This window comes from Microtus pennsylvanicus, chromosome 5, assembly GCF_037038515.1.
Source record: "Microtus pennsylvanicus isolate mMicPen1 chromosome 5, mMicPen1.hap1, whole genome shotgun sequence".
NCBI classification, from domain to species: domain Eukaryota; kingdom Metazoa; phylum Chordata; class Mammalia; order Rodentia; family Cricetidae; genus Microtus; species Microtus pennsylvanicus.
The window spans coordinates 48,407,813-48,658,201 of record NC_134583.1 but is presented as its reverse complement, the minus strand read 5'-3'; the positions used below and the strand labels follow the sequence as shown (position 1 = coordinate 48,658,201).

The 250,389-nt window shown below is 42.2% G+C and overlaps 1 protein-coding gene across 1 annotated transcript; it reads right to left on the bottom strand.

Annotated features, from left to right (window-relative positions):
* Positions 1 to 8,303: 8,303 nt before the first annotated feature.
* Positions 8,304 to 174,573, bottom strand: Syt9 (synaptotagmin 9). Its single transcript, XM_075971817.1, has 7 exons — positions 173,788 to 174,573; positions 123,225 to 123,576; positions 112,402 to 112,948; positions 58,544 to 58,664; positions 56,602 to 56,773; positions 54,488 to 54,617; positions 8,304 to 10,889 (listed from the first exon to the last, which is right to left on the bottom strand). The coding sequence occupies exons 1-7, from the start codon at positions 173,930 to 173,932 to the stop codon at positions 10,881 to 10,883; spliced, it is 1,476 nt and encodes a 491-aa protein (XP_075827932.1). The 5' UTR covers positions 173,933 to 174,573; the 3' UTR covers positions 8,304 to 10,880.
* Between the last annotated feature and the right edge of the window lie 75,816 nt (positions 174,574 to 250,389).

The window sequence follows — 250,389 nt, the reverse complement described above, 5'->3', positions numbered from 1 at the left end:
TCGCTTCCCTTTTCCTTCCTTTTGGCATACTTGCTGGACTATGAAGAGCCCTCTGGAGGAGGGCTATAAAGAGAACCTGTTTGGGTATTTAATTCAAGATGGAGCATATAAGTCCTAGTTTTATGGTTTGCAGTAGTCTTCAGTGGTTATTATAGAGGCTTGTTGGACACTCGAAATCAAATTCCGTTCAGATTACTTGTTAAAAACGAAAAGTCATTGGAAGGGGCACAAAAAAGAAAAAGAAAAAAGAAGGAACACGGTAGAGAGGCAGTTGATATCCTTTGACAATGAGGACCCCTCCCTCCCCTCCTCCCCGCAGAGGTAGACTGAACTGTGGTTTCTGGGCCATATATTTCTAAGGCTGTTTAGCTCCGTCCCAGTTCCAAGAAGCCCCCAGATGCAGAGACACAAACTTTAAAGTTGGAAGAGCACAGAACACAGTACGCCAACCATCTCGTGGGAGAAGAAACAGATTTCCCTAGAGAAGACATAGGAATCAGAGGCAAGAGAGAATTCTAGACCCCAGCTTTTATCCGTAGCTCTGTTTTCCATCCATAGCATATAAGGTGTGCCCTAGTCCTTGTTCTGTGCTCCTGGCAAACACTACACATGAATGGCAACCTTTCAGATGAAATGTCAGCTCTGATAGACTGACACCTTGATGCAGGCTTCTCTGACGTCTCTTAAAAATCAGAGGTGAGATCACCTCAGGGATGCCTTTCTAGCTGCAACCAGATTACGAAGGTGTTATGTAGATCCTATCTAAAACGAGAAGGGAGCTGCAGTTGGTAAGTATTTAGGGAGCTAGAGGTTTCCTGAGAAGACTGCCTATCTGCGCTAAGTTGGCAAGTACATCCACAAGCCCTCGACTTACGAATACAATTCCCACAAAGCAATTTCTGTAAGACCTTTGCAGCAATTCCTCTTTGCTGCAAAGGGGCCAGGGCTCCTAGCTCTGACAGGGCCATGATTTCTATGCTCTGCTTCATTGTTCTGAGAGAACCAGGAAGCCATGGACTCCATCTTTGCTTGCATTTGCATATATGTACAGTGGCAAGCACACTAAGAAGCTCAGCACCATGATGAAAAGAATAGTAAAAAGCTGGGCCAAGAAAGGAAGGTCTAGACAAGGGGTTCCCAGGGACATGCTTCTGTTGTTCAGTCCCTTGGGAATAACTGAAGGTCTTTGTAAGCTCAGAAGAACAACCAAGCACAAGCACAGCTACTGTTTGTATGTTTCCTTGACTTTTGTTTTCCCCTTACATCTCTGTGTTCTGGTTGCACTGGAATTGACAGGAGTCTGAGCGGGATTCCTGATGAAAAAGAACATTCAGGACAGTGAGGTCTGGAGCTTTGGGGTTGAGTCCTCAGCTCTCCACAGAGCAGGGCTACAGCTCACATTCTGCTTGGAGATAGCTGCTTTGAAGGGTTGTTGTTTTGTTCTCCATTTCCTTGGAATTAATCAGTGCCAACCCACGGTGTCTAGCCACCAGAAACTGGGTAAAGATTTTATGGCTAGAACCCCAAACATTAAGTTTATATACTGGAATAGTCAGTCTCAAGTCGTGGATGGGAGCTCAATCTCCCTGCACCCCCTTAACTCCGGGTGATTAGAGCCTCAAGCCTGAAAGCTATGTCCCCAAAACTGGTGATTTCACTTTGTCCTGTGGAATCAACAAAGGTCATAAAATGAAAGCTGGCAAATAATCTTTCCTCATTTATAGAAACACCTTCCTTTTTCAGAACTTCCCTCCTCTCAAAACAGACAGCCTGAAGGCCATGCTGTTGTCCTGAATTGCCCATCTCATCTCGGCCAAGCCGGAAGAGATCCCCCTCCCAGGGTCATACACAAGTTTTATACGTAGGAATGGTCCTTTATAAAGGCAAAAGCCGACAGTTGTTTCCACATGGGCTGGAAAGATTGACATAACAGACAACCCAGGATATGACAATATTTAATCTATGAGCTATAATAAGCATTTGAACAATTGACTACATTTACTGGCTTTATAGGACTCTTTAAAGGCACAGATATGTCCCTAATTTCCTTTTAGTGTGTGTGTGTGTGTGTGTGTGTGTGTGTGTGTGTGTGTGCATTTGAAACAGGGTTTCTCTACATAGCCTTGGATGTCCTGGAACTTTATGTATTGAAGAGGCTGGCCTCGAACTCACAGAGATTCTCTTGCCTCTGCCTCCTGAGTGTTGGGATTAAAGGCCTAGCCCCACCGTATATTTTTGAAATTATATCTTTATTTTTCCTAAAAATTTGAGATAGTAAAATTTAATGACAGAAAATTTGTAATTGGAGATTTTTCTCTGTTCCTCCCCATCTCACAATCATTTCCAAATAAATAATATTAATTACAAATGTTTGGCAGATGGCTCAGGCTTATTACTAGTTAACTCTTACATTAAAATTAACCTATTTCTATTAATCTAAGTATTGTCATGTGGGTGTGGTGTTACTGGTCTCTTGGCCTGTTATTCCTTGGGCGGCTTGACAGCGTCTCCCAGACTCCACTCTTCTTTTCCTATATCTCTGTTTGGATTTCCCACCTGGCTCTATCCTGCCTTGCCATAGGTCAAAGAAGCTTTATTTAACAACTAAAGAGAGCAACACTTATTCACAGTGTAGTAAAAGACATCCCATAGCAAGGATTGGGCTTAGTGGTAGAGTATTTGTCTAGTAGGCTTGATTCCCGAGCCAAACAGACACAGACACAGACACACACTCTCCCCCACCGCTTTCTCACAAGAACAAATGCACACACTCTTCAAGATAGCAAACTTTAAACATAGCAAAAAAAAATAGGGACACTGCATTTGAGTTTTAGGTAATGTTCCTGACTGTTCTGAATGTGTTCGTGTATGAGTGAGCACCACACACACAAGTACACCCCTCACAGGAGTTATTCTTGTTCTCATCTTACTTAGTGACAATTCTCCTTTGATTTTTTTCTCCCCTGCTCCCACAGTCAGGGTAGGAGTAGGAAAAACCTTTTAGTAGTTTCAGGAAACAACAATGCCCTTGCCATTGCTGCCAAGATGGTGTTACCTCAGTGCAGGAACCCCAGCAGGTTTGTCTAAGCTTCTCAGTAGAATCCTACAGCAAGGGCATTCTCACCCATCCAGGCGGTCACAGTGAAGGACAGTGGGCACTAATAGTGAAGACCCAGAGGTCCGTCACAGCACATCAGGTATGGAGCCTCTTCTTGCCAGTTCCCCAGGACCAGGCGTACCACAACGCATGTCACCGACTCCTCAACATAAATTTCCAGTGTTGAAAACTAGAAGACTTCATGCTAATTTCATGACAGCAAATAAAATTCTTTTAAAAATCAGTAGTATTATTTAAGATAATACGACACTCAATTTTGCAGAGAACATGATAAAACTTGTATCTTTATGCATTTACTTTCATTTGAAATACTTTTAACCTCTGGAGTTATAATTCAGAAGATAGCATATTGCAACTTTTCTCTCTTTTTCTCTCTTTTTATCTGTGGTGTATGTGTGTATATGTTCTCATGTATGTATGTGAATATCCACAAATGAGTGCAGAGATCAAAGATAACTTTTAGGAGTTGGTTCTCTCCCTCCCCCTTGTTTCAAATTAGCATCTCTCATTTCAGCCGCTGTGGCTCATAATCCAGGGTAGTTTGCTCAGAAGTTCCCAGGTGTTTCTCACTTCCATCTCCTCATTGGAATTCTGGGATTAGAGATGTGCACATCTGGCTGTTTGTGGGCTCTGGGGGTTGAACTCCAGACATAGGCTTACACAGTTGTATTTTTACTGTTGTATTTCAGTTGTATTTCACGGAACCATCTTGCCAGTTCCACCTTATTTTTTGAGATGGGGTCTTTTGTTGAGATTGGGGGTTGCCAGCTCAGCTAGATTCAGCTAGACTGGCTGCCAAGAAAATCTGAGGCATCCTCCTGTTTCAACCATCCAAGTGCTAGGATTTGAGGTGTGTGTCATGGTGCCCGGCTTTTCACAAGGGTGCTGGAGATTTGAACTTATGTACTCAGGTTCACCCAGTTTTGAGCTTTACAGACAGCCATTTCTCCAGCCTCTTTTCTTCCATGTTAAGGGCTGGCCAAACCACCTCTTCTTCATCAGGCTTGGCACAGGGTGCCTGGTTCTCCTTTTCAATGGAACATTTTGTATTCACTTTTTTTTTCATCTTGTAGGCATGGACTACAATATTGGGCCACTCTTCAGGTATTGTTGCTTGGCTAAAAATGCCCATGAACTTGCAGAGACCCAGCCTGAGTCCTGAATTGTGAACATAACCTACAGTCAGGGTAGTGTCTTTCTCTCTCTCTCTCTCTCTCTCTCTCTCTCTCTCTCTCTCTCTCTCTCTCTCTCTCTCTCTCTTTCTAATGCAGTCTGGGGCTGGGGAGATGACTCAGTAGGTAAAGCACTGGGTGGATGAACTTGAAGACCATAGTTCAGATTCATAGCACCCACATGTAAACCAGCCTGTAGTCCCGGGGCACAGAAGGCAGAAGCAGGGATAACCTGAGCAATAATGGCTTGCTGGACTAGTTGAATCAGCAAGCGCTGGGTGTAAGTGTGAGATTCTGCTTCAATAAACAGGATAGAGAAGAATTGTGGAAGATACTGACGGCAACCTCTGGCTTCCATAGCTATGGGCAAGTGCAGCTCTCTCTCTCTCTCTCTCTCTCTCTCTCTCTCTCTCTCTCTCTCACACACACACACACACACACACACACACACAGCAATGCTTCTTTTTATCAAGTTCTTATGTTAGTTGTACTTTTTAGTTTGTTTTTAAGAAAAGGATTGTTTAAAAAGTTTATTTTAAATATAAATTCCTTTGAGGAGAAGATATGTATTTTGAAAATCATTACCTTTTGCAGCTTGCTTCTGGAAGATTTATTTATTCATATAATTTAAAAGCTTATCTCTGAAATCCTCATAAGTATCTCCAGGTATTTGAAGATATTGTTTTATTATTTTCTTTGCATTAAAACTTTATGTTCGATCTGGGCAGTGATGGTACACGCCTTTAATCCCAACAATTGGGAGGCAGAGACAGGTGGATCTTTGTGAGTTTATAAGAGCTAGTTCAAAGACAGCCAGGGCGGTGACCCAGAGAAACCCTGACTTGAAAAAACAAAAAACACAAACAAACAGACAACAACAACAAAAACCCCAAAACTTTGTTTGACAAGTGAATTGTTTTTGTTTTTGATTAATTTAAATCTAGAAAAATGCTCGGATGCTGTCCTCATGAAAAAAACATTTTATCTAAATTGTAAGGGAGTCAGGGTCTTAATGGTGATGTTTTCCCGGATGGAGAGATGGCTCAGCAGTTAAGGATAAGAGCATTTGCTGTTCTAGAGGATTTGGGTTCAGTTCCCAGCACCCACATTGACTAACAGCTGCCTGTAACTCCAGCTCCAGGGGATCTTATGTCCTTTTCTTGTCTCCACAGGCATCTGTCTGTATAGATGCTGCATATACACGTATGTTTACACACACACATACACACACACACACAAATAAAAGAAAGTCTTAAAAATAGTGGTTGCTCAACAGAAAAATCTGCCAATATTCTTCATGTCAAATGCCGACTTGGAAGTAGGTTGAAATCAATGGATAATCATTGGAATAAGAACTACAATAAGCTTAGCATTGATGCAAAAAGAAGTGACTTTGTGGGGAATCACAAGTTGAATTCTCAACTAATAAAGAAAATGTATAAAAGCAATACCCTTGCAGACTCTAAGATGTACCATCAATACATTTCATGTTGATAAAAGTATTTCCTGCATTGTCTGCAAAGTTCATCCAGTTGTCAGGGTAATCAGTCTTATACAGTGTTTTTTGGAGGTTTTAACTATGAAACAGGAGGGCAGAAATGGGCCAGCCCTCTTTGCCCTGTGCATCTCTTTCCTACCAGATGGAGGTGCCCGGAGTCGCTGTCTAATATGAAAGTTTGACACTGGCCAGCGAGGAAGAACTGGAGACCTTAATGGCACTGAAACTTAGTTGAGATGACTGTAATGCAGGGCTAGATCCCTGGGGGCTCTCTTTTAACTTGGGTTTTGTTTTATTTTATTTTATTTATTTATTTATTTATGAGACAGGGTTTCCCTGTGTAACAGCTCTGGCTATCCTGGAACTTGCTCTGTAGACCAGGCTGGCCTTGAACTCTCAGAGATCCCTTGCCTCTGCTTCCCGTGTTCTAGGATTAAAGGCATGCGCCACCACTGTCCAATCCTTCCCAGGCTCAGAAACCCTGGATCCAAATGGGAAAGATGGGACAGAGAGGATCCTACAGCTAGGTGAATGTTATACATCTGTGTCCAGGGGATACAGGCAGCAACAAGTAGGCCTTTTAGGTGGGAGAAGGAAGCAGCTGTTCCTACCACCATCCTAGGAATGAATGGCTTGCCCAGTCACGTGGGAAAACAAGTGACTTTTCATCTGCCATCAAGGAATCCCAGGCTGGCCAATAGCATTGCCCAGAGCTGCTTTGCAACTGCTCACCTTTAATGTTTCCTTGACTTAGAAGACCCGGGCTTACCTTCTGCAACTCCCAGAATACCAGGATGCCATCACTTTGCGATTACTGGGTTTCTGCTTCAGGTTTTCTCTCTGGTAGGGCAACTTTCCTACTAGTGAGATAATTTTTTTTCTCTGTGATTATTTTCTTTTTTTCTTATGCTTCCCTTAAATTCTTTCATGAAAGTTTCATACGAAAGTTTTAGCAAGGGAGATGAATTAGGAATAAGCCAAGGAATAGAGATGAGCAGGGAACTAGCCATTCCACTGGGCAGGACAACTGCAGGAGTCAGGCAGAAGGTACCATGGCAACACCGGTGATATGAAGGCCTTGTTCAGGGGGCAGCAAAGACTTGTAAGTTCAAAAGAGATTTGGTAAAATTCTTCTCTTAGTTAGTCACATTGATTCTTTGTGACGTCTTTAAAAGAGGGACAGACAATTTCTATCATCACTTTTATCTCTAGGGACAATCCCAAGCATGGTGAGGACCTTGTTTTCACCTTTGGTTTGGTGCAGAGATGAAGGAAAAATTGGGTATTCAGACTAATTTCTGTACTGTTAGAATAGTGATAGTAATCATAGCTGCCATCCATGTTTCTCATATCTGTCATGTTCAATGACTTATAACCAGTTCTTTTATCTTATGTTATTGAGCTTTCCATGGATAGCCCTTTTCCCTTCTCTTCTCTTTCCACCCATTGCCTATGCATGCTAAGTATTGTATGTGTTCATTAAAAGGCAGCCACCTAGGCTGGGATGTAGCCTAGCAGCAGAGCATTAGACTCCCATAGTCAAGGCTCTCGGTTTTACCTCCAGTGTCAGCTACCTAGGGAGGTCTTTGACTCTAATTTTCCTATCCCCACTCCTACCGTCTCTCAAGACGACACCGAGTCATACCATTCTACTACCATATAACTCCTGGTCCTATGACTTGTTCCTGACCCACTGCATATTGCAGCAGTGACTGTGACTTCAGATGTTACTGAGAAGAACCTGGGCCTCCTAAAATGTTAGTTCTGGCTGCTTTAGAAGTCTGATGATTGTGAGAGCGCCGCATGCTGAGGAAGCCCAAACTTAACATGTGGAAAGAAAAGCCCATTCTCCAGCTGGGATGACTAAGATAGTAGAGGAGCTAAAGATGGCACACAGCCCAACCAAAGTTTCAGATGAGACAACAGCCCTGTTTGCCACCTGACAGGTGCGTGCATGTGTGTGTGTGTGTAGAGAGAGAGACAGAGACAGAGAGAAACAGAGAGAGAGAGAGACAGAGAGAGAGAACAATCAAGAGAGAGAGAGAGAACAATCGAGAAAGAGAGAGAGAGAGAGAGAGAGAGAGAGAGAGAGAGAGAGAGAGAGAGAGAGAACAATCGCCTAAGCGCAGGCAACCCACAGAATCAGAATATATGGCCATTTACTGCTAAGGTCTGCTAATAGTGGATGTGTCTACTCCCAGCATTTACAAAGCTGAGGCATGAGACCTGTGAGTTTAAGGCTAGCCTGAGGCACAAACAGAAACTATATCTAATACACACACACAGAACATCACACACACACACACATACAGAGAATATCACACACACATACACACACACACACACACACACACACACACACACACACACCCAGAACATCACTTTATCTTGTCATGACTTCTTATACAGTAATAGATATCTACAACACCCACCACTGCACAGTTTAACCATAATAGGAAGCCATTCTCCACGTCTGTCTGTGAGTTCTCTTTGAGGGTAAGTGATTTTTTTCTTTGCATATGAAAAATTGGTTACTAGTGGCCATGAAGAGTTAAGATCCCTAGAGAGTTTTAGAAACATCCACCTCCCTGACTCTTGTCAGTGCTAGTCCATGTGCTGGTATATCCCTGCCGAGTGCACACAGTTCGTTGGCCCAAGAGACACTAGTGTAACACCCCCAGGACAGACTTCCCTGAAGCAAGGGCAGTAATGAGAATAGCTGGGGACTGTTGGCAGGACATCTGGTCTCTTTCTCTCGCTCAGCACCGGATCTCACCAAAGGATTTTCCTCAGATCTGATCAAGGCGTTTCTCTTTCCACCACCATTTTCATTTTTTTCAAGAGTCTGTAGTATCCTTCTATCCTTGAAAAAAAAATCCAGAAACTCATGCCCCCTCCAATTTAATGAGACAACAACTATGTTTTTTTTTCAAAAGGAATATTTACTAGGAAACTAAAGGGCAACCAAACCAAACACAAGAGAACAGAGGCAGAGTTGCAAATGATCTGAGGGAATTCAAATCGATAGCCAGCTTCTGGCCACAGCTGTACTGGCTACTAGGTAAAGCTATCCACACACAAAGCCATCTGTCCACCACGTGGGCAGTCTTCTTTGTCTGAATGCCCCTGCAAAGCTATCTTTGAGCCAGTTAGTTTATTCACTGTACTGAGGGCTGCTAGCTCAAGGCAAGGTGATCCTGAGCTGGGAACAACTGGATGCCTCAGGATCTCCAACCTGAGCTCCCATTGCCAAGGACATGTCAAAGCTGCACAGCATGGCTACCTGATAACCCTTCGCTGGAGTCGTTCTAGTTTCTTTGGGACCACTCTTCTAGGCGCAACTGCCTGGATCTAGTGACACTCTTTCTGCTCACTATCCCGTTGGCACTCGCCCTTCATGCTTTGGTTCTAAACATTTGTATGACGGAGGATGTCTGAATGGGAAGGGATTGGGTAGCGAGGACCCACGGGGAAAGAAAAACGTGTCTTTTCTCATTTTATCAGATATAGGCAGAACTGGGGTTCCCTTTGAACCCCTGTAAATGGAAGATGGAAAGAGATGAGAGTGAATCAGGCAGGCAGGGGAATGCACGAAGCTTGAGCGAATTAACTCCGCCATCCACAACCAAAGGCCTCCGCCCTTTCAAGACCTGACACCGGCAGTAGGATTTCTCCTATGAGGTGTGTATGGCGACCAGAACTTTCCAACAACATGTGATGCTGCATCTATCCAGTACAACCTACACTGAAATGTGAGTTGAAATGATGAGAAGGCTTCGTCCAGGACGGCTAACTGCAGCCCACTTCTGGATTCTGCCTGGGGACAGTAAAGGGGATGCGGTCATGGAGCAGTGATGTAGGTGTGTGGGAAGGTGCTCTGTACCCACAATGAGAGAGGACCTCTAGGTGACAGCTCCTGGTCCATCCAGGGTATGCTGAGGCCTTTGGTTTCATTTCATGGAGGGAGAAGCAAGGAGGATGAGGTGCAGAACCGGCAGTAGACTGCTCGAGACGGATGCTGGGCAATGGAGGAGCTACCCTGGGGAGAGCCCTTGGCCTTGATTCTTGTAGGTATTTCCATTCTCCAAGTGCTGAAAAAGTGATATGTGTCTGGAAAGAGCATTTGTCTGTGTCTGCCCAAATTTAGACACTGGGCTGCTGCATACAGAAATACCCAGAAGGCAGTCATGTCAAGAAAGCCCAAAAGCTGTGTCTTTTCTTAGTGGATCCTGTGTCATCTCTCAGCAATCTTACCTCATAACACACACTCCCATGCTCAGGAAAGAATATTCCAGAATGCATATGCCATTGACAGGCATGATTCTCTAAGAAGGATGACATGTTTCATTCTAGTAATGCCACACTGCTGGGAACAAAGTGGCTGTTGGTTACCTGGAAATAATGTTCTAGAATCCAGGAACTGGGTTTAGCAGTGAAGAATGGCCATAGCCAAGTGGGACTGTGCCATGTGCATGGGAGGGGACAGTGAGCTTGCTATGAATCATGTGCCTTGCAGGGAACCTCCTCAAGGCTTGCCTGGCTAGTACTCTCTTGGGCTGTTCCTTGGAAAATGGGAGCACTTTTGGGGGTAGACTTGTTCTCTGAAGACAGTCATTAGCTCACAGGTAGTAGAGTTTGAATTGAAATCTGCTGCCTATTTAGCACCTGGATATATTTTTTAAAATATCCTGTCCTTCCAGGGCATTCAGTCAAGTGACTTCCTGTTAGATTGACCGCTACCAGGACCAGCATTGTGCCCACACACCCAAAGGCCTCGCAGCAGTCACTAAGAGCCTTGGCACTCAGGACTTTTACTACGTCACTTGCTTTCTTCTAGAGTCCAACTTGGTTTTTGACAGTGAGGGACGAGCTTCCCTAGAGCACATCAGCTTGGGTCTCCTAAAGCAGGCGGATGGACCATTCAGATTCACCAGATCCCATTTGGAAAGAGGGCCTGTTATTGCTGCGGTTACAGCTGAGTATTTCATCACTGGACTCATCTGGGTGTCGCTAGGTGGGAAAAGTTACTTAAGATCTTTGTTACATAGTTATCCGACTGTGTCCTTGGCACAAGCAGTCTTCTTATCCACAGTCATCGTTTCTGTAGGAAGAAGAAACAAAGAGCGATTGGTTTTTCACTTGTACATTTCTAATGTGTACCCAAACAAAGACCAGGCACTGTGACAGATGCCGGGAACACAAAGACCAGATTTCAAAGGACGCATAAAGGGATAAGTGAACCATAGAGGTGTACACAGACTTCTAAAAAAGCCTTTGAGGTGACTGAGGGAATTCTGAAGTTCAAGTATCACTTAGGCTGAAGATGAGTTTAGACCATTTGGCCAGAGGCAGGAGAAGGAATTGGAGCCGTGGAAGAATTATCAGAACTGAGGTGAAGGGACTGTATTATGGGGGGCAGAGCAGTAGCAAGTATTACTGAGCTGGATGAAGGGGATTTGAGTGATAACACTCAACCCTTGTTTCCCATCTGTGAAAGGTACATGTATGAGTGTGCATGCATATATGTTTTGCTGGGGACAGAGCCCAGCTCCTTGTGCTGGACAAGTGTTTTATCATTAAGATACAGCCCCAGCCCTGCAAAGTGAACTTTCTTAGTAGAACCTCAGACTTAGATAAGCAGTTTTTCTTGTGTTGCTCACTCAACCTAGTATTCAACTGAACTTCAACTCATGGCGTCACCACTAAATATAGAATAAGGGTATTAATATGGCAGACATAGAGTGAGGAGAGAAACCAAAGTGACTTCCGTGAATACACTAACAAAATTTTACACACAGCCTGACAGGACAGTAAATGTTCTCAAACTGCAATGCATAGACTGCATTTCGGAAATCAAAGTTCTGCAATAAAGCTACAATGTATGTAAAGTGATTAAAGCCAGGTGCTGGAGATGAAAGCCACATCTGGCTTTGAAGTACATACATGCTTGTATACACACATCCCTCAGGAAAGCTGTATTCATTTCTGAAGGTAGCAGGGAAGTGCAAATAGACATTTGTCATTTGAACAAATCTTAACAGATTGCCTTGGGTGCATAAACAAGCCCGGACAGTGGTGTTCAGATTTGTGAGTCACCTCTACACTGGGCTGGTTATGCCCTGTCTAGAGTGTGTTCAGAGGGCTAGACATTTTTCCCCAGTCCCTCCCTGTTACCCAGATCTGCATCCCCTCTTCTCCCCCAGTCCTGAAAAAGAATAAGGTCTCCCAGGGCCATCAACCAAATGTGCTACCATAGACCACATACCACCACATCAAGGCTGGGCAAGATAACCCAGGAAGAGGAAAAGAGTCCCACAAGCAAGCAAAAGACTCAAGAGTCAGATCCCCCCCCCCACAGCTCCCACTGCCAGGAATCCCACAAGAACACCGAGCCATTCAGCCACACATATATGCAGAGACCCTAGGTCAGACACCTACAGGCTCCCTGGTCTCTTGATCCCCTATGTGTTTGGTTAATTGATTCTGTGGGCCATGTTCTTGTGGTGTCCCCAACCCCTCTGGTTCCTCCAATTTTTCCTTCCCCTCCTCTTAGGACTTCTTGAGTTCATAGTAATGTTTGGGGCAGGACTATGTATCTGTTCTCATCAGCTGCTGTATGAAGTATCTCTGGTCTCTTTGATGAGGATTCTGCTAGGCTCTAGTCCCAGAGCCATCTGCAGGTAGAACAAGCTATAGGTCAAAGGTTTTTGTGGCTAGGTTGGTGTCCCAATCCCTGCACTTGAAGCCTTGCCTGGTTACAGAAGATGGCCAGTTCAAACTCTGCGTCCCCATTATTAGAAGTCTTTTCTAGGGTTACTCTCACAGATTTCATTAGGCCTAGACTTTTAAAACTATTCTCCATATCCAGAGAAACAAATAGCAGAGGCAGTCTGCCAGTGACCCAAGGAATGGCAAAACTCCAGCTGGATGTTGTAGCTGCAGTGTGCTCATGTGGTGTCTTTCTTTGTGTGTGTGTGTGTGTGTGTGTGTGTGTGTGTGTGACTACCAGTCTCTGGCATAGCGTCAGGGAATGCTATGGAGTGGCCTGTTAGTTTCTCCTGCTTCAGATGAAACCCTCCTGCTCAACAACCAAGCCTGTCAGGGTCTAATGTCCTTTGTTTTTCCTCCCTTGGATACTGCCACTAGGTCCCGAAACACATGTGGCAAGGGACCAAGCCCACAGGCTGACAGGAGAGAGGAATTCGGATATATCTGAAGGAATTGCTAGTCATCTCTAACAATAGTCTTACAAGGGAAAACTTCACCCATTCCAGGAAAGTCAGATGTCCAGGTTATGTCTGAAAATATGTAGTTTGGTTGTCTCAGGAGAATTTTGAGTTTGACATGGATGGCTAATGCTACCACACAACTCCCTTTTGTCTCTCATTGAGGGGAAAAAGAGATGGTGCCGCAGTCAAGAGCACTGATTGCTCTTGCAGAGGACCTGGGCTCAATTCCTGGCAACCACACGGCAGCTGGCAACTCTCTGTAACTCCAGTTCCAGGGTAATCAACACCCTCACATAGACATATATGCAGGTAAAACACCATGCACATAAAATAAAAATAAATAAATAAATAATTTTAAGAAAGAAAAGACTGATATAGTCCCATCAAACAAAACAAAGTAAATATATTGTAACATCTTTCTAACTTATATCATCCAAATTGGAGTTGCTTCTTATCTAATCTTTTCATAAAAAGATCTTAGGGGAGAGTTTTCTCTAGCTCAGACTAGCACTGACCTAGTGGGTTGTGGTAGGGATAAGAGAATACAGACAGAAATGGTGGTTGAAGCACCGAGTGTCCAATCTTGCCCTTGCTGGTTCCAGTGCTACCACCTTGAACACAGCATCTCTCTCCCTGCTAGCAAACCCAAAGGCCTTCTAGGCTATGTCATGGGTTTGGAAGGCTTCAGAAAATTCAGCAGCATGACAGGAAGTGGTGGTTACAATCCTATCTGACCAGAAAGGTTTCTAAATGAATTCAATTGTCCGGAGACATAAGAACTTGATTGGAATTAAATTGAATTGAAATCAAAGATGAGAACTGTCCCATTGAAAACCATAATGTGCAATGACACTTCAATCACAAAAATGACAGCTGATGTGAGACAGGGCATTCAAACTGACCCCAAATTAAGAACACAGAGAAACTGAGTGGAGCATTCGATTGTATCTTCTTGTGAATTTGAAAATGGGCTCTTATTACAGGAAGTTTCTATATAAGGATTTTGAACTAAGGAAGTCTGTCGAAAATGGAAGTGATTCTTATTGTCTGTTACATGTACTTAATATTGTTACTCTTGTATTTAAAATTTTTTTTAATCTAAAAAGTACAAAATCCTCTCCATTTTGTTGGATACTGTTTAGTACAGCTTTATAAATATTTACATATAAAAAACCACTAATGTACCCTTCTCATCTAGAATCAGGTGAGCACCTCCTTCCTCAAAGATAACATTCTTTTTTTTCTTTTTTTCTTTTTTTTACTCTTGCTTTCCCCTAGTGGAGCCAGCGTGTTAAAGAAACCAGACAGTGTGTGGTAACTCATGGATGGGGAGGTCACGCGCCCTAAAGTAGGACCTATTGCTATTGTGCTAGCTAGGTGGAAACAGCATCCAAGTGACTCCTAAATACTTACTGCATACCCTGGTGCACCTCTGAGCCCTCATCAGAGGAGCTTCTTTTATAGTTGGCCTTGGCTTATACAGAGACTACAACTAGTCAAAGTGCAGAGAAGAGGTGACCTGGGGACTCAGTACTAAATGTGATCTCCCCATCACCCCCTTCATTCGGGAACACGATGGGAGAAAGCCGGAAAGAATGCAAGGCAGCGGTTGGGGAGGAGTGTTGTGGAGCACTGTCTCCGGGACACGGCATGGCTGAAGAACCTGCAAACTCTCTGCAGCTGGACTACCTGCAAAAGAACTGCACAGCTGTCAACACGCCATCATGGAAGAGGAGGGCTGATGAGGCCTCACGAGGTACTGGTGGCCAAGGGAAGGGGAGTTGCTTCCTTCAGTGGTGTGGCCAGAGATAAGCTGCTTATGCTTCAGTAAAGAACCTCCTGCCTATGCCCAGGCAGCCTAATTAAACTTAGTGGGTCGCACATATCACATGCAAGAAAGTAGGAGGGGGTGCGTTGGAAGAAGGGTCTTAAGAGGAGGAGAGGGGATGAAATGGGATAATGGGGGTAAAAAAACCTAAAATTTGTTCTGTAAGTGTATGAACTATAAAGGAATAAAACTAAAATAAACAACCAAAGAAATAAAGCAGTATAAATGGACTATTTTCCCATCAGGAGCTTGGGGTAACAACTTAGAAAATGGAAATGTCCATTTAGGTAAAGAGCACTCTGTTAAGTACCTGGGCTCCATCTTAAGGTCTTTGTATACCTTGCCTCATTTAATCCTTTTTGTCAGATGGACAATCACATTTTCCCTCTGGTGGGGTTAAGGGATTTGACAAAGGCAGGAAAGAGCAGAGTCAGACTGTGCCATCACACCCTCATGGATCTACACAGAACTCTGGAGAAACACACTAGACTTTATGTCACCATAGATCCTTCCTATAAAAATGGTCTCGGGGGACTGGAGGGATGATGGCTCAGTGGTTAAGAGTGTGTAGAGTCTGGACCTGAGCATCCATGTCAGGTGACTCACAACTGTAAGTCCAGTGGAATTCAATACCCTCTTCTGGTTCCCACGGGCACCTTCTCTCATATGCACACAATAAAAAGATAAATAAATCCTTAAAGGAGTCCCATTTGGAAGAGAATTGGAATAGTTCTGATGTCATAAGAAAGTGAGTCAAGTCCCCTGTCAAGGATGTAAAAAGTAACGTGTGAGTGTATGACACATATATGTTGTTCACAGAGGGGAACTCATTAACTACACACAGAGATGAGGCTTCAGCAGCAATGCCATTCAAAAGATAAATATCACATTTTTCTTAAATGAGGTAGCACAGCGGAAAATTACTGAAAGGCAGAAATGACTACTGAGATCAAGTGGAAGATACATGGAGTTGTCGCTCTCATTTGTAACATTACGTTTACCCATTAACAAATTCATCACACACTTACTGAACACCAGAACACAAAGATGAACCATGCCTATTTATCTCTTAAAGAACTCAAGGCAACCACGAGATGGCGAGGCTAAGCAGCCACTCTCAGCAGAAAGCTCTGTGTGCTCTGCATGTGTGGGACACATGACACCATCTCTCCAGATCACAGAATCACAAGGGAAAAGATTATCATAAAAGTTGGGTCAGGATGGATGTTCAAGGATATACATAATGCACTGGATTATGAGATAAAATCAAAAATCTCAATTGTCTTTTAGTAAAGGGACTTGGCTTATTAATGCCTAGAATTGGTAACATCCCCCCAGGAGGCAACTCATGCCACCCTGTGTCTGTGCCTTACCTCTTACCTCTTTAGTTTGAGATGCAAGTGTCTAGATGGCCATATGTATTTCCCATTCCCAGTGAAGAGATAAATTGGTAATTCTATTCTTATTAATTAAAAATTAACTTTGTAACACCAGACAGATGCAATGCTTGCAAATTGTGAATGGTGAAATAATGAAGCTTTCGTATAAATGTATTTACTCAGTAGCAATGCCTTTCTTGTGATAGTAATTCTATCTTATGTTTGACTTTAAATGTATTTATTTAAGGTTTTTGAGACATGATCTCATATAGATCAGGGCATTTTCTAACTTGACACAAAGCTGAGGGAAGCCTTGACTTTTTGGTCTTGAGCCTTCCGCCTCCCGAGTACTGGAAGTGTAAGCCCATACTTGTACCATGATGCCCAGCTTGTTTATTTTGTAAGCCACATCCCTAACAATTCTCTATACTAGAAAATTGCTTAATTCATCACTTTAATGCGTTTATTTACTATAACTTATTTTTCTCTATTTTTTGGGTGTGTTATTTTAGACAGTGTCTATGTAGCTCAGGATAGCCACAAACTCTTGGTAATTCTTCTGCCTTAGCCTCTGGAGTCCTGGGCATATGCCACCACGCCTGGTTTAACTAGTCAAACCTGTAGACAAAGTATAAATTACCAGGAGAGCATCTTCTAAGTTACTTTCAAGATGCTGATGCTAATTTAACCCAAAGGTGTAAGGTCTTATGGTTTAAGTGTTATAAGTGTTAGATGTCTGAAAACCACTTTGCTTAATACATACTATGTTTGCTGTTTGAGGCATGTGATAAAATTACATTTTAATTCAGCAATTATAGTTCAAGGGGCTTCAGCCTACAATTGCTTAAACAGTACCTGAATATTTAGGAGAATTTTGCTTGTTAGACCTGTAAAATACTGTTTCTTCATATAAAAATGTTTATGAGAATTTGGTTAAGTGTGAAATTGATTAGAAGTTTATGGATATTAATCTGTTAAATTGAGAAATCTAAAAAGTAAAGGGAATATTTTATTTTAAAGATTAAAACAAAAAGCTCACTGTTTCACAATGTATAGCAGGTGCTAAGGACTGCCCTGGGACTACCACAAGTAATTTCCTCCCCAGTACGACACTGAGGCATGTGTGATTAGTCTCCATTGTACAAGCAAGCTCACCACACCTTCAGTCATCCTGACTTTATTTTTATAAAGCTCGCTGACATACCACACAATATGTTCCTTTGGAATGTTTATTTTCTATTTCTCCAATAAGAATATAAGCTCCATTAGAGCAAGGATTTCTGTCTACTCCCAACTACAAATGTGTCATCAGCACCCACTGGAAGTATTCAGTTGATATCTGTTGAACAAATATTTGAAGTCAGCATTTCCATCCTCAAAGTGATTGTTTCAAAGGAAGTCTGGCTGATCCTTACTTGAACAGGATGTCACAGCACAGAAAAGGATGCCACCCAACAGGAGTCTTGAAAGATCATGGAGATAAGCTGACGGCAAGGCAGCCGGCTGTGATCCCAAGCATCAGGACTTCTGAGTGTTCTAGAAGAGGTACTTGCCCCGCCCCAGTCCACCTCTTAAACAGTGATAAGCTGATGAGGACCGTCTGAGGCATTATGCTGGAGGCTGTAAAAATCTCATCTGAGATGACAAACAGAACCTTGACTGTCCTTGTCTTTAAAGTGTTGTCCAAGGCTCGGAGAAGTAAGTGCCACAGAGAAAGCAGGGCTCAATGAGTGCCCGAGAAAAGAGAATGCCAGTTTGTACAGCAGTGCTCACTTATTTTTACATAATAAGGGAACCACTACACCTGCTGATTTGATAGATGGCATGCAGAATCTGTAAGAGATCAGCAATCATTTTATATATCATAGATGGGAGAAATTCCACCCAACAGGAATGCGCTCAGTGTGGACTCTGCCAGGCATTATACTGGATACAGGTCATACAAGGATGAATAGCATGCTCCAGCCTCAAGCAGCAACTGGAAGGGCTGGGGATGACACATATACAGATGATATTAATGACACCAACTACTATGTCAGGGCTAGACACAGCGAGCTAAGAAAAGAAGCACAGACAGAAACCATTTAGCTCATACTAGAGGGTCTTCAGGATGTTTCCTGAGAATGGCAGCCAATCAGATGTTGAAATGTTAGCTGGATCTACCCAGTTAACAGGGGCAGAAAAGAGCACAGAAAAGTAAAGCAGGATGTGGAATCAATAGAAAGCAATTAGCTGTGGCCCCAATGTAAAGTGTAACAGGGAGAAAGACAAGGGTCACAGAGAGGCTGGACACAAAGGAACTCTGATCTTCAGCTTGCTCAGGGCTGAGCGCAGGTACTAGAGGATTTGAAGCAATGTGGGCAGGGCAGGGATCTGGGATGAGCCAAGAGCTCTGGATGGGTTTGTGGGGATGTTTCCTGGAAGGACTACTTCTCAGAGTGGACAGCGCCTTCTGCTGGCTGCCCAGTGATACAGCAGTCTGAGGAGAATGCAGGGCTGGCTAGGCCTGCTCACTTCTACTCCCTGCTGGTGGGCACAAGAACTCCACTGCTCCTGCTTTCCTTCTCTAACATGGGAATCCAGCTTCCTTGGCCTTCCAACATGGGCTGAGGACCAGCAACCCTCCAGAAACCCTCCAGGCCTTCTTCAGTACCAGCTAGGATTGCTGAGGCATCCAGCCTCATGGACGGAGTAGGTACCACACTCTCAACCTCTCCAGCATGCAAACAACCATTGCTAGACTACCTGAACTGTGCTTATAAAGCAAGCTAATACGTCCTCTTTGTGATCTGTATTCGTTCTCTCGGTTGGTTTCCTCTAGAAAACACTGACTAACGCAGGTGGTGCTGTGCTGAAAGAAAAAGCACATTGTGTCCCGTTGTCCTATTTTTAGCCATTTTAAGATGGATCACTCGTTTCAGATGTTGTACCTGTCTAACCCACCCCTCATCACATCATGTTCTCAGCAGCATTCCCCTATTTCCCTAACTGGGGCTGGGCCCGACAGCTGCTTGGGTGATGCAGGAGTTTTGCACAGAAGCAAATAGATTCAAGAGAATACAAGAGCCCCACAATAGAGGCCCTAGGCACTGTAAACTTCTACATTAAAATAGACTTCTCATCTTTAATTTGCATGAATCAATAAATCAACTCACTCTGTAAGGCAGTTTAAGCTGAGAATCTATTTGCTTCTGTTCCCAGAAGTCCAAAGTATTATTTGTCTCAGGGGTATGAGAACTGTCCCATTCCAAGGCTTCTGTAGCAGCTAAGGACAGAGTTCTTCAGTATGGGGTTCTCTGGCTAGACTGTGGGATTCTCACTATGCTTTGGGCCAGCTCTGTAAGAAAGCCTTCTGGGTAAGGCAGGTATCAGGGTTTAAATGTCTTCTCCAAGTCCCATAGGAATGTTACCCCTCAAACGTCATAGTTAATACAGATTGAGAGGTGGGCTCTTTGGGATATGATTGGTGGGGAGGGTTCTGGTCTCATGAAAGAAGGTATTTATGGTGGATTAGCAGGTCAGTAGACTGATGGGCTGCTGTGGAGGCTGTGCTGGAAGAATGAAGTCTCTCTTGCTCATCTGTCTTGTTCAGACTCAGGACTATATAGCAGAGTTTCCACAAACCAGCGAGCAGGCCTCTGCAGATGCAGCCCCTTGACCTTTGAGCTGGGCCCAACCTGAGCGCGTACAGCCCAGCAGGAGAGAGCCCATGGGAAAGTCTGAGGAAAGTGTTCCATATGGGTAGAATTCTAGGTCACAGAATTGGAGTGAAAGGCCTTTAGTCCTGGAGGTAGACAGAACACAGTACTCCTGGCAGTCCCTCTGCCTGTGAGGCCTGTTATGACACTCCTTTCTGATACTTTGAAGCCAAGGTGGTGCCAAACAATAGTATTAAGGGACAGATTTCCTAGATGCTAATGCTTAAAGCCATTATATGGTTGATTTCTCCTTCATTTGATGGTAGTCTCTTGAAAGGTTATTGGAATTGTGTGTATGTTTTAAGTCTGCTCGACTGTCAGCTCTTTTCTATTTAGTGACCACTCACAAGCATTCACAGTTTAAGATGAAGAACCGGCTATATGTGTGTTTCCTCTCTGTTTGTAGAGGGTGGGAATTTTGACCAGTATCTGTGCCAGATGCAAAGGTGTATTCCTGTTCTTCATAGGTCCATGTTCACACATAAGAGACATGTTCAGGAGCAGCCAGATCCATAGTTCTAGACAATGTCATCAGGCCTCATCACTTTCTCCAACTCTCAAGTGGCCTCTCTCTTGTCTGGCTCCTTTTTGGTATTGGGTTCTAATGTTTAGAAGTCAAGGCATCTGCTAGAAACTCTACATTAGCACCTCATAGCTCCAATTACAGTGAAGCAGTGTGGTTTTTCTTACATTTTCTTTCTTTTTTTTATTTTTAAGAAAGTTCCACTAAGACTCCTGGACTTACAGGGTCATGAGTTTCCCCTAAAGCAATCCTGGGATGTGCTAAGAAAAAGGACAGAGACCCTTAAATTTGGTTATCTTCTTCCAAACTACTTGCACAGAGGGGAGGGGGGCTGAGCCCAGAAGGGAAAGGAGATCCTTTTATCAGAAGAGGAGCGCTGAATTAGCAAATTCCAACTTTTCCTGTCAGGGTATTGCAGGCTAAAATAACTAGGGAAAATCACGTTCTGTTTTAGAAGAACCAAGCCTTTGCGTCTACGAAGCCAGAACTGATAAGAACATATTTAAAAAGAAACTAGTGGTTGGGTGGGGGACTCAGAACACAGCATAGCACTAAATTAAAAAAAAAAATCCATAAACATTAAAGGTTTCCAAACAAAGGGAGTTTGGTTCTCCAGTTTTACTGCAATATTGTTCAGCGTGCATCCTACTGGGTTTGGAAATTACGGTGATGTTGAAGCAGAGGATTAGGTTGGGGGAAGAAACAGCAGGATCAAAACAACTGAAAGTAAATTAGCAAAAAAACTCTTACATCACAAACCATTCGGGAATGTGAGGTCATCAGGGGCTGTGAATTGGTGCCAGCAGGATAGAAACGAAAGCATCTTCCTGAGAATTCTTAGGCTTTGTTTTCCTCTAGCATTGCTAAGTGAGCTGAGTAATAACACAGAGGGAAAAAGAACTTTTAGAGTTGGTTAAGTTTGCAATCCCTAAACCGTGGAAGCCCCTGTTTGAGCTCTGAGTGGTATACTCATGTCTAACAGCTGAGATGTAGGGCTGCAGGTTGTAAGGAGATGCTTTCTTTAGGGACATGCAAAGGCAAAGTTCTACAGGTGATAACTACAGATTGACGTTCATCACAGTGACAGTGATGGTTAATAATGAGAGTAAACGTGACAGGATCTAGAATTACCTAGCAGACAAGACTCCAGGCATGTCTGAAGGATTTTCTAGTTTAGGTAAACTGAGGCAGGAAGAGCCACTCTATCAGAGCGCAGCACCACTCCCTGAGTTGGGATCCCAGACTGTATAAAAATGAGAAAGCAGCTGGCCAAGGCCATTCCTCTCTTTCTGCATCCTGAGTGTGGAAACAATGACACAAGATACTTCAAATCCTTGGCCACACCTCCCCCACTTGCACTGTTAGGAGTCAGGGTTAGGGAGCCAAACAAACCCTTTGTCTTGGTTAGGATTTCTATGGCTATGAAGAGGCAACCATGACCATACCAACTCTTATAAAGGGAAATATTTAATTGGAGTGGCTCACTTAGCGTTTCAGAGGTTTAGTCCATTGTCATGGCAGAAAGCATGGTGGCACAGGCAGACATGGTGCTGAAGAAGGAGCCCAGAGTTCTACATCTAGATAGGCAGGCAGCACAAAGAGAGAGATGCTGGGCCTTGCTTGAGCATTAGAAATCTCAAAGCCCATCTCCGTAACACACTTCCTCCCACAATGCTACTCCTACTTCAACAAGGCCACGTGTGCTAATCCTTTCAAATAATGTCACCCCTATGAGCCTATAGGGGCCATTTTCATCAAACCACCACACACATCCTTCCCTTCCTGCTGTCTCAGGTACTTTGTCATAGTAACACGAAGCACAACTACTATGGTGACAAGTGTGAGCAAGAACCTTTCCCAAGGGGTCCTGTGGGAGCCAATGATACAGACACATTTTTAGTCTTAATCACTGTCCCGAAAAGATCCATGAAACAAAAATGCTTCTGATCTGCAAGCCCTTTGCCCAAGGACAGAAAGTTCCTGAAATGCTTTAAGGGAGATAACAAACCACATGCCTTTACTCCCCTAAACAAGTTTGTTTGACTCGACGATACAGGATGTGCTTGGTCACATGTGGGCAGGAGGTTCAAGGCAGGAAATACAGCAGGATGTATGTTTGCCCCTGCAAACCATGCTTTCCATTTTGTGGGAAACCAGGGATGAACCTGGCCAGAGAGTTCATCAACCTGGCTTGCATTTGATTAAATCTTGCTTCAAATTTGACTTTAGACTGTAGTAGTGGCCTTATTCCCACCAGTGGAATCAACAGTGCAAGGCTCGATCCACCGTGGATGTGATTGGTGGCTTCACTCCAGCATCATGGTGTGGAAGAATACTGTGCCTGAAAGCATTGTCTGGGACCAAAAGAGTCAGCTTTTGTGAAGATAGTAGACGTCCCTGAGTCTCAGCTCCTTACACAACAATTTCACTTTATGGCTCAGTTTGTGGGTTGGCTGCTGCTTGGCTACACAAAGCTGCTGCTATGTCTTCTCACTCCAGGACAATCGAAAGAGCTGCTTGGGTGCTGTGCCCAAGACAGAGCCCTAAGGGTAAAGGTAGCAAGTGGTATCACATGGTGCATCCCAATGTCGTCACATGGACTGACTTACTATAAAGTCTGTATTCTACAAGCTAAGGAAAGTGTCTTAGTTAAGATTTCTATTGCTGTGAAGAGTCACCATTACTACAGCAACTCTTATATAGGAAAAATATTTAATTGGTGTGGCTTACATTTTCAGAGCATTAGTCCATTACCATCATGGTATAACATGGTGGTTTGCAGGCAGACATGGTCCTGGACAAGGAGGTGAGAGTCTTACATCTTGACCCATAGGCAGCAAGAGGTGGTCTGAGGCACTGTGGGTGACTTGATTATATATGTGACCTCAAAGCCCACCCTCATAGTGACACACTTCCTCCAACAAAGCCATAACTACTCTAACAAAGTCTAATAGTGCCATTCCCTATGAGCTTATGGGGGCCAATTACATTTAAACTACCACAGCGAGCAATTAGGCCAAGTCCAAAGTTACTGATCTAAGACCCTAACAAGATGGTGGAGAGTCACATCATACAGAATGAAAGCTATGGACAAACTGCATCTTATTGCTCTGAAGCTCACTTGTTGGTGGCCGTGAATACATTATTTAACACTCGGTTTATTTCATGGGGAGACAATATTGTTTCCTGTTTATAGGTTGTATTCCTTACTTTTCTTGTTATGTGACACAATACTCAACAGAAGCATCTTAGGGAAGGGTGAGCTGATTTTGGCTCTCAGTTTGAGAGGATACGGTCTTTGTGGTAGGGGAGTGATGGTAGCAGGAACAAGAGGTATCGGGTCACGTTGTGTCTGCCGTCAGGAGCCAGAGATAGATGAAAACTGGTGCTCAGCTCACTTTTTCTTCCCACTTTTTATTTAGGCCAGATCCCCAGCCCATGGGGTGGTGTTGGTATTGGGTCTACTTTCCTCACTTGTATTTTAATAAAATGCTGATTGGCTAGTAGCCAGGCAGGAACTATAGGCAGGGCAACCAGGTAGGAAAGCAGAGGTGGGGTGATGAGAAGAGGAGAATTCTGGGAAGAGGAAAGAGTCAGTCGTCAGTCATCTGCGATTGTCACCCAGACACAGAGCAAGCAAGATGAGAAAGGTACCAAGCCACATGGCTAACATAGACAAGAAAATTAGGCTAATTTAAGATATAAGAATTAGTGAAGAAGCCTGAGCTAAAAGGCTAACCAGGTTATAATTAATGTAGACCTCTGTGTACTTCTTTGGGATGAACAGCTGCGGGACTGGGCAAGACAGAAACCCCTGTCAACATCTGCTGGTCAGAGGTGGCACTCTACCATGTCCAGACACCTTTCTCAGAGCTAGGTGCAGTATGGAGGTCTCCCTGCCCCACCCAGTGAGGGCTTCCTGCTCTCTCCCTAGCCTTATTTGGAGACTGTCTCTAGGCCTGGATGCCAGATTTAACTCAAAGGTGGCTTTGACACAGTTTCCTGCAAAAGATTTCCCCTGCTGCACATATGGTAATCAGACATTGTGCTAGGAGCCACTGCGCTGTCACATATGGTAACTAGACACTGAACCAGGAGCTTTGTGATAGGAGCTCGCTGCCTGATGCAGATTAGGAGATGTCCCAGCTGCCGCCCCTGTCCTACATATCTCCCTCACTCTGGATTAAAGTTGAGCTGTAACACGGAAGCTGTCTCCCGGAAGGTGCTCACAGAACAGATAAAGGCCTGCTTGCTGCTTCTGCTCCTTTTCTCTGATGGCCCAGTGGTCAAAGGACCACTGGGAAGAAAAGAACTGCAAAGGTCCTGAAAGTAGCTCGTATGTAAGTATTATGCTAAGACGCAGTGACAGGTTATGAACTCCACACAGGAGTTAACCAGGTTGTGGAGGGTTCTGTGTACATTGTAAGGAACTTGAATTCAAAGCTGGAAAAAAAAAAGCTGAGGAGAGGCAGAATGAACAACAGAATTGGGGTAAGGTGCTGGAGCTGGTCATGGACTGTTGTTCCCTGTGGCAAGACGGAACCTGCGCAGCCACGTGCTGCTGAGAAGGATTAGATCAAGGACAAGATGGGTCAGACCTGAACCCACACTGCCCCAGAGCGCTGGACTGCATCGGAGGCTCTTTAGCCACAGTGCATGACCACATTTTCTCCGCAGACCCGCAAGCTTCTGTATTGCCAAACTCCACATCAGTACAAGAGGGCACTGAAATGGATGCTCCTGATCCCCAGGGTGGATAATGCTAGGCAGTGCCGGGGTGCCATATTTCCTTCAGTACTTCTCTAAAGGACTGAGTCCTTAAAGTCCGCTGCCAGGCACCATTTCATTCGGAACATTCTTGGGAGCACCTGGGCCGACGTGAGCTCATTGACTGAAGGGAGGGGCAAGAACTGCCTAACCGCACTTTTCAGGGGTGGGAGGGAGGAGAAGCTGAAATGTACCAGTACACCAGCTGGTCTTACACCTCTTGCCCTTATTGCTTTCCCTTCAGTGAATCACCATGAATCAGTAGAGAAGACAGGGAAGGTTTTGCCTTTCTCTGCTCTGGGCAGAGCCAGGATCTGATTCTTAAGGGACTACCCCAGGCTTCATTAAGAGATCAGAAAGTTGTGATATCAAAGGGCTAGGCAATCACCATATAGGAAGACTAGCCTAAAAGGGAACCCCCCGGGAACTCCCAAAGGAAGAGAATCAGAGTTTGTGGCCAGGACTCCTCAGCCTCCTTTAACCATGATAACTACACTAACTGTAACTATTATACACGCAGCATATACTAAGTCCTATGCACCTTTGTAGGTCTTCTGCAATATTAACTTATTCAATTCTTATAATTCTTGAAAGCAGCTAAAAACCAATATCCTTTTTATATTCCTCCCATGACAATCATGATATTTCTGAGCATAGTCACTGGACATTTCTGGGATCATGACATCAGGGCTTGGAGGCTCCTCACTTACTTTGCAGCACCCAGCTCAGTTAAGCTCAGCTGTAACATCCAGTGTCTGAGCTTCAGGCTAGCCTGGCATCTGGTTGACATCCGTGCTGTGCCTGGAATTTGTTCCCTGATTGAGACTCCCACAGTGTTATTGCTCATTCTAGTAAAAAACACACACACACACACACACACACACACACACACACACACACACACACACACACAGTCTGGTGGCTAGTTTCAAAGTAACTACAAAAGCTGGGCTTTTCAGTGTTTCAGTGACTTCAGCAAGGGAGCCATGTGCTATGGGCAGGATGGACTTTCTGTCAAACGTCCAGTTTACTGGAAGAATTAGCTCTGGGATAACTTCTTGCATTACACAGCACAACTAGAAAACTACAGCTAATAACGAATAATTGATATGTCTTAACACAAATCAATGATACATATACCAATTACCCTCATATGATCATTACACACTGCATACATGCATTAAAATGTTATATATCATAACTCATGAATACATACAATTACTGCATGTCAACTGAAATATGTATTTTAAAGCTTGTCTCTCTGGGGTAAGGAGGGCAGGAAGCAGTTGCATATTCATGGATCATCAGTTCCCTTGCTTGAAAACATAGTCATGTAGAGAAAACAAAGAATGGCAAGAAGAAACTGTGGGGCATGGCCATGTTTGACTGTTCACCCATGAAAGCTGGTGAGAGAACCATGTAAGAAAGCAGACTGGTGTGGAAGTCAGCAGAGCTCCAGGCTCATGGGAAGGTATCAGGGTAGGAGCTGATGGGCAGCTGAGTCAGGGGAGATGGGATGTCTTAGTAGGGCTAATATTTCTGTGATGAAACACTATGATCAAGAGTAATTTGTGGAGGACTGTATTGATCTCATTTCCATTTCCATACAACACTTCATCATCTAAAGCAGTTAGGGCAGGAGACTGGAGGGAGGCAGGAGCTGATGCAGAGGCCATGGAGGAGTGCTGCTTACTCATCATGTTCATGGCTTGTTACAGAACCTGGGGCTACCAGGTCAGGGTTGGGACCACCAACAATCAGCTGGGCCCTCCCACACCAGTCACTAATTAAGAAAATGCCTTACAGGCTTGCCTACAAATTTGATTGACTGACTGAAAAAATTTTCTCAATTGGTGTTCCCTCCTCTCAGATGACTCTAGGCTCTGTTAAATTGACATACAGTTACCCAGAACAGAGGTATAGGGAAAGACAGCAGTCAGGAATTTCAGCTGGGCCACCTTGAAGAAGGTAAGAACCAAGAGGTCAGAAGCTGTGAAGTCCAAGGCTAGGCAGAGAGGCCCAAGGTGCCACCCCAGTGTCAGCACTAGTCAGCCCATCATCAGTCCGAGTGCTCGCAGAGTCTTGAGTCATAGTTTTTGGCCCATCCTCTTCTCCATCTGCTTCTCCCTGTATATACTGAATAACACTGACCATTACAATTTATCCAGTATCTAGTAAATGCTGGGCCCTGTGCTAAATTAACATTACTTTTACAGTCTCATGTAAGACCGATATTCTTATTTGGTAGGTTCTATCATTGTGTGTCTAAAGTGTTGACTAATATGGCTTAAATAAATTTAGTATCTTGTTCAAGGATACAGAGCTCGAAAAGAGCCAGACAAAACATGAATTCAGTGACTAGGCTCTGGAGCCCTGAGCTTCCAATGTGAAAAGACCCACTTCTAAGTTTGAGTCAGTTGGGAGTAGCCTAGGGATCCTTCAGAAACTCAATAAAGAGAAGGCCCTTCTGGAAACTTCTTGAAGAACAGACCTCTCACCTGCCTAACTACTGACTTTTAAGTACCAATAGGAACCTTGCTTTGGAGAGCATGAACTCCAGTACAGATCAAAGGCAAAGTCAGGACTATTGCCTGCCAGGTCATTCCTGCTCAGCCCTCTATGTGGCATCGGCCTCCAGAGGCGGTGACCACAAGCTAAGGGATACTGGCTCTGCCTTCACAGGGATAGCAAACACATGAGCCTATGTGGGTTATGCAAATTGAGCAATTTTTCACTTAAAATCATCTGAAAACAAACTTTGATGTCTTCAAAATTATATATTCACAGAACATTTCTAGACTCTGGGATAGGATTAGATGGTAATGATTTAATTGATGGTTAAGTGTGCAGAGTGTGTAGATAAAACGAGTGTGCTGAGTCCTTCCCATAATTATCTCTCCGAGGAGCCCTGGCAGCTGTAATTACTGTCTGAGGCCAAAATTACAAACCTGCTGTAGTTTTAAGCAAAATATATTGCAGCCTCTGCTGAATCTTTAAGGAAAAGTTGGTCACCACCAGTACAGGCGTTCCCATAGGGCCAGCCGATGGAGGTGTAGAGCCTTGGAAAGGGGATGCGTTGTCATAGCTTTTCTGAATCCCTGCTCATCACTGTCACTGTGCACTGCTCTGCTCTCTCTTCCTTGCCACAGGAAACCTTTCCTCTCCTCTTTCTTTTCCAGGAAGAGTTCTCCAATATTACTGACACTGTGCTCTAGAGTCTGGACAGTAGAATCAACAAAGTGGGCACGCATAAGTCAACACAGTGGTGGTGCTGGACCCCTTACATTGAGAAAGATCAGTGGCAGCATGACAATTCCAAGTCTGCTCCTTGCTGGTGACCCAGAGGTCAAATTAGATTCTCTGTCTGTATTTGGTCAGAACAGACAGGAATGACTGCCTCCAAAGATCCAGTGAGTCCAATCATGACCACATTCTTTTCAAAAACTTAGTTCTTGTTTGGATAATTATGCGAACCATTATGTGTTCATTCAACACCAACCACAGAAATCTGGAAATGAATAGAAATGAATGAATTCTTTTGGTTTGTCTCTGAAAGCTGGTATTGGTCCATCATTTTAAAGAGTCTCACTATTTCATGCCTAACATCTTTATGCCTAACACCTAATAACTTAAAAAAAAGTCATTGAAACTGGTTATTCTTTCTACTTTGCATAATTGGACATTGTTGACTTTCCTCCAGTCAGTGGTTAAGCTCATCACAACTGCCCTCTTCCTCTTTAGCATTTGTTTTCATGTGTAAAACAATGTTCAAGGTCCTACATGAAAGACCAGGTAATTCCATAATATATAGAGCAGACATGGTGCCTGTAACCAGACTGGCCTGTGGCTTTTGGGTTATCCTGCACTTGACTTTTAATTAAACAGCAAACCATTCTGAGAAATCAGGAGCTTCATCTAGAGGTGAATAGTTTGGGTTAAGTGAACACGCTCCAGTGGAAGAGAGTATACATGAGCCACTAACAATAGCTGAGCTGGACTGAGACGCTTGTCCCTGTCAGCCCTACAGCCCCACAGGCATTCAGCATTCCTGGGGTACTTTCCATGGTTATAGATTGTGCTTCTTTGTGATTTATTCATAGCATACCCCCAAAATATGGGTCCTGAGTCCTTTCCTTACCACATAGACCTCTTGCTAGGTATGAATTGGATAGAACACAGCATAAGGTAACATCAGAACTGTTATTAAACAAACTGTCTACTCAGCTATCGGGATGAAATCAGCATGTGCCTTCGTCTGGCAGAGTGTCAGACACCTGTTCAGAGATATTTGCTTTATTCAGAAAATAAGTCTGAAAATGCTGTGAAGGAAGAAGCCGCAATGATGAGCATAAACACTGAGTAGCAGAATGCCACCGACTTCAAACCCTCCCTCAAAGGGGAAAGGGAGGCCAAATTCATGTTCTCTCTTTTAAGTCGGGATTTGGGGCAGTAGAATGGTGAGAAGGGACAAAACATTGAACAAACCTCAGCTCTCAGGGGTACCCCAGCAGAATCCATTCATGCTGTCCATCCTGCTTGTCTACTCTTATGCAGCCACTTTTCTTCTTTCTTCTTAATGGGTCACATGTTTTATTCCTCAGTGCGTGAACATTGTATGGTAGTGATTGGTTCTCAATATTTATTGGAAGAATGCATTCATAATCCCAAGGTACTTGCACTGGTATCAATGGCCAGGGGAGGGCAGCAAAGGGTAGCAGAGTGTTGTGAAGGTTGCAGGGCTCCTCAACCTTTGCCTCTTCCTCCCAGCTATGAGCTCTTTTGTAGATAGATGCTTAGCATTGATGTAAGGGTCCCATAACTTACACTGGCTATTTGTGGCACTGAGGGTACTAGGACTGGAGAAAAATTGCTCACAAGGGTCCATTGAATCTTAGTGTTATAAAGGAGGGAAACCACTTGATTGAAAGCTGGAGAAGCCAGTGTCCAGTGCTGGGACTGAGATATGCAGGGAGTTGAAATCCAGAATTCCACAGGAGGTAGGTTAGCATCACAGGCTTGGTTCTCTTCCACAGAGTACAGGGATTTAGAGAAAAAGCTTCCTGTCCTCCATATTCACCAAAGGAAAGAATGTTGACAGCCATATGCAGAGATGTGACAGGCAGTGGGCAACAGCCATCTCTTGTCTGGAAAGATTCCATGGAACCTGCCTACCAGTATGGGAAGGGCTTGAATCTTTTCTTTACTTGCTGCCTCATGGCACCCATGCTGGCTTGAGTCTCTTGGGATGCCATGATGCAGTCTCAACTTGAGGGTAAACTTTGAATTGATAGGGAGAATCAGCTGGAAGGTTGAACAGGTCTTGCCAGGGAAGGTGCTTTTAATGTTGTCTAAGAAGGCAATTCATCTTCAGGTTTGGGCCTTTTTCGTTCACATTGTTTCAATAACCAGCAAGTTCATGGCCATGAAATGTAAAAGCAAAGTCTGACAGGGGCCTGAGGAGGCTTTCCCTGGTTCCTAAGTGAGAGCTACAGGAAGTATAGTATCACCATTGTCTCTGGACATGATGTCTACAGTTAACAGCACTCATTTGAAGAAGAAACAAAGAAAAGATGGCCATCATTTTGGCATCATCATCCTCAGCTATTGAACCCTCCATCCCTCAGCTCTTATCCTCTCTCTAGTCCCTCTGGCAAGATAATCCATTTTTTCCTTGCTTAATCTATGCTTTGTTTTTGTAGAATTTCTGTGGTTTACATCAAAAGTAACCCAATGACTATATCTCAGAGCAAAACCAAATCGAAGACTTTTCAGATACCATATTCTTAACAAAAGAAAACCTCCAGGAACTTTGTTTTTCCTCATGACTAGATGGCTCTCTGCACTAGACTGATGGCTTGCTTTGGGAGTTTGAGTTCTTCTTAGAGATTCCCGTATGGATAATTTCTGCTGAGCCCCACGCTTCAGTTTATCGAGAAGTTTTCAACATCAGATGCACATCTCTCTAGGAAGTATTTCCTATTCATACCTGTGTGTTTCTAAGTGGTCTGCTGGCCTGTCTGCCTGGACACTAGTGATGCCTCCAAGGATGAAACACTGTCCTGGGATATTCTGCCTGTTCTCTCTGAAGGACAGTCATACATATTTCAAATAGATGAGCTTTCCATTTTATCTCCTGTCATTTACTGGACACTTCTTGTTTAAGGTTCCTCCCCCTCCATATCCAGGTTAATGACATTCATATGAAATGGTATCATGGGTTATTTGATTCTGTAGGTTCCCTATCTCCTAATATCAGGTTTTAATATTGATAAAGTGAGCTGACCAATCTCTGAGAAACAGAGTCCCATGTCTTTGTGATATGATCTGTGTTCTTGGATACAAATGATTCCTTTTGTTATCTGAAAGTCAAGATACTGGTGGAAGCTTTGTGAACAGAACTCCAGCAGCACAGGAAGTAATCCCAAGATTCGAAAGATGGGACTTCATGACATTAAAAAGTTTATGTACAGAACTATAACTATCAGCAGCATACATTGCCCCACAGAATGGAAGATAGTTTTTACCAATGTATACCCTGGAAAGTGAGCTAATATCCAAAATTTATAGAGAACGGCAAAAATTCAGCAACAAAACATCAATAACATCTGCCAAGCTACACATGGCCCAGTGAAAAGGACATTTCTCAAAAGAAACCCTACAGCCACAAATCATCATCTCTGATTACTGCTCAGCGCTCCAGAGTTGCAAAGGGCAACATGCGGGAAGAATGAGAATACCACCTCCTTGGTGAATTTGTCATGTTTTCAACTGTATTGTGAATCCATCATTGTCCAACAGAAACTAAGCAAGCTAAACCCAACCCAACCTTACCCCTGAAGACACATTCATGCTCGCTCCTGTGGGTTTTTCTGTGTCTATAATACACAGCGAGCATGACCAGTTTTAGCAAACTCCACTGTACTTATTCAATAGCAGAAAGGCTTCTTGCTTTGGGACATATTTAATTTGCTTCTCTGTCTGTGTCCTTTTTTATTCCTTCCTTTTTTATTTATTCCTTTTTTATTACTTCCTCCCTCCCTCTTTCCTTCCTTCCTTCCTTCCTTCCTTCCTTCCTTCCTTCCTTCCTTCCTTCCTTCCTTCCTTCCTTCCTCAGTTCTTCACTTCTTCCTTTTTTGTAGTCCAGGTTGATCCTGGAACTCCTGATTCTGCCTCTACCTCCTGAGTGCTGGGGTTATAGGCATTTGTCACCATAACCTGTTCTGTATAAGATTCTGGAGAGGAGCCCAGGGCTTTGTACAGGAGGTAAGCTAAGCACTCTAACAACTGAGCCACATACCCAGTTCCCCACAGTTTCTTCATGCATCACAACAAAATATGATTAGCAGAGATCTTTTTAGCTTGTCTCCACACAGCTTTATTCTGATTTTCCTAGTTTCTTTCCTACTCAAGAGATCACCATCATTGAAGGTTTCATCTTCAGCACAGTTAGACTACAGAATACTATGTATAAACAAGTGTCTAGAGCAAACACTTGTGTCTCCTTGGCTTCTGGACATGGCCAAACCCACACTAGTTCTGGTGAGTGCTTGGGTTACAATGACTACATCTTCATTCATTAGTGTTTAATATACATTTGGATGGCTTGGTTGAGGTGACTTAAATACTCATGAATAATAATAGCAGTGATTCTTACAGAAGCCCCACAGAAGGACGCATGATGGAAATGGCTGCAGGAGCTCTCTTTGCCATCCAAGATAATCCCCAGGGCCTTAGCATCAGAACCTCCAGTGCTTTGAATTAGCCTCTGTTCTTAAGAAGACTAAGTTTTCCTAGTTTATTTTTTCTCTGTCCTCCTTCTACCTCTTATGTTCTTCATCCACTAGTTTTCATACATTTCTTCTCATTATAGGTCTTTGATGCCTGCAATTTATCTTCCATCATGACCTTTAAGCCTTTTCAATTCTCTCTGTAAAGCTAATGATTTCAATTTCTGGTTCTGCTGATGCCTCATTGGTCATGTTCATGATGTTTCCAAAGTTTGCTGATATAACACAGTTGTCTCAATGAGCCATGGGGTATCAAACTGTATCAGAAGTCATAGGGAAGCTTCACAAAGTGGCTGCTAGAAACGTGACCCTTCATCTGTGGCCAGGCAAAAAACTTGAAATATGTTTAGAGATAGGTTTAGAGATGCCTGTTCATCAGGGAGAGTGAGGTCTTGCCATGTGCAGGAGAGGCTGAGCAGGCACTGTGGGTCACACGGTCCAGGATGGACTTGTCTCTCATCTTCTCTGTGCACCAATCCTCATTTCCCTGCTCATCTTCTCCATTCCTTAGCTCATAGTTTCTCTTCTCGGTGTTCAGCCTGTCTTTGACTTGTTGTTTGCAGTTTCTGTGGTGGAGTGTGACCTCCACTCCCTAGAAATGCTTCTAGAGCAGCCTCAGACTGTATGATCCAGTGTTCCCGAGCAGTGTTTCTGAGGCTGCTTCCTGAGTGGTATAGGAACCTTGAGATGAGAAGGCTGCTCTAATTCTACTTGGATCCCGATAAGGATCCTCCTTAGCCACTTTTCTGGTTTCTCAGGATGTTAATATTCACATTTTAAACTAGATAAAGGTCTTATATCATCAGGGAATAGTGATGTGAGTGATTTTTTCCTTTCTTCTATAAAATATATTTGCCTGCAGGTTCTTACTGGTCAGTATAAATCCAATCTCTATGTTCTCTTCAATTCTCAGCTGGTATTTTGTGCTCTCTACTGAACTGGAGTTTCATAAACATTTTTTTTTCAGACTGATTCCTCTTCTGAATTTCTTGGGAGTGATCCAGTTGAAACCAAGAGGCCCAGTGCTTTTGACTGGTGAGGGCTGTCTCTTGCATCAGCACCAGGCTTTTAGGATTTTAGAACAAATGCTCAAAGCCTGCACACAGTTGGACTTGTTGAACATGAATTCAAGTGTGGGCTGTGAGGCAGACCTGGGAGGAGATGACTTAGCAGGAAAAAATTTCTGTGTCAAGAGCTGATGCTGAAATCAGAGATGAAGTCTGAACAAAAATGTGACATCCAAGAGTGAGGGCGGGGTGTGGGAGGGCCATGGGATGACAGTGCACATGAGGTTTGACTGAGGAGTGCAGCAGGGGAGAGATGGATCATTCTAGACAGTATGAAAAGGCACATGAGGAAACAAGTGCAGGCAGGTCTAGAGCAGTGGTTCCCAACCTTTCTAATACCGAGACACCTTAGTGCAGTTCCTCATGCTGTGATGACCCCAGTCACAAAATTAGTCTCACTGCTACCTCATCACTTTAACTTTGCTACTACCAGGAACCATAATATAAATATTTGATATGCACGGTATCAGCTATGTGACCCTCAAAGGGGTCATGACCTACAAGTTGAGAACCACTGGTCTAGAAGCTGGCAAAAGGCCCGGTAGGACCAAGGCAGGGCAGCCCTTTCAATGCTAGATGGAAGAGGACAGAGCTGCTTCCATGACACTAGACTGTGTAGTAATTATATGGAGAAAACCCAGGTAACTAGGAAGCCCGGGAGACAGGAGGCATGTGGTGTCCTAGTTCCAGCACTTGGGGAAATCCTAGGCAGGTACTGCGTAATGCTGGGTTCCTTGCTCCTGGGTCAAATGCGGCAGAGTGGGCACTTCCTAAAACTTCTCATAGACTAACAGTTACATATGCCATGGAAGCAAGATGGTATCACGATGGGCCAGTTAGGGGAGGGGCAGGGCATCGTACACATACTGCAAGGAAAAATGAGCAGTTTCTGGGTAGAAATACACAGAACCATCCACTCTTCCTCCTGTATCAACCCAGTCTCCCCTATTGGTCTTTTCTTATTCAATGTAATCTTAACATTTCTTGCTTCCGTCAGGGAAAACCCATCTCTCTCCCACACTACCCTGCTAGCCCTAGCCCATTTCCTGCATCTTTTCTTTCCATCAAGACACCGGAAGGAATTACGTATAGCCACGGACTCCACCTCCTCACTTTCCAATTCCACATCCTTGTCTCCCTCTCTCCAATTACGAAGCCTGCAGATACCATCGCTCCTCAGTGAGAGGCCACCACTAAACTTCTGTAGTCAGTCCAGGCTGTGTTCAGGATGACAAGAGGCTTGGGGACCTGATGTTGAGGAATAATTTTACGTGTATGTGAGGGTACTATGTGTGTACATGCATGGTCATGTTTACACCAACACATATGCACATGCATACGAAGGTGTTTTTGTTTTTTGTTGGCCACCTCCCCCCATTTTTCTTTTGAGAAAGTCTCTCATCTGGCCTAAAGCTTTCCAAGTAGGCTAGATTAGCTGGCCAGAGACAGGAATCTATCTGTCTCAGTTTCCCCAGCACTGGCATTCCAAGTACATATTACCATTTCTAGCTGTTTAAATGGGTTCTGGAGACCAAACACAGTCCTTATGCTCTCGGGGCAAACACTTGACTAAGCTATTTCACTAGCCCATGGATGATTTTAAAACATTATCAAATTGAAATAGAAGTTTACTTGAGCAGATTTCAGGCTATTAATTTGCATGGTCTGCTGTGTATAGTACTATTAATGTAATCTGTGTATCTTTCCCTAGCCTCTGCTCTTTCACCAACTATGACAGTCTTGTCTGCCTAAGACCCTGAGAACTGTTGATGCTCTCCCAGAATTTTTTCTAGTCCACATTCTTGTACTCATCTGAAAGGGGTGGCAAAGTCTGGCCCATACCAGTCTGAGCTGAGGTCCTTTCTCTTCACATTAAGGCCACAGCTGAGTCGGGAGCCATCAAGCACTGATACACAGGCTGTTCAAACAAACCACAGTCTCTCTTAGTTCAGGAAAAGCTTTCCAGCCAAGTACTCAGCTTTCTGACATGCTCTTTGCCAAGGGATCTTACTCAGAGCCTAATTGGTCTTTGGTTAGCTGATTACTGGCACATTTTCACTGAAACAAAATAATTAGTGAACAGCCTGCCACTCACTGTATGGAGCAATCTGTGTGTGTGTGTGTGTGTGTGTGTGTGTGTGTGTGTGCATGTGCGTGTGTGTGTGTGCGCGCGCGTGTGTGTGTATGCATATTCCCGTGTCTTTGTAAAAGGGTGATGGTTAAAATCTAGGTAACTGGTATGCACTTGATATTTCTTTGAGAGGGGATCTTTTATTTATTTATTTGTTTGTTTGTTTTTTATTGCTTTATAAATAATACCATTCAAAAATTCCACTTCCTCCCCTCCTCCCATTTCCCTCCTGCTCCCCCACTCACTCTCCATTCTCCCCATCCAGTACTAAGGGAGGGCAGGGTACCCTACCCTGTGGGAAGTCCAAGGCCCTCCCCCCTCCATCCAGGTCTAGAAAGATGTGCATCCAAACAGACTAGGCTCTCAAAACGCCAATACATACAGTAGAGACAAATTCCAGTGCCATTATCTTTGGCTTCTCAGTCTGGAAAGGGGCATCTTTCTGAAGGTAGTAAGTACAACACACCAATCCTCCTTAGTCTTCCCTTTCTCTTATCAGTCGCTTCCCCCCTTTTCAACCTTTACTCCAGATCCCCGTCCCTGCCATTGTAGTTTGGGAAACAGCAGGACCATCCATCTGGCAACACTGAGATCTGGCTACTGTCCCCAACTCCCCCTCTCTCTGACTTGCCATCTGATGTCAGCTCATCGCCATCAAGGGCAGTCTACGTCTGCCTTTCTTCGGCTTCAGCACACCCCTCCCGATGCCGCTGGCATCTGTCTCCAGCCTCCTGTCCGTCTCCTCCACATGCTCGCTATGGTCCTATTAAGAGGACCTTAAAATCACCTTAAAATCACTCCAAAGTTCCAACAGAAAGTGCATACTCCACCATCCCTTCCTGGTACTGTTTGTGTCCCCTGCACAACCCGGGTGTTCAGTCATTTCATCTGCCGTCCCAGGTTCTGCTCCTCTCCTTTCAAGACTCTGCCTCTGAATGTAAAGATCCCTCTTTTCCCTCCTCTTTGCTGAACAGAGTTCTTACACATTTCCAAAAGCCTGCTCAAACAGTGCCAGCACGTGTCTGCTCACAGCTCTCCCCATCTTCCCTTACACACCATGAACATACCAATTATGTAATTGGTCGTATTACACTGGAACAGTTTACTGCCCATCTACCTGCCCAGCCTCCTGGAAAGCCAGCACTTAGTCCTCACCCCTGCAGCTTCAGCACTCAGTATTTTGCCTGACCATAGCAGAGTGAAGGAGACCGGTAGAAAGAGCTCTTTCATAGCAGGTAGGGCTTAACTTCAACACAAATTGACACTTCTTTCTTCTTTGGCTTTAAAACGTGTTTCTTCAATGACAAACACACAGTTGGTATCTCTATGCTGTCTGCCATCTAAGCCAACCTTCTCAAACCACAGGTCATGACCCTCACAGGGGCCACATATCAGATATCTTGTATATCAGATGTTTACTTTATGATTCATAACAGTAGCAAAATTAGTTATGAAGTAGTCATGAAAGTAATTTTGTGGCTGGGGGTCACCACCACATGAGAAAATGTATTCAAGAGTCGTAACACTAGGAAGGCTGAGAAGCACTGATGTAATAAGTCCAGCCCCACAGCAAAGGTTTCGTATTTGTGGTAAAACATTTGAGTTCATGAAACTTAGTGATACAGACACAGGCGTGCAGCAGCCTATTTAGATGATGTTGATTCCTGGCGAATGCCTGCGAAGCAAAGCCTAGAATTTGGGAGTTTCTTAGGAAAGGCTAGAAAACACAGCATTAAAAATGTGTGCATTCTGTCTTTTGTTGTTGGGGATCAGACCAAGGGCCTTGCAATGCTCCCACCCCAAATGTATATATATACACTTGATCATGATTTAATTTCTTATCTCCCCCATTACAGGCCCATTTAGGAACAAAACTGAATCTGCTTCTCTGAATGTATGCATTTTTTTTTGCACTGAAAATATTTACCCATTGCTGGATATGTGAAATTCACTTAATAATTCTAACAAGCATTCCTTTTAAAACTGAAATAAAAATGTAAAAAACCCAAACACACTACATGCATGAATATTTTTCATTGAACCTTTAAAAATGTTTTATAATTATGTATCTATAATAATGTCAAATATTTTTTCCTTTTCTTCCTCATTTTTTTTTTTACTTTTTCTGGGGGGGGTGTTATTAGCACAGGCTATCTCAGCCTCCTCACAGATGGGACTATAGGCACATAGTACCATGCCCTGCTTAAATGTGTCTCTTACTGTGGATCAGATGCAAGCAGAACTGAGGAACAGATATATCTCACTCTATTCCAGGTGCAATGGGAACTTGCTCCAACACTGTGCTACAGACTACATCTCAGATACTAAGTTCTCTGCGAACCACTGAAAACCCCAAAATGGAGCAGGAAAAGAGAAGGGGTAGAGGAAGGGGGAAGGAGGTAAGGAGGGGAAGAGCTGGGGAGGAAGAGAGGAGTGAAAGAGACCCCTGGAGTGAGTCCATGAAGTCGCCCTCGTCTGAGGGCACTGCAGTAACACCGCGGAAGATTAGCCGCTGGGGTGAGGGATACAGCTGAGCTGGCGAAGCTCCCACCCAGCTGGCGTGTGCAAGGCCCAACGCTTGATCTTTATCATCAAAGAAAAATAAAATAAAAACATAAAAATCATAAGCTTACTAGACCTGGATGGAGGTGGGTGGTCCTTGGACTTCCCACAGGGCAGGGAACCCTGATTGCTCTTCGAGCTGATGAGGGAGGGGGACTTGATCGGGGGAATGGGAGGGAAATGGGAGGCGGTGGCGGGGAGGAGGCAGAAATCTTTAATAAATAAATAAATAATAAAAAAATCATAAGCTGTGCATGGTGGCACACCCTGTAATCAATCTCAGCACTCAGGAAGCTGAGCCTGGGGGATCATGGGCTCAAGGTCAACCCGAGAGACACTGTCTTGAAAAACCAGTGGGTGGAAGGAGAAGAAAATCAATATTTCCTGGGCTGAAAAAGGAAAGGCACTCGCTGAGCATAATTTATTGCCACATCCTTTGTCAATCCCTTTCCTATGTGCGCCATCCAATTACAACGGGTGCTTCCAGCTTGATACTAATGCTCCTGTTGACAGGAGGGAGCTGATCCTCAGAGAAATCAGGTAACTTGCTCGAGCTCAGCCACTCTAAGTGGCAGAGCTGGCACAAGACTCTCCCTGTTAGACACCAGTGACAACAGCATTCTGAGTAGCCCACCGGGATGGTTTTTTGGGCCACGGATTTCTCTCTGATTAAATGATTTTATGTTCTCAGTTTCTGTTTGCTTCAATCACAGGAGTGTTTGCATGGATCTCTCTTCCACATTCCTATTTCAAGTCAGACTTTCGGAGTGAATCCAAAGAGAACCTAAACCGTTATGGTTAGTTAATGAGAGGGGGCATGTTCTTCAGTGCCATATCCACTGGCAAGATGGCCATGCTCCAGTAAGGAGTCCTAATCAAACTCACTGAGTCATTTAAAAAGACATGAAAAATAGGAAGGGGACTGTTGGGAAGAGAAAGGATTAGTGGGAACAAAAGGGGTACATGAGAGGTAATTGGGGAAAGGATAAATATGATCAAAATATGTTATATATATCTGAAAATATAATGAAACACATTGCTACATGATTAATATATGTTAATACAAATTTAAATAATTCCATGCCTTGTGGCTGGTGGCTGCTCTAGTCCTTGTCTGTCTTCCACATCTATTCTACTCTTTCTTCAGTTTCTTCTGTCACATGAAGTAGTCTCATGTAGCAACCCCAAGTTCACCACAATAGCTACCCAGCAAACGAATCCCATTAGTCACATAACCCTCCCACCCAAAAGAGGGCATACGTTGTTCTCTGAGAATGGAGGGGTTAGAGTTACAGGGAGCTCAGTGCTCAGCTGCTCATTCCTTCTAGGATGGGACTGAGTGCAGCCTGGACTCTGGTCCAGATCTTTGTTCAGTGGTTTGCTTTCACATTACCTTGTCTAATGGAGGGTTCATTTGTGGAACTTATGGTTCTACCACTCTGTATTTTCTTAGTGTTTTACTTCTACTAAAGCACATCATAATCATGTAACAGAACAATGGCTGTAGCTTCATCTCTAGGGCCTATGATGTCCTTAACATAGGATCTTATTTATTTATTTATTTATTTATTTATTTATTTATTTATTTATACATTCTGGCCAGAAGAGGGCACCAGATCTCTTTACAGGTGGTTGTGAGCCACCATGTGGTAGCTGGGAATTAAACTCAGGACCTCTGGAAGAGCAGTCAGTCTTAGCACAGGATCTTAACTGGTGGAGCTGCCTTAGTTCTAATCAGAAAGCAGTTGGTTACCCATATCACAGAGTTGCCACTATTGCACCACTAAGCATTTCTTGCCTGGAAGGCCAATGCTGTATTCTGGGTTCAGAGTTGTTGATGACTTTCCTCCTTTAGTGCTGTGTTTAGAGCTCTGCACCATTTATTTCTATTTATTTTACATTGATTGTGCTCATTTTCTGATATTGATGGAGCTTTATATACTTAACAGGGCAGTGTCCTGGGCACCCATGAGTTAAGACACAATCTGTGATGATGGGGAGGCTCTATGTCTGTGCTTTGGGGCTTGAGAGAATTATTGGCTGAAAGCAGTAAGAGGACCATCTTCTGAACTGAGTAGTCCTCAAATACTCCCCTGTGATTCAAAACTCCTTTCTTCCCTATTATTCCCGTTCTTACATTTCAAGCTGCTCCTCTGACAGCAGCAACTGGAGCTAAAAGTGATTTTCCTGTAACAAGGACAGGCTTTCCCAAGGTCTTTGCTATTAACTCTTTTATGCCCACTGCTGTGTTAGAAGAAAAGCTGGAGCTGTTGTGGTGGAATGCCATGGGTAAGGACTTAGATTTTGCCATACTCAAATGAAGAGTTGATGTCTATGTGTCTGATTTTCCTTTGTTACACCGAGAGTATAGGGTCTCACTCAGTTGTGATTTCTTTCCCATTCCTGATGAGATTTCTATCTAGGTAAGACTGCAGTCACATATGTTGGTCTAATACCTGAAAACTAACAAGTGCCACACTATTTGTAAATAGTAACAACGTAAGAGCCATTGGCTCTAATCTTGGAAGTGAATATTCTGTAACTCCTTTGAATGCAAAATTTAAAATACAGTTGAGAGATTAAATTCTATGACCTCTACTAGAAACTCCGGTACATGTTGCCCTGCAGGGTCAAGGTGGAAGGAGAGGGCTGCTCTCCTATGCTATACTTCATGCTTTGGGGCCTTGATGGTCAACTCATTCCTTCACCTTGTGTAGTAAAGTGAGAAGCACTCTAATACAGTCCAATTCTACATCCAGGGTGACCCAGCCTGATAGGCCAGGATCCTCTATGCAGGGTCAACTTTCTCTTAGCAAGGAGTTATTTCCTAGCCCAAGTCATTCTTGTTTCTTAATGTGACTGTGGACACAAATAATAAGGAGAGTTCCTTGCTCTTCTTGGCTTCAAAGTACCTTAGACTAGATCATCTCTAAGCTGCAGAAATTTACCACTCATAGTCTGGAGTCTATGAAGTTCAAGATCAAGGATGCAGTGCTTTTGTGTCTTGTGAGGGTTAGCTCTAAGCCTTCAAAGGCCACGACCTTCTTGCTGTGTCCTTATGTGATAGACTTCTATTGTAAGGCCCTAGTTCTACCCATGGGGGCAGAGACCCCTCACTTATCATCCCCTACCTTTTTAGCAATACCGAATTGGAGATCTGATTTTAACAAGATTTCTTTCTTCCTCTTTTTTTCTTTTTCTTTCTTTTTTTGCAAAAACAAACATTTAGTCCATCACAGAGATAAAATGTAGATAAGGCCCAGAGAAAAATACAAACAGATGTGGGTTTCTTTGGATCCAAATTTCCATGTCCCCTGCAGAGACTTCATTAAGCATTAATAACAGGAAGAAAAATCCTGAATGTTTACATAGTACAATTTGTAGTCAGTCTTAATATTTTTGGATGGCATTTACTAGCTTGATTGGTTTTATGACCTTTCTCTAGTCAACTATCAATCTGAACATTTATTTGTCAATATTAAAGTATGTAAGCAGGTGACATTCAGATCCTCAGCCACACGGAGCAAAGCTACTTTGATGTTTCCTGTGTCATATAGAATGCTTGTTTTGGGCAGTCGGCAAGTGATGCACCACTGCACAGCAGGCAATGAAACTTCAGATTGCTTTATGGTAACAATCTGTGAAGTTTTACTTGGTTTTGAAGAAACTTTCCTTTAAGATTTTTCAGTTGTAAATGTTATCATATATCATGTCCCAAATTGTACCTAAAATGAGTGGAAGGTGTTATTCTACCATTCCCGATGGCCAACTTTCAACACAGAGCAGGAATTTATTTCAAAATCAAGTGACAGGAGCAAGATAGAAAGTTACTAAAGGTACTAATAATAAATGCTAAATAATTTTCAACTTTTAATTACATTTATTGTGTGTATGTGTGTGTATGCATGTCTGTGCGTTTGTGTGTTAAGTGAATAGGGAGTATACATGTACCACAGCACGCTTGTCGATGTGAGAAGACAATTTACAAGAGTTTTATTCTCTCCTTCTGAGGGTTGTGTCCTGGGAGTTAAATATAGGTCATCAAGCTTGAAGCAAGTGTCTTTCCCAGCTAAGTTATCTTGCCTGCTCAATTTTCCCTTTCATTCTAAATCAACTGAAATATGAGGAAGAGGATGGAGAAAAGTGGGCACACGACTGAGCTAAGAAATTGCGTTTCTCAAAACAGGGAGCAATCCTAAACGGAGAACTTCCCGTACGCCCTTCAGCTCCATGTATGAATTGAATCCCCCGTGAAAAGTATCACTCAGAAACAAAAGGAGAACAGGTTTTTCCTTAACTGGAAACAACATTCATGTGTTTCCTGAGAGTGGGATGTCTTACTTTTAGCCATGTTGGTGTTAAATGCAAGCTGTTACGTGCACATCAATGATTACTTCATTAGGAAAGCTTGCAGAGGGTGTACCATGTGCCAACAGTTTTGTTAGGACTAGGCACACACCAGTAACAAGACAGAAAAATGGGTCTCAGGGTAACCAACACCACCTGTGCCATTTCTCTCGCACATTTTGTCAGATTTTGGAATAACCATTGTGGTTGTTTTAAAAATTGGTCCCCAAAGGGAGTGGCACTATTGGGAGGTGTGGCCCTGGTGCAGATAGTGTGTCACTGTAAGGGTGGGCTTTGAGGTCTCATTTGTCAAACTTCCCTTGGGCGTGACTGTCAGTCGACTTCCTGTTGCCTGCAAGATGTAGGACTCTCAGCTCCAGCACCACACCTGCCTGCACAACAACACACTCCCTGCCATGATGATAATGGACTGGATTTCTGTATTGTAGAAAGCCACCTCAATTAAATGTTTTCTTATAAGAGTTGCCATGATCATTGTTTCTATTCACAACAATAAAAACCCAAACTAGGACATCAAGAAATCAGGCTTTTCCATTACTGGTGGAAACAAGAAATTTAGCTCTATCCTATCAGCTGGTGGCCTGTGGAAAGAAGCATTTGACAGGGTCATCTCCTGGAAGCCTCCTTTCTAGGAACAGTGGCCTCTTGGAATGACCTGTGTCAGGTGCTCCACTTTTGCCTTTGGTTCCTATCCCAGGCAAGGGACAGTCCTCCCCCAAATGACCACCAGGTTAGCATCTGCAAGTGGCACTTTCAGGAGTGTCATAAATCACTGATTAACTTCGCCTGTGAAGAAAGAAGCCATCCACCCTATGTGTCAGCGAGTGCCTTTTGAATGCTGTTCTGGAGCTGGGCATTGCGGAAGTGCAAACTTATTGTCATCTACCTTCTGTAGAGTAACTGTTAGATCATAACCCAGTGGGCAGAAGGGGCCACAGCAAGGCCATTTGTGAAAAAGAGGGCTGCCGAGGCACAGTTAACTTTCTCCTCAGCAGCAGTGCCAGCTTCCATCAGAAGGTCGTCACCTTTTACATCTGTACTGTTTATTTTGAGGGCTCTTGTGTTTTGTGTGAACCACATCTCTACAGACCTTTGAGAATGTTTCTGATTTTGTGTCTTCTCTGAAAATGAGAAAATACTCAACATCCTTCTCCTTCCAAACAAATAGTTCCATAGAAGAAGTCAGAGCTGCCTGTGAAAGTCTCAGTTGTCTTGGCTTGGCTGATCACACTCTTCCACCAGATGGAAACACAGTGCTTCCCTAACATTAACTGTACCCACTCATCCAAACTGTATTCTGACCATGTAACACCCACTAGCACAGGTTCTAACATGTGAGTTACCGCTCTGAGATCCCAACCACAAAGTACCATTTTGTATTCACTGCAGTCAGTCTAGGTACAAAAGCTCCCCAAGTGCTCCTGTACACTACTACACTATATCCTACCATTAAAAAAGTTTATTACAAACAATGCTGCTATGAACATAGTAGAGCATATACTTTTGTTGTATGATGAGGCCTCTCTTGGGTATATTCTCAAAAGTGGTATTGCTGGGTACAGGGGTAGGTTGATCCCGAATTTCCTGAGAAACCGCCACACTGCTTTCCAAAGTGGTTGCACAAGTTTGCATTCCCACCAGCAATGGATGAGTATACCCCTTTCTCCACAACCTCTCCAGCAAAGGCTATCATTGGTGTTTGGCTTTGTGGGAGCCTAGGCAGTTTGGATGCTCACCTTACTAGACCTGGATGGAGGTGGGTGGTCCTTGGACTTCCCACAGGGCAGGGAACCCTGATTGCTCTTTGGGCTGACGAGGGAGGGGGACTTGATTGGAGGAGGGGGAGGGAAATGGCAGGAGGTGGCAGGGAAGAGACAGAAATCTTTAATAAATAAATTTAAAAAATTAACAAAAAACAGTTTATTTTTTAGTTCAAGAAATTTCAAGATGATATGCAAGATATTCATCAGTATGGCTATAGGATAGGGTCATTTCAGGTTCCCACTCCTCAGTTGCCCAAGGTACTATCTGGGGACATCTCCCTGGACACCTGCGAGCCCCTCTAGAGTCAAGTCTCTTGCCAACCCTAAGGTGGCTCCCTTAATTAGGATATATATTTCTCTGCTCCCGTGTCCACCCTTCCTTTATCCCAATCATCCCATTCCCCCAAGCTCCCCCAATCTTCCCCTTCTCACGTTTCTCACCCCAATTCCCCTTAGCCCCATGCCACCTCACCCCCAAGTTCCCAGTTTTTGCCCAGCAATCTTGTCTACTTCCCATATCCAGGCAGACGACTATGTTTTTCTTTGGGTTCACCTTCTTATTTAGCTTCTCTAGGATCACAAATTTTATGCTCAATGTCCTTTATTTATGGCTAGAAACCAATTATGAGTGAGTGCATCCCATGTTCATCTTTTTGGGTCTGGGTTACCTCACTCAGGATAGTGTTTTCTATTTCCATCCATTTGCATGCAAAATTCGCGAAGTCATTGTTTTTTTACCGCTGAGTAGTACTCTAATATGTATATATTTCACACTTTCTTCATCTTGCATATCATCTTAGAACCTTCATCTGGCGATGGATCGAGATAGAGATAGAGACCCAAACAGGAGCACCGGACTGAGCTCTTAAGATCCAAATGAGGAGCAGAAGGAGTGAGAACATGAGCAAGGAAGTCAGGACCACGAGGGGTGCACCCACCCACTGTGACAGTGGAACTGATCTATTGGGAGCTCACCAAGGCCAGCTGGACTGGGACTGAATAAGCATGGGATGAAACCAAACTTTCTGAACATGGCGGACAATCAAGGCTGATGAGAAGCCAAGGACAATGGCACTAGGTTTTGATCCTAATACATGAACTGGCTTTGTGGGAGCCTAGCCTGTTTGGATGCTCACCTTCCTAGACCTGGATAGAAGTGGGAGGACCTTGGACTTCCCGCAGGGCAGGGAATCTGGACTGAATGGAGTGGAGGGGAAGGGGAGAGGGGGAGGGGAGTGGGGGGAGGGGGAGAGGAAGAGGGGAGTGGGGGGAGGGGGAGAGGGAGAGGGGAGTGGGGGGAGAGGCAATGTGTGGGAGGAGGGGGAGGGAAATGGGAAATGAAGAGGAGGCAGACATTTTTTTTCAACAACTAAAAAAAAATAAACAAAAGAAATAAAGAAAAAAAAAGAAATTTCAAAAGCAGGTCTTTCCTACTGTCTAAAAACATCCATTTTTTTTCCTCTTCTGCATCTCCACAGATGTTGCATCAAGTCATGCCTTTGTACAAAATTGGAACTGGAATGTTTTCCTTGTGAGAAAAACCTGCTCAAGAGACAATGTCCTTGTCATTTTCCAGTACTTCTCAGGGTACTACTACTGACCTCTAGGGTGTCTCTTTCTGTGTTACTGTTCTTCTTCTCCTTCCTTTTTTTTTTGTTTTTTGTTTGTTTGTTTGTTTTTCGAGACAGGATTTCTCTGTAGCTTTGGGCCTCTGGCCTTGAACTCACAGAGATACACCTGCCTCTGCCTCCCGAGAGCTGGGATTATATACTTCTCTTAAGAAAGCAAGTACCAAGTACTAGGACCCAGACAGCCATAACAAGGGGAGCCTCATGCTTTACTAAGAACTCTCAGTTGTACTGAATATTATCTTCATTATTCTCAAAATGCAAAGCCATGGTGACCAGCTGATAAATGGGAAGGATGGAGGAAATGATCTTTGTTCATGTACTTCTTCTAAACGGAGAAGTAATCAAAGCTTTGAGTGAGCACTTCAGATCCAGCTCCTTTAAACGCCTGCTACAGATTCACTCTCAGGAACGTTGCCACCTTGGCTGTTTCTACTGTGGAGTCCACTGAATGGAGGTTCTGCAGTTTCAGCATGAAGGCAACCCAGTTGCCACCACTACACACCTCATTTATTTTCCTCACTCATCAGACATAACTCACTATCTTCGCTTTTCCTTGTCTATGAATCATGTCTCCTGCACTGAATTAGTGCAAAACGAAGGCAGATAACAGTAAACAATCATTCACAGAAAAAGTCTTAGAGCTGGGCCTCCTTGAGGGAAAGAAACCCTACTAATCTCCAGATATCTCTGTTACCTGTTCAGGTGACACCGTGGCATCTGGTACATAATTCTTAGGTAGGGAAGAATCATGCTATGAGAGAAGGGGAGTTTCTTGAGGATCTTTAGCAGAGTCCCATGAGGACACAGAGGGACCCATCAGGATGTAAGTCACACATTAATCATAAGAATTTCCCTGAAGAGCAGGGGAGAGGAGTGGGGGGAAGGGGAGAGGGGTGGGAGGAGGGGGAGAAGAGTGGGAGGAGGGGGAGGGAAATGGGAGGCTGGGAGGAGGTGGAAATTTGTTTTTTATTCTCCTTTTATCAATAAAAAAAAAAGAAAAAAAAACAAGAATTTCCCTGAGTGCTGGTCAGACACCAGCTGTGGAGCTTCATTTCTCCTAGATTAGCAGTGAAGCCATGCCAATTCCAGACGAGAAAGCCTGGGAGCAGGGAGAAGCAATTCCAGTTTACCTAAGTTTGAAACCCTATGTTCAGATGGACTGAAGGAGGAACTAAGTGCAAACATGACCCCTGGATTACTATGAGCTACCGGAACAAGGGGGAAGATGGTCTGTATAGGCCTGTGATTGCACCCAGGTTCCCCCAGCTCCACGTGTCCTTTCCATTCACATCCTTCCTTGAAAAGAGATCCTATTGCCTGGCTCTGTCATGAATAGCAACTTTCCCAGGGTATTTAAGTCTCCTGCATCTTTGGGAAGCAGCATGGTGACTCTGTTGAGTGTCCCTGACTTGTCAATACCTTTCTCAAGAACTACACTCCCTACACTGTTGATGGAGTGGGCTATTTCTTTAACACAGTCTGAGAAATGAGAAGTTTTCCCTGAGAATATGTGGACTGAAGACTCCACGTGGGTTTTGTTAATTACTAGATAGAAGCTATCTAGAAATGCTTTAAAGGGATGCAGTTTAAGGCCAGACTTTGGGTCCTTCAAAGCTCTATATAGCCTCACCGAATCTAAGGAAGACAAAGAGGACTCTGCTCACTTCAAGAAGCCCTCACTATAACACTGTCCTGAGGAAAGGGTGTAGCAGGCTTAATCAGGTGATCTTAGCAGTCAGCCATGCTGGAGTAAAAACTTTCTGGACTGATGAACTTGTCTGTACAAAGGCAAAGAATTGGGAGAGAAAGATGGATTCACACTGAGCACCCTAGTATAGGATTATTAATATATTATAATTATATAAATACATGTATCACAATAATATAAATAGTGTTATTATTGCATCCTATGAATCAGTATAAAACCTTCACAATATATTCTGATTGGGTTATCTCTCTTTATCATTTCAGAAAAGTAAAACATAATTTAACCAAATGGCATCTGGTTTCCTATAATTCCAAGTCTTAATCCAGATATTATGTAGCACTTCACAGGGAAGCCATGCAAACATGGAACTTTTCCCTTTTAACCTCCTGAAGCTCTGGATGCAGGTGAACCTGACTGTCAGGAGGGTGAGAAGGGGCGAAGACACAACCTGATCATCACCGTGTTATCATGGATACAGAGAGGAAGATGCTATGATAAGGGAGCCCTTAGCATTCTGTCATCTCCTGCAGTCCCATGGAAGGGACATTCTTACGTCTAAGTACCAGGAAAACTGCTCTGGGGAGCTTACACGGCTTTCTAAGCTGATGACATTATGAAGAGGAGGGGGAGAGTTACTGGCTGACCTTTGGGTGTGCAGTGAAGCCATGCCGAGGCCCAGGGAGAGTATAACAGATTTTTGAACTCATTGGTTCTGAAGACTCCATCTGCTTCCTGCCCTGGCAATGTCAGGGTATGTTGGATACAGCGGTGAGTAGACAGCCAGGTCTCTGCAGTTATCGGGGTTCATTTCTAACCTCGTCCCTTGGTTCCTAACAACATGGAGTTTCTGTCAGGCCAACCTTTAACACACGAAATCCCAACATATGCTCACTCTTATTCACTCCACCCTGTGGTCCATACATACATGTACACACACACACACACACACACACACACACACACACACACACACACTAAGAAGCCTAGGATTAAGCAGGTCTTGGTTTAGGAGAGCATAATAGCAGGTTATCTTTACAGGAGTTCAAGGAGAAAGGAAATAGACCTTAAATCTGTACACCTGAACCAGGTAGTAGTGGTACATGTCTTCAGTCCCAGCATCTGGGAGGCACAGGCAGGTGGATCTCTGAGTTTGAGTCAGTCAAGTATTGAGTGAGCCACTCTTCCGACCTGGGATGATGCTCACTGGTGCTGCTAGCTGTCACTAAGAAAAACATCACGGGTGATATTTCCTTATGTTATAGAGTCTTATGAGGGCACACAGTATCCCACCAGAATACGACACACAATAATGAGAACTTTACTAAGGACTGGCCAGGTGCCAGCCATGGAGCTGCATTTCTCACAGATTAACTTGGCCTGTGCTGGGGATATAGCTCAGTGTCTAGAGTGCTTGCTCAGAAATGAACATACCTAGGTTCGATTCCCAGCACTGTGTAAAATGGTTTTGGTGGTGTGCACCTATATTCTTAGCACCTATGATGTACAAGGGGATTAGTAGCTCAAGGTCATCCTTGACTGTATAACAAGCTCAAAGCAAGCCTTGGCTATGTGAATCCCACATCAACTCTCCCACCCCTTCAAAACTTGAATATTTAGAATGATTTTTACAGATAGGAAGTTACGGCAACTTTATAGATAAGAAAAACCAAAGGTGAAGAACAATTGACCAGCACATGGCTGCACAGCAGTGTGAATCTAGGTCCATCTAAGTCCAGCACACATCCTTCCCAGACCTGCCCTGTGACCGCCTCCATCCATACGGTGGCTGACAGAGAACAGTTCATCTTCCACCTTCTTTAATCTCATCTGGTACCATTGCCCTAATTTTGCCAGCTACATGTTTATTTTTAAAAGGGAAGGCAGCATTGCCCCTCTGGAGATGGATCACAGAGTTCAAGACATGACTTCAAAGACAGGCAGGAGACCACAGGGAATGAGCAGCCTTACTTGCCTTTCATATTGGGGACATAGGCATTTCATTTCCTTAGTTCCGCTGCAACCATTGAGAAACGGCCATTGTGTTTGCTGAAGTAATTCCAGCCACTGTAGAAATGACTCCCAGCTTTCATTACTTTAACCCTCAAGATGCTTATTTCTCAGTTACATAACCGTCGAATACAGGCTTGCAAAATGCTGAGAGCTAAGGGTTTACAGAGCTCCTCCCAGGGACGTGAGTTGCACGGCCTTCTTCCTTCTGAAGTGGAGGGCAGCTCTATGGTGCCTCCTCTCCCACACCTGACATGCCACACCCCAGGGTTACTGTCTGCCAAGGCCACCGAGAAAGTCCTGCTTGGGTCAGGACTCATCTCTCATCCCCTGTGGACCTTATTCCTCTCCCAATCTCTGTCACAGAGCTTTGACATTTCTGACTGCAAAGAAGAATTTAAGTCAGAAGTGACTTCCAAGGGTAGAAGAAGTAGACTACAGCGGTTTTCACCGCCACTTACCAGTTATCCCTGGGCAATTTACTAAGTCCGTATATGGGTTCCTCTGAGAATTCCACCAGGAGCTGAGGAAATGAGGCATAGGTCCCCTGGCTCTTTCTCAAGCGGCTCACAGGTCTTGAGGTCTCCCTTAGGGATTAATTTTGATGCCGGAAAAGAGAGGTTTAGCTTCTGTGGCCCAGGGGCAGAGATATACTCAGGAACCTGAAAATCAGGGGATCCTAGTCTATCACGGCATATAACTAGTCCCCGTCATGCTTGGAGTCTCTTTCATGCCCCATTCCTGCAGAGGCGGCGGCCCTTGTTTGTAGGCCTGGGCTGGAGCCCCTCTTCCTCGCAGGTCGCCTGTGTGTTTACTCCGTCACATTCATGTGACTGTCAAGGGCAGAGAGACCTCTCAGGGTGTGTATGTGGGGAGAAGCTGCCTACACTGGGAGAACAGAGGAAAATTCTCTGCCTGGAACCCACACGCCCTTGGCCAGTGGCCTCTGCCTGTTTCCTGGTACTCCCATTCCCAGCAGCTCTAGTCTCCCGCAAGCTCAAGGAGCACCTCTCTTACGTGCTCTGCTTTTTCTATGAAGGACAAAGCTTATGGCTATGCACTTTCATGACTCACATTCATCTCCTCTCTTGGGCCAGTGCGATGGCAAGTGGGCTAAGGTCCTTGGTTCCAAGTTTGACGACCTGAGCTCCGTCTGTAGGACACACTTGGTGGAAGAAACAAAGCAACTCCCCATAACTGTGCTCTGGTTCTCACACACATGCCTTTGCATGGGCACTGCCAATAAGCCAATGAGTAAATAAATTTAGTTTTCAAAAGACACTTCTGTTTGGCAGTGTCTGTAAGAGCTAAGAAGGAAGTGGCCTCTCGCTCATGTGTGTGTTTCACGTGTCTACATGGCATGGAATCCTCAGAAATGCTCCTCAATCACAATTCCGTTTAGGAGAATGCCCAAATAACTTTGTCAATAAGGAAGGATAAGCAGAAGAGGAAATGAGAAGGGACAGGGAAGGAAGTGGGTGAGGGAAAAGTGGCAGGATGGTGGCCAGTATGCATTTTCCCTTTTATGGAAAATAAAGCCCTACTTCTTAGATAGGCACATAATAAAAAGAATACATTTATTATGCTCCTCTGAAATTGGACATGTCCAAAGCCCTGTGACTAAATCACACACGAGAAGCAATGTCTTGGGAGATCTCAAAGAGAATCCAGTAAGAAGAACTGTGTGTTCTTTCGACCCTTGCCTTGTTCCATATTTTTGTGACATGAAAGACAAAATGTTTTTGAATTTAGCAGCCACATTGCATAATGAGGTAATTTCTGGGACAGTTAACAAGAAAGATGAGAGAAGTCTAGGAGTCTGTTGACCATGGTGCTGCCTCTACACTGTCTTCCTTTGAACTTGGTATATGTAAGGAAGAGAGACATATCCTTTCCACACATTGTTGTTTTGTTCTTTGTTATTTTTATTAAATAAACCTGAACCCGATGTCAACCAATAGAAGACCCACAGAGATAGTCCTAAAACTGAGGATTCCCTTTCTGTCTCATGCAGATGCCCTCCAAAAGTCAGTCCCAAGCTGTAGCATGGAGTCAGAAAATCCTAGTCCTTTTAAAAGACAATAAGAATCCAAAAAAAAAAAAAAAAAAAATGGAGTACAGACCTAAACAGAGAACTCTCAACAGAGGAATCTAAAACGGCTGAAAGACACTTAAGGAAATGCTCAACATCCTTAGTCATCAGAGAAATGCAAATCAAAACAACTCTGAGATTCCATCTTACACCTGTAAGAACGGCCAAGATCGAGCCTAGGTAGTTTGGATGCTCACCATACTAAACCTGGATGGAGGTGGGTGGTCCTTGGACTTCCCACAGGGCAGGGAACCCTGATTGCTCTTTGGGCTGACGAGGGAGGGGGATTTAATCGGGGGAGGGAAAGGGAAATGGGAGGCGGTGGCGGGGAGGAGGCAGAAATCTTTAATAAATAAATAAATTAAAAAAAATCAAGATCAAAAACACTGATGAAAACTTATGCAAAAGAGGTTGTGGGGTAAAGGGAACACTTTTGCATTGCTGGTGGGAATGCAAGCTGCTACAACCCCTTTGGATGTCAGTGTGGTGATTTCTCAGAAAATTAGGAAACAACTTTCCTCAAGACCCAGCAATACCACTTTTGGGTATATATCCAAAGGATGCTCAATTGTGTCACAAGGACATATGCTCAACTATGTTCATAGCAGCATTGTTTGCCATAGCCAAAACCTGGAAACAACCTAAATGCCCTTCAACTGAAGAATGGATAAGGAAAATGTATATTTACACAATGGAGTACTACACAGCAGAAAAAAAATAACATCTTGAATTTTGCAGGCAAATTGATAGTGCTAGAAAACATTTTGAGTGAGGTAACCTAGACCCAGAAAGACAATTATCACATGTACTCACTCATAAGTAACTTTTAAACATAAAGCAAAGAAAGACAGCCCACGAATCACAATCCCAGAGAACCTAGACAACAATGAAGACCCTAAGAGAGACATACATGTATCTAATCTACATGGGAAGTAGAAAAAGACAAGATCTCCTGAGTAAATTTGGAGCATGGTGACCTTGGGAGAGGGTTGAAGGGGAGGAAAGAGGAAGGAAGGGGAGCAGAGAAAAATGTAGAACTCACTAAAAATCAATTTTAAAAAGACAATAAAAATGAGGAATGATCCTTGACCCAAACACCCTAGGCTGGTGGGAAGATTATACTGATCCTCAGGTTTCTGTAGTGGCATTTCAATTGTATTAATAAATAAAGCTTGCCTGAAGATCTGAGAGTAAAAAAAAAGGCTGGTTGGATATGCTAGGCCTGTAGGCCGAAGATGCATGCCCCAATCTTGCAGAGGAACTTTGGGTGATTGTCCAGCCAATCCAGCTGTTTCTGTCATTGACTTTTTTTTTGGAAGTCGTTTGCTTGCACTTCCTGCTTACTCAGTTAATATTATTTTTTTCTTGGGTATTTGAGGGATTAGAAGACTAGATAGTTATAGTTTTCCTCGTTTACCTGATGCAGAAAGGAAGTTATGATAGAAAGTAAATTAAGTACAAGACTTTAGACTCACCAAGATAGGATAGATATGGAGTATTTTCTCTGAATTTGTCAAATGAAAATGAACATTTATTGCCTGTATACATCGTACACAGTTATTGCACTTATTGTATACAGTTTTCTTATATTAGTTATAGCCTTCTTTTTATTTTAGGCAAAAGGAGAAATGTAGTGGCATTTCAATTGTATTTTAATAAATAAAGCTTGCCTGGTGATTGGGATAGTAAAATAGCTACATTGTTCAGCCTTACAGGCCAGGAAGCAATGATATACACCTTGAATTCCAGCAGCCACACTAGTTTGCCAAAGAAATTGGCGGTGCATGTCTTTAATCCCAGTGGTGCATGACTTTAATCCCAGTCCTAGCGAGGATTATAAAACGGGAGGAGACAGCTCTCAGACACAATCTCATTCTGCAATTCCTGGAGGCAGGATCACCATTTCGGACTGCAGCCAAGGTAAGAGCCAGTGGTTGGCTGCTTTGCTTTTTGGGTCTTTATGTTGGACGCTGATTTCTCTCACTGAGTTTTTATTAATTGTGTTTCAGATTTCATGCAAGTTCCAACAGTGCTGGGAAATGTCACCAGGGACAGTGCTAGTGACAAAAGAGCCTGGCACATTCATGCTGTCAACAGCTTTACACTTCGGCAGCAAAGCATGCAATCCACAGAGTGGAGCATGTTTGGGTAGGTCTTACCTCCATCAGAGAGTGCCAGTGTGCAATAGGCTTCCGAGGATATGACAGCATCTCACTCCAGTGCTCTCTGCCCAGCCGCTCAGCTTCGTTGCCTACTTGACACACGCCGATGACCTCATTATGACCTACACTGTGAAAATGGGCCACAATAGTTTTTTCTTAAAATTTTGGTATGCAGAAGTAAAAGCAACAGCTCAAATGAGTAGAAGAAATTCAAAAGTAGTGGGCTATTTTTTTTTTAATTCTTTAATTTAAAACTTCAGTCTAGGCTGAACAGCAGATAGACCTAGGGTTCAAGACTGTATCCAACTTTCGTCACACTGACATGGGTTCATTTGGTTCTGAGAACCTTTGTCCAAAGAACTCCCTGATGTGTGGTAATGCTATTACTTTGGGGCTGGAGGCTAAGCTGGCTTCCAGAGATACCGAATGGAAAGGAAGCCCTTAGGAAGGAGAATGATGTAACTCCCACTCCAGTTTCCATAAGAGGCAACTAAAGATGCCAACGAGGAGCACAGAGGGGAGGGTTACTGGATCTTCTTGCTCCTTCCTTCATTAGGGACCACCACTGTCATCTTCTCCACATTTTTCTTTTTTTCTACTCTTGGCTTTGGTTCCTTGAGCCAACTTGAGTTCTCAACTGTGGAAGACACCCAGAGCTCCTTTAACTTAGGGCTAACAGTTTGAAACTTTTTGTGAGCAGGTCTTGCTTTTTGTCATTTTACTTTTTCATTAGTAAAAAAATAAAAAATAGTCCCTTGAAAAAATTGAAAGTATGTGGCCCATTTTTCGACTCTTGGGATAATCTCTTTGTCCTCCCAACAAAGAAGAGTAGCTTCTATTCTGTTCGTGTGGGGAGAAGGAGAAGAGATAAGGATTGTTTGGGATATTTAAGTCTATGCTCATTAAAATCAAATGCATGCAGAGACCCTGTGGAAACTGCCGTGGATTTTTCCAGGCCAGATTTATGAGTTTACTGATAATTAAATTAAGGCAGAAATCACATAATCAGATTTGTTGATGCAGGAACCTTGGCAATAGCTTGGGAAATACCAGCCTAGCTTCCAAGCTGGTGGGCAGCATCCCCTCCTGGGACCTGGCACTATGGTGTTGTGTGTGTCCAGAGAAGACAGGACAAGGTCTATGCCCAGCATGGGCTGTCGTACTCATGGGCAACTGTGTCCGAAGACAAGGCATGTTTCTTGTAGGATCTACTGGAAAAGCACTGAGGTCACTGATGCCGCTGTGCTAACATTTCAGAGGTAGATGGAAAAATTTTTAGCTACAAGCAATATTTGTGAGATTATATTAGAAGTCAGACTGATTTTTTTCTTTTATAATTGTGCCCAGACCACGTGGGAGGTTTCTAATTAAAAAGAGACTTTGCATTTCAGTCTAATGACTGGTTTAACATGTATAATTCCCTGTTGGTACTTCCTTTGCATATTAAAATGTCTGTTTTTCAAATCTATCCTTTAAATACACAATTGGCTACAATGCAGGCTATAAATATCTTTTCTGTGCTGTATTAATTAAAAAGTCTAGCATCTTATACATTTTAATGTACCCTGTCATCTATACTGATCCTAGCATTTTCAAGAGAACATTTCTGTGTTTGCTTTCAGACTTAAGTGGATGGAAATGATCTTTATTAAACACAGTGCAAGGAGGGAAAAAAAGACTGGAGTTATATATTTAGAAACATTGGTGGCGTGGCTAAAGTAATCATTTTGTGTTTTGGATAGAAGCTTTGGAAAACAAGACTTATGGGACCACAGTTTGACACACAGAGATATTAAGACGGAAGCAGAAAGGGGAACGGAAAGAAGTGGGACATGGCAGGGTGGAAGAAGAAAGATAAGAAACGGGGAGTGAGGGGCGAAGTTGTTGGAAGTACTGTAGTGGGAGGACAGCATGGTGTGGACAGTGTGACTCCCTGTCAGCCTGTCCTCTACATGCTGTCCCTGTGGTCACTGTGTCCTGGAATCCCACCTCGCATAACGGCTGCTCCCTAATCTGCCCTTTCTGCCCAGAGATTGTGTGTGCACACACGGGCACACACACACAGGGTTGGCGGAGGGAGGGAAGGAGAGAGAGAGCTCCTGGTATCTCACCGGTCATAGTCCATGACAGCTATGGACAAGTGAATCTGATCGATGCTTTCAGGAGGGACATCAAAGACTATGGCTTCATTGTAAACGGGATTAAGCGTGTTCCTCTTGGTCGATGTTTTCCTTTTCTTCAGTCGCCGGCCGTCACACATCAGTGAGACTTTCACGTATGGATCTGCACAGGCATGAGAACAGGGCACTGTGAGGACAAATGCAGATGCTGGGCATGCATGACCAAAAGGGAAAACTTTCTTCCTCTGTCTGGAGACTAGATTGGGGGATTTTAATTCATGTGATATGTGATGTGGGCAGCAACTACTTAGAATAATTAAGTTATTCTGTCAAGAAAAAACACAGGACACTGTCTCCTCAAAATTCATGAAATTTAAAAATAGGGTGAAAACATCTGTTGCCAAATTATAAAATATTCCAACCAGAATTCAGGACCCGCCTGCCTGTGAAAGGAAAAGAGAAACAGATATTTCCCAGGAGTGGGAGACAGGACTCAGCACCCCAACTCTGGGCTACCCATGGAGATCTTTGCTTAAAGAATGGGCCTCTAAGAAGGAGAATGCATCTAGCTTTATGAGCTTTATGGGGCAGTCTGTAGGGGTGGATGGCCTTACGTACTGGGAGCTCCTGCAAGTCTGTTTGCAAAGGGAGTCACTATTCATTAATCAGTAAGAGAACAGAAGACTACTCATAGAATGACCATGGCAGAGTGACAGGTGACCAGGCTGACACAAACAGCTTGGAGGATAGAACATAGAATGTATCAACATCTTGGAGTAAAACCAGTCAGTAACAACCTTGCCATGCAAGTATAAGACTTGAGTTACATACTATCTTCCATTTACACATCTGGGCATGGTGGGTGGCATGCACTTGTAATTCCAGTGCAAGGGAAGTGGAGACAAGAGAATCCTTGGTGTTTGCTGCCCAGTCATGATCTAACCAGTGAGCCCAGGTCTCAATGAGAGAACCTTTCTTAAAAACCAAAGTCAAGGATGACATTTACTCTAAGGTGTTGTTATAGTTTATGTTCTATACTCTAGGCTGTTTCTAGGAAATGAAAAAAAAATGATATAGCTCCTCTGGCTTAAAGTACCTTCTGGAAGGGGTGAGTTCTCGGGTTAGCATGTGATTAGGCAGAGAGATACAGGAATCCCGTTTGAGCTGCAGAGTAGGGATGGACTAGGGGGGAAATAACTCCTTGGGAGTGAGATAAGAGATTGACCTCTGGTCTTTATATGTACATGCACACATATGCACACACACACACACACACACACACACACACACACACACACACACCAGCAACAACAAACGAATACACACATCACACATTTCAGGCTCTTTGAGTCCAGCCAGTCTGTGTAGCAGTGGTCTGTGCCTTAGTGACCACTTGGCCAAGACTGGTATGAATGTGCCCAGCGTGAGCTGCACATTGAGACATCTTGAGTCAGGGCTCACAATTTAAAGGCACATGCCTGGTTCACTGAAAAGAAATTCGAAGCTATAGTTCACTTTTATAAGTAGTCAGAATTGTCTCCAGTTTTCAATGAGCCCAAGATAGTGAAGTCTGAGAAAAGGCCTAACTTGGTAGACCACCTCAGAATATGCAAACTGTGGGTTGAGTCCCAAATGCGGGTAGTGAAAGACTCAAGATTCAGCTCACATGATATAGCATCTCAATATACAACATCTTATATATATTAACACGGTTCATCATACAACAACTCAACAGGGGCAAATCTTACTCTCACTTTACAGATGGGAATTTGAGGCCTAAAGTGGCTAGGTGACTGGTCCAAGGTCACACAGCACTTACAGGTGGCAGGAATGTGGTTAAACCTGGCAACTTGGTTCCAGACCCAAGGTACCATAATAGCAACTTCATAGTGTACTGAATGAGAACTAGATGAGGAAGTGAAGAAAGTCCCACCTGATGCTCCTGTTATGTCCATTGCCTTTAAGTTCCTTGCTTTGATCACGGTGATGGTCAGCCTGCCAGCCGTTGGAAGATAGCAGAGTGAGAACATAAGCTCTCCCAGATCCACATTGTCCTGTTCAGAAAGCACAGAGCGATGCATTAGAAACCGTCCTCAGCCCGTGTGCAGGAGGCTCAGAAGCAGGCAGGTCAGAAAGGCCACTCTCTGCTCCTCTTGGTCAGCTCTGAGGTCCTAATGTCACACACAAACTCCACCCCTCTGCTGGGATAGCACAACTCATATTTAAGACGGCAGAGCTGAAGACCCTGTCCGCAGGAAGCCGCCATACACCCAGCCCACATGTCCAGCCTCACACAGGTTCCCATAGTCCAGAACACAGCATTCTCAGAGTGCCCCTCCACGTCGCTCTATTCACATGGCTGCTGCAATCCAGAGAGAGCTCTCAGCACCAAGCCACGCAAAGAGAAGCCTAACAGGGCTTCACCCTAGCAGAGCTCAGACACTCGGCCTGTAACCCCACTCATTTTCCTGTGATCTTTCCAGCAGGGCTTCACTCTGGCCCATACGCTTGCCCATCTACACAGAGCGGTCAAATGAGCCACAGTATCCCCTCTACCCTCCGGATAACCCAGTCAGTCTCTTCCACACTCTACACTGCCATTTGCACCCTTAGTATTGCAAACAATCTCTGCAGATGAGTAACATGTGGTTCCATCAGATCATGGGATCCTCTAGCTCCTCATCAACTCGGGACAAGGATATTGCTTGAGTATGGTAGTGACGACCTCTGACCTCAGTTCCCACATAATTAGACACCCTGGGACATAAACCTCGTCCTGCACAATGGCCATGCAGGGAGAAAAGTTCAAAACCCAGACTTTAGGGAGCCCTGATGTCTGCTTCTCAAGGTCTCACTTGGCCTCATCCTGTTTTCAGTGTGCCTGAATGAGGTCCATTCCCTCTACTGGGAGCCTGTGGAAGACGTCTCCTTGAGCACTGTACAGCCGATCCAAATAGGTCAGAATATAGGAATCTTTTCCCACCCTCCACCCTCTTCTAAATCCCAGGAGAGTGTAACTAGGAAGAGGAAAAAAGCCAGTTCATTTAGTTTCAATTTCTGTGAGACACCTGAGGTTATGGATCTTGGTGCCTGTGTCTAATTAATACGGTTTCATACTGACAGTGCTCCGGGGACTGGGTTCTGGCCTCAACAGCCACAGCCTCCCCTCCCCTTTTGGATTCTTGGAGGATGCTTCTATTTTTGGAAGCACAGATTCAGCTTTGGAAGGTCACCTTGCCAACAACCTGGCTTGACTGCTTCTACAGAGAGGAGGAGGTAAAGGATCTGTTTGGTAGCTAAGGCAGATGAATTGGTCTGCGTCTAGAAGCATCGCCTGGCTCATGCAAACAAAATCACCTCACCTTGCAGCCCAAGCAGTCCTGGTTTCTGGAACCTTGACCTCAGGAGCCCTGGTGGCCAGATCTTTCCCTGTGGGGAAAGGCTAGGGGGCATTGCACAGGAGTGAGGCTTCACACCTGGCAGGTTCTTGTTGCTGTGTGATGCTGTGTTTACTTCTGCAGGAGGCCTAACCCTCTCTTTGCTTTTTATACTCAAGTCCACTTCTGTGTCCTTGATTTCTAGTCTTCCTTTCCACAGCACTTGCTCTCTTGTCCTACCTCATTTTGCCCAGAGAATCCCAATTTGAAATTGGCCAAAATCATGCCCATGAAAATACCATAGTCAATTCTTTCAGCATCAATTTCTTGGGGGTTCACAAAGTGTACCCCACTCTGAAAGATGTGAAATATGCTCATTCTACTTCTGGTCCTTGAGGAACATAGTTAAACATGAAGTGTCAGATTCATTCTGTACTATGTACTAAGTATGTGGTGGTGTTTTTCCTCCTTACTATGAGTTCCATTCATAAATATTTCTACTGTAAGACTGTATACACTTGAGTTTAAAGGAAAAATACACAACAACAAAATTCTAAGACTAAAATCCCCAAGTGTATCTTTAAAACACATAAGTTAACAAATAATCATCAAGATGAATGTTCTTGACCCTCAAGTGATTCAAAAAGAAATGTGTGTGTGTGGGGGGGTATGACTCAGTTGGTACAGTTCTTGTCTAGCATGAAACAAATAAACCAGGGGTAGTGGACACTCACAGCACTTGGGAAGTAGAGGCAGGAGGATCAGGAGGTCAAGGTTTTCCTTGGCAACATCAAAGTTCAAAGGCAGAGTGGGCTACATGAGATCATGACTAAAAACAAAATCAAAAGAAATCCTTCAAACAATTTTTAAAGTTTTACATATAGAAGTAATTTATTTATAAAATAATTAAATAAAAATAAAATGATGCTGAAGTGATGGTTCATTGGGTAAAAGTGCAGACTCCTCTTTAGAGGGCCTGAGTTCAGTTCCCAGCAGCCACATCAGGAGGCTCAACCACCTGTGACTTCTGCTCCAGAGGAACTAAGGCTACTGGCACCTGCATTCATGTGTATATATTGACACTCTTGGACAACACAGAAAATTAAGTATTAATAGGTAAAATGACATTAAATTTGAATATTGAAAGACTTAAGTAAAGCAATAAAATATCCCCCCTTCCTATATATACAACCTCATGCCACTCTTCCTCAGAGTAACACTGTGAACAATCATTAGGGATCTCATCCATCCATTCATTCACTTATTTATTCATTTGCTTACTTTTTTATAGATTTATCTATTTCATTCTATGCATGTGTTCTGTCTGTGAATATGTATGTGCACCACATGTTGTCTGGTGTCCACAGAAATCACAAGTGAAGCAGCAGATCTCCTGGAACCGGAATTGTAGGTGGTTGTGGACCACCATGTGGCTGCTGAGAACTGAACCTGGGTCCTCTGCAAGAGCAGCAAGAGCTCGTAACTCTTGGGCCATCTTTCCCTGCCCTCATTTCCTTATTCTTATATCTTATTTGGCTAGAAGAACTGTCTTGAGGCTGAATTTGCAATAGTAACCCAGAGTTGTCATCTCTTGAGGGGCCATGAGCTTCCCAGGCAGTGGGCCAGGGGGCCACTGGCATTTGCTGGTAATGTTCCTTTCTCATCATAAGTTGATGCAGGGGTCAAGAACCTGTGGAATCTCTATATCCACGAACATTCCCTTGAATCAGTACTTCCCAATCAGAAGTGAATTTGCTCGTCAGAGGATATTTGACGCAATCCAGAGCTTCTGGTTGTCACCTTTGAGGACTGGGATGTGTTACTGACATCTAACAGACAGATACAGTCCAGGTTCACTGCAAGAACAGTACATGGCTAAGCTACGGTTATCCAGTCCAAAATGTGACTTGTGCCAGCATTGAGAAACAATGTGTATATGAGTGTAGAGTTTCTTAGGACATCTTCTGGAATGTTGAGAAGGGCCAAAAACAAAAAAACAAAAACAAAACAAAACAAAAAAAAAACAAAAAACGGTGGAATACCTGCCTTCTATTTCAGCCAGAGAGAATCAGAATGCAGAAGCATCACCAGTACTGAGTGTCGTGGAGGATAGTGGGGAAAGGCAATGACATGCAGAGAAATGCCTCATTGGCTCCTGCTTGGGGTGGTCAAGTGCAGCTCCGTCAGCAGGGTACATTGGGAAATGCCCAGAAGTGTGTCTAAGTTCTCTGTCTGCCAAACTGTAATCTCTTTTCTCCAATTGCGCCTGTAGTAGTCAATATTAGCTGTATTTTCCGACTGGCTAGTACACTTTATATTCTTCCTGCATTCTCCTAGTGAATTCCTTTCCCACTCTGCGATATCCTAAAGGGTGCTGCCAGAAACTATGCTAACCACAGCATTATATTTGCTACACTGGGCTTTGTTGGGACAAAATGGGTACATAGCCCAAGGGGGTTGTTGGAGTCATTCTTAGGATTGATAACTAAATATTAAAAATTCTCATTTTACTGATGTTATTCACTAAAAGATAAGACTAAAATCACGTGCTTTTTGCATGATGTATAGTAAAAGTAGAATGACATCACTTTAGGTTGGCTTATATATGTTAAGGATGTGTAATACATACCCAAAAGAAAGAACTAAAACAATACAAGGAGTTTGTGGCTAAAAAGTAAAAATGTGAAATAATATAGGTGTGTGGAAATGCTCAGTAATTAAAAAAAGACAGGTAACCATGGGAAGAGGACAGGGTCAGAGAGAAAAATCTAGTAGAAATAAAAAGCAAATTATAGGATGACAAATTTAAACAAAACTATCTCAATAGTGGCATTAAAAATAAATGGTCTAAATCTTTGTATTAAAAACCCCTGAAGCTTGGACATACAATGTGACTGACCGAAGCTCAGTTAAAGCCTTGACTGCCCACTTAACATTAGATGAACAATGTCATTTCTCAGATTTCTCCTTTGGGGTATTAATATTTGAACACAGGCCAGGTGGTGGTGGTGTAGCCTTTAATTCCAGCATTCTGGAGGCAGAGGCAGGTAGATCACCAAGTTCAAGGCCAGCATGGTCTACAGGGCTATACAGAGAAACCCTGTCTTTAAAAGTCAGTCAGTCTGTCTGTCTGTCTGTCTGTCTATCTATCTATCTATCTATCTATCTATCTATCTATCTATCTATCTATCTACAGGGTTGATGATAATGAAAGTTGAATTACACACAGGGGCTGTCGTGATTGCTCATACAGTGTAGTCCAGAGACTGATCATCACAGCCCACATGAAAAGCCTGGTGTGTTGGCACTACATGTAAACCCCAGCACTGTGGAAAGAGACAAGGCAGATGCCTGGGGCTTGCTGTCCAGGTAGCGGAGTTCCAGGCCAATGAACCACAAGGCTATGGAACTTCTCATCTCTTGTCTATTCTTCCCAGCACCATATTCTTGACTGTGTCTGGCTCTCTGAGAAACCCTGTTTTTAACGCACCCCTTTCAAAAATAAAACCTTGTAAGAAACAGCACTAAGTGCAATCCTAGTTGTGAGATTTCTCCTGGATGTCCTTTATTGTCACCCATAACAATTACATTGAGGGCCCAAACCCAATCCTTTTGGAACATGGCCTCTGTTAATGATCTGCTCATCCCATCTCCTCAGACACCCCGATGGCATTCTTGATACTATCCCCAAGACATGGCAAAATGGGCAAAAAATAAAAAGCATGAGAGAGAGAGGCCCTTTTTCAGCGACAATCCTACTGATAATTAGCATGCGCTGTTAAAGTGACTGTTGGTTGCACTTTATTTATAGGTATTGACATGATTAATTGCATTGGAAGTGTGCCTGGAGATGACACTTTCTGAGCTGCTGCTGGCATTCAAGTGAACCGGCAGCCCTCACCGGGTAATGGGGGAGGATGGGATCAGCCCACGCTTGCCCCCATATAACATGTTCTCAAGGACTCTAGGTCTAGTTCCCCTTAAGGAAGAATTTTCTGTTACCCTAGGAATGGACAAGGGAATTAACACCACACTTGTGCAATGCTCCTTGTGATCAATAACAAATTTCTTAGCACTGTCTTATCTGGTCTTAATATGGCACTTAATAGCTCCAGTGTTTAGATATCTAGTCTAGTTTCCTCCTGGCAGGATAGATCCATACATCCAATGTCGTCTTCCGATCCCTGGCAAGTTGTCTAACAGGCATCTTAATCATCCTTTACAAATGGAATTCATTTCCCTTACCTGCCCCCAGCCTTCCTATCTATCCTGTTTTCAATTTAGTGTAGCAAAACCTCCCAAAGGCTGAAGTTAAACTCTAGTTGCCACTGGATCTATATTCTTCCTCACCCTCCCATATCTGCAAGTCATGACATTTTTCCCTTCAAAAGTAACTAGAATCTTCCCATTTCCCTCATCTATAGAGTTACCCTACCGCAAGCTCTTCCCAATTTCCTTCGCTATGGCGCTACCCCACTGCAAAGCAACACAGTTTTGCACATGTACTGTAGCATGGCTCTGAGTCTCAGGTTCAGCCCACTCTGATCATTGGCAAGGAGTCAGATGGGGTTGAATCAGAAAAAAGCTGTCTATGTGGATACGCGAGGACACATCAGGGTGCCCGACCCTCGCGTGTGACTAGGGCTTTCCCTTCAAAGGTTCTGGGAGGTGGCTGGAGAGCTCTCATCTCACCTGTGGACACTTGAAGCCAGCTGCATCCAAAAGCTACAGTGACATATGGGACCAATGATGATAATAACACTAAGAGGAACTTGAGGGAGCCACGTCCCCTTCCTATAAGAAAACATTGGCTGTGCTTGGTTTGGAATCTGGCAGGTACTCACTGTGACATAGTAGGTGGCAGTATCTCACCATGAGAGGGTCTACTTGGTAGACAGCTTTCTCAGTACCAAAGGCAAACATCTTCTGTCATACTGAAACCAACCAACTGGGAACACAGAGTGGAGCTTCTCCACAGGGCAGTAGTCCTGGGTCCCAGCTGGCAAAGGGAAGCCATCTTCTCAAGTATGAAAATCTAAGCCACTTTCCCGGAAAATCAAACATGGTTCTCATCTCAGGTATGCTATCAGAGCCATTATTGATGGGTGATTTCCAAATCTTTCAAAAAAATTCTTGAGTATGCTTGCCATGCAAGCACGAGAACAACATACATGCACACCTGCATGCACTCCTGAACATGTATTCACCACCCCAATACCAGAACTCATTTAGTTAATGGGCTCATTCAAAACAGTTGCTATCAAACTAATATCTCTTCCTTTCATAACCAAGCTCCCAGACTCAGAACAGAAAGTTTGCGTGGGCACACTATGACCTCAGCATGACATGAGTCCTCTCCTGAAATCCTTGCAAATGATCTAGAAGATTTAGCCTAAAGGTGAATTCATATCTGAAGGGACCACCATATATAAATGGTGTTAGTGAATGATTCAATAACCCAGGTCTTATCCAGTTCCAATTTTCTTTAATAGTCAAGAAGAATCAGAATTTGATATACTACAATAGACTTCATGAGTATGGGGGAATTCTGACTCATGATCCATAAAAATCTTGTTAGGTGAGATATATAAAGCCAATAATATAAATTCATCAAGATAAATTATTGGAGGACCTAAAAAGTCACTGGTACAATTCCTGAAGTAGATATGGAACATTGGGAGAGTGGTGTAGAAACCTAGTGAGGACTCCTGGTAACGGAGGATATAGAGTCTGAAGTGGCCAGCTTTTATAGACAGGCAAGACTTGAAGTGGTGGGATTGGGTAACATTTGGTTGTTGGCTGAGGAGGTCCCATGGAGATCTCTAAAACACTCAGGCTGATGCTAGGACAGAAGGTCACCCTCTGAAAACTAACAGTGGGGGCCCCATTGCTGAAGAAAAGAACCACTTAGCTCATTGAACATAGCGAGGGCGATCTGGTGCAGGCTTGAAGCTTTCACCCCTATGTTCTAATTTCTTTGGTGTGAGAAGGTGCTCTGCAGGCCACAGAAAGAGAAGCAAACCCAGACACCAACTCAGCCACAAAACCCTCATCTACCATCTGTCCTGCCTGTAAGACATGCTAGAGCAATGGTGGCGCAGAACACGTGGGAGTGGCCAACCAATGTTTGGCTTAACTTGAGGCCCACCCACGTGAGGGAGCCCTGCCCTACACTGCCTGGACTAGATAGTCCAGAGACCTATGGTAAAACCAAACACACTGGCAAAACAAAACAAAACAATGAAATGATTCCTAGTGATATTCTGCTATATTTATAGATTGATGTCTTGTCCAGCAGTCATCAGCAGAAAGGCTTCCTTTAGCAGCAGATGGAAGAGGGTCAGGGAGACAGAGTCTAAATTGGAGGCCTCTATCGGGGTCTCTCCTCTTAGAGAGAAGAGAACACTGCAGAAGAGAGGGAAGAAATACTGTAGGAGTCAGAGGGGGTGGAGGACACTGGGAGAACACGGTTCACTGAATCAACTCTGTAGGGTTCACAGAGATGGAAGCGGCAAACGGGACCTGCATGAGTCTGCACCAGGTCCTCAGCGAATATGTTATAGCTGTTAGCTTGGTGTTTTGTGGGACCTGTAACAGTGGGAGTGCATGCGTCTCTGACTCTTTCGCCTGCTCTTGAAATTCTTCCTTTTATGGGGTTGCCTTGTCTAGCCTAGATATGAGGGCTTTTGCCTTGTCTTACTGTATTTTCTTTTGTCCTATCTGGCTGTTCTCTCTTGGAGACCTTCTCTTTTCTGAAGAGGAAATGAAGAGGGAGGTGGTCTGGGAAAGAGGGAGGTGAGAGGGAGCTAGGAGGAGTTGAGGGAGAAGAAACTTTGGTTGGGATGTATTGTGTGAGAGAAGAATCTATTTTCAATTAAAAAATAAATTTATTAAGATAAACTGTTTGAGGACCTAAAAAGTCAATGGTAGAATTTCTAAAGTAGATGTAACCTAATGCATTAAGAATCACAGATTTTATTATTATTTTAGCCAAAATGTGATATAATTACCAGAAACTAATTTAGCATTAGGCTACACCAACAGAGGTATAGTTTGAAGAGGAAGGGTATGACATCAGCTCCCCTCCTCCACTTGAAATACACATTCTGTTTTTGACATCTACATTTCTGAGATGTGGAAGTAGCTGGAATGTGAACAGAGCTAAGACTAGCCACCATGGGGAAATCATAGCAGGAGAGGGAGTAACCAATAAGCCTTAAGGAAAAAAAAAAGAATAACCAGGAAGCACAGATTCTTGTTGGCATGAATAAGAATTGCTGTCACACAGAAGAGGGACTGGATTTTCTCTAAATGGTTCCAACAAGAAGAATTGGGATTCGTAAGTGAGAGCCACAGGAGATCTGCAATATTCTTTTCTATTGCTATCCCAAACCATGGGCTGTCTTTGAAAGTGATATGCTTCCCCATCTGTTTGATAAGTTCTAATGTGTAAGAGAAGAATCAAGTATCAATAAGGCAGTTAAACAAACGGAAAGGCTCTGCTCTCTTGCTGTTCTGATCCCCTCTAATCCCTGGATCAGTCACAGGCATAAGGGGACAGGTAATGAGGCAGGCAAACATAGGGGCAAGCTTAGCAACCTAAGTTTACTTGGCTTGGCTATGCACACTCCTCTTCTAACGATGCACCTAGGAAACCTTCTGGCATGCCCCACCTGCATGTATATCTGCTTTAAACAATGGAAATATGCTATTCCCCTTAACAACTCCTTGATAATGTCCTGTCTGATTCAAAAATGTCCTACAACATATCCTGAAATGAAGGGAGATGGGTCCATCTGGCCTGAATTAGTTTTGGGTGCATGTTCAATAAGACAAACTGTGTCCTGTGAATAAACTTATAGGGAACATCCAGCTTGCCATATTATGCCTATGCATAATTTGATATGCATATTATTAAATTCAGATGTATCCCAGCAAGAGGCATTTGCAGTGAGCAGTTTTATGTAATCCATGTCAGTCAATCAAAACAGAGAAAGCTGGACATGAAGTGCTTTCACAACCTAACTCCTTCTCTTGAATGCTGTCAAGGAAGACACAGACAACAACCAGAGGCCCCTGTGTACTCTCAATCACACAGCCTGGTGTCTCTTTTTCATCTGCGTTACTGTTTTTCTTTTAAATAAAGTTTCCTTGCTACTCTGCAGTCTGTGAGCACCTTTGGGACAATTCTCTAAATAAAAGACCAAGAACCTGGAAACACTTGGCCCAGACAGTAAGAGACATGATAGATTTCTGGGCCAAGACTGTTGTGTTATAGGAGGTATGGTTAGGTAGAGTGTGTGACTGTCTTGCAGGGATGATGGAGATGAAGTCTCTTGCTCAGCGATGCTAATCCACATCCTAGGGGCATAAAGGGAGATGGTAATGTGCAGCTGAGTCCCAACCCTCTGTGTCCTTGGCAACGGAATCTGAGGTATGAGATCTTCCTTTTTTCTCTCCCCTTCCCTTTCTCTTCTGAATATTGCCTTCCTAACAGATACTTTGAGATTCCATATATTTTTTCATTCTGTTTTTCCAGGGGCCATGCCTAGCTAAAGAAGGTCATTGAATAAAACAAAAGCAGCTGTTTTTCAAAATTTAAGGACCCCCCAAAAGTCTCCAATATTTAATATGAATGTTCAATAACTATTCAGAGGAGTTTTTTTTTTTAAAAAAAAAAAAAAACAGATTCTCCAACCTCAATAGAAAAAAGTCACAAAAGAAATTTTGATGAAAATTTGTTCTTATTTAAAGGCTGTGGGAATCTATAGCAAACTCAGAATTGAGCATTGTGTGCTGGCTTGGTTGGGTACAGCATGTTTCACTGGCTTTTGAAGAAAATGTTTAGATGAGCTGAAAGTGGTTTTGAATTCACCCTGCATCCTCAGCACTTTGTCATTCTGAAACTTTCCATCTGAGAAGTCATGCTGTTTATGGAAACTGAAGATGGGACTCCAGTAAGGATGCCCCGTGGAGAGAAGCATGGTGGAAAATGAGTCAAACCAACATGACTCTTGTGCAAACAGTCACACAGAAAAGCCCATTTTACTCTACCCAATGACAATCATAGGACATGTTTATATTTGGTGTCATCTGTGGTTGGAGATGAGCATTATGCATCATCTTCCACTGTCTTTGCGTCCCCCTTAACTGCTCCTATCCCAGTGACATGACCCTGACAGCCTAATACTTGTTTGTGTTCCTTATCTCAGTACTCAGAATATTTCCAAGCCTGTGCTGTCTGCTCTGGCAACTCTTTGTCCATACTTCTATTATCATATGAAATTAATAGGGCTGGAACTATGACTCAGTCGGTAGAGTACTTGCACAGAATACATGAAGCCTTGTGTTTGCTTCCCAGTATCACATAGTGGGAAACAGAGACAGAAGGATCAGAAGTTCAAGGTCATCCTCAGCTACACAGCAATTTCAAGATTAGCATGGACTACATGAGATCCTGTCTGTTTTTTGTTTTGTTTTTGAGACAGTGTTTCTCAATGTAATTCTGACTGTCCTAGAACTCACTCTGTAGACCAGGCTGGTGTCGAACTCAGAGATCTGCCTGACTCTGTCTCCCAAGTGCTGGGATTAAAGGTGTGTGCCACCATGCCCTGCGTGTATCCTGTCTTTTAAAACAATTCTAAATATCCCTCAATTTAGTCACCTCTCCTAATACACTACACCCCTCACCTGAGTCTTCCTGTTCCCATCCCCACCTGCTCCCAGTCCACCCATAAAATCTATTCTACTTTTGCTTCTCAGGGAGATCCACGCATCCCTGCCTGATCCCTCCCTATTACTTAACCTCTCTAGATCTGTGGATGATTATCCTTACTTAAAAGCTAATGTCCACTTACAAGTGAGTATATACTATGCTTGCCTTTCTGGGTCTGTGTTACCTCACTAAGGATAATTTTGTCTAGTTCCATTCTTTTGCTTGAAAATTTCATGATTCATTGTTTCTAAAAGCTGAGTAATACTCTGTTGTACAAATATACCTCATTTTTAAAAATCCATTCTTCTGTTGAGAAACATCTAGATTGTTTCCAGTTTCTGGCTTCTATGAACATAGTTGAGCAAGTGTATTGGGGAGGGGGGGAGCAATGCAGAAACCTAGTATTAAGGGAGCTCCCTGGAATCTATGAAAGAGAACCTAGTGAAGTCTCCTAGTAATGGGGATATAGAACCCAAACTGGCCATCTTCTATAACTAGGCAAGACTCACAGCAGCGGGACTGGAAATCAACCCAGCCACAATAATCTTTGCCTACAATCTGCCCTGCTTGCAAGATATGCTGGGGTTATAGTGATGTGGGCAACGAATGGTTGATCTAAAGTCAGGGGAAGGAAGGATTATCGGAGCCAGAGGGTTTGAGGAAATTATGAGAAGAGGGCTCACAGAATCAACTAAGAGATCGCTGGGAGATCTACTCTTCTATGTTTTTTGTTTTTTGTTTGTTTGTTTTTGAAGGGAAACAGAGGAAGAGTGGATCTGGGGTAGGGGGCAAAAGAGATGGGAGGAATTGGGAGGAGAGGTGGTGGTAAAGAGCCTGCTGTTGGGATGTAATGCATGAGAGAATAAAGAAAGGAAAGTTGTGAGTCTGAGATGCAGAAGGCAAGAGCAAGGCATTCTTTTGGTCACATTTATCCAGGGAAGTTAAGAATGAGAGATTAATTTTCTCAAGGTCATTAGGCTACTTGTTGTGGGAGCCACACTGCCAACTAGTCAGTCTGACTGCAGATCCTGTAGTTCTCCTGTGTAGGGGGGCCTGTAACAGCCAACATTCTCTTTGAGGCTCATAGGGAAGGTGGTCATAGGGAAGGTGGGGACATTCTTGAATAGTGAAGATTTGGTGGAACATGGAAAAGCTGGACCAGGAGGGGAAAAATTAACAAGAAAAGGATCTAAACTCTTCCTTTTGCCACATAACATTCCCACACTCAGGAATGACCTGTGTCCCACCCGTTACCATAAGGAATTGTTTTTGCCTTTTCAACTAGTGGTGAGAAACAGAGAAAAGCACTACCTTGACTAAATCCACTTTGAGAACTGGGGCAAATGGTGGATCTACATTTCATCCAAACACGAAATCAGACCACTCTCCTCTGTGTCCAATTTTCTAACACTACTGAGGGAAGAGGAGATTTGGTCCAATAAAGGGCAGTTTTAGGAAGGTGTAATAAGGGACCCTCTTAGGGACACTTCAAATAGGGGCAATCATAGACTGTGCCTGAACCCACTCTCTGGGCTAAGACGTGCAGGCAATTAGCCTTGCAGCAGGCATACATGTGCCAACTCACTGTCTTCTCACAGTGCTCCTTCTTGAGCAGGGTCTGGCACAGAGTGGGCCCACAGCAAGGGAGCACACCAGTGGATGAGTGGCACCAGTCTCTTCATGAAGACAGACAGACTGACCAGAGACAGCTTGGTCAGGGACTCTTCTCCTCCAGCTAAACTCTTCGTCAAAGACACTCTACAGTCTGATCTTCAGTAGGGAGACACGAATGTGCTGGAAGAATTCCCCTGGCAGCAAACAGAACTTCTCAGAACACATGACAATCAGCCATTGTTAAACATCAGCCCACAGTAGGTGGGCCACAGCCACGAAGTTGATCGGTGTCAAGAAGGGGTCTACAACATATTTCCAATCCATCCCCATGAGCTCCATGTCTTCATTAAAAGATGATTTTTAAAAATGTGTCAAATGATATTAGTAGAAATTTGAAACAATTTTCTTAGTTCACCTTTCCAGTATCACACACTTGGGTAGGATAAGAGGACCAGAACTTTCTCCATCTGGTACTCTGATACACATGGGACTTCCTCTTGTTGATTGTGTGTGTGTGTGTGTGTGTGTGTGTGTGTGCACAACCCAGAGCTTGTGCATGTTTGGCCAGTACTCTAACATGGAGCTACACACCTCTTCATTTAAATGTATTTACAATTACTTGCTGGATATGTTCTATGTTCTAGGCATTACAATAGGTGGTGGGAATACAAAGAAGAGAAAGAATTCTGGCTGTAATGGAATAGCCATTCAAACTGCCATGGTAGTGCCCAGAGAACTAAGTAACACTATTAGATTGACTGGGGTAACTAATAAGCTAAAGGGTGATCAGAGCTGGTGAGGGGAAATACAAATCTATATAGCGCAGCCAGGGAGCCCTCAGAAAAGGTGCTGTATGAGAGAAGCCCTTAAAGAAGTCAAAGTTTAAGGGTGAAGTTTCAGACAAGGGAAGCAGCTCATTAGAGAAAGCAGTCCTGGGGTAGGAGCAGGCCTGAACACTGGCAGGAGGCTCGCACAGCTGGAGGCCAAGTGTGCAGGTTGGTGGCAGAGAAGTGAGAAATATGGGGAGCGGCAGGTCCACATCCTGGAGGTCATGAAGGACTCTGGCTTTGGGTTGTCCTTTAAGGCAGGGTGTCATGCATCCCACTGTCCTTGAACTCATTACTGAGGATCACCTTGGACTTGATTCTCATGCTGGGATTACAAATGAGCATCACAATACCCAGTTTATGTTGTGCTGGGATGAGCCCAGATTCTTGTTTTTCTCTACTGAATGAAGGAACCACAAGAGGACTATGGTCAAATTAGACTAAGATTCAACCAAGAATTGAAAATAATCACTCTGCTTCTATAGAGGTAATAGATTAAGGGGCTAGAAGAGAAAATTAGGACCGTGTTTATGACATTCAAGTACTGTTTTTCCAGCTAAATTATTGAGATTATCTTAACTTTATAAGGTCTTTAGTCGTTAGAAAGTATTGCTGTATTAGATAATGTGGTATATGGAAGGGGGCTACTTTTGTGTGGAAAGAGTTGTAAATGGAGATTAAGAAAAATATTCTCCCCTGGAACTCAGGGATAGCAAAGCAAGAGACCTTCTGAGTTTAGGAAGATACAAAAAAGTGTAAGAGGAACCAGACGTGGTAGAAGATGTGTATTATTCTAACACTTGGAGGACTGTGTTTAAGGCTAGCCTAGGCTACATATTAAATTCCAAGTCAGTTTAAAGTACAAAATGTCAGAAGCCATGGAAATATACAGCATTTTAATCAGATTGATAATCTGATGTCAACTTACCAGAGGAGTGACTCTCTGGTGGAGGTTAATCCTGCCCAGGAGGACCATCAGCCATTGCTCACTAAAACAGCTTGGTCTCTCCTTAATACCTGCACTGTAGTGTGTAATCCCATGTAATGTGTATAAGTAATCTCATGATTACATCTCAATCTTATGAGCACATTATGTCAGTGGTCGGGAAAATGACTTTTCATTATACTGTATAATTTTGACATATAGAATATATACTTAGTGTGTAATATATATAAACACTAAGTCATGCTTCATAACTAGATCTATTTGTCCCACAAGGACTGTAGACACGTAAAAATCCTGCTTTGTTCCTTTTGTCTACATTAACTGCTCATAATTAGTTCACTTTTACCTCAAAGCAAGTCCAAACTAGACTAAAGACTTTTTGTAAATAAATAAGTTTAAAACCTTACAGCTATACACAAGGTCAGAGTCACATGTGTCTAACAAGTTTGCTACACAAATCACCCTAAGGAACGCACGCCAATTCTTCGCTTGCCAAGTCTATCTGATAAAAGACCTATGGACCCTGTGCTACCTGACTCTGACTATGGTCTTACTCCCCAAACCTTGGAACCTTGTGTTGCCATGGTAAATGGCTCAGCAACTTATCACTTATCATAGGAATGTGCTTTTGACCAATGAGAGGGAAGTCTTGCAATTTTATTTTTTTATTGCTCCAAGGATCCTGTAAGAAAGAGAGTTTTTAGACTAGAGGAGAAGAAGCTAGGAGGAATTAAAATGAGGACAGAATTAGAATAGAAGCAGAAGAATAAAGAGACTTGTTCAGAACAGCATGTGTGTGAGAGAGTTCATTCACCCTTAGATGCCCTAAGAAAAATGTTCCTTTAGCTTCTGGTCACATCAGATCTGAACACTGAAGAGGACCTTGGGGCTGGTCCACAAAGGACCTCGATAACAAGGATTATTTTATTATTTTGAATTATGTGTATGGGTCTGTGTAATGAGTTATGTACATATTAGTGCTGGTACCTGCAGAGGCCACAGCCATCAGATCCCCAGGAGCTGAAGTTAGAAGAAGTTGTGAGCTATTTGGCTTGGGTGCTAAAAACTGAATTCAGGACCTCTGTAAGAGCAATAAACACTCTTAACCACTGAGCAATTTCTCAAGCTTCTGGGGTAAGATTCTACCTTAACATACTAAGGGGCTGGAGTGGTGGCTCAGGGGTCAAGAACATTTCCTGCTCTTCCAGAGGACCCGTTTGGTTCTCCACACTCACGTTGGGCAGCTCACAAACACTTTTAACTCAAGTTCCAGGGGATCCAATGTCCCTTTCTAGCCTCTTCATGCATCTGCAATCATATGCACATACCTCTACACACACACACACACACACACACACACACACACACACACACACACACGCTAAAAATAAGTTAAACCAATAAAACAAAACAAAAGTGTGAGACAGAAAGAGCTTGAAATATTCATCTGGAAGCCTTTCCTTTATGTGTCCACCTGTCTCCACTGCCGGCCTCTCCTTCAGATCTTCAGCCATCAGGAAACAAAGGTTTCCCAGCTTCCAGGAGCCTCCAGACATCTCAGAGGAAATGGCCTGAATTCTGCGAAGCTGCCTTTTTTGTAGGTCGAAAATAGCATCCTGTAAATTTTGTGTTGTCCAACTGATGGCACAGCTCAAGGTGAGGGCTGTGATGACTGCAGCCCTCGATGCTGCCATCAAATGCCCCCAGCTTAGCTGATGGGAGCTTATCCCCAAAGAGAATTGACACTGAAAAACCCAGGCAGCCAATGTTTCTGACAACTACACTTGCAGAATCAGGGCCCAAGCAGGGAAGGATGTTGCCATGAGGGACCGGAGCTTAGCACAATAAGGAAGCATGTGATTTGAGGTAGAGAAAAAGACTCCAGGGCAAAGCAGACAGGAATGGCAATGACAGAGTAAGATGTGTGGTCACTTTAGTTAAAATTGTGACAAAGAATAAGACACTATACCTGCACTTCACATCTTCCACTGAGTTTGGTCTAGCCCTGAAACCAGGATGAGACAAAAATTCACAAAGCTAACAATTTCACCAAATCAATACTAAGCAAGCAAATCAAGAGACTGACTCTTACATAAAAATGGCTGAAAGTCCCATATATTAACAAATTAAATCTACCAGTATTAATATACTTGGAACTAGTAGGTTTAATTCCAGGCATGTGGTGACTCAAATTAGTAAACGAAGAGTGTAATGAATCACATGACTAGCTAGCGGAAGAATACAATTAAACATCTGAATAGAAAAGATAACATGGCTAGTGAGATGGCTGAGCTGAGTGAATAAAGTATCTGCTGTGCAAACATGAGGCCCTGACTTTGGAGCCCCTGGTGGAAGGGCTGACCATGTAGCTCAGTGGCAGAGTGATTGCCTCACATGTGTGAGGCCCAAGGTTCAATTCCCACTGCTACCAAAAACAGTGATGATGATGATGATGATGGCTGTGGTGGTGGTGATGTGCAGAGCACAGAGAAAGATAGCAGGCACTGACCTCTGGCCTCTACACCCGCACATATAGGTGAGCACTTCTGCACACACACACAGAGACAGACACACGCACGTGCGCACACACATACACATACACACACACACATACACACACACAAGGGGGGGGGACAGGACACAAGAAGGTGAAAAGTAATCACTCAATCACCCTTTTAAAATAGTTTGGGATGTTCTATGAAATACTGGAAATGTAAAAAAATAAATAAAACACACATGATTTTAAAAAGCAGTTGCTTTGTAATTATTCAAAGCGGCAATGAGAACTTAGTTTGACAATCCAAGATAACCAAGGAAAAAAAAAAACTGTTGAAGCTAATGAGGCAGGTGGCTAATTACAAGTGGGCAAAAATAAAGAGCTCCTACAAATAAGAAGATTAAAAACGACCCAATTAAAACTCAACTGCAAAAACTAAACTGTAAATTTAATAAAAGAATGTATATATAGGAATGTTCTCGGAATCATTAGTTATAAAGAAAATCACAATAAGATGGCATCACTAGAAACGCCAAGGCCACAATGGCAACAGCAAACACTGGCAAGAATGTGAAGCGGCTGGAGCACACATGCACAGCTGGCATGAATAGAAAGCAGTGCTTTGAAAAACCGCCTTCATTTTCCTCTCTGTTTGATTGTTTTTCAGATTGTTTTGAGGGTCTTGCAAAGTAGCCTTGGATGTTCTAAAATATACTACAAACAACCGATGTTGAACTTAAACTCACAACCCTGCCTCAGCCCCTATTATGTGTCAGCCCCTAGGTATGTGTCACCATGCTGTAACAAATGGTGTGTGTGTGTTTTGTGTGTGTGAGAGAGGTGGGTAGGGAGAGGGAGAGAGACAGAGAGACACAGAATGCGCACGTGTGTTCTGGTTCCCATAGAGGCAAGAAGAGATCTCCCAGAGCTGGAATTACAGGTTGCTTTGAGCTGCCTGCTGTGCATGATGGGAACTGAACTCTGGTCCTCTGCAGGAGCAACAAGTACTTTAACACTGAGCCATTTCTCCATCCCCCCTGGTTTTTATTTTTTATAGACACAAATCTATTTCAAGATCAAGAAACTCTACTTCTAGGCATTTAGTCAAGACAGAAGTATAAACCCAAAGCCTTAAACAAGACTATCCATTTAGTCACTTCATCTAACCAGTAATCAACAATCCAAGTGTCTAAGAGCAGAATAAAGAATAGTTTCTGATACAGAGTGTAACATTGCTCAGATGAAAGAAAAAAACAACAACAACAAAGCTACTGCCACAGTCCATAGCACAACTAAGTATCAAGAACACCACAGCAAGCAAAGAAACTCTCTCTCTACACACACCCACCCACAAAGTCAAGAGCAGGAAATCTTGGGGACAAAAGTCAAAAGAAGTTAATCATGGCGAAGAGCAGTTGATCAAGAATGTACCTGTTCTTGGAGGATTTGAAGGGAGCAAAGGACCAGGGAACCTTTAGCAGAGACAGAAATATACTATACCTGGTCTTACATGATTGCCATGAATGTCAAACTCTTCTAATTGAACTCAGCATTGAAGATCTATGCTATTTATAATTTATACTTCAATCCAATAGAAGGTTATATGTTCAACAGAAAGGCAGAATATTTTAAAAACATAAAATTTCCACTTCTCAATGCCAGCCAAAAGAAAAAGTATGAAGGAAAAATATCTTTAAAACCCATATCTAAGAAACTTAGATAAAGAAGGTTTATAAGCTAGGAAGGGAAGGCACATAGGACTAATCCTAGCACACACGAGGCTAAGTTCAACCTATCTACAGTGAGTTCCAGGTCAGACTAATCTACACTGTGAGCTTGTGTCTCAAAAACACTCTTCCTCCAGGAAGGGAGGAGAAGGAGAAACAGGAAAAGACTCTATTGCTGAAAGCACCCACCAGTTCAGATACAGGACATGAAGAGATCAAGTTGGTGCTGAACAGGAGGCTTTCTCCCTGTTGACTAGCTTTCATAGCACCTGAAGGAGGTACCTAGGGTTTGGGGGGATAAGTCATCAATGGTCTTACTCATCTGTGAACCTTATGAGCTAAAATAATGATGGACATGGCAAAAACTCCCATTGTTATAATAGTGGCACAAATGTTTTGGGGGAAACCAACTGCTTTGTGATTAAATTTACAACCCACTCAACAGGAGGACTGAAAATATGGTCAGAAACACAGAGTTGGGGAGCTCATAGGCACCAGAGGTGAACATACTACTATTGTGCTTTATGGATATACTCTCTATACCCATCATCTATACCTGTTGTAATTATAAACCTATACCCACTGGTTAATATAGCTCCCAGGTATCATCATGTGAAATCTTTTTCTGCACAGACTGTGCAGAATCTGATCATGAGAGGACAGCTGCACTCATTACCTCACAGCAGGTGTGGTTGTGTGCACACGGCCTGCACCAGAAGAAGCTGTCACCGCTCTATCATGGACTGGACAGAGACTTGCGAGTTTCTATCCCCAGGTAAAGGGTGCTGGTGAGACTGATTCTAGAAAAGGGATGGGTGCCACTTTTCTTTGGCAGTGTGGCCCCTGAGAGGTCAATCATACAATGAGGATACAGGCAGCCAGAATTTGACCTGGTGGGTTTTAATATTTTAGAAAAAGGACAGAAAGTTTAGAGGAGGTGAAGGTTCATCTTAGAGGAGTAGGGGTGAAGTTAAGGGGAAGAGTATGGCGTGACTATAAACAAAGTACCCTGCACACAAGTATGAAATTCTCAAAGAATTAATAACATTATTTCAAAGGTTGGGAATGTCTAGTTAGGTGGTAAAGTTTATTATTATAAAATGCTATTATTGTTATTAGAAGTGTAAAGATTAATAGAAAAAAACTTAAAATGCAAAATGTGACCAAAATATGCAAATACTGACTATTTTGGTACATGATTGTCTCATAGTAACAACATATGGAAAAATGCATAAAACATACTCAGGGGGTTGTTTATTCTCCAAGTACTAAATCTTATTTAACCCCAACCATATACCAGTAGCACAATGTTTCTATTTACATGTGTATGTGTGTGTGGTGTGCATGTATGATGTGTGTTTGCTTTTCTATAGGTATACATGTGTGTGCATGGACATGTGAAGGCCTGAAGTTGAAGTCAGGTATCTTCTGAGGTCATGGCCTACTTTATTTCCTGAGACAGAGTTTTTCACTGAACTAACCGATTTAAGTTGGCACTGGGTCTCCCGCTTCTGCCTCCCAAGTGCTGGAATCAAAGCATCTTTCACACTTGCTCAAACTTCACATGGGTTCAGGAGATACAAACTCCAGGCCTCATTATTGTATCCAAGTATCATCTCTCCAGCACAGTTGCACAATTCTAAATAATAGCTTTCATACATAGTCTTCATTCTAGTACGTCCCACGACCAACGGGCTTAGAGTAAGAGAACGTCTGTCTGAGGACAACAATGAACAGCTTTTATATTCTAACTATTTCCATATTTATCTTAATTTTACTCCAATTTTCAGGCTTCTACTTTATGACTGTGCCAAAAGTTAAAAATATCTGAATCTGTTAAATGATAATATTGGTTGTTCAGCAAATGGTTTATTCAGATAGAAATGAGATAACTGGTTATTTGCTGGTAATTTAGTTAAGATCATTAGTTTATACATACACCAATTAGCTTCTAATGGATTCACATTATAAAGTAGAGACTGTGATTTTAGATTGCCACTCGTGAAGTCAGACTATGCAGTTCTAAGATCTGTACTCACTATATGAAATCACTTGACCCTCAGAGGGTTTTATGAGGAACGCAGAAGACAAAGCATACAAATTTCTTAGAGCAGCGCTTAGCAAATGGTTAAACTCACTAAGTAGATGTTAGTTCTTAGGTGGTTTTTATGATCCTGGAGATGAAGGCGTGAGTGGGAAGGACTTTCCAAGGATGACCGCCAAGGTAGAACTTCCCAGAGGAGAACATTACACATGTGAATTCAGAAACAATAACACTTAAGGCAAATAAATGCTAACAGTTTTAACTTCAAAGAGATATAAAAATAAGGAATAAAAGAGTAATACATGATGATATAAGAATGAATAAAAGCTAAAGAGCAAGTCACAACAAAATGGTCATTACACTTAGAAAACAATGTTTAACTTCAACAGCATTTAAAATAAACACAAATCACATCAAAATCATCCTAATAATAAAAGACCTTTCTTTGCTTTTTAAATAAGCAAGCGTTATCATCCCATATTAGCCTATTATGATATTTTTTAGAAATGTTCTGAGAGGACCACGCTAGCTTAAATAGTAACTACAGTTAGCAAAAAGACTGATGAGACCATGGATAATGTTGTCCCGAGAGAGAAGTGAGGACTGAAGGGCACTGTCTTCTTTATGGCGTGGATTAGAGCAGAAACTGTAATGTCTATAAGCCAAGGACAATTTCCATAAGTCATAAAACCAGCACATGTACATTTATAATACAAACATTCATACCCACAGAACAGCTAATTTAATAATAACATGAGAGAATGACAAAACTGGCATTTAGACATGATTTGTAAAAACATAAAATAGTAAATCTAGAGACCAAATTGACAAGGCATATAAAAAATTAAAATGCCTATATCAGAAGTAATCCTGAGGAAATAATTGAGTAACGTAAAAAGTGCATATATGAGAGCTGAGATCTTGGCATAAAACCAAAAATTAATAGTTAACTATTAATCAATCTGAGATTGATTAAAATAGACTATGGTACATCTGCATATGCAATGGAACAGCAAGAGTCAGAAAAGGTAGAACCTAAATTGAAGATGTGCACTTTTGTTAATTGATATGGCAAAATTCAAGGAGTTTTTATTGAAAAAATTCTGAAACATATATATATATATATACCATAACTCTCAGAGTAATGATTATATATACATATATATGTATGTATGTATATATATATATATATATATATATATATATATATATATATATATATATAATATCACTTTGAAGGTAGGAAGAGGCCAGCACCTAAGATCTAGCGGGGTAGAAGGGGAGCCTGGTCAGGGAAAAATGCATTTACAGATGAAGCACCAAACTCAGAGATAATCAGATTTCAGAGAACCTGCTAGACATAGAGGAAACAAAAGGAGGTAGGAGCATGTTCTCATGTTCAGAAAGAGCAATGAGTTATGTGAGACAGTCTCCCAAAAGTCATGTGTTCAGAAGATGATCCAGTTAGAGACAACACTTTGTCTCTTGAAGGGCTGGTAACCACAAAAGCCAGCAGTGCTTCCTTCAGGGGAGATTGCCTGATCACAGGACACAACGGAGCAGGAGTTGATGATTAGGGCCAGCACCCCAAGTTAGAGACACAGGGCTACCAATGTGCTCTACCTTTGGCCAAACCAACTGTGGGCTGGAGTTGGATAAGAACAGTGTGCCTACTGTACGTGTGATGTCTGGTGACTTTTAACTCTGTTCACATATTTTCAGACTCTTAAGTAATTTCGGTAACCAAAGTAACAACCACAGAAACTAGAAAAAGAAAAACCTAAAAGAGGTACACAGCTCCCTGGAAATTGTAGAAAACAGAAAGCAGTGGGGGTAGTTGGTAAGAAGACGCTGGGCAGACTGCTCAGTCAGCTTGTTCATTTATGCGCACAAGGCCACCCTGGGCATCAGGTTCCACAGTTTGTGACGAGCAACGGTGAGTTCAACCATCTCCTGCCTCAGGAGAGTCCCTGTTCAGCTTGCTCAGGGGTGCACATGAGCGTAAAGCAGTCAAGCCCAGCACACCCGGTCAGAATATGACACGTAACAGACAGAAAAGAGAGTTTTCCACCTTGTATGGAGAAGATACAATCAACTGTTCTCTGGAAGTGGAAGAGAATAAAAGACTCTACAAGGCTAGGGTGTTTATTTTCCCACATCTGTGCCCATTCCCCACGCATCATGAGGATTTTTAAGGAATCTCCTTACTTTGTTTTTCTTCAGTGCTGAAAGAAAGAAAAAACAGCTTAGGATAGCATTATCACAGCTCCTCATAGGCCTTGTGGTTGCTGGAGGGCTGCAGAGTAGGAGGGAAAGGTGAGGTGGGGATGAGGGCTGAGTGAGTCTAGGAAGAATGCTGTTTAAACCTGAGATGCCCCAGGAGCAAGTTCACCCAGGCACACCAGCAACGCAAAGAAGCCCTGGCAATGGATCCCTCAAGCCTGTCTGGGCAGAAGGTTAGTTTAGGACAGATCTTTGCTCTTTCTTCTCTCCCTCTCGCACTTGCTCTCTCATCCATCTGTGACAGCTGCAGAGTTCCCCAGCCATGAAGGGATCTGACCCCAAATTCTATTTTAGTCCTAGTGATGCTTGGCATTTATCAGAGACATACGCAAGTACTGGAGACAACGATCTCTGCTCAGCAGGTTAGACTTCATAAAGAGACCTTAAATATCCACATGAAGTTCTCAGCTCTATAGCCAGTTTTTAACCAGCCTGGGCCATGTGAGATCCCCCCCCCCCCCCTCTCTCTCTCTCTCTCTCACACACACACACACACACACACACACACACACACACACACACACACACACACACACACAGTGTATGTACAAACTACAGAATGATTATGAAGGGATGAAGGGACAATGAAGAATTTTCAATAGTTCAGTGAAAAATTGGCAGTCCTTTGTCACCCTGGTAACTTTTTCAAATCAGTATTAATTTTAAAATCAAGTAGAGTTTGAGTTCAACTCAGTTCTGCTACTTGTGGCACACATCTCAACTTTGCGAGTTTGAGTAAATTATTTAACAGCTGTTTTTGTGTATACAGAGTGATTAAAGGCAGCATTTTGTGGTATATGAAAAGTCATATTTTTGACACTAGATACTCAAAAAATTAGCTACTATCTCCCCATTGAACAGGCCTCCTATTCCTTCTCAGATCTGTGTTTATTTTTGTCAGAGAAAGTCAGTGTAATTACGTAGGAACACAGAAAGTGCCAGCATCCTTAGGAAGAGGCTGACACTGGCATCCTCCTTCCAGCTTGAGAAGATGTATCCCTCAACTTATCTAGTAGGATGAACACCCAATCCCACTAAGACTCTCAGAAACCCAATGGATTATTTCCGCCCTCCTATGTCTTCAGTATTTCATTCTTCAATGGAGTCTCTATATTAGTAATTTTACCCTAATTTCTGTATCTTAAAAATAAACCTTTTTACTAAAAAGGTTTTTTTTTTCCCTTCCAGCCTGTCACTTTCCTCATATCTGGCCAAATTTCCCTCAAGGATTATGTGAGTAAAGAAACTTCATTCCATTTCTTATCTCCTGCCCACTCCCAGCTACCTCTACCTGGCTTATGCACCTGGGCTGTCTTGACAAAGTTTTTGCCATTTTGCTGTAAAGACCCCTTCCTTCTGGACTTCTCAGAGGCATTTGTAGGAAGAGGTGATTTCTTCCTCATGAATATTCTCACTTCTGGGTCCCATACCTGCTTCTCTTGCTTCCTTCCTCTACATTTTCCATTCCTTTAAGGAAAATTCTTCCATGCTCATTCAGTGCAAGATGTTTCCATGGCTCGGTGGCAGGCACAGCTTCCCTTTTGCTCCACATCATCTAGCACGGTCTCCCCAGTGTGTCTGGACTAGCCCTGTCTTTAAGCTTCTGACCCATGTGTCTAATGGTTTATATTCAGCTTCATCCGCTACTGCAGTGACCCACAGAAGCCTCACCTTCCCTGTGTACAAGGATGAATTTACAATCTTCAATTTTTAAGAGTGTTTTACTTCTAGTAGTCTGGATTCTGTCAATGGAGTCACCATTCACCTGGATGCTAATGTGATAAATATTACTATCACTGTTTTCCTCATATGGGTTACTGATGTTGACAGAATAACAAGAACTCTCAATTTGATTGGACCAAGTCTTCCTAATAACTCTATCTCATCTAGAAAAGTCATTCAAAAAGCAGAGAGGACTCCAGAAGGCTCATAAGATAGTTACACAAAAACCATCCAACTCAGTACAACGATAGTTTGAACTAAGGTAGTAGCAGTGGAAATTAATATTATTTATATGATAGAAGTAACTGAAAAAATGTTTGATGAAAAGGGACAAGGGAGCCAAATCCTTAATAAGAAATTAATAAAAGAGGGTATAGTGGTATCTGAGCTTCTACTCCGGTTGCTGTGATGAAATCCCATGAAAAGAACAATTTAAAGGGGAAAGAGTTTCCTCTGGCTCACAGATGCAGTTTCCAGTCCACCACAGTGGGGGAGTCTCAGTGGCAGTAGCTTGAGGGAGCTGGTCACATCACGTTCACCCAAGATGGTCAGCCGTCCATGCACAAATGCTAATGCTCCGCTCGCTCTCTCCAGTCCAAGATCCCCTGCCTAGGATGACCCTAGTTGAAGCAGTCAGTATAATCCCTCACAGACATACCCAAGAGGCCCACTTCTCAGGAGAGTTTAATTGTCAAGTTGACAGTTAACAAGATCACAGCTGGTCAGCCAATAAAATGATCAGTTCAATAAATAACAAGGAAAAAATAACAGACAAAAACTACCCCACCTCTTCAAAATAATAATTTAAAAAAAGCCCAGCATGCTAACTAGAAGGCAAAATGATAACGCGGCAGACATAAAGTCATATATGCTTACCAACGTATATAAAACAGTTCTACTGCCACTTGAAAGATAAAAACTGAACAGGGGTAAATGTAGACCTATATGATACAGATTTTAAAATATAATAGCATAACACATTGAAAGTAATGTAAAATATGTGACCAATACAAACTAAAAGATGTTATATTGGGCAACATGGATTTGCGGTTAAAAAAAAAAAGGATTATTGAAGATCAGGAAAATATGGTAGACACTGCTGTCTACCCAGTATTACTCTCTTTCTTCCCAGACAGGAGAACACCAGTTCATTCAGTTTTCTAGGTTCACTTTCTCCAAAAGAAAAGCAGTGAGCATTTTTGGCCAGCGGGGTGTAGGTGGAAATCCACTGAGTGATAAGTTTGGGGACATCCACTATCTTTCTGAATTAAAGAAGCAGTAGGCATATGGCTGCTTTTCCTTCCACCTTCTAGTAATATCTATCTGTTATACCACATTGCTACTGGAAGGGAGCAGACAATTTAGTGGCTATGACTTTCAAAGAAGATTGTAAGGCAGAGGAATGGATAATGAGAAGAATGTTTGATCTTGAACATTTACTTATCTGGTGTGACCAGTCCTAAGCTGTCTATTACTAGACTTCTTAGAGATAAACAAAAATATTTTCAATCCGTCAGTCACTTGTTAGCTTACTAGACCATACAAGTGATCTCATTTTCAGCAGATATAATGACAGTAGGAAGTGACCCTGATCCAGCAGATGTTTAGTAGAGGAAGAAGTCAACAGTTCCACGGTGACAGAAATTACTCTCTTTCAGTAAAGGATAACCTAAGCAGACAACATACATGAGAATATAGGTTATGTAAATAATGTAATTATCAAGCCTGATCAAGGCGACACATATTTAACTGTGAATTTCATAACAGAAGGAGAGCATTCTTTGTATTGTTGAGATTTATGTATGTGTATAATTTGCGTACATGCATGTGTGTGTATCACTTGTGTGCCTGATGCCTGAGGTGGTCAGAATATGGTACAGGATTCCTTGGTACTGAAGTTATAGACAGTTGTGAGCTGCCATGTGCATGCTGTTAACCAAACTTGGTCCTCTATAATAGCAACGAGTGTTTTTATCAGCTAAGTCATCTCTACAGCTTTAGGCAATATTATTACTGTTATTATTAGACTATGGAATAGTTATAAAACCTGATCTAAGGCCAGATGTGGTGGTAGAAGCCTATATTGCTAGCCCTTGGGATGTGGAAGCAGGAGGATGAGAATCCAGCCTCCGTCTCCTTACAGAGGTTGCTTAACTTTCGCTGTTTACAAGGATGCTTACCTTAAGTGTGTTTTACATAAAAAAAAAAAACCCAAAAAGTCAGACTTGGAAATTTAAAATGCGTTTCTAAAGAGCGACACAAGAATGATTGTTGTAAGAATTAGAAGCTCCTTAGAATCTTCCAGGTTTCCCGATAGGATGCAATAGGCTGTAAGGAGGATCCAGACAAACAGCCTCTTGGAGGTGCTTCCTCCATCTTTGAGGGGCTCTTTTCCACTTTTTGACTTTAACTATGGTAGCCAATATCAATTTCCAGGTAGGCACAAACTCACTGGTGGTTCCCAGCCTAGCCTTGAGATAGCTGATACGCAGAAAAGAAATTGCTACCTCTGGATGACTTAGGTCATTCCCAAGTAAAAGTCAAGGGCTCAGTGTGACCAATTAGGTTCAAAGAAGAGAGATTTCATGATCTCCTTGTCTGTGCAGGACCCTGGGCCAGGGTAAGACAAAAGTCATTCAGGAGAAATGGATCCTCAAAGGGCTCCTGGTATGGATAAGAGAGAAGACCTGGAGCATGTTTGTGGACTAGTTACACAAATCCAGGAACTCTGATTTCAACTCCAAGTAACACTGGGTAAATTAACCTAGACAAGAATCCTTTCCCCTGTCTATAGAGCACTGGACAAATTGAGTTCTGGGCTTTATGGTTATATTCATCAATCTCGGTGACTCCTCCCACTCTTTAACAGAGTAATAACATATAAGATATTACCACAGTCCAGAGCTAAGTCTCTGTTTAACTGTAGACTCACTACATCAGATAATAACTGCAAGAGAACCTATGGAGGAAGGCAGACTGACCAGGATCAGATGGATGTCTATATCCCTTCTGGATGAGGAAGGCAGGGAAGAATTCAAGAGGAAGGTAGGATCTCATTGGAGTCCAAAAGATCAAGAGAAGAGAAAGAAGAGAAAAAAGTGAAGTGTATATGAATGTTCCCCGTACTTTTGGTTTTAGGAAAACACAGAAAGTCACAATTACAGTACATTGTGGAGTGAAGAAGTAAGGCTGGAATGAAGGGAGCTCACTGTGTCCTAAAAGCACAAGAAACAATCAGTATTTTAGCATATTTGGAGGTCGTGTGTGCCACAGCCATGTTCTATGCCTGGAAATCTTATGTCAGCTGGGAAGCTCAAAGTCAAGCGATTTTCAATTAGGGTGAAGTGTACATGTGTGTGAGATGAGAAACAGGGAGAAAACATGAGCGTACTGATGCTTCTGTGGACCACACAGGAGAGCCATTTCGTTTGAAATCCCTCTCTGGTCCACCACAGGTATTAGCCCAAACATTGACAGATTATCTACAACTCTGTAGTTAAATACTCCTATTAATAGCTTTATAAGAATAGTGATGCTCATAAAGAAACGGCACCAGAGCATTTATGGAGGCGCCACCTGGCCGCTGTGTCTCTGTTGATGAGTGTTGGGTGACAGTGTCAAGTAAGGCGAGGGGTGTATTCTGTACGGCATCTCCACCTCCAAGAACACATTGGAAAACACAACAGTGGCCTGGTCTGTGAGCATCTTCTTGACAGAAAGCACCAAAGCACCCTGCTGAAGAAATAACAGAGGAGAACACCCATCTGCCAAGAGGAGTGGGAAGCAGAACCAGAAGCCACTTAACTTACCGAAGAGCTGAGAAGGTTGAAGCCTAAACCCTAGATCTGGGTTCCGACAGGAAGCACACTGGTATAAGAGTCCTCAGAATATATCCCCCTAACTCCACATGTTTGTGGGGGTGAGAGAGACTGTTGAAGAAGACACAAGTTGATCCCTTTGGGGTTTTGCACATCAGATCCAAAGGACTTGGCTGACTGTATGCAGGCAGCCAGCTCAAAATGGTCTACAGGGAGCTGTTTGTTTTCTCGAAAAGCAACAAGGAATGAACAAAGTTCTCAAGGAAGAAGGTGAATGGTTTTTTTGGCAATCACTGTGGCTGCGGTATAGAGAATAGACTACCAATAAGACCAGGAAGTGACTTTAATCATAGCTTCTAAACTTTTCCACTTGTGATACTTTTATACAAAGAAATTTTTTATACTTTGGGGAGTAGAGGCATCTAAAATAAATATATGAAAAAAACATTAACTGAGACTAAATCATAACAAAATTTATTTTAAAACAATCATTTGGTTCACATACAAATCAAGGAAAAGCAAATTTGCATAGTAATGAAATGGAAAAACCTGGTTATTTTCACATGACGAATTAAATCCTGACTGGTCTGATTACATAAGCTGAAAATCCCAGCAACTCGGGACGTGGAAACGGAAGGATTAAAAGTAAGCCTTAGCTACACAGAGAGTTCAAATCCAGCCTGGGCTACATGAGACTTTGCCTCAAAAAACCAAAGCAAGGGATGGAGAGATGACTGAACAGTTAAGAGTGCTCACTGCTTTTCCAGAAGATTGGAGTGTGGTTCTCAGCATCCGTAATGGGTGGCTTATAACTGCCTGTAATTCACCATTTCATGAATGCATCTTGATTTATAAAAGTGAACACGTGTATCAGTTTGCGTGTATATAGGCAAATACACAAGAAATAAAGTTGATTAAAATATACATGGAACAGTTAATGTTTTATTCCGGCATTCTAATGTCTGTCATTCTCCCACCCAAACCAAGTCCCTTGAAGACCAGCACCAAACTGCTTTCTACACGACAACTGTCACATCTTCCTATTGTGTATGTCAGCAGAGCACAAATTTCGGTGCTGTGTAGCCCAGCTACCTTTCTGAGGAGAGACTGATCTCTCCTCTGTCTCTGATTTATATAGACAACAGTTGCATAGAAGCTCCCTTGTTTACACTGCTCCTAGAAGAAAAAAAAAACCTGTTTTCTTTAAAATCATGTGAATCAGAAGTCTTCTGAGGCAGAGAGGGCTCTACTCTGCATAAAATATCCTATAACCTCATAAAACATCTATTTTCCAGCCCTTGGAGGGTAATCAATGGTCTGTTAAACTAATTGAAATTTGGCCAAACAGTAAGCATGCCCAACATCTGGGCCCCCCTTAGGCTGAGAGCAGATTGCACCTTCTGCTGTATCAGCAGCTTTCCCCATCCCCTCCTGCCTCCCCTGATTCATACAGAGAAGTTTATTTCCCAGAAAACAGTCTAAAACCAATCTCTGTGAGATCACCCACTCACAGGTTCTGGAATGGAGTTGTTGGTTGTGGAACAGAATATTTGTTCAATTATGTAGAGATATGCTGCATTTGTTTGTGTTGCAGAATAATTGCTTAGCTATGTAAAGATGTATTGCTTTTGTTTATTTCTGCATTTGTTAAACTATGTAAAATGTCTTGCTGTTTCACCTTGCCTGCCTAAGGCACCTGACTGGTCTAATAAAAGGCTGACTGGCCAATGGCCATCCTAGGCAAAGGAAGGATAGGCAGGGCTGGTGGGGAGAGAGAAGGAAGAGGGCAGACAGCTGAGATACAGAAGAAGCAGGAAACCAGGATGGACAATACATAGATGGAGTAAATGAGCCTTGGGGCGGGGCATAGATTAATAGAAATGGGTTACAATAAAAATAGCTAGAAACATCCTAAGCTAAGGCCAAGCATTCATAATTAATAATAAGTCGATGTCATGATTTGAGGACTGAGGGTCCAAGAAAGCCTGCTACAGTTGTGTGTTGTGCCAGACTTATTCTTTGGGCCACCAACCAGCTCCCAAATCATGACACAGAGTCTTATTATTATCACCGAATGTTCAGCCTCGCTTAGGCACATTTCAGGCTAGCTCTCTTTAACTTAAATTAACCTGTTTCTCTTTATCTTCCTTTTGCCTGAGGGCTTGTTACCTTTCTTCCTTCTGCACATCTCATTTCCACTGCTTCTCTATGTCTGACTGGCTGGTATCTGCCTGGCTTCCTGCCCTGGGCTTGTCCCTAGTTCTCTCTTCTTCCTTCTCTCATTCTTCTTTCTCTCTTTATCTTAGATTTTTTTCTCCTATTTATTGTCTCCCCCTGATAACTCTGCCTATCCTCTTTCTGCCTAACTACTGGCCATTCTGTCTTTATTAGACCAATCAGGGAGCTTAGGTAAGCTGGGTGAAAGAGATGCACCACACATTTACAAAATTAAACACACACAGCATGAACAAAAGTAACACATCTTTAGACAGTTAAAATAATAGTCTGCAGCATAAACAACACAACACATCTCTGCCTAGTTAAAATAATATTCCACAACAGTCAGCCACTTAGTATTTTTTCCTTCCAGTCTCCTTCCTCTTATGCCTGACAGTGACACCCCAGCTAATATTTACAGACAGAACCCTCCCATCCCTGAGCACTCAAACACTAGCTTGTGTTTCAGGTTAGCCCACTATTTGAGAATATTCTGCTTACTAGAGCAGCAAAATGTTGACAAAACAGAGCTCAGTTCCATCTCAAGTTTCTACTTCCATCTTCACAATCGATAAGGATTCTGGAAAGTGCATCGTTAATCCCATTACATCATTTTATTGAAGATGACGGCTGGTGTTTACAAAAGGAAATGCTTGCCTCGTGAAATGAATAATGACAGGGTAAGACTCTGGGCTGGAATGGACAGTCTGGACTCCCGGTCGGGCATACAGCTCCCACATGGGCAGTGCCACTCAGAACCTGCTCTCAAAAGTAGGCCAGGCTCAGCACTGCACTGGGCACTAGATAGCCGCCATCAAGCAGGCTGCCCAGAGCCCCAAGGCCATTTTGCACTGACTGTGGGAACATGACCCTGGCTAGCCACATCTCTGATCAATTAGCACAGAAGGCAGACTCTCAAAAACATAACCACTGCCCCAAAGGACACACTGATAGTAGTTTTCTTATAAAGACTTTGGGAATTATTGAGCTTTTAGTTTCTTCCCCCCACCAAATTTCATATTGCTTAGTCAATAAAAAGTAGGCATTGGAGCTAGGGATACAGTACTTGCCTAGCATGTGTTCAACCTTGGGTTTGAGTCTAGTACAAACTGATAATCCTCCCCAGTGCTCAGGAGCTGAAGGCATGAGAGGCAGAAGCTCAAGGCCATTCTCAGATATACAGAAACCGAGAGACCAGCCAGGGATACAAGAGGGAGATGGAGGAAGGGAGGGAGGAGTGGAAAGAGGAAAGAGAAAAGAGGAAATAGAAGGAGAAGGAAGGACGAGTAAGTGGGAAAGAGAGAAAGAAGGGTGGGGAGGGAGGAAAGGAGGAGAAGGGAGAAAAAGGTAAAATTGGTCAGGCCACAGATTGCATTGTAGCAGTCCATGAAACTCCATGAGGCACAGGAGACACAGGAGACACAGAGAAGGGATGGAGATTTATGGTCTATGGGATAGATTAGAGGAGCATACAGGTAACTCAAACCAGAGATAATCTTGGCCCTCTTTCAAACTGGTATTATTTACATACTATTTCAGTACTTATTAGAACAGAGGTCAATTCTTCTGTCTGGTAGAGGGAGGGGTTTTGGGAAGAAGTGTTATTTTCTTCTGTCCACTCAAGTGGCCCAAACCTGAAGCTGCACTGTCAAAAGATTTATTGGCTGAGCTCTCTGCAACCTGAGCTAAGCAGAAGTGTTATCACTCTTCCTAATTGGCTTATTAAAGTATTGTTTCCAACCACAGGCAATGTTTTCCCAGAAAGAACACTGATTAATAGTTCTTTCCACTTCAATGTTATACTACCATTATTGATTAGGTCTCTGGATAGCTGTCTGGCCAGCCTGTTCCTTATTCTCATTCTGATGTAGTATCCATTTTAGCAAAAAAACAGACTATGGGCACAAGATACTGATGTGGGTCTTACTTGTATGAGTGACTCACTGGGTAGAGTGTAATGGAAACTGCTGAGTGGTTCTCACAAGTATGACAAAATCCAGTCACAGGTCTCAATTCAGAATGATGAAGGGATCATGAAAAGCAGGGCATAGTAGCTCATGCCTGTAATCCAAGCACTTGGGTGGTAAAGGCATTACGATGGGGAGTTTGAGGTCATCCCCCACTACACAGTGAGTTTAAGACCAGCCTGGGATACAGAAACCCTATCTCAAAACAGCAACAAGGAGAAAACCACCATGCCAAGACACATAGCATGCAGAGTGATAGAACAGAAAATGAGAAGCTTGGATTTTGGAACACAGACTTTAAATAGACCAGTATTCAAACCTGGGCTCACATTTTAATACTGGTACAAACTTGCTGAAGTCATGGGTCCCTTTCTGTCTACTTCAGTTCTCTTTCCATTTCACAGGTGTGTAAATTAACTGTGAAACTGGGGCTGGAAGAGAGAACATATGGATGACTCTCACTTCTCCTTCCTGGAGGCTTGAGAATCCTGCCCAGGTAGTAGTTCCATTGGAAATGATGGAGTCTCTCAGCTTGGAGAAACGTTTAATCCTGACTTCCGTTCATTTTCTTTTTTCAAGCAAGTGTATTCAGGAAGTAACTTTGCAAATGGGTGGTGAGATGGGAGAACCAGGGGATAGAGAAAGAAGTAGGTGGACTCTGCAAAGTCAGGTGATGGCGGAATAATGGGACTGGATTCTGGGAATCGAGGGAAGTTTTGTTTTGTGTTTTTCATTGTGGTAGAGGAGGCATGACACACCACTCACCACTTCAACCATTTCTAAGTGTGCATTTGAGCAGCTATTAGCACACTCAGGACTTGCGGTTACCGGCACTCTCCCTCTCCATTAACCCCATCACGCCGAACTGGAGCCATTAAACAACCTTCCCATCCTCTCCCTGGCAACCCACTGTGAATTTCTGACAACCATGGAAACCACTCCCTATAAGGTATAGGCAGCTCACAGTCATAACAGTGTTTGTCCGTTCTGCCTGACAGCCCAGCGGTTCTGCTGCCCAGCTGTGGCCCTATAATTTCTTCTGTTGATGGACATCAGCCTCTTTTTCTTTCTTCAGGGTCAGTCAAACAAACCTCAGCTACTTCCAAAATACAATTCTAGAATAGGGGGAAGAAAGACTGTAAAAGACAGAGATGGTGGATGACATCAAGGAAATAGTGTTCTGGACAAAGCAGGACAAAGCATACATGAACTCACAAAGATTAGGACAGAAAGTACAAGATTTGTACAAGCTCAAACCCCGGCAAAGAGCAGTAAACCCTACCACTAGCTGTGTAGTCATTGGCATTTGATAGTTGCTGGGGGAGAGAAAGATGAGGTGTTCTTTAACACCGTGACCTTGGTAGGGTGACCACCCTCTAGGGCAGGCTCCATGTACAAGAGCAGTAAGGCAACATAAACTGAATTTGGTTGGACAGAGGAAGAAAACTCAAAGTTGGGTGTGGGATGGGGAGGCTGGATTTGGGAGGAGGTAGGGAAAGGGACTGAATATGACCAAAATGTACTATATAAAATTATATGGATTAATAAAAGTATTTTTAAAAAACATGTTAGGATGGAGACTAAGTACACTAGCCCACAACTGGGCAGATGTGACATCTAAGAGACAGTGGGGGAGAGACTCACTGCTAAAATGGACCAGTTCAATCCTAAGCAACATCCAACCACACTCCAGGAAATACAGGGGATTTGTGTGTGTGTGTGTGTGTGTGTGTGTGTGTGTGTGTGTATTTAAACCAAACAGGAGGTCTGATGGCCCAGATACCTGGAAAGGATTATGCCAAAAATAGCTCAAGGCATTAAGAATATGCAGGGAGTGAGCAGCTCATGAAAGAGGGGGCAGCAAAACCTGGCATGAAATGCTAATGAGAGAGGGATTCTTCAAGAATTCAGTGGGACCTTCCTCCACTTAACCTAAAGCAATATTCTTCAGTAGCAGCAGGATTATGGGTCTTCCTCCCTAACCCAGTTTGTTAAGTAGTCTTTGAAGGCTGTCAAACTGATTTGCAATGTAGGTAATGAACTATGGCATAGATAGATTTTCTAGCACTGCCCTGTTTTGAGCAAAGCCATGCTGATGGCCAGGTGACATTTGCATGACCATCTGGTGACATTTCTTTTTGGGAACAGATTAATAGAGACTGGAGAGGGTGTTAGAGTGGGTGCAGGGGCCAATACAAGATTCTCAGGTGGCTCCATGGAGCGGAGCACATCTCCGAAGGTCCTGGTTTTGTTTGTTTGTTTGTTCTTCTATGAGAATGTGGTCATACACTAATTATTAACTATTCAGAGACTGGAGGGGGCTCTCCATCAGGGAATATGGAGTTTCTTTTAATTCTGAAGTATCAATCAACATAAAGTCTGGGTATGTGCAAGATCCCTGTTAGGAAACTATAAATATCCTGCCTCAGTGCTTCAGGGTACGACGAAAATAAACGCAGCTAGAGCCAGTTTGCTTCTGCATGAAAACATCCTGCTTCAATGCTCCAGAGTCACCATCCTGGGAGCCTGCAATACCCTTCTCCAGTGTGTGTGTGTGTGTGTGTGTGTGTGTGTGTGTGTGTGTGTGCTCTGTCTCTCACTAGGGTCTGAACTTACTGATTAGGCTGGTCTGACTGGCCAAAGCACAATGTAATATGCCCATCTCTACCTCATCAGAGCTGAGGTCACAAATGCAGCCACCATGTCTAACTTTTTAAATGGGTGCAAGGTCCTCAAGCTTGCATAGTAAGCACTTTGTCAACTGAACTATCTACTTCTCTCCTCCCTCCAATCTACTTTCTTCAGTTTCTACACAGGCTCCAGTGCCCAGGATTGGGCCTGTGCTTTTAAAGAACAAATGCACTGCTGGCCCTTGGCTTACTCGCCAAAGCTCTACCTTCACTGAGTTTCTCATTTCCATTTACCATGACAAGACAACAGACTTCTCTCCCTTATGATTTCCATCCTCTTGACAAGCTGCTACCCACATGTCAACAGAGAAGGTCGGTGCCTTTCCTTCAAGGCTAGTGGGAGCCTCGTCTGCCCTGTCCTTCAGTTCTCAGGACCTACAGTGTGCCTTACTGCAGAGGTGCTGCAACCAGTGTCACTAATATGACTAATCATGAGCTTCCTCAGCCTTATGATTGCTGCTCTGCTCTCACTGGAAAGGATCAATGAAAACTATTTGAATGCCGTATTGGGCAACTGATCAATACCATCTACTGCTCCAGACAGGAAGATCAGCCTCCAAAGAGAACTGAGAGAAACTTCTTTGAAGGCTGTATGTTGGACTTGGTAGCTTGAGAATACCTGGCTGGGAGGGAAAATAAGGTCTGCCCGGCTGTTCAGGGAAAGGGGTCTCATCTGCTGACAGAGCAGCCTTAAAGACATGCAACTGTTCTGCTTCTAGCAGTGCACAATCACATGGCAAAGCTGTTCTCAACCTGTGGGTCATAGCCCTGTTTGGGTCGATGACCATTTCACAGGGGTCACATATCAGATATCCTTTACATTATGATTCCTAATGTAATCACAATTACAGTTATAAAGAAGCAAAATTACAGTTATAAAGTAGCAGCAAAAATAATGTTATGAAGGAGGAACCACATATAACTGTATTAAAGGGAACTGAATTGAAGAGTTGAAGCATTAGGAAGGTTGAGAACCACCGACAGTTCTTGCAGATAAAGTACCGCTGGGCGGTGGTGGCACACACCTTTAATCCCAGCACTTTGGAGACAGAGATAGGTGGATCTCTGGGAGTTCGAGGCCAGTCTGATCTACAAAAACTAGTTCCAGGGCAGCCAGAGCTGTTACACAGAGAAATTTTGTCTCAAAAAACACCAACAAAACAAAAGCAAATGGAGTACAATGGACAGAGGCTAAATTAGAGAAAGGCAAAACTTTAGAGATAGATATTTTGTACAGAGTGATTATGGAAGACTTCAGGATGATCTACTCTTCCATTTTATTTTTTAAACAAGCATATTATTTAATAAAGGAAAAGATAACATATTATTTTGAAAAGCAAAATATATTCCAAAGTTCTAAAAGACCAAAATTAAAGTGAGATTTAGTTTAAATGTTATATTTTGAAGCTATGCATGATGATGCATGCCTAAAATCCTTGAACTTTGATGACAGAGGAAGAAGAATTAAAGTAGGTTTGAAGGCCAGGTGATGGTGGCGCATGCCTTTAATCCCAGCACTCAGGAGGCAGAGGCAGGCGGATCTCTGTCAGTTTGAGGCCAACCTGGTCTACAAGAGCTAGTTCCAGGACAGGCTCCAAAGCCACAGGAAAACCCTGTCTCGAAAAACAAAGAAACAAAAAAGTAGGTTTGAGGCCAAATGAGGTCTAAATAGGAAGTTCCAGGACAGACAAACTAGAGTGGGAGACTCTGTGAAAGAGATAGACAGACAGACAAGAGATAGAGGTAGAGACAGATAGATAGACAGACAGACAGACAGATAGATAAGGACAGAAAGAAAGGAAGGAAGGATGGAAGGAAGAAAGAAAGAAAGAAAGAAAGAAAGGAAGGAAGGAAGGAAGGAAGGAAGAAAGAAAGAAAGAAAGAAAGGTATATAGTAGTTAAATAAAAGAAACCCAGAGATACAAGTATCCATAGGACCACAAGCTCCCTGCACAAGGGTCCCTGCAGGTGGAGGCATCAAAGACTCACTCAGTCCACAGCCCTGTCATGCTTTGGAGAAAAGGTGGCACCTGGGCTTCACTATCCTTCTTGCTTGGGTTCAAAATAGAGCTGTGATGTGGGATGTGAGTACCATTGGTTAATAAATAATAGAAATGGGTTAATTTAAGATATAAGAGCTAGCCAGAAATACACTAAACTATTATCCAAACAATATTGCAATTAATATAATTTCTGTGTGATTATTTGGGGTGTGGGTGGACAGGAAACAAACAAGCAGCCTCCGCTAACACAGCTGTCCTTTCCTTTTTGCTCTGGGCACAGGCAGAACATCTTATCAAGAGTGAACTCCCCAGATCCACCGTGGACTTCACCTGTTCTTACTTTCCAATGGGCTCCCATCCATGGGCCTTCATCTGCTGTTTCACACCCTCTCTTCCTTCATCTTCAGAATCCCCTCAGTATTTAGACAATCTAGTCCCTACTATCTTGTGAAAAAAAACACAACTCTGGTTTCTATTCCCCTTTTCCTCTTAGTTTAGGCCTTGTCTTTGGGGATCTTACTAAAATGACTGAACACTTTCCTGGCATAGGATCCAGAGGGTTCTTTTTGAGCCTTTCTTAACCAATATCAGATCAGCTTTTAAACCATCTGCCTTCTCATGTTTCCTTGAAGCATCCCTCTCGTGACCTCCATAATACAGTTGACCACTTCACCTCTTGCACTGTCCCATTTCTGGTTACTTTAAGGTCTTCACTTAAAGTCTACGCATTAGCACTATTCAGGAATTCTTCCCACACATGTTTTCTTTATCACTCTACATTCTAATATTAAGTCATTTCACGAATGTCTAGTATCCAAAGAGCATTAACAGTGGATGGTGGTAATTTACATTTCTACCTTAAGCCTCGCCTTTAAGCTCCAGTTTGTAGTCTCGTTTGTATTTCATGTGTCTGAAAGGTCTTTATAAAAACATTATTATTTGTGTACTATGTGTGGAGCTCATAGGGCATCATTAAGGAGTTGGTTCTTTCCTTCCAACATGTGTGCTCTGAGGATTGAACTCAGATTGTCAGGCTTAACAGCAGGTGGTGAACACCCAACCTATGCTTTACCTGAGGACTGACAGTCACCATATACAATATCTTTATGTTGCTCATGATGGAAGCCAGAAAATCACACTTTTTTTTCTAAATTTGACATGAGATCAATCCTTTGGGAGGGGGGTTGGTGATACAATGGTTTCTAAAACACAGAATCACACAGTAAAGACTTGGTCTATGAGAGATGGGAGATGAAATAGCTTGATAGAGTTCATACCCAGAGTACCCAAGACACAGCATAGGTAAATGGGAATTCACGCAGAGCCCAGAGAGCCTATCCAGCTGAAGAAATGGTCTTGAGCATCTACAGAGACAAATCCAGCCAGAGTTTAGAGGTCAGAGCACCAGAAAGAAGAAATGTGACCTACCAGAGGGCTATGCTTGAGAGCTGAAGAAGATATACTTCAATGCAACTGGGAAGGCTCAGTCTCTTTAAAATTTCAGTTTTTCTAGTTGATTTTATATTTGGTGCAATCTTGCTGAAAACTCCAAAAAGATTATGTGTATATAAGCTGATTATAAAAGTACATACAGAAATGCAAAAAATGTAGGAAAACCAAAACCATTCTGGAAAAGTAGGGCAAAGTTGGAGCATGCAGACTGCTTCACTTTAGGACTCAACAAATGTGCAATTCAATTATGATGGAATAAAGTTAGATAAATAGAACAATGAAAAAGAAAAAAAGAGTCCAGAACAAAACATTTGCTCAACTGACTTCCTTCAAAAACATAAAAGGAAATTACCTGGATACATTGTTTGAATAATTTTTTTGAGAAATGTTGCTAGAACAATTGGATACACATACAAAAAATATTTCACACCTCATACTATATCCCAAATAGATCAAAATCATAAATGTAGGAGCTAAGAATAGATACCTTCAATAAGACAATAAAGTCATACTATATGAATTTAGATTATGTAAATATCTTTGATATACTACTAAATCAGCACCCCCAAAATAAAGATAAGATTAATAAAATAGACTTAAATACAGGAATTCCCCCTTCCAAAACCCAATGCTGAGAGAATAAAAATACAAGCCATAGCTGTGGAGACAATGGTTGCCCATTAGATCATTGATAAAGACTGGCACCCAGAATAAATAAAGAACTCTCAGAACTCACTCATATCTAGCAGACAGAACAGTTGCGCTGACATTTCATGTGAGATGAAGAAACAGTGGTTATGCACATGAAACCATGCTTGGCAGCATACAACACCAGGGACAGCAAAGCCACAGTGTGCTTCTCTTTCACATCTGTTAGAATGCCTTAAAACTTAAGGCCCAGTTCACCAATAACAAGTGGGGACAGAGCTAGGATCTGTAAACACTGATACTGTGAGTGAGCCCAAACCGGCACAGGCACTGGTAAACAGTTTGGCTGTTTCTAAAACACACACACACACTCCTATGACATGACCCATTCATCCTGTTCCTAGGAGAGTATGTGAGAGGAGTGAAAGATGTGTCCATCTAACACAAGATGCTCATGGCAACTTTATTTGTAGCATCCCAAACTGAAAATGAACCAGTGCTCACCCACAGGCAAGGCCCTCCAGCAGCAGGGACATCTCGGCAAGAGAACTGCACTGGGCAGGAAAAGGATGGGACTACAGACACTCATATCAGAACAGAACAAACTTGCAATAATTATGCTGGCTGGACATGCTAAAGCACACACTGTATGGTTCTAACTTGCATACAATTCCAGGAAGCATGTACTAACCCAGAGCGACAGAAAACAGATCCTTTTGCTTGAGGGCTCTGAGATGCAAGTCAGGCAGCAGAGGAAGGAAGGATACAAAGGGGCACAAGCGAGTTTTGGGGTAATGAGTATGTTCATTATTTTGATTATGGATGATGACTTCACAAATGTACACATGTCATGTACTATCAAATTGCACACTTCAAACATACACTTTATTGCATGTCAATTATCCCTCAATAAGACTGCTTTGAAATGCTTTTAGGATCTGTCACCTATCTGCATGTCTAGGACCACCACACTGGTGAGCATTACCGTCTTCTTCTAGGCTTTGACAATAGGCTGACCTTTCCTTCTCAGACCAGGAGCCAATTCTGCACTGTAGTTGGAGAGTAATGTTTTAAGAAAATGTTTCTATTCATGTTACTATGTAGCTAAAATCCTTCAAAAATGACTCAACAAGATCTAAACATTTACTCTTGCCTACAACCCCGCCCCATTGTTTCTGTTCCAGTTCTAGTCTCTCTTCCCTTCTGCTTCTCTCGTTTTAATCACCCTGCATGACCTGCTCCTGGACTTGACAACACCGCTCCTGTTGCAGGGCTTTTATTTGCCTGTTTCCTTGTTGGGGATACTGTCTGTATCTAGGCAAACTCCTAATCCATCCTTTAGCCTTTAATGTTATTTCCTCTGAGAACCCTGGAGCATTCACTGGCATCACAGTGCCAGCCAAACATGCAAGAAACCTGTGTAATTTACTCATGATCCATCCCATCTAAGCTTCAAGACAGTTAGGGACCACTGTGCCCTCAATGCCTAGAACGCTGCCTCCCATCAAAGAAACAATGAGTGAAGGGTAAGAGATAAGACCAGGGTTTGTTTGTTGGTTTGTTTGTTTTTGTTTTTTGAGGCAGAGTTTCTCTGTGTTTCTTGGCTGTCCTGGAACTGGCTTTGTAGACCAGGGTAGCCTCAAACTCATTGAGATCCACCTGTCTCTGCTTACCAAGAGCTGGGATTAAAGGCATGCACCACCACCGTCCAGTCTGAGGGTTTCCTTTCTGACCCAACAGTCAACCCTTGACTTCAAAACTAGACTTTTTTCACAAGCCACCTATGCAAAAATCCATCACAGGTATTCAACCTCAGGATGTACTTCCCTGTAATGATTTAGCTTTCAACATGTTTAATATTGCAAAACATAATGAAGGGCTGGTGGTGTGGCTCAGCAGGTAGGAGTGCTTGCTGTCAAGGCCGAAGACCTTGAGTTCAATCCATTGAACCTACACAGTGGAAGGAGAAAATACTCTCATAAGATTTTCTCTGCCCTCCACATGAGTGCCATAGTGCACACCCACATACACACACTTTAAAGAGCCACAATAGAAGGCTTGGGGTGCAGCTTGACATGTGCCAAGACCCTGGGGGTAGGGGGAGAAATATTAAAAAAAAAAAAAGGAGCATACCTTTCAGTGTTAAATATTTAAAACCAAGTAGTGCACTTCCTGGAGAAATGTTTATGATGTGTGGCCTAGCTGAATGTGTAGGTCAGTTGGAATGTTTAAAAAGCCACCCAAGCTCATCTTAATCCTAAATGCATTCTGGATGTTTTCCCCTGTGACGGTTAACCGAGAGGAAACCAGATGGGGACCTGCTGGAGAGGAGGGGCTCTGCAAGAAACGAAGCCTGACTGGCCAATGACCCAGTGCTTCCTGTCTGTAGAGCAATGGCCTAGATTTCCCACGTAGCCAGAGAGTGGGGCTGGGGAGATCAAGACTGCAAACATGGCTGCATTCCAAAGCAGCTTCCTAAGAAACAGCTCACCCCCTCACGCCCCCGCCATGTTTATTTAGACTCCCCTTAATTAGAGCATTGCAGCATGCAGGCATAATCCAATCTGAAGGAACATTTCCCTGGAGAGCCATCTGTCAGAATTAGACCACCCTGAGCTACTGGACAGTAAGGCAGTACTGTAAATACCACAGACTGCTTGGATTCTCCAAAGGCTCAAAACTCATTTTCCAAGCAAGCATACGCCGATCCTGGGGAGGAGGCTTTCTGTCAGGAAGCTGCCTTGCTGTTCTGGACAGTAACGGTTCCAAAGACAGATCATTAAAGCTTGTCCCAGGGGGACGTTCTCCCCGACTAGTGTCACCTTTCTTCAGAGATGAAATTGCTGTCCTTGACAAATCTATTAAGCTCTCCTTGAGTTGTTGCAGGATCTAAAGAAGTTTCTCCACTCATCCTGTGTCTTTGGCAGCCTCCTTCTCAGGACAAGGCAAGTTGACTAGCCTAGAAGAGCGTAGGGTAGGAGGCAGGATAGGGGAAGAGGTAGGGATCAGGTCTCTTCTCAGCATTCCCATCATGTCCCTCCACTACAGAGGTGATGTGGGACACAGTCTCTCCTGTATCCTCATCTTCTTGCCCCTTTCCCATCTTTCTGTCACGCCACCGTGCTCTGTTTAGATCTTGACAAGGTTGGTATACGCATCCCTCAGATGCTGATCTTGCAGGATGCTCAAATAAGTAATAAAGATGGAGTGACAGGAGACATCAAGAGAAAGGAGAGGACTAACAAAATGGGGACTGGAGAAGTACTTCTATTGGAAAAGTGTTTGGTACATAAGCACCAGGACCTGAGTTTGGATCTCTAGCACCCGTGTAAAAGCCGCGTGTATTCACACATGTCTGTGATCCTAGCAATGGGGGAGGGGCAGAGATAGGCAGATCCCTGGAGCTCACTGTCCAAAAAGGCTAGTCAGTCAGTGACTGCTGGGTTCACAGAGAGACCCTGAGACCCCGTCTCAGAAAAGATAAGGATGTAGGTGATAGTAGAAGACTCTGGACATGGACCTCTGTCCCCCACTACACGTATGTGCTATGACTTACATACACGTCAGGTACACACATATCATATACATGTACACACATACACACATGAATAACAAAATGGTCCTTATCCATATATGCTATAGCAGTCAATGCATAAAATATAAGCCATCTGTGATTAAAGTATCAGACACAATATATAGTAATATTAGGTATTGGTGAGAATACAGTTTGGAAGGAGAAATCCTGCAGGTGGTACAGTACACTACCTTAGAATTTTCTTTGACAATTCCCAGATATAAACACTGGACAAATTCTTGCTCCTATTGAGTAGGAGTATGCATAAGAAAGTATAATGACAATAGTTTCTAAAGTAAAAACATAGTAGCCGGGCAGCAGTGGCCCACGCCTTTAATCCCAGCACTCGGGAGGCAGAGGCAGGCAGATCTCTGTGAGTTCGAGGCCAGCCTGGTCTACAAGAGCTAGTGCCAGGACAGTCTCCAAAGCTATAGAGAAACACCGTATTGAAAAAAAATAAACAAACTTAGTATCAACTGCATAAATTATGGTATGCCATACAACAGTTATGAAAACATCACTACAGAAAATAAAGCTAGGCACGGGGACTCTTGTCTACATTCCTAACACTGGGGCGTTGGAGACAAGTGAATCTGGTGTTCAATGTCATCTCAGTTCCACAATCAAACTAAAAACAATATATGTTCCAAGATACTCTGTCTCAAAAAAACAAACAAAAACACAAAAAACAAATAAATACAATTAAGTTAAAGACTATTATTATGTACATGAACATCAATTATTTATACAACATCATAGTTAACATAGTTTACAGAATAATATAGTGAATGTTATTTCTTTCAAATAAATTTCAAAAGTAGGAAAAACTGAACTCCCTATTGTTATATGGTAAATTATTAAAAAAAACCAAAGGAACTAAATGTCTGTATATTGATTACTTATAAGAAAGCTTCGGGGGGACAGTCAAGGGACACACAGAATGCTGTAAAAAGACTGACAATATCCTCCTTATTGAGAGAAGTTCTGCACTAACCAGTGTTCATTTGTTGCTATTTTAAAATCATATGCATGCATTATACACTCTGCTGTCTGCATTACAACTCCATCTATAACAGAGCTTCTCAACTTTGCTAATGCTGAGACCCTTTAATACAGTTCCTCATGTTGTGGTGACCCACCCAACCACAAAATTATTTTGTTGCTAATCCATAACTGCAATTTTGCCACTGTTAAGAATCATAATGTAGGCCGGGCGGTGGTGGTGCACACCTTTAATCCCAGCACTCGGGAGGCAGAGGCAGGCGGATCTCTGTGAGTTCGAGGCCAGCCTGGTCTACAAGAGCTAGTTCCAGGACAGGAACCAAAAGCTACGGAGAAACCCTGTCTCGAAAAATCAAAAAAAAAAAAAAAAAGAATCATAATGTAAATATCTGATATGCAGAATATCTGATGTGCAACCCCTCTGAAAGGGTATAGGGGTCATGGGCCACAGGTCAAGTCCCACTGATCTGAAATGTCAGATGCTTTGCTGTGTTTCAACAATCATGCTATCATGAAAGCTCCTGAGGTCTGTCTGTAAGAGGCCTGTAGCTTCACGCTCCCTTTGTTTCAAGTGCTCCATCCCACCGCTCTTCCTGCCATGTCCCTCTCTTAAGCAGTCCAAACAGCAGGGTGATTATGCATGAGATGGGTAATGAGTAGAAAAACAATGCAAAGTTAGAGTCAGTGGATCCTCGGAGAAACAGCTCAGTAGACCCCAGCAATGGCCAGATTCCCGAGAGCCACTTAGATGGAACGTGGCTTCCCAGGCACCTAGTGCAAACTAGTTTTCTATAGGGCTTTCCAGTCCTTAGCATCAGTGAACCGAGCAGTGCTTAGGGTGTTTAGTCCCATGTGTGGTGATATCCTGAGAAGGTGTCATCATCTGGAACCAGCTAGAAAAGCCAATCTTCCCCCCAACCTTGCCTTTTGGTGATGTCACACTGGCAACCTGAAATCAGGCTTGCTGGGAGTAACTACAACACAGGAATCAGCAAATGCTACAGGTCAGCTATCCTTTCTCCCCTGGGTCCCATCCTCCAGCCTGGTGACACCATCTACTAGCATACCTTAGATATGACACAGTTGGAAAACCGTATGATCATTGCCTGTGTATTGCAGAAAAATGGGATGATGTCCATTCCCACTAGTAAGCTCTGATTGGAGAGTGCCCGCCTCACCTGCATTCAGCCACACAGAACACGCACAGATAGACATCCCTGACATCCTTTCCTGCCTCAGCAGAACTACATACCCATCGCTCTCAGATCGGGAAATGGTCTAATGCTCATGGGAAATATAGGGAAATTCCCAAACTGACTACTACAAATTGCTGAAAATGGCTTAGTAAGTAAAACTTAATGAAAACATAGTTTTTAAAGTATTAATGACTTAATGACCTATGTTGTAATACGCCCCTTTCTGAATGCAATCTATCCATGTTGGCAGAATGGGGTTCTCCTAACTTCTCTGTCACCAGGTAAGATCTGTGACACCCTCTCTTGGGAAGAGTCCGAGCAGACCACAGAGAACCTCTGAGTCACCAGCTAAGAAGCAGAGCACCAAGAAGGATTTCTGATGTGTCTCAGGCCTGTTTGCCTTTGTGCCAGTAATAAATGCCAAGGGCATGGGCCTGACAGTCACTGTTTCTGCTGAGCACCAAACACAGGCTCCCTGAATTCTGACCTCCTGCCAGGATCTGCCCTCTCTCTCTTGACTAAGAAAAATCTCCACCAAGGTCCATTATATTATTACTGATCTGATTTCCATGGCTGAGATTAAAACCTATCATTTTTATATTCAATAATTCCAATTTTATTCATCCAGGAAAGCATGAAGATTAAGTTTTATTTCAATGTGAGTATTTATAAATCTCACACTCTCTCCAAAGGAATAAAAACTTAATAGAGATTAATTGGTTCACGGGTTTACTTTTACATAACACCTTCACGTCCAGTATCCCTAAAGCCTGACCAAATGAAGCCTTCACAGGAACTTCATTTTATTCACTATTCTAGTAAGATAAAAGATGGACTTGAGTTATCATGTGGTACACACCTGTAATCACAATACTCAGGAGACTGAGGCAGGGGATTACCAGTGCTGGGCTAGCCTGGTCTACATAGTGAGATCCTAGTTCATGAGAGAAATCTTATAGACCTTATTTTTAGACACTATCATGGAGGTAGGGTACCAGTCAAGAACAAGTTGGCTTCTGCATTTAACATCATAGTTGACCAGGAAGAAATACAACTTAACAAATGCACAGAAGAAAACAGTGTATGTAATGCTTGAAGTACAGAGTGACAGGGAAGGGAAATACAGAAAGACTTTTCCCAATCCAGGACTTAGAACGTTCGTCTTTTAAGATGGGACACAAGAGCTTGGTGGAGTTAGCAGGCGAAGAGGACAGAGAGATAAACCAACAAATCCCATCATGTGAACTAAATAGAGTGACCGCTGCAAAGGAATCCCAATTCCCACTCAGCTGCTGTCCAGTTATAAATCCCTGGCTGAATCTCTTACTGGGGCATCCTTCTAAGGTTCACCTGACAAATTAAAAGTTTAGATTGTAGGATTTGTATAGTTTTATTAGATGGCAAAATGAACATAATAAATGGATATTCAGTTAGTATAAGCAAAAAAGAAGCATTTTTAAAAACAATCTTCAGGCAGTATGGCAGTTCCCAGCATTAAGGCAAATGTTCAAAAAACCGCCTCCAGGTAAGTAATAACACTAGCTTATAAAATCCTTCTCAGTGTGCAGCAGAGCTAATGAAGAAGAAATAAAATTTTTCAGTCACTAGAAACAATAACTTTGAATCCATCGACATAAGTAGGCCCTGGAGGTTGGAAGGAGTGGAATGTGCTCTAGTGTGTAGCTCCTGGGATTCAAAGGACTGTGAGACAGTCCTGCCTAAGGCTTGGTTCCTAAAGCCCAAGAGTCACATTGTTTAAGATGACTGAAACAGTAGATAGTGAGGGTATATCCTGTCTTGGAATTCACCTAGAAAAAGGAGGAAAACCATTGGTATAACCAGTTTCCAACTGATAATACAAACTGCCCACCACTCAAAACTCTAAAGCTCAGCATTTAGCTTAAAGTGGTCATCTTGACATCTTACAGGCACAATCTTAAATCATGGTTGAAGGAATGTATTTTAAAGCACACATTGAAATTTCTGTAAAGTTTTAAGCCAGACAAACTTATAGTAACAAATAAAATAAGCAGTAAGACCTGATGAGTTGTTAGCCAATAGAAATACCAAGGAAAAGAACGAGGGCTGCCTAGATCTCAATTGGAGCCATGAGGAACCAAATACAAAAGAAAATATGCATGAAACTGTGAAATACATTCATGTATACATTTCTACATGTATAGTACCTATATATTGGTATGTATATGAGGGGGGAAGGTAATCAAATAAATTAGACAAACACAAAATGTTTAAATAATGAAAAAAAATAAATGGCTTAAAATTTTCCAGAACTGATTTGAGAAAAGATGCTCAGATTCAGGACTATACTCAACCAAGATAAACAAAAAGAAATGCCTAATTAACAATGTTATAAATAAAGTATAGAACACTAAGGAGGAAAGGAAGATCTGGAGATCAATAAAAAAGGAAAATTGACATACGAAGTAAAATGGCACACTAAATATTGACTTTAAAAAGGAAGTTAGGCAACCATGGAATGATAGCTTCACATTGCCCAAATCAAAGGAACAGAGAGTTTTATTCTCCTAAATTTTTTTTTTTTTTTTTTTTAGTTTTTCGAGACAGGGTTTCTCTGTGGCTTTGAAGCCTGTCCTGGAACTAGCTCTGTAGACCAGGCTGGCCTCGAACTCACAGAGATCCGCCTGCCTCTGCCTCCCGAGTGCTGGGATTAAAGGCGTGCGCCACCACCGCCCGGCTTTCTCCTAAATTTTTATTTCCTGAAAAGTAACCTTCAAAAAATAATCTTAAAATGAAAACACATTTGGGAGAAGCAGGTTTGAAAGAAGGTTATGGCTAGTCTAAGGACATTCCAAGAAACAGACCTCACGGTTTCACTCTCTTCACTTCCTTGTGGTCTGATCCTCAGGAGATGCCAGACAGCAAGGGAGTCTCTCCAGTGTGGAGAGAGAAGTAAAAACTTCAAGGTCACCAGAAGCACCAAGCAGGAATGACTGGAAGGTCCAAAATACTCCTCCAACTAAGGTGATGAAGTAAAAACTACCTTGCTCTCAGAACAAACAAGAATAGCACATGAGGAGAACTTTATGAACCATTCCCATGCAACAATGTAGAACACAAACTGCACTCTGCAGCATACAGAAGAAGACAACACGTCAGAGCAAGTTTGGATGAATGTAGGATTATGGGACTAGTGAAAATTAGAAAACTATAATTAAAGACTCTCTCAAAATCACAGCATTTGAGAGAGGGACATGCTTTCTAATGTAACTCAGTCTACTAGGAACAATGAGAGACTTTTTATTTAACACAGGGTTTTCCTATGCAGCTCATGATGGCTTCAGATTTGTAATTCTCTTGCTTCAGTTTCTTGCATGCTGGAATTGACGGTGTGAGATATCATCCTTGGCAGAGGAATGCATCCTGAATATGATGAAGGGACCCGCAGAATTCCTCTAGGAAAAACCATACTCTCTAGGAATGTAAAGACATTCTGTCTAAAATATGCAAGAAGTCAAAGATGTCTGCTCCCATATTTACTAGTTCATACTCTACTGGATGACATAGTTTGTACATTAACAAATGACAACAAAATCAAAAATAGTAGTATAAGACATAAATAGGATAGATCAAGAAGCAGGAAAGCCATCATAATTCATATATAAGCGATTATTTATGGAGAAAATTCAGTAGCACCTATAAGAATTAAGAATTTTATAAGAGAAACATACAAAATTTCACTTATATATCTATAGTAGTCAGAAAATGCTATTTTACAAGTTACCACTTATGGTAACAAAAAGGCATAGCTAACTACAAATCCAACAAGAGTCTAGCCAGAACTTTATGTAGGAAAACCACAAAGCCTGAGGGTAGGCTTCAACTAAAGACGACATAAATGGAAAGAACACTGTCAATACAGAGATGTGTACTTCTGTGAGCTGTAGGCAGAGACTGTTCTTTTGTTTCCCAACTGCTCAGACCTGAATAATCACACAGAAACTATATTAATTACAATACTGTTTGGCCAATTACTCAGGCATATTTTTAGCTAGCTCTTACATCTTGAACTAATCCATTTTTATTAATCTATGTAGCAGTATGAGGCTGTGGCTTATGGGTAAGGATTCAGCTTCTTTCTCCTTCGACAGCTACATGGTATCTCCTGATTCCACCTATTCATATTCATTCTCTCTCTCTCTCTCCTGCTTGCCTGCCTACCTACCTGGCTTTACTCTGCAATGCCATCGGCTAAAACAGCTTTATTCATCAACCAATAAAAGCAACACATATACAAAAAGACATCCACATCAGTAAACTGCCCCATGGATTTCACATACTCTGAAATTAGATGAGAATAAACCTTTGCTCATACTAGGCAAATGCTTTACCCAACGTCTCTAGAACATAACAGGCAATGCCATGACAGGGCTGAACAAATGCTTTGTAGAAATACTTTCAGCTTAATTGAGGATCCAGAGTCCCTGGGAAGACTACAGAACTATATCGGCATATGGCCAAAACAAGCTGAAAATGAAAGAGAGAAAATCTAACTTTAAAAACAAAACTATATTTTCCTTTGATCTGGTTCTTATACTGATGGTTTTAGATACTAAAAAAAGATTTTTTTTTGGTTGACAATACGGCTCTAAATATTATGCAAAAAATCAAGTATCAGTGGAAACTGAACTAAAAGAAGGTGCATTATGGAATAAGAGTAATTGGCAACATGTGCAGTTTGAAGGTGTATGCAGTCTCAACACTTCTACAGTGAGATGGGAGACAGGCTCAAAGGCAGGCAAACCTAGAGATGTAGAGTATGAAGCTCAGGCACAAAGCCAAAGAGACCTTGCTCTTCCTAGTAGATATAAAGCAAGAACCAGCTCCTCAAAGTTGTCCTTTGACCTCCGTAGTTGGCAAATGGAAATACTTATTCAACCCTCCACACACAAATAAAAATCACAATAAGTCACCACAGTAAGTATACATACTCCCATAAACTGACAGGAGGTACAGAACATATAGCTAACATAGGCTTGCATCCAGACTAAACAAAGAACTTAGATTGCCATGGAAGAGAAAACAGCAGAAAAGTGTGCAAAATAAGCACCTCACAAGGAAGACAAACACATAAAAATATGGTCAACCTTGCAGCCAAGAAGAAAGCAGTCATACGCCACTTCACATGGACACACATACACCCTAACCAGCAGGAGGAGAGCAAGAGTTGGTGAGAAAGTGGAGCACTGGGAATGGTGGCATCTCACCAGGAGGGGCATCCATTTGAGCAGCCTCCGTGGAAATGGCCTTGTAAGTACTTGGAAATGTTGAACACCTGTATCTTAACTTCAACAGGGAATACACTCTAAAAAACTGTGGTACATGTGAACCGTTAGACAAACATAAAACCATTCTGTTATTCTATTCTGAATCACAAGCAATTAATAACCTGAATGTCATCAATGCAAGAATGCTAAGGGGCTGGAACCATGTCTCCATAGTTAAGGACACTTACTGCTCTTGCAGAAGCCCCAGGCTCAGTTTCCAGGACCCACATAGTGACACTCAACTGCCTGTACCTTCAGTTCTGACACCCTTCTGGCCTTCTAGGTACCAGGCACAGACATACGTGCAACCAAAATAGTTACCCATAAAATAAAAATCAATCGATAAAATCTTTCCAAAAAGAATATTTGTCATAAGTTAGAATAACTAAATTCTATATACTATGAAACCACATCCACTGCATACTTCTCTGTTGTTAAATGTTATAATTAATGTTGAGCGTAAAAAATGGTAAGTCAAAGAAGAGCTATGAAAAGTAGGAACAAAATTTCAACACACACACACACACTTGTCACAATGTAAGTAAAATTCAGGGTAGTGGAAGGCACTATGGGAACAGAACACCAAGGGTAAAAGTACGGTATGGGCTCTTCTTCACGCTGGTGGTCTCATGCCTGCTTGTTTAACCATTTTCTCATTGTTCTGCTGGCACATATTATACACATGGCATTTCATGCTTCTGCATTACTAAAGCAAATCTTAGTGAACATGTATTGCTGATGGGAGTGAAAATGGGTACAGCCCCTTTGGATATCAGTATGGTGATTTCTCAGAAAATTAGGAAACTAACCTTCCTGAAGACCCAGCAATACCATTTTTGGGTATACACCCAAAAGATGCTCAATCATGCCACAAGGACATGTGTTCAAGTGTGTTCATAGCAGCATTGTTTGTCATAGCCAGAGCTTGGAAACAACCTAAATGCTCCTTGACTAAAAAATGGATAAGCAAAATGTGGTACATTTACACAATGGAGTACTACACAGCAGAAAAAAATAATAACATCTTGAAATTTGCAGGCAAATGGATGGATCTAGAAAACATCATAATGAGTGAGGTAACCCACACCCAGAAAGACAAATACCATATGTACTCACTCATAAGTGGTTTTTAGACATAAAGCAAAGAAAACCAGCCTACAAACTCACAATCCCAGAGAACCTAGACAATAATGAGGACCCTAAAAGAGACATGCATGGATCTAATCTACATGGGAAGTAGAAAAAGGCAAGATCTCCTGAGTAAATTGGGAGCATGAGGACAATGGGAGAAGGCTAAAGGGAGGGGGGGGGAAGGAAATGAGGGAAGCAGAGAAAAGTAACTAGCTCAATAAAATCAATAAAAAAAAAGAATCTCTGTTCTCAGTTTCTGGACACAGTCACATTAAACAATATGAGAAAGATTATGAAAGAGTCTGTAATTCCACTCAAAGCACCTCCCCTCTCCCATGGACATCCTAAAGCCTGGGTAAATGTTTCATGATGAGACATGCATTCTTCTTAACTCTTTTGCCATCCAGAATTTTCCAACAATGATCTAGAAACCTTTAGTTCTGGAAGAGGGCTACAATGGTACTCATCTCATAGCTAGAAGATCTCCGCAGCCTGATACCCTACTCCTGTCCCACAGGAGTGAGGAGATGTTTCCACCAGGGACCTGCCTCACCTGGACTGTGATCAGCCTCTGTGTACAGGCTGATGCTCTCTTTGCAAAACACCTAGATGGGAACATCCAGATCCCACTGAGCTTCCCAGAACTCCTCTAGCTAGTTGATGACTATGCCAGAACCTTACAAAGAGTCTGTGTGGATGGCGTGAACAAGGCCTCCCTACTCAAACCCGAGATCAAGACTTCATCAGGGCTCATCATCATGGTTGGCTTCTCTACCCATAGAGATTTGTTAAATGGCCCAGGAAGTGCTATTCTGGAAACAATAAATCTTCCCTATGATGAACACCATTTCTATTTCATTTGTTTAAGCCTCCTCAGTTGCCTTTTGATATTGTCTGCTGGGATTTGAAGATAATCCTTGCTCTCCCCAGCATGCAATTTTGAGTTTACAAATGGTATACTTTCTCAAGGTGAAGAGGTCTGTTCCTTTCATGATATCCCAAATTATTCTCTACACCTTCTCCTCTTTCCAGACAGGAAGATGGAGCCACTATGACCTTGGCCACACTTTCCTTACATAGATAGCATGGCAAAGTTGGCACAGGTACTTTAGGGCATGTGGAGGGGACCTTTAAGGTCTGAGGAAGGCCCCAGATCATAAATATATCTGAGGCCTGAAGAGTACAGTGCGGGTATTTGGTCCTGGGGTAAAGACCTCGGGGTCCTCTTCTTTAGCAGAGTGAGTCTTTCATTCCCCCAAGGCTCAATCCAAGTTGAATCAGTGCCTGAACCAGATAGTGATGCAAAGGTGAGGAGGGCAACTCTGGTCTCAAGTAAAGGCACCAAGAGTTGCCTCAGGGAAACTGATCAGGTATCTTGAAAGCATCAGTTCCCTGAGAAAGTCCAGTTTTGCTCAGCCTGGAGCTTCAGGAAGGCTCAGCAGGGAGTGACAAGGATGCAAATGGTGTAAAAGCATCCCATGGGGCGCCATCGAAATGTAAATATGGCTACATAGAATCTCTGCCTCCTCTCCTAAGTCTGACATGAAACCCGACCATTTGTGCAACAGTTTAGCCATCTTTTCAGACTGGCTTTCTTATCATTTTAATTAATGAGTTTTATGTTTGAAATGACAATGCTCAGTCTTCTCAAGCACTCCCAGGCTCAGGATTAAAACTGAGGATCTGATCTTGGAAGCACTGCCGAACCAGTAGGAGAACCAAGGCATGGACTTGGTGCTGCCAACCAGGTGATGGACTGTCAGCTGTACAATACAGTGTACAAGATGCCAGGACCCAGTTAGTATAACCCGAGAGAGCTCTCAAGAAAATGTTGTGAGGACTGACAGAGAGCAGGAAAAGTGATTCCTTCACGGGTTTTTGCAAATTATTCTTGTATATATATCAAAATCAATGTTGTTTATAAACCAATGGCTCCAGACACACAAAGAGCATCTGGAGAAATATGTAAGGAGTCTGTTTCCCTGAAAACTAAGAAGCAATCCCTCCACCCCAAACGAAGCAATGCTAGACTCACGTTAGTGACATACTCGATATCCTTCCAAAGGATGCACTCCCTGGGGAAATCAGCCAAGTCGAAGAAGTGGTCCACCACCACTTGACCAATCAAGTCATGGCGAGAGAACCTGTCAAAGTCATACACAGAGAAGTGAAGCTTCCGTGCTTCAAGGTCATTGTAGGGAACAGGAAATAAAAACACCTCATCAAATACAGGGTTCAGGGTCTTCCTGTGAACTTTAGTCTGGTGTTTTGTTTTCCGATCAGGAAGCAAGTAGATCTTGACATAAGGATCTGAAGTCCCAGAGAAGTCCTTGGCAGGCAGATTGACGGCTTTGTGTATCTTCACGATAAGCTGTTCCAAGTCGCAGTCATATTTTAAAATGAAGTTCAGTTTCCCACAAGCTTTGCTGTGACTCCTCCTCCCGTCGTCATTGTCCAGTGACCGCTGCTTATATAATTCTGGTTTAATTCTACCAATCCCAGTCAACTGCTCTTGCCTCTGAAGCTGCTGGATATTAAAGTCCGGGTTCGACAGGTTGAGTTGTCTTCGGATTGAGTTGTGCCTTAAATGAAGAGCAGACACAGCAGAGTTATAACCTCATTTGCTGTCTGTCTTTCAGAAACGTGTTCCTGGAATGTCAGTGTGCTGTTATATCGGAGAAGTGTCTTATCTCTATTGGTCTTTCTTTGTCTTTTTGTCCTAAACTCAAAATGCTCATCATGGGACTGATGTGACCAAAGCTGCTCCCTACAGTTTTAGGCTAAAATTTGAAGCTTGGTATCAGGAAACGAACTTAAAAGCACATGATCCAAGAGTGTTAAAGGTTTTTATGTACTTTCTAAATGGTCTAATGTGCATCAGAGCCTATCTGGCTGGTAGGATATGAAGATTTGCATGAACAAGCTTCTTGAAGAAGAAAATTACTCACCTTTAGATAATATCGCCAAAATAATTGGCTATGTGTCGTGTTAGAAAGAATGGATATTTCTCAAGCTAGGTGTGGTGGTGGCTGATGCTTGTAATTCTAGCACTTGGGAGGCAGAGATGCAATGTTACCACTGAGTTCAGAGCCAGCCTACGCTGCAAAAACCAACCAAACTAAAGATATCTTTCTCTATATTACATGAAATGTCTACTACTGGTTTATAGCTTTATAAGGACACAAATTCTTACTGGTTCAGAAAAATTATTTCATTGTGAAAACAGAGGTTTTTACTATTGTAAAGATTAACAGCACAGGGGTATGCATGCTTGCAAGAGATTGTGCTTGTGACTGGGGCCTCTGTCAGGATAGAGAAGACACTGTTGTTCCACATGGGTTATCAACAAGTGAGAGGTTTCTTTCTATAAATTTATTATTTGTATGTGTGTACACATGTCTAAGGGTGTCCAGAAAAGCCAGAAGAAGAGGGTGTCACATCCTCTGAGCTAGATTGTCGGTTGTTGTCATCTACCTAGTATGGCTGCTTGCCCCAAATTCTAGTCCTCTGAAAGAGCAGCAAGTACTCTAACTGCTGACACATTTCTCTATGCCCCAGAGGCTTCACTTCTGAAATAAACACCATTGAGAAAAAAAATTAAAGATGAGCTACCATAAATTAGAGATAAATTAAGGAAGGCTAGATACTGATATTAGCAAATTAGACTTTGCTAATGGAGTCAGTCTTCACCTCTAAACATGAGACAGAAGTTTCCCTAATGTTTCCTTTAAATCCCTTCCCTTCCATTCCCTTCCCTTCCCTTCCCTTGCCTTCCCTTCCCGACTCCCTCATGAAATAACCATGTGAAAATGGGATCTATAGACCCAAAACATGTTTTAAACCATTCTCCTTTTTATAGCTCAGATGTTGTCACGCAGGCATCCTGATGCATCCTAACATAGCGCCCTGATCACTAATCACCCACATAGCAGCCCAAGATTGCTGTCACAGAACTGCCAGCTTGTACCTGTCACTCAGTGCAGCGCACAGCGAGCAGACATATCCCAGGTTCAAAATTTCCCAAGCATACAAGACTGTACAGTCTGAAGGCACTGCTGCAGATTATGATTTCTCCTAGAGACATCCACAGTGCGAAAGGTGATTTAGAGGAGGTCAGAAAGGCAGGAGATGCTTTTAAGTGGTCAACCTGGCTGTCCATTAGTGTAGCCAGGTCACTCCCTTATCCAGAAGTGGAGCCACTGTGGAGCAAGAAAAGGCTTTAAGCTTGCCCTGCTGGCCTTTGTGTGCAAGAGGGACAGGCACAGAGTTAACAATCATCCTGCCCTAGACAGAAACCAGAAGAGATGAGGGTATCAGTCCCATGTCTATCTGCTTTTCATCCTTCTTTCCAAGTTAGATTCAGAAGTCCATATTGCAGTAAAAGCTACTTTATTCCATTCTGGCTAAGGACTAGTTCATGGGACTAATAGGTGATAATAGTTAGTGGTACTGTTTATGAAATAAAACCACTCTCTTAACAGACAGTGTATATGGCCTTGGGATATGGTTCAGTGGATAGAGTACTTGCCTATCACATGCCAAGCACCGGGTTCAATCTTCAGCACAACTTAAAGTTGGGTACATTGGGGCATGCCTATCATCCTAATGCAGGAGGTAGAGGTTAGGAAGCTCACATATTCAAGATCATGCTTGACAATATGGCAAGTGAGACCCCCTTCTCGGAGACAGCCACTGAGGGCTTCTACTCAGGACTTGAGTCTGATTGAGCAGCACTGTGCTACACTCTTGCTGGGTTTCTGCTAAGAAGACTCCGTGCATAGCAGGTTACCTTCATGCTTTTATAGTTCTGGATGGAGAGTCATCACAGAAAAAAGTTGTCTGCACCCATGTCTGTGGAACTATCATATGGAGCACATTTTAATTTAAATTTAAGATAAACAGAATTGCCTTCTTAGCAGTGAAGCAAATTCTGCTCAACATACCTGTTCTCTTAGTCATGAAATCTGAAGAGATTAGTATTACACGTTTGGCTCTTCCTAACCACAAGGGATTGCCAGATGGCAAAGGGAATGGACTGGAGAGGGCATTATGGAGACATTTCTGCTTCAGAGGCAGAAGCAAAATCTCATTCCCTGAGAAGGTGCAGGAAGTTCCTTATTCCAAATTCCAAAACAAATTGCATCAGTAAAGGGCTTGCTTTGAACATACAAAAATCTGAGTTAAGGGGATGGAGCTGTGGCTCAGTGGTTAAGAGCATTGGCTGTTCTTGCAGAGTACCTGGGTTCGATTCCCAGCATGTTGCAGCCAATAATCTTCTGTAACTCCAGTTTCAGGGGCTCTAATACCTTTTTCTGACCTCTTCAGGTACCACACATGTACATGGTATATACATACACACACACACACACACACACACACAGAAGCATGGATGCATGCACATACACTCTCTCTAAATATCCTGAAAAATCACACATACACTCTCTAAATATTCTTCTAAAAAATCAGTCACAAAAATGAATATTATTGCACAACAAATACATGTTAATTCATGCCTGCTAAAATTTCTCTCCCAGATTATTAGTAGGAAAATAGTTGAATCTCACTGTAGAGTAGTAGATTAAATCTCTCTGTGTGTGTATATTGCAAATACATCATATATATCTCTGTTTCTATGAGACCATGTGTGCCTATCTTTGTGTGTCTCTGTGTGTGCATACGTGTTTGTGTGTACGTCTGTGTGTATGCATGTGTCTCTGGATGTATGTGTCTCTGTGTCTGAGTGGCATACACATAGAATAGAGAGGTCCAAGGAGCCAGAGAAGCGGTATAACTCACAGCTTCCCTGCATAATGGATAGCACTCTGTGGGCTGAGAAATCAGAGCAGGAAGGCTGCCCTAGGGACTCAGAGGAGAAGATGAGGTAAAGGAAATGGAAAATCAATATCCCATAGCTCTCATGGGGTACTCAGATGGAAGCAGGAGAAGAGGCAAGTCTTAAACAAATAGGAAAGACAGAGGACAGTGTTCTAACCCACACGACCCTCACCGGGTACCCTGGTTCCGAATAACGTCCAGTACAGTAAATGAGAGGTTCCCTAGAGAGAGTCTAGAATTGTAGTGTCTCTGCACAACACTGTAACATTTAGTGGCTGTGGTAAGGAGGAATTTGTCTAAAATACAGTCTTCTGAGTAGGTCTGAGGAGTGCTGTACTCAGGGCTTAATGCACACAGTGAATGAAGAGATGGCTCAAAGGTTAAAAGCACTTGCTGCACTTGAAGAGTACAGTTCCTCGATCCCCTGCTGTGACTCACAACCATCTGTAACTCCAGTTCTAGGGGATCCAGCATCCTCTTCTGGTGACTGTGGGTACCAAAGACATGGGTAGTGAACATATATACAGGGAGGCAAACACTCAAACACATAAAATAATCTTAAACAGTGAAACACACACACGAGCACGCACGCATGCACTCACACACAAACTTGGGGAGGAAAAGGTAAGTTCCAAGAATGATGGGTCCAGGAATTGAGAGACAGCCTCCTTTGTAAACAAGCCTTGCTGACTCTGAGAAGCTGGCTGCCAGGGTTGCAGATCTCAGCTTTCTCCAGGTCTGATTCTTTCAGGGCCAGAAGATGCTGTTTCTCTTGATGGAGGAGGCAAGGAAAATAACTTGAAGACTGCCCTTGGCTATCCCAGACCTTAGCTGAGCGTCGAAGATGTCTGCATTCAAAGATATTTAGAACAGTTTGTAGAACAGTTTTTCTGTAATATACTAGCAACCATATTTCCATGTCTGAAGGAATTTGAGCCTTGGACTGAGCCCAAGCCATAAGGCAAGCGGGGAAAGAACTCTCAGGGCAAAGGGGCTTTTCTTCCTCCCCTTTCCTTTAACGTAAACTAACCAGTTCCAGCCCTAAGTTCAGTCCCCGAAGTATCACCCCCAGTGCCAACCATTTTCATTAGAAAGGAGAGAGGACTTTACTGTAATTTAACAGACAAGAACGTGAACAGACAGATAGTGGATGAAAAGGTGCAGAGAAACAAAACAGTCCAGTGCAGGTCCTGAAGGCGACCTGGCCTGGGAGGTGAAGACACAGTTCTACAAGAGCGCCGAAGTATAACAGGTGGGGATAAGTACGGACTACAGGTTAGAGTCCAGGAACAGAGGATAAGGAAGCTCTGGCTCAGGAAACTAGGAAGAGAGAAAAGTTGAGCTGGCTTTGCCCCAGCTGTATTCTCAATGATACTGGAGACATCAAAGGAAAACAACTGAATTTTCAACATGGTCCCAGCTCTCCCGGAAGGATGTTCAGCTCTGTGGTACCAGCAGTTTTCTCCAAAGCCCCTTGCTAAGCCTACTGTGCTTAGCATCCAGTGCTTAGGACCCATTTTTTATTTCCTGAGCAACTATGGATACACTCTTCTAGGTTCCTTCATCTTGGTGACCTCATCTCAGAGATGAAACCTGATCGACTTTCCCCACAAGCTTCAGGGACCAAAGGGAGAAAAGGGGACGCAAACTGAACTTCAGAACTACCTTTGTGGGCAACAAAGTAAAGAAATAGTGAGACAAGGCCCCAGTCTCCCCTGAAACTTGGTTTAATGGAGAGAAGAGTTGCTTGTTCTTAACCGTACAGACAAGAGATACCCTAGACAGGGGGATACATCCACACATTGCAAGGGAAGGAGGTGTGGCAATCTGAGGTTTTCAGGCTTCTCTCAAGAATGAGATTGTTAAGATGAAGGGATCTGCTTGGAACCAGCAGATACTTAGAAGTGTGGCTTTCTCCCTCCCACCCATTCCCAAGTGACCCAAGCTTGAACCTTGATGTCACTTTCAAATACATTTTCTTTCTTACGTAGCTCTTATCAACTATCTCATTCCATCCCCAAGTGTACCCAGATTAGACATGCCTTCACCACTGCAGGCCTAGGCCCCACAGACCCCACAGATCTGGCATTCCTACTAGATTAACCTCTAAGGATTTGAGCATTCCAACCTGTGGGACTTGTGGCCTTCTTTGGGGCCTATGAGGAGAGAGTTTTCTTTGCCTGTTAGAAAAGATATTGGTATCCACTATAGAATTTTCCTCATAACAGATGCTTAATGTGCATATTTATGTACAGTAAATGCATTATTGCCATGAATAAAACAGTTTCTCACAATTACTAGCATGGAAATATGCATTTAAATATAGTTTTGGGGTTTCATGGGAATTCAGTGAGGTCTAGGCAACTTCCATTCTCAAAATCATCCATTTATTAAAATCCATAGAAATAACGATAAGAATAATGCAAAATCTTTTGTTCTCAGTACCAGAACAGGACTCACTAGAAGCATGCCACTTAGAGCTGGGGATACAATGCCGTGGTAGAGCATTTGCCTAGCATGTGTGAGACTCTCGGTTCGATTCCAGCCATGAAAATAAGAATGTTACAGAGTCATGACAGGGTCAGCCTCAGTTCTCTTTTCTGGGGTTGTCACCAATAAAGGGGTCCAACTGTGAAGGCTCAGGGTTATCTTCATCTTTAACCCCGCAGGGCATTTCTAAGGCTCTATGGATTGCTTACTTCAGAGATAAATTCAAAGGTTGACATGGAAGGCTTCTAATAAGCAGAAGCCTGAGGTGAATGACCGGCTCACACCACGAAAGGCCCTACGTAATCTCTACTTCTGACCTTTGTCATCCTTGTAAGAGAAATGTGGGCTGTTGCTGGCCTGTGTATTCTGTCAGCCATTCTTAGAAGAAGGTTTGCTATTCCTAGAGCTGTACCAGGGACTAGACATAGAAAAAGAAACAAAACAGATATGGTTTGTGCTCACAGAGGAAAGATGGGTGATAAAGAAACAAATGACAACTTGGAAATAGAGTTGAATGTCATGAAGGAGCAAAAACAAAACATTTGAAGCTGGAGTGGGAGGCAGCAGAGAGAATATATCCTTCAGGTGGGTGCCCGAGCCTCCTGAACAGGGTGGTTAAGCTGGCACACTCACACTGGCACGGACGGTAAGGATAAGAGGGAGAGCACCAGTGGCTGAGGGAAGAACAAGCTCAGATGCCACAGGGAACTGGGGAGGCATGTGTAGCTGACAGCACTGAGCTTTCTACCGGGCCCTAGTGAACAGTAACCTCCAGCGTTGTGCTTCACGGTGGCCCTGGCAGGAGGAAGCAGGACCTTCACAGATCTGATGAGGAGTTGTGGTGTGACCAGTTCTGTTATAAAGGCGAAGTGTTAGTCAAGAAAGGAAAGTGAGCAGATCGCATTTGGGTTTCCTCTACTTTGGGGATCCAGGAAGTTTCATATATTCAAGCTTTCCTAGAAAGCTTTGATCTAACAATTCTGAGAAAAGTAAGATGTCCACATTCCCAAAATATTATTAGGTCAATACTTCAAGGAAGGCATCACGCAGATGGAAAAAATTAACAGAATTTTGGTTGTTGCAGCAGTAACTGAATTAACCAGACACAGCATTTTAACAAGTTTGGCCTTGGCTGTCCTGGATCTCAGTGTAGACCAGGCTGGCCTGGAACTCATAGAGAACCACCCGCCTCTGCCTCCCGAGTGCTGGGATTAAAGGGGTGTGCCAACACTGCCTGGCTGACACTCTTTGAAGATAAAAGCATAGTTCATCTTTAGACAACGAGGTGAGCCCACATTCCCAGGGAGAAGAGGCCAGGTAAAGTGGCCATTTCCTATGTAAATGCTACAGCAGAAGCTATGGCAACCATGACATCATGGAGGGTACCATGAACACTGTGTGTACTGGGCCTTGGAGCTGTCCTGGAAACCATGGGAGAAGGCAAAGGGGGTCAAAAACAGGAAAAGAAGATTCTGAGTCATCTTAGCAGAACCTACCTTTATCCCTTACAACATGGTACTTAACAGAATGTTACAAATGGTTTAGAAGGTTTCATAAGCAGCTCAGTGAGAAGACAACACCTAGCATTTCCAAGCTCCTGTGGTCCTCAGAGCCGTAAAAAAACACCAATCTTTTGAATGAAGGAAGGAAATTTCATTCATTTTCCATTTTGTCAGTAAAAAGTGTGTGTGTGTGTGTTGTAGAGTACTTCCTTTAAGCACATACAGACATCATCTTCAGCAGAGTAGATATGACTAGTAGATAAGGACCCCTAAAATCCAGCTTGTTAACTACTGGGGCTCCATCACAGGAGAAGATACAGAGGGTCTTTGAACCCTAAGAGGTTCCTGCTTCTCCCTCTGCATCTTCTGGCCATCTGTATGCAATTCTAACCTAATTCCACGTGACCTCAAGGTCCTAGGAAGTATTAGAGAATTTAGCCCGTGGCAGGTTAACTGAAGCAATGGAACTATCACCCCTCTATGTAGTTATGGGAAGTTACTGTCCATGCTAAAGTGAGATTTTCTGCTGGTGTGGCTGCTTTGGGGTCACTCATGCTCCTATAAGTAAACTCATTGGTTCCTCAAGTTAGACACTGAGAGAATGATACCTTGGTTCTCCACAAGTAAAGTTTGTGTTCTCTCTCTCTCTCTCTCTCTCTCTCTCTCTCTCTCTCTCTCTGTGTGTGTGTGTACCACTTTCTTTTTTAAAATAAAAATTATTAACATTTTTTCCTTTATTTTATATACTGACAAGTTTTTCCTCCCTCCTCTCCTCCCATCCCCCCTCCTTCTCATCTACCCCCTCCCCATCCTCCCAGTCCTCCTCTGTCTCCATTCAGAAAGGAGCAGGCCTCCCATGGGCTTGAACAAAGCATGACACATCAAGTTGATGTAGGACTGAGCCCCTGCCCCTCTGTAAAGGCTGGACAAGCTAATCCAGCATGGGAAACATGTTCTCATAAGACAGCAAAGTGCCACGGACAGGTCCTGATCTCACTGCTAGGAGCCTCACAAACAGACCAAGCTACAAGACTGTCACAAACTGCAGGGGGCCTACGTTGGTCCCACACAGGCTCCCTAGCTGTTGATTCAGAGTCCTTGTGCTTCCTGGAGCTCAGGTGTGCACATTCTTAAAAACAGTTGCTAATAAATTTGAGGATCACTGCTAGACAAAGGCACATTTCCAGGAAGAACGCAAGGAACTAGATCAGTAGTAATTTAGGTATGAATGTTTTAAATGCATAACAATGCAAATTCTTAATACTGGGTCAAATGTAGCCGAAAAGTGTTTAGATTGCTGATGGCAGTTCAGCTGTTATTGAACCCAGTGTTCACTGTTTGAAAGATAATTTAATTGCTTATCTTCAAATCTAAAATAATCTGAATATAAAATGCATTTTATAGGGATTAATCTTTTGTTCTTCTTTTTAATTTCTTCTACTGAGTTTCCACAGATCTATGGTGATGCTAACAATGGGTTTCCTCTATTTAAACACATCTCTTTATCCAGTCTATCTAAATATTTTTAGGATAAACACTGTGATAATTCCAGGGATATCACTGATGACAGCTTGTTAGTTACAGGGCACTATGTACAGATCAAATCCATTAGGAACATTTTTATCACTCTGTGTCTCAGGGAACCCAGGCAGGAGCAATTGCATGAGTAGTGACCCACATGACCAGCTCCAGGTCTCGGGGACACTAAAAAGATCTTATTATAAGTCTGTCCCACTGTATGAACTCCATGGTGATATCAACTCTATCTGTCTGAAGAGAAATCCTTGTGAGGAAGTCTGAGATTTTCCTGAAATCAAGAAGAAAACACAGCAGCTTCTTTAAAGAGGACTATTTTAAGTTTTGGTTTTTGATACAAAACTGGAAATAATGCTAAAATAAGTTTCTGGGGGAAAATCAGACTATAAACTGTCATATTCTACCACACTTAATGTGAGTGAGTACAGTCTCTAGGATAAACTTCATTATCATTCATATTTCTAGAGAACAGAAAGAACTTTAAAAAACATTCCAAACTATATTCATATTTTCAAAAAATAACTGCACATGTTATTCCCCTGGCTATCACTCGAGCAAATATTTTACTTTTTTTTTTAAAAGGCTGATTCCCATGTCTTCTTTCCTAAAATCCCTTATTAAAAATGAGGTTTCCTATGCAGTCACTAGAACTGGTTACCTTTGCACAACTTTGGCATTTGGAAGAGGAACGGCTCAACCTCAGCATCTCGGCAGAGTTGTGTGAAAACAGCGACATGGAAGGCTAGGTGACAGTGTGCCAGTGCAAATCTGTGCAAGTGTGTGTTACCCTTTCGTATCAAAACCACTCCTACGTCGGTATTTCTACTATCCTTCTATTACAGAAGCCAAAATGGACACACACGAAGGCTACACAATTCGTTCAATACCACAACAAATGCAAATAAAGCAGCAAATGCAAATAAAACATGCCAGAGTCCACAGGGTTTTAATCAGTATACTCTTGCTATCCACTGCTGAGGAACGCACAGCATGCAGACAATAGGATCCCCATTCCCAGCAGTCTGCAACTGTTAGAAAGCCTGGGGGTGGACAAGACTTAACTGTGGCATCTAAAGTCAGCCTATTGTGAATGCTAGCATAGGTCAGAAGCACAGTGAGTCAATTTGATGGCTTTAGGAGGACACCATAAGAAAAATACCTAACAGCTCAGATTCTAGTGCCCAAATTCTGATCTGGGTACATGATAATATACATCCTCCTTAATTCTAAATTTCCCTTACTGTACCCATGTTAGAACTGTTTATAAAAATAATAAGTATACGACATGGGAGTAATGTCAAGCATTACTTTTATGGATTCCATGGAAACGAAGTAGAGCTCTAGCTCAGCAAAGAGCCACAGAGTTGTACTGTTTTCATGTTTCTGAGACTGAGTGGACATCTCAATGATTACTGGACCCTCAGCTAGTCAGGCAAAACACGGGGAGGTGGGGTGGTCCTTGCCTTGCATTCATAAAGGAAGGGGCATTACTGACCGAGCTGATGGCGTTGGCTCTGTGACTTGTCGCTGAACACGGATGGCATGGGCACAGTTCTCCTGGTCACCCGGCTGGGTGGAAAGGGGAATGTCGGGGGAAGTGTGGCTGATCTTCATGGAGGAGTCAGGGCAGGGTGTGGCTGGGTCTAGGAAGTCCTCGCTGTTCTCCTGCTCATTGGTCTCTGTGTCTGTGTAGTTAAGAGGCTCTTGGTTGTTGTCTTTGCCACCAGAGAACAGGCCTCGCTCTCGCCATGGAACCCAGCACAGTTTCCAAGACACGAAGAGAGAGACACCAAAGAGGGCAAGACCACAGGCGGTAACCACAAGGGTTAGCAGGCTCACAGAGATATCTGCAAAGAAGAAATGGAAAAAGTCAGTCAGTGCAATGATGGCTCTCAGGGCTGCACACTGTGCAGTCCAGGCAGAAGGACCATCTCGTCCACTCACTCTAAAGGATCCAACTCTGAAGGCCAGGCTGGGAGATGCTGCAGTGTTACCTGACAATGAGGATGCAGGTACAAACCAGAGGCTCCAAGGTCAAAAGGAAAAAGAAGATAACACTGTGCATGCAAACTGAGTTTAGAAACAACACGTGTTTAAGGAGACAGAGTGGCCCTGCAGGTTGCATAAGACTATCTTCCAGGAAACAACTATCACTAAGGTTTTCTGAGTGTGGAACTTTTAACTGTCTTTTAGATTTACCCTGTCATCTCAAAGATCCATACTATTTAGGAATTAAACCACACGTATTTTTCTATTAAGTTTTTAAGGGCCATGGTTAGTGGTGCTTTGTAGCAACAAAAACACCTACCACTTAGGTCTTCAGAATTTAGAATGTCACAGTTTTGAGTTTCCCCAGAAGTAAAGCCTGGGACATCTATTCAAGAGCAGGAACTTTTCTTAGAAGGAAAAAAAAAAAAACACAGACAGACCAAGTTGGGAACCTAACTTCAATCCAGTTATCAGAGCGATAGTTAGAGTCTAAGCTGCTGAAGATCCTGAGCTTCTCCACCCACTCCTGTTAGTCATTAACTTCAGGGAAGTTCTAAAGAACATTCCATACCAGCACTTCAGCATACAGCCTAGGAAGAAGAAGGAGCTTCAATGGCCAGAAGAAAATCCCACACTGAAGCCAATGCTGAAACCACAGTAGAGGTCTGCAGGCGTGCCACAAAGGGACAAGGGCAAGGGGACACAGCCGAGAATGATGGCAACTGCATGTGGACCACAGGTCCCATGGCCTCACAGTATTCTACAGCCATGCTCACACCTTTAAAGGCAAAACATAGTCTCTCCCAGTTTCCTATCTCAAGGTCAGGTCAGAGAGACTGCATCAGGAACCTGATGTCATCCGACACCACACTTTAAAGAATGCTCCCACATGTTCATTGTGTTACCCCACCCCGCAAGACGCTCCCCAGCTTTTGTCTCTACCAGGCATTTTTTTAAAACTGCGCTGCTCCCTTACAGTATTCTGAACGCCTATTATGTCACAGACAGTAATTTTGGAGACACAGTAAGATAACAATCTTCATACCTTCATAGGTATTCTGGAGAAATTTTAAAAAATTAATACCCGTAAGTGTTCAATGATTTGTGACAGTCATATCCCTGCTAAACCATGTAGGACCTACACCACTTACCCACTGAATAAAGCCGACCAACCACCAGCCATGATTTCATCATGACTTTGATTGTTCTTATGAAATAATAATCATTTTGTCATGAAAATTGTTCTTGAAAGGAGCAAGCTGCCAGGCTGCTGATGCATCAAATGGATACCCCTATGCCTCCCATCAATCTTTGTTGTGGTCAAACAATATTACATTTCTGCTTATAACACTGGGATTCCTGTTTCCGTTCATCAACTGGGCTCAAAATCTCACTGAAACAAGATACACAATTTTCTACGAGTAACCACTGAGTAACATGAAGGAATTTCTTGAGTTGCTGCAGAAAAGCCAATCAGTAGTGAACACTTCAGACCAACCGGTGAAGGGACACTAATCAAACCAAAAATGAAAAATCCCAGGCACAGAGCTAGGGAAGTAGCTTAGATGGCAGAATGCGTGCCCAGCATGCAGGTGGTCCCGCACTGGATTCCCAGCATTGCATGGATCAAACATAGTGGCACATGCCTGGAATCCCACAACTGGGAGGTAGAGTCAGCAGTACCAGGATTTCAATGTCATTCCTGGTATAACGGTGACTTCAAGGATGGTTTAGGTTGCTGCAAACATTCTCTCTCACACACAAAAGTTCCCAGGTAGAGAAGTGGGGGGAGTAGGTTGCACAGTTGATAGAAGCAAAATAAAGTTACCTTGCTTCATAGATCCCCAACATGGTTGGGGTGCTGAAGAAAAGCTGTGACCTCAGGCTCCACTGGCTATGACATTTCACATAGTGAAGTGAAGTCTCTGCTGGTGCAGACTTCTACAACAGCTGGCTGGGGTCATACTTACAGGCATAGCAAACATCAAACCCCAGCCCCCATAGGAGAATCTGAACACAAACCAGGCTACACATACAGTGGGATCCCTTGACAGTCTGTACTCCATATGCAGCCAGAACTCCTTCATTAACAATTGCAGCTTTGTTTTGACAAACACCACAAGGAGAGCAGCTGCAAAGGCTGGGGGAGGGGGACGGTAGGAGACAGTGGGGTTAGGACTGTGAGGTGGTCACTCTGTGTTATTTACTGATCACTCTCCCATGTCCTAACACTCTCCTCCACGGAGCTGGTTAAAATCACAATTCTCTGTTGGTCTGGGACACTGACTTGTTCCATTGTTGCCAATGGAAGATGAGTCAATACAATTACCAACCTCAGACTGGAGGTTCTTTTGACAGTAAGAGCGAGCCCTCATGTCAAGGCTGATCTTCAAGCCTTTGCACCCTAAAAAAATGATTTATGGAACAAGCACCAAGTCTAGAACAAGGAATAAATTTAACTCAGACTCACAGCCTGTGACACAGTTACAAGTGAGGCACAGATGCATGAGTGAAACCTAAAGAGTTGGCGTTTAGAGTCTCTGTGATTTTAAAAGGGTTTGGTGTCAGGGCAAAAGAGCAGGCTAATGTATACGACCATATAAATTACCGGAAGGAGCTGGGATGCTTTAAAGAAAAACAAAATGTTATATCATAATAACTAAATAGGGCTAAGATTGTTAACCCCGGATTATTACTAAGACATACGGTTATCTGAACTTAGGAATTTAATGTGGTGCTGGAGAAATGGCTCAACAATTAAGAATGCTTGCTCTGCAATTGTGAGGACAAGATTTTGGATCTCATCACAAATGTTAAATCCAGGCATTCTATGCATAGCTCTGATTCAGCTCTGAGTGGGGAGAAATGGGAGACTCATTGGGGCTTCCTGGCTTGCTGAGGAAACACGATACCCAGGTTTGCGGAGACACTGCCACAAAGGAATAGAGGGTAAAAGGGGAGAAGACATGACACCTTATGGTCTCTGTACACATGAACAGGTATGCATATAAATGCATACAATCATACACACAGAGATAAAGATTAAAGAGTGAACTCAACATGACAGGCCAGGTATAGTGATTAATACATCTACTTTCTGCACTCAGGAAGCAGAAGCAAGAGAAACATTATAGTTACACATCACCCTGGTCTACATGGCAGGTTTCAGGGCAGCCAGGGCTACATAGTGAGATATTATCTAAAAATAAAAAAATAAATAATAAATCCCACATGAGCTCATTTGCCTTAGTACACTTCCTCTCAGGACTCCACTGGGCACACACAACCTGTGGAGCAGCATGGAGCCTGACCCACGGTTACTAGTAATCATCACCCAGTTCATAACAATCCCAGTTTGCTAAATGACATCTAGGCTTTCCTTTTCCAAAAACAAACTTGCTCTTAATTCCAGTCATTGGGGCAAGGATCATGAAAGCAGAGAGCTTTCCTACCTCAACACTGGATGCCAAGCATTTAGAAGAATTCCTGGCCTGAGTACTGAGGTAATGATAGAGTCCATCTTAGGAGCGCTGCATTTTCCATGCCGACCTTGAATTATGAAAGGATAGGGCTGCAGTCTGTGAACTCAGGTGGTTAGAATCTTTTGTTATTTTGTTTTAGCATTTTAAAATTCTTTAATACAGACTGTATTTGGAACAGTAAACATAAAAAGTAAATGTGAATGGCAGAGTAAACAGAAGACTCAGTAAAAGAAATCACTTCCCCTAAAGAAATGCAAAACCATCTGATTAGATTTTTAAATAAGAAAGGCTGTTTTCTTCAGAATACCCTGCCTTTCTTCTGGTACATTTAGAAGGGGAATCTGGATCCTTGCTTATCTGTGTTTTCTTGAGGTGGCTAGAATCTTACGGATTCACAATCTGATAGGTTTGTGTGTGTGTGTACATAGTTATTGCAACCAACAAGAGTAAAAATTTCATGTTTACACAAAACACCAGGTGAGTGAGCAGTGCTTCAGAACACCTGCCAGAATCCCAGAAAGCACTGGTAGCCTATGCGACCCCACCAGCCTCCAGTGTAGCATTTGAGTGTCTGTTATCTACAGCTCATGTGTCCTCAAGATGCTGTGTTTGTAGTGTTCTCTCCTGCCAAAAGGAAGAACAAAACACTAACTCCACTCCCATTTCTTAATAACTTGACCTGGGCAAAGGGGTGTAGGGTTGAGAAGTCAGTCTAGAATCCCTGAATATTTTTAAAGAGATAATTTATTTCTTAAAGGTAGCTGGTAGGTATGTGATCATTTGCTTTATAACCTTCAAATGCCATATATATTCATTACACATACTCAGTAGCATTTATGGCATATTTTAAAGATGGAAAAGAATAATGATAAAGCATACTGACATATATTTCTTAAAGAATAAGAACAGTGTAATCATTTCTTTTGTCCATGGGACAAAAAGTAATTAGATGGTGATTGGGGCTTGGGCAAATGCTACCGTTCCCTGAAGCTGGCAGTGAAACAGGCAGGGGGCTGTTTATTAAAGCGTAGCATGAGCTATGTGGCACTTTCTCGAGGGTGGAGATATAAAGAACAATGCCCTGCAATAGGTCTTCACCATGGCCCTCGGTGTACTATAACGGTGGTCGCTGCACACCAGACACAATATTGCAGCACGCATCCCAGCTAGACAATTATAATCCTAAAGGATGGCTGCAAAATTTAATAAGTGGCAAGTACTCCTGACCAATGAAAAAAAGAACTTGTTCATCCACTGGTTATGTATGAACCAAAGAATATCAGCCGTTGTCTTAGTTACTTTTCTGTTTCTGGGATAAGGCAATTTGTAAAAGAAAACATTTAATTTGGCTTATGGTTTTGCAGGATTTAGGATTTAGCCCATGATTCTAGGGAGCAGCTGAGAGCTTACATCTTGATCCCCAAGCAGGAGACTAAGAGAGACACTGGAAATGGCAAAGTCATTTGAAGCCAAAAGCCTGCACCTCATTACACACCTCCTCCAATAAGGCCACGCCTTCTTATCCTTCTCAAAGAGTTCCACCAATGGGGAAGCAAGTATTCAAACATTTGCGCCTATGGGGCTATTCTCATTCCAACCACCACAGGCCAGAAAGAACAATGAATGAAACCAAACAGGAAGATCAACAACTCAAAGGACACCAGCCAAGCTGAGGCCTTAGAACAAATGGCCCACGATGTGAACTGAATTAGAGCCAAAGACAAATTATTTCTGTACTGAGATTTATGAAATAGCAGTGCAGATTAAAAAGCGTGGATGCAGCATTAACCAACAAAGAGGACCCATCTGACCTGGGAACAGCATAAGACAATTCCTCAAAGAGAAGACAATGCAGCAACACTCCAGCCAAGGAACTTGATTAGAAATAAACTTAAACCAGCAAGAACAAAACTCCCATCTCAGAAACGCAAGCAATGACAGAGGGTGTTTCCCCCTCAAAGATCTAATATTAAAAATTACTGAAAGACTAAGACACAGAAAATGAAGGCAGAAATCAAAGGTGGGAGAGGTTTAAGTTCCCTAAAACTGAAGGACAAATGGGTAGAGATCCACCACCAAGCATCTAGAACATGACACTATGATCTTAGATATTTTTATTATGAAATGTAATAAGTAAAGATTAGAGAAAGCAATAAGGTTGAGATAAAAACAACAAAGACACAGGGCTAAAATCATGATGTCTGTGAGTAAACTCCCTGTAGCTCTGCAAACACAAGGACCTGAGTTCAGGTTCCCAGCATACATGTAAAAGCTGGTTGTGAGCATGCACATCCATATCCCTAACACTGAGGCGACAGAGGAGAATGTGAGGATAGAATTCCCAGGTCTCACTGGCCAGGGAATCTAATGGAATCTGTGAGCTTGAAGAGACTCAAAACATAAGGCAGAGGGTGACAGTGAAAGACAAACAAAAATCATCCTATTGTACACACACACACACACACACAAACACAAACACACACACTAAAACATTAAGAAACTGGAATGATAATCTGACTTACCAGAAACTATATACAACAAGGAAATGCATGCAAGTTTCTGAAACACAAACAAAAACCTACATTCAACTTAAAATTTCTTACCCCAATATGCTATTGATTAAGTGTGTAGGATTGCAAAAAACATTTTTAGAACTGCCTTGGAACTTTACCTGCTTGAGAACCGCTATCCTGGAACTCACTCTGCAGACCTGGCTGGCCTAGGATTTAGAGATCTGCCTACTTCTGCCTATGCTTCCTGAGTGCTGGGATTAAAGGTGTGCACCACCACCGTCCAGCTCAGAATCTCCAATTTTAAGAAGGATCTCAAATCTCAGTTAAATCTGATACACGTGGTTTATGGATCACAATTAGTGATTAATACCTACAAATGAATCTTAATCTGTACAAATTAAACCATGTGTGTGTGCCTGCCTGGGCTCATTTTCAGAACACAAGATGTTTTTCTTACCCTAAACCAGTCATGTCTTTGGGACCTATACAGATAACACCAGGAAATTCTGTTAGGAAATTGGGCCATGGAGAACTTGAGGCCATCACATGGGGCCTTCCAGGGAAAGTGGTAATGTAATGAGATAGAGGAAATGGGCAACACCAGACAGCTCTCAGAGAACAGAGCCAACCAGGACATTCTGTATGAAAATGAATCTTTAGCATCACCCAGAAAATTTTATGTGAGAATTCCTCTATCACATCTCTTTCCTGTTGCTACATTTAACACTTCATTATATATGTAAGTTAATACAATGGACTATTTTCTAACTGTTACAGTTTAAAGAGATAATATTACTGTGAATCTAAAACCCTTCTAAAACACAAGTAAAGAGGAGGAAAAGGAGAAGGGGAGGAGGGCAAATGTGCATTCAAACATCCCAGCCCTCTGGAAGTCCCAGTGCAGAGGAACTCAGCTCCATACTGCAGGAGGCTCCAGGGCATCTTCTGAATAGCATGTTGAAAATGACACGTGTCATAGATAACAGGTTAAAATTAAATGCTTTGATGTTAAAATGTTTGAACTTGCCTGGAAAATGCAATTATGCAAAGATATTGCTGTGTAATTAAATTGTAGGCACCCAGCAGGCAGTGATGAGTAGAGCTACGGGTCACAGTGATGCTGTGTGTCTCTGCAGTGGGTGTGGAGACACACCCTGTAATCTCAGTGCTTGGAGGGCAGAAACTGGGGATTAGAAGTTCAAGACCACCCTCCACTACTTAGTCAGTCTAGGATACACAAGACCCTGACTCAAAGCAAGAACAGCAAAAATGATTTTTCTCTCAACGCTGTGTAATCTTAGGACAATTTCTCTATATCTTTATTTGTCATAGCAATATTATACATCTTGGAGTTGTCTGTAATGAAAGTTCCTGGTGCTCAGGATGGGGTAATAGATCAGTGGATAAGAGCACTTGCTGTGTAAGCAATGGGGCCTGAGTTGAAATCCCCGATATCCATGTAAAAAATGTAGGGTATGGCTACACATGGGAAGAACCCCAGTATCATGAAACAAAGAAAGGTGGATCCCGGGAATTCAGGTTCAGTGAGTGACCCTGTCTTAAAGGAACAGGGCAGAGGATGACAAAAGAAAGACACCCTGCTCTGGATTCTATGTGTACACACACCCACACACTCACATGAATACATCATACAGAAACACAGCACACAACACACACCCACACACTCACATGAATACATCATACAGAAACACAGCACACAACACACACCCACACACTCACATGAATACATCATATAGAAACACAGCACACAACACACACACACACACTCACATGAATACATCATACAGAAACACAGCACACAACACACACACACTCACATGAATACATCATATAGAAACACAGCACACAACACACACCCACACACTCACATGAATACATCATACAGAAACACAGCACACAACACACACCCACACACTCACATGAATACATCATACAGAAACACAGCACACAACACACACCCACACACTCACATGAATACATCATACAGAAACACAGCACACAACACACACCCACACACTCACACGAATACATCATACAGAAACACAGCACACAACACACACACACACACTCACACGAATACATCATACAGAAACACAGCACACAACACACACACACACTCACATGAATACATCATACAGAAACACAGCACATAAAACACACCCACACACTCACACGAATACATCATACAGAAACACAGCACACAACACACACCCACACACTCACATGAATACATCATACAGAAACACAGCACACAACACACACACACACTCACACGAATACATCATACAGAAACACAGCACACAACACACACACACTCACATGAATACATCATACAGAAACACAGCACACAACACACACACACTCACATGAATACATCATATAGAAACACAGCACACAACACACATCCACACACTCACACGAATACATCATACAGAAACACAGCACACAACACACACCCACACACTCACACGAATACATCATACAGAAACACAGCACACAAAACACACACACACTCACACGAATACATCATACAGAAACACAGCACACAACACACACCCACACACTCACATGAATACATCATACAGAAACACAGCACACAACACACATCCACACACTCACACGAATACATCATACAGAAACACAGCACACAACACACACCCACACACTCACATGAATACATCATACAGAAACACAGCACACAACACACATCCACACACTCACACGAATACATCATACAGAAACACAGCACACAACACACACCCACACACTCACATGAATACACCATACAGAAACACAGCACACAACACACACCGAAACTCTTTTTTTAAAGTAAACTTATGGATGCTAAATAAGTATAAATTATTTTGTTTTTTAAAACGATGTGTCTAGGATCAGTGTGCTCCATGGTCATATCTATTACTGCCACAATGAAGTGATCCCTGCAGTTGGACTTTATGAGGTGGTCCAGCTACCAACACACGCTAAGAACCCGATCAGTGCCTAGTGCATTTAACTTCTGAGGATAAGAGTAGGTACTTCCCTTACAACTGACATATACTAAACACTAAACTGGAAGCTTAAAATAAGATTAGTACATGTCCTTAAGAAAGTACTAGCCAGGAGGATTCTTGTACTACCATTCCCAATTCAGGGTACTCCTGGATGCTGGAATCTGGGGCATGGAATCAAATCTGGGGTTCAGATGACTCCCAAATCCTAAGGCTGAAGATGGGATCTGGAAGCAGGAATGCTATGGAGCAGCTCTCAAACTGTGCAGCAGGCAGATGCTGCTGAGTTTTGACATGGGTGCTTGGAGAGATCTAGGAATGGACTGTTAGGGTGATTCTGACAATATCTGAGAATGAAAAGAGAGCTGGTCAAAGTCCTTCTTACTGAATCCCCAAGTTGTCATGAATGGATTGTTGACAGGCACATGGAGGTAAAGACTCTTCTCTTGGTGTCTCTGATGGTAACGAAAACTGAGTTTTTAGAACTTAGGTGGTCTTTGCTGCATGGTGTGAAGAACTGGATAAGCTGTGCTCATGTACAATGTTTTTGTGGAAGACAGAATGTGCAAACAACAAAATTTAGTTCCAGTTATTTCTAAGTAATGCATTGAAAGTTGGCGCCTCTTGGGTAAAAACAAAGAGAAACTTCAGTGCTGTGGGACAATGGTCTGTACCCTGTCACTTGTATTTTAAATAAATGCTGATTGGCCAGTAGCCAGGCAGGAAGTATAGGTGGGGTGACCAGGCAGGAAGTAGAGGCGGGGCAATGAGAAAAGGAGAATTCTGGGAAGAGAAAGAGTCAGAAGTTGTCACCCAGACACAGAGCAAACCAGACACAGAGCAAGCAAGATGTGACTGCCTCGTCAAAAAAGGTACCAAGCCACATGGCTAACACAGACAAGAATTATGGGCTAATATACGTTATAAGAGTTAATAGGAAGCCTGAGCTAATAGGCCAGTCAGTTTGCAATTAATATAGACCTCTGTGTGTTTCTTTGGGACTGAACGGCTGTGGGACTGGGCAGGACAAAAACCTGTCAACACTTCAAAGATGATAGAAATCAATTGAAGACAAATTTATTAAGCAAAAAAAGATAAAACTTAAGTATTTGGAAAATTCTTGTTTAAAATAATGCTTTTATTTATTTTTTGAGAATTCTATGCAATGTATTTTGATTATTCATAGCTTGCCCCCAACTCCTCTTCCACTTCCTTGCCTACCCAACTCCACCTTTTTCATTCTCTTATAACTTTGCTTTTGCAAACCTATCAAGTCCAGTTTCTGTTGACCAACTTCCTTTAGGAGTAGAGTCTGCTTTGGAGTGTGGTTGCTATACTGTATGTCACTCCATTGAAGAAAGCCATCTACTATCAATCATTACTAGCTCCCCAGTTAGGGGCTGGACTTCACGTCTACCTACCATCCTCCACGCTGGGATTTTATCTGTCTTGAGCTTGCCTGGGCCTTGTGACAGCTCTCCCAATCACTGTGAGTTCACATGTGCATTGTACCACCCTGTTATGTCTAGGAAACACTGTTTCTTTAAGTCATCTATGGCCTATGATTCTTAATAACCTTTTCACCCCTCTTTTGCATAGATCCCTGAGACTTGAGGAGAGTAGTATGAACATCTTATTTCAAAATGAACATTACAATTTCTCCTATTCTCTGAATACTGATTAGTTGTAGGCATCTGTGTTAATTGCCACTTACTGTGGGAAGAAATTTCTTTGATGAGAATTGAAAAATGTAAGTCATTAGGGGGTCATTTTATGTCCACTTAGTGAATAATAGTGGCAGGCTTTTCTTCTAGGATCCATGACCTATTTAGCCACAGTTCCACAGCCTCATTCACAGTGTCAGGCATAGATCCATCTTGTGGAGAGGGAGGATCTTAAATCAAATCAAACAATGATTGGTTGTTCCCTTAACATCTATGTCACCATTGCACACAGAGACTAGCACACAGGTAGCTATTGTAGATCATAGGTTTCACAGCTGGGTGAGAAGGGTGATAACTTCTCTGGTAGTTATCACCTTCCAGCACTGTAAATGACAGCCAACAGGGATGAAGCTTAGATTTGAAAAATTCTTAGTCTTTCAAATGGTAGAAAATGAAAAAGCATGTTGAGAGCGTAATGGCTGTGGCTAAGCGAGTTGTGAGTAAGGAATTAATAGAGGTGTGAACCGGACTTGAGCAGTGAACCGCTGAAGAGGTGACAGCCTAACACAGAAGGAAGACATGGGAAGGAATGATGGAAAGTTATCAGAGTTACGCTCAATGAGATAAGACCATAATGTTCCTGGGCTAAGACTAATAAGCCTAGTTCTACATGTACACACTTCACATATAAGACCAAATTCACAGCATCTGATTATGTTTTCAACAAATATCAGGAGAAAAATAATGGTCAGGGATCCCTACTATAGGCTGTATGTTTTAATTACTGTTTTATTGTTGTGAAGAGAAAGCACAAACAAGGCCGCTTAAAGAAAAAAAAGCATTTAATTGGTGCTTGCTTACAGTTTCAGAGGATGAATTCATGACCATCATGACAGGGACTGTGGAAGCAGGCAGGCATGGTGCTGAAGCAGCGGCTGACAGTTTGATATCTAAACTTCAAGCAGGGAGGCAGCAAGCTTGAAACCGGGCCTGGAGGACTTTTGAAACCTTAAAGTTCACCCTAGTGACACACCTCATAATCCTTCCTAAACATCACTAACTGGGAATCGAACATTCAAATACATGAGCCTATAGGGGCCATTCTCATTCAAACCATCATACATATACATATACAGTGATTAGGAAGGAGCTTTCACATTCTAAGGGACCTAGACCTGACTTTGCACCATTTATCCACTGTGACCATGGCTAAGTCTTTGCCTCACTACAGTCTTCTGACCTAGACATGACACTTCTTACATATTCGGTGGCTCTTGTGAAGCCTGACAACTGTCTTTGGGCTCACAAGACTGCCTCTGTCTAGGACTAAAGTCATCCTAATAGCTCCCATTATAACCATCAGAGTGCTATCCAACTGGAGGCTACAATTTATGGCCATTCCTGCTTTTTATTCCTGCAGCAGACATGAGATTCTCTTAGCACTAGCTCATGATGAAAATTGCAAGGATTAAGGAGCATTAACTCAGGCCTGCAGAGGCCCATTATTAAGGTGCTGAGCCAGGTAAACAGAACACGCAGCTGCCTTAACTCTAAGAAGAAACTTGAGTAAAATGAATTAGAACACGGAGCCTAGCAAATAGCATCAACTGCAGTTTTTCTTTTCCTGTCACGAATGCAGAGCATGGTCTATCTGTAACCAGACCGTGTCCACAGATTCCTTCCTTAGAAGGCTGCCCAAATGATTCTGCCTGTGTAACTAAGCAGCTGGCCTAAAATTAGCACAGGGAGACATATTCTTTTGCACCTTAATTTGCAAAGTGCTGTTTCATGGGTGTGACCAGCTAGCTCTTCTTCACACTACCATTGTCACCTCTGCCTCAGCCAAATGAGGCTACACAGGGGCTGCAGGTGCAAGCACTCACAGCTGGGCTGCAGCACCTGTGTTTATGATGCTCCCTTTCAACGCTGGCTGTACCCAAGCCTTTACTGTCTGCATGACAGGGAGACTCAGTCACCATGGTATGTTTGGCTATTGTGTTTCTATTCTCTCTAGAAATTATTTGATTGTGGGGAAAATCTACTTATATCTTACCACTTACCTAGTTGGAACAAAATGCATGTAGAATCTGCACTTTCTTTTGTCTTTGCTTTTGAGTTTTTGAGACATACACAAGATGTGTAGCTCTGGCTGGCATGGAACTACGTAATCCAGATTTTTTTTTAAATTATTACTCTTTGGATCTCTCACATCATGCCTCCCAATCCCACCCATCCCCCTCCCTACCCCAAAATAAAATTTAAGAGAAAGGAGAAAAAAGGAAGGAAGGAAGGAAGGAAGGAAGGAAGGAAGGAAGGAAGGAAGGAAGGAAGGAAAACCGAAGGGGAACAACTCGAAATGGAAGCTGCAGCATGACAGTGAGTTACAAAGGAAACCCCTTTACTCGCATACTCTAAGTGCAGGCATTTATTGAAAAGAATCTTTGTTCTGGTTCAAGGCCCCTGGTCTCTGCTGCACCATCAATGCTGGGCCCTCACTGAGACCCTTCCTAGACAGCCCTTTGCTGCCCTGTCATGGAGATCCTGCAGCCCTGGGTCCACAGGGCTGACAGCGCCCCACCCCACCTCATGCCCAGCAGATCTCAGATGAGATGGATGTTGGTTCTGGGCCTGGGTAGTTGCAGGGTTGTTCAGCCCACCAGTTCTCCTCTGTCTTCTCCACCAGGGTGGGCTCTCAAGGACTGACCTTGATGATTCACCCTTTGCAGTGATGAGCAGGGGGCAGAGGCAGTTCTCCCACACCTATACCTTCAGGGCCAGCTTTACTGCACCACTGCCCAGCTGAGGTGTGGGGCACTGCAGCTGATAAGGCGCAGGGGCAGCTTTCCTTCTCCTATGACCTCAGGGACAGATCTCCCTGACAGTATTTAGGTACACCCTGGCACAGTGCATCATGTCCTGTGCCCGCTCATACCTGCCTGCATAGTAGACAGTGCCCTGTCCCTTTAAGAGACAAGCCCCGCCCACTCTCTTCTATCTTCTGTTATTCTCCCTCACTCTCCTCCTCTCCCTCCCTTTTCAATGAAAGCTACACTTAAGCTCTGTCTGTACGGAATATTTTGTCACACGATACAAAGTTCCCTCTCGCTACATCATAACACTCCCACCTGCCTCAAGTGCTGAGGGGGGCATCTCTTCCCACCCATACAACCTTAGAGCTGGCTCACCCACATCTCCACCAACGTGGTTGGCTCTATTGTGCTGCCTAGGTGAGGTGCAGGGCCTGTTCTCCTGAGTGTTGCAGCTGGTGAAGGGGGGTAGGGGTGGGCAGGGACAATTCTCCCATCTGCTTCAGGCATTGATGGGTGTGGTAAGGGAGGAGGGGTGTCCAGGCTATTTTTGAATTTGCAATCCATTCTCCTACCTCTGCTGGGATTACAGATTTGTACCACCATGTCCAGTTTTATGCATATTGGGATTCTGGCACATGTAGAATAAACAGAAACATTCAGATGTGTTAGAATTATTGAAAAAATCGTTGAAGAAGCCGGGCGATGGTGGTGCATGCCTTTAATCCCAGCACTCGGGAGGCAGAGACAGGCGGATCTCTGTGAGTTCGAGGTCAGCCTCGTCTAGAAGAGTTAGTTCCAGGACAGGAACCAAAAAGCTACGGAGAAACCATGTCTCGAAAATTAAAAAAAAAAAAAAGTCATTGAAGATTGATATGCAGATGATCTGGGACAGAGTAGAACTATCTGCCTGAGGTCTGGCAGGGAACTTCTTGAAATATAACAGGCGGTGACAAAGTTAGACTGAAGGAATCAACAACCCTCCTTGGTGTGTTCACAAGACAGAAGGTACAGCCCCCCCCCCCCCACACACACACCAGAACCTGTGGTAGTTACCTAGAGACTCAGAGACTGCTGGCAGCCTACAGTGTCACCTCTGCCATGGGGGGACATTCCTCTTCACCTGGCTGCACACCTGCATCTGCACAGATGCTTCCATTCTGCTTCCCAATGATCCACACCTCCCACTGGACCCTTTTCCAAGCTTTTTCAGTCAGAACCCTTTGCTAGGCCAGATATTCTCTCACTTTGATCCAATTTTTGCTCAAATTTCTCATCTACACTGGGAAAGAAGACCAAAAGGTTGCTGACAAGCACTGTTCTGAACTAGTATTCGGACATCTCATAGACCAGCGTCTGGGAATTCTTCTTCCCACTAGACTCTGCAGGAGAAGCAGGGCTCCCCTCCGGGAACATGATTACTTCTCCTAGCCCTTCACCACTCAGCAACTAAGCGGACTGCCTGATCACGAACCCCACACTCATCCTGTCTCCCACTCCTATCTGGCATCTGCCCACACGCACAGGACAAGGTGCAACACTGGGAAGTTGGTTTGGGCTTTAGATCCCAGCACTAAGCAGACTTTCTCTTTGAGTCCTTCATCAGACGTGGCTGAACCCCCATCAAAACAGAGACTTCCTTTATCCCGATCGATCCTCCTGTTTCCCCAAGGACGGAGGGGGGAGGACCTAGGACGTACCACAGGGCAGGGAACCCTGACTGCACTTTGGACTGGAGAGGGAGGGGGAGAGGAGTGGGGGGAAGGGGAGAGGGGTGGGAGGAGGGGGAGAAGAGTGGGAGGAGGGGGAGAAGAGTGGGAGGAGGGGGAGGGAAATGGGAGGCTGGGAGGAGGTGGAAATTTGTTTTTTTTTTCTTTTCTCTATTCTCCTTTTATCAATAAAAAAAATTAAAAAAAATTAAAAAATAAAAAATAAAAAAAAAAAAACACAGAGACTTGCCCTTGAGGCATCCGGCCTGGCTGAAAGCAGACTATGCCTTGGCTTTCAGTTGCCAGGGCCTACGCTGGTGTGGCTGGAGGACTCAGAAGCTTCTATTCATATGAATGGAGTGCTGTAGGGAGGGAAATTATGAGGAAACAACCTAGAGACTGAGTGCAGACTTGTCTTATGCCGACTTGACTTAAGCACATGCTGCTCCTAATCCTTTCGAGAGCACAGTTCCTGGTGAGTCCCAGGAAACTTTAGAGACAATGAGCCATGGATTTTATGTGTAACTATCTAAAGGTTATTTAGGCTCTAGCCACCTCACAGTTCTGGTTTCAAAATATTGTATCCTTTTAAGTTAGGAACTTAAAAAATATCCTATGATCACATAATTCCTCATTTGCACATGACATTCTTTATTGTCAAGGCCCTCTTTTAACATCTGCTTATGAAACCCTGTCCTCACCTCTTTCAATGGGGGACACTCGAAATTCCGCCTTCCCTAATGCACTGGTCTCCATTTTCTTCACTGCTTTCAGTCACTCTAGCCTGACCCTTATGAATTACATCCGAGGCTTCCCATGCCTTTTGCTTCAATCGACTTTAGCCAATAGGAAGTTCCAATGGAAAACTAGATGGTGGGGGACAGGCCCGCTAAGGCATTTGATCCCTGGGCTGTCTTCTTGTTGCCAGCATGTCATGTGTGTCCTTATGCTCAAGCCATAGCTCTTCTTCTAGGTCCTTCTCAATCCACAGGTTGATGACAGCTCCCTTCTGTTACTGGCCCTAGCGTATGCATTGTCTCTCAATGGTTTCCTTGAACGCTGACCTTAATACTGAAGAGAATCCTTGTTTTTAATTGACCATGCTGCCTGCTTCCACTAGGACCCAGACTAATTCACTGTAGAACTGGTGATTTTCTATCCCCAGCCTGGCCCTAGCTCTGGATGCCTGCATAACATCAAGAAAAATTATCTGACGAAGACAGCGATGAACACAGGGGGATTATTTGGATGAGACTCAGGGAGGAACAGGAATCAGCAGTGGACGCACTCTGGTCATGTCTTCCACATAGATGATTCTAGAGTTTTTCACACATGCTCAACCCTCAATGGGCCATTTTTAAATAGATGACTTTTCCTCACTCTGCTGATTAGCACAAAAGGTACCTCTAGGGGCCAGAGGTGAGGAACCAAAACACATCCTATTCCCTTGCCTGTGACGACGCAGCTTTGTGAGCGCTTCTAATTTGTGTTTGATATTGAAGGTGGGAGAGAAAGATAGAGTGCAGAGCAAACAGATGCTGGATTAAATATGCATGCTGAGTGACAGCATTTACTGCACTCCAGACACCGTGAAACGTATGAAAGTGTACTTTTAGAAACCGGTGAATATATAAATAAAGCAAATAAAGCACCCCCCCCCAAAAAAAAGAAAAAAGAAAAAAAAAGAAAAATTATCTGGAGACTCCAAATATGTAAAACAAAAACACATTGAGATGAAAGAGCCTTCCAGATTTCGTCTTCTCAAATAGAGTGAAAATTTCCATTTCTAAATCTCCTCATCCCAGCTTGCATCAATTCACAAGACACACTCTTGTTTGATAAGTGATAAAATCATAAGCTATATATCATTTCTATTTTATCTATTCTTACTCCACTAAAAATGTGTTTAAGGAAAAGAAACATCTAAGAACTCTGTACAAGTTTGAGTATTTAAGAAAGAATCATCAATAAGGTTACTTATTGATGTTGGACATGGTGATATGGGCCTGCAACCCCAAAGTCAGGAGGCAGAGAGAATAAGATCCAGAGTCTGAGGGCAGACAAGACTCTGTAGCAAGTTCATGGCAAGCCTGGGCTGTATGAGACTCTCTAAAGCAATAAAAAATTTAATTATTCTCATTATTTAAAATGAGACAATATTTCGCTCTTTTCTGAATGTTTAATACTTCAAATAGCATATAACAGGAAGAGCATGGGCCATGGGGACAGACATAATTTCTTAAACTAACTTCACAACTCACTATACTGAAGTACGTCTCAGAAAGACACTATGTTACCAGAGGTACCGTGACCTCTTCAGAAGATGCTAGAGGAATGACATTTTCAAAATAGGCTGTTAGAAACAGTAGATATCATCAAATAACCTTGCTTATATGGTCAAGACTAACCTTCGAAGAACTTACTCTCAAAGATTTCCCAGAGTGTAAGCATAGGAGATTCCCTTCACACTCTGTCCACATTCCCCATTTGGTTTTTAACCCTAGTGCATGGTTAACAGTGAGATACCATCTAACCTACAACCCTCACCAATGTGCCCCTCCATACCCGACCTCCAAATGTACTCCTAAACTATTGATCTGCCTATGCCAAAGTCAGTCTTAGACTGCTGGTAACTAGTTAAAAGCTATGTATTTAATCACCACCTTTCCTCCACAAATTATATGATTTAAAATCAATTTCCTTTTAGTAATATTTAATGGTATTAAAATGAAGGCAAAATCTTTTCAATCACTCATTTCTACTAACAGTATAATTAAGTGAATGGCCAAGAGAAGATGAAGAAATACAGCAATTGTTCTATGGAGCACCAACCAGGAAAAGAAGAAGTGGTTAAGACTTCAGTGCTATTCTTGACACTCACAGGAAGGTACAAGCTGTCCTCACAATGCTCTCACGAGGCCTGTCCTTCAGTAACAGGCAGTGGGCAGAACTTTAGCTGAAGCAGGCTATGACAGTTTCACTTACAACATTTCCACAATCTCGTCTCCTTTTATACCTGGCAGTATTTTCTACATTTTAAAAAAGTATGGTAAAATATACATAGCATACAATGTAGCAACCACGCACATTAAAATACACAGCTTACTGGCATTACAAACATTCACTGCTCCTATTTGCAGAACTATTTCATCGTCCTACACTGGAACTCAGTACTCATTACCTCTTCAGTCCGCATTTCCCACACCCCTAAGCTCCTGTAAGCACTGCCTACTTTATGTCTATGGTGAACCAAGTGTTTTGAATCATTGGAATGACAGCTAGTCACAAGACAAGAGCTTAACTTTGAAAAGGGTCACAGGAAAGAACTGGAGCCATAGAGTATAGGAAAGATGAGAGGGTGCCCTATAGATAGGGGGCACAGGCAGGACAGCAGGATGCCTAGGAAGGAGGCACTACCTGGATGGCAGATGCTGCACAAATACCAAGTGAAGGACGCTGGGGGCACAACCCAAATGACATGGGTATGTGATATATACACAGATGACTAATAGTGTCCCAATCCTCTGACCCTGAATGTAAATGTGCTCTCCTGTGGGGTTACACAGAGCTCACACCCTTGTGGGCAGTCATGAGTATCAAGAGAGGCCCAAGCAGTTATGGCCATGAGATGCCATCTAAAGGCTGTTTGAGGTGCTCCCTACATCCCAGGAATGTGAGCACTGCAGACAGGAGTAATGAGGACTCCCTACAGCATGAGAAGAGAGCAAGGTTCTTATAGCTACAGGACTCAGAAAAACCGAGGCCATATTGCTGGCGGCAGGCCAGAAGGTAGACTTTAGAAAGAACAGGCCTAAGCAAGAAGCCAACCCAAGAAAAGTAGAAGAAACATCAGTGAGAAGAAAGCTCAATGAGAGTATTAGGAAAGCTATAGTCTTAGTCACAACACAACAAAGCCACAGAAATATCTCTTTTATGTAATATATTATTGTCCCGCACAGGCCCAATTGCAGAATCGGGAAAGTACAATGCATGACAGGCCAGGGGTCCTTCCTAATCTGGTCAGCTAAAGACTAGTTACTGATCCAGGAGATTCATTTGTGTCCTAGGCCCACAATAATTACACAATAATTAATGAAAAATAAGACATATTGAAAAGTTGGAAAAGATGAGACATTGTCATAAAATGTAAGAATCACCTAGCAGTGCACAGCTGATGAACAGATATCTTTCATAAAAACATGTCCTTAGGTTTACTAAATAGCAGTAAACTATTTACATAGACTATATATAAAATCTATATACAAAGTCCCTCTTAAGCCCCCCAACCAGAGTACTATCTAAGGTGATACCATCTCACCCAATTGCTGAGATCTCAGACATCCCAGTTCCTAATCCCTTGACAAACACCTACTTATTTTATACTGCTGTGACTCAAAGAACCTGTCAGAAGCCCCTTAGCCAACACTGAAAAATTAACTGTAAAGAACCCTTCCCTCTAACTCTTGCCATGAAACCCAGTGTCCTTCAACCTTTAAATTTACATAATTTTATTTACTATTTACTTGTAAAAATTATTCTTAAGAGTATATAATTATAACATTTCTCCCTTTTCTTTTCTTCCTTTAAGTCCTCCCATATAACCTTCTCCAATCTTTTTCAAATTCATGGCCTCTTTTTTAACCAATTATTTCATGCATATATACCCTAAATATAATCTGCTGGTTCCATATAAAGCTACTTATTTGTATGTTTTCAGGGTTGGCCACTTGGCACTCACAACCACTTGGTGGGCTCTTCCTTACTACTGCTCCCAGTTTTCCTCAGTTGCCCATAGTTCTCTGTGTAGGGCTGAGGCCTCATGGGCTTATCCCTGTGCAGTTCAGCACGTTCTTTGGTGTCGCCCTTGCTCAGCTCACATTTGGGCAGTCACACTGGTGAGACTTTATGGGAATAGATTCTCATATTTCTAGGAGATAGTCTTACAGCAAATTCCCCGATCTTCTGGCTCTTAATAATCTTTCCTTAGTGTAAGTATGGGAGTGTTTTATAGAAGTATCCACTGGGAGTGAGCTACATTAGAAATAAGGGAATGCATGTTTGCTTGTTTGCAAAGTATAGGGATAGGACATATTATACATCAATTTAAGAGCCACAAGATGCCATAAAAGAAAGCAACAGCCAAAGACAGAGACGATGTAATCGTGTTACGTTCATCTCTCGAAAGCATATAACTGAAGACTTTGGATGTAAGTGACTGAATTCTTCAACAGGTGCAAGAGTAAGGACATAAACTGTTTCCATTTCTGAGGTCACAACATATTTCATAGTTTGGTAATGAGTACCTTTATACAAAATTGCAATATTATGACAGCTACATGAGCTCAGATAGCAAATAATGGTATTCCTGAAGATGGTACTGGAGGCTGTCCTGTGCTGCCCCACCACTTGTATGTGTACATACACACACAATAGAAATGGGAAGATTCCTCATCATGTGTGTGGATATGTAGAGAGTCTAGTGCCAGTAAACACAATCTGAAGTATTGTTTGCAGTAAGGAGTGAATTAGCATAAAGCTAAAATTAGGCAAGGGTAAACAAATATGGTTGTTTTGTGAATAGACTCACAGGAGTGAACTGAAGTCTGTCCCTCTCCATTTTTCACAAACACTGTACATATATATTACTTGTATTATTATACTTAAACTTGTAAAAAAATGGACAGAGGTTAAATTAATATATAGACAACACACTTTAAAACAGGAAGCTGAACCATCACAATTTCTGACCAATAAGGACCACAAAGTGTTCAGGAGGGCTCCATCTTGGGAAACTGCAGCCAGAAAGTATAAGAAAGCTCTTGGAAGATTCTGCCCAGCAGGGTCAAAGGCTACTACAGGGTGGAGCACCCAGATGGCCTGGGAAGGGTCCCTGAGTCCAAGAGAGTGCAGAGCGTCTTGGGAGGTGTGCTCCACTGAGAAACTGTGATAAAGCATGCCTAACCAAGGGCACCCCAGAGCCTGTGTGCACAGCCTGCCGCCTGGGTGCCGGGTGCTTCTGCGAATGCACACTTCTTTTCAACCTGGCCATAGGATGTTGAATGGAAGTCCTCAGTTGTGGTCTCAATTTTCCCCTGATGCAGAAACATGGAATCAGCTCCACCAAACACACATTGTCCATGTGGGGCCAGTGTGGTTTGGAGAAAAAGAAGGAAAATGGCACCAGAAATGCTCACAATGGCTTCCTCATCTTCTCTAGCCCCAAGTTTGGATTTGCTTTCTAAGATATTAAAAAGTTCCTTTGCTCACTTCTCAGTGCAAATATTTATGAAAGTATTAAAAGAGAATGTCTTTTACTGCAATTAAGAACCAGTGGACCTCAGAGCATTTTTTCCTTGAGGTAAAATTCAAGGGCCTGCAACAGAAGAGCTTATATAGTTGAACTAGAGCCAAGTTGCTGGGTCATAGCCAATGTCCACAGCAGGAAAAAACAATTAGCAACTTGAAGCAATTTTGTGTTTACAGTCATTCAGCAAGCAAAGTTCTGTGTAAATAGGCCCCCACGCCATAATTACAGGGATCATTTCAGAAAGTATCGATAGAGGCCAGATACCTAGAGTGGGATATTCAAACATACTTCAGGAAATGTTCCAGGGAACATAATGAAGTTATTTAACAGTTTGCATGCAAGCACAGCAGTAAGAAAACACGATGAGTCTAGTGCATTAGTGGTGTACTGCTTATTCTGTGGTTATTCAAACTTTCCCCCTCCCCAAATAAAGTTTATGTAGCACTGTATTAAACAAGAGTTTTCAGAAAGACTGCGGCTTATAGCCTACTATTTTTGCCTGTGGCAGAGAGCTTCAAATTTTAACTCCTGAAAATTATGTTACTTCTGTATAGAGATTTCACAAAGAATTCCAGAAGGCTGAATTTGTGGTCACAGCACCCACAATGCCATCAAATTTTAACTGGAAGCTGAATGTCCTTTCACAGGACAGGTATAGAAGGGGAAGTAAAAACCAACAATACCACAGCACTGTTGTATTCAGAAGAGCTTGTGGAGAGTGGAAAGGCGTCAGAAACCAGCTGGCTGAAGTCTGCCCCACCAGTGTGGCACCTGTCCACGTCAACATATCCACTGACACAAAACACAGAGCTGAGCAATTGTTTAAATCCTAGTTTCCCGGACAAGGCAGAGGATTCTCTATTGAATCTGACTTAATCTGTTTAGGAATCCCTCCTGACTCTGGTGCCCAAGAGAGGGGCACATGTTTTAGTTACTGAACAGCTGCCTTCTTGTGTAGATATGAAAATGTACTGGAGTACTTATTTCTCTTCCTGCACAATAGCAAGGACATAACTCTGCCACATATGTGTGTGCTCAGAAAAATGTACTTCTATTCAGTTGATGTGCTATAGCCAGCTCATGGAAACTCTTAAGAGTCAATTATCAAATATTCAGTAATTTTAAAAGTTGGTTATTAAACACAGGTGTTGGTAAAGACGAAATTACATAAGCTTCTAATTAAATAAATGATATTGGAAAGAACATCAATAAATACCCCAGAATGATCATTTCCTAGTAATTCTTACTACATATTTCTATCATCTATTCAAAGTGTCTATGCTGTCTATGTTGTGGAAATACTAGATACTGACATGTAATCAGACATGCCTTCCCAACTCCACCTCCAGTGATATCGTTCTAGTAGCTTGAAATGGGCCATGATAGAAGCATCGATTCCAATGAAATTGCCAACACCAAAAAGCAAGGTTTGATTTATTGTTCTGTTGATAACCCATGAAACTGAGAGGGATTACAATGTCACAGATAAAAACTGTGCAATACTTGTAGACATCACACTGGGAATTGCACAGAAAATTGAGGATATTGTCTTCTAGAATTAAAAACAAGTCTCTGTTTCAACAAACAAGTTGCTTACATTAATGGCCAACAAGAGAGGTTTTGACATGTGGAGCTGGGGTTTCACTTTGGTCTTAACATAAACGAAGCTATCAATCAGTATATATGCTGGATCCTTTGTAAGTTGCTATCAAACGTTGCTATTGAAACAGGAGTATAATTAAAAATAAAAGAAAGCAGCCAGGAGGCACACGCCTTTAACCCCAGCACTCAGGAGGCAGAGGCAGGCCGATCTTTGTGAGTTCAGGGCCAGCCTTGTCTACAAAGCTAGTTTCAGGACAGTTAGGGCTGTTACACAGAGAAATCTTGTCTTGAAAAACCAAAAAGAAAGAAAGAAAGAAAGAAAGAAAGAAAGAAAGAAAGAAAGAAAGAAAGAAAGAAAGAAAGGAAGGAAGGAAAAAAAGAAAGGAAGGAAGCCTTCTTGTGAATCAGTTGTAATAATAATTGATAAAATGGAATGTGTTTTATTATAACCTGTCTTGCATATTCTTTATATGGGAGATACTTACTATGACCTTAGGGGTGTGTTTATATGGACATATTTTATTCTGGAGAGCTAGTTGCTACATAGTACTAGTATGTCACCCTTCCCAATCCAGTAAGTGGAGAGTCTGACTTTCCTGCAGAATCATATGAAACCATGCTTCTTCCCATGTATCTGCTGTTCTTTAAGTCTAGTGAAAAGTCCATTTCAGAACTCACAAGACTTGCCTCAGTGGCCTGGCTTGTGCAGCATCAGTGGCTGTCATCAGATGGCAGCAGGACTGGGGATGACCCTGGGCAGTTAGTTAGACGTAGAGGAAGATCACAATCATATGCAAAAACAATAAATAAAAACACCCTGATTTGTTCATGAGATGACTAAGGAATCCGCACACTTCTCTTTCTGGGTAACTTCCTTCATGGCAAAAAATGTCATTTTTGAAAGAAAAGTTACAAAATCTATGTGTGTTTGATGCTTGCCTCAAAAGTTTGCTCAAAGTAGATTGCTGAGCTAAGCCTCCAGAGAACTGATACTTAATGAGGCTTAGGAATCTACATTCTAAATAAACAGCCCCCAGTATCCTGAAGGCAGCGGGTGGTCTGGTACTCACAGTGAGAAAGGCAGTGTTATAACACATGCAACATACACATGGCTGTTACCAAAGCTCCCCACTGCCTCCTAAGCAAACTCTGGTTCCATCAATCTAGCCATAGGAGATAACCTCCTGTCTCTCTAGCTTTTTTCTTTAACTGGCATGAATCTCCCCTCACCCATCCATTCCCTAACCAAGTTTCTTTATTCCCAACTTAAAAAAAAAATATGTATGTTGGCTATCACTAATAGCCTTATGAAAAATCTACCTAGCAAAGGGGGCAGAACCAGAAAAGGAGCGCGGGAGGTTCCCTATGACTCGGCTTGGATCTCGAACACCTTTTCCAAATGCTCACGAACCATCTGCTAAGTTGGCTGAAGACTTTGCCAGGGATGGACACTGAGCTGACAACCTTCCATTTCTAGATTCCAAGTATCCTCCCCTGTGAGGACTGGGCTCTGTGCCCAACTCTATCTGCTGGGGGGGCCGCCTCTATTGGACGTCTTCTAGCATCTGTCACCATTATTCTCTCTCCCCAGGGAAGGAGATATCTTCTTCTTCAGTTTAAACATAAAGTAAAATAACAACATTTCTGAATATTCTCTGGATGTTTCCAAAATCCATTTCATTCTAGTAACTGGAATTCCTGAAGGTATCTCCACACCATATGCTTTCTGAAAGTTTCTAGATGTATGTTAGGCAGGCTCTTTCGTTTGTGTGCCTTAAAGCATTTTAAGCTGTGCTTACTGGTAGATAAGAGTAGCCAAGATAGTGAGGTCTCTCCAAACCCACTTAAAAGAAAAGAATTGAAGAATATTAAAATCTTAAAAATTATTTTCATTCTTAAGTTATTTGGAATCTAATTGTACAAAAGTAGCTTTTATTTACTTGGTAACTGTCAAAAAATTTTAAATAAGAAAACTATACCTTCATTTAAGTCATCTATATTACAGGACATAAACTGAGCTACATCCAGCCAAATCAGGAAAACAAATATTGAAATATGATAAAGAGTCCCTTTCTAGGAGTTGGAGGTATATAGTTCAGTTGGTACAGAGGTTGCTTACCATACACAAAGCCCCAGGTTCGATCCCCAGCACTTCATAAACCATGCTTGTGATCTCAGCGCTTGGGAGATGGGTGGTTACTGTCATCTATATATCAAATTCCTTTCTGGGATGCAGAGGGGCTCACAAACCCTGTCTCTAAAAGGGAAAACAAAAACACCCATCATCTATGAATCGCATGCATACTGGTGTTGCTGTGGGGGCAACAGGGGAAAGCTCAGCCTCTGTTCTTTATGCACTTAGGTGTCCCCAAAACAATCTTGCAGAAACCCAGGACTGAGTGAAACAAGAGTTTTAAAACCACTGCGCAGATGCAAAAGCTCAGCCCTTACTTCAGTTTAGAACCTGCTCGCCTTTGCCACATTCTAAGTATTGTGCCACATTCCTGGATTTAAACACACCTACGGCGTCCTTGGCACACTGCCTTACATAGTGTGTTTACACACCACCATGACAGAATTGTTCAACTGAAAATACTCTAACCATGATTTCCAGTGAGTCTGTAATAAAGTTTTGCAACAAACACATGGTTTTCAACATTGAAAACTCAAATCTAGCATGCAGTCTGGGAGAAGAGGCATCAACTTTCAACTAAACATATAGGATGCTTAAGGAGCTGTCTGATAAACTGTACTTCCCAGAGCCCAATACAGTACACAGACTTATAACAGCAAAGCTACTTTAGTACCAAAAATTCCCTTTGAGAAAAGCCTTCAGATTTATATGACAGGGGCAATCTTTCAATGGTCTTGCCTTATCCTGCCCTCACTCATTATTCCTGTAGTTATCATTGACTTCTGATGAGGAAGGTAAGGCAGGGACACGGTCTGAGAAATGTAAACACAATATTATTTACCATACAACATGTAAGAAAGTCTCATTTTGCAAGTCTCTCACACCTTTCAGGTTTAGAAAATGTAATTTGTGATATAACATGGCAACAATGACCAGAATTCAGCAAAAACCAAATATGTACTCAGACCATCCAATCCTCGTCCATCTATTTTAATATTTAACAAGCATCTGTGATGCTTTGAGCACTGAATAAATGAGGGAGTAAAAAGATGAAAATATGCATCACATTCCTTCAGCAAATCCCCAGGCTAAAGAAGGAAGCAGATACACGCCCAGAGAGAAGAGCTGATCTGAGGATAGAGAAAGAACAGGTGAACAGAGAATTCCTGGGACTCTGAAGCTGAGGACTAAGGAGTGATGGAGAAAAATGAATGAGAAAGGAAAGAAGGTGGGCCAGGAGAATCAGCCTGGGCTTAGGGGCAGTTTAAGGGTTAAAAAACCAGCAGCCAAAGCAGCATAAATGACAGGTGACACATAACACAAGCCAGTCAGCCTAACGTGCATCACACAGAGCACCTAGGTCTTGGTCCAGCTGTTGACCAGAGCCACTGAAGAGTTTTCTAAAGGAAAGCAGTGAGTCATATCTGCTGTTCAGACAGTCTACTCTTGCCTCCATGGAGATAGATTTTGACAGTAAAAAACAGAGACAGGAAGCAGGTAGGAGGTTCCTTAGTTAGGGATGGTCTGATGGTGTGAAATTGGGTGACAGTTATAACAGTGGAGATGGAAGACAGATATAAAGAAGAATTACAAGGTTAAGCCACTGGACGTAGGTGGTGATGGATGGATGGTTGTGGTGGCAGTGGCACCAATGTCTCTGAAATGACTCCCTCTTTATGATGTGAGTGACTGGGGGTCACTCACTGAGATGAGAAAAAAGCAGAACTGGAGGAACGCCTTAGCCATTTTCCTAGTATTCGAGTATCACAAGTTGGTCTAGGTGTTCTGAGGACTTTGAAGGGGACAAATGCAGTTTATATACTAGTGGGGGAATTCACACACTAAACAAGCAAAGACTGTTAGGTAAAATTCTGATAAAGTTCTTTGAAAAAAAGAAAGCCTGCAAAGGAAAAGGCCCATAAGATTCTCCTAGGAAGTTACTCACTGAGCAACGAGGCTAATAAAAAATATGGGACCTGTGAGGAATGAGATCACGTTGAATTGCAAGTCACTCTGTCCTAGTGGAGATTTGAAGCTCAGTACAAACCAGGCTGGAATGCTGATTTAGAATTACCATCATATGAGACTCTCCCAAGTCTTGAGATGGGAGATGAGAACTTGGTAGATATATCAACATGAGGAGACAGTGGGCCAACCTTACAAGGGGCAAAACGCAAACATTTACGGAGCAAGTGGAAGACAAGACACCAATGAGAGAAGAAAGGAAGCACGGGTTTCACCATTACATAGTTTTTGAGGCCAGAAGGCAGTGTTCACCATTTTAAATGCAGCAGAGTCCTGATAACTGAACTGTGCTTTCCGGGGTGAGCAATTAGCAGGTCACTGGTAGCTGTAGCTGGTGCAGCTTCAGGAGCTGTGGGGGTGGGAACTGTACTATAGTGGTGTGACATCATGGCGGGGGGGAGGATGCTCAGTCAGAGAAAGGTGCCTTATGATCGCTGTTAAATCAGGGAGAATATCCACATGAATACCAGAGCTGGCTAGTCAGGGAGGGCAAACATAAGCCCCACTTTCCCACAAAGTGCATATAACTGGGGCAGAGGGCATGCTCACTGTGCCTGCTTATCATGAACAGCACTGGCTCCTGGAAACCTGTTCCAACCAATGACGCCACTAAAGCAAGCCAGAGTGGCAAATTTCTTCCTCAGACAGATTTGTAAGAATTTTCAGCAAACTATGCCCGGATGCGTATGTGGGATCCCGTGTTAAGAGGAGATGCTGTAGTCTGGTATGGCATGATTGTGATGAGCTTTTCCATGGAAAGGGGGCTGGGAACCTATGGCTAAGTCTCTTATGCAGGTGGCTTTCCTGGGGTGCTGCATCCTGCAAGGGAAAACTCATTCCACCATCCATTCAGAAAGCATGAGCCCCAGAAATCCAAGGTCATGTTTAGTTTCATGCATCAAGCGGGATAAAGGAAGAGAAAACATAACAAGTAATGGAGAGAAAGGGCACAGTAAACAGAGAGAAAATAACCAAGCACACTGATAATATAAAAAGATGAACTAACAGAGATCTGAGCAAAAACTAAGTAATCATGGCAGGGGTGAACAACTGAAACATGATTGTGTGAATGAAAATTTCTAGAGAGACTCTATGGTTACAAAAGTTAATTGACAGATTAGAACATCAATGATGTAGACATGTTTGGATGTTGTAAGTTCAGAGACAAATTATCCTGTGTCATCTTCAACACCTTAATAGTCAGGTGCTGCCTACTTGTGTATATGTGACCTAACATCTTTGTGACTACTGGGTTGATCTTAAAATGCAGGAACAGATCCCCAGCTATCACAAGCCCAAAGGCAAAGACTGTTGTCAGATGATATCTGAGGCCCATAGCAGAGACTCCCCCACTTTGATATAAGCACCTACCTGATGTTCCCACCAATATAAAAGTGCCTTGACCTATGACTCTTTTGTTCTGTTTCTATAAAACTTCATGAAACTTTCTCCATGTCAGAAAATGGAATCTGGGATAACCTGATTCTGTGTTCTTGGGCCACGGTCGCTCATATTTGGCTCCAGAATAAACCACCTCTTATCTCCTTTGAGGAAAAAGCTGTTTCTTATCCATACAGTCTGAACAACGCATCCTGAAATATCGGAATGAAGCACTTCACGGCAAGCAAAAGAGAAATAAAGCTTGGGCGAATCAAAGCAGTTTTACATAGCACAGCAGGCAATAAACATATCAGAGGACTTTATCTAAAAGGGCAGCAATAAAAATAGACTCCAAGAGATTTTAGATAGATTCAACAAGAGGGAAAAATCATGGCTATTTCTGAAATTAGGTGGTGTGGAAGGCCCTGTAATCTCAGCAATCGAGTCTACTCTGGATAAGACTTGACTCTTCCCTCCAGAACCCCATTCTCACACTCCCTGCACCGCCATCAGCTCTGAGATTCATTAGAATGGCACTTCTGTTTCTTGGAAAGACGCCAGCCTCTGAGTTCCTGTAAGCCACTCCTGGGCACTGTAGGCTAAACACACCCTGTCTTGCTCTAACCCCTTCACAGAACATGCACACTGGGCTCCCTCTCCCACCTCGCCTCTGTTCTTGTACTGTGACCTCTCCTGGAGGATGTAATGGAGCCATGACTGCTATACACATAGAAACACGAGGGAGTGTAGAAGCAACAGAATCGTGTGTTTAAAGGAAAATGCTGCCAGCAACAAAGGAATGCAATTATTATTATAATTTCAAAATAATACTTGAAAGAGTTCTTTCATTTTAGACTCAACTCTATAAGTCCTACACCCTTCCGATCTGTATTTCGGAAACTCAATACAATCTCTGTGACTCCCTCAGCCCAGTTCTGGCCCTGCATTGTAAACAATCCAGTAGCCTGACTAAGTAATAAGCCCCAGACTATCTTTATACCTTTCTCCTATTTCAACCCATGCCCTATGGATTTGATTAAAAAATAAACTATTATTACCTTAAAGTAAGTAATTCTAACATGGTCCCCAAGACCCTTATATAGCTTTTTGAGTTTTGTCTATCAGCACAAAGCTGACATAGTCTAACTTCTCAGTCTGTCTCTGCTGACCTTAAACTTACTCAGGTTCCTTCAAACAGTTTGCCAGATACTTCCTAACACTTAAAGGCTGCTTTGTTTCTTCCTTTTTTTTTTTTTTGTTTTGTCATACATTTGGGAAAATGTGTTCTCTGGTCCTTTGCAAACTTTTGTAACATTAAAATAGCCTTGTCATGACGGTTAACACTCACACAGCGGCTATCATGCCTCAGGTTCCTGTATTTATGTAAGTCTTCCCACTCCAAACAGAAGCAAAAATACTTAGAGGCAGAGCCCTTTGTAACCTTCCCTCGATCTCCCCACTCTGTGCTAGGCCTTTGTTCTGAGGCTTTGAAAAGTTCATCTATGCTATCCTATCCAATGGCACCACACATACGTGTGTATGCATATGAACTTCTTGTGCATGTAAGCACCAAAGTTAGTATCCTTTTGGTGAAGGCAGATTTTTCATAAGAAATTAATTTTAACTGATTCAATTTACCATCTAACAGTGGTTGCCAAGGATACCAAATAGCCAGAATCACTTGGCTCCACATTGCTTGTTAAATCAGAAGATGTTATCAGAAAACTGTGGGGAATTATTATTGTCTAAATAACCTGGCCTGAAATAGTGCCCTCCCAATGTTCCCAACTTTCGAACTCTATTAAAAAATTCCAATCTATAATAATTAGCAAGAATGTGCAAACATTTTTCTAGGATTTGAAGTTGAGTAATTAGGATGTGGGAAATGACCACTAACGGCTACCCTTTCATTCACTCCTGATAAAGCATTGGACCGAGAATGACCACTGATTTGATCTTCTTATCTATCTCAAAGCAGACGATTCTCCCCATGGCAGTTAATAGATCATTCCAGTAATCTTGCTGAGTCTGTCGTAAATCAACCAGCCCCTATATGTGTGTTTAGTAATACAGGCAAGCATTTAACAGATGAGGCTAGAATGTACCCTTGAGGGCAGAGAATTATAATTAAAACACTCATAACCAAAAAAGCACACATAAGACTAAGAGCTGTCTATTCAGTGTCCTGTAAAGAGGAATCAAAATTGCAGTGTTTTCTTTCCAAAAGACACAGTCATGTTTCTTGTTAGTAAGTGTATTTCTGTACACTTAAGGATGTGAATTCCCTATCATTTATTGCCATTAACATGCCCTACTTGGTACTTCATTTTGTTTGTAGCATCTTCTGTAAAAATGTTTCTATTGCTATAGTTGTCTGAATCTTTCAACTTTGTGTTTTGCAGTTGTTAGTTCTGAGGTCATGCAAAGGTATTATATGCCTTAAATATGACAGAAACGGGCAGTTGCCACCTAATCTATTTCTCCAGCTTTCTAGAACAAATATTGTATGTGAAATGATACCTCTCAAGCCAAAAGACTTCATTTCTTCATTTTTCCGTAGGTTGGCAGGACCACATGACTGAATCTGATCAATGGCATGAAAGCAGGGGGTTGAGTGGGACATTCAGAAAGATTTTTCCAAAAGAGCAGGTTATGGGCTCAGCAGTTAAGAGCGTTTTTTGCTCCATAGAGGACACCAGTTCAATTCCTAGCATCAACATGGTAGTTCATAACCATGCTTATCAGTAGACTCCACCTCAAGGCTGCTGCATCAATGATTGTGTAAAAGGGTTAACACTGTCCTAGAACACATCGTTGCTATTGTCATGACGCAGTCCTAGAACGCATCGTTGCTATTGTCATAACGCAGTCCTAGAACACATCGTTGCTATTGTTATAACGCAGTCCTAGAACGCATCGTTGCTATTGTCATAACGCAGTCCTAGAACGCATCAATGCTATTGTCATAACGCAGTCCTAGAACACATCATTGCTATTGTCATAACACAGTCCTAGAATGCATCGTTGCTATTGTCATGACAGTCCTAGAACGCATCGTTGCTATTGTCATAACGCAGTCCTAGAACACATCGTTGCTATTGTCATAACGCAGTCCTAGAACGCATCGTTGCTATTGTTATAATGCAGTCCTAGAACGCATCGTTGCTATTGTCATAACGCAGTCCTAGAACGCATCGTTGCTATTGTCATAACACAGTCCTAGAACGCATCGTTGCTATTGTCATAACGCAGTCTTAGAATGCATCGTTGCTATTGTCATAACACAGTCCTAGAACGCATCGTTGCTATTGTTATAATGCAGTCCTAGAACGCATCATTGCTATTGTCATAATGCAGTCCTAGAACACATCGTTGCTATTGTCATAACGCAGTCCTAGAACGCATCGTTGCTATTGTCATAACGCAGTCCTAGAACGCATCGTTGCTATTGTCATAACGCAGTCCTAGAACGCATCGTTGCTATTGTCATAATGCAGTCCTAGAACGCATCGTTGCTATTGTCATGCCTGCTGCTCTCAGCAGCATCCTTCTCACATGAGGCACTGCCTCTGCTTCCGAAGGTTTTATCAGGAGTAGCACTTCTTTCTTCTTACCTCCTGAGAAGACAGTATTTGTTTCTCCAAATCTTAGCTATCGTAAAATAGCTTTTCACACCTACTGCAATGACTGTAATAAAAAAGACAGATAATGACAAATGTTGACAAGGCTTTTTTGAAATGAGAATCCTTGTACACTATTGGTTGGAATATAAAATACTGCCGTCATCATGGAGAACAGTTTGGCAGTTCATCAAGATGTTAAATGCAGATTTACAGTACAACCCAGAAATCCTATTTCTAGGCACACAGCTAAGAGAAATGAAAAAAAAAAACTATACCTATATAAAAACTTGTACCTAGGGAAGCAGGAAGAAGTTTCAGTTGTTAAGTTGCTGTCCACACAAACATGATGAACCAACTATATTCCGAATACCGTGGGAAAAGCCAGGCTTAAATAATGGCACACACCTATTAACAATGTGAGGAAAGAGGGAAAAGGGTGTGGTAGTTTGAATGAGAATGGGCTTCATAGACTCATGTTTGAATATTTGGTCCCCAGGGGTTAGAACAGCTTGGGAGGGAGTAGGAGGTGTGGCCTTGTTGGAGGAGGTATGTCACTGGTCTTTAAGGCTTCAAAATCCAACACCATTTCCAGTTAGCTCTCCAGTCTCATGTTTGTGGACCACATATGAGCTCCCAGCTGCTGCTCTAGCACCATGTCTGCCTCACACTCTCTGTCCTGATGGTCATGACAATAGAAAGTAACTAAGACAAGGAGGACACTTGGGACTTGCTGGCTAGTCAGTCTAGCTGAATCACAAGCTATAGATTTAGTGAGAGACCTTGTCTTAAAAGACAGAGTGGAGAACAATTGATGAATATATCTAATATTGGTCTCTGGCCTGCACATGTGGGCACATACCCCAACGCATGCTTACACACACACACACACACACACACACACACACACACACACACACACACACATTGTTTGGAAAACTTGTAAAGAATAAATTAATTTAGTAAAATTCCCTAGCACTTGAATTTTCTAAATACCATTATCAATAATACCACCAAAATGGAAAAATGCCCCAAAGTGGTAAACAGATAAATAAAGCACAGTCCAGTTATATAATGAAATACTACCAGCAGTAAAAAGAACTAATGATACTGAGAATATGGTTGGACTTCAAAATTATGCTCAAAGAACCCTGCTGCAGCAAGCTCTTGTGTAACAAGACAGCATTGATCTATCACATCCAGAAGAAATAAGTTTAGAGATCATAGGTTGCCTAGTGACCTCCTGAGGTGGGAATTAGCAGAACACATACATGAGGAACCTTTCTGGGGTGATGGGGACTTTCTAGAACTGATTTATGGTGATGCTCGAACAGAACAGCTGTGATTTATGGGAAAGACCTTAACTGTGTACTTAGAAGGGATGAAGTGCGTGGTGTGAAACATATGCCCTGGTGAATGGTTTTGGTGAGGCACAGTTTTCCTGTGTAGCCCAGGATGGCTTTGAACTCATCACGGTCCTCTTGACATAGCCTTCCAACTACTGGGATTCCAGGTATGGGCCAGCATGCTCAGCTGTGCATACACATTTACCCCGCTGAAGGTTGTGTTTCCTTTATAAGATCTGGACATGAACTTATTAGTTTCTAAAATGATCCTGAACATTACTTTTCTCTTAGTGGGTAGACACTTCCAAAAGTGCATCAGGTTTTTAACTGTTAATTCTACTCTCTATTATTTGTCTATTTGACATGTTACTGCAGTAGGTCCCCAATTCTGATTTTCCTAGGTTGTAAAGTCTTAGTAAACTCAGTTTTACACATTTAATTGTTTATCCACTAATTAAAAGTTTATGGTTCCTAAGTTTTCATTGTTTTTCATATTATGAATATAAATAGGTTCTATGTGATGATTTACTTTGCACACAGTTTTTTTATAGGAGTGATAATGTGATTAGCATGAAGCTTTGTCAAAAGAAAAGATAAAGACAATAGAAAATGCATGGATAAGTATTTTTCACTTATTAATTCAACATATTTAGTGAAACTTCTGAACACAAGTCAGACACAAGTTCTCAGTGACAACTCCCCATGCTTTCACTGGCATTATGATGGTCAGCGCTTGCCATTCCCTTCCTGGAACCTCTTTGGATCCAGTCTGCTGAACATCACTGTCTCTGCACAATGGTGTTCCCAGTTTAACTTCCCATAGACTGAACCACTGGGCAGACAGCTATGATTGGGTTACTGAAGCACAAATCTATAAAAATTAAAAGATATTTTAAAATCCAATAAAATGGAAGAGAATTGTGACTTTAATTGTCATCAGATTGCAGAGTGGATCCTCTCAAACTGAACCTGTGGGAATTGGATTCCCCACAAGAGAAGGCTCTAATAATCCACATATAAATGTCTGCAAAGCAGTGCCAGTTAGAATCAATGGGTGTTTTTACCAAGAACACATGGAAAGAAACACTTTGAGGGATATTCTGGTTCTCTTTGTAGACTCACTGAAACAGATAATATGGTGTGATGAATCTTAGCTACCTCAAAATTCAATCAATACACAAAAAAGACTTAAATCCCTAGACTAAAAATGACATATAAATCCCAGATATTGCAGTAACACAAGATCCAAAGCAATGGTTCAAGAGGAGGAGACTGAAGAAGGGCTGGCAGCTTGTTTTCCTCATTCCCTGGGAAATATCGGGGGAGCCTGCAGAGTGAGTTCAGCGATGCTGGCATCTGACATCCGTAGTATTTGAAAAAAATAAAATTGAAAGTACGTTTAGCCTGGGATTCCCTGAATCACTTTATCTCCTGAATAAAATATTAAAAGGCTTTCTCAATCCAGTTAAATCTGTTCTCTGTTCCAGAAATATTTCTGGCAAGGAGAAAAGGTATTCTGATGTGAGATTCCTCTCTCTATGCTGTGAATTTGTTTTATTACCATTGGTTAATAAAGAAGCTGCTTTGGCCTATGGCAGGGCAGAATATAGCTAGGTGGGAAAACTAAACTGAATGCAGGGAGAAAGGAGACGGAGTCAGACAGATATCATGCAGCCAACTAAGTAGCAAGAAGTGAGGTAACAAGCCATAAGCCTCGTGGTAGAATATAAAATAATAGAAACAGGTTAATTTAAGATGTAATAGTTTTAAAAAAAAGCCTTAGCTAATAGGCCAAAGAGTATGCAATTAATATTAAGCCTCAGAGTGGTTATTTTATAAGTGGCTTTGGGAACAGTTAGGTAGAGAAAACCAGTCCAGGGGAACCAGCAGGACTGAGAATATTTGTAGCTACAGTATTCCAAGATGATTTCTATCTGATGAGATTCAAGGAACCATTTTCTCCTCTAGCCCAGAGTTTTTGCAACCATATCTACTGTATGGTTATACTAAGTTATGCACAGATGTTAATCATGTTACATGCTTAGTAATAAAGAAGGCCAACGTTTTCCTAATTGCTGGGATATTACAGCTCCATCCTAAAGCCAAATTTTCTTCAAAATTTACCATTTATGTTGCCAGTGGGGATGTACTGCATAATCTAAGTGTATTAATTCCCAGCGTAGTTTTACAAATTACCAATTTTATATAATAAATGTATTGGGATATCTGCATTTCTTTGCCTGATTTTTATAAAAGTTTTACACAGGTGATTTGAGCATATTTTTACTTTATAATTGGGTTGCAAAAGTCATTTCAACCAGTGAAGGCCAATAACCTTTCTCGCCCTGACAGTTCATCAGTCTCAGGAGCACAGATAATTTGGGGTCAACCTGAGGACTGTGACTCAGTCAACCAGGGCAGGAAATTTGTATCTTTGAAGATTCCTGGGTTGATTCTGATGCCCCAGCCCCACAGAGAACTCCATAGAATTTCTGTATGGTAAAGGACTTTAGACTCTGATGCTCTTCTAACTTCTCCCCATAACCCTGGGCACCTGCAGCAGGCACCATACGCATTCTTGAACTTGATGTATTTAAAACTATTCTCATTTTTCTTTCACACAGAACAGTCCCAACTTCCTATAGTAAGCCCTATACATCATGTGATCACCTTCCTAGGTGCAGCCACCAGACACTTGGAAATCAGAAACCCTCTACTTTATGTCACGCACGGACTATTCTGCCTCTTAAATACTCTCTAAGTTATCTGTCTACCGCCTTAAAATATCCCGTCAACATTTCTGCCTGATAGATAACTTGCTGGTGTTTCCCCTAAAATCCTCCGGCTTTAGCTCTCCCACTGTATGACTAACCACACCACTGCTCCCCAACTGCCCATCCTTCTCCCCATGGCTTACCGTTGTTTTGGCTGCTCCCCTATTCCTGGCACAATTCACTTGCTGACTTACTGTCACTCCCCCTAAAACCACTGTCATCACAATTCCTGGTTCATTCTTTATCTGTATAGTCATAACACTTCCAAAACCTTAGATACAGTTCTTTCAGCTTTTCTCTTTCAGTATCTTGTCCTCCGCCCTATTTCAGAACCTTATGTGGTGAAATGCCTTGGATCCTGGTCTCACCAACAGACCAGCATTTCCATCACCCTGAAAAACTGCACCCTCTCCCCCTCTTCAATGAATTCCCGATAGCCATCCCCTGACAGAGACTTTGACTGTTTAATCTTCCTCATCCTTAATTCCCCTCTTTTAATTGTTTTAACATAGCATTTCCCAGCGTCTCACTATACAGCTGGGAATAACGTTTAATCGATCCTCGTGTCTCTACTGAGATACTGAGATTATGGGCTTTGTGCCCTAGGCCTGGTCTTACACAGAGCTGAAGATCAAACCCAAGGCTTCACACATGCTAAGCAAGGATTCTATTGATTGAGCTACATTCCCAGCCCACCCTTTTTTTTAAGGTTTCTTTTTTTTAATATTTATTTATTTATTATGTATACAATATTCTGTCTGTCTGTATGCCTGCAGGCCAGAAGAGGGCACCAGACCCCTCTACAGATGGTTGTGAGCTACCATGTGGTTGCTGGGAATTGAACTCAGGACCTTTGGAAGAGCAGGCAATGTTCTTAACATCTGAGCCATCTCTCCAGCCCCATCCCAGCCCACCCTTATTCCTCTTCTATGTACATCTTTCTCTCCTTATTAAAATAAATTTCAGTCAAATCACTGCATGCTATGCATTCTCAACATTTTTGCTACTCTTTCATTTTTGATGCATACTCATAATTCCTGTTTAAGCACAAATATCAGGGCGGCAGATGGCTTAGGGTAAGGGAGCCTACTGCCAAGTCTGATGACCTATAAGTTTGAGCCCCAAGACCCAAAATGGTAGAGGGTGAGAACCAACTCATTAAAGTTGTCTTCTGACCTCACATAAATATTGTGGCATACATGTAATGTTCACACATACACTCACACATAATAAAGATGCAAGAAAAATGAACACAAATCTTTTCCTTGTCTATACAAACAGAGTTGAATATGGTAGGAGAGTAACATACACACATACAGACACATTTGATGAAACTCTTGATCATCAGCCTGAGGCAGGACCTCAGTACTGGTCAGCAGTCATCGCATCCATTCAGTCGCCCATCCTGCTAGGTAATTATTACCATGCTCCTGCTTCCGGTCCCCCCACCACTTTGACTGTCAATCCGTCTCAGAAGCTTTGCTCCTCATTCACTGAAATGGGAAGAATAATCACAAGACCAATGACGACGGCAACCCTTCCCCACATCTACCCACTGTGCCCAGGGATTCTGCCTTCGCTCGCTGACAAAGGATGAACTGCTGAGAAGCACACCCTGCACCCAGCATGTCACTCCTTTCTGCCTGTTCTTCCTTCCCCCCCATCATACAAATGGTTCTCTTTCTATTAAAAGTCATCTTTTCAATCTTTGCTTCTTTCCTGTTACAACTTTGTTTCTTGTTTAATGTTTCTCTTTTTTTTTTCAAGAAGCTACTTAGACATTCTCCAGCTTTTTTTTTTTTCCAGAATAACTTAGTTCCAGGTTACCAATGGGCCTCCCCATCACTCAGTGTGATGGTCAGCCTGGTCAACCTTGCTTGGCCTACTAGCTGTATTTCATGCAGAGCATCACATCCGTGCCTCAAGAAGTCTCTCTTCATGTTTAGGCACACACTTACATTTCTTGCTTCCTCTCCCACTTGCTGGTCCTTCCCAGTTTCTTGTTGGCAAGTCCTCATCTCTGACGAGTTGCTCTTTGTCAGTGCTGTGGTCTGAATGTTCATTCATGCCCTACCCCAAAATTTACACATTGAAACCTAATCACCAAGTGACAACATTAAGCAAAGAGGACTTGGCAGGTAGTGGTGGCGCACACCTTTAATCCCAGCAAGCAGGAGGCAGAGGCAGGTGATTCTCTGTGAATTCAAAGCCAGCCTGGTCTACAAAGTGAGTTCCAGGACAGCCATGGCTGTTACATAGAAAAAAAATGTCTCAAAAATTAAATGAATGAATGAATAATAAAATAAGAAGTGGAGACTTTTAGGAGAGGATCAGAAAATAAGGATGGAAAGCTGGCGGTGTAGTGCAGTGGATGAGTACTTGCCTAGTATTACAATGCCACGGTTTAATTCCCACTACTGCCAAATATAAAAACCAAGGTAGAGCACACACAGATAGGAGTAGAGCCGCTCGTGAAGAATGCCATGACCAACTGGGCATGGTGACACATGCCCATAATTCCCACACTCAGGAAGAAGAGGCAGGACGATTGAGAGTCAAAGTCATCTTTACCTACATAGCAAGGCTGAGGTTAGCCTAAGACACATAAGATTCTGTCTCAATCAATCAATTGATGGATCGAGGCCTAAGAGAAGGTATGGTCCCTCTACCATGTGAGTACACAAAGAGGAGCTATCTATGAGGAGCAGGGCCTCAGGTGGTACTGACACCTAAGACCGAATTGGATTTCGTTGTCTCCAAAACTACAAAATATGGATGCTTGGTGTTTGCAGTCTTCCTCCCCACCCAGAGCAATTTTGTTTGAAGGGATTAACAGACTAATACAGTACTCCCATCTAATCACTCGACTATAAATTTGCCCATGTTGTTTAGGCACCTAAATATGTTTCTGCTATCTAGACCTTTTCTGGGACTCCTGGGAAGTGCATCCATATGGTAACATAAGATGTCAGCCCAGCAGTCCTTCATCTTTGTCTGCCATAAGGAACTGTTACTTCCTACACCAGATTATCCCTATCACCAAAGAGCTGTGAGCTCTCCAGTCTAACACACATACATCTGTCCTCAGGTCTCTCTCCGGCAGCTAGTTCTCCAATGTCTGTTCTTCTTTTCAGAAAGGGTCTCATGTAGCCCATGCAGGCCTTGAATTTGCTATATAGCTGAGGATGACCTTGAACTTCAGATCCTTCTGCTTCTACCACCTCAGTGCTAGGATCATAGGCATGCACTACTTTATGTAGTTTATGAATCCCCAGAGCTCTGTGAGCTGCCTATTAACCGAGCTACATACTAAGCCCTAATGGTTCCTAGAGCCTATACTCTGCCATGATCTTTCTGCCCTCACTCACTGCTGCCCTCCTCCTTGCCTATGTCACTATGACCCCACTGACCCCTGGCTGACACCTGGACATGCTAGGCATGCTCCTGCAGCAGAACCTTTGTACCTGTCATTCCCCTGCCTGAATGCTCTTTCACTTGATGCATGTATTTTATTCCCACACTCCCTCTGATCCTGACTCATAAGCAAATTATACTCTTCCCATTTTTTTATTTCTCCTTAGCACAGAGTAATACCTAACATACCCTGTAATTGATTTATATGTAATAATTCCTACAAATAATGCATGTCCCATGAGGGAAAACTGTTTTGTGTTTGCATGCTTTTACTGTATATATAACTACATGCATCTGTGTACAATATCTAAACATCTCTCCATTGTATGTGGTCATAAGGATGCGTGACATTTTGGTCAATAACAGACTACATATATGATAGTATCATATTGTTAAAATGAAGAGAAAAACTCTTGTCTCTTGACTGCACTGAGATCATGGTAACAGACTAGTCTATACCATCAGACTTATATGAATCTACTCTGTGTTTACAAAACAATGAAACTGCCTAACTCTGCACTTTTCAAACCATTTCCCCATCACTGACAGGTGACTGCACCTGCAACAGCACCTGACACACAGAAGAAACTCAATAAATGGGATGAGCAGATGAACAAAACCCTTAATAACCTCTATACTCAACCTTCATCCTGATTCCAGAATAATCTAATTACGTGGTGAATCTGAACTGGGCATGGCAGCACATTCCTGTGATCCCTGCATTTAGGTGGATGAGGCAAGAAGATAGAAATGAGTTCAAGGCCAACATGGCATACACTACAAGAGCCTATCTCAAGGTGAACCCGAAACAACAAAAACAGAAGTACATATTTTCATGCCAGTCTTTAGGTGAAAGCCCCTCGGTGTGTCTGACTGCTATGATGTATGCAGCCTGAAATGTGTTCTGCAACTAGGCATGTCCTTTAAGTGTCGAAAGCAAAGTTTTGGGGAGGCAGAGTACAGAGAGGAAAAGGAGATAGCCTGTTACCTGTAGGTATTCGATTCAACTGTTTCAAAAGCGCCTCTTCCTAGAGTTCCCATGTAGAGGAGAATAATCATCTCCACAGCATGGATTTGTGGGTCCTGGCCAGGCCTCCCATGCTCAGCCCCTCCTGGGTGCCGCTGACACAGAGAAAACAGACTGTGCTCATCCATGGACCGGGTGACTGAAGTGCAACTGAACTTGCAGCCTTTTCATTGTTGAATAACTAGGCAAGGTAGCAAGATGTCACTGTTGGCATCGCTGGAAATTATATCTGGAATCCAGATGTTGGAACCAGATGTCAAAGCCTGCTAAAGGCAGGTTTTACAACTATATGAGGTAATTATACTTGCATTTCAGAGGGACGTGACTGGGAATCTAAAATTGGAATCATTTAGCAGAAGATTTCCTATCTGTCAGAACCTTACCTTGGAGAAGAAGAAACTGACAACCAGAACATGTCTCCCAAGAGGACAGAGAGGACCTAAAAAGCTACGCTACAGAATTCCCCCTTCCTGAAAACTTCCTGCCTCACTCTGCTGAGAACAGATCCTTTGGACGCAGAGCAGGTCCAAGTATTTTCAGGTTGCCTCTCAGTGCCCAAGCCCCCCTAGCTCTGGCCTCTCTGGATTCTGACAATGGCCCACAAGGACTTCCATGGTAGACCAGGACTAAGGACAACAGTCTCACCTCTCAGCCTTCCCAACATGCACTGCACTTACTATTACAGAGGATCTATTCTCTCCTGTGTTATGAGTTTGAAATTTCCTAGAAATCCCCCACCATACATAGACTGCTCTAGGAAGTCTTTAAAGACCCACTCATGCCGGCTCATTACTTCCCTTTTCCTGCACTGTATTCAGTGCATGGCTCCCTTCCTGCCTTGATTTTATTAATTGCAGTTATTATTCTATCTCAGTTCCATAGGGGCAGTAAACTTGTCTAATGTGTCTTTTAATTACTCATGGCTAACCTGGTACATGGCACTTAGGAGGCACTCAATGAATGTTTCTGAACATAATTTTCATCAGGAAAAAGTGATCATATCAGTGTGGCTAACATAAAGGTCACATGACATAAGGGTGAAATGGGGTGAAGTCACAGATGAATTACATAATCCTTTCATAATCATATAAGTGAAAGCACTACTTAGCACTGGAAGAGCGTTATAATGGTGGCAAGAGGGCAGGGAGCATAAGGTCATTCTCAGTAATAGAGTAAGCTCAAGGCCAGCTGGGCTTGCAGGATATCCTGTCCCAAAAGAAATTAAAAAGTAGCTAAGGAGATAGTTTAGTGGATAAAGTACTTGCCATATGAGTACCTAAGTTCGAATCCCCAGAGTCTATGTAAAACCTCCTGTGGTAGTATGTGTCTGTAAAATGTAAAGTACTGAACAAAAAGAGACCCTGTCTCAAGCGAAGTAGAAGGCAAGAACAGACAACAAGGTTATCCTGACTTTCATGTGTGTGCCTGATCTCAAATACATAAACATGCACACATATATATCATACTTACATGTGCCTACACACATACAAAGATAAAAATGGATGCACAGTACAATGGATTGATTATAGTCAGACAATCTGAATTAATTAAGTCAATATACAGTGCTCCCTCTATGAGCTAATTTGATTGAACTTTACATGTTAATAAATGCAAATTTGTAAGAAAAGCATTAAGATTCTCTAACAAAACAAAAGCCAACAACACTCAAATGCACATTGTCAAGAATAAACAGAAAATTCATCTGGGAGAACATGCTTAGCCAGGTCTAACATAGTCCAAACACTCAGTTCTCCCAAGAACAAACTACAGATTAAAACCACCAGGTAGCCACTTCAAGCCTACTGAATCAGCATGCTTCTGCTCATGTTGTGTCTCCCATTCAGAATGAATCTATGGCCGATATGTAGCAGGACTAAATGACACAGGTCCACTAGAAATCAATTTAAGCTCATTATTATTTCAAGAACTCCTCAAAAGAAAGCAAAGGAGTATAGATAGAAGTTCTTATCATACTAGAAAAGAATACAGAAGCACCACTGGGCATGCTGACACATAACCCTAATCCCAGCATTCTGGAGGGGAGACAGGAGGGTTACCGGGAGTTAAAGGCTAGCCTGAGCTAGAGTGAATTTGAGGTTAGCCTGGGTTACACAGTGAGACTCTGTCTCAAAAGACAAAGACTAACAACAACACAACAAGAAGACAGAAAGGAAGAAGGAAAAGAGGGACAGTAAAATTAGAAGCTAAGATGTCCAAAAGAATTATATTCATTCTTTGGAATATATATACAGCAATCACAACAACAATGATAATTATAACTGGACAATAATCATAGAAACAATGGCTAAGGGTTCCTCTGCATTTATTATATAAGTATTTGATATAAATTACGATATACTGAGTTTGCTTGCCAACCTAATCAAATGAAAATATAAGACGACAAATTCAAATTGAATTTCGGAAAAGCAACAGCTAACTACTTTGTCTAAGTATGCCCCATACAATATTACATGTTTATCTCAAATTTAAATTGAAATGGCATTCACAACTTTACTTGGCTCCTTTAATGAGAGCCAAAACATTAGCAATCCATTTTATCAATGAGAAAACAAGGATATAGAGGTGAAGAAACTTTCTCAGAGGCCTATAGCTAAAAAAAAAAAGAAAAAAAAGAAAAAGGAAAATAAAAGAAAAGAAAGAAAGAAAGAAAGTGAGAAGATGCCATGCTTACAAAAGAGTAGAACAGAAACACTGCCTGCAAGAGAGTTCAAATAGAAAAAAACAAATCAGGCCTGTGCCTGGACCACCACTGAAAGAGAACCAGGCAGGGAAACCACAGCCTGAGCATTTATTCTGAGCATGGAGTTGTCTTAGCAGACCATTCCCATTTTAGCAATGAATAGTAAGTTGAAATATTTTGTTCAAGGTTACTAAAACTACCAGGTACAGGAAAAGTTTCTGACTCTAAAGCTCTTGTTCAGTCCATTTTAGCACACCATTTTCCTTGGGTGTTGGCTTTCTGTTTGTTTTGTTTTCTTCTTTATTCTGGCTTGGCATTTAATGCTTATTGCTCTTGCAAAAGACCCAGCACCTACATGGTGACTCATCTCTCTCTGTATCCCCAGTTCCAGGGGGTCCAACACTCTCTTCTAGCATCCAAGGGTCCTTGTATGTGTGCATTGTACATAAACTCATGTATGCACAGACACACACACACACACACACAGAGAGAGAGAGAGAGAGAGAGAGAGAGAGAGAGAGAGAGAGAAATAATAAACATAGAAATGTTTTCTTAAAAATTGTTCCTTAGGTCCCGTCCTACTAATGTTGATATACAACACTTGATGTAAGGCAAGCATAGTGACACATACTTTAATATCAGCACTTTGGAAGCTAAGGCAGGAGGATCATCCTAGGTCTGAAGTCAGCCTCAGAGCTACCTGGCCAAAACTACACAGTGAGACCCTCTCTCAAAAAGGGGAAGGGGAGATTGTAGAGATGCCTCAGTGCTTAGGAACACTGGTTGCTCTTCTAGAAGACCTGAATAGGCTCAATTCCTAGCACCTACAACTGGCATCTCACAACTCTCTGTAACTGCAGTTCCAGGGAATCTGGCACCCTCACACAGACATCCAAGCACGAGAAACACTAATCGAGATACCTACAACAGTCTTGGAATATATACACATAAATAAACAAATAAATAAATATCCTTTTGTATAGAGATACAGCCCAGTTTACCAATAGTTTGTCTGCAAGGCATAAGGACCTGATTTCATCTCCAATACCATGCACAACAAATTGTGATAAAATCTATGAACTGGGTTGCATAAAGGCTTTTAAAGACACCTTCAAAGTCTGGTTCTCTGTGCTTGCATGGTTGTGAAGCCATATTCCTCGAGTCAACTAAGGAAATACACAAAGACAAATGTAGAAACATTCACAATGGTGCTTGCTTATAATCTTATCACCTAGGAGGCAGTGCAGGAGCATCACTTCAAAGTCAGTCCTGATCAGTTACACATTAAGATCCCCCTCAAAACGAATAAATAAATGAAATATAAGAAAAACATCATGATACACAGTGAGTGATCCCAGAAAGATCAATTCCCATAGGGAAAACTTCTGCACAAGTTGTGACTTCATTTAGAATGCAGCAATACACACTCCACCCTTAACCTCTTGCAGTATAATTGCCCTCTTGACTTAGTCCCTTTTAATGCAGCCTGAGTTCTGAACTTGGTCGCTTGATGAAAAAATGAGAGTGTATTTCTTCTAAGCCAACCACATGGGAACCCACCACGCCCATACAGAAATGCCAGCATGCCTTCCAGTGATATCACCTGTGTTACACAGACATACACACACACACACACACACAGAGAGAGAGAGAGAGAGAGAGAGAGAGAGAGAGAGAGAGAGAGAGAGAGAGGAGTGAGGGAGGAGGGAAATTTAGGGGACGTTCTCCATGATGAGCTTCATTCTTTCATTCTTCTGCCACACCCTGGCCCACATCAAAAAGTCTGTGCCTTTGATTGTTTATTCTGAAAGGGGCACCTGGTCAGGGGCCTGCCTGTGGTGCCTGCAGCAGGCTTTGCTTTTGTTTTTCTCTCTTGATAATTACCTCGTGACTAAACCACTCACTGGTCCATGTAGAGGAATCCCACAGAGATGAAAACACACTTGTTTAAATAAAATATTTATGACGAAACCCTAAAATGTCACTGAAGTAAATGCAAATGAGACCTTCACATACTGTACATCCAATGCCACTCACTCCTTGGAAGGTTATTTCCCCATTACAATTAACATTAACCTTTAAAAATTAATCCCTCTGCGCATAATCACACCAAAAACTATCCCCCCCCAAAAAAAAACCAGTATTTTAAGAATGATTGTTTTTACTAGTTTGGAAGGTTTGAATTAAGGGTAATTTTTATTCACAACGGTTACAAAGATTTTCCCTTAAAACTATATTTAATTATTATTTTCCACACATATCTTCTGATAAGAGATTTCACTATAATTCAATACCAGATTTTATCAGTGAAAGTGCTACATTCTCTGGCCCAGAGACAGGATCTCACGTAGCCCAGGCTGGCCTCAAATTGATAACAAAGCTGAGGCTGGCCTTGAACTCTTGATCTCACTTCTCTAGCTACCAATGGTCACTGATAATATGACACAGAAGCTCTGCTTCATACCTGAGCTAGTTCAAAAACATTTTCTAGGCCTTTCTTTGGTACAGATGATGGAAATATGCAGGAAATCCTCCGGAACATGACAGTGGAACAGGAATGGAAAACTGATATTGGATAAGGAATTCATAATCAAAATAGTAAAGTGTCTCTAATCCACACAATTTAACCTACACTTGGGGGATTTAATCCACTATACACTTTCAGAATAGAGAAAACAGGTCTGAGGATGGCTGTCAGAAAAGTGGTTAAGAAATCGCCACTGACAATCACTTCTGAGTTCTGAGTTAGGTCAGCTCTCTGTGTTAAAGGTCTCCACATCCATGGATTTAAACGACTGTATATCAAAAATGTTCAGGGGAGGGGTGTACCCATATTGACCATGGACAGACTTTTTTCTTTCCATTAGTTTGTAAACAATACAGTAACAACTGACATGCCATTTACTTTCTTAGGTACCAAAACCAACAGGTTACTCAGAGTTCATGGGAGAGTGACGGCTGAACGTCCTCAGATTTTAGCCCTGTGGGAACCCTGGACCAATGTTCTTCAGATACTGAGGGACAACTGTAAATGTGACATGACTGATTAACATGCTACTTTGACTTAAGCCTAACTCTTTCTGTAGGTGAAGAGCATAGCCATGGGCTAGTGTAAGTTTCTGCTTTCACTTTCCCTGTACAGGCCAATCATCCTGACCATCCTTCTTGAACTCGAATTGGGGATCCTGCAAGAGCAAAGGTGCAACTTGAGCAGGTGTGGAGAAGGCCTGGGATCTGGGGTGTCTTACAAGGACCCAGACGCTCCTGGCACAAGACAGCTGCTTTGAGCAGCAGCATCTCAGAAGACTGTTAGGAGGACCTGGGGAACTGACCTACACAAGGCATCCTTGAAGTCCCATCGGGGTCCTACAGAGCAGAGACAGGAGAATCATAACGTCTTTTCCAGCTGTAGAAACAATGGGCACAGAGCTCCGATGTCTTCCCTCCTAACAGTCAGAGATGGAGAATGGAGAATAGGAATTCAAGATCAGTGAAGGCTGGGGGTGTAGCTCAGCGGTGCAGAAGACGCTCTGGGTTCGATTCCCCAGTGTGACAACAACAGCCGAATGAGGAGAAGCTCAGAGAGTTTTCAATTCCCTTCGAAGGAAAACCATTAGCTGCAGGACAGCTCGGCTAACTAAAGACGCACGGCATTGTCAGTTACGCACAAAGAGAACCTCCCTGCTTTCCCTCCCTACTCCAAGCCTCTTCCTGAAACCTGCTGCTCCGTCAGAAGGCCTGCAACTCCTCCTCAGCTCTTTTCATCCTCCTGATTCCCCCGTCAACAAATATTAGTGGTGGTTCCTTCAAAGTGGTCCATAACCGTTACATCTCAGTGGCTCCATTAAGACCATGCTGAGCTCGCACCTCTTCCTGCATTTCTGAAACAGACCACTGACACATCCTTGCGTCTTCACCCTGCACGGCAGTGTGGCTGCCTCTTCTCTAACAACCTCTAATGTTCAGATCTCCAGAGTAAAAAGCAAGGTCCTTCTAAGAGCTTACAAGACCCTACATGATCTGACCATGCTCCACCTCCTGCCACCCTTGAAGTCAGTGTTCTCTGAATCATAGCCACAATGCTCCTGCCTCAGAACCTTTCCGTAGCCTCTTCCTGTTAACTCAAGTAAGGACCCAGCCTTACCCCTTCTCAGTAAAAGGGAAAAAACATCCTAGATACAAAATTACTTGTTTTCTCCTTTTATAACTGAAATCTTGGATGGAGCTTAAGAAAACAGCTTCCATGGGGAAGCATGGATAGGTATAGGCAGACAAGGCAGGAACGTGGCATTCAGGTGGATTCCTTCACAGAACAGGAAGTCACCCAGTTACACAAAGGACTCTCTGGGGATCATCAGGGCAGCTGTACATGAATGTTCTGGGTCACATTATCCAACAGCAGGGGAATGTTCATTTAGCATCGTGCAGTGTGGCCTCTCCAGTCACTCAGCTTATACGGCTCAGAGATTAAGGGCACTCTTGGCTCGGACAAACAGCTTCAGATGAATGGACATAAATCCATGTGCTGTATGTAGGAATTACTGTGAGAAGGTGAGGAAGGGAGGGAGACAGGGAGATCTGGACTGAGCAGAAGTGCCTTGAAGGAGAGGGTGCCATCTTCAGCTGTGTTTCCTCCGACCTTTCACTTGCAGGGTTCCTCTCCTGTCCCATGTTCAGGCTACTTCCAGACATGATGGAAGGAGCCAGAGGGGCAGGAGCTGTCTCTAAGCCATGTGCCCTAGTTTAAGCAGAACACTGCTCTCAGGAAGTCAGTGAGCAGCAAGGCAGTCTTTCAGAAAAGCAATTTCCCAGCCAAGGAGCCAGAATTCCTCTTGTGAGGAGTATTCCTTGGGACTGTTCCTCCAGGCCCACCAGTGTGGGAACCGGGGGAACCTGAATACATGGGAAGCAGCCCCTGCAGTAAAGGAAAGAGGCAGAGAATTGGCCAAAAAAGATGAGGCATTTATACCCCAATTCAAAGATGGGCTTCATTCCCCTTCTCTTGTACAGCCAAAGATGACAGCTTGTCTGAGATAACAAGGAAACCTACCACACAAGGGCAGGAACACAGATTTCAGCACTCACATGCGCTTTGCGAAAAGTGTGTTAATTAATGGGCTTGGTCCTGATGCACACACAACACCCCACACTCCTGTTGGTGAGGTGAGGCACTTCCAGTCATGCCTGTGGTCTGAGAGGCACAGTCTCAGCCACTGAGGAGCCACACACAGACTGGACAGCCAAGCCTCCCAGGAAGTCACTGGAATCGGTATTTCTCCACTTCATTCTCCCCTTTGGAGTAAAATGTTAGCGATCATTTGAGAAACTTATTAATGTAACCACGGGCAGGAGAAATAAAGCCTTTGACTACAGAAAAATGTGACAACCTTTTAACATCTGCCTTCACCACACACATTTAGAATATCTTATTAAAGGTAGGCTATTTAAGTCAACTGCTTTGAGAGTCAAGTGTTTCTGTATCCTTTGGGTAAATGTATTTTATATAACGAACTGGCGTAAACTGAGAAATACTTGCACCTAACAGTTTGCACAGCAATAGCGAATCGCAGTGTTTCCACACGTGACCATCAAGGCACAGATCACTCTCATCCCATTTTGAACAACCCAACCACAATATGCCTTTTAAAATTTAAAACACTTACACTGGGAAAAAAACACGCATGAGAATTTGAGTCCTCCAGCTGTGAAGGTGCTCAGGCAACATTGTGAAAGAACGCATCTTCTGGAGACCGGTGATGAATGAGAAGACAGTGGGACCCAGGGCAGTGGGGAAAAGCAAACTGCTCAAATAAAACGCCTTATTCTAATCGTAATTGGTCAAATGCCAAAGTAAATGAACTTTTCAAAGTTAGGATCCTGTCAACTCTAACTAGGACAACTGCCAACTGCATAGGACACCACCAGCAAGCCCACCAGTCTAGTATGCCTGCAGCGGGACAAATTGGAAACTAAGGCCTCTCTGTGCCTGCACACCGTTTGACATGCAGCAATAGGGTTCAGGCCCAGCTACCTTAGACGTGTGGCTTCAGGGACCTGCCCCATGCACAGTTTGGTCTTTCCCTTCTCACCCCAGAGCAGGAGAGGAACTGGGCACTCAGGCTACGCAGCTCTGGGTGGGAATCAGTTGCAGCCTGGCTCCCAACTTCCGAGAGTTACCTGGGCTCTTCGATTCCTTTCCCAGCTCCGAGGCCTCCGCGGCCTCCCTTAGCTCCTGGAGCCAGCTGGTAATGTGGTAGGCACAGTTCTAAGCAAAGGAGCTGCCCCCAGGAGCCAAGCGCAGGTGGCGGGCGTGGTTCCTACAAGCCTGCCCCAGCCCACCCGCCTCGGCTTCCGCTCAGCAGCCTCCGTCCAGTTCTAGCATCAGGCCACGGTGCGCTGCTTTTGGAGAGCTCCTTGGGCTCAAGGATCACCCCCTGCTCTCCTCCAGTCTGTGTGGCTCTCCTGGCTCAGGCCCTGGCGCGGCCCCAAGTCCTCATCCCAGGGCCCTCGGGTCGCGCCGGGCGGCGGCGCTTACCTGGGTCTCGGAGCCGGGGTCTAGCACGGTCCCGCAGGTGGTAGATGAAATCTTGGCAGCTGTCGTGCTCCAGGGCCCCTCGGGCACAGAGCTCGGCCAGCAGCTGCAGCGCCTGGTGACAGAGCGCGTCCCTGGCCCCGGGCATCGCCCCCCCGCATCCTCGGACCGCGCCGGGCAGGCGGGCGCGGGAGAAAGCCCTCCGCCTGCCAGCTCAGAGCCTCCGCCGCCGCCGCCGCCGCCGGCCGGTCCGCGCTTCCAGCCCGAGCCGCAGCGCCAGCCCGGCCGGCCTCCCACCGGTTGCATGCAGAGGTCCGCTAGTCGCTCGCTCAGGCTTTCTCCGTCTCCCGCGCGGCCCCTCGTCCCTCCCCCGGAGCAGAAGGGAGGCGGCGCATCCAAAGCCCAGCGCGCCTCTCCGCGCTCCGCCCGCTACTCGCAGCCGCCGGGGGCGGGGCCGGGTCAGGGGTGCGAGCTGCGGGCGGGGCTCGCTGCGGCCTCCAAGCAGACGCGCCGGGGGCGGGGGGAGCGGTGGACGGAGACGTAGGCGCTTGTTTGTTGCCGGAGGATCGCCTGACTCGCTTGGGACCCCAGGTTCCGAATGGCGGTGCCCAGATTCAGGGATGGCAAGCTGGTTCGCGTACCAGCACCTCTTGGCACCCCATTCCTCCGCCCAGATGCAAACCTAACATCCCGCGATCCCACCCCCAACCCCGCACCTCTGGAGCCCCGCATGGGACCGAGGCACATTTTCTGGTGAATGAAGCTAAGGCTGGGAGGTGGACCACACCCGCCAGTATATCAGTACCTTCTTGGAACTTGGAAAGCGCGGTCTAAGCATAAACCGCGGGCCTAAGGACATCACGTGCCCAAGTGCGAGGTTTGGAGCCAAGATTTGCCAACAAAGAATGGATGTACAGCACGGTGGTAATTTAGAGAAGGTGGAGGCGCTGATCAGAACTGAGAGCAGCAGATGCTTTACCCCAGGGAAAGACGCTGAGGCTTACCTGGAGCTTCACAGGTCCTGATTGGTTTTCTAAGCAGCTGATTGGAAAGGCAAAGGTTGCCAGCGTTTCCTTAGCACAAGAGACAGTGGATCCAGAATTTGTGAATGTTTGCGAAGACCTCGATCACCTTTCATCTACCCATCTCTTCAGTTTTTTAGGCACTAAGCCCAGAAATAACCTCGAATTATTGAGCTTGTTTGTCCGCACAAGGCACTGTGCCACAGCCTTTTGTATAATTTTATTTAATTCTCTAGATAGCCTTGAACGTGTGTGTGTGTGTGTGTGTGTGTGTGTGTGTGTGTGTGTGTGTGTGTGTGTATTACCCACGTTGCCACTGAAAAAGCAAACTCAGAAAGGTGCTACTTGCCCAAGTTCCTAATGAGGGACTAGACTCTCTCCCTCTCTCCTTGACTGTCCTCCCCCTCTCCCCTTCTGTTTTCCTCTTTCTCCCCACACACCCCTCTTTCATAGTTAGATAACCCTGATGTCAAACTTCATTCTAGAACAGTTAACTAGCACTCTTATCCATAAGGTTGTGCTGTCTCTAAGAATGTCTCATAGAAAATCTTTTGCCCCAGAGGTAATATAGGGTCCCTAAGAATATTTACTCAGTACACAAAATCTGAAGTTTTGTGTTGAGTGTTGCTAGGCTTTGTGGAGTTTATATTGCAGTAATAGAGAACAGACAGTTGTGGATATATAAATGTAACTCCAAAGAGCAGTGAAGAGGCAGGTAGACTCTTCTATTTTTCTTATTTTGTATTTTATTTTTTCCACTTTTAAAACTTTTTGGTTAAAAATAAGGGATAGGGCTGGGATGCAGACCAATTGGTAGAGTGCTTGCTTGCCTACCATGCTCAAGGCCCTAGATTTCATCTCCAGTACCAAATACACCCGGCATAGTGGCACATGCCTATAATCCCAGCACTCAGACGGAAGAGGAAGATCAGAAGTTCAAGGTCTTCCTTGACAGCAAAATGATTTTGAAATAGCCTGGGCTACACATGTCTCAAAGAAACAACAGCTAGGACAAAACCACATGGTGAGAAAGAAAACCAACTGAGACAGAAGCCCTGGGAAAGACTGAGCAGGTGCTCCTCTTCCAAAGAAAGGAACGCTTGAGATGGGAGGCAGAGGGTGGGGGAGATGAGATAGTGGAGGTGACAGACTGGAGGATTCTGTATAAACAGGTGAGGTGTGTGCTAAAGAGAGTAGCAATGCAACTCTTTTATTTTAATTTATTTTTTTAAACGATCTTTTCTCAGTTTACACACCTCTCCCAGTTCCCACTCCTTCCCTTCCTCCTGCTCCCTCCACTTTCACCTCACTCCACTCCCCATCCACTCCTCAGAGAGGGAAAAGTTTCCCATGGGGCGTCAACAAAGTCTAATACATCACTTTGAGGCAGGACCAAGGCTCTCTTCTCTATATTGAGACTGAGCAAGGTATCTCTCCAAAAAGAATGGGTTCCAAAAAGCTTTAGGGATAAATCCTGGTCCCACTGCCAGTGGCCCCACAGATTGCCCAAACCACATAACTGTCACCCACATTCAGAGGGACGAGTTTGGTCCTATGCTGGTTTTCTGCTGTCCGGCTGGAGTCAGTGAGCTCCCATTAGTTTGGGTGAGTACCTCCATCGTAGTCTTGATCCCTTTGCTCATATTATCACTCCTTCCTCTCTTCCACTGGCCTCTGGGAGCTTGTCCCAGCGCTTAGCTTCCATCAGTTTCTGGATGAAGGTTCTATGATGACAATTAAGGTAGTTATCAATCTGATTACAGGGGAAGGCCAGTTCAGGCACCTTCTCCATTATTGTTTAGGGTCTTAGCTGGGGTCATTCTTGTGAATTGCTGGGAATTTCTGTGGTGCCAGGATTTAAGGTAGCCCCCATATTGGCTCCCACAATCAAGATATCTCTTTCATTGCTCTTCTTCTCTGTAATTCCCACATCCTGACCGTTCAGTTTACTCATGTTCTTCTCTTCCTTCCCCTTCTCCGTCCTCTTTCCCCTTCTGCCCACCCCACTGCCCTGGCTTGCTCCCAAATTTTTCAGAAGATCTTGTCTATGTCCCCGTCCCAGGGAGATCCATGTATGTCTCTCTTAGGGTTCTCCTTGTTACCTAGCTTCTCTGGGGCTGTGGACTACAGGCTGGTTATTCTTTGCTTTACATCTAATATCTACTTATGAGTAAGTACATACTGTGTTTATCTTTCTGGATGTGGGATACCTTACCTAGGATGGTTTTTTTTCTAGTTCTGTCTATTTTCATGCAAATTTCAATATGTCTTTTTTTTTTTACATAGAGCAGTACTGCTGAGTAGTATTTCACTGTGTAAATATACCAAATTTTCTTTATTCATTTCTTTATCCGGTTGAGGGACATCTAAATTATTTCAAGTTTCTGGCTATTATGAATGATGCTTCTATGAACACGGTTGAGCAAATATTCTTGTGATATGAGTGTGCATACTTTGGGTATATGCCTAAGAGTGGTATTGCTGGGTTTGAGGTAGACTGATTCCCAATTTTCTGAGAAACCGCCATACTGATTTCCAAAGTGGCTGTACAAATTTGCACTCCCACCCGCAATGGAGGAGTGACACCCTTATTCTGCATCCTCTCCATCATAAGCTATCACTGGTGGTTTTTTATCTTAGCCATTCTTACTGGTTTCAGATGATATCTCAGAGTCGTTTTGATTTGCATTTCCCTAGTGGCTAAGGATGTTGAGCAATTCTTTGAGTGCCTTTCAGCCACTTGAGATTTTTCTATTGAGAATCCTCTATTTAGATCTTTACCCCATATTTTAATTGGATTATTTGGTATTTTGATGTCTAGTTGCTTGAGTTCTTAATGTATTTTGGAGATCAGTCCTCTGTCCAATGTGGGGTTGGTGAAGAGCTTTTCTCAATCTGTAGGCTGCCATTTTGTCTTACTGACTGTGTCCTTTGCCTTAAAGAAACTCTCCGTTTTAGGAGGTCCCCTTTATTAATTGTTGCTCTCAGTGTCTGTGCTACTGGGGTTATATTTAAAAAGTGGTGTCCTGTGCCAATTCATTAAAAGCTACTTCCCATTTTCTCTTCTATAAGGTTCAGTGTGGTCAGATTGATATTGAGGTCTTTAATATATTTGGGCTTGAGTTTTGTGCATGGGGATAGATATGGATCTATTTGCCCTCTTCTACATGTTGACATCAAGTCATGCCAGGACCATTTGTTGAAGATGCTTTCTTTTTTCCATTGTATAATTTTAGCTTCTTTGTCAAAAATCAGGTGTTCATAAGTATGTGGATTAATAACAGGATTTTCAGTTCAATCCCATTGGTCAACTTGTCTGTTTTTATGCCAATACCAGGTTGTTCTCATTACTGTAGCTTTTAATAGAGCTTGATGTCAGGGATGGTGATGCCTCCAGATGTTCCTTTATTGTACAAGATTGTTTTGACTATCCTGCGTTTTTGATTTTTTTCATATGAAGTTGAGTGTTGTTCTTTTGAGGTCTGTGAAAACTTATGCTGGGATTTTGATGGGCATTGCATTGAATCTGTACATTGCTTTTGATAAGATTGCCATTTTTATTATGGTGAAAGTCTTATTGTACAAGTCTTTCACTTCTTTGATTAGTATTATGCCCAGATATTTTATGTTATTTGAGGCTATTGTAAAGGTTGATGTTTCATTTCATTTTCAGCCCTTTTATCATTTGTATATAGTAGGGCTAATGACTTTCTTGAGTTTATCTTGTATCCTGCCACATTACTTAAGGTGTTTTTCAGCTGTGGGAGTTTCCTAGCAGAATTTTTTGGGTCACTTATATATACTCTCATATCATCTGCGAATAGTGAAAGTTTGACTTCTTCCTTTCTGATTTGTATCCCCTTGATCTCCTTTTGCTGTCTTTTTGTTCTAGTTAGAACTTTTATAGAGAGTGGATAGCCTTGTCTTGTTACTGATTTTAGTGGAATCTCCTTGAGTTTCTTTCCATTTAATTTGATGATGGCTCTCGACTTGCTGTTTATTGCTTTTATTATGTTTAGATGTGTTCCTTGTATCCTGAGCTCTCCAACACCTTTATCATAAAGGGGTACTGGACTTTGTCAAAAACTTTTCAGCATCTAATGAGATGACCATATGGTTTTTCTTTCAGTTTATGCGGCGGACTTCTTGACCAGTGACGGAAGAACGACCACCACACCAGGATTCCACTCAGATCACGCTTTACTGGAGTGCCCTTGATTGATGGGGGGCAAGGAACGAGGGGGCAGGAAAACGAGGGACAGGGAGCAAAGGGGCAGGGAGCGAAGGGGAGAGACATCAGGAAGCGAAGGGGAGCAGGAAGCGAAGGGAGAGCAGGAAGCGAAGGGAAGGGGGCGCACTTAGGCAGCCGCTTAAATAGGGAATTGGCACACGGGTCGCCCTGTGATTGGCTGCCACCAACAGCTGACACCAGACCGCATCGGGATAGGCTCAAGAATCTACATCCACCGCGCATGCGGGAAGTAGGAACGCGCAGCTCTCAAAGCCAAAGCCAAATATGGAGTTGTTTGTAACAAACAAGACAGGATGTCAGCGCCATCTTGTAATGGTGATCCTATCCGGCTCACTACAAGTTTATCCATATAGATATAAAAGATAGATAGATAGATAGATAGATAGATAGATAGATAGATAGATAGATAGATAGATAACATTGACAGACTTTCATATGTTGCACCATCCGTGCATCTCTAGGATGAAGCCAACTTGATCATGGTAGATGATTTTTTTGATGTGTTCTTGGACTCAGTTTGCCAGTATTTTATTGGCTTTTTTGCTTCAATGTTCATGAGGGAGATTGGTCTGTAATTTTCTGTCTTAGATGAGTCTTTGTGTGGTTTGGATATTATGGTGGCTATAGCCTCATAAAAAGAGTTTGACAATGTGCCTTCTCTTTCTATTGTGTGGAACAATTTGAGGAGTATAGGAATTAGCTCTTCTTTAAAGTTCTGGTAGAATTCTATGCTGAAACAATCTGACTCAGGCTTTTTTTTGGGGGGGTAACTTTTGATGATTTCTATTTCCTTAGGGGTTATAGGTCTATTTAAATTGTTTATCCGGTATTGATTTAGTTTTGGTATGTGATACCTATCCATAAAACTGTTCATTTCTTTCAGGTTTTCCAATGTTATGGAGTACAGGTTTTCGAATATGACCTAATGATTGTTTGGTTTTCCTCAGTGTCTGTTGTTATGTCCCCTTTTTCATTTCTGATTTGTTAATTTGTATATTCTCTCTCTGCCTTTTGATTAGTTTGTGTAAGGGTTTGTCTATCATGTTGATTTTCTTGAAGAACCAGTTTTTCTTTCGTTTCATTGATTCTTTGTAATTGTTTTCTTTGTTTCTATTTTATTGATTTCAGCCCTCAATTTGATTATTTCCTGTTGTCTACTCCTCCCGAGTGAGTCTGCTTTTTTTTTTTTGAGTTTTCAAGTGTGCTGTTAAGTCACTAGTATGAGATTTCTCCATTTTCTTTATGTAGGCACTTCGTTCTATGAATTTTCCTCTTAGCATTGCTTTCATAGTGTCCCATTGGTTTGGATATTTTGTGTATTCATTTTCGTTGAATACTAAGAAGATTTTCTTTCTTTATTTCTTCCTTGATCCGGGAGTGATTTAGTTGAGCATTGTTCAATTTCCATCAGTTTGTAGACTTTCTCCAATTAGTATTATTGTTGAATTCTAGCTTTAAGCCATAGTGATCTGATAAGGTACAGAAGGTTACTTGTCTATGATATTTGGGCCCATTTCCACCTTGTCTAAAGGTCAGAGTTTGGAGGTTGCTCAAATGACCAACAAGCATAGTTGCACATCCCAACAGAGAACGTGAATGCTTGTATTTTTTTAAACACATTAAAATAGCTTATTCTAGTAAATAACAGATGGTCAGGATATGCTAATGAACTTCTGCTTCTTCTTTTGTAACTATGAGGTCACCTGGGGAGGATCTTAAGGATCTTAAGGATCTAGTGCACCTTGGCTACCTAGACAACAAAATGCTAATGATTTGGTGTCTCAGAGTGATAAAGCAATTGACTGTGTGAGGTATCCTTTGTATCATGTTAATAAAGTCTTTTGTTACCTTCTCCCCCACCCCCTTTTATGTTGGGTATAAAAGCTGTGGAAAAATAACTGTGGGTGATTTAATTTCAGGTTTTCAGTCACTGGAATGCCCTCCGGATACTTTCTGTGGTGTCTGTTCTCTTATTTTTTATGTGTCTTCATATTCTTTATTTATATTTCTAAAATTCCTACACCCCTACCCTGGTAAGAGGTGATTTCATCTAGGCCGGTCCTCAACAGTTACTCCCATTTTTATTGTGTGTCTGTTGAGGTTTGCTTTCTTACCAGGATGTGGTTGAATTTAGAGAATGCTCCATGTGGTTCTGAGAAGAAGGTATATTCTGTGTTTGGGTGAAGTTTTCTAATGAGGTCTGTTAAGTCTCTTTGAGTCATGACATCTATTATTTCTCATATTTGTCTGTGAAGTTTCTATCTAGCAGACCTGTCTGTTGGTGAGAGTGAAGAGCTGAAATGTCCCACAGTTAGTGTGTGAGGTTTAATGTGCTATTTAAGTTTTAGTAATGTTTCTTTTATATATGTGGGTGCTCTTGTATTTGGAGCATAGATGTTCAGAATTAAGACTTCTTCTTGATGGTTTGTTCCTGTGATGAGTATAAAGTGTCCTCTATCTCTTTTGATTGTAGTTTGAAGTCTATTTTGTTAAATATTAGGATAGGTACAATTGCTCATTACTTAGGTCCATTTAATTGGAAAATCTTTTCCCAGTCCTTTATTCTGAGATAATGTCTGTCTTTGAGGTTGAGGTGTGTTTCTTGAATGCAGCAGATGGATGGATCCTGTTTTCATATTCATTCTGTTAACCTGTGTCTTTTTATAGGTTAATTGAATCCATTGATATTAAGAGATATTAATAACCAATGATTGTTACTTCCTGTAATTTTTCGATGGTAGTGTTTGTGTGTTTCTCTCCTAAGGGCTTGCTGGTATGAGGTGTGAGGTTATCTGTTGTCTGTGTTTTTGTGGGTGCAGCTAACTTCCTTGGGTTGGAGTTTTCTTTCTATTCCTTTCTATGAAGCTGGATTTGTGGATGGGTATTACTTAAATCTGGTTTTGTCATGGAATATCTTGTTTTCTCTGTCTATGGTGATTGGAAGCTTTGTTGGGTAGTCTGGACTTGCATCTGTGGTCTCTTCATGCCTCTGGCACACCTGTCCAGGACTGCCTGGCTTTCAGAATTTCCATTGAGAAGTTGATGTAATTCTGATAGGTCTGCCTTTATGTGTTACATGGGTTTTTTTCCTTGTGGCTCTTAATATTCTTTTTTTATTCTGTATGTTTAGTGTTTTGATTATTATATGGCAAAAAAGACTTTTTTTTGTACAATGTATTTGTTGTTCTGTAAGCTTCTTGTACCCTTATAGACATATCCTTTAGGTTGGGAAAATTTTTGTTTATGATTTTGTTGAATATATTTTCTGTGCCTTTGATCTGGAGTTCTTCTTCTATCCCTTTTACATATTTAGTCTTTTCATGGTGTTCCAGATTTCATGGATATTTGTGTTAAAGATTTGTTGGATTTAACCAATTTTATTTTATTTGACTGATGAATCTAATTTCTCTATCATATCTTCAACTCCTGAGATTCTTCCATCTCTTGTAATCTGTTGGTTATGTTTTTGTCAATTTACCCAGATTTTCCATTTCCAGAATTCCCTTGGTTTGTGTTTTCTTTATTGTCTCCATTTCAATTTTCAAGTCTTAAACTGTTCACTTCACCTGCTTGATTGTTTTTTCTAGTTTTCTTTAAGAAATTTATTGATTTCTTCCAATGTTTTGTTTGTCTTTTCCTCCATTTGTTTAAGAGAATTTTTCATTTCCTCTTTAAGGGTCTCTATTATCTTCATAAGGTTATACTTAAGGTTGTTTTCTTCTGCTTCTTCTGGGTTAGGATATTCAGGTCTTCCTGTTGTAGGACCACTAGGTTCAGGTGTTGCCATGTTGCTCTTGAGATTGTTGAATGTGTTCTTTCATTGGTGCCTACCCATCTCTTTCTCCAGTTGGTACAGGTGGAGCCTTTGGCTTAGGTGGTCACCATTCCTCCTGGTGCAGGCAGAGTAGTCACTGATATGGTTCTGGGGGCTCCTCTCCAGGTGCAGTCAGGGCCAAGGCTCTGATTGTCATAGGTGCGGTGGGGGACAGTTGCAGGTGTGAGGAGGCTGCTCCAGGGTCTTTGGAGTTTGGTGGTTGGAGGTAGGGCTTGGGATATTCCTCTGTGGCCTAGGGCCTTGAGAGCAGGGCCTTTTATCTGGGAACCCAGACACTCACCTCTCCAGGGGTAGTCAGGGTCAAGGCTCTGGTGGTCATAGATGCCCAGTTGCTGTGGAGGATAGTTGCAGGTGTGGGGAGGTTGCTACTAGATCTCTGGGGCTTTGCTGGGGAGCAGCATGAAATGTGCCTCTGGGGGCTAGGGTCTAGAGAGTTGGGCCCACCAGCTGGGAACCCAGACACCCCAGGAATATAACTTATGCCATGATGTCAGAAAATATCTGAAAGTTTTAAATTCAGTTAGGTAATGAGATCAAGATCTGGTTACAGCCTTGACCAAATAGGAGGCAATAGCTGATGCCAGAAACATTCAAATTTGAAAGACATTTCAAATATCAAGACTGTAACCAGTAGAAGCTGTAAAAAACAAGGACACTGAAATTTTAAGAGTAGAGGTGGGCTCTGTAGCCCAAATTTGTAGGCCCAGTCCTCAGAAAGGTGGAAGCAGAAGGATTCCTTCAAGTTCGAAGCCAGCCAAATCTGCATAGCAAGGTTCAAGCTACCCAGAACTACACCATGAAACTCAAACACAAAACAAACAAAATAAAACAATTTACACTCTAAAACAAGAAACCAAACCAAAACATAATCCTTCCAGTCTCCCACAATTTGGAGAGCATACCTGGGACATATGAGTCTCTAATGGCACCAACATTGGGAGCCTAGAGTTGAATGACAGAAGTCTGTCAATCATTAATGGGAATAAAAAGAGAGTTGCCACATTGAAGGTTACTCCCAGAAAAAGCTGGATAGGACGTAACTCTGGCCATTGAAATGTGACTCAACTGAAAAGGAGCAATTAGAAAATTTACAAAAGTACAAGAAAGAATACTTGATAGAAGTAATTGACAACTGTCAATTTTAGAGTTTGACAGTACAGGGAAAGCTCAGATGTGTCCTTAAAACTAGGCATCCTGGTGCATAGGCATAATCACTACCCATAGGGGGCAGTGGTAGGAGAATCAGGAGTTTGAGACCAGCCTGGGCTACTGTCTGAAAAACAAAACAATACACCATAAAACAGTGTTTTCTCATTGAACTTGTTTTAATGAATCTCAGAATTCTCTGACAGATTTTCAGTTAGGTTGTTTATCTTGACATTAAGGGACAGCTCTCCATTTGGGCATAACACCCACTCAACAAGAGTGGTAACATGCCTACCTAGTGCTGGAAACCTAGCTAACTGCTCAGTGCTAGTGAAATCATGCTTAGTGGAGGAGAATTTCAACCACTAATTTACTAAGCCAGCATAATCTCCCTAACAACAACCTATAAACATTTGGCCTTAAACCCACAGGTAAGTATAGTCTTCACCTCTCTCATTAAAGAAACTTCTCTTTGCAACAGACAAAAACAAAAACAAAACAAAAAACAAAAAAAAAAACACTGTAGTAATAAGGGCGGCGGTGGGGCTGCGTCCCCAAACACCCCAGCCGCCTGCCCTGCCCGGCTAGCTTATGCCCCGAAATAATTACACGGACACTGTATTCTTTTATAAACTGCTTGGCCCTTAGCTCTAGCCCTTACTGGCTAATTCTGATATCCCAATTAACCCATCTCTAACAATCTGTGAGCACCGGTCTTACCGGGAAGATTCTAGCCTAAGTCCATCCTGGGTCAGAGCTTCATAGCGTGCGTCTTCCCTGGAGCAGGTAGCATGGCGTCTCTCCTGCGTCTGCTCCGGAGAGCAGAGCTGTGGAGTCTGAGTTCACTTCCTCTTCCTCCCGGCATTCTGTTCTGTTTACTCCACCCACCTAAGGGTGGGCCTATCCAATGGGCCTAGCAGTGTCTTTATTGCTTAGCCAATGAAATCAACAGATTGATATATGACACTCCCACAAAACACTACAGAATACCATAGCCAATCAAAATGCAGAACTGTGGAGCTCACTACCAACTTATACATCTTTAAAACACTCCCACATCTCTGGCTCAGGGAACACTGCAAAAGAGTCACAAAGATTGTAAGAGCCAAAGGATCAGGGAGTTTGTTGTGAGATTGTGTCTCCTAGTAACATCAGAAGCTGCATTGACAAAGTCTCACCAATATGACCTCCCCAATGTAAACTGAACAAGTATGGCACCAATGGACATGCCAAACTGGATAGAGAAAAGCCCACTAGTTCTCAGCCCTACACAAAGAACTGCAAGCAAATGAGTAAAGCTGAGAGTAGGAGAGGTTGTCTTCTCCAGGGAAAAGCACAACTAGTTATCCATTGTCAAACAGTCAGCACCGAAAACATACATACAAGTAATATTATATGGACTCAACAGGTTATGATCATGGATGAGCATGTATACAAGTACATATATGCACACAATAACAATTAGTGAGAAGAGGTTATGAAGTTGAAGGAGACTGGAAGGGGTATATGTAAGCACTTGGAGGAAGGGAAAGGAAGGGAAAAATGCAGTGAAATTATAAACTCAAAAACAAACAAAAATACCGATTTTAAAAACTAATTACATAAAACTGTCACACAGATGAGCAAATGGTCCACAAAATATTCTCCTTTCCTTCTGAAGGTTTTACAATGTACAATAACCAGTAACTTGCCTTTGACTATTATTTTAATGACTGATTTAGGCAAATCTTTCTGAGACCATTCCTCCACATTTGATGAATACTGGAGCAGCCAGTGTTAGGTACTGGAGGACAATGGTTTTACTCTGTAAAGATTTGTTTCTTGTACTTGTTTAATAAAATGCTTGTTGTCTAAGTGTGTGGGTGTACCCATCGCAGTCCTGAGTTCCTTGCTCGTGCTCTCTCTCCTTCTGCTCCTGATTTGGACCTTGAGATTTCAGTCCGGTGCTCCAATGTGGGTCTCTGTCTCTGTCTCCTTTCATCGCCTGATGAAGGTTAATATTCAGGAGGATGCCTATATGTTTTTCTTTGGGTTCACCTTCTTATTTAGCTTTTCTAGGATCACAAATTATAGGCTCAATGTCCTTTATTTATGGCTAGAAACCAAATATGAGTGAGTACATCCCAAAATGAAGCATTGAGTAATACCATAATGACAGGACACATCTAGTAAAGCCAGCTGTGAGACACTACACTAACCATGCCCACCTCCGGGAGGGACGAAGGACTACTTAAAATCAAAATGAGTGAATGAGAGCAGAATAATCAGGATAAGTGCTCACAGGCTCTGAATCTCCTGGTTCTGCTGTGTACTTTCAGATATGAAAGTGATTGATCCTGAAAATTAAAAATATACTTATTTTATTTTAAAATAAAATAAAAAAATAAAATGCTGGTTGGCCAGTTGCCAGGCAGGAGTATAGGTGGGGTGACCAGGCAGGAAGTAGAGGTTGGGCAATGAGAACAGGAGAACTCTGGGAAGAGGAGAGCTCAGTCTGCAGTTGTCATCCAGACACACAGAGGAAGCAAGATGAGAATACCTCACCGAAAAAGGTACTAAGCCACATGGCTAACACAGACAAGAATTATGGGCTAATATAAGAGTTAATAGGAAGCCTGAGCTGATAGGCAAATCAGTTTATGATTAATGTAGACCTCTTTGTGTTTCTTTGGGAATGAATGGCTGCAGGATCGGGCAGGACAGAAACCTCTGTCAACAGTTGGGGATGCCATTCGTTTAGCCTTCTGAACTTTCTGGGAGATTTGGTGACTTTGCCAGCTCCAGGTGCTTTGTCTTCCACACCAACAGTCTGCCCCATGTCAAAAACATCAAAATGAGTGAAGGGAGGATAGTCAGAGAAACTCTAGGCACACGTGGGCTTGCCCGGGACCATTGTTGAATGGCTGCATTGACCAAATACCAAGAATTAAGACCATTTTCCATCTCTCTACCAGAATGGTCCCCAATCTTCTCTCTAATCTCAGCAGACTTCCATGCTATGTGATCTGTGTGACAGTCCTGTACAGGGCACGGCAGTGCAAATCTGGCTGAGCAATGAAGCCACCTGCTTCAATTGTTGCATCATTATTGCTGTTAGCAGCAATGTTGTCACGACTGACATCTTTGATGGGCATGTTGTTTACATTGTCCCACATTGTGTCTAGGAAGAGCTTCTCTCAAGGCCTCAAGGTTTGTTTCAACAGTGGTTGTCACGTCTGAGAACACCAGTTTCTACCAGGCCCCCAGGTATAGTAACCCTGGAAGGGCAGTTAGGTGATGAGTTGATGTTAGGTGATGAGTTGGTGCAGGATATAACCCAAAGCTCCCCACACTATAGTTCTATCTACATCACTATCTTGATGGGTGACTCTCCGTCCTTTGAACCGAGGTCTATTGGCATTTGACTCCAGCGTGTTTTCACCATTCCAACTAGAAATTGGCACAAATGTTACCGTTTCAGGGTTGTGGCCAGTTTTCTTAATGTACGTGCTGACTTCTGGTTTTAGTATGGCTCCATGGGATCCATTTCATTGACATGAACAGTTGGCTGTTTCACAGTGTATAAGCTACAAGGGCGGCATGCTCACAGGCTTGCCCATTCTTGGAAAAACCAGCATCAAAATTCACTAACGCCAACACAACAATATCTAGTTATGTTTTTTAAATTTTTTTATTTAATTTCTTATTATTTTTGTTGAGCTATATTATTTTGCTTTGCTTTTTTAATAAAGTCACTGTGCTTGGGAGCCCAATTCACATAATGTTTGCTGCTCTCGGATATCCACAGGGAGATGTCAATAGTGATACCAAACTCGTGCACAGCTTTCTGTTTGTTCAAGACCTGGGCATCCTTGAAAGAGCCTTTTCCCATCTCGGCACCCCCTTTTTCAAGATTATCAGTGTTTCCTATCAAGCCCACCACATTTGTAGAGTAGGCAGCCAGTGTGGTAGATCTGGATGAATCTATGTGCATTAACAGCAATGTTGATGTCTCATCTTTCTCATTTTGGTTTCAAGATAGCAGTGGTTTTCCATAACACTCACATTCTGATGGCAAACCCTTCGCAAAACAAAACAAAACACAATTTAAAAAAACAAACAAACAAGTACCCTTAGGATACAACAGATTCTATGACATTCAAGAAGTAAAATAGTTACTAAGCAACCAGCATCTTGCAAGTTAAAATGTTTGTACATGGAGTTTATCAGATAATACTAATATGTGCACAATTGAATTGTTATTGATATTACCTAAAGCAATACATTTAAATCTATTAATGTATAAGTAATGCATTTTGAACTGTGCTATTGACTATGATAGAGTATGTGTGTGTATCTGTGTTTGTGTGTATATTTATACATAGATAGATACACAGACAGACAGATAGATAGATAGGTAGATAGATAAATAGAAGTAGGTAGAATTTGTCTGATAGGTAGTCTCAGACAGCTCAGGACAACCTTGAACTCTCTATGTAGCCAAGGACCTTGAACTTATGATATTCCTGCATCTACCTCTAGATTACTGAGCTTGCTGATGTGTTCCACCAGGCCCAGTCTCATGCATTTTTCTTGTTGCTGTTTTATGTCTACTGTAATGTACTTGGTACAAAACACATTTCTTAATCTGTTATTCATAGCATCCCAAACTGGGAGATGTCATGAGCTACATAACATTTTCATTCAAGAATAGACTATATCATAACATAAAAATTCTTATCACTCAAGTGATATCTTAGCTATAAAAATGTTGCAGCCCACTGCATTGCTCATTTTTGGCAATGTTGGCATAAACAAACCTACATATATTGCTAGTTACATAAAAGTAGAGGGTGCACAATTATGTATAGTACATAATACCATGTTTTAAAATGGCTGTTTCTAATTTATGTGTATACTATATTCTATATCATTTAGGGTTTAAATATTTTTACTTATTAAAACAGTTATCTGGAGCCAGGCAGTGGTGGCACACACCTTTAATCACAGCACTCAGGAGGCAGAGGCAGGTGGATTTCTGTGAGTCTGAGACCAGCTTGGTCTACAAGAACTAGATCCAGGATAGGCTACAAAGCTACAGAGAAACCCTGTCTCGAACCCCCAGTAAAAAAAAAAAAAGTTATCTGTCACATAACCTCGAGTCAGGTCTTTCAGGAGATATTTCAGAAGAATGTATTGCTAGGATAAAATGAAAACTCCATATCCTTTACTCTTCTAAATATCGTACAATGGAATGACATGTGTGTTTGGGCTAAAATCTAGTTGTGTATGTCTTTGAGCTTCATAGTCAGTTCCATGCCAACCTGACTCAAAAAGAAAATTTCCTAAAAATTATATAATATTTTTCTGGAGAATAAAAGCCATCAGTGTTCTTACCCAGATGTCAACCCTGACTATCAATATGCCAGGCAAGATCTGCCCACTGGTGCAATAGTAACATAACTATTATGGGAGTAACCAAGCACTTTCTGATTAGAGTTGATATTCACACTCCACAGGAGGAATTCTGCCTGGTATGTAAAGTCCATGGCTTGGAAAAATCACAGGACCTAGAGAAGGACATAAAACTTGTCCTGTGTTGAGTAGACATGGTATCAAGCTGCCTTCTATGTAATTGTGTTTATAGCCATAGATGAGTGCTGCTTAGCTTTGGTCAGAGAAGCTTCTGCTTACAATGGGAAATGGTTAATGCAGAAACTTATAACTTGGCAAAGCTCTGAGAAGGAGTGACTATGAGTGCTCAGCCCTAAGTGGAACATGTGTATCACCCCATCCAAAGTTCACGTGATATCATGGAGGAGGAGGAGAAGGAAGAGGAGGAGGAGGAGGAGGAGGAGGAGGAGGAGGAGGAGGAGGAGGAGGAGGAGGAGGAGGAAGAGGAGGAGGAGGAGGAAAGAATCTAAAATCCAGAGGATGGAAAAGAGTGCTTTGAAGAGATAGCTTATGGACATGACCTGGTAGTGTACCTATAAACACATAGCAACTGTAGCTAACAAACAATATTTATACAAGACTAGAATCATCAACATTCCATCATATATGGGAAAGGGGCTCATGAGATCCCATCCTTCCCTAAGGAACTTTATAAAGTTCATATGGCTGCTAGGGGGAGTGAGGAGTCATATTCCTTAGGGGTACAGTCACTGATAAGTGGCTCTTCCTCAAGTAAACATCTACCAGTCCTACACACCCACACTCATGCAAGCAAACCTAATTAAATGCACTATCACACACAAGTGCACACACATGTGCACACACGGAGACAGTCATAAAGAAGGAGAGGAAGTTGTTGGGAAGAACAAGTGGATCAATAGGAGAAAAGAAAGATATAAAAGGCTAGATAACAGTGACGACACAATCAGTATACATATAGGTATGAAATTGTAGGAGAATAAATAAATGCATTTTTTAAAAGAAAAGAATTCTGATTCCTCAGCTTCACCCTGGCCTACTAAATTATTTCTTCTACGTATCCCAAACTTACCTTGAAATATTGTTCCACTGTAGCACTATTAGAATGGGACCACAGAGCAGTGATAAGGTTTAGAGGGCTGAGGGTGGAATTGACGTCATTATCAAGGGACAAGTTGTCCTCTTTTCTTTCTTTGTCTTTTCACCTTTTTCTGTGTCACGACAGCATGGAAGCCCTTGTCTTTCACTTGGACTCCCAGCCTCCAGAATGGTGGGAATGGCTGGTATTTAGGAGTAATGGCTCATGCCTGTAATCTGCCCAGGAAGGCTGAGCCTGTCTTGGACTATTTGAGATTACACAGTAAGTCAACAAGTAAGACAATAGACTTTCTGTCTTAGCTCTACGGTCACAGAACTATCACATAGGTTAGACAGAGGTACTGATGCTGCAATGCTTCTGAAAATGAAGCTTAAGAACTATTAGTTTGTATGCTGAGGAAAAGCAACTTTGGAAAAAGACGGTTGGATAGCAGCTATGGCATCCTCTGGGTGATGTCATCCTACCTGATAGTTCTTAAGCATTTATTCCATACCGTGTACTTTGCATACATTACTGCATTTCACCCATGTTACTCCTTCACTCTACATATCAGGAAATAAGCACAGAAAGATGGAGTAGCATTTCCAAGTTCTTAGTCCTGACAGCCAAGACTCAGGGTATGTCTGGCCCCAGAGCCTATGTTTTCTTTCTGTGGTGTTGTTTCTTTTTGTTCTTATGTAAAGGAGTCTTGTTTAGCCTTGGCTAGCCTCAACCTTTTGATTCTTCTTCCCTTCCTTCTTGAATGCTGGTATCACAAGAGTGAGCTACCACACTCAGATAGAATCTGTTTTATATGCCACACCATTGCATGCAAAACCTTTGTACCTGGAAGTACTTTTATATCTAGGGTGAAAGTACCCAGTGTCTTTACTCTTTGGCTGAGATTTTGAAAGTCTTTTATCAATTTGTCCTTTCTATGCTACATGACTTCAGTTGCTGGAAATTCTTGCTGAAATGTGGTTTCTAAGCTGAACCCAGCAAGTCGTTGTCAGGCAGCCTTTCTGGTGTCACCCAGCATATGGTGCTGTGCCTCCTGCTTCCTTTGGTTCTCAAGTTTCTACTTTGCTTCATGGATGGCAGTACCTAGAATACAGCAGTAGAAGCCCTGTGTGTGCTGTGCAACTTTCATGCTGCTCGTTGATCACACCCTGCTACCCAGGATGCAGACCCTGTGTAAAGGCAAAAAGAGAGGCGATGCCATGAATGAGCTCTCTAGACCCAACTCTCATTCTGGAGGAGCAGCTGTGGGTGCCTAATGACAGAGTTTCATCAATCATAATTTCTGCTGATTCAGTTCTTGTCCAAATCGTTGCTTTACACAAAAGGAAATGAGACCCAGAGCTATCTTCTAACAGTTATCCCTGGCCTGAAGTCCTCACAAACCTCCTCATTCATTATCACAGTAGCCTCTGACCCTGACATACAGTTCCCCTTGACCAAGAGATTTGCAATGACTTGGAGCTCAAGTTCTATGACACCTGCTTTCTCATAGGTCATTAGTTTCCTTTGTAGGGTGTTACCTTCATTCTTTCCTGTTTGTGTGAATTTTTCTTGAGATTAAATCAAAGCTTTTGGGAACTTGTTAGAAATCTCTTTGTCCATCTGAGTGTTCTCTTAACTATTATTCCAAGGAGCAGACTGTCCTACTATATTCAAGATACTTATTCCTCCTGCCTGAACTGTGTGAATTTCTTCTTAGTTTTATGGTTTGTTGGACCAAAATTATCTCGGGGTCTGTACCTTGAGGCCTATAGGACAGAGAAAAGCCTGACCGGAGTTTGAGTGAGGATGAGTCAGCAAAAATTAGGTAGCCGGAGGGTTTTGCCGCCTCTCATTGCCTGGAGGTACCCTCACATCACAGGATATCACTTAACCTTTATAAGCAGCCACTCACAGTAATAAACTGAGTTCCTGCTTTGACTTGACTCCCTATCGCATCTGATTGTCCTGCATCATGGGGCTACTGAATCAACAGATAGTGCACTCACCTTTCCCTGGGGTATAAGAAGGCTCAGGAAGCCTCGCCATGGTTGATGGCTACAAAATCGTAACTACCATTTCTTTCATGTTAAAGAAAGCAGAGTTGTATCAGCTCTATCATTTAGAAGCCACACCACGGTAGAGACAACCACAAGAGGCCTGAAGGCAAAGTGATGGGCCACAGCCCTGGCACTCCTTTACTGTGTCTTCTCTGTCACAGGTTTGTCTTCGTTCATAATGAGGTCAGAGCAGAAAGCAGAAGTCAAATTTCTGGACCTCATCTCCCTCCACCATTGGATAAAAATTATTTTTGATATAGGATTTCATGCAGTCCAAGTTGACCTCAAATTCATTATGCAACAGAAGTTACCTCGAATTTCTGATTGGCCTGCCTTCTACAGCTAGGATTACAGTCTCATAATTAGAGTCTGATTTATTCTGTGCTGGTAACTAACACAGGACATCCTGCATGCTAGGCAAGAGCTCTATTACACCCTACTTCCAGGTCCCAGATAATATTTTTATTTTAAAAAGACTTTTCTAAAAAAGTGTGTGTGTGTGTGTGTGTGTGCGTACTTATGTATGTGTGCCTTTTAAAACAATGCTCATGTAGCCCAAGCTGGCCCTAAATTTGCTGTGCAGCCATATCCCAGGATGCCTCCATCTCCTGCCTCTATCTCCCAATTTCTGGGGTTACAAGGATGGTCTACCATGTCTACCATGTCTAGCTTTTCCTATCACATTTATTTATTTTTTTCTCAACACCAGTGTTTATTTTAAAATTTATAATTATTTTTTTAATTTTTTATAGTATATTTTTTTATTGATAAAAGGAGAATAAAGAAAAAAAAACAAATTTCCACCTCCTCCCAGCCTCCCATTCCCCCCCCTCCTCCCACTCTTCTCCCCCTCCTCCCACTCTTCTCCCCCTCCTCCCACCCCTCTCCCCTTCCCCCCACTCCTCTCCCCCTCCCTCTCCAGTCCAAAGAGCAGTGAGGGTTCCCTGCCCTGTGGTAAGTCCTAGGTCCTCCCCCCTCCGTCCATATCTAGGAAGGTGAACATCCAAACTGGCTAGGCTCCCACCAAGCCAGCAGATTGCGTAGGATCAAAACCGCGTGTCATTGTCCTTGGCGTCTCATCAGCCCTCATTGTTCGCCATGTTCAGAGAGTCCAGTTTTATCCCATGCTTTTTTGGTAACAGTCCAGCTGGCCTTGGTGAGCTCCCAGTAGATCAGCTCCGCTGTCTCAGTGGGTGGGTGCACCCCTCGTGGTCCCGACTTCTTTGCTCATGTTCTCCCTCCTTCTGCTCCTCATTGGGACCTTGGGAGCTCAGTCCAGTGCTCCAGTGTGGGTCTCTGTCTCTATCTCCATCCATCGCCAGATGAAAGCTCTAGGATGATATGCAAGATATTCGTCAGTATTGCTCTAGGATAGGGTCATTTCAGGTTCCCTATCCTCAGCTGCCCAAGGAACTAACTGGGGACCTCAGCTTGGGCACCTGGGAGCCCCTCTAGGGTCAATTCTCCTGCCTACCCTAAAGTGGGTCCCTTAACTAAGAATTGTGGTTCCGTGCTCCCCCATCCAACCTTCCTTTATCCTGATCCTCTATTTCTTTTATTTTTGAGACCAAAAATAACCCTTAAATATTTTTGAGAAATTTATATTTACCTTATTTTTTACTCCTTCTTGCCCTCTCCTCCAACTTCTCCTATGTTCCCACTCCACAACTCCAAGGCCTTTTGTTCTTTAAGTATTATTGTTTCCTAGATATATGTAACAAAGTGTGTTTGCAATGCATGCAATCATATGAAGGTATTTATGCAACTAGTTGAGTCCACTTAGTGTTGCTTGTATTTATCTATTTGGTAGTGACTACATGGGATTAGATCTAAGCAATCAGGGGGATTGTCTCTGCAGTCCTTAATTGACTGTCGATCTTCATCTAGAGGTGGGGCCCCTTGCAGTTTCCCCCATCGAAATTGGCCTATCAACTGACATTGTTATGCAAATCTTTGTAAGCAACCACATTGTTGAGATTTCATGGCTTCAGGTTAATCATACAGCAGACATCCTGAACTGCTGGTTCCTAGAATCTTTTCTCCCCCTCTCTGCTATGTGTTCCAAGTCTTGGGTGTAGAGTTTGCAATGTATCAACTGGGGTTTGGTACCTCACAGCCTGTTGTTTTTTGCACTTTGACCTCTGGTGGAATTCTGTAAGGTTCTCTGTGTGCTGTAGCAAAAAACTTCTTTGATGATGGTGAGAGCTATACTTTTCGGGAAAGTCTGGTACAGGAACTGCATGACCAGAGTTCAGCCTTGGGGAGTGGAGTCCTCTTTATTACAGTTAATCAGCCAATTCAGCCAATGTCCAGCGAGTGCCCACTAAATACAAAAGTTTTGTGTTGTTTTAATTTAACTTCTGTGTTGGACTTTGAATTCCACGATTAATAAGCTTTCCTATATCTCACATGAATTAATTATGCAAAGTTACTTCTATCTCACCTCAAAAATATTTTTCTGAACATATATATAAAATCTTATCCTCTTGGCACAATTCTTTATCTCTATTAAAAACTTTCTTGCTACCCCCTCTTCAGTTCTTTCTTATTTTATCTCCAGAAATGTATTCTGCAAAGCATATCAAGAAGCAAAGTAGAATTTAGAATCCTAGAGGCTTATTTTTGATATTTTAATATTTTTACTGTCAGTTTTAGCTCATGCCATGTGCCAAAAAAACTTTTTAAAATGCTATAAATTAGCTCATGTAATCTTCATAACAATTCACTGGGAAAGATGTTAGTCTTTCCCTAAGGAAACTAAGTTTGGGAATATACATAAGCTGCGGTTTGTATGCCTGTAATCCCAGCATGCAGTGGAGGTGGAGGCAAATGAATCAGGAGCTCAGGGCCAGCCAAGGCTAAATAGTAAGTCTGAGGTCAGGCTGGGCCTCATGGGACACTGTCTAGAACAACAATGAAACAGAACCAAGAAGAGGAGGAAGACATTTATGTAGCCTGTTCAAGTTCACACAACTAGTTGGTAGCAGAGATGGCCCGTGTGAATTAAAGCCTGGCTGTTGGTCCCTTTTCCACTATAGGTTGCCCAGATGGGAACCCCAGTTTTAAAGTGGTCCAGATGGCCAGAAAGAAAAGTTTTGACTTGTTGTTTTCTCCAGTCATGCAGAATGAAGTTAGACCTTGATTTTGTTTTCTACACGTGAAGATGGGAGGGCTTGACAATGTACATTTGTGACCTGTGTGGGCTTTGCAAACTGTCCTGGGCATCCATTTATGGGTAAAGCTGTTGGGTATCCCATGGGGGTATGCTATGCTTAATGTGGTGTTGTTTTTATTTTATGTGCATGGGTCTTTTTTCTGTATGCATGCCTGTAGACTATATGTGTTCAGAACCCCAGGAAGCTTAGAAGAGCTCATTAGGTTCCCTGGGACTGAAATTACAGATGGTTGGGAGCCTCAGTATGGGTGCTAGAAATTGAACTCAACTTCTCTACAAAGGTAGTCAGTACTTTTAACTGCTGTGAATCCAGTCTTCAATCAATGTGCTTTTAGTTATTACTACTAGTAGTTAAAATCCTTAATATTATTATCATCCTGATTTTATAAAAAAAAATCAGAATTCTAAAGCTCTGGTCACCTGCCCAAGGTCACTAGCACGCTATGGAGCAGAGATTCAAATCCACGATAGGGGTTTCCAGAGACATAAATTCAACAGCTACAATGTGCCTCCCCATGACTCTTCTGTCAGAATTAACCTGCAGGAGTCCTTCTCATTTTTATATCAATTTCTGGAGACTTTTATGATCACCTTGGGCAGTCAAATACATTTTCTAAAGTGAATATTTATGATGCCTAGGAAAATCAAATCACACAACTTGAAAATAAGTTCTATGTGACTTCCTAAAGCATTGGTGACAGCCCGGGAGGTCACACAGACTACAGGCAGCACGCTGCTCCTATATTCTGCTCAGCTGGTCTCGCCTCCTCAGCAGCAGCACTGCCTCCAGGCTGTCTCCCGCTGTACTTCCTCTCCCACTGCTACAATTCTGCCTCACGCCCATCTGTGTTGTGTTATCTTCTGCCAACAGAGAGATGCTAATTTCCCTATCTGCAGCTGTCTGATTGCAGACTTTGTGCGGTACATCCCCGGTATCAGCACCTATGTTTTCTTCCCGTTTGATACACGGGAGTAAGTTTTGTTCTCTGTTGCCAACACAAAGCACAGGGCTCACTCCAGAGGCAGTAAGATGTAGATCTTTTCTGAGTCAAACCTGAGTGAGGATGGCCTGGGAACCCAGATTCAGGTTGACTTGGATGGGCATGGTCACATGACTTTTTACAGTCACAGGACAAAAGAATGTCAGTATCTACACATGTGACAAATGCATTATGGAGATACCAGGTAAGTGGGTTATAGCAAAATGGGGAAATCTCAGCAATAGGTTTTAGAAGTTCTCTGATGCCTTTCTTAGCTTTTGGCTGGGTGGAAGCTAGTGATCAGCTAAGAAGACATTGTGACAGTTTTACCTGGTAGTCAAAGGTCTGATTACAGAGGAGCATCATGAAAGGGTTTGAAGGGAAATAAAGATTGTAAACAGAGGCTTCTCTGTCCTGCTCTGTCCTGTAGCTGCTTCTACATAATCACTAGAGCCTTAATATTAATTACAAACTGTTCGGCCTATAGTTCAGGCTTATTGCAAACCAGCTCTTAAATTTAACCCATTTCTATTAATCTATGTATTGCCACAAGGCTGGTCTGCTGGCATCTTATTTCTTGGGTGGCTGGCTTGCATCTCCCTTGACTCTGCCCCCTCCTCATCTGAGTTCTCAGTTTGATTGTTCCACCTAATCTTATCCTGTCTGGCTATTGGTTAAAGAGTTTTTATTATTAACCAATGAGAGGAATACATTTTTATTGTGTTCAGAAAGATTATCCTACAGCAAAAGATATCAAGATTCCTTTGGCTCTAGACAAGAAGCATTCCAACTTTCTAACCATGAAGTTCTAATTCGCCAATCAGCCTTGTAAAATCTTGAAATCTTTAACACAGACTTTCTTCTGAAAGTCAGCTCACACTATCACACAAACAAGTGTTCTCTGCTCCTATCTGAAAGACTTTACAGAGGTTCTTCTCTCTCTCTCTCTCTCTCTCTCTCTCTCTCTCTCTCTCTCTCTCTCTCTCTCTCCTCTCTGTCATCTAGTTGGGGAAATCTCTTTTCTGGGCTTGGCTCAGAGTATTTTCTCTCTCTGTCCTTGTCTGCATTTCTATCTTTCTCTCTCTTCCTCTCTATTGTAAAGGAAGACACTGTCCCTGCAAACATGCATATACCACTTCATTCCCTAAGAAGGAACATTGATTTCCAGGTAGAGTCAGAGTCCTTGAGACTCAGAGAATACCCCAGTGAACCAAAGAGACAGCTGATTTTCCATTTCTAGAAAAATCTTTTATTCAGACTTCCTCTGAGAGTTTGGTCTGTTGAAAGGAAAGGAAGTTTGCAAAGTTCAGATGAGAGTTTTATGCAGATGACTTTGACTGACCAGGAGGTGTCCATCTGCATTTGAACTAGCACTACTAGGGCAGTGGTTCCACATGAGTTGTTTGGCTGTGTCACCTGAATAAATTAGCAAGGGCGTAGTCTCATTTAAGGTTTGGTAATGAGATGTTTGGGGTTTGTTTTTTTTTTCTTTTTTAAAAAGCATTTATTAGTACATGTTTTACATGTTAATGAGTCTCATTGTAACGTTTATATGTATTCATGTAACACATTTTGATCCCATTCACCTCCGTTGCCCTCTGTCTCCTATTAATGTCTTGTCTTTCCCCCACAAGTCTCCATAAAAGCCTATTCTTTTTCCTGGTAAAGAGAGATTCAAGGCTTATTTCATAGGCTTTCCGTTTTTAGCCTTTGCTATTACATTTATGAAGAAATTTTCTTGCAAATATTATTCAAGAAAGAAAAAAATGGATTTTCTAAGGCATTCCTTGTCTCAACTATGCTTCTGTTTTTCTTCAGTCTCTGGTGGTTATCAGGCTCAACAGGAAGTGAAACTCACTTGGAGGTAAATCCATCTGTGACATCAGATACAAGTTGAAATGAAAAGGGCCATTACCTTCAAACAGTCCCACAGAGTGGAGTTGGTGGGCAGGATGAGGAGCAGTTGGGTTGAGGAAGTGAAGAGGAACTGCTTGGCCCTGTCTTTTTTTTTTTTTTTTTTTTTTTGTCTAAAATTTGCCTTTTGGTTTGTTGTTTTTCTCTCTGAATGAACTCTTCCTGCTTCTGCAGCTATCCATGTGGTGTTCGATTCCTTCTCTCTGGGACACAAGAATGGAAGCTTTTGTCTGGCTTTTAGTTACAGTGTAGGACCAATACAGGATCCAGAGTTTTTTTAGCAAAAGCATTTTCTAAACTACCTGCTATAAGATGTTGGAGATTTTATGATAAAAGGCAGAGGCTTATATCCTCAGCTCTTGTCTCCCCCTGGAAAGCTCATTCTGGGGTACCATTTCTTGAGACTCATCTGTCTCTGTAGAAAGCCTGGCCTGCTGAGGAACTGAGGCTGGGACAACAGCCAACCAGAAAAAAACAAAGCCCTTGAAAGAAGCCTCAGTTAAAGGAAAGTGACTGCAGCCCCATTAGATGCTCTTGACCAGAGGCCTGGAGATTGTGGACAGTCCTGCTGGTTGTTCTAAGCTGCTCCTTGATGTCATGCTAGCAGATGCATCTTCCTTTGTGTCCTGCAAGCACAAGCCAGGGCCTTTCTTTACTAATCGCCATTAATAGTTCGGCCAAGGCAAAATGACCTGGAGTTTTGGCAATCTGACTCAACTGACTAAAATTTCAAGAATGACTGTATTCCTTTCCCCTAAAACACAGAGGGCAGAGATTGTTGATAGAACCAGTTTCTAACCAAGTACAGATCTGGGGAAATGATATTGCATATCAAAGCTCACTGACCATTTCTGAAAGAAGTTGTTTCAGGTAGCCTAGGGATCTAGTTCTGTTCAAAGGGTGCTTGCCTCACCTGTGTGGAGCCCTGATTCAATTCCTGGCACTACAGCTGGCTATTTAATAATTCAGACCTTTCCCCCAAGTCCTTTCCCTAAGATAAATCTCACAAATCCTGAATATGGACTGGGGCTACTGGATCCTTTATCTGTTTTTCTGAATGTGGTCATATTGATTAAATCATTTCTGGATTTCAGCATGATGTGTCCCTTTAATTAATTTATGGGGTTGTGTGGCTAATTCTAGCCTGTTGGGACTGCACAAACCCTGACTTTCCCTCTAAAGTTTCTGAAACAAGGCGACACCACTACTTCTGTTGTACTGGCTTCCCAGAGGAAGTTCTGATACGATGGAGAATAACAGAGTTTGTGGATGCCAGCTACAAGGACCATAGTTAACCACAGTGGGAAATTCTTCAACTATGGAAGGAATGTGTTGTTAGAAAAAAAGATGGTCAGAATGCAAGGAAACTATTGAGGCAAGCAGCACTTTCCTACCTGGTAGCAGGCAAGGACAGGAAGGATACTGCCTGGTTAGCATGGTCAGGTTAGCAGTGAGTCTCACCAAGACCAGAGCAACTCTACAGATTTCATCAACCTAGTCTTTTGTTAGTTACACTGGCACTGGGTGACGTTATACTTCCACATCCCTTTCCTCTTTGTTCTCACTCACATCTTACCTTCTACAGTGCTTTCTCTTTAAATTAGCCTGTGTGTGTGTGTGTGTGTGTGTGTGTGTGTGTGTGTATGTGTGTGTGAGTCACAACCTTATGTGGCTGGGAATGGTCTCAAACTAGGATTTGTAGTCCACTGAACTTTTGAACCTTCTGCCTGTATTTCCAGAGTGTTAGGAATACAGAATTGTACCACCACGCCTGGTTTTTATGGGGTAGAGGTTTTAATCCCAGACTTCATATGTTAGAGATACAAATCCATCCCAGCAATGACATCCTTTTACTCCTTAATGCAGAGATGGCTTCCATTTGTCCTGGAAACAGCCTGTTTGATAGTGATATTCTCCTCTGCCTTTTCTCACACCAGCTTGCACTGACCTCCCCTCACTCAGGATGACTCAGTTCCATTGTTCTTGTCTGTCCCTAGCCTGCTACTAACTCACTGATGCTTCCTTTGCTCTTCTGTTTGCTTGGGCATGTGCTGTAGCTGGCCCCTGAGATTTCTTCATATGTCAGACTGAAAATGCCTTGTCCAACAGCCTTCTATGGTGGTCATACCTTGATGCTCCATTTCACAACAGTTCTTTCCCTTGGTATCCCTAGTCACTATCAGACACCACCTTCTACATCTTTCCAAGCTAATATTTATATCTATTGAATATCTTTATGCGACAGAAACTGCTTTGGGTATTGAATATTTATTACTCTAGGGGTTTGCTTTGTTTAATTTTTTGTTGCTATTGAGACCAGTTCTTATGTGGCTGGCCTTGAATTTACTATGTAACTGAGCTTAGCCTTGAACTCTTGATCCTCCAACTTCCACCTCTCAAATGCTGAAATTACTGAAGTGTACCACAACATCTGCCTATTTGCTTACTTTAGTCCATGCAGCCCATTTTTTTTTGCCAACCTACATGTTTGCTAAATTAAGGCTAGAGCTTGTCCCTCATGCCTGTCCTGAGCACCTGGCATCCAAGATTATGACTGACATGTCTAGTGAATAATTATTAAATGAAAAAACTAGACAACAAAGAACCACACTCAGATCCAGATGGGCCAGGGTACTTGAGAGAACAATGAATTGGTAAGAGCCAATGTCTAATGTTAGAGAATCATTTGAGTCCGGTGACAGATTCCAAGAGTATTCTGGATGTGAACAAACTCAGGAAAGAGATTAGAACTCTGCAGACCCAGCACAAAGGTAGGAGAAGCACCCATGCAGATCAAGTTAAGCTTCCTTCCATTGCCGTCCTTTATTCACTCTGATGAGCACAGACCCAAGCTAGGAATGACAGCCATCATGAGTTGACTTACTTACAACTGCCCTTTAAATGTAGGCTCTTTTGGAACATCAACAGAATATCACTAAGTATCTCTGATATAGGTGTCTCACTGGCAAAAGCAAATGTGTTTGATAAAGTCCTTTGAGGTACTGATAATCTAAAATTATCTGGGATTCAGTCAGTTCCATGTGTACAAAAGTCTCATCTCCTCTGATAGCTTCCCATGGGACAGGAATAGTGTCTCCATTTCAGTCCCTGGGCCCAGGACACTGCCAGATCCATGGTAGGCACCTGCTAAGTGTTTGTAGATTGGCTAGTTAAAATTTGTCTTATCCTTTTGTTCTAATATCTCATGGTAGTATAGAATTCAACACTCCAAGATGACAGAATTCTACAAGAAGTTAAAGATAATTTAATTTTAATTTTAATAATCTAAGATAATTTGAGATGTGAACAGAGAGTTAGTTGTTGCTTGCCTGGCACTTTATTGTCAATGCATCCCACCAAAAGATTTGTGAAGGACTGTGTGTCGAAGTTTCAGATTGATCACGTCTCAGAAAGTTTCCTTCTATGGTAGGAGAAAAACACTCCCTCTTCTATGAGCCTCTCATTATCTTCGTGGACCCATGACTATCACACACTTGAGTGTGTGTATGTAACTTGAAGATGTGTTTGTATGTGTGCACACACATGCAAGATGACTCAGAAAAATGCTCTGAGCATATACTTATATATGTATATTGATTAATACAGTGAGGAGGATAAGAGATCCCTAAGCCCTGAAGAATTCCCAGACTAATCTCTAATTTCGAAGCCTTTTCCTGTCTGGTATGGATCTTATCACAAAGAACAAACATGAGTGAGCCTCATGCCTCCTGTTGGTCTGTAACCAGGCTGCTGTCTCCTGTTCCTGTAAGGATTCCATTCAGTGTAAATCTTTTACTATTACTGTTGTTATTATTATTAGAGATAGAGTCTTATGTCTCCCGGGCTTTCCTCCAGCTCCTTAGACATCCAAGGATAACCCTAAACTCCAGACCATGAGCCGTCATATCTAGTTTATGCAGGGCTAAGGGTGGAACCCAGTGCTTCATGCATGCTAGTTCAGCACTCTGCTAACAGAGCTAGTGCCCCACCCAATTTACTGAAAAGCTTTAGGTGGACACCGGAAAAGCCACAGGTCTCAGCAGCTTCCTTCCAACACTGGGCTTTCTGTCCTGAATAGATGATGTCCCAACCACCAGGACTGCTGTCTGGAAAGTTCTTTTGCATGCAGGTGTTTTAAGTTTATGTCTTTCTCTGCTCCCAGAGAGACAAAGGAGTCAATCATTTGTTTTACAAAAATAAACAGAATCATGAAATGAAAAACAGAGGCCCAATAAGCAATTTTTTTTTGTCAAGTTTAGGTCATACTTGTCTGAGTAAATCTGTATGAGTCAAGACTCACCAGGGCTAAAGTATAAGTAGGCCCAAGTGCAGGCCTCCAGGGCATCAATATTAACATGAAATTTTCATGGAACACAAAATAGCCTAGTGTCATACCACTAGCACTGTTTCTGGGTCAAGATGATTCCTGAGGCAAAAAGAATTTCTCTGCACTCCAGAAGCTTAAGGTTTCTTTTCTTGTCCACTGTCCGTCCCCGCCCCCGCTCCTTGACTGTCTCATTGCAGAATTGAGTGTTAACACAGGCAGAATCCATTTGAGGAGCTGTTGCTGTTCTAAACACTTTGCAAGAATTAACTTACTGATTCTTCAACATAATTTTTAACTTTGCCTGCTGTATTACCTCTATCTCACATCTCAGGCAAGGACTCCAGGGCCTGGAAGACCGTGCATCACTTGCCCAAAGTGACATAAATAGCAAGCAGAAGAGCTGGGTTCTAACCCAGGCAGTCTGCCCAGACAACTTTATTAACCGGGTTACCACACTTGTAATTGGCTAATCTATTGCTGCAAGCACCCTCTCAAAATAACTTTCAATACCAATATTACAAGAAAATCACAGCCTAAAATAGAGCAAACCTTTGGCAATTACATTTTGCATATTAATTGATTGTAAGCATTATAACAAGGGGAATACGGTGGAAACCACTGAATTTGTTGCCTAGCTCAGAGGTATGATAAAGTGTAGAATTTTTCTGTGTTTTATTTTCGTGCCTTCTAACCATTTGATATTTGGATACAAGGCTCAATCTATCTCTCTCTGATTCTGCTGTGTCGAGTCCTGGGAACTGAACGCCTTAAAAACACAGAGAGTATACATAATATATGTGATTTGAACATGAGCGTTCCACAGACGTTGGCCTTTCTGCTCCTGTGATAGGGAACTAGCCCTTGACACTTTAGTATCTTCCAAAGTTATGGTCAATATACAGTAGCTTTGCTTAGGATCTGCTGGGACTTTTGCCAGTATTTCCATGTGACTATCTTTGTTTTATGTTACTAGTCCTTTGGAAGTACAAAAAGAAAAGTCAGAGAGTTGTCTCACTAGGTTCCACTTCAGTCATTTTGTGTGTGTGTTTATTTTTAAAGGATTTATTTATTCATCTTAAGTGTATATGTGCGTGCCTGAGTATATGTTTGTGCTCTATGTACATGGAGAATGTGTCAGATTCTCTGGAACTGAGTTATAGGTGGTTGTGAGCCATTAGTAGGTCCTAGAAACCAAACCTGGGTCTTCTGTAAGAGCAGCAAGTGCTCTTTATGCTAAGCCATCTCCAGGTCTATCCCTTGGAATTTTTATTTCTGGTTTTCAACTGTACCTTTTCTACTATTATCACAGTCAGAATAAATAGGTTGCATTTTTCTCATAATCAGAAAAAAATAGCTTGCTTTCCTGCAAAGGCAACATAGTACCAATTCTGGTAACTTACTATTCTTACCCTATTCTCATAGGCAGCCCTCCCCTGGAGCTAACTTGTTTCATGAGAAACAATTGTATCAGCAGCAGCTGCCAAATTGCCAAATGACACCTTCCTTTCTCTTTGATGTGTTGCTATCCAGGAGTTCAGTTTAGCAGAAATCTGTACTAAGGCCCAGAAAAGCACTATTTATTACTCTGTTAAAAGCTGCAGGAAGAACTTGTCAGCTACTTTCCTCTCCTCCCCAGGCAGTGCTGCCATTTTTATAATGTAGTGTTCATATGTGCCCACGCATGATGTGCAGTACACAGTATGCACGTATTATGTATGCTGAACTTCCCAAGTAAAATGTCACAATTCATAAAAAACACACTTGACACGTGATTACAAAATGAATCTTCCATATACTCCTGCTTGCTTCTTTATTGATTTAATAAAAAAGAACTTTAAAGCATTATCTTGGTCCTGCATCAGCTAGCCCTCTGACACTTAATCAATCTCTAAGAGACAGTGATGACCTCGAATATCTGAGGGTGAGCAGAGGTGTGGAGTATATCAGAACTGTGTGTAAGAGATTTCTGGAAGCCAAGTATCATCAAATGACTTCTTTCTAGAAGTACCATTTATGTGAACTTTGCAAAGAGTGGCATGCAAAATAAAGACAGGCAAAGCTACTGCATGTGAAAAGCAAAGTAAGTAATGCTGCAAGGATACTGAAGTGTGTGGTTTAGGAACTTGTTTTGACCTGTGCTGGTTGTCTCATTTCTTCTGCAAAAAAGAAGGAGGAGGAGGAGGAGGAGGAGGAGGAGGAGGAAGCAGCAGCAGCAGCAAATAATATCAGAATGTGAATTTTTTCTTATTATGTTTCCCCCTCTGCTATATTCCTCAAATTATTAAGCACGCTATCAACCTTTTAAAAAACCCCTAAAGCAAAATAGCCTCATGATAACACTACAAAGGATGAACTATTATCATTTTTAGTTTAGAGTTTACATGAAGCACAGGGAAGGCAACTTTCTGGTTAAGTCAGCATTCAATCATAGGAGATAGAGTAGGAATCCAGGTGACAACTACTGGCTGAGGAGAGTGAGCCAAAGTCCAGATAGGACAAGCACTACCTAAGCAAAGTATCCGTATGAGAATGAATACAAAGAACTCCCACCAAGAAACACAAACAAAAACAGTGTCCCAAGGATCACAGGGCAGTAAACTGCACTTCCTTCCAATTCTGTGATAGGCAGACTTCAATAGCAGCATAGTATCATTTTTGTTAGCAGCTAAACAAATACTTAAAGTCTGCAAGTACCAATTGTTTGCAAGGACTTTAGGAAAACAAAAATTCTTATATGTTATAAATGACAATTTCAGAATGAAACTCTTGGAACTGGTAAAATTACAGATATGTAAACTTTATAATCTAGCTTCTATTTCTGTAGAAATTAGGAGAAATTCTCACATGCATATGCAATAAAACATGACTAGCAAAAGCAATTAATCTTTCATTTGCAATATAGCAGAGTCAAATAGAAAAATACCCAGTACAGAGTGAGTAGGTAAAAGAAATAAGCTTTAAATAGAATTGTGTAGTCAAATATTGGATGCTTAATTGAGCTGTGAATTAATTTAAACATCTACAAATTAACACCATGAAGTCCAGGTTTTAGGTGAATGCATATTTGTCGTGTTATTCTTTTTTCTTTTAATAAAACTAACTTCCCCCTATATAAAATATCCTGATTACTGTTTCCCTTTTATCTACTTCTCCTAGGTTCTCCCCACTTCGTCTCCTATCTAGATACACTCCCTTCCTATCTCATTAGAAAACAGACAGCCTTCTAAGAAATAATATAATGTATAAGAATAAAATATAATACTAACATAAAGCAAAACCACATCAGAATTGGACAAAATAAACAGAAAAAGAGTCCAAGAAAAGGCAAAAGACTCAGAGACCTGTGGTAGGATTTCTCTGGGCCACCAACCAACTCCCAAATCATGACATGGAGACTTGTTATTAATTATAAATGCTCTGCATTAGTTTAGGCTTGTCTCACTAACTCTTGTAACTTATATTAACCTGTATCGTTTCATCTACATTTTTGCCTTGGAACTTTTTCCTTTATTTCATTCTGTAGGTCCTAGTTTCCTAGCGGAAACTAAGTCTGGCTGACTGGCAGCTGCCTGTCCCAGGCATCTCCCTCTATTTCTCCCTGATTCTCCTCTCTTGAACCTAGATTCCTCCTCTTATTTATTCTCTCTGCCTGCTAACCTCACCAATCTTTTTACTGCTTGGCTTGTGGTCATTTAGCTTTTTATTAGACCAATCAGGTGTGAAACATTTGTAACATAGTTAAACAAATGCAGCATAAAGAAATGTAACACTGTACAATTAATTTTTTCTATTCCACAACATTTCCCCCTATTTATCTAAATAGAAAGGAAAGGTTTTGACTTTAACATAGTAAAAGTATATGCAATAATAATTATTATTAAGTAAGAACTAAATTTAGAATATCCAGTTCATTTGAATTTGTCAAATTCAGAAAAAAAACACTCCACTATCTATCCTACCTTGGTGAGTCCAAAGTTTTGTATCTAATTTATCTTCTATAATAACTATGGAAAACTGTAACTGTAACTATCTAGTCTTCCACTCCATCAAAGGCACTAGAAAGATATAATCCTACCTGAGTAAACAACAAATGGAGTGCAAGCCACTTTCAAACTATAGAAATGATAGAGACATCTGGCTGCCTGAGCAGTCACCCAAGGTTCTTCTGCAACATTTGGGCACCCATATTAAGTCTACAGACATAGAACATCTGGCAGGCTTTTCTATGAAGAAGGAATTTTGAAAGACTGGCTTACCTTGCCATGGCAAAGTTAGGCAGTCTTTTTTCTTTGTGTCCTGCTATGTCAGCAGTTGAGGCAAGGACAGTTTCTTGCCCAAATGACTAGACTGCCACAATGAAACAAACTCCATATGAAGGTTCTACAATACCCATCATTCTTTTATGAAGTAGATTGGTGCTGTCAGAAGCAGACATGTTTCACTGTCATGAAAAGCAATAGGTTACTAACCATCTTAAATGCCACATTCTATAGTTCTCTGAAGCATTTGAAGATCATCTATTTATCTAAAATGTATGTGTTTAATCTTGAAAATACATCCAATATGACCTCAAGTTTGATTATTACTGATGACTAACTACTAACCTGCATTTCTTAATTATACATTACATTTTTAAATGAGCTACATATGTATAATACCTGAAACAAGAGTGGAAACATACATACAGAATAACAAAAATAATTTTAAATTTGTATCAATATACTAAAGTACATACCAATATAAAATATTTGAGATTAATAGTTGTCTTTTTAACCTATATCCTTATTTCCCTGTTAAATGATGACAAACACCCATAATTCACCAAATGACAAAAACCACCTGTTGGAAGAGGCTGCTAGTTTGTTCCTGGCTACTCAGAACTGAAATAATCACACAGAAACCATAGTAATTAAATTATTGCTTGGCCCATTAGCTATAGCTTCTTATTGGCTAATTCTTACATATCAATTTAACCCATTTCTATTAATCTGTATATGGCCACGTGGCTGTGGCTTACTGGGTAAGGTTTTCAGCATCTATCTCCAGGGGCTCCATGGTTTCTCTCTGACTCTGCCCTTCTTTCTCCCAGAATACAGCCTAGCTTTCCCTGCCAAGGTCTGTTCTTCCCTGCCATAGGCTCAAAGCAGTTCTTTATTCAATAACCAGTAAAAGCAACACACAGACAGAAGGACCTCCCATACCACCTACTTTTCCACTTCTTAGAAATATGGGTGTTGTGTTCTTTAGACTGTTTCCTGTTGTTTGGGGGTGACAGCATCTTCTAGGGACCCTGAAAAAATTGAGACAATGGTCAAGTTCTAGAAAAGCTAATTCTAACATTTGTTGTCAGTCTCAGAACTGTCCCATGCAGAGAGATCAGTGTATATATTGCCTGTCTTACAGTTTTTCTTGGTTTACCTCTTTATGCTGAGGCCAACGTTTTTAGGAGGTCTTCTTCAATCAGATCTGATCTCTATTAAACTTAAAGGAATTCACAGCCTTTACCATATATCCATAAACCCCTCCCCCAGTGCAATACATTTTCTGAATTTCATTTTAAAGTTAAGACATCCCTAAAGTTTCTAGGCTGGTTCATTCAACAGTCCCATTTACAATCCAATATCTCTCAGCAACGGTTGTTTTCTCATTGGCATTCAAAAATTCAATGTCAACACAACATAATATAGGATTTACACTCCCTGTGTATTTCCAATCTTTATGTGACTTTTCCCTTTATATTACTTCCTTTCTCTTCAAAGACTTTATCATTTTTAAACTATTTTTTCCTATGACTATCTATACCCATTTTCTTTTCTTTCTTAAGTACGTTAACACATTTTAAAACACAGTAACCTGTTAAGAGTATTCTTTTCTCTCCCAATCTGGCCCAGTCTTTGTTGTGTATTTGTAACCTTTTTTGACCTCATGAGCCAAACCTTAAAGTGCTAAGCAGTAGCTTGACCCTTTGTCATGGTTCTAGTAACTGCCTCCATCCCTTCTTCAGTCTGTGAGACCCAGCCTTCTGCCACAGGCCTGGCTGAGAGCTGCATTCAACTGAGAACTGCTTCTAACCATCTAACTCTCTAAATGGGAGCTGCATTCAACTGCTCCACCTCTAGAAAGTTGGTGCCCTCACTGTGGCAGCATTTTTACTTTGATTGTTCTTTCTACTTAATGTGCTGGCTATTAAAGCTCTCACTGTACAGCAGAGCCTTTTAAAGGAGCCATATATTGTTTGTTTGTTTGTTTGTTTGTTTTCAGCTTGCTCAGGCTCTATTTGGAAATTCAGGGCCCACATTGATGTGCCAGAGACCCACTCATTTGTACATTCAAGAATTTCTGAAAACACTAAACTGGAAGCCATGTTATGTAAGTAAAGGACCTAATGCAGACCAGGTCTCTTCTTGCTGCTTTAGTCTCTGTGAGTTCATATGAGCTTTGTTCAGGTGATTCAAAGGGTTTTGTTCTTCTGGTGTCCCCCACCCCTTCTGGTTCTTAAACTCTTTCTGTCTCCTTTGATGAGGGGTTCCCTGATCCTTGAGGGGAAAGATTTGATGGAGACAATCTGTTTAAGGCTGAGTGTTCCAAGGTCTCTCACTCTGCATGATTTCTCTGCATTTGTCTCCATATGCTGCAGGAAGAAGCTTCTCTGATGATGAACAAAGCATGCACTTATGAGAATAGCAGAACACCATTAAAAGTCATGTTATCGCTGCCATTTTTGTTTGCTTGCTCTTTTAACAGTAGTGTGGTAGTTTAAATGTAATTGTCCCTTTAAGTGCATAGAGAGTGACACTATTAGGAGGTATGGCTTTGTTGGAATAGGTATGACCTTATTGGAAGAAGTCTCTGTGGAGTTCAGTTTTGAGGTCTCATATATGTTCAAGTGATGCCTAATGTCTCACACCATTTCCTCTTGCCTTTGTATCAAGGTGTAGAATTCTTAGCTCCTCCTCCAGCACACCATGTTTGCCTGCATACCACTGTGTCCCACCATGATGACAATGGACTTAACCTCTGAACTATAAGTCACTTAAATGAGGTGTTTTCCTTTATAAGGGTTGCTGTGGTCACAGCAATAGAAACCCTAACTAAGACAAGCAGTACTAGGTTTTATCCTGGGTGTCTCAGGTTCTTTGTCTCCCCATGCAGTGTTGGCTATGGGTCCCATCTCATGGACTAGGCCTTACCTCAAATTAGATATGAGTTAGTTACTTCCGCAAGCTTTGTACCACCATTTCACTAGCGTATCCTGCGGGCAGGACACCATCTTTGATCAAAAGGTTGTGACTGGGTTGGTGTTTATGTTTCTTTTTTGGTAACACGCAGAATATATTCCTGTACCAAAGGCACTGGAATGTAATGTTGAAGACTCTAAGAAGACATCAGCTGGACTTCTTCATGTTCAGTGAGTTGTGTAGTAGGTGTTCTCTTTGGCAATAGGGTTTTGCCATCAGTTTGTGAGGGGCAACCTACAGTCTTGGCAAAGGTTGTTTGGGGACTTCCATGGGGCCCCTTTGAACAACAACACAATTAGATGTAACTCATTCCTGGTCTGAAAGATGTCAAATTGGGGCTTTGTCTCCCCCAGTATTTGGTGATTTTATTGAGATCACCTTCATATATGTATATAATTTAGGAAGTTTTTTACTCTGGTAGATTTCCATTCTACTCTTCAAATGGTCCTTAATTTTAGCTGTCTCTCCCATATTCCCTTCTTCATCCCCCTCAGCTCTCCCCATCCTCACTTGATCCTTCCATTCCAGCCCCGGATTGATCCATAAGTATCTACTCTATTTCTCTTCCCTAACAAGAGCTGTCATTCCTAACCCCTTACTCCCTATCTAACCTCTGTTAGGTAGGTCGGTTATTATATGCTTAACATCTACTATCCACATAAAGTGAATACATGCCATATTTGTCCTTTGGGGTCTGGGATACCGTAACCAGAATGATTTTTTTCTATTTCTATCCATTTATGTGCCAATTTCATGACTTCATTTTTTTGGATAGATAATTAATACTCTATTGTGTAAATATACCACATTTTCTTTATCCATTCCTCTGTTAGGTGACATCTTGGTTATTTCCAATTTCTGTCTATTATGGATGGAGCAGCAGTGAACATGGTTGAGCAACTGTCTCTGTGGCAGGATCAAGTTTCCTTTGTGTATATGCCCATGAGTGGTGTAGCTAGATCTTCAGGTAGATCAATTCTCACCTTTCCAAGGAATTATCCTTTACTTTTACATATGTTTATTATTTTTTTTAGAGAAAAGTAAAAGGAAGAGGTGGCTCCTCCTATCTGGAGGAAGTATAAATTCCTTACCCCCCCCCCAATGTCCCCGGTCCTAATTGTATTGCCCACTTTTCACCACCTTTTGGTGTTTTCAGAGGCAAAGAATGAAACTTCTCTGTTTTCAAAAGCTTTAGGATTATTTTCCCAGCCCTGTTCTACTGACTGTTGTATCCAGAGCTAAGGAACGTCTCCTTATAGAGGCAGCTGTTAATTCGCTGGTGCTATTTTACTGCTTTCAGATCAGTTGTCTGGAAGCAAAGTTTGCCTTGCTTTACTTTATATTGCATGTTGTCAGTGGAGGCCAGAAGCAGCAGAACGCTTCCTTGTGCTCACACTATATGCCAACTCTTCCAAATTTCCAGTGGTGTATACCAAATACAAGCGTGTGGCACTGTGCTGGTCCCAGTCTCTAGTTGTGCTGATGAGCTTTGTCTTTATGGTTATAGAACGTGCTGGGCAACAACTCCCAGTTCAAATCTTCAAGCTGCATAACTACACCAAAAGGATGGCCATTTTTTTCCCAGTGTCTTTCGGCTCCAAGGAAGGCCTTTGATTTCCTTGTTTCTGTCTTGTGTCCATCTGTTGGAAAAATTAAGACTGTCAGGAGGAATGGGCATCATGATGGCAGCATAATGGGCCAATAGAATGGAAACGGTGGTTTCTTAAGTGGAAGAGGGGAGCTACTACCAGACAATGAAGAGAAAATGTTGGCAATAAAAGTGAAAATATTTTTTATAGCAAAAAGTCACTTGTACAATGCATTAAAAATATTCTACACAAGAATATTCACTTTAATTATTCACTAGTTATCCCTAAACTTTATTTATATATAATTTTCTCTTATTCATGGGTCTCTGGAAAATTAATATGAAACTCTAAAGAATAATAGCATTCTCTGAATTGTCTTTCATGGAGTGCTGTGGGACAATGGTCTTTTATTCTGTCACTTGTATTTTAATAAAATGCTGATTGGTCAGTAGCCAGGAAGGAAGCACAAGCAGGATGGCCAGGTAGGAAGTAGAGATGGGGCAATTAGAACAGGAGAATTCTGGAGAGAGAAAAGGTCAGTCTACAGTCATCACCCAGACAGAGAGGAAGCAAGATGAAAATGCCTCACCGATGAAAGGTACTAAGCCATGTGGCTAACATAGACAGGAATAATGGGCTAATTTAAGATGTAAGAATTAGTTAATAAGAAGCCTGAGCTAATAGGCCAACCAATTTACAATTTATGTAGACCTCTGTGTGTTTCTTTGGGACTGAACGGCTGAGGGACTAGGCGGGACAGAAATTCCTGTCAACAATGGAGGCTGACATGGAAGATGGCAGTTATAGAGATCCAGACAATGGCACACAGACACCTGAGGCACAGGTTATAATAGGTGGGGACTAGCCGATGACAGAGATGTCTTCAAACATGAACTGTCCTAGAAATGAATGTCATACCAACTATTCCTTTCCCAAAATATACAGAAAGTGGAAGCTTTGGGATGTGGTCAGAGATGCTCCTACTTTTATATGGTTGGGATATTTCACCAAGGTATGTCAGGAACCTGCTGCCCTCACATCTTTTTACTTTGTTTCTCTAAGACAGGACTTTGCTGTATATCCCTGGCTTTCTGTACTCACTATGTGGCCCTAGCTAACCTTGAACTCATGGCATGTCCTACCTCAACTTTCCAAATGCTGAGATTAGAGTCATATGCTACTATGCCCTGCCTCTATTCCTTTCTCATTCTTCTCTACCTCCTATGCCCACTTCCCCACTTTACGGCATACCTCTTTCCATCTTCCTATAAGAAAAAGTCATGTTTGGAAAATAACAAACTCTGAGTTTTGTGGGGAAAGTATTTCATTATTTTGCTTATAAGAGTGAATATAAGAAGACTTCATAGATAAGAGTTAATGAAAACTGTTGTGTTTCAAAGCAAATGAGTAAAGGCACGGGAGGGGGGGGGACAAAAACACAAGCATAACAGTATTAGAGAGAATCTAGTATGGTAGCTTGTACAAGTATTAAATATATTAGTTACTTCTTTTAACATACTATTTTTATTTGTTCTTGAGAATTTCATACACACACACACAATGCGTTTTGATCATATTTGTGTCCCTCCCACCTATATATCCTCTTTGTAGGAACCTTCAGATGTTCCACCATCCAGAAGCCTAGAACCCCACCTTTCTGGTTTTTATGAAACACTGACTGATTACATTGTTGGTCATAACACCCGAATTGATTTTCAGCTCTTGCTTCTGAAACAAAATATGCTTTGGCCAATGGTTTCAGAGCACTCTTTTTCTCTTGTGCAGAACATCATAGTTAGCAGGGCTTTATGGAAGAAAAGCTTCTTTTCATAACAGACAGAAAGCAGAGAGAGGAAGGGGCCAAGGACAAGGTAGCACAGGACCCACTACCAACGAACTACTTTTCCCAACTAGATCCTATCTTCTAACATAGTCAGAACCTCCCAACACATTGTCATCATCTAAAAGTGCTTAACCCGTGAGCCTTTAGGGGACATTCCAGACAGGAATTACAACTGAAAGGTATCTCCTTGGAGAGTGGAGTCCCTGGGAAGCTTGTCTGAGGGCTATTTCCTAAGGTTTCTTGACTTCTTACCAGAGTAGTTGTGCAGGATCCCAAGACACAGAAGTGCCATCTGAGAACCCGAATGCAGGTATCTTCAATGCATTAGGCCCTGTCCTAAGAGGCACGAGGTCTCTGAGGCTGCATGACTTACATGCACACTAGATGAATCTTTATGGTTAATACCCATCAGTCTAAGCTGCAACAGTGGTTGTTCTAATGCATTTCTCTAGTGCAGATTTGATCCACTGTCCATTATGGGAATGTCTGAGACACAACTTCCCTTCTACTTTCTTCCGACTTCACAGCTCTCAGTCAAACGGAAGCATGAATGCTCTTTTATTCTCTCAGGAGAAACATCTGCCCTCCCTGAGTGCCCCCTTGCTGTGAATAGAGAGATCACAGGCTTGCTCTACTGCCTGCTTCCTCAGTAGTTGATCACCAGGCAAAATGTCAGAGCAGCTGGTGCTCATCAATTCACCCACTGTGAGTCCAAATACCAATTACTACTGTGAACTCCTAATTGCCTCATTTCTAGCCACATTTTAAAGTAATTAATAAGTAATTGAGTAATGCGTTAATAATAGCCTTCATCATTTTTCTAATGATCAGCTCCCACATATAGTCATCCTTACAACCATGGGAAACATTGCATCTCAGGTCATAACTTGCTAATAGCCCCCAAGCAATCATTTCCTACCAGAGCAATGTGATTTACTTCCCAAAGCAGTATTGGGGAGGGCGTTCAAACTAGAGTTTGTCAGACCTCTGGGAATTTTCCCCGTTCCCCGGCTGGCCCTATGCTTTCTTCTCATCCAATTTATTCTTCGACTGAAACTCAGATAGAGGTGTCAGCATCCAGGAGAGATTTCTAATTTCAGTGAAGCCTTATCTTAGCTGTTAGATATGGGAGCATTTATTAACCTTTGGATTTTGATTCAGAAAGAACGGTAGCTGCTGAAGGACTACCCAGACCGCCTAGATAGCGAGAGGCGAGAAGCAGAGAGTCATCAATAGAACTCCAAACATGCTGAGACTTGCACTCACCATGGTCACCAAGGGTTGAGATCCTGGCAGTCAAGCATCCGGAAATGGGTTAAAGTACCAGAACCCCATCAAATCTCACTAGCCTATGGGGCTGAAAATGTAGGTATGGAGAAACCATCTCTATCCGCCTCACATTAACTTCTGGAGCCTTTTGGTCAGTCTGAAAATGACGTAATCAAGTTTTGGTAGGCAGATCTAAATCTGATGATATAACGATGATTTCAAGGCTTTCTGGCTAAGAGAATGTATAAAATGTTTCCTACGAATTCACCCCTTTACTAGTTTGCCTTTTACTTGTTGCGATAAAGATCATAATCAAAAGAAACTAGAAGAGGAAAGGGTTTATTTGGCTTATATGTTTACATCACAGTATATCATACAGGGAAGTCAGAGCAGGTTCTCAAGTAAGAACTGGGAGCCAGAACTGAAGCAGAAGCCGCGAAGGAACACTGTTGACTAGCTTGCTGTCTGCAGGCAGTTACTCAGCCTGCTTTTCTTTTTTTTAATACATCCAAGGGTTACCTGCTCAGGGGCAGCACCACCCACAATGGGATGAGCCCTCCCATGTTAACTGTAAGTCAAAAAAAAAAATGCTCCTACAAACTTGCCTACAGGCAAATCTGGTTTTCTCAGTTGAAACCTCTTCTTCCCAGATGAACCTACCTGTGTCAAGCTGACAAAAAGCCAAACTGAAACAAAGAACCAGTTGCTTAGACTGAGAGCCTCAGAAATTCTGTACATTAGATATGATGCAGGAGGTTTATTAAAGATGGTTCCATGTCTGGCCTTGAATTCCTTATCTACATTGGGAATAACACTCAGGAAGCCTGAAAGACACCAGAATCTGTCACGAAAAGGTTGAGTGAGGCACAAATCATGCTGAGACTCCAGACAGTTTTATGAGAGCTGAAGTTGAAAAGGCCCTTAGAACATGTCCTAAACTAAGACAAGGAGCCGAGACCCTGGTTGTCCTACACTGACTGGTGACTAACTTCAGGTTGCTGTGGGGAAGAAACATAACTTTTTCTGGGCACAATTTCTGGGGAGGCACTTAGTCATGAGCAACTTGTATTTAACCTTTCTGGAGTTAGAAAACTGTGTGCCTTATTCCTACAAGTGGACTCGAGAATACCCCAGCATCTAACACCATCTTCCTCTCCCAATATCCACCCTTCTCAAGCCTGTTCAGTTGCCTTAGAGTTCCCCATCTGTTTTTGGTGTTTGTTTAAAGGCAGTGTCTCCTCTAGTCCACATTGGTCTCAAAATATGCAAGTGAGTCTGGCTTTACACGCCCGATCTTTTCACCCCTACCGCCATAGTGCTGGGACCACAGGAGTGTGTTATCATGCTAGGTTTCCACCTACACTTTTGCAGAGGTCTGGTGGGCTCCCTGCAACACTGAGGTACTTTCCTTCATTTGCCTCCACCCACTCTGTGGGGACAGGCTTGGCTCAGTCTTTCCTCACATTATAAGAATTTGGTGCTATTCACTTCCAGCAATAACCAATCAACGCTTTTTCTTCTCAGGGACTTCTTTCCAATCTTGAGTACTTCCTCTAACACCAGATCAAAGAGCAACTAACCAATACCAAATTTAATTCTAAGGGAAGAAATTTGAACTTTTCCACATCCTGAGGCTACCTTGCCTTTTAATAAAACTTTTTTTCTTTTTATTTTTTGTTCATGAGTCTCTCTCTCTCTCCCTCCCTCTCTCTCTCTCTCTCTCTCTCCCTCCCTCCCTCCCTCCCTCCCCCTCTCCCCCCCCCTCTGTGTGTGTGTGTGTGTGCATGCACATTCATGCCTCATGTCTGCAGAGGACACAAGAGAGCATCAGATTCCCTGGGGCTAGGGTTCCATGTAGCCATGAACCTCCATGTGGGTGCCAGAAAGGGAATCCTGGTCCTCTGCAAGAGCAGCCAGTGCTCTTAACTGATGAACACAAGTAATCTCCAACTTCTTTGACATTACTAGAATGGCTCTTTTATGCTTTAAATCATTTCTCCTCCTTCCTCACCTTTTATTTTTACTTCATGTTTCCTTTATACTTCTGTTTAATTTTGATTCTTAGTCATGATATTCTAGATTTCTGTCGTCTGTCTCTAATACATTAAGAAGCCCAAATTTGGGACACCAGAGAGATGGTCCTGTGATTAAAAGATTACACTGCTCTTGCCAAGGACCAGGGTTTCCAGAATCCACATCAGGCAGGTCAAAACTGTCTGTAACTCCAGTTCCAGGGAATCTGATGCTCTGTGGTCTCCTCAGGCAGATCCACACATGTGGTGCACACAAACTCAGGGAGCCTGACACACGTAAACAAAAATAACTCAAAAAGAGCGCCAGATTGTATTTGGCTTAAAAATTGTTTTCTTGTGACCTAAACATATGCTTTTGATGTCCCTATATATGAAATGATTCAATATGTCCTTACTCAGCCATTTTGGCATGTATATGTGATGCTTGCTTGGGCATATGTACTCACACATCTTCGGCAAATTAGACCCTGTGTCTTCTTCCTTTCTTAGTCTGCTTGCTCTCTATTCCCTGTCTCAGGTCACAGCATCATCCAGTCATTCTATGTTCCGGCTTCACCTCAGCCTCAACTCAAAGAGCAGCTTTGTTTATCTTCCTTGATGAGAAGCTTTCAAGTTTTTCCACTCCTCCCCGAGTTGCTACAGACTCTAGTCCTGTCTCATAAATTCTCACCCAAACTTCTTTAATGGCTTCCTAATGGGTTCCCTCACTCCCTTCCCCTCCCCCCTCATTTCCCACACTGCTGCTTAGAAAGATTTGCTTAAAACACATGTCTAAATCTTATTGCTCCTTCCTTAAAAGCCTGCAAGTTCCGATTGCCTTCTGGATAGTGTTCAAATTCTTTATCATGGCATTAAAACGCCTCATGGTCTGGCTGCTCCCCAGCTCTCAGAGCTCTGGCTCTTGCAGACACATCAGACACTTCATAAATTCAGAACGTTCCAGATTCTATCATGTGTCTTGTACCACTGTTCCTTACTCCCGCTGATCTGGTTTGCACACCTTTCCTATACAACTCAGAAGAGAATGTTGCTTTTTTTGCTTATTTTTTCTTTCTTCATAGCACTTCTAACCTGACTTATTCTTTAAGGAAAAGATCTCTAGAGGTAAGGGCCAGCTGGTTAGGATCTCATGAACATTTTGTGGCCCATGAAATGTGGGTTGTAGGGTTAATTAAGACCACAACTAATTATTTATTTACTTATTCATCCTTTTTCGAGACAGGGTTTAACTAATTATTTTTTAAGGGCTTGTTTATTTTATTTTATTTGTATGAGTATTTGCCTGAATGTATGTATGTAACTACCTGTGTGCCTGGTGCCCAAAGAAGCCAAAAGTCATAGGAACACCTGGACCAGGAGCCACCTTGTAGACAGTAGAAACTGAACTCAGATCTTCTGCAAGATTGCTAAGCACTGTTAAACACTGAGCCATCTTTTCAGTCCCCACAGTCTGTTCTTAAAAATGAATTAATGTTTTTACTACAAATTTAAGGCTTGGAAAAATTAAGTTTAAATTATGTACATTTCTGAAAAGGAAGAAACATAAGTTCTGTTTACTACTGCAATAGTCCAACAAAGACTGAAAGAAAATCAAAGCTCAGTTATTATCTTTGGGAAACAGGGATCAAACTGGAATGCCTGCAACTTCACCAGCTCACAGAAGGAGAGGTGCCAAAGGATCCTCATGCCTACTGTCTGCCAGCACTCACTGCTCTCAGGCAGAGGTGGTCAGCTGGCATCTCTTGGTTTCTAACTCAGGTCTGTGCCACCTGCCTTTAGTTACTCTGTTTTCCCAGAACTAGCCAAAGCTGGAAGTCAAATCTATGTATACAGTTGCCTGCCTCTATGAGGGGCCTACTCTGCAGGCACACTTCTGACCATCTCTTATTTATAGCCTGGTAAGGGGTTAACTTGTTCATCAACTGCAGCTTTGCAGACAACTCTATCCTCTGTGAGGCTAGAGAATTACCCGTGTTGAAGCTATGGCCATGTATGGGATGGCCTGCCCCATTCTCACCTAGGATCTTTTATTTCCTTTGAGGCAGAGTCTTGTGTAGCCCAGGCTGGTGTCATATCTCCTACATAGCCAAGGCTGACCTTGCTAGCTGAAGAACGCCTGATCTTCCTACCTCTACTTTCCCAGGATTATAGGAGTGTGCTAACACACCTTATGCCAGAGCTTCACAACGTGCAGGTCTTGACCCTTTGGCAAACCACTATCTCCAAAAATATTTACACTCTGTATTATTACTATTATTATTATTTTGTTGTTGTTGTTGTTGCTGTTTTTGTTTGTTTGTTTTTTTGAGACAGGGTTTCTCTGTGTAATAGCCCTAGCTGTTCTTGTAGACCAGGCTGGCCTCGAACTCACAGAGATAATCCTGACTCTGCCTCCCAAGTGCTGGGATTAAAGGCATGCGTCACCACTGCCCAGCTATTATTATTATTATTATTATTTTGAGACAGGGTTTTTCTGTGTAACCTTGGCTGTTCCTGGACTCACTCTGTAGACTAGGCTGGCCTCAAACACAGAGATCCACCTGTCTCTGCCTCCTAAGTGTTTTCTACCACCTCCTGGCTATGATTCATAACAATAGCAAAATTACAGTTATAAAGTAGCGATGGAAGTAATTTTATGACTGGGGTCACCACAATTTGAGGAACTGTATTAAAGGGTCATAGCATTAGGAAGGTTGAGAACCACTGCCCTTATGCTGTGTTATGGATTGAATCCGAGGTTTTGTGCACATTAGGTAAGCAGTCAACGAACTGATCCACAGTCTCTGATGACCTATGACCTTTTAGGGAAAAATAAAAAGAAGCTGCCATTTTTATAGATATAAAATGCCAGGATTACATTAGCTTTTGCAGAAGCTTTGTCTATAGTAGGGTCACTGGAGTGGAGAGTCTGACACTCAAAGGGGAAGACTCATGGAGTAAACAAAACAAAGCTATGAAGGAAAAATGGCAATAAAAATTGAATTAGAAGAAATTTTCTCTGAACTGAAAAAGCAAATATTAGGCAAGATTATTGAAAAATGTGTACACACAAGCATATCCTGGTGACATTTCAGAAATAAAAGATGAAATCTAAATGTTTATGCATTACTTTAAAAAGTAATAGGACTGGCACCAATGTCTTCATTTACAGTATTGTAAATGTCCTCTCAGTGGAGTGATATTAGTGGGTTTACAGAGGGAGATAAGTGGTAATTTCATATTACCATGTCCAACCAAATTTTGTTCACTCATGACAACAATAGATTCATACTTTTTAAATGTAAGAGTACTCAGAAAATATCACACCCATATTGTCTTCCTAAAAAATAGAAATCTATTTAAAGCAACCTAGTTGAATAAAAACTGTATTAGCATAAAGATCTCAAAACAGCAAAAAAATTTGACATATGAGAAAGAGTGGGAATCAATGACATTAGTGAAAATTCAATTTAAATAATAGTTGTTACTATGGTCTGGAAATTTATGGGAATTGTTAAGAACATAAGAAAAAAGTTAATATCCAACGTGGGAGTAAGTTGGAGTGCAGTTTCCCAGGCTGAAGTGCTGTTTATGTCATGGCCTAGCTATTCTAATGAAAGGCAAATTATTTGGCCTCTTGTGCCTTGGTTTCCTCCTCAATAATAATGAGATTAATAACAGCACAGGCTTCATAAGGCTGTTTTGAGAAATACATAAATCAGAGTATATAAGGATTTAGAAGAGTGTTTAGTGGGCAATAAGAGCTTAATAGGCAGGATCTATCATCTGTTATTATCATCATTAAGGCAATTCTTATTATTATCATATCATTCAGAAGGACAGAAACATAATTGCTATTTAAGTCTTACTATTGCTAAGGGATAAAAACGGTTCAAATACTCATTTAAATTGAGCAAACCAGTAGAAAACTTAATATAGTGTATAGAACTTTGAAATCAATGAAAGAAAAAGAGAATAAAGATAATTCAACGAATCCAGTTAATGAACCAAGATGACAAGGAGAACACAAGGGGTCTATTTGGGTGAGGGCTAGAAACTCACTTTTGAACCTTTTGAACCTGAGGTGCTTCTTAGACAAATTGTTATCTGTGGGACTCAGTTTAGGGAGGTCTAGGCTAGAGATACATATTTTAGGAAATTAAATTTGTATGGGAGCATCTTGAGAAGGAAGACTGGGATAATGTGTGGCTGGGAGTTCTGATTAAATGATTTGCTGTGGCCATGAGGAGATGGGTGAGAACAAGCCTTATCACACCACCCAGGAGGAGTCTGATACCCTGGATGTTTGGAGAATCAGATGACTAAATTGGACCACCCTGCTTGGACAGTGTTCTACTTAGAAAAGGATGCATACTGTGCAGAAGTAAACACAATCACAGACAAAATAGCACTAAGAAACTAGGACATGGGCCATAGGCAAAGAAATGGTCATTATTGTGCCTATTCAATAAATGTATATTAAACACCTGTGTGCCAGAAGCTATGCTAGACTCTGGGGTACATGGATGAATGGAATATAGCCATGCTATCCACATGAAATATTAAGGAATGTGTTTAATATATTTTTTAATAATTTTACTTTTTTTCTTGTTCTTTTTGACACAAAGTCTTATGTAGCCCAGGAAGGCCTTGAACTCAGATACTCTTGCCTCCACCTCCCAAGTGTTGGGGTTTCAGGTGTGCACTCCAGTGTCTGGCTGATTCAGAGCTGAGGACAGAACCCAGGGGCTTTGTGCATGCTAGACAAGTTCTCTAACAGCCAAGCTGTGTCCCACCTGAAGACCTCTGTGAGAACAGCTCGTTCTTGAGCAGGGGGTGCTGTTTTGGGAGGTTGTGAACCTTTGGGGCTAGAGGCATGACTTTTGCAGGTGGGTCACCATGGCCAAGTGTTTGAAGGGTATATCCCAGTCCTGCTTCTGATCAGAGCTCTCTGCTTCATGATCCACAGAGCAGCTGTCACTTCATGCTCCTGGTGGCATGAATTCCATAGCTCCCCTGCCATGACAAACGATAACTGTGAACCATAGTAAATCTCCTGTCCCTTAAATTGCTCTGTCAGAGATTAGGAAAGCCGCCAACATAAGGTCTGTAACCACAATGAATGAAATCTGTCCTCAGCCTGTAAGAGGGGCAAGTCTCCCCAGACACTAAATCAAAGGACATTGAGATATAAGGCATCTTCTTCTTTCTTTCATTTGCCAGAGATAAACTTTTATTTTTATCAGTATTCACTATTACCCAGACACAGAACTGCCAACTATATTGTAATTTATATTCTAGAGTCCTAACTGTCCAGGTGAAAGGGGCTCCCTCTCACTAGGAATACCACTCACCCACTTCCCATTCATTCCCCTAAGATAAACTCATAGCAAGAAGGATCTGGAAGCTCCCTACAGACTCTCTGGTTGGCTTATTTAGGAAGTCTGAGTAGTTCCTGAGAGTTTGGGGGAATGGGATGGTTGGGATGGCGGAAGGATGGATATGGGAGCAGGGAAGTATATATCTTAACTAAGGGAGCCATTTTAAGGTTGGCAAGAGACTTGACTCTAGAGGGGTTCCCAGGTGTCCAAGGAGATATCCCCAGCTAGTTCCTTGGACAGCTGAGGAGAGGGAGCCTGAAATGGCTTTATCCTATAGCCAAACTGATGAATATCTTGCATATCACCATAGAACCTTCATCTGGCGATGGATGGAGATAGAGACAGAGACCCACATTGGAGCACTGGACTGAGCTCCCAAGGTCCAAATGAGAAGCAGAAGGAGGGAAAACATGAGCATGGAAGTCAGGACCACAAGGGGTGCACCCATCCACTGAGATGGTGGGGCTGATCTAATGGAAGCTCACCAAGACCAGCTGGAATGGGTCTGATGGAGCATGTGATCAAACCAGACTCTCTGAACTTGGTGATCAATGAGGGCTGACTGAGAAGCCAAGGACAATGGCACTGGGTTTTGATCCTACTGCATGTACTGGCTTTGTGGGAGCCTAGTCTGTTTGGGTGCTCACCTTCCTAAACCTGGATGGAGGGGGGAGGACCTTGGACTTCACACAGGGCAGGGAACCCTGACTTCTCTTTGGCCTGGAGAGGGAGGGGGAGGGGGAGGGAAAGGGGATGGAAATGGGAGGAGGGGAGGAGGTGGAAATTTTTAACAAAATTTTTAATAAATTAAAAAGAAGTCTGGTGTACACAGCAAAGTCATTATAATTTTGACATTACAGTTCCTTAAGCAGCCTTAATAAACATTTTAAAGAATAATAAAAAAAAGAGCAGCCTTTCATCTCTTCCTTGCTTGCAGTCCCTGTTGCTATTCCAGCACAGCCTGACTCTTGGGCTGTCAACCTTGTGAAGGGACATTACTATTCTGTCTGTGAAGCTGCACATTTTGACATGACTTTCCAGCATCCCCTTCTGCAGGAAGGGCACAGTGACTGTTTCTCCTCCATTCTTGTGAATGCATGCTGGAAGCCGGTGACGTCAGCATTCCATGTAGGACTCCTGCAGTTTTCCTGCTGCACAGTAGGACTGGGCACAGAAGCATGGGCATCTTTAGACATGTAGATCAAGGAGCTCCCATAGCAAAGGCAGGTGAGTACAAAGCACAGGTGGGAATGCCAGGTCTGCAGAGGTTCGGGGGGACTGGCTCGCAGTTGCTGAAATCCAGTGAGAGGAGAACTGGAGATAACTGCAGATGATAAAACTCACAAAAATGAAGGAGCAACAGTCAAGAAAGGGTTGGAGTTGAGGTTTATGAGACTGTGCACAATTTAATTGAGTGAGATAATGTTTACAGAGCTTCTGAAATCTACTAGAATTGTGTGTGGCATCCATGAGCATATCATTTTCTTGGCATAATTAAATTGGAGAAAGTCTGTTCAGCTTGCCAAAAAACGAGAATATAAATTTGTGTAAGTACTAAGATGCAGTCCTTAAAGACAGACTGTTCTGATTTCCTGGAAAGTTCGTATTGGGCTCTAGCATATTCCACTGGATGGGTATGTTAGCATAAAGATAGCCATCTCATTAGTAAAAATGTATCAGTTCTACTTTCACTGTTATCTGTAACACCTTTGTATATGCACTCTTATTTCTATTCAACATTGTTGTATGTTAATAGCAAAGACACAGTTGTTGAATTCTTGCTCTCTTGTGAAGGAATGTGTTCATGTGGTATGTACATGTACATACATGTATACATGCAGGTGCCATGAAGAGGCCAGCGGTCAAGTCTGTATCTTCCTTGATGACTCTTCACCTTTCATTGAAACAGGTCTCTCATTAAATCTGGGACTTATGATTCTGCTAGGCTGGTTGACCAACACAATTCAGGGATCTCATTGTCTCTTTTCCCCACCACAGCACTGTGGTTATAGATGTGGACGGCTGTGCTCAGCTTCCTGTGTGGGTGCTAGCTCTTAGTTGTGAGTGTGGCATGCATTTTACCAACAGTCATCTCCTCAGCACAGTTGTCGGATTTCAATAAAGAAAATCATCTAAACACATCTCAATGGAAAGGTAAAGGAATTACAAGTTCAGAACAGAGACTTAATAACTATCTTAGTTACTTTTCCGTTGCTATAACAAACACCATGACCAAGAAAACTTACAGAAAAAAAGAGTTTATTGGGGGCTTAGAGTTTCAGAGGGAAAGTCCATCCATGATCATCATACCAGGGAACATGGCAACAGGCAGGCAGGCATGGCACTGGAGCAGTAGCTGAGAGCTTGCATCTGATCCACAAGCACCAGGTAGAGAGTAAGAGGGCTAAGCAAGGGAATGGCCCACCCCTAATGACACCTCCTCTTACAAGGCCAGTTTCTGGTATCTTCTTCAAATTCTTTCTTTAGAGACTTAAAATTCTTATCATACAGGTCTTTCACTTGTTTGATTAAAGTTAACCCAAGATATTTTATTTTATTCATGACTATTATAAAGGGTGTTGTTTTTCTGATTTCCTTCTCAGTTCATTTATCATTTGTATATAGGAGGCCTACTGATTTTTTTAAAATTAATTTTGTATCCTGCCACATTACTGAAGGTGTTTATCAGCTGTAGGAGTTCCCAGGTAGAAATTTTGGGGCCACTTATATATACTATCATATCATCTGCAAATAGCAAAAGAAGTTTGACTTCTATCTTTCCAATTTGTTTTCCCTTTATCTCCTTTTATTGTCTTGTTGCTCTAGCTAATATATATATATATAAATATATATATCTTGATGGAAGGTATTTCAGGGTTAGGGAAAAACCTGGTGCCAGGGAAATCCCCAGAAATCTATAAGGGTGATTCCAACTATGATTGGAGAGGGTGCCTGAACTGATCATCTGCTTTAAGCAGATTGATGACTTCCCTAATTTCCATCAGAGATACTCTATCCAAGATGGAAGCAGAGTCAGCGATCCAAAGATCACTGAGCTCTGAGCATCTTGCAGATGAAAGGGAGGAGGGATTGTACCGGCAAGGGTGGTCATGTTGGGGGAACTCACAGAGACAGCTGACCTGAACTCACAGGAGCTCATGGACTCTGGATAAACAGTCAGGAAACCTGTATTAGACCGACCTGGGACCTCTGCATGTGTGTGACAATCATGTAGCTTGCTCTCTTAGTAAGGCTTCTAACGTGAGAGCAGGACCTCTCCCTGGTACTTAGCTGTCTTTTGGTAACCTGTTCCCCATGCTGGATTACCTGGCACCACCTTGAAGGTGAGGAGCTAGCTTGTGCCCTGCTTTGTGCAAGCCCATGGGAGGCCTGTCCCCTTCTGGATGGAGAAGGAAGAGGACTGGATGGGGAGTGCTGTAGATGGGAAAGGGGAGAGGACTGTAAGAGAGGCGGGTGGGGAATGTAAAATAAAAGAAAAAAGTTATTTAAATGAAGAAAAAGAAAGTAAAAAAAAGAACCAAATAGTTATGATAAAACCAAACAAACAAACAAACAAACAAATTCACCAAAACCAAAAGGAGTCATAGTATTTTCTAAGGCTAGAGACAAGTTAATGAGATAAAAATTAGAAACCAGTTTTTAGGAAGTTTTATTCTGTCTTCTAGAGTTCTTACATGGTTCCTAGTTTTAAGCTGGAAAGAACTAGGTTTTCAGTAAACTATGGAGTGGGGTCATGTTAATAAGTGATGCTCGTTCTTGGCTTAAAATCCATAATCATGTATGTATATATAGTATAGATTTAGTTCTTCTAAAATTCTTCGACTATTGATTTGTTTTTGTATTTACCCCAGTGAGCACATATTTCTCTAAAATGATGACTTACAGAAGAATGTGACAGTTAGTAGCCATCATTACAGACTTGGGAGGCTGAGGCAGGAGAATCACAAGTTTCAGGCCAGTTTAGGCTACACAGCAAGACTTCCTCAACCAAATAAAAGCTCAAACATTTTAAAATTGAAGGTACATAAACATACTCCATTCACTAAGATTAATCTTTGATCCTTTATAACTAGAATTAATTACTGATCCTTTATAATGCTCACTAAATATTTTGATTATCATGTCTTTCTAGATGTGTATTTTATTTATTTTACATGATAGGTACTTAAAATGTTATTAAACTATTTGCTAGCTAGATAAATAAGTGAACTGATGAGTCTAAAGACGGCCCAGGCACAAAAGTCTATCTTCCTTCTGTGTAAGAGGTAGTGTTATAATTGTCCACCTGAACACTGATACAGCTGGAGACAGTGTAATCTGACTGAAAGAGAAGGTAAACATGGCCATCAATCACATGAGATAGTCTCTGGGACAAGCTTGTTATTGCCTACCTTTATGGATCTCCCTGCTACCTGACCTGCCTCTCTCTACTACTCGTTTGTAATTCTAGCCAAGACAACAAGTCTTCTGAACTTGAAATAAGACCATGCTCTCTTCTGCTCTAAACTACGTTTGTGCTGTTTCATCCAGCTGCAAAGAAAGCTATGATTTTTCCATGACTAATGAAGTCCCAGATGACCTGGGGCTCAGCCACTCGCTGATTGTATCTTTGGCCTTCCTACTCATTCAGCCACAGTCACACACTGACCTCCTTGTCATTCCTTGAACAAACTGAAAGGTTCCTTCAGTATTACTGTGCTAGCAGTGCCTTCTCCAGATGTTGTCTGATTCACCTTGGTCAGCTTTCTGATTGCTGAAATTTTATTTTTTTCAGAGAACAGTTCCTGCACACTCATCCCAGATCTCAGTCTCTCTTAACTTGGCCCCCATCCATTACACTGTGCTGGAATAGCTGCTATTGGCTAAAATCACCAGTTTCTTGATAGTAGGAATCTCTCTCTCTGTCTCTTTGTCTCTCCTCTCTCTCTTGGTTCTCCCCCCCACCCCCCGCTCATTGGCACATCCCCAGCACAGTTACTGGCATGCCTGATATTCAGGAATTCTCAGATTTGACCTAGTGGCACATGCCTGTAATTACAACAGTATCAGGTGGTGGAGGTGGTAGACCAGAAATTCAAAATGATTCTTGGATCCACAGTAGTTTATGACCCCCATTCAAGTGGCTAACATGAAGCAAATTCATAAAGTCGAAAGTTCTCATAGTGTCTGAAACTCATTAAAATATGAAACTATGAAACTTTGATTAAAATATGTTGAGTTTTCTTTCATTACATTTAAGAAAATGATGGCTATAAAAATGTTTGTGAATAATAATGTCTTCCAAAGGGTAGAAAGGTTAGGAAAAGAAAAAAAAACTGATTCGAAAGGTTTGGAGTAGGCATGACTACTCAGTTTCCTCTTATTAAAATTGAATAAAAGCTGGACATGGTGGCACCATGCCTGTAATTATGATTTCTTGGGAAGCTTAAGAAAGATGGCAAATTACAGGCCTGCCTGAGCCATAGAGTGACTTTAAGACTAACCTAGACAATTTAGTGAGACCGGGTCTCAAAATAAATTGAAAAACAAAACAAAAGCATCTAGGGAGGTATTGAGTGCAGTCAGTGCTAGCACGCACAGGGGTTGATTCAGTTCCCAGCGCTGATGGGAAATAATATAATATAAACAGTAGCCGCATGGATGACGCATATCTGCCATCTTAGCACTCAGAAGTGGAGGCTGAGGACTGAGTTCAGTGAGAATTCCTGAAAACCATGTATATCCTTAGACTATTGCTTGGTTTGGGGAAAGAATTTTTCCCCTTTGAACCTGGGAGCTGAGATATGTTTCACTTTCAGAAGATACTGTGCTGCCCAGGCAGGAGGACCAGTAGTTCAAGGCCATCCTTTGCAACATACCATGTTTGAGGCCAGTCCAGGCTACAAGAGACCTTACTGCAACACTTCTCCAAAATTATAAAGAATTCTGCTAGACTAACATACTCTTAAAACAGCTCACATGTGACCGTGTATTTAACATGGTATCTTTTTTTCCCTGAAATGCCATTTTTCTGACTGTCAGATGTCCAGACATAAGAGGCAATGAAGATGAGGATGAACGGAAACCATGAGGACTCTTATCCTTAAAGAACAGGGAACAAAGATTTCAGGGCTTTATTTCTGGTTAACAGAAAGGTTTAACATTTAAATGATCTGGGAAGAAAAACTGAGAGCATTATGGGAGCTGAGGACAGTGAACCCAAGCTGTTTCTCTACTAGGAGGTTTGGCTTACTTTTCTCTCTCTCTGTTTCTCTGTCTCTGTCTCCCTCCTTCCCTCTTTCCTTGCCTCTCTCCCTTCCTTCCTTTTTGTGTGTGTGTGTGTACATGCATGTGCACATGTGTGTCTATCTGTCTGTCTGTGTGTATGCAATGATTGCCCAGTCAGAAAAGAGGAAAAGATGTTAAATTGTAAAATCCATTTCTTCCTAAAGCGACTGCTTATTTATTTATTCATATTTCATCTTCGGGAGTTTATGGTTGGTGCTGGCAGCTGTTTTTAGTCTGAGAAGTTAAGCTGGCCAGTAGGCTGTTGCAGTCTTCCTCAGTGAGGAAGGGAATGGTAATAAGACAAAACTGCTTGAAGGAAGTGGGAGCAGAAAACAAGCAACCAAAACATGGGTCAGTGCACTGACGTAAGTGCCTCTGAGACCAAGGTGAGGGGGACACACATCTCACACTCACACACACACACACACACACACACACACACACCACCACCACCACCACCACCACCACCACACCACACTGCATCCCTAGAAGAAAAGGCTTGATACAGGTAAGATGTACACACTGAGGGCTTTGATACAAGCAAGCTTCCACATTCTGGACATGTAGTAATAAGAAGCGGTGGCGGGGCTGCGTCCCCAACACCCCAGCCGCCTGCTCGGCTAGCTTATGCCCCGAAATAATTACACAGACACTGTATTCTTTTAATCACTGCTTGGCCCTTTAGCTCTAGCCCTTACTGGCTAATTCTGATATCCCAATCAACCCATCTCTAATAATCTGTGAGCACCGGTCTTACCGGGAAGATTCTAGCCTAAGTCCATCCTGGGTCGGAGGTGGGGCATGGGGTCTCTCTGAGGCGTCTGCTCCGGAGAGGAGAGCTGTGGAGTCTGAGCTCACTTCCTCTTCCTCCCAGCGTTCTGTTCTGTTTACTCCTCCCACCTATCTTCTAACCAATGAGGGCCAAGCAGTTTCTTTTTATTTAACCAATGACCTTCCTCCATCATGGACAGTCACTGTCCAAAGTTGTCATTGTGCTCACAGAATGGCTTAGAATGACTTTTCAGTGGCTGAGAAGGAGTATAAGGGTTCTAGACTGTTAACATACAAGCAAACTGACACACGCTGGGCCTTTACTTTGCATTCTGGTCTTCTAAGAAGTTTAGTTTCTACTTGGATATTGGGTGGTTGCAAAGTAATATGAAATGTCTCTCTGTTCATAGTAACCTATCTGCTTTGTTTCACATAAAGCTGTCTTAGCAGAGACTGAGCAGTTACAGTGCATGAAAATGGTTGTCAGAGAGCATCCAGGCTCCTAGATCCTGGGCTAGCACACATGGTTGTCATTATAGATGTCTTCTGTCAGGTATGTGAGGCTGATGCTTTCTGGTCCTGCATGGTGCTGAACAGCAATCAGTGTAATGATGGGCACATCGCACTGCATGTAGACTGATCTATGGGGGCATTCCAGTGACAATGCAGTGCAGTGGTACACATTCACTGATGTACTTTGGGCTGCTATGAGTGTATGTGTTTGTGCACGTGTGTGCATGTCTGTGTGTCACCATGGTACATGTAAACAATACCTTCCTATTAAATGAGTTGTCATAGCATGAACATGCTAACACAACTGGATGGAAGTTGTGGTGTTTATGTGCTATAGCATGCAGGCAACTAACAAGTTGCTAAACAAGTTTCTTATTTTGTGTCCTGGTAATGCATGCCCCTAGCTATATTGTAAACAACATGAAATTGCTACTATTACTTTTAGGAGAATTGTGAGGTGCATACTTAAAAAATATTTCCATTTTAAAGGAAGCTGAAAAATCATATTTCTCTCCCCAGTACCTACAAGGATCTTTGGTTTTCATTTCTGTTTCAGTTATTTCACTTTATAATTCTTTTATTAATCTACACAGATGGCAAGAAACATATTTGTTTCCTTAACAGATAATTCTGTTTCCTACTCACAGAGTTTACAACCATACATTGCAATATTTATCTTTCACCTCTCATGACTAAATAGATTTGCAATATTTTTAAGTGATTGCCAATATCTAATAGTTTTAATTGTCAAATTAAATTAATAAAACACGTACTATGCACAGGATAAGCATTTATGAATAACATGAAATAATATAATATCTTTGATCTGTATGACAGAAATGTTTACAAAGCTCCAATGTAATACTATGAAGCAGATAATACAAATTCTACCACATCTGCCAGGGCTCTGACAACCTGACTTCACACTTCTGTCAGCATGAACACCAGATGTGCTGAGTTATGCCTAGTGCGCTCCCACCTCTATCTCAGTGGCTAAAGTCTGAGTTTTAAAAATAAGCACAGCTGGGAATGCTAGATATACTTATACAGAACAAGGAAATGGACACCAATCTCTCAGTCACAAAAATCAATCCAAAATGGATCAAAGACTCAAATGAATGTAAGACCTGAAACCATGAAACAAGACAAACAAACATACTGAGGATGCTTCAGGACATTGAAATGGGATTTCGTGGATAAGACCCAAAAGAGCAAGGGCATCAAACCCCAAAATAGACAAGCAAGATTACATCAAATGAAAGTGCTTCTGTCCAGCCAAGGAAAGAACCACCATAGCAGAGACAAAACACAGATTGGGAGCCGGTGATAACAAAGTATCAGTGGAATTTAAACATCTTAAAAGTGAAAGAACAAACAACTTAATTTAAAATCAAGTAAATGATCTAAATAAACATATCCCAAATGAAGAAATAAGACTGGTGAGGTGACTCAGTGGATAAAGGTGCTTGCTATCAAGCCTGAAGACCTGAATTCAATCCCCCAAATCCACAAGGTGTGACAAGAGAACCAACTCTCACAAGTTGTCCTCTGACCTCTACCCATGGGCCATGGCATATCCACAAATACCAGTATTCCTCCCTTTAAGCATGGAGATCCTCCATGGCTCCATATGAAGCTCTTAGTCTCACAATTAAAGAATGTTCTCTCCCAGATCTTTCCTTAGTAGTTTCTTTTGTTTTTAATGCTCTGCTCAGACAACTTCAGTTAACTGTCAATGAATCTGATATCTAAACTAACCTTCTTCTAGGAATTTTAGCATAGTTACTCTTTGTTTTCTGAGTGTATCCCCTGACAGTTTCCCTACTGCCACCCAGTAATGTCCCTTACAACAAAAACGTAGAATTACAAGAATATAACATAAAGATAACACTTCTTTTTTTCTCTTTTATATTGGAAAAGCCCCACCAGCCTCAGAATTCAAACATTTCAAAGATGACAGACTAGTTATTCTGCAATATTCTGTCCACTTTGGTTCATCTGGTGTCTTGTCATGACCAAACTTAAGTGACAAGACTTGGAAAATATGCCATATTCATTATAAATGCTAAGGGATATCATGACTCAGGTCAGCAGTTCGTTATATTTAATAGGAGCTTTGTTATTGATTAAGACAGCACAAACACCATCTTGTATGCTTTGAAAAATAGGTTAAATGTGTCTTTCTGAGGTTTGTGTGCTGTGAGTTTGGCTGACCTTCAGTGTGGCGGTGCAGAGAGATGGTGTGGAACCTTTAACAGGTGGGCTTGCTGGGTGGGGCTCTGAGAGTGCCCTGCCAGGGGATTATGATGACCCTTGAAGGAATTCTTCAAGGTTGTTCTCAAGAGACAACATGAGCAATGGTCATGCTGCTACTGGAAGATTTGGAGTCCTTTTCTGTGTTCTTAGTCTTGCAGACAAAAAAAAATATGGGAAATTAGCTCAGATGGAAACTTTAGGATAACTTTTTTAGAAGTGGAAAAAGGCACAGGGCTGGAAAGCTAGAGATCACTGGAGGAGGAAGAGAGAGAAATTCGTGCTTTCTGAGTCAGAGGTCAGTGAAATTAAGTAGTTTAGCAATGTGTGTCTGTGAGCCCCTGCATATTGTGACAAAAGAGGAGGGGACACTTTAGAGGGTGAGAGAGCATGTCCAGAGTATCAAGGCAAGCACGTTTAAGATTAGGCCCATGTCTGAAAAGGGTAGCTAGAGAGACAGAGAACACAAAGCTATGCTTTCTTATTTAGAATTCAGAAACAGGGAAGGCATAGCAGTGGGGGTCTGCTGGAGTCTACAAGTACATGACTCAACAAGGCATTAGTTATTATTCCCATGTTCTTGATATGTCTTCATGTGGATCATGTTTCTTGAAGTTCTAACATTTTAAAAAGAATACCCCATCCAGGTAATGAGTAGGTCCATTAGATTAACTCTTAAGGGAAGTGGATATAGTATGTCTTTATGTCCTTGCAATTTCTGAATGGCTTAGACTGTCCTGTCTCTTCCCAAGACTGGGTATAACTCAGATCTCATTTTTTTTAACTAAACATTATGATAAAGTACAGATAGAAAAGAATTTAAAAAAGAAAGGCTAACAGAATTTCCAATACTAGACTGACCCAAAAATTGCAACTATCTTCCTGCCTCTGCCACCTGAGTGCTGGGACTACATGTATGGCTTTTTATACCAAGATAAAACAGTCATGTGTTAACAGGACAAAATATTCTTCATTTAATGGGTCTCATGGAAGCCTGTTACCTCTACTTTCCTCCCTTTCTTATAATATGTATCTAATTTATTTATTTAGAATTTTTTATTGTTTTTATTGAGCTATATATTTTTCTCTGTTCCCTTCCTTTCCTCCTACCTCCCCTTCTGCCCTCTCCCATGATCCTTATGCTCCCAATTTTCTTAGGAGATCTTTTTTTTTTCTGCTTCCCGTGTTGATTAGATTTAAAACATGATTGACAGAATACAGACAATTCTCCCACACCAGCTTTCTTTTTTCCATTTTATATTTTTTGCTTCTTTGTCAAAAATCAGGTGTTTGTAGCTGTGAGATTTGATAACTGGGTCTTCAACTCAGTCTCATTGGTCCTCCTGTCTGTTTTTATGCTAATACCAGGCTGTTTTCAGTACTATAATTCTGTAGTAGAGTTTGAAGTCAGGGGCTGTTTTGCCTCTATAAGTTCCTTTATTACAAAGGATTGTTTTGACTATCCTGGGTTTTTTGCTTTTCCATATGAGGTTGAGTATTGTTCTTTTGAGGTCTGTGAAAATTTTGCTAGGATTCTGATGAGCATTACATTGAATCTGTAGATTGGTTTGGGTAAAATTGCCATTTTTACTATGTTAATTCCATCTACGCAAGAGCATGGGAGATTTTTTTTCCATTTTCTGTGACCTTCTTTAATATATTTCATCAGGAACTTAAAGTTCTTATCATACAGGTCTTCCACTTGCTTGGTTAGAGTTACTCCAAGATATTTTATTTGTGGCTATTGTGAAGGGTGATGTTACTCTGATTTCTTTTTCAGTTCATTTATCATCTATGTAAAGGAGGGCTACTAATTTTTTTCAAGTTAATCTTGTATCCTGCTACATTACTGAAGGTGTTTATGAGTTGTAGAAGTTCCTTGGTAGAATTTTTGGGGTCACTAATGTAAATTATCATATCATCAGCAAATACTGAGAGTTTGACTTCTTTTCCGATATGTATCCCTTTGATCTCCTTTTATTGTCTTATTGCTCTAGCAAGAATTTCAAGAACTATATTGAATAGATATGGAGAGAATATACAACCTTGTCTTCTTCCTGATTTCAGTGGAATTTCTTTGAGTTTTTCTCCATTTAGTTTGATATTGCCTTTATTATGTTTAGGCATGTTCCTTGTATCTCTACTTCTCCAAGACCTTTTTCATGACGGGATGTTGTATTTTGTTGAAAGCTTTTACAGCATCTAATGAGATGATTATGTGGTTTTATTTTTCAGTTTGTTTATATGGTGGATTACATTGACAGATTTTCATATGCCAAATAATCCTTTTATCTCTGAAATGAAGCCTACTTGGTCACAGTGGATGATTTTTCTGATGTGTTCTTGGATTGTGCTTGCCAGTATTTTATTGAGTACTTTTGTATCAATGTTCATGAGTAAGACTGGTCTATAATTCTCTTCCTTAGTAAAGACTTTGTGTGGTTTGGGTATCAGGATAATTGTAGCCTCATAAAGAGAGTTTGTTCCTTTGTTTCTATTGTGTGGAACAATTTTAGGAGTATTAGTATTAATTCTTCTTTGACAATCTTATTCTGCATTGAAACCATTTGGTCTGTGGTTTTTTTGGTTAGGAGACTTTTGATGACTGTTTCTATTTCTTTAACAGTTATAGGTCTATTTAATTTGCTTATCCTGTCTTGAGTTAATTTTGGTAAGTGATATTTATCCAGAAAACTGTCCACTTCCTTTAAGTTTCCCAATTTTGTGTAGTACAGATTTTCGAAATATGACCTAAGATCTCTGGATTTCCTCTGTGTCTGCTGTTATATCCCACTTTTTGTTTCTGATTTTGTTAATTTGGTTATTCTCTCTCTGCTTTTTGGTTACTTTGGAAAAAGGTTTGTCCATTTTATTGATTTTCTTGAAAAACCTACTCTTGTTCTCATTGATTCTCTATATTATTTTCTTTGTTTCTATTTTGTTGATTTCAGCTCTCAATTTGATTATTCCCTGTTGTGAGTAAGTTTGTTTCTTTCACCTTGATTTTTCTTGGTTTTCTTTAAGGAATTTGTTGATTTCTACCAATTTTTAGTTTGTCTTTTCCTCCATTTTTTTGAGAGAACTTTCATCTCCTCTTTAACACCTCAAACATTCTCCTAAAGTTAATTTTTGGGTCACTTTCTTCTGTTTCATCTGTATTAGTGTGTTCAGGTCTTGCTGTTTTAGAGTCACTAGTTTGTGTTGGTGTCCTGTTGCTCTTCGTGCTGTTGAGAATGTTCTTGCATTGTCTACCCATTGTTTCCTCTAATTGGTATAGTTGGGGTCATGTCTCTAGTGATCACTCTTCCAGGTTCAGGTGGATCCATGGCTTAGATGCTTGTTCCTCGTGGTGGAGTTAGGGCCATGGTTCCAGTCAAGTCAAAAGTCACTTGACATTCCTGGTGGTTGCTTGGCACTCCTAGAGGTTGCTCTGGAATCCTGGAGGTCAGTTGGGCCTGCTCCCATGAAGGTTTGTTGCTTGGGCTTGCCCCTATAGAGGTTACTGCCGTGGGCCTGGTCTGGCAGATGTGGTTGGCTTGGGCCTTATCTGAAGAGTGTCACTGGCTCGGGCCTACTCCAGAGGAGGTTGCTGGCCTGGGCCTGGTCCTGCAGAGGTTACTTGCTTGGGCCTGCTTCCAGGAAGGTTGCTGGCTCAGGCCCTGCCCCACAGAGGTCGCTAGCTCAGTCCTTCTCCCTTGGAGGTTGCTCCCTGGTACCTGCTCTGGTGGAGGTCATTGGTGCAGACCTAGTCCCATGGATGTCCCTGGCTCAGACATACTTGTACAGACGTCACTGGCTTGGCCTGCTCCCACAGAGGTCATTCACTTGGGCCTGCTCCTTTGGAGGTCACTGGCTGTGGCCCAGTTCCACAGAAGTTGCTGGTTCAAGCCTACTTCCTCAGAGATTGCTCCCTCGTACCTGCTCCTGCTCCAGTGGAGGTCGCTGGCTCAATCCTGGTCCCACGAATGTCCCTGGCTCAGGCTTGCTCCATGGAGGTTGTTGGTCTAGGTCTGGACCTGGGGAGGTCAGTGGCTCAGGGCTGCTTCCGTGGATGTGGCTTCTTTGGGCCTGTTTTTGCAGAGGTTACGGGCTTGAGCCTGCTTCAGTGGATATCACTGGCTAGGGCCTACTCTAGCAGAGGTCGCTGGCTTGAGCCTGTCTCTGTGGGTGTGCCTGTCTAAGGCCTATTCCTGTGGTGGTTGTTGGCCTAGGCCTGATCCCATGGAGGTCCCTGGCTTGGGCCTAGCAGAGGTTGCTGGCTCAGGCTTGGTCCTACAGATGTCCCTGGCTCAGGGTTGCTTCTGCAGAGGTCACTGGCTTGGGTCTGGTCCCACAGAGGTTGCTGGTTCAGGCCTGCTCCCTTGAAGGTTGTTCCCTTGTACTTGCTGCAGAGGAGGTCTCTGGTTCAGGCCTGCTCTAGCAGAGGTCACTAACTAGGGCCTGGTCCTGTGGATGTCCCTGACTCGGGCCTGCTCCCATGAAGGTCACTGGCCTGGGCCTGCTTCTGTGGAGGCAGATACCTTGGGCCTGCTCCTGCAGAGATCGCTGGCTCAGGTCTGCTCCGGGGGAGGTTGCTGGCTTGGGTCTGCTCCTTTGGAGGTCTTTGGCTTGGACCTGGTCCCACAGAGGTCGCTGTTCAGGCCTGCTCCCTTAGAGGTCTCTCCCTAGTACCTGCTCTGGAGGAGGTAGCTCCTTATAGTATTTTAAACCTTAAGAAAGCAAGTTGTGGTGCTATCTCTCTCCTTTCATGTGGCATTTCAAATACTAAGGGGCAATTGTGATACTTCCTGTTTTAAAAAATTAATGTGTTTTCAATGATACAGGTGGTGGAACCCAAGGCTTACTATGATGGGGAACCCATCCTCAATAACCTGAAAGCTTGTTAACGTTTGACTAGCTGCCTAGCAATGCCTCACATTGGTTTGATTAATTCTATATTTTATTTCAAAACATATTCTACAGTACACAAATCCTCATGCTGAATGTTACTTAGCTCAATAAAAAGTCATTTTTTCCTCACATTATAATCCAAGGCAAGCATTCCTGGTAAGTTAACTGTTATCTACCAATAATTTGGGTCACAGGCCCTTAGTGCTTTTTCACCTTCTTCTGGGCGGTAGTCTTTAACATTCATCCTGAGGTGGATAATGGGTAGATGTGGTGTCTTTTCCAAGGCCCCAGCATGAGCCCAGAGGACAACCCACATGGCTGACCCTACTTCAGACTCCATGTGAGAGTTGTGGGATGTCGCCTGCACCTCTGACTGCCTGGCTATAAGTCAGGGATGTCCATGCCTCCTTCAGGTTTGGCAATTCATTGGAACAAAGGGCTTCACTGCCTGTCACGCATTCATGACTCAGGAACAGACAAAGGAAGGGGTGCAGGTCAGGGCAGGGTGGGGAGTAGGGATGTGACTTTCACGTCACTCTCCAAGTAGAGGGTTCCTGAACACTGTCCTTAGGGATGTTGATGGAGGCCTCTGGCATGAGTGGTGAACTGATAGGCTACTGGAGACCAGCAGAATCTCTTACCTCCTGTCCCCTTTCTAAGGCCCCATGACAGGATCCAACTCCAACCCCTAAGCTTGGTCAAACTGCACCTTGTCCAAGAGGTATCCATGCAGCGTCCTCTCATCCAGGTTACCCTATTGCTATAAAAGAGACAGGTCCTGAAGTGAGATAATGTCAAGATTTTACATGTATATATGCATATATTAATGTATGCATTAGTGTGGGGGGGCATGGGGTGCATGTGCTGTTTACATGTATATATGCACATATTAATGTATGTATTAGCGTGGGGGCACAGTGTGCATGTAGTGTTTACATGTATATATGCATATATAATGTATGTATTCATTGTGGGGCACAGTGTGCGTGTAGTGTTTACATGTATATATGCATATATAATGTATGTATTCATTGTGGGGCACAGTGTGCGTGTAGTGTTTAGGAGAGAAGTTGCTGCGGTTAGCTCTCTCCTTCAGACATATGAGTTCTGAGGATCAAACTCGAAGTTATCAGGCTTGATGGCAAATTCCTCTGCTCCCCCGAGTTATTTCACTGCTCCCCAGAGCTATGTGCAGTAACTCAGTTCAGAGATCAAATATTGCCACTATTCTAAAGTAGAACCTTCTCTTATTCCTTCCTTCTTATCTGGGAAAGGACACATATGGTTGAGCTCACGTTCCCTTGTCATACAGCCATATCTAACTTCTTTGGGATATGAACATCATGGAGAAGGGTATGTTGAACAGTTTGAAGCCTTAGCCTTAGTGCTTTGACACAACCTTTCTGAATGATATTCGCCTCAGTTTACTGATTGCTTTGACTCTTGCCTCTGGCTCCCCACAATGATTAGAAATAGGTTACAAACTGACACAAATCAATGTTTTCCTTTCCTCGCCTGATGAAGGTTAATATTCAGGAGGATGACTTTATGTTTTTCTTTTGGTTCTCCTTCTTATTTAGCTTCTCTAGGATCACTAATTATAGGCTCAATGTCCTTTATTTATGGTTAGAAACCAAATATGAGGGAGTACATCCCATGTTCCTCTTTTTGGGTCTGGCTTACCTCACTCAGGATAGTGTTTTCTATTTCCATCCATTTGCATGCAAAGACAGAGACAGAGACCCACATTGGAGCACCGAACAGAAATCTCAAGGTCCAAATCAGGAGCAGAAGGAGAGAGAGCATGAGCAAGGAACTCAGGACCGCAAGGGGTGCACCCACACACTGAGACAATGGGGATGTTCTATCGGGAACTCACCAAGGCCAACTGGCCTGGGTCTGAAAAAGCCTGGGATAAAACCGGACTTGCTGAACATAACGGACAATGAGGACTACTGAGAACTCAAGAACAATGGCAATGAGTTTTTGATCCTACTGCACGTACTGGCTTTGGGGGAGCCTAGGCAGTTTGGATGCTCACCTTACTAGACCTGGATGGAGGTGGACTTCCCACAGGGCAGGGAACCCTGATTGCTCTTTGGGCTGATGAAGGAGGGGGACTTGATTGGGGGAGGGGGAGGGAAATGGGAGGCGGTGGCGGGGAAGAGACAGAAATCTTTAATAAATAAATTAAAAAAAAGAAAAAAATCAATGTTTTCTGTTTACTCTGGATTGCCATCAAGAAGAGTCAATGCACACTATTCTTCAGCAAATTGAAGATTCTGGACAACAGATTAGATCTGCTCTATAACAGTTTTGCAACACGTGCACTGTCTCTATGTAAAAAGTGACCCCTAAAATTGTGTACTAGACAAACTGGGCAGCTGCATGTGACATCTCTGCTGTAAGTACTGGAAATGAGAGTGCGTGGATCATATGCATGGGAATTACGAAAAAGGAAACTTGAAACCAAACCCTTCCTGTATCCTCAGAGAATTTAGAGGACAAACATTCTTTGAATCAAAACATCAAGGAAAGAGTAACAGATCAAAAGGAGCTAAGATAAACCAAGAAGAAAGCAAGGGTCATGCCCCAGGAGGTTGATTATGGCAGCTGAGTCCACATTTCATTTGGAGGCATAAATCTGCAATAATTAGACCCTGTAGGAAAGAGTGAAAGTGATAGGAGCCTTACCAGCAGATGTGAACATATTCGTCAACTTTGAACTATAAGATGCATGGTGTGAAAAAGAAGACAAATCAATAGGAGCAGAAAGGACACTCTGAAACAGGTCCAAGTACAAATGTCATTTTACTATGAAAACAGTGACATTTAAAGCCCAGGAAGAAATGACTTATAAAGTAGCTCTGACTATTTGTCTATTTTGAAGAAGATAAAGGTGAGTCCCTATAGCATACAAAATACGAATCTTATATAGCTTGGCAGTCCAAAAGAAGAATCTCCAACTATCCTAAGGCTAGGAGGGACTAAAGAGCATTATTTTACCACCCCAGAGGATGGCACAACATAAAGAAGATTAAGACAACTGCTTAAGCAACCAAAGCTACAGGGTAAATGGCAACAGTAAGAACAGGCTCCACCAGAGAGACAGAGGGTGGGGCTTGACAAATGACAGTTCTCACAGCTATCCACATCCCAGCTCCCAGGTCAGGGAGGAAGATTGCTGTTGTCTTCACTTACCACTGTGGAAACTGGCTTTGAGTATTTACACAATCTCACCAAGGTTGCCCAAACTTACAGCTCATTCCTGTAGTCTCAGCTATGCAGGAAGCCTGAAGCTGAAGGTCAGGTGGAGCCCCTTAGTGAGATGCATCCTGTGATATTCTTGTGACAAACAAAATATATATATAAAACAACTGAACTCTGCTTCCAAAGCTGCTCGCTTAAACAGTATACTCTATCACCTCCCAAACATACGGAAGCCTAAAGGGGTAGTCACATCATAAATTATTCAATATAATATCTGCAGTGCCTAAGGAATAGTCACACATGATTCAGAAAGGGATAAGTTCAATAGGAAAAGTAGATACAAACAGAAAATAAAATATACATGACTAGTACAAGGTTTTCAGTTCCACAGGGCAGATAAAGAGATGCAAACGAAATGAAAACCAGATAGATTTTCAAAATACGTCTTTTTTGGCAATGGGGTAGAGTATGCATCATTGCTTAGCGCAGTGGGAACATGCACTGGTACATATTTAGACAATTTGGAAATGCTGGCCATCATTTTAAATATGTGTTTAGGACCCCACATTTCAGATCCAGGAATATAGCCTGAAGACACACTGTATTTTAAAACATTCCCGTGCCATTTCATTATTCTTATTTATAGTCATGGAAAAATGAGATGATCCAAATCTCTGTTATTAGGATGTAATCAAAGAAAAGACACTATGAACACAAACTGGGGACTATGTAGCTCTTAAAGCACTAGACTTCTTAAAGCCAAATATCTTATGAGGGCTCAGATGGTGCTCAAATAAGTGGCTCTGAACCCATCAGACTGCAAGAATGAAAGACAGCAAATCCAGGGTTTAGAGATGGGAGGAGGAACAGTAATTCCCAGATACTGGCTGATGAGACTACTAAGCAGGGACTTTCCAGAAATGGTACCATAAGTGAGAGATTTATTTTGAGAAACTCGTTCCAGCTGTGGGGACTGGCAAGCCCGGTGTTTGCTGAGTGATATGGTAGGCTGTAGATACAGGGTGGAGTTGTTATTTACACTAATCACTTTTCCTTTTGGTGGGACAAAGTACCTGACACAAGCATTTAAGGAAGAAAGGATTTGTTTCGGCTCACAGTTTAAAGGAGCAGCCCATCTTGGTGGCAAAGGCATAGTGGCAGGAGTGTGTGACAGTTGATCGCATTGCATCTATAGTCTGGAAACGTATAGATCAAAGATGATGCATTTTCTCCATTTTATTCAGTCTAGGACTCCAGCCCACATGATGATATCATCCACATCCAGGGAGTTAACCTAGTCTAGAAACTCCCTCATAGACCTGCTCTGAGGTTTACCTCATAGGTGATTCTAGCATCCGTCAAGTTGACCACAAATAACCCTCATGCAATTCAAGTCTGAAGGCAGTGTGTGGTCAGAACTCTCAAAACCACCAGGCAGCCCACACTGTGACCTAAAACCAGCTTTACTCAAAGTCTACTGGTTTAGACTTTGATATATATATATATATATATGTGTGTGTGTGTGTGTGTGTGTGTGTGTGTGTTAATATCTTTAAATACTTTCTCAAAATTGTCTGACCAACTCCCTAGACAATGAGGTCATACAAAACTTCTTTGTAAAATTAATCATCACAAGCAATATATAAATTGCCTTTGGAAATTTTTTTTGACATGTACATAAAACTGAATGCTGTTTTGACACTATGATCCAGCAATGCCATCCTTTGTTGAACAGAAAAACATCCATGTTATTCCACAAAGGCATGCACAAGAATGTTCACAGGAGCACTATTTACCAGAGCTATAATTTCTAGCCTGGGGAATTTCTTTTGGTGGTGTAGTTTTTGCTTAGCAGAGATAAGGCCCTGAGTCCAATCCCTAGTACTCACAAAGAAACAAACAAAACAATTACAATAACAACAAGAACGTGCACAATTTATTAACCACTCCAAAGCCCTCCAAAAGTCACTGGATACATTTGCTGTGATGTAGTCACACACACAAAAAAAACCCACTAGATAGCTCTGCAAGAAGTGATTTCCAACATTCTGCATACTATATGCCGCAGAATAGATTATCTAAAGTATATGTTCCTTAAAAAAGAATCCAGACACAAAAGTAACACCCTTAAATATTGTGGTAGTCATTCCATTTTTTTTAAAGACAGAAAGCTGACCAAAATATTCTTTATAGAAGTCTGTAGTCAGAGTAAGGAAGGATAGAAAGTAAGGGAAGACCATAGGGGCATGTGAGGACCCCTTACATAAGAGTATGGCTGAAGAGTATCTATTTTGGTATCTATTAGTATTTTGGTCTAGCTGAGAATCCAGAATTACATTACAATTGATAGCACTTACTTAAGGCCTTTCTCAATTACAATTCTCAATGTAAACATACAATTTCTAAGACTCTCAGTCTACTTTACAGTAAAAAGACATGTTCCATACCTTGCTCGATCCTAGTGGCTCCTGGGTGTGTCATACTAGATTGTAACACCATCCGCGGCACGTCTGAAGCCACTTTATAATCTCATCAACTGAAAAAGAAGGGAATGAGATGGATAAGAAAAAGGATTTCTTAGCAGCCTTCTGAGATGCAATTTGAGATTCATCAAAATAATACACTGTCAATGTTCAGCTGCTTAAGAGCAACTCACTCTTAGAAGTGCCCAGATCTTTACCCTTGGGTGTGTCTTTCTTTTTTATATTTTTTTTGTTTATTTTTTTTTAGTTGTTGAAAAAAATTTCTGCCTCCTCCCCGTTTCCCATTTCCCTCCTCCTCCTCCCACACATCGCCCCCCCACTCCCCTCCCCCTCCCCCCACTCCTCTCCCCCTCCCCCCACTCCATTCCCCCTCCCTCTCAAGACAGAAGAGGAGTCCAGATTCCCTGCCCTGCGGGAAGTCCAAGGTCCTCCCACTTCTATCCAGGTCTAGGAAGGTGAGCATCCAAACAGGCTAGGCTCCCACAAAGCCAGTTCATGCATTAGGATCGAAACCTAGTGCCATTGTTCTTGGCTTCTCAGCAGCCTTTATTGTTTGCCATGTTCAGAAAGTCTGGTCTCATCCATGCTTATTCAGTCCCAGTCCAGCTGGCCTTGGTGAGCTCCCAATAGATCAGCCCCACTGTCACAATGGGTGGGTGCACCCCTCGTGGTCCTGACTTCCTTGCTCATGTTCTCCCTCCTTCTGCTCCTCATTTGGACCTTAGGAGCTCAGTCCGGTGCTCCAATTTGGGTCTCTGTCTCTATCTCGATCCATCGCCAGATGAAGGTTCTAAGGTGATACGCAAGATATTCATCAGTATGGCTATAGGATAGGGTCATTTCAGGTTCCCTCTCCTCAGTTGCAGGTGTGTCTTTCTTTTCAAGCACTGCTTAGGAGGCGGAGTCAGGGAATCTTTGGAGAAGCAGGATAGTCAGGGCAGCCAAAACATCAAGCTTCATGTTCAATTTTATATACTCCTGCCTCAGTATATAAAATGGGAGATTGAGGACGATGCTCAGTGTCAACTCCCAGTCCCCACACACACACAGTTGCATCAGCACACACACAAGTAACCACACAATGAACATACTCATGTGTCCACAGACACATACATACACATGCAAAAACAGGTTTTTAAGAAACTCTGATGCTATTTTACACTTGCTTGTCCTAAAATTCTTTACTACATTGTTGTGGGATATTAGATCACACTATGACACCTTGATACTGTTAATAAAGTTAATTGTGAATTAGGGGATGTAGTCAGCAACTAGTTGACAAGAAGTAGTTATAGAGTGCACAGAGGACCAAGGATACAAATAGGTACAGAAAGGAATAGGAAGGGACTTGGAGATTCATGGGCTTTTGGACTTTCTTTTTGGTCTAGGAAGTATGGAGAGAAGTCAGCTGGTTGCTCCTCTACTGCTTCGTTGATCTATCATGTATTCACTGCAATATCTGACCCCGAAGTCTTTATTGAGAACGCAACAATTTAAATAAGCACAACACTACACTGAAGCCAAGGACCTGGTTTTACCTGAGTGAGATTCCTGAAGAATTAGTAGACCTTCTCGGGCTACGGTAGGTAGTTGTGTAGGGCTATGTCCTGCCCCAGTGACTAGAGCAGAGACTAGAAGGGAGAGAAAGGTGGTCTTCTGGGATGCCAGGAAGTTCTAGATAACTTTGTTATTGTTTAATTTTGGAACCACTTGTCCAAATATGTTCAGTTTGTGTGAAGTCATAGAGATATACCGTTGTGGAATGTGCATTTTTATACATGCAAACAATGCTCCATGAAATATAAAATCAGTGAAATTAGAACAGCTTTTGTCATTTGGTCATGCAATCCAGGCTGGTATAGAATTCATTCTGCAGCTGAGCCTGGACCTTGGACTCCTGATCTTCCTGTCTCCATCTCTGGTGTGCTGGGATTACAGTATATCTCAATATCCATCTGTGCTAGTGAAACAGTAGATACAAATTTTCAGGTTTTGATCTTAGCAATCATCAACCGGTGGACAATTTGGTTGCTGCCAGTGGAGCACATGTTGTAGGGACTTAAAAATGCGACCAAAGCATGTTAACCTATTTTAATACCTCTGTATAATGTGATTTCTTTTAAAAATGGCACATGTATTGGTTTTATGTTTCTTTTTTTATCCTTTTCTTTTTTTTTCTAAATCTTTTTTTATTGAGAAAATTTGAAAAAAAACAAGTTTCCACCTCCTCCCAGCCTCCCATTTCCCTCCCCCTCCTCCCACCCTTCTCCCCCTCCTCCCACCCTTCTCCCCCCCCTCCCACCCTTCTCCCCCTCCCCCCACTCCTTTCCCCCTCCCTCTCCAGTCCAAAGAGCAGTCAGGGTTCCCTGCCCTGTGGTAAGTCCTAGGTCCTCCCCACTCCGTCCATATCTAGGAAGGTGAACATCCAAACTGGCTAGGCTCCCACAAAGCCAGCACATTACGTAGGATCAAAACCCCTTGCCATTGTCCTTGGCGTCTCATCAGCTCTCATTGTTCGCCATGTTCAGAAAGCGTGGTTTTATGTTTCTTTAGTGGGAAAAGAGAGACATGCTTTCAAACATCTATCTGTTTCAGAAGTAGACACAAAACCTAATGTTCTATTTTTATACAGTCTGTATTCCAAAACTTCCATTTTTCAATTCACAAGATCTTCGTGGTCAATAAAAAGTTTATTTTTGAGAGCAATATGAAGTTTAGACATCATAATTTAGATTGCCCATCCACTGTTGATGGACATTAGGATTTTTCACACATTTCAATAATGTGAACAGAGGAGAAATGCATATGTAACTCCTGATGGCTAATTCCCTTCAAGTGTGAGGCAGAAGGTGTCCCCTTACATCTTAACACAGATTGCAACAGTATTCCCTGAGGCCATCTGGCTGCTTCACACCCTGAAAAGTTTTAAATAAGATGCTTATTGACCCCTCAAAACCACACATTTGAGTCTCTCAGTAATTTTAAAGTTTTCTGATTTGATGTGGGGGTGGGGAGATCTATCCATGTTTTACCAGCTTTTCCTTGATTATTTTTGAGATGAAGCACTTTTCATATGCCTTGTATTTCTTTGTTGATTTACCTTAAAGTATTTTGTCCATTTTTCCATTAAAACGTTTAACATTTTCCTTATTGATTTTAAAAAGCCTTCTATTTGTCTGGGATATTGCTTCTTTGTCTTCATTTTATTGCAAATAGTTTTCCAATTCAACTTTTATCTTTCAGCATTTTACAATGTTTATTTTTGTACAGAAATTTTATTTTTTGAAAGGAGTCAAATTTACCAGTCTTTCTTATTATGTTTTTTGAGACTTAAGAAAAACTTAGAAAGGTCTTCCTCACCCAAGACTGTACTATGGACCAATAAGTGAGCTTTTCAGTTTCAGCAAGAGTTAATTTTTGCATGTAATAGTACAAGATCTTTTTTTTATTCAAATAGCTAATTGTCTTAACTACATAACCTTTTCAATCTCTACCAACTAAAGACATTCACCAAGATACACAAGTCCTATTTACCTTGGGTATGAGCTGGAGTTAAAGCCTTTCCATTGTTTCATCTGGCTTCCACTCGTGGTATTTTTTAAAATTACTTTTACTGTATAATACATACAATAATATATGCTAAATCAAATCAACATTTGCTATCAATATTTTTTAGTATTTTCACTTGAATATTTCTCTAATTGTTTTGCAAAGTTGAAAAGACTTTCTATTGGAATTTAATGAAGTTACACTGAATGTACAAACAGATGTAGGATTTAAGCTCTCCTCTCCCTTTCTCTCTTAGATGAGGTCTCACTATATATCCTAGACTAGCTTTGAACTCTTGGAAATTCATCTGCCTCACTTTCCTGAGTGTTAGAATTACAGCTATAGACAACAATGCCTGATCAAGTGTAACACGGATTTTGTTTTGAAACAGGGTCTTGTTATGTGTCCCTGGCTGACCTGATACTCTATGTAGCACAAGCTGATCTTGAACTTGTGGTGATGACCCCTCCTCAGTATCCCAAGTGCTAGATTACAAATATGCACTACCTTGCCCCACTTTGGTCTCTTTGTTGTATGGATCTATCTTAAAACGCTATGCAGGGCCAGGGAGATAGCCCAGTGGGTAAAAGTGGTTGCTACCAAAGCCCAATGACTTGAGATCAATTCCCAGAAGTCTCATAAAAGCTGAAGGAGAGAACCAACTCCACAAACTTGTCCTGTGACCTCCACATGCACACCATGGCACGTGAGTGCCTACTACCCACATGATACATGGAAATGCACAATAATAATAATAAATAAACTTAAGAAAGAGAAAAACAACATTGTTATTTTTAATGAGTTTTGGTAAAGTGTGGTTATTTCATAAATTTCCCTTTTCATCCCATGATTTTAGGTGTTACAGTAAAGTAGACTTTTTCTATGATGCTTTCTAACTGATTCTTACTGGTGTATAGAAGACGTATTATTTGAGCTACATTAGTTCTGCCACCAGTTATTCATTTAGTCTTTATTAGATCTCTCAGGTCTTATTAGCACACATATATACATTTTGTTTTGTTATCTCGTGTGGTAAGACTCACATTACTTCTTTTGTCTGTCTGCTTGTTCTTGAGAGGGGATCCTGTTGTCACCCAAGTTTCTCTCTAACTCTTGAGCTTTACTGATGCTCCCCAATCAGCATCCTGAATATGTGACCAACAGGCCCAGGAGCCACTGCCTCCAGCTTAGTGATTGCTAATGTACATTGGGGACAATAAGACTCAGAAGGCTTCCATGCCTTATTTCCAGTTTCAGTGAAAATGATACAGCATCAAATCAAATGTTGACATTTAATTTCAATTTTGGTATTTGGAAAAATCCATATGTTTAAATGAGAATGTATCTTTCTTTAAAAAATAAACTTATTCATCATGTTCCTATGTGCCATGGCACACATGTGGTGGTCAGAGAACACTTTGAAGGAGGCAGTTCACTTGTTCCACTGTGTGGGTTCTGGTGATCAAGCTCAGGCAGTCAGTCATGGTGGGAAGTGCCTTTGTTGGCTAAGCCACCTTGCCAGCTCAATGATACATATTTCTAATAATCAAACAACTAATTTTCAATGTAGGTCAATATCTTTTATTTGTCTGTCTGTTTGTTTGTTTGTTTTCACTGGTTAGTTTTGACTGTCCTGGAACTCACTTTGTAGACCAGGCTGGCATTGAACTCACAGAGATCTCCCTGCCTCTGCCTCTAGAGAGCTAGAATTAAAAGTGTAGGCCACCATTTCCCAGCTTGTAAGTCATTATCTTAATATTAAGGTACAAAAGATTTTATGAAAAATGTATAGCACAAAGGAGAAAGTCCATGTAGGAGTTTAATAATTTGCATTTATTTCATTAAGAATGACATCCTTACTAAGTCAACCACAGATGAAGCTGGTGTTGATTCTTGCACTTTCTCCTTTGAGAGGCTCTTGTTATCTAGCAACAAGATAAAAGGATTATGCTGAATTTCTTTCACCATATTAGAGGAAGAATTTCTAGTCATAGAATTAAATTCTGTGTCCAGATGTCTCTTTCCTGCTTTCTTGCCCTCAAGGACTTTATCATTACAGTGTGGGAACTTCAGAACATTTTGTCCATTGCCTGGTTATTGTGCATAATAGTACCTGAACCAGGTAATACCTTTTATGGGAAAAAAACACAGCAATGAATGCTGATTACATAATTCCCCAATCTCATGTGGCTCCCACCAATCAAAACCTCAGTCTAATTATCTACCAATCTATTTTTCCCCCAAAGAGTACATTAGATTGAGAACCATGAAGTAAAGGTGAGAAGCCCTCTGCTCTTATGCCTTAAGGTACAGTCTTGTAACTACACTTTCCCAGGGTCTCCCTGGCCTCTTTGGGGTTACAGTTTATCAGAGTCTCCTGCTCATTCGAGTGTCAAATGTTTCCCACCTCTGCCTCCCAATTCCTTTATGAAATCCTCTAGAGTATTTTATTTTATTTGACTGTTCCATCAGTCCATTTCCAGGAGTCAGCTGCTAAGCCAGCAGCAGCAATACTGCCTTTGCCAGTCTGCTTTGATAGATGATTCGCTGTTAGCAGACTGAGTCCTCACCTTGCTCTCTTCTACCAGTTGGTGGGTTTTGTTGATTTTGGGGGGATAGTGAATCAGGTAAGTACATTGCATGTATTTATTTATGTTCATATGTATGTGTGTGCACATGCCTGTGGAGGCCAGAGGTGGACATTGAATATCTTTTTAAACTGCTCTCTTCTTTAAATATTGATACAAGGTTTCTCATATGAACCCAGAACTCATTATTGACCCACATGCTCTAGGAATCTTTTGTTTTTGACTCCTCTGTGTTAGATTACAGGTGGTCCTCACACCATCCTGGGGGCCCAAACTCCAATCCTCATGTTTGCATCCCAGCCTTATCAAAGGTTTCAAATTAAATATTTTGCCTATAAAAACCAGAAGTATTCTTATTCTCTGGCTTACTTCAGTTTTAACTTCTATCAGAACATCAAACACAATCTTGCTTAATTAACTGGAAGGGCAACCCAGAGTGCATCAGTAGTGTCTTCAACACCTGCTATTCTCTCTTTCATCTCTTCTATTCTGTTGATTATGCTTGCCTCTGTAGTTCCTGTTTGTTTCCTCAGAGTTTCATTTCCAGAATTTCCTTGGTTTGTGTTTTCTTTATTGCCTATATTTAAGTCTTCAAGTCTTCAACTGTTTGAACTGTTTGCTTCACATGTTTGATTGGTTTTTTTTTTTTTTTTGGTTTTCTTTTTGAGATTTATTAAGTTCTTCCATTTTTTTTTATCTCTTCCTCCATTTCTTTAAGGGAATTTTTCGTTTCATCTTTAAAGATTTCCATCATCTTCAAAAAGTTATGTTTAAAATTGTTTTCTTCTGATTCTTCTGTGTTAGGATGATCAAGTCTTTTTGTTGTATGCCCACTGGGTTCTAGATAATAAAATAAATATTAAAAAATACTAGAGTAAAAAATAAGCCACATAAAGATGGAAAATATACAAAAGCCTAGATTATGTATATTATTGTGTTTGAATTTTTTGACTGCAGAGAGACATTTGATTCTAGGAGCTGTTAAGCTAAACCAACATATATGTTTTAAAGGTAGCTTAACTTCAAGATTTGAATCTAATGATATGTTGCTTTGGAAAAGAGGTTCCGCTTTTGCTTTCACAGAAGATGAGAACTTATGGATTTCTTTCAGGCAATGTGGTTTGATGGAACAAGAACCCCCAAAAGGACTCTGTGAACCCTAAAAGTACACTACCCAACAAACAGCAGAAAGCAGTTTGGAGGAAATAATGCCCAAATTCTCAAGATGGCTGTTTGTAAATGTTTATCTTCATTTTAAAATGGTTTGTTATAAATGATTAATATTCACAGTTTATTTATAAAAAAATAATGAGGGATATGTTATAGAAATGAATACTTTACCTTGGTATGGACTTTGGTTTATTGATACAAATTTAAGGTCAATTCATTGTATATATATTTCTACTCTTGTTTAAGGTATTATATTTGTACAACTCATTTAAAATGTAATATATAATTTTAAATCATGCATTAATAGATACCCATTTATAATAGTCAAACTTGTAGTCATGTTAGGTTTTCTATAGA

Excerpts from the sequence above, each read along its gene's own strand:
- Syt9 (XM_075971817.1), bottom strand. The coding sequence starts at position 173,932 with ATGCCCGGGGCCAGGGACGCGCTCTGTCACCAGGCGCTGCAGCTGCTG. Across the intron at positions 112,949-123,224 it reads GAGCCAACGCCATCAGCTCG|GCACAACTCAATCCGAAGAC; the intron begins GTCAGTAATGCC and ends TCTTCATTTAAG. Across the intron at positions 56,774-58,543 it reads GGACATAACAGGAGCATCAG|ATCCATACGTGAAAGTCTCA; the intron begins GTGGGACTTTCT and ends ATGCCTGTGCAG.